The sequence below is a fragment of the Peromyscus californicus genome, unplaced genomic scaffold, assembly GCF_007827085.1.
Source record: "Peromyscus californicus insignis strain IS unplaced genomic scaffold, ASM782708v3 Scaffold_5__1_contigs__length_169319896, whole genome shotgun sequence".
Taxonomy (NCBI): Eukaryota; Metazoa; Chordata; class Mammalia; order Rodentia; family Cricetidae; genus Peromyscus; species Peromyscus californicus.
The window spans coordinates 50,735,816-51,024,173 of NW_026294573.1; the positions used below are offsets into that span (position 1 = coordinate 50,735,816).

Consider the following 288,358-nt stretch of genomic DNA (forward strand, 5'->3'; position numbering starts at 1 on the left):
GTCTATCATCTATCTATCTATCTATAGATATCTATCTAAAGATAGATAGATATAGATATACTAACTCTGACATTGAATATAAAATATTTTTTTCACATTTGCACATATCCCCCACACAAGTATATATTCTTTGGAAGAAACTAAAATGTCTGTGAGATATTCTACCACAAGATAATTTCCTCCTTCTTTTTATATTTCATTCTCTTTTGTGGTACTGGGACATAACATTCCCTGAATCAGTTCTCTGTAATTTCTTGTTCCTCAATTTTTACTTCTGAAAATGATAATAAGATAATAGCATCTTATAAAGAAACCTTGATTATTTCTGAAGTTAGCCATTTCTTTAGTCATTATATGAGGGATAAGAAGTAAAGTTTCAGAGATATGTGCAGTATGGCAGTGTAGAGAGAGCAGGATAAACCAACCAGGCTCGCTAGCACTCAGGAGCCAAATTCCCAAGATAGTCAAGGGGAATGTAGAAAGCTGGGATGGTACTCAGCATCTGCCCAGCCACCTCATCTTCATCATATGTCTGCATCCTGTAACTGCTAAGATGCAGCTCATTTCCCCCAGCTCTCCCATCTTTTCTTTGGGGAAGACGTGTTCCCACTGTACAATTCTATCTTACCTGCACGAGGCACCATCTTTCCCGGAACAGTGACAACACTGTTGTATGTGTGTTCCCTGGATTCATGTTCTTCATGCATTTAATGCCCAAGAGCTTGGTAGATAGTATATGATTAGCATACCATTGCACTGATAAATTGTTGAAGGGGTAAGCAGATAAATGATTTCATGGGCCATTGCCCAATTTCCCATCACACACCATGTATTTTTTCTGTAGGGTTTTCTTTCTTCAATAGTGTCAATGTTCTAGTCTGTGAAGAGAATATAATGCACGCAGGTAATTCATGATATATTCTATTGCTTATGCGATAAACCTCTATGTGTTATCTATTACATGCCAGGAACCATGATAGGTACCAAGGACATAGTCTTCTTCAATGATTCCCATATACATATGCTCATGGAGAATTATTAGAAGAATTAGTCCATGCCATTAAATCTACAGGTCAGTCAGCAAGCTGGAACCCAGGAGAGCCAACGGTTCAGTTCTAGTATAGGCCTGAAGAGTACTGGGAGAAGCTCAAGGTGCAGGAAGAGCCAATGTTCTGGCTCCAGTCTAAGCCAGAAACAAACCAAACCAAACACAATCCAGTTTGAATGTGGTCATGAAGGAAGAATTCTGACTTCAAGAATTGATCTATCCAGGTTTTTAACCAAAAATGTCCTCACAGACACACCCAGAATAACATTTGGTCAATATCTGGGTACTCTAAACCCCAGTTAAACTGCCACATTAAATTAACTTCCATAGCCTCCAAACATGCTCCACCTCCCCATATTTAATAGTATAACATTTCACTTACAGTGACTATGTGACCGTAATATGAGACTTGGCTGTCCTCCTTTCTACAGGCTTTGATATTGACCCACTCATCCATGAAGCATTGATGGCATGTCAGCCCTGTACCTTTAGGCCTTGGTAGGCATACGACATCGATATTTTGCTAATCCATCTGGGTATCTGGAAAGAGTAGGGGCAAAGTGAGAAAGGAGCCCAGTCGAACCAGCTCTGCTGCTGCCCGAACTCTCCATTAAGAATCCTGGAACCTGGATTTGAGTTCCGGCCATGCCATCATCTAGCCGAGTGGCTTTGAGCAAAACCTTTCTGAATGTCACCAGTTTCCTTATTTATACAAGTTTGGATGAAATCTCCAAATTCTTCCTGGCTCTGGCACCTAATTACGGACTGATTTTGCAAGTCAGGGAGGTGAAAGGATCTGCACACTGGAATGAGGGGCAAGCTTCAGAAATAGAGTGGTGGTGGATGTGCAACATCACAGATCTTCTCAGCACCACAGAACCGCACGCTTAGAAAGGCCTAAGTAGCAAATTTTATTGTTCCTTAGCAATGGGAATACATTCTGAGGAAGATGCTCTTTGACGATTTGTCATTGTGTGGATATCAAGGAATGTACTCACATAAACTAAGATGGCTATGACATCATCACTAGGATATAGAGTTTGATGGGATCATGGTCATCTGTGTGGCCATCATTGTGTGGCATATGACTGTTTACACGTAACAATGCTTTTTCGCTTTTCTTTTTTTTAAATTTAAGTACCCACATAGGTTTGGACACTATTCTGACATTAGAGTCATCCACAAATAACTGAGGCTTCCAGAATGGGGAGGAATAGAGAGAATGACTGAGGTTAGAGTAACTGTAAGCTGTGAATGGCTGGGAGACAGGTGCAGGATACACGATACTCCCCATAGTCTCTTATCTGGATGCGACTTATGAGCCCCAGCTGCCGACACACCAGGGATGGGCTGAGTCCCCAGCCTGTCCCTACCACCCACCTCACTCAAAGGAGGAAACACTAATCTGAAAACATACTATTTTTCCTATTTTTCTCTCTTTGTCGGCTGAAAAAGAATGGCCTCTTTAAAAAGTGAAATTAACTAAAAAAAAAAAAAAAAAAAATGTTTGCAAAACCCTTACCCTGCAACTCAGCTTGGTCCTGTTCTTATCTCATCCTCTGCGGCTGCTACTTCTGGGTGTGGCTCCCTGCAGGCTGTTTAATGCCAGGCGATGTTAATGCATGAATTCATGACTCCCTATAACACTGCCAAGTGTTTACAATTTCAACCTTACACTTCACTTGGCTGAAAGTTCCTATCCCTTGTTTGGAATTCCCGTCGTCAGCCTGGGATGAGGGTTGCTACCCTGCTCCTCTCCCCATCTCCTGCCTGGCTTCTGTCCTTGCCAAGCAGCTCACATTCGCATCGCAGTTCTTATATGACTAGAAGAATAGACTTAGTCTGAAAAAGTCATTGCCTTTCTGAGGCCCTGGAGACCACTGTGCAGAGGCTGTACCCTTCCTTCCCAGCCTGCATGCCAGTTTGCTTTATTTCGACGCCCTTTCCATCTTTTCCATAATTAAAGGGCTGAGCTGGTGTCCTTTTCCTGTTCATCTGTTCTGCTTCCCGTCTATGTAAACTGATTCCTGATGGCTGAGCATATGCCCATCGGTTAGCAAGCAAGTGATGCCCATTAGGCAGCTCTGTCCCGTGAGTGCGGTCAGCCTTGTGGCATTCCAGCTCATTCTCCCGCAAACAACACTCCAGCCAACAGCCCACATTTTTTCTTTTCCTAGAACCATGTTCAGGTGTATGGGCAGGGCTGCCTGGCTACCCTCCCGTGGAGACTTGAGTGGCTGAGAAAAGGCTAGATGCAGAGATGGGAAGTACAGGATGAGATGTTTAATTAAGAACAGTTAGGTTAATTTAGGGCAAGACTGATTTCTGAAACATTTAATCGTGAAACAGCAATAGGCACTTAACTTTATTATTTTATAAGACAGGATCTTACAATGCAGTCTTCCTGGGCTAGAACTAACTCTTTGTAGACCAGGCTGGCCTTGCACTCACAGAGATATCTGTCTGCTTATGCCTCTCAAGTGCTGAGATCAAAGGTGTGTGGCATCAGGCTCAGTTTACTTAATTTTTTATTTTTATTTATTTTGTGTGTGTGTGTGTGTGTGTGTGTGTGTGTGTGTGTGTGTGTGTGTGTGTGTATTCTGTGATAGCCATAGGTTTTGAGTGAGTGACATTGGAATAGATCACAACCAGACATTTTGTTTTTGTTGTGCTGGGGAGTGCATCTAAAGTCTCTTGCATGCTAGGCAAGCTCTTTAACACCGAGATGAACTTTAACACTGGCTCCAGAACTAGATAATTTTCATTTTCTTCTTCTTCTTCTTCTTCTTCTTCTTCTTCTTCTTCTTCTTCTTCTTCTTCTTCTTCTTCTTCTTCTGCTTCTTCTGCTTCTTCTTCTGCTTCTTCTGCTTCTTCTTCTGCTTCCTCCTCCTCCTCCTCCTCCTCCTCCTCCTTCTTTTTCTTCTTGACAGGGTTTCTCTGTGTAGCTTTGCGCCTTTTCCTGGAACTCACTCTGTAGCCCAGGCTGGCCTCGAACTCACAGAGATCCGCCTGGCTTTGCCTCCCGAGTGCTGGGATTAAAGGCGTGCGCCACCACTGCCTGGTTCAGAACTAGATAATTTTTTTTTTTTTTTTTTTTTTTTTTTTTTTTTTTTGGTTTTTCGAGACAGGGTTTCTCTGTGTAGCTTTGCGCCTTTCCTGGAACTCACTTGGTAGCCCAGGCTGGCCTCGAACTCACAGAGATCCGCCTGGCTCTGCCTCCCAAGTGCTGGGATTAAAGGCGTGCGCCACCACCGCCCGGCCAGAACTAGATAATTTTAATGAATGGCTTCATGCCTCTGACTCACATCATCCTATCACCCAGTGCCTCTCAATAGTCGGTCATCCCTCTCCTACCCACACAACAGAAAAATAAACATAGATGCTTGGTGTTGTGCTGTGAATAAATGCTTTAAGAACGAATTTTGCCCCAAATTAACCTAACTATTCTTCATGGAACAGCTCATCTTATAATTCCCATCTCTGTGTCTAGTCACCCACATCTCCGTGGGAGGGTAGCCGGGCTACGCTAGCTATGCACCTGAACACGGCTCAAGAAATCAGCACCCCACCCCCCTGCTTTTGGTGCCGGCTTCCGTTCCTCAACCTGGGGGATTCATCAGTACTGTTGTATGTATCAGTTGTTCGTTACTTCTTATTGTGAGGCATTTAATATTTTCAATTTCAATTTACTTTTAAACTGGTATGTAAACATGAACATCTATTAATTGCTAATAAAATTGCATCAACTGCCCTTAGTGGGTAAGAGCACTAATGTATTGTTTAACTGCATTAATTATATGAATATGCATGTTAATAGGGTTCTGTGTGGTGTTTCTTACAAGCATACATTGTATAATGCTGAAATCAGGTTAAGCCTATCTGTCTCCTCAAATGTTTATTGTTTCTTTCTGGTTAAAACATCTCGAATTCTTTCTAGCACCCCACTTCACTATGTTTTTTTTTTTTTTTTTTTTTTTGAGACAGGGTTTCCCTGTGTAGCTCTGGCTGTCCTGGAACTCACTTTGTAGACCAGGCTGGCCTCAAACTCAGACATCTGCCTGCCTCTGCCTCCCGAGCTGGGACTAAAGGCATGTACCACTACTGCCCGGCTTTGTTCTAGCTTTTGAAACATGTAATTCATTCTCTCTCTCTCTCTCTCTCTCTCTCTCTCTCTCTCTCTCTCTCTCTCTGTAGGTGTATGTACCTTATGTAGCAAACACCTTTATCCTGGCCCCAGTACTTCTCATTCTTAGTGAATTATAAATCAGTACCCATAAATCAACTTGTCTCCTCGCCTCCCTCTACAGTACTGTTTCCTGACTCTGGGAAGCACTGATTTACTCTAACATCTATGAGATCCAATGGTTCAGATTCCACATGTTAGTGAAATCACAAACTGCTTAGTATTCTGTATTTGGACTTTTTTATTGTCAGACTTTCTTTGGGACTGCCAGTCCCCAAATAATGACACGCAGATTTATTATTAATTATGAAAGCTTGGCCTTCAGCTTAGGCTTGTCCCCAGTTCTCATAACTTAAATTAACCTGTTTCTATTCATCTACATTCTGCCATGTGGCTTTTTACCTCTCTTTCATTGCTCTGTGTCTTGTTGGTATCTCTCCTGTGCCTAAATCATAACCCTGAGTTCCTCTCTCTGTCTGGAAGTCCCACCCAGTCTCTCCTGCCTAACTATTGGCCATTCAGGTCTTTATTAAAACAGTCAGAGGGCACCTTTTATACAGTGTGATCAAATATCCCACAACAGTATTCTGTAGCAGGCTTTTTCTTTTGGGCCACAAACCAGATCCCAAATCATGACGTGGAGACTTATTCTTAGTTACGAATGCTCGGCCTTATCTTAGTTCTTATTTTCACCTGTTTCTATGTTTGGCCTTGGGTTTTCTTTTTTTACCTTCTTTATTTCTATGTCTTCCTTTCCTTCCTTTCCTATGTCTGGTTGGCTGGCGGCGGCCTGGCTGCTGGCCCCAGGTGCCTCCCTCTCTTTCTCCTTGTTCTCCTTTTTCTTCTTCTCTCTCATTCTTAGATTTCTCCTCCCAATTATTCTTTCTGCCTGCCAGCCCCGCCTATCCCTCTCCTGCCTAGCTATTGGCCATTCAGCTTTTTTTTTTTTTGGTTTTTCGAGACAGGGTTTCTCTGTGTAGCTTTGCGCCTCTCCTGGAACTCACTTGGTAGCCCAGGCTGGCCTCGAACTCACAGAGATCCGCCTGGCTCTGCCTCCCAAGTGCTGGGATTAAAGGCGTGCGCCACCACCGCCCGGCCCCATTCAGCTTTTTATTAGACCAATCAGGTGCCTTAGGCAGGCAAGGTGAAACAAATGCAACACATCTTTACATAGTCGAACAAATGCAGCAGAAACAAATGTAACACACTTTCACATAAAGTGATATTCTGCAGCATAAACAAATATAACACATCTTTGCCTAGTTGAAATAATATTAATGTTCCACAACAGTATTTTGAACTGTTAAGCAGTTTTTTTTCTCTTTTTTAATGTCTGGAATAAAGATGTCAAACTGGATAAAAAGCTACATACATACAAGTATACAAACATATAGAAAAAGAAATTTAGTCATTATGGTTGGTGTATCTTGAATGTTTGGGAGCACATCCTATTGATAGATGAGATAGATACAGCAAGCCAGAGAAGAAACACATGGTTTATTTATAAACATATAAGACCATAAAGCTGGGAATCTAAACATTAGCATTCATAGGAAATATTATAGCCTACTGACTATTCATAAGAGCACAGGATTAAACTTAAATATGTGTTTGCTCTCATGGCCTACATGGAACCGTGGTCATCATTTGAAGAATTAAAAAAAAAATTTTTTTTTTTGAGACAAGGTTTCTCTGTGTAGTCCTGGCTATTCCAGAACTCTCTTTGTAGACCAGGTTGGCCTCGAACTCACAGAGATCCACTTGCCTCTGCCTCCTAAGTGCTGGGATTAAAGGTATGTACCACCACCAGCAGCCAGGAATTCTTAATTCACTCCTTTCTTTCTTTGCTGTGGCTGAACCCAGACAAAACTGAAGTAATAATTATTTAATGTGGTACAAATTATGACACATTTATAGGAAGTGATTTAAAAGAAAAACAAAAATGTAAAAAAGGGGAAGTACAGATAAAAACATAAAAATACCCTGGGTGGTGGTGGTGCATGCTTTTAATCCCAACACTCAGGAGACAGAGTCAGGAAGATCTCTGTGACTTGAGGCCAGCCTGGTCTACAGGGTGAGTTCCAGGATAGCCAGAGCTACACAAGAGAAACCGTGTCTTAAAAAACAAAACAAGGGGCTGGAAAGATGGCTCAGAGGTTAAGAGCACTGACTGCTCTTCCAGAGGTCCTGAGTTCAATTCCCAGCAACCACATGGTGGCTCACAACCATCTGTAATGAGATCTGGTGCCCTCTTCTGGCCTGCAGTCATACATGCTGTATACATAATAAATAAATAAATCTTTAAAAAAAAAAAACAAGGCCGGGCGGTGGTGGCACACGCCTTTAATCCCAGCACTCGGGAGGCAGAGCCAGGTGGATCTCTGTGAGTTCGAGGCCAGCCTGGGCTACCAAGCGAGTCCCAGGAAAGGCGCAAAGCTACACAGAGAAACCCTGTCTCGAAAAACGAAAAAAAAAAACAAAAAACAAAACAAAACAAAAAAAAAAATAAAACAAACAAAAAACCCATCAAAATACTATTTCCCAGACTTCCATTTTCACACTTATCAAAATAATCTGCATGCAAACAGAAAATTATCTGTTTGCTTTTTACAATAAATGATAACTATGTTCACCTAAGATACCCTGGAGACTAACCCTTTAAATTTTAATAACTGAAATCAACATTTCAGCAAATGCTGTTCACTTGGATTTCCACAACATATAAAACATGCTTTAAAATGTCTTTAGTTTTATTATTCTAACGCATTTAACTTCAAATCCAAATGTTGTTTTGGTTCATAAGACGCAGTCTCTGGATGTAGCTCTGACTGGCCTGGATCTCGCTCTGTAGACCAGGCTGGCCTCAAACTCACAGAGATCCATGTCTGTTTCCTGAGTGCTGGGATTCAAGGCATGTTCCACTATGCCCTGCATAATAACTCTAATTATTTTAATAATTAAAAATATTAAATTTAAAAATATTAAATAAAAAATTTTGTCTCGCAAAAGTTGGAAACATGTCTAATATCTTTTGAGGACTGCTGCTCTTCTTTGCCTTCCTTTGGAAATGATGAGTCAGCTGGTATATATACTTCTTTCTACAAACACACACACACACACACACACACACACACACACACACACACACACACAACGTAGATGCTCTATTAGAAGAAATTGGAATCAGGGCTGGAGAGATGACTCACTGGTTAAGAGCACTGGCCACTCTTGCAGAGGACCTGGGTTCGATTCCAACACTCATATAGCAGTTCACAGCGGCTTGTAGCTCCAGTTCCAGGGGATCCAATGCTCTCTTCTGGCTCTGTGGGCACTGCTTGCACGGTGAACAAACAAGTAAAATGCCCATGCACATCAAAATTTTCTTAAAAGTTAAAAAACAAACATGGGAGTAATTCTTCCATTTCTTCGTGTGTGTGTGTGTGTGTGTGTGTGTGTGTGTGTGTGTGTGTCCAGGACTAAAACCCAAAGATACTCAAGTCTTTTGCCTATGATGACACTGTACTTGCATCTAACCAACCTACTTATATCTTCCTGTATATTTTCTCATACAATATTATTGGTGTTGCTATACAGCTGGGAGCTGGACCTCACAGCCTGGAACGTGCTACGTAAGCAATTTACCATGGAGGTGTAGCCCAGCTTTACCACACATATATTAAGTCACCTCTCGATTACTTTATAAGTAATGTTCACAGTGATGGAAATGCTCTTGCAATAATTGTTAGCCTTCGTTACTTAGGGAGAAAGAAAAGGGAAGTAGAGGCACATGCTCAGTGTACACTCCATTGCTTTTAAACACTGCTGCTTTGCCATTGGCTGAACGCACAGAGGCAGAAGCTGCGGGTTTGCGGGTTGGGGACTGCCATTTTGCGTGCCCTGTTTTTTTAAGCAGTAGGCACCATACTCTATGTGCAGTTGGGATTCACTTCTTTTCCTCAGTTATGTTTGTGGGAGGTGTGACGATGCTTGTGCACAGAAATGCACACTGACTCTTACACGGCTGCAGGGTTCTACACTTACAGCCATTGCTGGGATTGTTTCCAATTGCTTCCGACTTCAACATGTGCTGCACGAAAAATACCAGTCAGTTTCCTCGTGCACATCTGTTGCCGGAGGTGCGGAGATGTAGAATTTCTGAGTCAAAGTATACATTTAAGTCGCTGTTGAGTTGTCAAAATACCCACATAAATGTATAGACTCCCATCGATGCTTCGAAGGTCCTCACACTTTTGAAACTGTGCTCACTCTTTTGGATGAAAAAAAAATACATATTTTCTGAGGCAGTGTCTCACTACGTACCTCAGGCTGATGGCGAGCTCTTGACCTTGCCTCAGCCTCATGGGTGCAAGGTCTGCAGGCATGAACCCCTCTCCCTGGTGTAGAAGAACAATCCTGCCTCATTGTGATGTTAAGGTCAGTAATTTAAAAGGCCGAAGACGTTCTTCTGTGTGATGAGCAGCACTTTGCGTCCCCTTCCCACTGCAGAGACTTCTCAGCCCAGCTTTTCTGTCGGATCATTTCTACCTCGCTTGACGGGCTACAGACATTGGCTGATCTCCTTGTGATTCCCACTGTCAGGTTTGTTCTTTTTTTTTTTTTTTTTGCAAGTAACCCCCCCCCCCCCACACACACACACACTACATTTGGGGAGGTATTTTTGTAGCACCGAAGTTTTAACTTATGCCAGTCTCTGAGTTATGCCTATTAAAGAAATTCTTCTTTAGCCCAAGGTCGTAAACATAGGGATTTATTTCCTTCTGATGTTCTTGTAAGTTCATGCTGATGTGCTCCTGGGACATTCTGATAAGTAGGCAATTCTAACCTCTTCCAGCCTTTAATAAGAAAATGTCTCTATATTGCTTTAGGCATCTTGAAATGTCTGCGGTCTTTCACCCAGTGTGTGTGAGTAGTAGGCTAAATAAGCATTGAGATGGTCTCATTGTGGTATTTTGTATTTGTGTGTGTGTGTGTGTGTGTGTGTATGTGTATATATGTGCATGTATGTATATATGTATATACATACACACGTATGTATGCATGTATTTTATGTGTGTGTATATGTGTATAGATGTGTATGTATGTATGTATGTATATACACAAATAGTATGTATGTATGTATTTTGTATTGAAATCCAACTGTAAATGTCAGTCAGAAAAAAATTCAGTCACTTCTCCTTGGGTGCCTGCCTGGATAAGCACAGACACCTGGTAAGCAGATAGGCATGGCGGACAGCAGAAAACATCAGCTTGCTGATGGGGAAGGACACACGAGTGCTGATGCTGCCCTGTGCCCAGATGTTGCTGAAGGCAGACTGCCCTTGGTGGCTTGGAAGCAACTTTTCCAAGATTTGCATCCTCACATTTTGCCATCTTTGGTCTCGTCTGGCTCTCTTCAGCCACTGCCATGTGCTCTTGCCCTGCGGCTGTTCCCTTTGGTCACACACTCTAGGGTCTTGTTTATGAAACTCCAGGGAAGCTTGGGGCAGATAGGGCATTTATGTGTCAGCCAGATGTGGCCATAGAGAGCAATTCCTGAGTCACGGCCACCTGTACCTGTCAGGATTGCGTTCCTGGGTCTTTGTGCCTGGTGTCCTCTTTCCGGCTCAAGACTCCGAATGTCTTCGAGCTTCTTGCAACCCCCGTTTCCTGGGGACTCCCAGCTTGTTACACAGAGCAGTTTCACAGAGCAGCCACATCCTTGATCCTTCCCAGCACGCGGACACTGACACTGGATTCCTGTTTTCTTCTGTGAGCGGAAGGGGCCCATGCACAGGAGAACCTTTCTTTAGTCAGAATGGACTTACCCTCTCTCCGACATCCATATTCAGTTCTGCATTTTAGTGTTTTCTTCCCCTCACAGAGGGGAAACAATGGAAGCTAAATGTGGTGTGGGCTGGCGCAAAAGCTGCTCAGCACTGAACTCTGAAAGAAAAAAGCGTGTATCTGCAAGAGGGCAGGATTGGGAGAGCAAGTATTCCAGGCTCTGTGAGTAGCACGTGTAAAGGCCCTGAGGCATACCGGAGTCCACCTCATCCAATCAGTCAGAACATGGCAGGACAGAAGAGGTTGATGGACAGAATGGGGTGTGTGTTGGGGGTGGGGGGGTGGGGTTGGAGAGAGACTTTATTTCAAGACAAACGACAAAACTTCAAAAGGTGTCAGACAAATAAGGTTTCATTTTCACATTTTTGAGAGGATTACGTTGGGCTGAGGTATAGCTCAGTAGAAGAATGTACACTTAGCATGCATGAGGCCCTGGGTTCGGCCCACAGCACCAATAACTAAAAAACCAGAAACATGTTTTAACACACTGACTAGGTAAGTAGTAATGTTTTGGGTTTTGTTCACTTCTTTGGAGACACAGTGTCGCTATGTAGCCCTGGCTGGCCAAGAACTCACTGTATAGCCCTAACTGGCTTCAGCTGAGTGCTGGGATGAAAGGCCTGGATCACCACATCTAACGAGATCTGTAATTTAAATAAAAGAATGAAACAAGTGTTGGCTAGTGAGGGGAGAGAGTGGAAATGGTGGACACAGCTGCTGGGAAAAGAGAACGGTGAAGCCAAGCCTGGAGAGTGTTCTGTTGGGCCCTCCAAACACTGCACAGAGACATACTCCATGGCTGAGCAATTACAAAAGAATTAAAAAACCAGCATGCCGACACTTGTGCACCAATGCTCATAGCACATGACTTAACGAGGCAGAGACAGCCAAGGCCCACGATCTGATGACTGGATAAGCAGAACACGAAGCACAGATTCAGCCTTTAACAGGGATCGATCTCATAAACTTTATACCACAGGAAAGAAGCCAGACACGGACAGTCACCTGTCTGTTTACATGAAACGTACAAATTAGGTAAATCCATTAAGACAGTAAGGAGATTGGCAGTTTGTGGGGATGGGAGAGGGCCAGTTGGATACCACTGCTGGCTAGGAATGGAGTTTCCCTTGGGGTGGCAAAAAAAAAAAAAATGTTTTGAAGTGGGTAGAGGGGATGGATGCGTAGCATTTTGACTGTATTCAATACATTTTAAAGTCAGGAGTTTTAGATGTGACATACCATAGTTACCAAGTATCAGAGTGGTGTCTCTAATTAAAAAAAAAAAAACACCTGGATTTGCATGTGAAATGAATTAGGAGAAAGAAGCACGGATTGGACAATGCAGGGGATGATGTGGCATTCCAGGGGGACAATGACAGTGACTTGGAGTAGGGCAGAGACAATGGGATGTCTGGTACTGAACCTGCATGGGAAATGTCTGTGCCATTTAGGCCAACCTGTGGCCCACAGGCAGCATCCACATGGCTGAGGATAGCTATGAATGCCACCCCAATACCACATTGTAAACTTACTGAATATCACAAATTAAAACAAAAACCTACTGTGAGTTTCTATCATGCGATCTTTGTGGATGACGATGTTGTCATAACGGCAAAAGCTTGGACACATCTGACTGTAGAGCATCACATAGGTCGGGGAAAGGAGCTGAAAAGGTGCTTAGGGCTTCAGGAAAAAGAGGGATGTGGGAGGAGACTGGAGGGATGGAGTGGACTCCAGCTTCCTGCTGAGGTCTGTGAGCAGAGGATGAGTTGTAGGCCCTACATGCACCAAAAGCGTAGCATGATGCCCTGATGAATGAGGTCTGAGGCTCAAACCATTATGAGGCTCTAAAGAATGGCCCCAGAGGGGCTGGAGAGATGGTTCAGAGGTTAAGAGCACTGACTACTCTTCCCGAGGTCCTGAGCTCAATTCCCAGCCCCTCACATGGTGGCTCACAACCATCTAGAATGAGATCTGGTGCCCTCTTCTGGCCTGCAGCCATATATGCAGGCAGAACATTGTATACATAAAAAATAAATCAATCTTTAAAAGAAGAGCATCACTCCAGAAAGATGAAGATACTGCCATCATAACATAAGGGACAGGCAGCTACCCTTGGGTGTAGGCTGAGAGTGCTGTAGGAGTCCAGCATAAGGTGCTGCTAGAAAGTGAACGGGCAGGCCAAGTGTTTGATGCAGCTATCTGGAGAGTAGCTGGATTGGCTGGATTGGCTCTGTTCTTTCAGAGTATCCGTGACAAGGGGATAAAGATTGGGGGGCTTCTACACAAATGTGATGCAGCTGTGGAGCGACTAGGGGGAACCAATCAATACACATGAGACTATGATGTACATGTAAATGTCCACAAAGACCTGGGCTCTAGGGTGGCTGGGGGTGTGCTTTTGAAGGTTGCTATGGGGTTCTGTCCTATCCTCACTCTCTTTTCTGATTCCTAGCCAGGAGGTGAGCAACGTTCCACATACCCTCCTCACCACTGCTTCAGAGGTTCAAAGCAGCAGGGACGTCTGGCCAGGTATCAGGACTTCCAGAATTGTGCTATAGAAACCTTTTTTCTTATAAGGCAATTGCCTCAGGTACTTTGTTATAGTGACAGAAGCTGACTGATGTGCTATAAGGTAAGCTGGATCTGGATAGAGTCTTGTGCAGTGAGGCCACGCTAGTGTAACACAGTAATATCAAAACCCAGAAGCAGTCAAACTAACTGACTAAGCATATATTTTGGAGAAGTCAGCTGGCCTATTCATTGCCATAGGCACTGTATGCTATTACAGTTTGTAAATGATTATCGTGGCCGTGGACACTCCAGGGGTGTAAGTCTTCAAAAAAAAAAAAAAAAAAAAAAAACAAAACCAAAACACTAAAGCTTAGTACATATAGAAAATTTTGTAATGTATACTATGAAGAATAAGAGAGAGCCTGTCGGGGCCAGTGAAATGGCTCAGTGGTTAAAGATGGTTGCTGCCAAGCCAAAAATCTGAGTTCGATTCCCAGGACCCCACATGGTGGAGGGAGAGAACCAACTCCTGCAGGCTGTCCTCTGACCTCCACACACGTGCCATTGTATGCATGTGTTCATTTTCCACATGAATAAATAAAATAAGATAATAATAAAAAAGAAAGAGCTGGTCTTTAGAAAGCCGAAGTCCAAGGCTGGAGAGGTGTTCAGGGGGCAAAGCATTTGCCACTCAAACACGAGGAACTAAGTTTGGCTCCCTAGCACCCATGCTAAGCCAGGGTGATAACCCACCAGCATGGGAGTCAGAGATGGGGGATCCCCAGGGCAAGCTGGCTAGACTAGCCACACTGGTGAGCTCCAGGCTCAGTGAGAGACCCTGCCTCATATACAAGGTAGAGAGAGACCAAGAAAACATCTAATGTCAACCACTGACCTACACATATGTGCATGCATGCACATGCACACCACACACACATACAAAAAAAAAAAAAAAAAAAAAAAGAAAGAAAAGCAAGCTGAAGTTCAGCTGGATTACAGGACAGTTCCCATGTGAATGCATCCAGCAGGATGAGGTGAACACTACAGTTGGGGTTCAAGTAAGGTCTTCAGAAGACAGGGGTAGTACTGTGGGATGGTCTGTATGTTGAGTGTGTTGCTGATTGGTCAATAAATAAATCACTGATTGGTCAGTGGCCAGGCAGGAAGTGTAGGCGGGACAAGGAGGAGAATAAAGCTGGGAAGTGGAAGGCTGAGTCAGAGAGACACTGCCAGCCGCCAAGATGACAAACAGCATGTGAATATGCCGGTAAGCCATGAGCCATGTGGCAAGGTATAGATTTATGGAAATGGATTAATTTAAGCTGTAAGAACAGTTAGCAAGAAGCCTGCCACGGCCATACAGTTTGTAACCAATATAAGTCTCTGTGTTTACTTGGTCAGGTCTGAGTGGCTGTCGGACTGGCAGGTGAGAGAGATTTGTCCTGACTGTGGGCCAGGCAGGAAAACTCTAGCTACAGGGTAGGGATGAGGGTGGGGAGGGATCAGAGCTCCCTTTCAGGCATGGGCTGGGGAAGTGGAGTTGTTAAGAAACCTGGTACATGCTGGGGGTAGGGAAGTAATCACTGTCTTAGTGAGTAGAAGAGAACATACAAATATGTCAGAACACAGAAGAGAAGACAACGTTCACATCATGAGAGTCAGAGGGCATCCGGCCACGAGAGCAGCTGGAGCACATGACGGCTGCCAAGGGCGGCTGGAGGAGAGTGTGGTCAGAAAGACTCCTGCAGGACATGGCGGCCAGGGAGTCAGGGAAGCAAGAGCCAAGGCTGAAAGTGCAAGCGAGCATCACATCGACGGAGCCACAAGCAACAGTGGACAGCCATTACTGGACGGAAAGACCTTACCGCAGTGTTCACCACAGAGCAAGTGATCCGTGTGCCAATGGGTGTTTTGTGCAAATGTTTTTTTCAGTCACAGTTACTGTTACTGGGAGGGCCATTCAGGGCGCAGGTCAGCTCTAGTCACCTTACTGACTGGACTGTCGAATGCTGACTCACTTCTCATTTCTCACCCTCCTCTCCAAACCGATTCTGTTCTTGTCTCTCCATGTCTGATGCAGTGGTTCAAGCCAGGAACGCGCCGTAAATAACACCTGGGGTTTCTACTTCCATGACATACTCTCCACTGTGCTCTTTATAAAAAATATAGATGAAGTGGTCTTCAACCTTGTGATTCTCCCGTCCAAGCCCGAGTGTGTCACCACGCCCCTGCCTACATTCCTCCATCTTTGCTGCCATTGCTGTGAGTTCATGTAGACCTCTGCAATGCCTTTCTACCCATGATTCCCAGCCTTGCTCTTCTGTGATCTTTCAACACAGACTGGACTATGAACACACACACACACACACACACACACACACACACACACACACACCGACTATAACCCCTCCCCATCTCCTCCTTCCCTTTGGAACTATCCTACAGGCTCCCTGGCTGAAGTACATTTTCTTGCTATAAGACCTCATTTTTCTGCCTCCTCCTCCTCCTCCTCCTCCTCCTCCTCCTCCTCCTCCTCCTCATATCCCACTGCCCTTTGCGGAGTGATGCTCCCGTGGCCTTGCCTCACTCAGGTCCCTGCCCCTTCTCCATCCTACTGCCTGAGAAGGTAGCCTTCCCCACCATCCCTGCACCCCACGGGGCTCTCAGTCTGCAGGTAGCAGCTTCCAAGATGTCACATCCAGACGCTTTCTGTGAGCATCAACCCAAAGCAGAGTCCTTCTCTGTGTCTCTCCCTCGCCCTTCTTTTACTCCATAGCCAGCAGCCCTAGCTGAAATCATACTCTGGTTTTGTATTTGTTTGTTCAGATGCTTTCATTAGAGGCTTTCAAGTGTAGCTGCTGAAAACCCAGTTGAAATGGTCTTATATAATATAGACTTCTGTCTCCATAGGCTGGTTGGAGCCCCAGTTTATGGGTCCCGTTCTTCCATTCCCCTCTCCCCACTATCCACAGATCAGTCCCACTCTGAGGCTGAGGATGTGAACACGGGCAAGATGGCAGCCAGTAGGCATAGATGCCCCCCGTAACTTCACACTGCTCTGAGACCGACATCCCTAAGACTAATCCTGTGAGACTGTACCAGACCAGGGCGCACCTTCCCAGGCCATCATTAGGAAGAAATGCTTTATTCTGGTTCTGACTAAATAAATTGGAGGTGGGGAGTTGTTAACCATTTTGTAGGAGGGATAAGAAATCTAAGGCCAGGCCTAAAGTCTAATAGCGGGACGGGGTGGGCGCTGGGCAGCCAGCCTCATCTGGTCCCCCTCTCCAGCTGTGGAGGAAAGAGTCAGGCCTGCACTTCATTGTGTGTCCTTGTTTCTGGTGTGTAGTTGGAGGCCCTGAAAATTGGCTGCGTTACTGGAAGAGAGTTGAGGAAGCAGCTTTAGAAGGCACAGATCCAGTAACAGAGCCTGGTAAACCAGCGACACAGAGGAGGGACACAAACGGTGTGAGCGGCACGCTTGAATCGAAGACTTCGCACTTGGCGGCAGATTTAAAGCCGGGTTCAGAGACACTGGAATTAGAGTTCAGGTCTCCCTGCTTCCCACTCAGTGCTCTGCCAGGCCAGCCAGGCGAGGAGAGCCCAGCTGGGAGGCGGTCGGTGCTGACAAAGGCCCTGGGGTCAGCCTGCTGGATGCCTGTATTTAAGGCTCCCATCCTCAGTGGGGGAGACACTGCCCACAAAGGGCTCCAGATGGATTAAGTAGAGATCAGAGATTACAGTGGTTTCTATTCCCTCCAAAGTGTGACTCTAGCCAAGCAAACTTATCTCCTAGTCTCCTTTCTTAAGGAGAATTTAAATAAAATTAAGTCTCCTTTGGGGGAGGGAGCACTCATGAATAAAAAATGAGAAACCTTGAATTAAAGGATCAGAGAAGGAAAGGACCCCAATGAGCAATTCTGAATTGATGGAGGTTGGAAAAAACAAAAAGGTTGCAAGATCTCAACTTCTGTGCACATAGACACACGGACACTCGCACACTTTCAGTTACTAACCAGACCGACAGATGCAATTATAAATATCTTTCAACTGCAGGTTCTTTTAAATGGAAGAGTTAGAAAGTAATCTTTTATAGCATTCTACCCCACCTGGAAGATCTGCATACCTCTGTTCAGACCAAAAAGACACAGAGTGACTGGGCTGGCATGTTTAAGAATTTGATGATTCCCCCAGATGTACATTCTCAAAAAAACGTGACACTTGGAATTGTCACTGCTATGGGAGGAAGCCGGTCCTCCAGGCTTGCCATGTGATAGTCACGGGTTGGCAACGTAAGCTGGTGTGAGGGGGGATCCGACAGCTATCCAATACATACACTAGTGAGGTTTAGCTGAGCATTCAAGTCAAATCAAGTAATGGAAGGCCGAGGGCCAGGCTCCAACATTTTCAAAATTTATCAAAAATTATTCACTACCGCCCGGGCGGTGGTGGCGCGCGCCTTTAATCCCAGCACTCGGGAGGCAGAGGCAGGCGGATCTCTGTGAGTTCGAGGCCAGCCTGGGCTACCAAGTGAGTTCCAGGAAAGGCGCAAAGCTACACAGAGAAACCCTGTCTTGAAAAACCAAAAAAAAAAAAAAAAAAAAAAAAAAAAAAAAAAAAAAAAAAAATTATTCACTACCGATTACCTGGCAGACATACGGACATATTCTTGGAGGACCACTGACTGAGTCTGGGCCCTGTTGGATGTCAGTCTCAACCAGTTAGTATTTTCCTTCTTTATCATGTGACCTGGAATATTCTGAGCTACCGATGCTGCTCTTTGTAAGGGGCTGGGTCCCGGCACAGGGGCCTTGGTGAATGCACAGGCCCAGTAGAGAACCCTTGGGGGTCTCTAGAGCGCCCTCTGTTGGTGAATGCACAGGCCCAGAACCCTTGGGGTCTCTAGAGCGCCCTCTGTGCAAGCCACAGTGGTGTCCGAGGAGCCTAAGGAACTGACATTGACCCTAATGATGTTTCCAACACCACGTTTTTCTTTCTAAACCATGTGAACATCACCGTTACCACATGTATGAACGACGTCACATGTGATGCTTGGGGATCAGTCTCTACAGGAACTACAAAATTCAGTCACAGGGGCTGGAGAGATAGTGCAGTGGTTGTTAAGAACTCTTGCAGAAGACCTGGGTTTGATTCCCAGCACCCAAATGGTGCTCACAACTGCCTTAGGCATATATGCAGTTAAAACACTCACACATATAAAACAAAATAAATAAATCTAAACAAACAAACAACAACAAAAACCAACTAACCGAAAAACTCAAAACAAACCTTGTGATAGTCTCTTGTTCAGGTTATAAACATTCAATTACTTCTACCCTGACTTCAGGGCAGTCTTATTGCAAAAGATACAAAACAATTTCCATTAAAGTCTTTTTTTTTTTTTTTTTTTTTTTTTTTTTGAGACAGGGTTTCTCTGTGTAGCTTTGTGCCTTTTCCTGGAACTCACTTGGTAGCCCAGGCTGGCCTCAAACTCACAGAGATCCGCCTGGCTCTGCCTCCCGAGTGCTGGGATTAAAGGCGCCACCACCGCCCGGCGTCTTTTTTTTTTTTTTTAAGATAGTCTTACATGGCCCTCGTTGGCCTTGAACTCACGATCCTCCTGGGGTTCCCCAGGGTTGGGAGTCTAAGTGTATGCCACCATGATGTCTGGCTTGCTGTTATGTTTGAGTAGCCTGTACAGATTGTTTTTAGCTCTCAGCTTTGTGTACCCATTGTATAGATCTATCCTGAGCCAGACAGATACCATCCTCAGGACTTGGCTTGGGTCTGCTTGCAGAAGATCATCATGGCGGGACTTGTCAACTGTTGACCTTCCCTCACAGGAAAATACTGAGTATCCACCTGCTCCCTCAGTGGCTGTGTGCAATTCTAACTGGACATGGTCTGGGGTTTTGGGGAGGGGCTAGAGTACAGAGGCTGGGGAGGACCGAAGGAAGAGGCCTCCATCTATCACACAGCCACTGTGAGGCCATCATCCATGCTGGGTGGAGACCTTCCTATGCTGCCTGTGACCTTTTACCCACGAACTGTAAGTAACCCTAATATAATAGTTGGTGAACTTCAGTGGAATGGAACTTTGAGACCTTATAAGGAAGATGTGAGAGTAGATATTCAGCTCCCCTTAATGCCCCCCATCCCTTACAACAGCATCTTTCTTGGAGATACCACTTTTCTGGACCTTCTTCCTCCCCAGTCAAGAAGCCGTTTTTTTAAAAAGATGTATTCTCAATTTAATTACGTCTGGTGTGTCTGCGTGAGTATATGCTATGTGTGTGCACGCACTGGGACATCAGAACCTCTTGAGCTAGAGTTACAAGTGGTTGTGAGCCACCTAACGTGTGCGGTAAGAAATGAATTTGCGTCCTCTGGAAGAGGAGCAAGTGCTTTTAACCACTGACCCATCTCTCCAGCACATCTAGTTTCTTAACAGAGTCTTACTCTTACAGGAAAACCTAGACTAGAAGAGTTCTTTTCAGGGAAGGCAAGACCATGCAACCTCGACAAGATAGAGTTGACCATCTTACACTAAGGAAATGGATTTGGCTGTGCAGGAAGCGGGGGATATATACACTTTTATTTAGTCATTGGTTTTTGAGACAAGGTTTCCCAATGCAGCCCAGGCTGCCCTCAAACTATTAATCCTCCTGCTGAGTTTAGCTTGGAAGGCCTAAAACATCAGGCATGGTAGTTTTACTTATTTTTAACTGTTTGTTCTTTATTTTAGCCTATTAATATCCTCACTTTGTGTGTTTGAGATGGTCAAGAGGACTGAAGTTGTTTGAAGCACTGAAAGGTCACATGGTGAGAGACTGCACATCAAATAACAATAGCCACTCAACTGTTTGTGGCATACAGTTTATTTCACTAGACTGCAATTTTATACACAGTATGAAGGGGTTTCCGGGTAGCACATATATAGTTTACTTTCTGTAGTGCTGAGGACCCAATTTTTATTTATTTATTTATTTATTACAGTATATCATGATACCCTATCATTAAAACATTATTCCGTGAATTTTTCCAACTACATATAAATGGAGATTTACCACACGCACGGTGCAAAGAATGTCTTCATAACATATTTGAATCACAAAATGTGAATCTAAAATACACCACTGTAATTAGAACACTACTTTAAAATCACAATGCCCCGCGCCAAAGAAGCCATTGGATGAATCCCTGCAGAGTCAAAAGCAGTTTGGTGAATTCAGTGGCAGCAGCTTCGAGCTATGATTTCAAAAGAAATCTTTTAAGAACCACACTTGCACAATTTTAAAATGTCTTTCTTTATCTGTTTAATATTCTCAGAATCAAAAATGAGACATTTTAAAATTTATAGTCTTTAAAACAAAGAGAATAAACCCAAGCCTCCCTCAACTGAAAGGCCAGGGCTATAATACTAGATTTCGTAGAAACCTAAGGAAAACGTTCTATGGGAGGTGGAAATGGATTCTAAAGGAATGGAATTTCTTTGAAAACGTCTTGGATCACTGCCCCTCCAGGAAGGGAACACTAACTAACACAGATGACGTGTTTCCGCAAAGTGACGTCAACAAGCCAAAGGAAGAGTTCTTCATTTTCCCTTTTTTTTTTTTTTTTTTTTTTTTTTTTTTGTAGATCAGGGTGGTGGGAAGATCACCAGTTAAATAAGAAACACAACTCCTTAATCAAACAACAACGTCACCACACACAACAGCCAGGGTTATGGCCGAGAATCTCTCGTTTCCTCCCCCTCCCCCCAAAGTTTGAAAGTTCAATAAATAGTAGAAAAATAATCCTTTACTTAGAAACTTTGAGATGCATCATTTAGAGCTCAAGGTGAGTTCGGTTCCGGACAGTTACTGTGGTGTCCAGGCACCGCTAGGAAACAAGGGTGCCCGTCCAGCGGTTGGTAGCATCCGGTGTGTGCCACGTTCCTGGCATCTGCTCCAGCCCTCTTCCAGGGAAGGGGTCGAGCGCTTCTGGTGCTGGGAACATTCCTCTGGCTCAGTTTCCTCTACAAGTGTCTCTGTTGGAGCTTTGCCTAGGCTTCCATTCCATTATGGCAGGTCAGTTCATCAGCACCGGGCCCCCGCCCCCCGCTTCCATTTCAGAACCAGCTTCAGCTTCTCACAAACAGGACTTTGTGGTTTCAGTTTTTAAACACGCCAGCAGGCAGCAAAGGCATCAGACTTCACTGACAAAGCACAGACACCAAGTGTCTCACGGGACAGAGTTTTACGCCAGCTCATTTCTTCTCAGACCATCCCGCATCACCAGGGCCCCTCGGCCTGTTAGCACTCGGCGTCCACGGTGTGCACTGTCACGGCTGCCTGGAGGTGGTGGCTGTGATGGAGGGTCGGGTGGTGTGAGCGGTAGTGGTAGAACTTGTGACTCAGTAGGGCTGCAGTCTGGGGTGGGGTGTCCAGGTCCAAGTCCTCATCGTGGTTGCCTACATCCACGCCAGCTGACAAGGGGTCATTGTTGCATGGAGGGTTCTCACTGTCTTCCTGCGGACTCATGGTGCTGTACCCTAGAAAAGGAACAGCACAGCCTCAGGACACAGACCAGACCGTCTAGGATGTTGGAGTGCACTCCCGTGATAGTGACACTTAGGTGCCAACATCTGTACATGACCAGTGGATGCCAAGGTATTGTAACTTTAAGGAGATCGAGAGGAAACAGGGTTGCTTTGTTTTTTTCTAAGAACAATTAACCATTAATACACAACTATGTTAAACAACTGAGAAAGTTGGGGGAAAATGAACAAGAGTCATCACTCCAAATCCCCAGGCCAGTGATACCCCCACAGTGAAATCACCCCCACAGACCCCATTATCTGCAGGTACCCATCTTGGCATCCTGGGGTCCATCTTCCTATGCTTCTAAAGAGTACGATGACAACTCCCCCTGTATCTTATAAACTACTAAAGCAGGCAATGGGCAGCTTCAGGGAGATGTGAACAGGGTGCAGACTGGTTGGGAATGGTGGGAAACAGCTGAACGGTGAAATGCTTGTGGGATGTCAGTGAGGGTCCAATCCATTATCACCGTGGGATATCAGTGAGAGTCCAACTCATTATCATCAGCACACAAGTCTATGGCAAAACACAGGTCAGTGATTCCCGCATAACAGCTGGGTTCTTAATACCACTGTAGAAGGGAGGTGGTCAGGAGGGAAGGAACTCGTCCCAGGTTCTAGTGCGCAATGAAACCTCAAATCCCCATCTAGCCCAGAGCAACGAGAAGGGAGTCAGCTACGCTCCGTGTAAGCCAGCTCACTGTGTTTAAAGATTCATTTCTTTCAGTATTCTAAGTAACACATGTTTCAAAAGAAAATGCCTTCATTGATCAAAGGATTCCTTTCCAAGAACCTTGGCATGTTTTTAAATATTGAAAAAAAAAAAACCCCTCTTCTAAACGTTTTGAGAAGTGACAGCTCATTAATAGTTTCCTTGCACCTCCGTGTCAATCAGCCCTCACCCAGGGTAAGCACTAGTCACATTGGTGATTGCAAAATTGATATGCTCGCATTCAGCCAAGTCGGAGCAGTGTGGGGTTGAAAATGTATGCTCTGTGCAAAAGTGAGAGAGGCAATCTCTGTCCTCAGTAAAACATAACTGAAGAATTGTTTAACAGCCAGTCCAACGCGAGGAACATTGACTGGGCATCTCCTAAGTCCATGTCACTCTGCTAGGTACTGGAAGCACGAAAACCTGGTCCTGTAGGAGCTAAGCAGCCAGTGTTTGAGACGAGCAAGAACACAGTGCATTGGGTCACTCTTTTACTGTGGACTGGGTGGGGGTGGGGTGACAAATCACATCGCCTTATTTCCCTTCCTTAATGACTAAAATGGTGTGTAAACAGACAGTGGTGAGACCTAGAGCTCAGCTTCAGTTGAAACCCAGAAGGAGGACTAACTCATTCTGGCTAAAGGAACGAGGGAGGCAATGTCATCGCACTGTCACCAGGGCTTAGGCAGGTGAATAGGAGTTTGGTATAGTGTAGCCAGGCAGTGGAAGCACACACCTTTAATCCCAGCACTCAGAGGCAGAGGCAGGTGGATCTAAGTTGGAGGCCAGCCTGGTCTACAGAGTGAGTTCCAGGACAGCCAGGTCTACACAGAGAAACCCTGTCTTGAAACACAAAACCACCAAGTTTGGCAAAGTGTTTGTAAGCAAAGAAAGAGAAGAGCAGTCCGTGAAGCGCGGAGCCCTAAAGTGATTCCTCCATCCTGTGGCTCGGATCTGTGTTCGCAGGGAGCCAAGCAGCAGGGAAGGGAGAAGCCGAGAGGAGAGTTCAAGCTAGAGCATGATGCACATGCTAGAGCAGACAGCAGGGACACGACTTCCCTGTAATGGCTGGCCCTGATCACTCTGGTCAGAGACCGACTGGCAGTTTGGAGAACAGATGAAAGGGAAAAGGAGAGACCAAGAAGGTCACTGCAACAGCCCAAGGAAGGATGAAGAATTAAAATGAGAGGAAGTGGGACGGCAGATTATAAAGGTTGCTAGGCAACCAGGCAGGGGTGGTTGTATGGTAAGGGTAAAGGCTACAAGTTGAGTCAGGAGGACGGCAGAGGAGACCCAGTGACCCCGAGTCTCAGGAAAGCATGACTCGGTTGGAATCATCTTGATTCTGGAGAGCCTGGTATACACACATGGTGCCAACGACAAACAGGTACATCTTCTGCCCAAGCCAGGGAAGAAGGGCAGAGCTCACTGCTGTGGGCCATATCACTGAGAGCACCTGGATACAGGGACCAGGAGCAAGAACAAGAGCAAGGTGGACAGCCCCAGAAACCCAGTCAAGGCACCACAGGTACTAGTGGGGGACAGTCATATGCAACAGCTCTGAGCAACAGCCCTAAAGCAGTGGTTCTCAAACTAGGGGGCATGACCCCTTGGGGGTTGGGTGTCAGATATCCTGCACATCAGATATTTACATTACGATTCATAACAGTAGCAACATTACAGTTATGAAGTAGCAATGAAATAATTTTATGGGGTGTGTGTGTGGGGGGGCGTGTCACCACAACGTGAGGAACTGTATTCAAGGGTTGCAGCATTGGGAAGGTTGAGAACCACCGCCCTAAAGGCTTGGCTACCTCGGTGACATGGTGAAAAGCTTGGCATGGGAAAAGCAGGCATGGCTGCTAGGTAGGGAGGCTGGGGCTAGGGTCAGAAGGCTGGTTGGAACCACTAGGACTTAACGGCAGGTACTAGGGGTGGGTGAGTGCCAATGCGACCTGAGCAGAAGCCAGGTGGCTCAGAGAATTGGAGGCTGCCTCCCAGACCTCAAGCTGACGTCGGACAGTAGCAGCGCTTGGAGATGGGGGAACCACCGGATATCAACAGGCTGTTCCTGGGAGGAAGCCGGGGGTTTGGTGACCAAATGAATCTGCCAGAGGAAGGGGTTAGAAGGGTTGACATCCTTGGAGATAGATGGTCGAGGTTTCGAAGTTCAGGGGCTGGGGAAACAGTGACACCTTCACCCACATTTAAGAGATGGGGCCAGAGTAAGTCTCTCAGTTTGCTACCTTTGGCAGGGTTAAGCCTACAGTGTAAGACCAGAGGCCAGGCTCTGAAAGCTGCCACACGGATGTCTGAACCACACCGTCCCGTGCACATCAAGGAAGACACCGAGACTAGATTTTAGCAGTCTCAGTATTTGGCCTGCTCACCCCGCTACTGCCCCAGTGGTCCCATTCTGGTCACTTCTGAGTACCATAGTGCCAGATCAATTGTTAACACACCTGGCGTAAGTTCCCTCTCCCCTGCTGCCATGCTTCAAGCTTCAGGTGCCTCAGAGCTCTGCTAAGTCTTCCTTGCCCATCCCCCTGACCGGCCACCTGGGTTTGGTGTCCCTCTGCCATTCTCCATGGCATTATGTATTTTTTTTTTTTTTTACACCATATTATACTAAAAACGGGCTCTTTGTTGACAGATTCCTCCATTTTTTCATTTCTTCTTATTTTTACTTTTGGGAGACAGGGTCTTACTACATAGCCCAGGCTAGCCTGAAACTCACTAAATAGCCCAGGCTGGCTTCATACTTGAAATGGTCCTGCTCGGCTTTGCTTGCCGGGGCTCACCACCTTGCCTGGCTAGCCAGATCTTTCTTATTTGCTGCCTTTGCACTCCTGACCCTGAACCCAGGGCCTCGTATAGAGGAGGCACTTCATAGAAAAACCAACCGGGCCTGCAGGTACAGGCCTGTAAATGCAGCTGTTTGGAAACTGAGGCAGGAAGATTGCAGGTTCGAGGCTGGCCCGAGCTACAGAGCGAATTCAAGGCCAACACAAGCAGCTTAGATCCTGCCTCCACCTGAAAACTAAAAGGGCTGTGGCGATACCTCGGCGGGAGACCACTTGCCTAGCATGTAAGAGGCCTTAGGGCCAATCCCTAGAACTATAAAAGCAAAAAGAGGGTCTCCACACACTATTCACACTGTAATTCCCCCAAGTACCAGCATCCGTGAGTTCTCTGTTACCTGTAGCTTTGTGTGGCACGGCATTTGCTGGTCTCATATAATTAGGAAGATCTGGAAATCCATGCTTTCCCTACCCAGTGGTTTTCAACTCTGTAATTATTTGCTCATTGTGATACCCTTGTGTCTGGATCTGAAATGGCCCCCAAAGGCACCTCTGTTGCGGGACTGGACACTGTCTGTTGTGCTTTGGGAAGGGGCTCAGTCAAGATGGCTCCAACCTCATTTTGTGGACCCATCCCTTGATAGATTCAAACCATGTTGCATTAGAGGGAGGTGGTGGAATGTAGGCAGTGGGGTCTAGTTAGAGGATGCATGTGACTGGAGGCTTGCCCTGGAAAGATGTGCCTTGCTTGGCACCATGAGGTGGCAACCTCACACCACCATGTCCTCAACCAGCATGGTCTGCCCTGCCATGGCCCAGAAACAGCATGGCCAGCCAACTACCGACTGGGACCCTTGAAGCTGTGAGCCAAAGCACAGCTTCACTGCCTGGAACGGTTTCTCTAAGTGTCTGTAAAAGATGGAAAACTAGCAGACAGTATTGCTCATTCACTCCATGTTTTCCTATCATTTAATGCACGAGTGGAAATCCCCAGGGGACAGCAAGTTGTAGGGAAGCAAGTGAAACAAATACATTTTCTTTTCTTTCTAAGTCTTCTGTGGGTGTATGTGGTAGGAGAGTGAGTGTGGGCATGCCTGCCTAGAGGTCAAAGGACAATTTCCAGTGTTGGTCCTTGCCTCCCACTTTGTTAGAGGCAGGGTCTCTTGTTTGCTGCTGTATACACTAGGCTAGCCCTCCCACAAGCTCATGGGGATTCTGCCATCTCCATTTCCCATTTCATCGTGCGAGCTCTGGGCTTGCCGATGGGGCTGTAGTGCCTGGCTTTGTGGGGCTCGGGTCCTCATGGCTGTGCAGCAAGTGCTTTGCAAACCATGGAGCCCTCTCCCCAGGCGACAGGCGTTTTAACATCCAGCAAATAAACCATTTGCTTGGTGCCAGGAAGTTGTGCTTTGCCCTGAGAACTGTGAGGAATCATGAGGACAGACAGGATCCCTGGCCATGGAGCATGGAAGAAATGCTATGTAAACACAAAGGACCTCTGGCAGCACTTGCAAAGGCATATGCTGAAAAGCAAAAAGCATCTACGAAGATAACCTCAAATAAGACACTTGCTTTAGGAACGAGGCCAGGCACCCATGAGGACTAGAAGCCCAAAGTAGGCTTCTGTACTTTGGCATCCTGCTTATGTGTTTACGATAGTTCCTGAGATACTGCTATTTTCTAAAACTCTAAGGCTCCTTCAGGGACTTATGCGCCATCTTGTGGCCACAAAGAGTAACTGGCGGAGGGTACCTCCAGAATATGGTCTGCTTTTGATTAGGTTTTCGTTCATCATTTGTCTTAGAAAAAGTCCCATGAAATTGCCAAGAATGAGGGAGAAACCCCGTTTTCAAAAAGAAAGTGTTGCTTACCACATACATACATGCAAAAATACCTGTCTAAACCTGATTGTAAAGTAATTGAAATATAATTGAATTATATTTTCTAATGAGGAAGTAATTGAAATACAAACTCATGAGGAGCAAATAAACGTATGCTGGTATTTTTTAAAATTAAAAATCAGCTAGTAGATATTAGACAGAACATGCTATTTTCAAGAGAAATATGAGACACAGCAGATGCATGGTCACAAAGGTGTTTAGTAGCTCAACCCGTGAGGCTTACATTTTGCTGAAAAACACAAACACTTTAAGTTGTCTTAGAATATTGACAGGAGTCTGGCTGGGGTGTTCGCAACACAGAGTACTTGCCTAGCACGTACCAGATCCTGGTTTTGATTCCCAGCACCAAATAAAAAACACTTTATATTTTGAAACACGGCCTTGTGAACTATTTCTAAATAAATAAGCAGCCACAAGTTTCCAAGTTTAGTAAGGGTGGGTTTTATTTCTAGGAACATTGCTATGCAGCTTCCCAGGGGCCTAGGCTTTTACTAGTCACTCACATGCACATGTACACGACACACACACACACACACACACACACACACAGCACAACACAGAACCCTGGTACTGCTGCCTCACCAGCTCAAGCCCTTCCTTTGCCTTTCTCTTTTGTTCACTCCAGGAATCTGTCTCTTTCCACCTTGTGTGGGGCTCCTGAACATGGGCCTCCATTTCTGGGTTCCCTTGGAATAGAAACTATGAGGACAAAGCAGAGAGGTCACCCCGAGCCCAAGCTCCTGCCACGCTAGCTCCTTTGAGCTTCATGAGAACTTTACCAGGTAGAAAAACTTAGTCCTATTATTTAGTTATGAATTAATTTTTGAGACAGGGTGTCACTAGGTAAGCCTTGGCTGGCCCGGAACTTGCTGTGTAGATCAGGTTAGCCTACACTTTACAGAGATCTGATTGTCTCTGCATCCTGAGGGCTGGGATTAGAGGTGTGTGCTACCACACCTGGCTATTCTACTTTAAGAATTAGGAAACTAAGGACTAAACCATTTCACTAAACTCTAAGCAGACTTGTTATAAAAACAAAAGAGGTGGTAGAACCTTGTCTCGAGGGCGCTCCTCTTGCTCACCCTGCCCTCCACCTCCAGCGCCCAGTGCACAGCACACACCCAGTACAGGCACGATACAGGAGAATACCACTCAGAACCCTGTTGACAAAACCATCGATTCTATTTCCTCCTCTAATGCACAGGCAGACTTTATCCTGCCGGCGTGACAGGGCCACTCTATTGGTGAGTGACTTTTAGTGGCCTGCTGTACAGGTTCAGGGATACAACAGCCCACAGGGAAGCGCCATTGATTTAATGATGTATTTGGGATATGGGGACTCTCACAGCCTTGTACTTCCTTCGGTGGTTTATTCTGTCTGCATGAGAAGCTTTTTTTTTTTTTTTTTTTTTTTATTCCTCAGGGATAACAGGGATCCAATTAGTGAGAGAAATGAGAGAGAGAGTGAGCCCTTCCTTCGCTGCATTCCTGGTTTCAGGTACTCACACTACTCACACTTATCTAAGCTGTTGCCTCATACACCATCGCAGTTAAGACAGCAGAAGAGGCTGGGAACATTTTGTCACTCCAGATCCTAATTTGGTATGGATGCCACGGGAGAGGGAGAGCTGAGATTCAGTGTTTCTGCTGAATAAGAAATTATTTCAGCTGAACTTTAGTAGCCTCAAACCTGTGTTAGTATTCAAAAGAGAAGGCGCAGAATTGCCAAGCAGAGGAACTCGCACAGGTTCAAAGGATTATTGGGGGGAGGGGGGTGATGTGGGGGAGGCAGGGAGCCAAGAAACTGAAAAATTTAAGTTCTGCTTCGGTTCTCCATAGAAACCCGAAGGTTCTATTTAGTCAGTGGGAACGATGCCATTCAAAGCCCAATTCACAGCCTCGGGTTTACCAGGCTGGGCTGCAGCAGCTCACATTTTCCAAGGGCGGTTGCATCCCTGTGGCGGTGTCAGAGGGATGCTGGTCCCCTGGAGGGGCGTCATCTCCTGTTTCTATTTGCATACAAATAGAAACACTGTTGAAAGGCATTTCTCTTCTTTCAGGATAGGTGTGGAAAAAGCCAAGACCAAAAAAAAAAAATAATAAAATAAAAAGTTTATATAATTATCTAGGCATATACAAAGACTTAGCTTTGTAAACTAGACAGCTAGCTTAAAAAAAAAAATGAAACATTCTTTCACTCCGGTTCTGGTTTTGAGTAATGGGGGCAGTGATGCTCACAGACCGGGACATACCTGCTGCTCTGCATGACAGACACCAGGAACGTGAGAGGCCCTATGGTGTGGCTGGTCTTTGGGACAGGACATGGACTTCCTAGCACAGGGGTTTGCCTGGCACCTGGTACCTCCTCAGCCTTGACTTCTTCTGCAGTTAATGTAAATCCACAACTTTGTACACACTCATTATTTTCTTTGTCATCCTTTCAAGGCTCAGTTGCAAATGTTTCTTCAGCAAAGCTTTGGAGCCCGGCGGACATGGCCAGAGACGGGGGTGGACACCGCTAGAGGACTGTCCAGACTTGCCTATGACCCAAGAGTGTGTGTTGAGGACGCTGGCAGCGGTCCGCCAGCAACATTAGCTTCTCGGACATAAGGGGTTCCATATTGAATGAAGCCTTAGCGACTGTGTGATTTTGACATGTTTCCCACACCCTCATGTTTTGAGTACTTGGTCCCTTAGTAACACTATTTTGGAAAGTTCTGGAAACTCTGAAGGTGAGCCCTGGATGAAGGAAGTGGATCACAGGTGATTGGTTCTTCACTTGTATGTCCCCCCTTCATCCCACTCGCCCTGGCCGCGATGGTCACAGCTGTCTTCTGCCACTAGGATGTTACTCAAGACACCGGCCCAAGCAATCAGATCTAATCAGCAACCAAACTGAGCCCTCTCTCCTCTTTTTTTTTTTTAAGACAGGGTTTCTCTGTGTAACCCTGGCTGTCCTGGAAACTGCCCTGTCTCCCGAGTGCTGGTATTAAAGGTGTGCACTGCTGCCGCCCGCCTGGTACACTGAACCCTCTTAAACCATGGGCTAAAAGGAACAATTCCTCCCTGCTTTTGTCAGGAATGTGGTCACAGTTAAGCAAAAGTGTCAAAAAATACACCTTAAAAAAATGACACGTGTGTGTGTGTGTGTGTGTGTGTGTGTGTGTGTGTGTGTGTTTGTGTGTGTGTGTGTGTGTGTGCTTGTGCACTACGATGTGTGGAGGTCAGGGGGTAACTTGTGGGAATCAGCTCTTTCCTTCTACCACATGGGTTCCATGGATGAAACCTAGGTCATCAGGTTGGGATGCAAGGATCTCTGCCCATTGGGCTGTCTCACCAGCCCCCACCTGCTTTACGGAGAAAAACTTGAAAGCAATCTGTGTGGTCAGGCCCATCTAGCTTGTGCCTGGAAGTATTGGGACGCAAGAGGACTGACTGCCCATGCACTTTTCTCAAACAACGTCACGCTGGGGTGCATCCCTTTAGGGAAACTATGTCCAAAGAATTAAGTACAGAATTGGAGAAGGGGAGAGAAAGAGTGTGTGCCCACCTCCCACAGGAGTAGCCCAAGCTCCCGATGGCTTCTGCCGCAGAGGACCAGACCTTACCATGATCGCTTTCGGTTCCCGAGCGGCCCCAGTAGCGCCGTCTCCTTTCAGGACTGTGTGCATGTCGCTCCATGACCGCAGCTATGAATCGAGTGTTGCTGACTACGGGAAGTCAAGGACAATTAGTGTCACTCTTGGCCAGGACCTTCACTGTTTCAACCCCCGTGCCCTGAGCATGGCCACTCTCATGCTGGAGGAGTTCTTCTTTGAAGAGTTAGAATAAATAATTTTTAAAAGAATTTTAAGGATGAGGGGAGAGGCGCTTAGCCACTTATCTCCAGCATGCATCAGCAGGCCAAGGGCTAGGCATCTCAAGGGATCTAGACATCAGCAGAAGTCTCTTTTAATAAAGAAAGCACTTTTCTTTTACCCTGAGTTGTGGAGGCTAATTAAGGAACTTAAAAAAAAAATGTATTCTAGAAACTTCTCTTTCTAAAACACCATGTTGGAAAAGTAATGAGAGGAGAAACTTTAACCCAGAGAAAATGCAAAAGATAATATCAGAAAAAAAAAAAGGCTTCTGAGGTATTCTGAAACAAAGCAGAGACCCACACTTCTTCCACTTAACGAAAAGGGGAGGGGGGAAAAAACCCCGCCATGTCAGAGCTTCTTAAATTTTAATACAAGCCAAAAGGACATAAGAAAGAATATTTATTTTGGATTAGCCTCCTGCCGACACAAGCCGCGGGAGGCAGCGGATACTCACTGATGCCCCTGTCTTCGTGGCTGTCCTCGTCCCTTTCATCTCTGTCGTTCTCCAGGTTGGACATTCGCACTGACATTTCTGTCCATCATGAGACAGGGAGAAACATGACTATTTAATCAAACAAAATCATTGGCTTTAATACCCCGCGCGCGCGCACGGAGCCCGGGTTTGATGGCTGGTGACAGCATTCCGGCAAGAGTGAGCTGGGGGAGGGGGAGGGGAGAGGTGGAGGAGGGGGGCAGGGCGGGGCAGTAGAATGCTCGCCTCAAACATGCTGGGTTCTAGCCCCAGGCTCTCAAAAAAAAATAAATAAATAAAAAGAAAGATGAGCTTGCAATTGGACGGCCCCTATCTGTTACATCCGTCGAGGAAGAGGCGGGTGTTAATACAAAGGAAGGACAAGAAGAGGATGAGCGAGGAGCACCTAAAATTGAATTCTGAAGAAAGAAACGAAGCTGGCGGAGGCCAACGCGCCTTCAAGCCTCTCTCAAAGCACTTAAGCAGGAGTGGGGTCCGAACCGTCACTGGCTGTGCCCTGAAAAGGCTACAGCACCGCAGACGGCCAGGTGCCAGGCAGCACTGGACGCCGGTCTAGCCGAATCTCACCCGAGGCAGGTGTTGGTGGTAACCCTGTTGTACTCTTCTGTCAGGGCTGTTGTCATAGCAACAGCTAACACTAATTTGTCACTAGTGCTGCAAGCTGAGTTAAGTGGCCAGAATGATGGTGAGTTGAGTTTACTTTTATAAAGGCCATGTTAACACATCTCTGGGAACTTCGGAAAGGGTGGGAAAGGTTTTGAGTGCAGATGGCTGACTTAAAACTTTGGCAACAAGGTCAAGATTACAGACGAACTCTTTTGTAGTGGGCTCTGATGATTCATCCTGGTTCAAAATGTCTTATTATTCAAACGTGACCATTCCTACTCCGCACAGCGGTGCAACAGAACTGATTCGTATTCCTGGTCATAATGGTCTGGGGGGGGGGGTGGTCTCTGATTTGCTTGGGCTCAGACCTGCAAGGGCAGCCTGTGGACACACAGTCTCTGTCAGCACCCTGGCTCCCCAGCTCAGCTGACGGTAGAAATAGGCCATGGAGTGGGTGAGGGATGGGGATGTTGGGAGCATCAGGCAAGAGCCTAGAATTTTCTGGGTAATCAAAATAGGGCCTGCAGAGTTTAGGCACTAAAAAAGAAAGCAGGGTCTAAGCAACCTGCTGCTGACCTGTAAGAGGATTTCTGCACTCACCTTGAGCAGCAAGAGGAGACATATGCTGGTGGCTGCGGCGATGAATCTGGTGGCGGTAAGCATACACGGCGAGGACCAACACCATGATGCAGCCCATGATCCCTCCGGCGACAGGGCCCACGGGGGCACTCTTGATCATGTTTAACGTAATCACCTCATCACCTTCAGAGAATAAACGAACAGATGTTCGGTGTCAAGATCCCCCGAGTGCAGTGGGAGGTAGGGATGGAGGGAGAGCAGTGAGACAGGAAGGGACCAAAGGAGGATGGGTTGCTTGGGTGGAGAGCTGGGCTGCACTCTAAATTCCTTCCTGACACACGAGACCGCGGGAGGAGAGGCTTCACTTCATCCCTGGTTCTCCACTGTTGGCTGCTACACAGAGTGAGCAGATAAAGACTGCTTACACACATGCATTGCCTGGGGCTGACGGAGTCCTGGCTACTCTGGGAAGAGGAAACATTACCTAGTAGAGAAAGGCGAGGTGGGCTTCTTTGAGGGACATATGAACTACCCACTGAAATGAGAGAGATGAAGTAGAGTGAGTCTGCTTGACAGACCAAGATGCAGGGGTGTGGCCTCCCTGTAAGCACAGAGAGTAACCCTTTGAAGTATATCTGTGTCAACTACAACCCTGCCTGCTTCAGTGGTAACCCAAGCACTCAACCCCTCCTCCCCACAGAAGAGGTTAAATGTGCAGATATTAAAAAGCAAAATATAGATGGTCCCTAGATGGTGAGGACTGGACTCATGTCAACTTTGTGATGATACAAGAGCAATAAAGCATTCACTAGAAACAACACAGACTTGGGAATCTCTCCTTGGGCTTGTGAAATGCAGGATACTCTCTTGAGACAGGTATGGAGGTTCCTGGCCAGCCATGGGCTCACAAAGGTTAAAAAACCAGCACTGTGTTGTTGAACTGTGTCATTAAGTTATAAAACATTCAGCAGGCTGAGAGTATTATGCACAATTTGACTTAATTTTTTTCAGCCCAAGATAGGTTTACGGGGCCATAACTGTATCCCAAGTTGAGAAACATCTACATTAACTAGTGGCTTAAATATGGTGACTCAGTTTGCCAGCTAAGAATGAGGACATGGGGCTGACTCTGGGAAGAGACTGGGAAAAAAAAATCTAATGAGAAATCCAGACTCTTTGGTAGAATTTTCAAGGACTCGTGGCCTGATCCCAGGGGCTCTTCTCTTTGTGGTGTCCCTGACCCCTCCCTAAGCTGCTGTAGCAACCTTGAGTAGCCCTGGTGTCTGCTGAGCCCACTGTCCTCAACAGTGACGTGTGGCTGAGGATGCCTACCTTGTAAAGGTGGTTAGGAAAGGGGAAAGGGGATGCTTCGGGAAGAAAGGACACACCCCAGGCCCCAGGCTTCTGACAGCTGGGATGCACATTCAAGCGGACTCTGGAGATCAGCCATGTGGAAATCAGGCCCGAGTTCCTCAGAACAAGCTTTATGGGAATGAATTCCAGGCTTGCAAAATTTGGCAGCATGGTTGGCTGCTCACTGCACAGTGCGTGTAGTCAGCTCTGAAGGTCATTATCTGCCTCAGTTTTGTAACTAAGGACGACTGGGAGACGAAGCAGGGGAGTTGGGCCGAGGATTATTAAGATTTCGGTCCCAGTCTATAGGCAGAAAATTGCATTCAAGAATCAAACCAGCGTGGGTTCCTAATCAACATACCGATGGCCCCCATGTCATCAACGTAGGGACTCTTGGCTCCCACGATCCCTCCGAAGCACTCTTTCTGGGGCGCACAGTAGGACTTGTCCAGGTGGGTCTTTCCGTCGCTGTCCACCACACACCATTCGCAGTCCAGCACACCGAAACAGTCCCTGCCAGAGGGACAGAGGTTCAGAAATCAGTGTGAACAAGAGAGCAGGCAAGCTGGCCTTTAGCTGGACCTCAGGGCTCCACGGCTTGCTCCTTTCCTTGTCAAGTAGGGACAGCAGTCATTTACCTGTGGGTGGCTATTGGATGCCTCTTGGCCACTTGAAAATGAGAAAGGGCCAAGTTCTCCCTGAGTGGCCTTACAGCCTCCAACTGTGGATTAGTGTGGTCTTGTTCAGAATCATCTCAAAGGACCAAAGGCAAATAGATCCTATGTTTGTTTGGTTTTGGTATAACATGCCCTGTGGCATTATGTTTTTTTCTTTTTTTTTTTAAAGGGAAGGAAATAACAGTCAAATATGTTCAAGAAATAGTAGTCTATTTAAAAGAGATTTCCTATCGGCCAGTCTCTTAGGCCGCTCCATGGTGATGCTCCTAAGAAATAACATCAGTGACAGTGCTGCCTGCATCTAAATACAGCCTAACAGTCCACGCTAATCAGTTCAAGGGTAGCCCTTTATTCAGTTCAACCAAACACAAGGCCAACTGTGCCCTCTGTGCCCTTACTTCACCTGATCTCATGGCAACCAGCGAGAGAACTAGTCTCCCTCCCCCAGATCTGCCATAACCTCCCATGCCTAGTCCAAAATCCCTAGAGGGGAGCAGCCCACAGCAAGGGACACAGGGCTGTTAGTGTCCCAAAACTGTCCTGGAGCAGATTTGCTTTCTAAGAAGGGAAGTGTTCTTTCCAGAGAAACCTTGATGGCTGCTGGGTCCTGTTGAGAATCCCAGGAGATCCCACTCCCTTGCAATATCTTCTGCACTTCGCTTATTAAAACAAAACAAAAAAAACTTCCCACTCACAGAAGAGGCCTTTTTTTTTAGCCTATAGCACAAATGCCAAACACCTGTAACCAGTGGGAATGGAATATTTAATCAGGGAGAGAAAAGGCTAATGGCATAGGAATCATCCTCCCTCTCTCGAAGGGCGTATCTTTAAAGCATGAAGCTGGGCTGCAGGAGCTCTGGGGAGCTGCTGGGCACCGATCTCAGGGAGGTCTCTTACCCACTTTCCAGCCTCTGGTTGCACCTGCTGTTGACACACTGGTGCAGGGCGTCTTGCAGGCTGGGGTCGATAGCTGTGTATGTCACTGGCTCTTGGTGCACCTCACAGCTCGGGTTTCTATGAAGGAAGCAAGTGTGGAGGTTAGGGACAATGACATCCATATCCAAACACTAGTCCTTGATAAGGTCAGCCAAATCCGAGGGCTTATATTTGTATGGCTGGCTTTGCCACTCAGTGAAAACCTTGGGTCAATCTATTTAACCACTTTGTTGTTTAAATTTGTGTACAATAGAAATAATATATATATAGCTTATATGTACACACCTGAAATCATAAACACTCAACAAAACAGGAATATATAAAGCCAAAATGTGCTCAACCTTCTGTGTTCACAACCCTTAATCTTACTTTTCTGGGGTAACAACTGTGAGTTGGATTTAGCGAGGATCCCTTTAAGAAACCCTTTTTAATCTTTAACAAATCTGTATTATATTAATATATATACACACAACACCATGTGTTTCCCTTAAGTTCGAGGAAAGGAATCTAGTATTACCATTAAGAGCTTATCAACAATATAAATACATAGCACCATTTCATGCATGAGCCTATGTAAGTGCACATATGAAAAGCACATGTATAGTTACCATATAGTTAATTAAAAAAAAAAAACTGCCTCAATGTGCACTGAGTACCCGACACACGGTGGACATGTAGAAAACGCTTGTATGAATCGCCTATGATTGACTTATTTATTTTTATTATGTTGGGAGTCTTTCTCTATTGTTCTCTATTTTTTGAGGCAGGGTCTCTCACTGAATTTAGAGCTCCATGATTTGGCTAGACTGCCTGGCCTGTAAGTCCTTGGGATCTGCCTGTCTGTTCCCTGGATGGTTGGGGTTACAGGCACACGCCACTGCCTGGATCTGACAGGGGTGTGAGGATGTTCGCATGAACTTTACCCACTGGACCATCTCCACAGTCTTTCACACAGCTTTGATATAGCAATACACTGCTGATATTTCACAGCATATATAAACATGGAATCAGACATTATTTAAAGTTTGGCTTACTGATTATGTTCCTTATTAGAACAAAGCACTTTTGTATACTCTTAACCCACAACAAATTTATAGAAAACATCATAGTATGGAGATTATACATATATGATACATGTGTACATATGTATACATGTACATATATAAATACAACGCATATACACAAACATACACACACCTATTTTTTTTTTTTACCTGTTCTCTGCATTGGTGAGGTTGCCAGTGCACTCATTGACCTCCAGGGGGCACTCACAAGGACATTCACATTCATTTTGTTCCATTCTGAAAAGCAAACAGAATTACTAGTTAAGAGGCAGGTGCCAGCAGAATATCATACACACACCAGGGAACTGAGATTAAAAAATTCCTTTGCCAGTTACAATTGACAGTGAAAATGAAGCCATGGCCAAAAATTTGAATTGCATTTGGCCTGAATCCACAGCTGTGGTGACGGGGTCGTGGGAAGAGCACAGATCCTAAAGACTTCTGTAAACTGGGACTTCTCTTCCTCAGGACACACCCCTACCTCTTCTGTTCAAAATGCCTGGCGTCCACGAACAGAACCCAACCCACCGGTGACAGTTGAGACAGAGACGGTCCACCATGCTGCAAGCGCAGAAGGCGAGGGAGTCGCAGGTCTCATTGACGACACCGACAAATGCGTTGGTTCCTGGGATCCTCGTCAAGCGGTACTTAGAACAGTGGCTGCCATGCACAAGGTTCGTCAGATCCCCCTGCGGAAGAGAGGAGGGTCAGAACTGACAGACAGCAGTGCAAAGACTCGGCCCTCTCTTACAGAAAAGACAGAATAGCTCGGATTGTGATTATAAAAGCAGCACAGAGCCACTGTTCAGGATTTTTAGCATTTTCTAAAGATTTTTTTATATATATGCGTATGTCTGTGTGTGCGCCGCATGTATTTGTGGAGGATAGAATAGGGTGTTAGAGACCCTGGTGCTGTAGGTGGTTGTGAGTTGCCTGATGTGGGTGCTGGGAACCAAACCTGGGTCCCCTGGAAGAGCAGCATGAGCTCATGACACTGAGAGATCTCTTCAGTCCCTATAGCCACTGTTTAAAATATGGCCCAGAGAACATAGTTTGTTAAAAAATTTGCTTTTCTCACTTTGTTGAGAAGAAAATTATAGATAGTTCTATCAGTCAGATATAATTTTCATTTTGTAGTTGGTATATATTATATATATTACATAAATGTAAATTTTCATATCTAATTTTATTATTATTATTTTTTTTGGTTTTTCGAGACAGGGTTTCTCTGTGTAGCTTTGTGCCTTTTCCTGGAACTCACTTGGTAGCCCAGGCTGGCCTCGAACTCACAGAGATCCACCTGGCTCTGCCTCCCGAGTGCTGGGATTAAAGGTGTGCGCCACCACCGCCCGGCTGATTATGGTTTTTTATTTTTATTTTTTTTACTTTTCTTTTATGTGCATGGTTGTTTTGCCTTCACGTATGTCTGTTCACTATGTTGGTTGGTGGCTGGTGTTTCCTGAGGCCAGAAGAGGGCATCAGATCCCATGGAACTGTAGTTACAGATGGCTGTGAGTGGCCATGTGGGTGCTAGGGATTGAACCCAGGTCCTCTGGAAAAGCAGCCAGTGTTCTCAACTGCTGAGTCATCTCTCCAGCTCCTAGTTCTATAACCTTAAGAAAAAAGATAACATCATTGCTGGTTAGAGTTAACTGTCCCTTAGTGTGGGGGAATTATCTTAACTGTGTGAATTGAGGTAGAAAGACCCGCCCACTGTGGGCGGCACCATTTCCTGGCTGGGATCCTGAACTGTGTAAGTGGGGAAGCAGCAACAGCAGACATTCACACAATCATGCTCTCTGCTTCCTCATGGTGGATGCAGCATTCATAATTAGTAGTAAGTCTCTATGTCTTTATTTGGGAGCTGGTTGGATCCTAAAGAAAATACCAAGTACAGTTGTCCTCTGACCTCCACACATGTGCTATACGTATATCTGTACACCCACACAAATACATGATGCAATTTAAAAAGTAATAAAAAATAAATTATTCTAATTTCCATTCAACTAGAATGTGCTTTTTCAGAAATGTTTCTACTCCAGCCTCGGGGATTTACCTGCAGAGGACTCTGGAAGCCCCTGTAGAAAAGAACCAGACACATAGAAAGGGGCAGACTTTCATACAGTAACTACCCCAGCTCCCCCACAACAGTGCTGCTCACAATGGAACAAGGGGTAAGCAGGGCAGCAGGGTGATGTTGTGGACACTTTGAAAGCTTCTCTTTTTCCACTAGGCAATTGCTTTTCACAATCAACTCCATGATATTTAAGATGTTCAATTTAATGAAGCACATTAAAATTATTATTTATTTAGCCATGTAAAATTTTCAGCAATTGAAATCATGTAGAATACTCTCAGCTACAAAAGCAAATGAAACAAACAAATGCTTTCAGGATGACTGCCACAAAATTCCCCACCTATCATGGTGGGTGACCAAGGACTGACTGAGGCTGGCCTTCGAAATTCAGGCAGCTAAACTGTTTCCAGGAGACAGGAGCACCTGGAACCACAGACATTTGTACAGAGTATGGGAACAGCTCTCAGCAGGGACTCAAAGGGATAAAGGATGGGTTGGTGTGATGGCTATTCTTAGTCAACTTGAGTACATCTGGAATTAACTACATTAACTAAAACTCAAATGGCTGGGCACACCTGTGAGGGTTTTTTTTTTTTTTTTTCTTAATTAAATCATTTGAAGTGGGAAGACCCACTTCTAACCTGGCTCTTTGAGGTGGGAAGATCCACCTTTAATCTAGATCTTTTGAGGTAGGAAATCCACTTTGAACCTGGGCCACACTTTCATAAAGGACGTGGAAGAAGGAAGCTGGTTCTCCCTTTGCCTGCTTGCTCTCTTCTCCCTAGCAAGCTATTCCTCCACTGGCATCAGAGCCTACTTCTTTGGGATTCCAGCATGTACTGAAGACCAGCAGAGACATCCGGCCTTGTGGACTGAACAACTACTGAATTCTTGGGCATTCTGTTGGGAGACAGCCATTGTTGGACCAGCTGGACCAAGTCTGTAACCATTCTAATAAATCCCCCCGCCCTCTAAGTTCTGTCCTCTAGGGCAGTGGTTCTCAACCTTCCTAATGCTGTGACCCTTTATTACAGTTCCTCATGTTGTGATGACCCCCCAACCATAAAATTATTTTCATTGCTACTTCATGACCGTAATTTTCTATTGTTATGAACTGTAATGTAAATATCTGATATGTAAGATATCTGATATGCGACTCCTGTGAAAGGATCGCTTCACCTCCCCCGCAAGGGGTTGAAATCCACAGGTTGAGAACCAGTGCTCTAGGGACTCATAACTAATACAGCTGGTGTATTAATCAAAGCAGAGTACCAACCCTATGACCTTCAGACAGTCCCTGTCACATCCTGGCTTTCTGTCCTACAATTATCACAGTGGGGGATGTACTAAGGTCTTTCCCTACTCCTGGGGTCCTGTGACTCTAGAGCAACGAAGCAGGCATGGGCATTATTCCGTTCATAGTCCACGAAGGAGCGGGAACACGGGCTTACCACCAGGCTGGTATTGAATTTATAAGATCTCTGCACGGTCCGGTCACTGAAGCTGTTGCACAGGTTCTTCTTCACAAAGTTTGGGTGGTTCAGGATGTCATTTGCTACCAGGGGCTCCTGACAAGACCACAAGACAAAGACCAGTGTCACTTCACACATGTCGGGCTGTCGCAGAATGGAGCTGACTAGCTTTGGCCAAAGGATACCTTGTGGGTGATGTGTTGTTGCTCCAGAGGTGCATGACCTTTGGGGTCAACGAGGGTTGGATGAGCCACCAGATAACCTCTGTCCTCCATTATGAAGCACCTGTACCAAAAAAAGTGATGTCCTTCATTCATATGAGCGGCTGACATGCTTTCAAAGAACACTTGACTGCACTAGCCTTAAAACAAACTTATCTAGACTTATGGGGGAAAAAATGAAGGAACCTTGCTGGTGATGGACTAGCTGGCCTTCAGGTTAGGGTAAGAGCTACACATCGCTCTGCGGTTGCCTATACAGTTCCTAGAGGATGTGCCTGCCCAATGCAAGAGTGAGGGATGGGAAATTCTTTGAAAGGATATTAGAAGGAGGAGGATTTTGAAGGAAAGAAGCAGAGGAGCATTCACAGACACAAACATAAACAAAACACAACACTCGATGTACATAAAAAGGTACTTGTAGGAACACTAAGCAGAGCTAGAACTACTTTAATCAGGACTATGTTCCATTTTCTTCCCCTGAGCAGTAGTCAGAGCGGTGGCCAGGAGCCCTGCACGTGCCCATTAAACTCCAATGTGAAATTCAACAGCGACAGAACGTGTGGAGCCCAAGACGGAACCAAGAAGCTACTTTAAAAAGCCGTCTGCGCTGAATCAAGGGAATGCCCTTGCTTTGATCAGACATTTTCTTTTGAAATTCAGAAGGCGAGGTCTCGTAGTTCTGTGAGCCTCTTTCTGGGAAAATGTAAAAGTGCCAGTCTAAACAGCTGAAATTTCACAGAGATTGGCTTAATGACTAAGTTAACATCAAAAGTGCCGCCCAAGAGAAAGTGCCCCCTGGTCTCCCCAATACCAAAGTTGAGGGACGCTTCTAATCACTGACTTCTAGAGAAACACGACTTTGGGGCACTATGCTATTCCTCTTGCTAGGCACTGTGCCTGTTTGTCTAAATAATAAGCAGCAGGTACCTTTGAAAAAGGAAAGAAGAGCCAGGGAGATGCCACGGTGGGTAAAACACTCGCCTTGCAATGCCCACACCCATGGAAAGCTTAATGCTGTAGCACACATCTGTAAGGAGACTCATTGACAGCTCATTGGGCAGGGAGCCTGGTGCTTACAGCCATGAATAAGGGACCTTGTCTCAAAGAAGGTAGAAGGTGAGGACACCCAAAGTTGTTTTGCACACACACACACACACACACACACACACACACACACACACACACACGCAGAGAGAGAGAGATTTGGGAAAAAAAGGTGGTGGCAGTGGGGGGGTGGAGGGGAAGATGACAATAAAAACCCATCTTAATAGGACACCCAGGGAATGAACTCAACTTTTGGTACTGATTTCTAACTATGCGGCCAACATCTGGTGCCAATTTGTTCTTATTTTGGCAGTGGACAGGAACTAGTGTCCCTGGAGGGCTTACCTTATTTTGTTGCCACCATCTTGGTTACAAACTGGTAAGAGGTCCATCAGAACTTTGTAGAAGTACCTCAGGGTGAAGTCAATGCCCATCACAGCCACGGTGTGTCCGGAAGACAGCTGTGCACTTCATGTGAAGGAGACCGATGAGAAGAGGAGGTAGAGTACACACGGCATTGTCTACGATTAGAAACATACGCCCTCCCCACTTCCCGCGCCTGTAAACGCGGAGTGACTGCATGTAGCGTGAAGATGCCTTGAGAGAAAACATTAAGCCTTGAGTTACGGCTTTCTGAGTAAGACCAGCACCAAACACGAGCAGCTGGGGGATATGTCCAGTCCCCACAACCCCCACAAATGTTCAGAGTGGTTGGGCTTTTTAGCAAAAATATCAGTCAGAGACGTAAGAGTGAGAGGTTGCAGGTCTGGCTACTTAAAACAAAACTGAAAAAGATTATGTACATAGGTAGATACATATGTATGCATGTATGTGTCTGTGTGTTTGTAGATGTATGTGGGGCATGTGTGCCACAGTGTGTGTGTGTGTGTGTGTGTGTGTGTGTGTGTGTGTGTGTGTGTGTGTGTGTGTGTGTGCGTGTGTGTGTAGAAGCCAACTTGTGGGAGTCACTTCTCTCCTTCCACTATGTGGTCCCGGGGATCAAACTCAGGCCGTCAGGTTGGGCAGCAGGCGCCTTTCCCCACTGAGCCATCTCACAGGCTCTACAGTCACTTCAGCAAGCTTCTAGAAAAGGAACCTGAATGGCTGCAATTCATTACTTCCTTCACTCTTTCCGGTACGGAAACAGGCCTCACAGAGACTTAGCAAGCACAGTAAGGCCACATAAAACTTATCAGGAACCCTGTCCATTTTCTTTCCACAACACCATGGTGGACTCTACTCAAAACACAGTTCCTATTTAAGAATGAGTCTTATGTGTTGCAGGTCAGAACACCCTCTCTATCCTATACCACTCCTCTCAAAGAGGGACTCTGCAGGTAAATCTGGGCAGTAAAGCTTGGTGCTACTGGCTAATTTTTTGGTAGATATGGGGTCAAGTCCTGGCATAGCCAGTGTTATTTATGTTGCTCCTGGATGCTATTTGGCCTTTTTAAAACTTTGGTTTTTCATAGGAAAATGGAGACAATAGTAGTACCTTTAAAAAAATAACCCTGATATCACAATTAAATGTGATAGTGTTCATAATGTTTAGTAAACACCCGAATAGCAGAAGTGGCTCAGTGAAATACAGCAGGGCTTGCCCAACATGGACTGTTAAGAGCCCAACATCTATTTTTTTTATTTTTATAATTTAATTTAATTTTACATATCAGCCACGGATTCCCCTGCCCTCCCTCCTCCTGCCCTCTCCCTCCTTGCCCCCCGCCCAGGCCAACATCTATTATTATCTACCTGGCTGATTACCAAGAAAATACCAGAAGAAAAAAATGACATCATTCTTAACTATTTCATGATGGTCTTTTTCTTCTCTCTCCACAGCGACAGGGTTTAACTCTGGGGGCCTACTGCATGCTAGGCAGGTGCTCTAAGAACTGAGCGACAGCCCAGCCCTTTCTCATGGTAATCTTTATGTTTTGTGCATGTGTGTCTCCATGTGTTATATATGTGCACCAGGTACATGACTGGTGTCCTTGAGGTCAGAAAAGGACGTCGCACCCCCCGGAACTGGTGCTGGCAGCCAAACTGGGTCTTCTACAAGAAGAGCAAGCGCTCTTAACTGCCAAGCCATCTCTCCAGCCCCTTTTGTGGCACTCTTGGGAGGCTTTAGCAATTCAAGAACACTGGAGCTTGCAAGAGTGAGGCCAGCATCATGGAATAATTAGTGTATACATGGACAGAAACTCCCTGCTTAATTCCAAAAGCATATTGTCTTAGTCACTAAGTCAGATCTGTAGGGCTGTAAACAATTTTAGATTATTTAATTTCTGTGGAAGAAGCTAAGAAAAAATTGTAGTTTGTATTTTATGAATGAAAAAAATCAGCCTGAGAATGGTTAAAAGACTTAAATATCACCTTTTCCCTGTATCTGGAACAACACCAGAGGTTGGCTCTTCTCTACAGTACTGTATGGCTGCTTCTGTGGAAAGTACTGTTCCGGTGTTTGGGATATGCTCATCTGATTTCTAACCCTCCTCTGAATGGCAGCTATCTGCTCCAGCATGAATTAAGATGCTGAAGTAATAGCACGTATCTTACCCATGAGCCTAGATTTGTATTTTACCTGAATTGTAGCTAGCTGGACTGTTACCATAGCAACTCAAAAGAATGTTACAGAAATATCCAGCCAAATCTACATTTCTAAACAAAACGGACCAGGTTGATGGTCACACATGTATGCGATTATCATTGTTGAAATCATGTGACCACTCAGTCCCTTTATCTCCAGCAGTGTTATCACATGGGGAGAATGCCCAGCTAGACTGTCAGGCCACTGGAAATGCTCATGGAAGCAGACAGAGCTCCCATGAGTGATTGGTGAGCACTGAGTTAGAAAGCCCTCCCCTAGCTCTCCACCAAAGCACATCTGAAACCAGGGGTGAGTGGTTGTGTTTCAGACAAGTGAGGTATCCATGTCAGCTCTCTCCTCTGTCCAGTTCAAATGCCACAAGTTCAAAGCCTACATAGCACGACAATAAAATAACCGATATTTACTTATCACTCAACACTGTCAAGTTTGGTGCTAAGCATTTTCCCAGGCATCACCTCTAACACCGTGTCCCTTTCCCATGTTCTGGGCACTGTTCTATGAGCTTTATGTATTATTTAATTTAATTATTAAAATAATTATTTGAGATAGGCTCTAGTGAGGAAACAAAAGCAAAAAAGGATTTGTTTACAGTTCTATAAATCATAAACAGCACTTTTACTTTTACGTATCTCAGGAGGGGAGCAGGTTCCCAAGCAGACACCTTCGCCAAGCCCGTCTATCAGTGCAAGTCACGGGGGCTTTTGCTGAGCAACAAAAGAGGCTGTGGGCTTGGATCTAAACTGTGATGAAGGAAAAGGCCACAGCTCTAAATACTCAAATGGTACCCAGCTAAGTAAAACATCCACACAATGGGGTCTGCAGGCTGCATTTTGAGGAGGGCCACAGCATACATTTCCTCTGGGGGGAATCCGTATTCACAGTAACTTCCAGTCTAGGACTAAAACTGTGCACTTTTGTTGTTGTTAAACAGGAAGGTAACCAGAGAGGAGATCTAAAGTTGTCCTCATTTGAAAAGTCACTGTGTTCCCACCATGCTTCATTTGAACAGGCCCCACAAAGGCTGGCAAACAAACCAGACCAACATTCTTGTACTTCCCGAATCGTCAATGAAGATGCTTACACACATACACATAAACTCACAAACTGGTCTCTACCCATGCACCAAGAGCACACAACAGAAGGCAAGGCTCAGCGCTCTTGACAAATGAGTGGACGATGAAGGGACCCCTCACTGGTGTCTTTGAAAGCCCGACTCAGGCCCCTTTGACTACAGTCAGAGATGAGGTGGACCCTTCCCTGGAAGAAACAGTCTATTTACTTTTTCTTCATGGATTAGGCTGTATGGAGGGGATGATGAGTCTCATCACGTACCAGATGGCATGCTAACAGAAATATGGAAGGATGTACTCTGTATGAGGGTTATTTGCTTATGTAGGAAATTTGTGTTATGAGACAAGCGGACAGTCAAGCAGATAGATACTGTTGCCCCAGAATCAGCATTGGGCTGGCGGCAGGCATGGCTTTCCACAGAGACATGGGCCCGATGCTGGAATTCCAGCCCACTCTGCTTTCCAATTATTGTATCAGTGAACTTATGTCAGGAGACTTCTAACTAGTACCATTTGAAGAGTAATGAGCACCACTGAAAAGCAAGAAGATCTGCTTTCCTCTAAGTTTTAAGGCAGCATGCCAGTTACCAGTCAAAAATATGGTCTTTCTTGGTTGCTTTGAGAAAATAGCTATTTGTATAATAATGGGATTGAAGCAATGTGCTTTCCCATTCAAACCCTCACTGATGTTTGTAGCGTCAGAGCTGAAGCTTTAAGCTGTAGGAAACAACACATTCTGATATATGTCCCATGGTATTGACATCCTGGCAACATCATTTTTAAGAGATACTCTCCAAAATACTCAACAGAAAACCAAAGCAAACAACTCATATAATTCTAAAGAGTCAGACACAATAGAACTCCAGATGCCTGGTATATCTTTCCTCATTAAAAAATGCTCCTCTGAAGCCGGGCGGTGGTGGCGCACGCCTTTAATCCCAGCACTCGGGAGGCAGAGGCAGGTGGATCTCTGTGAGTTCAAGGCCAGCCTGGACTACCAAGTGAGTTCCAGGAAAGGCGCAAAGCTACACAGAGAAACTCTGTCTCGGAAAACCAAAGAAAAAAAAACAATGCTCCTCTGCTGGAGAACATAGCAATTCTAACAATGAGAGATGCCGTGTTCCAGCTGGGGTTTCTTTTCCTTTTTACATGTGTGTGTGCACGTGACTGAAAAAGTTGGTGGAATTGGTTCAGTGGGCAAAGGTGATTGTCACCAAACCTGATGGCCTGATCCCCGGGGCCTGCATGGTCTAAGAGAACCAGTCCCTTCTTACAAGTTGTCCACTGGCCTCCACATATGTCCTATGCATGCATGCATGCACACAAGCACACATTAGGTAAGTCAATACATGTAATCTAAAAGATTTTACATGACTAAAAATTAATTAAAATAATTACCTGGATGAATGAATTGTGTGACTGATTGTCACCACATAGCCAGCTCCTCCAACATCGAGGTAAGGACCAGTCAGAGAAATCAGCCCTGGATTAGCTACTGCATGAAGATACCTAACAGAGACCCAAGAGAAGCCATGTGATTTTAGGCATTTACTACTCTGTAAGTTTCAAGGAACAGTGAGTTTGTAGCTCTAAAGTACTTATTAACTGTGCTGGTACCACCTTAAAAATCAAAATGAATCTTCCTTAAATTTTTAAAAAACATTTTATGTGTGTTTTGCCTGCTTATTACGTATGTGTGCCATGTACATGCTCGGTGCCTGCAGAGGCCAGAAGAAGGTGCTGGATCCCCTGGAACTGGAGTTACAGATAGATGTTTGTGAGCTACCATGTGGGACTGGGAATTGAACCTGGGTCCTCTGCAAGAACAAGTGCTCTTATCCACTGAGCTATCTCTACCTCCTTACTTCATTTGCAGAGATGGGGTTTTGAACTTATGGCTTACCCATGCCAGGCAGGTGCTCTACCACTGAGCGGCCGACCCAGCCCAGATTCTCACCTTTTGTGCCTGATGATAGCATCAAGACAGAGTTGAGAAACTGAGATTCCCTCCCTGTTCTAATATGTGTTTGACTCTGAGCTTTTACTGAGACCTGTAGTTCAGATGACTCAGAGGGGAATACAAAAAAGGACCAATGAAAGAAGAGAAATAAATAAACATAAAGAAACCATCCAGGATTATTACGGGTGGGGAGTGGGCAGGAAGAGCTGACTCCTGAGTGAGTTGGTTGCTATCCAACACAGGATGATTTTGCTCCTGGTTCATGCTGCCTCCCTGCTACAGTGCCTGCCTAGCACTAGTGTGAAAATAAAGCTCAGAGGTAGAAGAATATTCCTGAATTTACATGTGTTCATTTTCCACAGGCCATACACGATGCCATAATTACACGGAGTAAAATGAACCATTTCATTCAAGATGACCCTCCAGTCGTGAGGAAGAATCAGGTAAGACCTTAGGAGTCAAAATGGACCGATGTAAAGCATTTCACTCTCAAAATTCCAACAGAGAGAGAAAGGCACTGCAGTTAGAAAAAAGTAATCCACAATATTAAAAAAAAACCTATTGAAAACAATTTTACCCCCCTTGAAAGGGTCTTCTCCTCTGATTGGCAAAGTTGCTGTATTGCCTGTACTTATCATGTCTCCCCAGGCCTAGGAGGACCTGGAAACGGAAGCCCCTCAGACTTACCACTGTCTCCTAGTGGGATCAAATGCTTTGTCCATGAGGGACCCAGGATAAATTCTGAGGACGCCATTGGGTGTTGCTATGTAACGGCGGACAATGTATGTGTTCAGGCTGCTCATTTCCATCTGTGTCATCCATTCATCTGTGACGTGGCTGGTCGCCATCACTTCATTCCGGACAGAGAACTAAGAAACAAAGGCAGACATTGCAGGGCCCCTTTAAAAAAACTCACATGAAAAGAGTGTGGGCTGCTGGCAGGGCTCCCCAAGGTTCTCTTGCAGAGAAGCCAAGCCCAATTACTTCTTGAAAACCTTTCCACAGCAGATGGACTCGGCCAAACTCGGAGAAAACAAAAGTTCACAGAATACAGTCAGGGGAGGTGCGACTACACAGTTGTTCACCTAGCTAGCTTCAGAAAATTCCTACGGCGAATCATTAGACACATACACGCAGCCTCTTTGGTGCTTGACTATCATATTCATCTCGACAGCAGACCACTTCTTTTCCACGGGAAAAATGGAGTGTGAAGTTTTCTCTGGTCTTTTAATCACACCCCCCACCTGGAAATCCCCATTGCATACGAGGCCTGAAGTAGATTCTTCATGTGGCTCACTGGGCTTCTTAATCCATCAAAAGGGTCACAGCTGACTAGCCTCCCCCTGGGGCACACACTCTGCCTTTTTGGCTCCTGGCTGCAGAGGCCCAGATGCAAGCAGGGTTTGATACTTCAAAGGTTCATGGCCAACACCCCCTGGGCCTGTGGAAAGGGGCCCCAGAGATGTGGCCTGTGCCAGTACTTACTTTGAGTCCCGGGTTAGCAATGAGGCGAGTGTTGTCACTGAGATAGGCCGTGTAATGCTCCACCATGCGCTTGGTCTCGGGCTGGCTAAGGTGCTCGTAGGGGGAGGAAAAGCTGCCGGCGGACAGCATGACGGTTGGACTTTCTGAAAGAGACCCCAACAAAGCAGGCCTCAGCACACAGAGACTTCATCTGGGACCCAAACAAAAGCCTCACTCAGGCTCTGCCAACATGTCTGCTACGGTGGCTTAATGTCTTCCACAAGGGCACAAAGAGCTGGACAATGAGAGCAGAGAATAAGGGAAGGAAAAAAAAATCCACATTCTCTCCCTTCAGGGAGCTTATGGTCCTATGAGGGAGGCAGGATGGGGATGTGCCCAAAGAGGCACAAATGCTGGAAGCGGAAATCCTAAGAATCGTAGATCTGCATGCTGTGTATCTGTTAGGATAGAGGGTGCAGCACACACATGGACCCAGACTGGATAGCCTCTGGGCTCCGCCATTTTCTGGCTGTGAGATGTTGGGCAGGCATTTGCAAAATGGGGAAAAAAAACAGTAACTCTCTAGAGTGATGCTGAACAGTGCTTTACAGGGGCATCAGTGATGTCTGCTAGTATTCACATCAGTAACTGTCATTCAGGAAGAAGAAAGATGAAAAGTTGACATCAGTGCAAAACCAAAACCAAATTAAAAAATTACCATCCCAGGTGGTAGGCAAACGTGTCCCAAAAAAAGCTTATTGAGAGTATCCCATGTGTATATCCCTAAATACTATGTCTAACATGAAAATTAGTTTCCTATTTGAGACAAAAATCCTTGCAGTGAGTCACAGTATGAAACAAAATGTTCTATTTAAATTTTTTGTTGTTCAACCTTCCCATATTTTTATTTATTTTTTATTTCCTTTGAAACAGGTCTCGCTATGTAGCCCTGGCTGGCCTAGAACTCTTCTTGTGGACCAGCCTAGTCTCAAAGTCACAGAGATTTGCCTACCTCTGCTTCCTGAGTACTTAAAAACATGCACCACCACACCAAACCTCACCATATTTTAAAAAGTGTCATAAAAAACTATCACGTGACATCCAGCAAATGGGAGGCTAAGGCATGAGGGGAGTGAGTTTGAGATCAGCCAGGATTATATAGTGATACCTATGTACAACAAACAACCAACATAAAAACTCAAACAACATAGATTGCCAAAAATGGATACAAAACCTACTCTCTATCCAAACAAATCTGTCTACAAGAAACTCACTTAACCTATAAAGACATATAGAAATTAGAAATAAACTGGCAGACAGTGGAGTTGTGACATTAATTTCAGAGGAAACTGACTTCAAAGCATCTAAGCTTTGTTGTTTTACCTTAGTCTGAGGAAATTATTTTTCTCTGGTAAGCCCAAATGTCTTCCTTTACCACAGATCAACCAAGGCACTGAACACTAACCACCTGGTACATTGCAATAGTAATTCCCACCAGCATCCTTTGGAGACTCTGCCTATGCCTAAACTCTTTTGAGGTAGGGTCCTGTGGAAGATACCATCAGCACCTTCATCAGATCCCTTTATATCCCTCTTCCTGTTTTCAACACCCTCCCCACACCTGCACCACCTCACATCTATGTCCTGTGCTCTACTGGTAGGACACCTATTTGTGGCCTTTGGACAACCAAACCGTGCCTAGGCTGAGAGGGGCTGAGGACTAGGAAAGCTTATCTGTGGTCTGGGAAGATGCTGGGTCCATGGACACTCCGAATCTGAGACGGCAGAGGCTGGAGCATCATCTGGAATCAGCTTTGTTTTGTCTTTTCTCCTGGTTTACTGCCTTCCCGCTCTTCACTGGTCTCTTTTGAGAGCTTACCTATAAATCATCAGCATAGCAATTCCCATCTCAGGGGGCTGGAGAGATGGCTCAGAGGTTAAGAGCACTGACTGCTCTTCCAGAAGTCATGAGTTCAATTCCCAGCAACCACATGGTGGCTCACAACCATCTGAAATGAGATCTGATTCCCTCTTCAGGTGTACAGGCAAACTTGCAGAAAGAATGCTGTTTATATGATAAATAAAATAAATCTTAAAAAAAGAAAATCCCCATCTCAGCTTCTTCTAGGCAACTTGACCAAGGCAGAGAACATAACTGCTTCACATAGTATATTTTGTTATGATATCATTATTATTGTTAGTTTATTGAGACAGGTTCTCACTCAATAGCCCAGGCTGTCCGGAAACTCACTGTGGAGTTCATGCTAGCCTTCAGCCCATAGTGATCTGCCTGCCCCAGCCTAATTACTACCAGGACTGTGGGTGTGAACCATTGTACCTGGCTGCTTCACATTTTCTAGAACAGGAAATATTAAGTATTTGGGACTGGACAGGGAGCAGGAATCAAACATGTTTATGATAAACTCTTTGAGCAAGATCATGCAGGAAGCTGAGGAGCCCATGGGCTTCACCTAGAGTCGCCAGCTGCTTGAAGTGGAGGCAGGCGCTAGGTTGGCCCAGGAGATCTAGCCGGTGGTATAGCAGCTTGCTGCTGGGCACGGTGTTGAGGTTCTTCAGTTGTTTGACAGGTATTTCCGGTTGGATCACCACAATACACAGAATGAAGGAAGTGTCCTGTACCTGTAAAGGGGAGGAAAAAAAAATCAGCAAGGAATTCCTAACACAGAAAATGAAGAGTCCATTGCATACATTATCTTGTGATGTCTGTCTTCTCTCTGGGAAGGCGTTAAAGTAATGTCGGATGAACACATGAATGATACGAAGATTCACAGAAGATATTTTCTGTTTTTCTTTCTTATGGAAGGGAGCTTGTATGTAACACAACATCCTATAGCTAATAAGTAGACAGAAGAGGAGGCCCCTGGGAACTGTGACCTTGTTTGTCATGATTAATGGACACAAGTGTGTGTGTGTGTGTGTGTGTGTGTGTGTGTGTGTGTGTGTGTGTGTTTTGCAATGCATTTAAAATGCACAAGTGGGGCCTGGGACATGGCTCAGTGATAAAATGCTTGACTAGTTTGCCCTAGGTACATCCTCTAGCCAAGGAGAAAAAAAAAACCATTGGTTTTTATAGAAGTGTTCTGAGAGTTGATTTTTTTTTTTTCTCAACAAGGTTTCTCTGTGTAGCTTGGGAGCCTGTCCTGGAACTCACTAGGTAGACCAGACTCATAGAGATCCACCTGCCTCTGCCTCCCGAGTGCTGGGATTCACGGCGTGCGCCACCGCCCAGCTGAGTTGACTATTCTTTTATTTTATTTATTTTTTTCTATTATCAGTTTGATACTTTACAAATTCTTATCCTAATAGTGAAATGTTTCACTGAAGCTTGCCCAGGGATTGAGTAAAACCAAAACTTATTATATTCTTAATCAATTGTGAATCCTCAGGAAGAGAAGGACTTGGGGCAGTCATTAAAAGAATCCAGCGTGTTTACTTCATCCCCAGCAAGCACTGTCTACACCCCAGGTTCTAAATGAACACCATCACTGTTAAAACTCATAGGAAGCGCCGGGCGGTGGTGGCGCACACCTTTAATCCCAGCACTCGGGAGGCAGAGCCAGGCGGATCTCTGTGAGTTCGAGGCCAGCCTGGGCTACAGAGTGAACTCCAGGAAAGGCGCAAAACTACACAGAGAAATCCTGTCTCGAAAAACAAACAAACAAACAAACAAAAAACCTCCCAAAAAAAAAAAAAAAAAAAAAAAAAATGCCGGGCGGTGGTGGCGCACGCCTTTAATCCCAGCACTCGGGAGGCAGAGTCAGGCGGATCTCTGTGAGTTCGAGGCCAGCCTGGGCTACCAAGTGAGTTCCAGGAAAGGCGCAAAGCTACACAGAGAAACCCTGTCTCGAAAAACCAAAAAAAAAAAAAAAAAAAAACCTCATAGGAAGCACAAATTCTATGGTACTCTTGTCCAGTCTAGGTGGGTCAACATTTCTGTCCAGGATAGGCAGGTGCTTTAGCAGTCCAATACAATAAACGCTATGAACTTGCAGATCTGCTTTCTCTTAGAAATGGATGTTTGAACAAAATTTAGTGAGGAAAATATCTTCCCAAGAATCATCAGCCAATCACTGACTTACCACCAACAATGGTAAATGTAATTAAAAATTATCTGATAGCTAGAAAATGCCTGTCATTTCCAGATGATGCCACTGTAGGATCACAATGCAGCTCATGATGCATGGTGCCACGGGGGGTGAAGTAGCCTACTCGGTTGTCTGTCAGCCACATAAGCGTGTAGCACAGACAATCGACTGCAGTATTGTTAGGAAGAACTCAGTTACACTTTATGTATTCACTCTACCACAACTTTAATCATTATTTTAGGATATCTATTTCTACTTATACAAATGCTTACTGAAAAAACAGCATGTTGTGTTATTCTGGCATCTGCCACATACCTCTGCACACCTGTGCTTTGATTGCCTCAGGCAGTCAGGTACAGTTGGCTGACCCATATCATGGAGGAGGTTTGTGTAAGTCAATGACGTTGACACACAATGATGCAGTGATGCTTTTCTTGGACTGTCATTAAACAGTGCATAACTGTGTAAGTCTGATATATTGCAAGATGCAAAGAGCCCGTTTACTATTATTCAGTGTGTGTGTGTGTGTGTGTGTGTGTGTGTGTGTTATGCATACCTTCATGTGTGTGAGACTGTGCTTGCAGGCATTACGTGGAGATCAGAGGTTGACGTTGGGATGCCTTCCTCAGTCTCTTCTCTATTTTTTGAGACAGGATCTCTCAGTGACCTTGGAGTTTCTGATTTGACTAAACTAGCTTGCCATGAAGCCTCTGGGGGTCCTCCTGTCTCCGCTCTACAGTGCTGGGGTTAGATGCACACCTGGATTCACATGGACGCTGGTGATGCAAAGTCAGGTCACCCTTCTTGCACACCAAGCACTTTCCCCACTGATCTGTCTTCCTCCACCCCAAAGAATTCATTTAAAAGATGGTATGTAAATTAATGGGAGCGAGGACAGCTAAGTCAGAACTTATAAAATGGCTCAGATGATGCAGTGATGAAGAAATTTGAAACCGGACAGGTTAGAGTTAAGTTAAACATGGGGTCTGTGAGAATGACTTCAGAATCTTTAAACACAGAGGCAGTTTACATCTTCCTGGAATTGCTTTCAAGTACTGCTGGCAAACAGACTCGATTAGATTAGCAAATTTAATCCTCTTCCCTCATGCCCTGAATTGGAAAGTTGATGGGGTATTCTAAATGGCATCTACTCTTTCCTCACTGCGCCGTCTTACACAGGTGTCCCTGAAGTTAAGTTTTTACTGCTGCAAGTTCCAGTGATCAAAAGATGGAACCCTATTGGAGGAACTGGAATATAACTTTACAGAATTTCGCTTATTCAGTAAGGGAATAATACCTAAGTTCCAAAAGTAGCTGGGTTAGCTAGAAAGAGCAACCGCTTCACAGTGCTAACTCAATCTCAAGTTATCCTCAGCTGAATTCGGTAGAAGAATTCATTGGTCTGCCGTGTCTGTGGATGCTGAGCTAATTGGCTAGATTTTCTCAGTAATAGCTGACTCTTCTTGGATTATATTAATAGAAAGATCCATTTTACCCCTTGGGACAAGGCAAATATTTACCACCCTCCTCAAATAAAGAAATTTAAAAATATTTGCCCTTATTGCTGGGTAGTGAGTGCAGCTTGATTTGTCTTGAATCTCATTACTCTTAGTTTTTCACTTGATAGTGACCTGGGTGACAAATTTAGCTCCCCGAGAGAGGTGGTACATCTCACTGACGTGATTGCCTGAATTGTAGAACTCAGGACACAGCTCAGGATTTATCAATGTGGGAAGAAGAGAAAATTATTCTTTCCAAAAATGTTGACATTGAGTTCTGCTTACCGTCCAAAAGCCATACAATGCCTACATTTTTGTCTTTTTTAAACATCAACAGTTATTAATGCAGATACCATCCAGGATGTAACTGAAATGCTTTTCATTGGAATATATTAGAAAATATGCTAGAAGAAAGAAGCCTCTGAATTCAAACACAAAAGTCTGGTTTTATGATAAGACAGGCTTTCTCTGTGTAGCTCTGGCTGTCCTAGAACTCACTCTGTAGACCAGGCTGGCCTTGAACTCAGAGATCCACCTGCCTCTGCCTCCTGAGGGCTGGGATTGAAGGTGTGTTCTACCACATCTGGCTGATAGATGGTTCAGCGGGCTGTTCTTCCAGAGAACCTGGGTTCAATTCCCAGCATCCACATGGCAGCTCACAACTGTCTGTAACTCCAAGATCTGACAATAATCTATAGTTTTTTAAAAAAAGGCTCTGCAGCTAGCTGAGCAGGTGGAGGTACTTCCTGCCCCCGTGATGCCCTGAGGTCTATCCTGGTAGAAATAGAGAACTATTTCCCACAAGTTGTCCTCTGGCCTCCATGTGCCCACACATGTACAAATAAATAAATGTAGTTTCAAAATTCATTTAAAGAGCTATGATCTATCTACATAAATTCATACAGTCCCTAGTGCACCTCATGGATGTGTACACACAGAGATTTGTTTGTGGCGGAGTGGGGGAGGGTGGGGGATGGGGTGGTTCTGGAAACGGGTTGAAGTGGTTACTGATGGGAAATGGGTCAAGGGCAGGAAGGAGCGGATCTATTTTCTCCCCTTTATATCCTTTTATATGATTTGATCTCTTTGTCATGAACAATTACTGGTTTTATAAACAAGAAAGGGGAAAAAATATGAACCATCTGTGGAATGTCTTCTAACCCAGTCACTTTAAATCTGGCTAGTCATATAGTCTAACCCAAGTTCTCCAGTGTTACCGTGAGAAAGGCATTGAACTAGACTTCATGGGCCGTCCAATCCAAACGACTTCCTTCCACTCACCATCTTCCAGGCATAGCTCACATTGTAGGCTTCCTTTCCAGTCTCCCTCAGCTTGTTTATGTGCCAAGACAGAGATGAGTTCACAGGGACTGTGATAATCCGGCTGCCTAGAGGGAGGCTGGGTGAAAAAACAGAATTAAATGCCTCAGGCAAGAAAGAAAAATTAAGCACTTAATTAAAGGCAAGGAAGAAGCTGTGAGCCAATGGCCACCCCCTGCTTCTGAACAGCATTGAAACTCATCACTTTTGAAAGACATGATGTGAGATTTTCAATTTTGTAAAGGCGTTATATCAACTCTGCTTTAGAAGCTATCCTTCGCCTCTACCCTGCCCCCAATGCTAATTCTTTCCAGAGACTGACTTTCTCAAATCATTCACTTATTAATTTTCAACCAATCAGCACAAAGACTCATTTCTCCACAGGTTACCATCTGCCAAAATAACATATCCCAGTTGGAAAACATCCAATCTGTTTTTATTTTAAGAGAGCGCTGCACAAACTGTGCGGATGGACACTACACTGACAAGCTATTTACTGCTCCTCATCTTAGCCTTTTTTTTTTCTCTAATCCATTTCAGTTTGGTCTAAGCAGAGTACTTTCTGGAAATGTGTTAACATATGCCTGATTTGACAATTAAACTCAACGTAAACGTAGAGTTTGATTGAGAAGATATTGCCTCCAAATAATTTTGACTTTCCCTGTTACATCAAGTAAACAAGATCCTGGCTACCCTTCTTTAAATTCTTGTTTTCTGATTTAATTTTATTTATTATTATTATTATTATTGTGTATGTATTCACAATGTGTGTGGGCATGTGTGTGGATGTGTCTGGGCGAGGGGTGGCGGAGGTGGGGGGGGTTACCATGGTGAGAGTGTGTAGGTTGGAAGACAACTCTGTGGAGTCTATTCATTCCTTCTCCTTTTATGTGGTTTCTGGGATCGAACTTGGATTGCCAAACCTGCCTGGCAAGCACGTTTGCCCACTGAGCCATCTCCCAGCCCTCGGCTCCTATCATGAAAAAATTACCCCGAAAACTTTTGGCAACAAGAAAATAATTTGTATACTTGCCTCATACCCTATGGCAAACACTCATATTTGATCACAAAATGAGTCCCCTTCTCAAAACACATGAAACTCTGCAGCCCTCACCTCTTTCTTACCTTAGGATATTTTGCCGAACCAATTCAAACTTGGGGATATTTTCATAATGTATGATGTCAGTATGAAGTGGGGGCTCTGACAGTAAGTATGGCCTGGTAAGAGATGGATGCATAAGTGTATACCCTGAAATCACAGAATAAGACATGTTATAAGGAAGATGTAGAATACTGGTTCTAACAAATGTGCCCATTACTGGTCTGAACTGTCGGACTGTCTGGGATGGCTGCCCAGTGCTCAAAACCTCGTATGTACCATAGCAGTCCAATAAAACCTCAACCTGTTTTATGTAAGCTCTCATAAAACTCCTGAAGTGTTGAAAGAGCTTTTAAATTACTGAACATATGTCTAATGGAGGCTATTTAGGTGGTATTTGTTTTTCTGGTTTTCATTTTATTAAATGTTCTAATCTGTTATATGTAAACCTTCCTGCCAGGGACTCTAAAGATAAGGGTACTAACAAAAAGTGATTTAAACCCCATTCTAGACATTGTTCACCCCCAAGTCTAACTTCTTGATGTTATAAAAACCCACGATCTCACAACCCAGCATATCATGACCTCACGGTTTGTGAATGTATTCTGCCATCCCTAGGATACATTCCCACACTGGCCCAGTGACCCCATAACTTCCCTGAAAACCATCCTTATCCCACTTCATGTATTAATACAAGAATATCCACAGACTATTTTTTTTAAGTTGCAAAAGAAAAGTGTTCTTTCTTACAAGTAACTCTTTGTAAATTACCTTTATCATCTATGAGAAAAGTATAGGAAGCCAAAGAGTCTTGGTAATATGTCACATCTTCAAGAATGTAAGCCAGATTCACGTCCACACCTACGATTCCCAGGAGGAGATTTCCAAAGTAACAGGGTTTACTCACAGTCATTATCAGACCTGTGGGTTAAAAACAGAACCAAAGAATAGCATAGAAATTCTGGACCAAGGCTGGGGCTGTGCTCAGGTGAAGTATGAGGGCTAATAGTGTCCTCAGGTTCTGTTGGAAAGTTTTTTGTGATCCAGGTCTGAACCCCTGCTCTTGCAGCTTGCATAGAAAGTGAGCCAAAGGAAGAGAAGAGGGTCCTTTGATAGTTCAGATATTGCAGTTAATTTAAACAGGGGTGATTCCACACCCCCCACACTTCTTATCTAAGCCATGATACTTGGTGTGGTAGTTTGAATGTAATTGGCCTCCATAATCTCATAGGGAGTGGCACTATTAGAAGGTGTGGCTTTGTTGGAGTGGGTATGGCCTTGTTGGAGGAAGTGTGTCACTGTGGGGGCGGGCTTTGAGGTTTCCTAAGCTCAGGATACCGCCTAGTGTCTCAGTGGACTTCCTGTTGCCGCCATGCTCCCTGTTATGATGATAACAGAGTAAACCTCTGGAACTGTAAGCAAGTCACTCCCATTAAATGTTTCTTTTGTAAGAGTAGCTGTGGTCATGGTATCTTTTCACAGCAATAGAAACCCAAACTAAGACACTTGGGATCAATAGAAAATAGTGCAGTGCTGTGGGATGTTCTGTATGGCAAATGTGTTGCTCTGATTGGTCAATAAATAAAACACTGATTGGCCATTGGCTAGGCAGGAAGTATAGGTGGGACAAGGAGGAGAATAAAGCTGGGAAGTGGAAGGCTGAGTCAGAGAGACACTGTCAGCCGCCATGATGAGAAACAGCATGTGAAGATGCCGGTAAGCCACAAGCTACGTGGAAAGGTATAGATTTATGGAAATGGATTAATTTAATTTAAATTAAGCTGTAAGAACAGTTAGCAAGAAGCCTGCCATGGCCATACAGTTTGTAACCAATATAAGTCTCTGTGTTTACTTGGTCGGGTCTGAGCAGCTGTGGGACTGGCGGGTGAGAGAGATTTGTCCTGACTGTGGGCCAGGCAGGAAAACTCTAGCTACACAGTGCCAAATACATCTGGTGGTGAACTGGGAAGATTCAGCTGTATGTCAAAAACAAGCAAGCAAACAGACAGACAGACAAAAAAAAAAAAACCCAAAAAACAAAACAACAAACAACAACAAAAACCACTGGATAAGGAATCTGAGAAGATCTTGAGTTCCATTTCAGTTTGCTCCTTTGGTACTATACATGTGACGTGTGACACTGGAGATAATATCCCTCACTAATGCTGACAGGACACAGACGAAAGGAACTGTTTTACTGATTTCTAGGGAATGCTGGACCAAGAGATTGTGGGGAAAGGGATTTGTAAAAGATACAAACATTACAACTTACTAATGTATCAAAATCCCTGAAGACAGAGGAGGACATTAGAAAACCACAGAAACTGATCACACGGAACTGAGTAGTTGAAAGAAGATGAAATTTCCATAGGAATGCATTTCTAGTCATGGAGGCCAGTCCCCACACTAGAGTGTGAAGGGCCAGACAGTACATGCTGTAGGCTCTGTCAGCCATACTGTCTCAGGGACCCATTCTTTCATATTTCTTTCTTTCTTTTTTTTTTTCTGTTTTTTTTTTTTGTTTGTTTGTTTTTTGTTTTTCGAGACAGGGTTTCTCTGTGTAGCTTTGCGCCTTTCCTGGAACTCACTTGGTAGCCCAGGCTGGCCTCGAACTCACAGAGATCTGCCGGCCTCTGCCTCCCGAGTGCTGGGATTAAAGGCGTGCGCCACCACCGCCCGGCTCATATTTCTTTTTTTAGAAACAATTTTTCAAACTATACAAGTCATACTTAGCTCACAGGACACATGAAACAACAGGACAGTTAGGGAAGAACACACAGGAGGAAACTGTACAGGGGGGAAGGGTGTGGAGTGGGGCAGGTGTGGCTCTCAGAATCCACCTGGGCACCAGACTGTTCCGCCTCCACTGAGAGGCCGGGCATGCTTGTGCCACCTTGACGGGTATGTGTCTTCATGAAGCCGAGATAGGCAACGTCTCTGATCTCTAACCATGCTGCAATCTCGGGGCTCTCCGTAAATCTCAAAACATAGAAATGACGTGCTTTTCTCTATCTTGTATCTTAGGAGGCATGTGCTTGTCATAAATCCCTCCTAGAACACTTTGGAAAAGGATCTGGACACTCTTAAAGGTGTCTACGAAGAAGAATGGACTTCTAAACAGAGAACTGTGGGTGATGACAATACTCCAGGTATGTTGAACTGCTGTGGTTGCAGAGACCAACTGACTGAATCACTTAGCAGGAAGGAGGAGACACAACCCCAGAAAATTTTGTAAAAAGTCATTCCATAGTGGGTAGGAGGTCTCTTCTGATCTTCAAAGCACCGTCTTTTCAGTTCACATTTCAAATGTTTCTCATTGTCTGCTTGAAAACAGCAGATATTGAAGACTGACTTAACTGCAGACTTCACAGGAGGTTTGTGTTTAGGTCTCCCTGGATGAATGGATTGTGTATGGCAGAAGCACTATTGTGGGGCCAGGATAGAGAGAGACAAAGGTCCCCATGTAGGCCACATTTCCCTGGGCTTTTGTCTAAGATGCAAGTCATTTTCATAGACCAGTAAAAGTCCAACGCAATGCTCCATGACCGAGATTCAAGAGCATTCTAACCTCTTCTGGCTATGACGAAAAGAACTGTCTCAAAAATGAGCCTCAAACCTACTTTTCCATTATCAGCGTAGGTGGGAGATTCTTTGTATTAATTAATTACCAATGAGTTGATTTGTGTGTGCATGTGTCTGTGCATGTGTATCTGTTTGTGTGTTTGTACACGTGTTTGCGTATGCATTCCTTCAGAAGTCCAGATTAATGTCAGTTTTTTTTTCCTCAGTTGTACAACTGAGACAGGGTCTCTCACTGAACCTGGAGCTCACTGATTTGACTAAACTAGCTAGCCAGGGAGCACCTGTGAGCTGCTTGTCTCTGTTCACACCAGTACCAGGGTTATAGATTCCACTCCGCATTCCTGGCATTTTACATGGTTTCCAGGGGACCTGAACTCAGGTAAGCACCTTATCGGGACATTTCTCAGCCTTTAGACAGAAGACCCTAGATCCCCATGTGGCGAATAAAGTATGTCAAGCTATATCCACACTGACAGAATCTCCAAACACTACCTTCTCTACTTGAACCTCAAACATACAAGTTTTTTTTTTTTTTAAAGAAATGCATGTTCAGCAAATACATATCACACACCCCCGCAATGATATTCACAAGTTGACAGTCAATGAACAGTGGTTTTTGAGTTAGAGCTGCATTGAATTCTCTGTATTCAAGTTCATGAAGCCAGAGAAAGTGTCACCTAATAAATTGTAGGACCTGAAAGCCCGATAGAAATGACACACTGGTACAGAAATTCAACAGATGTGTAAACCAATGACTGAAATCTGCTGTAGAAGGTTCATGAAATAAGACCTGAAGACTAAAATTTGGATGACATCAACAAACAGGTGAGTCAACGTTTTCATATAAGGTGTAAATTTTAAGAGGGGCCCCACTCCACCTGACTGGTATTGGTAATTTAGTTGATTTATTCCGCTGGGTTCCTAAAGGATTGCATTTCTACATCTGTCTTTATTCCTTTCACATAGTATTAATAGGATTTCTTGATCAGTCTCTTATCAGCAAAATTTTAATGAGGGGGTTTTGTGTACCTTCCCTCTCACTGTGTGGTACATCACTTGGCTGGCACTAATATATATATTATATATTATATAATACATATAAAAGGAAACGTGCATTTAAGACATGGCGCTGTAACTACTTAGAGGAATAGCCTAATCTGGAGGCAGGAGTTCCTAGACAAGTGGTTCTCAATCTGTGGGTTGCGACCCCCTTGGGGGTTGAATGAAGATCTGACACCCTCACAAAGACATACATGGAGGCAAAGCACCAATGCAAATAAAGTAAAAATAAATTATAAAAATTATATACTTAAATGAACATTAATCATTCCAGTGACCCTTTTATAGGGGTCGCCTAAGACCATGGGAAAACACAGATATTCACATTGTGAAAATGAAGATTAAGCTGAGTGTGGTGGCACACGCCCTTAATCCCAGCACTCGGGAGGCAGAGTCAGGCGGATCTTTGGTTTGAGGCCAGCCTGATCTACAGAGCAAGATCCAGGACAGGTAGGGCTGCATAGAGAAACCCGATCTCAGAAAAAAGAAAAAGAAAAGAAAAGATTAGGGCTGGAGAGATGACTCAGTGCTGAAGAGTACGTGTTGTTCTTGCAGAGGACCTGAGTTCAATTCTGAGCACCCACATGTCAAGTCACAATTGATCATCACTCTAGTTCTAGAATGCACATGCTTTAGACATGTATGGAAGCAAACCAGTCACACACATAAAATTTAAGAAATGTAAAAAAGCATTAAAAAATGAAGATTAAAAAAAACTCCATTTTTCCTGAGAACTAACCTACTATTGGCCAGGCATTTGTATAGACACTTTATATATATATTACTGCAATTATTCTTCACAATTACCTTGACAGAAAGGATTCCCATTTTTTAGGTCAGGTGACGGAATCATGTGACAGTTAAAGCCATTACTCAACAATATGGTCTGGGTACTTGTGGCATCAGGATGATGGTGATAACAGTAAAGGTAAAATAGTGTGTTAAAAAAGGAAATGAGCAGTACTCATAATTGGGTAGCATGCCAGCCACTTATATGTCTGTGTATATGTATATAAGTAGGTATCCATCTTAATCTGTATATATTCACGTATGTATGTGAATTAATCCTAAAATTTCCCCGATTTATTATCCCTGTTCGAAGATGACCAAACAGAATTAACAAGATGAAATACACTACAGAGGACAAGGACTTAAGAAGTGTGGGACCTAAGAAGCCAGCCAAAGCTTTGTGTTTCCCTATGCACTGTGACACCAAGCCACCCTTCAGTGTCACTTCCTAACGGGGCGTCCTCAGGAAGACGCATCGAGAACTATCCCTTTACATCCTTTTAGGATGGAGCAAGGAGGAAACAGCACAGGTTTATGCGTTAGAGCCATGTGGTAGGTTAGGGGGCAGGTGTGTTTCTGTGGGGTTGGAGCAGGAAGGGTACACCTTCCTGTTTGCTCCTTCCTTTCCTCTTCCATAGGAGGACATTCTCTCTACACTTACCATCCCCCATCTCGTCAGAGAAGGGGAGGCTGAAGACAGCCTCGTCAATCATCCGGTTGGGAAGGTTAGTGTAGAACCTGCCAACTGTGGTCTCCAGGTTGCTCAGCTGGTTCAGCACCATCATGCTGCCCTTTATCACAGGCAAGGCTGTCCGGTCTGGGATTCCATATTTCCCAGAGTTCTGTTCGGCCAGATCCCTAAGGAACGCCAATTCCTTCAAACCAGTCACCCCATCTATAAGCAAAAACAAGAGGAAAGCTTGGTTATTTCTAGGCAACAGTTTGCCATTTAGATCCACTATGGATACAAGCGAGGTCTGCACAGGTTGTGGTGGTGCAGGCCTTTAATCCCAGCATGTTGGGATGGGGGTGGGGAGCAGGGTGTTCTGGGATTATCAAGGCAGACTTCATCTACATAGTGGGTTCCAGGATAGCCAGAGCTACATAGTGAGACCCTGTCCTGAAGAAACAAAACCCAAAAACAAATAGATGAAGTCTTGCACGTCCAAGGGGGTCTTTGGAGGAATAATGTGGACCCAGGATGATACTGGTTCCCACTGTAAACCAAAGGCCGAGGCATGGAATTTCTTCAGTCGAACGCACAAAGGGGTTCTTCAAAAGGCAGTGATGAAAAACACATGGGAAGCAAAGGATGTGCTCGTCCTAAACATTTAATTATAAGATTTAAATTCTTTGCTGCACGTACTATCTGAAAGCAAAAGTAACAGTTAACGAGTCTGCGTTTAATTTACAGCAGTGGATGACCTTTGGAGAGTTTTAAGGACTTTACCATTTCACTCCTTCTTTGTCTATAAAACCACTTGCTAAAAAACCCAAGAAACTCAATGAAAGAATTATGGTCTGCATTTAGCAATGCTTCTAAGCCCTCTTCTTCAAGCTCATTTTAATTACAAATGTCTTTATGCTTGATATTGTTAGGATAATACTAAATTTGATTTATTTAATGTGTATATTTTTTTATATTTACGGGGTATTGAAAACTTTGTAAGAAGATTTAGGCATAGTGGGATGTATTGTTCTACAACATCTGTATTCCATAGTACCAAAATAAATTTAATAAACTAATTTTTTTTCTTTTTTTTTTTAGTTTGCTATTGTTGGCGTACAGTCAAAAGAATTAGTAACTGATCTCACATGGGCACCACTGTAAACAAGTTCAAGTGCTTTCAGCTGGTGGTGAGTCTCCGCCACTGCCCTTCCAGAAGATTCTGCTCCTACTCTTGAAGGTTTCAACAGCAAACTCTGAGCTATTCCATCGTTAGACGAACCTGAAGCTTTCTCGGATTACCTATCATATATGCCGCGATCTTTTCACCTATGGAGTGAGCGTGTTTCTAACATCAGAAGTTCAATTCTAGTTTACTAGGCAGCAGCAAGAGCTAAGGGATCATCTTCCTTTCTTTTTTTTTGAGACAAAGTCTTACTATGTAACTCTGGCTGGCCTAAAGTTTGCTTTGTAGACTAGGCTGGCCTTGAACTCAGAGATGTCTCTGCCTCTGCCTCCTGAGTGCTGGGATTAAAAGCATGTGCCACCATGACTGGTTGATTTCTTTTTAAAAACATTATATCTAGATAAACTTGAATTCCACTCCACTCCTTCAAGACAAAAGGAAAGAAATAAAATTCCTGTGGCAAATCATTTGAGAACCAGGTAACTGTTCCCTTTGCTTGGCATAGAGCTGAGATTGGGGTGAGGGCTGAGGGGGTCTGTTTTAATGTAAAAGTCATGACTGACTCTTGACCTCATCTCAAGAGAGGCTCATAGAGGTAGAAGGATGAGAGGAGACAACTCAGGCAATAGATGTATTTCCTGTTTGTCTAGTGTTGCTCTGCTCTCAAAGTGTCAACAAGTGACAACCCTGGATATTTGCTAGGCATGGCAGGACGGCGTGGGATAGGGTTGGGTTGTTGACACTCTCATTCGTAAATACACTGGGTTGTAAATCCACCAAGATGGGCATGCTAGAAACCACCTTTCCCAGAGTCCTCTATGCTGTATGCTCACAAATTAAAGACTCCAAAAGTCAACTTTTATGAAGTGAACTGAGAGATGGTGTGAGAAACAGACAGAGACATCAGAATGTTCCAGTTTCAGCCACTGTCTCCACTCCTCATTAAGCCTCCTTTCCAAACTTTGGGCTTGCTCACCAACATCAACCCCAGGTAAGTTGTCTAGCTATTTCATGGAGAGCGATGGCCATGAAAAGCCAACAACCTTCCAGAAATTTCTATGCTGCAACTTATAAATTGTCTTCACTGTTCCCAGCTTTCACTGCAAGCTCGATGACTAAACTTAGAGTTGTTAGCTTTCTATTTTGTATTTTTCCATTCACCCCAGCCATGGTGATATATATATACCTCATCCAAATTCCTCAGAAAATTCAGCTCTTTCAAACTTTCACCTATCTGCAATCAAAAGTCATGGGAAGCCGGGCGGTGATGGCGCACGCCTTTAATCCCAGCACTCGGGAGGCAGAGCCAGGCGGATCTCTGTGAGTTCGAGGCCAGCCTGGGCTACCAAGTGAGTCCCAGGAAAGGCGCAAAGCTACACAGAGAAACCCTGTCTCGAAAAACCAAAACCAAAAAAAAAAAAAAAAAAAAGTCATGGGAAGACCACATCGGGGAGAGTGGTTACACAGACAGACAGACAGACAGACAGACACACACACACACACACACACACACACACAGAGTTCTTTCAAAGGCTCACATTGGCCCTGCTTCACTATCTGAGCTCTTGGAGGATCTAGTGAGGGAGAGTGTCTGCTTCAGTGAACAGCAGTTAGAGAACTAGTAGTGACAAGATGTATCTGGTAAGACAAAAGAGAGAAACTGAAGAGCTAAGGATGGGTGAATGGAGTTAACCAGTTTTATAGTGTGTATTTGTCAGGGGTATGGCAAGTGTACCCAAGACTCTGACTGAAGGACTGGTGCCTGGACAGGTGACTGGGGACTTTTATCCAGTATCTGCCACACACAAGAAGCAGTTACTTCCTGTGGGTCTGTCTCCTCCCTCCTCTCCTGCATTTAACTCACCTGTCCTCCCTGGTGGGAGAGCTCTGTGAGGACAAGGGAGCCCATGCACATGATGGGCACTACAGAGGCTCGTTTGTGAGAGAAAGTTCAACCATGGCAGACCAGAGCATCAGGCAACCTGAAATGACCCCGAAGGGTAAGTGCTCAAGCAGAAAGAGGTTGTCTTCACCCACCCTAGGCGGATGGCTCCTCTGCTCAGAACACAATGCAAATAGTACGATGCCTCATGCTTGTGAAGGGACAGGAGAGAGAGGACACCCTCTGTCCACGAGGAGGGAACACAAGGGGAGAGGAGTACCTACTTCTACACAGTGGGGGCCCTATGTATCAGTACTGAAGGAGACTGACCCCAGACAACAGAGATGCCCTTCACTGTCAGCTAGGCCGTGTGATAGGAAACACCATCACTGCCCACTCCGTCCCCAGGATCTGCTAGGCACCAAGCTCTATGGTAACTTAAAATTTCTAACTTAATTTATTTATTTATGTGTGTGTTTGTAGGTTCGTGTGTGAGGCGACCACGGAAGCCAGAAGAGGGTGTCAGATCCTTTGGAACTAGAGTTGCAGGTGGCTGTGAGTCGCCTAATGTGGGTGCTGGGATCAGAACTCAGGTCCTTTGTAAGAGCAGCAATCACTTTTGACCTCTGAGCCATCTCTCCAGCCACTCTATGTTAACTTTCAACATACACCATGCTGTTAACTTTTTTCTTTTTCTTTCTTTCTTCCTTTCTTTCTTCCTTTCTTTCTTCCTTCCTTTCTTTCTTTCTTTCTCTCTCTCTCTCTCTCTCTCTCTCTCTCTCTCTCTCTCTTTCTCTCTCTCTCTCTCTCTCTCTCTCCCTCCCCCCCCCACTCTCTTTCTTTTTTTTTGAGATAGGATTTCTCTGTGTAGTTTTGATGCCTGTCCTAGATCTCGCTCTATAGACCAGGCTGGCCTCGAACTCACAGAGATTCACCTGGCTCTGCCTCCCAAGTGCTGGGATTGAAGGCGTTTGCCATCACTGCCCTACTCATCCTGTTAACTTTTTATACTATTCTTATACAGTCGAGTTGATTATCCTCACCTCACAGATAAAAGGGAGGTCTTGAGCTGGCACACAGCTGCCATCTCAGCATTCAGGAGGCTGAAGCAGGGCCTCAGGTTTGAGGCTAGCCTGGGCTACATAATGCGCTGTTGCCTGGGAAAACAAAAAGTTGAGGTCTAAAGAGAGGAAGAATCCTGCCATGAGCCCATGCTGGTGAACGGTGGGTGCAATTGTGGCGGCCTGTGGTGAGCCGGCACTCCCTCAGGGTGGTCCATAAGGCACCGGGCCCAGTACAACTCCAGAAAAACAGATTCCTGGGTCCCTCCTAAGAACAACATCTAGAATGTGCATTTTGGGGGCATTCTCCACCTAACCCTTAGAACATCAAACTGATAACCATTGTCCCTAAATCAGTGTGGGGTGCGGGGTGGGGCAGAGTGTACAGAGCTCATAAATGGGACTGGCTGCAGGATGAAAACCTCGTCTCTCAGCCACAAGGGAAGACAGCATCCAAGTACCCAGGCTGAGGCCCAGAGGGGGAGATCCACGGAGAGAAAAGCCACGTACAAATAGGTGTGGTAGCACCACACCACAGAGACATAAACCAGGGCTGTCCACATGCTGGAGGACAGGTGGGTAGCAGAAAGGTGAGTATGGAGTCGTCCTTCAAATATTCCAATTTTCTAAACCCATCTACCAACACGTAACAGCGAAACTAGTATTTCAATGAAAACTGGCAACACCCCAGGGCTGCTCCAAGGGTTCGATGTCTAGAAAGGCCAACCCTCTTGAGAGGCCTGCAAAGCAGGTCCTTGAAACCTGCATTTGACAGCCGAGGAAGCTGGTTCAAGCTCAGGTATGGTCCTCCGGAGAATTAGGCTATTGGTATGCTTGAGAAGGGCAAGACTCTAGGACAGCGCTATGGCTTCCTGCAACTCACGGGATCTGTGAGTATCACCCTCCCTGCAGTATCCAAACCTCTGACGACTTAGGATATAGAGGAGAACCTGAAAAGAAGAGAGATACAAAACTGCCAGGCCACAGAAGGAGAGGAGAGTCAGGAACCAGCGTTCGGCCAGGTGAGGTCACGCAGCCCAGCACGGGGTACGAAAGGGCTGCTGGGGCCTCGCCTGATAGCATCATCAAAGCAGGGCACTGGCCTCTCTTTCTCTTTCTTAAGCAGCTACGGCTTAGAAGGAACTTTCATCTGAAAGGAAAATCTGGAAGCACTGCCTACCATTCATGAGGGCATAGGTAAGAATCATTACGGAGTTGTTCAGAAAGCCATTTTCTTCATTGATGACGCGGAGAGTTGCCTTTTTATCTTCTTCGGAGGAGTCCTTTGATGTGATGCCCGCTGACAGGTAAATAATGACCATGTCTGTATCTAAACAAAAACACACAAACCGAGGTTACATTCAGATTCTGGTTAGAGGTAGCTCTGTAGTTTTCCCAGACTTCCCCAACCCAAAGGACCTGGCTGGCCCCTGGTGTCCTGCGCCTTTCCCATGCGATGGATGCGCTGGCTTTCATCTTGCTAATTCCTTTTCCCTTCCATCCTGGGCTCTCTGGACAGCAAGGCCTCACTTATCCAGCGCAAGACGCTCCTGACACATTTACCAGATGAAAGACAGCGATTTCCTCCAGGCACCCACGCTGTGTTCATTTAAGCCAGCCTAAAAGGAAATCTCCCCAGCTTCTGAAATGAGGATTCAGAACACAGCTTATCCCTTCCCCAGTCATATAGGGCCATTAACAGGAGCCACGCTTTGGGGGAGGGGGGAACGGACATGGCTTTAAAGTGGAGGTTCTTTTAGGGCTTTGCAGACACGAAAAATGACTTGCCAGACCCCAACTACCGACAAATACAGTTTGATTTGGAAAGCTTATCAGTGTAGCAAAGCCAAATTATGGATGCAGAAGCACCATGTGCTCTAAACTGCTACTATATGCTTAGTGTGTCTGGGTCATGTAGGCAAAGGTAGTCATCTCCTTTTTTTTTTTGGTTTTTTGAGACAGGGTTTCTCTGTGTAGCTTTGCCCCTTTCCTAGATCTCGCTTTGGAGACCAGGCTGGCCTCGAACTCACAGAGATCCGCCTGCCTCTGCCTCCCGAGTGTTGGGATTAAAGGTGTGCGCCACCACCGCCCAGCCAGTCATCTCTTCATATGTACAATTGGAGAAATGTCTAGAAAACGGGACAGATACCCATACCAACTTCACGAAGCTGCTGGGAGGAAGGATTGGTCAACTGAACGAATGCGTAGGTAAACAAGAGGGTGATGGCCCAAGAGGGTGGGCGGTATATGAGAAAGAAGCCTCAACATGCATATGTGTGCACTCCTTGATTGGGCTGCAGACGACTTGTGATTTTAATTCAAACCACCCTCCAAATCAGGCCAATGAGTGAGCGAGAAGTAACTGTAACTGAGTGAGAAGACCTTCCCCAAAGTAGGCTGACTCAAGAGTAAGAGTGGCGGGCCTGGGGAGACAGCTCAATGGGTAAAATGTACTTCCAAGGTAACACTTAAAAGCCAGGGGTGGTGGTATATAACTACAACCCCAGGGCTGGCAGGCAAACACAGGTGCATCTTGGGAGCTTATTGGTTAAGCCATTCTGGTCAGGAGGACAAGCCCTAAGTTCACTGAGAGACTCCGTCACCGAAAAATAAGGTAAAGGAGTGACTGGGGAGACATCCTGGCATCCATCTCTGGCATGGGTTGCTGCCTGGTTCCCGCTCTGTTGCCACACTGTGCAGTTTTGCCGCAGAGTGACTACAGATTTGCTGCATGCTGCTGTGTTGTCCCAGAGCGCTGCAGAGGTGCATTCACACACAGACATACAGAGAGAGACCGGGGTGGGGGGGGGGGGATGGGGAAGGAGGAAGGAAGGGGGATGGGGATAGTGGACTGCCTACCTCTATGGATAACAAGGGAGGGATGAAAAGAGCTGGGTCTCTAGATTTCTTTCTAACACAAAGGCCTCTGAGTCAATAGACAGCTTTTGGACACACTGTAGGGAATCTTACAGAAATACTTGTATACACATGCATTTCTCTGGGTCCTGCTGCTATCATTTTGCTGGGACTACTTTAGAGTAACCATGGCAGGCAGCCTAGTTGCTTTATGATCCATCTCATGACATGGGTGCCCTTGGGAAGCTATCTTCTGAGGGAAGGTGGGATTTAACGACCCGTCCCGTGTAGAATGCATGAAAGGTGATGGTGTTATGGTTGTGCATTACAAAGCAATATGTAATAAATACAATTGCCATTAAAATTATCCTCACGGAGATATACAATTCTTGAAGTTTGTAAAGTTCCACTTTAGGTTTTGAAGTGTTTATTGCTATGCACAGATTAATAACTTATGTAGGATCAATGCTACAGATAACCAAACTGAATTTAGTAAAGTTGGACTAATAACAAATACATCCACTCTTTACTACTAGCAAAGCCAAATAGGATGCTTGGACTTTCTTGACTGCAAATGTAAATGTCATTGGAGATCAGGAGGTGAAGGCTGATGTAAAAATAAAAATCCTTAAGTTTTAGGAAAATTCCTACATTAATACTAGATGTCAATATTTTCTCAGTTATAACTATACTCCTGTATATTACTTTACTAGAGTCTGAAATATCTTACTTGAGCTTCACACTAAAACTAAATGCCAAACAAACCACAACATGAAATAGTTCCTCTTCTTACTGGCGGGGATACAGCTGTATCACAGGCTCACACAGTATGAAGGAAACCATCTTTTCTTGGCAAAGGTCCGTCCTATTGGTGATAAATTCCGGGATGTACCTGGACTGGCCCCTAAACAGAAACCTTTTGATTTGAATTTCGCCCACTGCCTCTGTGAATGTCCGTGGGGGCTGTTGTAGAGCAGGGGGCCATGACTGGAAAGGTACAAGGCCTAAGCCCCTAGCTTCCTTTAGTACCTGGGCATATTCTGTTTTCACCCCACAAAAATTATTTTGCAAAATTCTTACTAGGTCTGCCCAAACCCTATTACATTATCACCTCGTCCTCAACCAAGCAAAACTGAAGTTGTTTTTCCATTGGTAGTTAACATACATACATACATATATATGAAACAATTTTTTCCACATAATTTATTTTGATCTGGTTTCTCTTCTCCCAATTCCTCCCTACCCACCCAACTCCACATCTCTTCTTTCTCTTTTGCTTTAGAAAACAAACAGGCAAACAAAAAACCAAAAAAAACAGGATAGAAAAAGAAAAAGCACAGCTAGGTGGTGGTGTCCAAAGCCTTTAATCCTAGCACTTGGGAGGCAGAAGCAGGTGGATCTCTGGGAGTTCAAGTCCCGCTTAGTCTACAGAGCAAGTTTCGGGACAGCTAGGGTTACACAGAGAAACCCTGTTTTGAAAAACAACAACAATAACAACAAAAAAAAGAAAATGACTGTAGCTGGAAGTTTTCCTGTGTCCTACTTAGCCCTGAGGTCCCACAGTCGCTTATAAAATAATCACTCAGAGGCTTATATTAATTACCAATTGTATGGCCTATGGCAGGCTTCTTGCTAGCTATGTCTTTCATCTTAAATTAATCCATTTCTATTAATCTATGTATCACCACGTGTTCCGTGGCTTTACCTGCATCTCATTACATGTTGCTCCTTGGACGGCATTTGGTGTCTCCCCGACTCTGCCCTTCTCTCTATATCTCTACTTGGATTTCCTGCCTGGCTGTAAGTTTCTTGCCATAGGCCAAAACAGCTTTATTTACTAACCAGTGGGAACAGCATATATTCACAACGTACAGAAAGACATCCCACAGCAAACCACCCCCTCCAAAAAAAAAAAAAAAGAAAGAAAAAGCACAAGAAACACACACACACACGCCCCATAAAACACAAAATCTGAAACCATAATATACAAACAAAAGATCAGTAAGACAAAAGACTCCCAAACATAGGAACATGAGACAAAAAGTCTATAAAAATACCATTAACTTTGTGTTAGCCATCTAGTGCTGGTCATAGGGCCCATCCTTAAGTGTGTTTAATATACCCAGTAGAGAAAATCATTTTTTCTTTTACAAGTAGATGTCAATTGGAGATAGTGTCTTGGTTAGGGAAGATGAAGACACCCCATTTAGGACTGAGTGTTCCAAGGTCTCTCACTCTCTGCACATTGTCCAGTTGTGGTCCCTGTATTTGTTTCCATCTCCTGCAAGAGGAAGCTTCTCTGATGCTGGCTGAACAAGGAAGTGAGCTGAGTCCCGGTCTGGGTTGCTCACTCAGGAGTTTTATTAGGTTTGGTATGATTTGGCTCTTTGCTTACTGTATTCTCCGAGTCACCCACTGGTGGGGATGTATAACACTGGTAAGGATAGAGGTGGCTAATTTTAGGGATTTGGGGACTCTGCGACTCTCTCTTTAAGTATGTAACTAGCATGTCTTGGAAATAATATCAGAGGAAAAAACAATTCAAATTTGAGCCCTGTCCATACAATCAGATCTACCCTTGAAATCATCCTCCTCTTTCTGTGAGATGATTTCCCAAACACCACACCCAAACAAACACAGAAGAAACAACCTAAAAGGTTAATGGTATTCCTTATGGATCTACCAAGGCAGTGAAAAAGGACCGCACTGTGGATGAAAGTTTTAGATTCTGATTAGTACAAGATAAATGAATGCAAAGCTACAAAACCTGGTTAAGTCTGGCTTCTGTTTATCTGGTCCTGATGTGGGTGGAGGCTTCCCTCTCGTCACCAGGTAATCCTTACAGTAATCCTATAGGGTAAGTCTCACTGCTGTAAATGAGCTGGGGCTGGAGGGCTTGTAGGGGATGGGACAGAATAATGATAGCTAAAGTTGCTGAACAGTTATGAAGCAATCCTGGGTCACATTGTCATACCCACATCACAGACTAGACCAATTATGGGCAGTTCAATCGGTCTTCCCACCTTTACAAGGTCAGAAAAGGTTCAGAGTTGAAATCCAAGACACAAATACTCAACCTCTAGGCCATGTTGTTTGGACCACCACAAAATCTGGCATCACAATGTGGACAGTGGACATTCCTGAAGCCTTTCCCTAACAAACCAAGTTGGGTTCTTTTTCTCCTGAACTGCCAATAGAGTGGGGAACTGCAAGCTAACCTTTGGAAGCATCTTATTCGAACTAAAAGAAAAAAAAAAAAACTTCTCTGAGCATTTTCAGACCTGTGCTAGGGAAAGCTGCTCAACTTTTTGATGGCCAGTCTTCTCGTCATGCTTTTGTTTGCCAGCATAAGAAACCAACTACAATAAAAACAAACAAACAAACAAACAAACAAACAAACACAGGAGAAAGCCTCCTATGAAACCAGGCTTCCTGCCAAGGAGTAGTACAGAGAGCCCTGTGAGAAGAGGGTTAATAAGGTTTTAAAATAAGAAAAACAAGAACGCTTGAAAATCCAGACTTCACAGAGGAAATCCAGATCTCTGCCTTCTCTTGAATCAGAGGATATGACCACGCTAGTGCCACCCACCCTGGTGAGGCAAGCTCCTCTACCATTCCCACATCTCCAAGGGATGCTCAGGAGCATCTCTCTAGCTGCCTCCATGCTGCAGGCATCTGGGTTTGCCATGCAAGCTTACCATGTCTCTCCTTTATTTGAGAGCAATCAAAACTGGACAGAAACCCCCATGACAGGTCAATAACTCAAGAGTGAAGCAGAGAGAAACCTTCTGGTGAGGGACGGTGACCAGCTAGATAGCTTAACTAGTTGGTGTTCTGTGGCTGTGGGAAACATGGGCAACTTGGAAGGAAACGGTTGATTTTATCTTACAGCAGGAACCTGGAGGCAGGGACTAAACACATAAAGGAACATGGCTTACTGGCTACCTTGCTCCACTTGCTTTTTGAAAAAACAATCCAGGACCACTTGCCCAAGGCTTAAAATATATTCTTTAAATTTATTTTAATAGTATATATTAAATTGGGTAATACTAGCACTCCAGAGGCAGAGGCAGGAGGCTGGGCTATATAGTAAGACCCTATATTAAGAAAGAAAGAAAGAAAGAAAGAAAGAAAGAAAGAAAGAAAGAAAGAAAGAAAGAAAGAAAGAAAGAAAGAAAGAAAGAAAGGAAGGAAGAAAGGAAGGAAGGAAGGAAGAAAGAAAGATAGAAAGGAAGAAAAGCAAGCAAGCAAAACCCAACCCAAAACAGGATGCATTAAATTTTTTAAATAAAGAAAAATGGCTACAGATTTTTAAGTGTAAAAAGAGAAATAAAAGAATCCTTTGAGAAGTCTCAAAGCAGAGTCCTATTTCAACTACTCTTTCCCTTCCTTTAGCATGCATCCTTATTCCAGATTTTTCTCTAACACACGGAAATTAAATTAGAGTGCCTTTGTACATGGGAAGGGTGTGCTCATCTAAATGACAGCTGGTTAGAAAAGAGAGGGATCAAGGCAAGAATCCTTGTTGCCCCCTCCGGAGCACATGCACACCAGCACGGAACTGCCCCAAGCCCACAGGGAGGCAAAGCCAACAATTAACATTAAAGAGGATGTGGCTATTCCCTTGGGAAATAAGTGAGGATGTGTTCTTAATAAAGGGGCAGGAAGAGGAGGCTCTGGGAGTCTAGGAGTCCCCCAGACTGACCGTGGTAAGATGGAAAAGATGAGAACACTCATCAGATGGCCATGAAGATAGCGCATGATAATTTCACCTGAAATCAATGGGAATGTTTCCCCTCTAGTTTTGAACTCCGCACCCATTACCGTGGTCATCTCTCATAAGTGCACTTACTTGCTTGGAACCGAGTGTTATTGCTGGTGCTTCGAATCAGCTGGAATGCTCTGTGAAACCCCACTGCATGCTGGGTAGGGCTGTCAGAAGGCTTGACACTGCTAACAAATGTGGACATTTTCCTTTTGGTCTCACTGGTGGCCGGGGATAGGTATGTTTTATAGCACTGGTCCAGAGAGCAGGTCCTGACGGCATCTGCCACAGTCAACACAGAAATCTGGAGGACAGAAAGAACACTTGATGACTTTTTCCTCTACTATTTAAAGTTTGATTTTGTTTGTTTGAGGCAAAGTCTTCCTCATGTTATTAAGGTTGACTGCAAATTTTTGGCTTCACATAGTTCTCCTGCCTCAGCCACAGTGCCCAGGCTTGGATGTTCAGGTAGCAAGAAAGCCTCACTTGGGAGAAGGCCTGTAGAACAGGTTCTGAGTTTAAAAATAAATGCCTGAAGTCATCAACCTGTCAAATTTGAAAAGGATTTGGAAAGAAGAGAACCCAAGAATCTGGCCTTTGAGCCAAAATGAAGTAGCAGTACAATGTTTGCATATAATACTTAAAACAACAACAAAAACATCCCTAAATTCATGCAGAAAAAAAATGATGGCAAATGCAGCCCATCTTGGTTTTCATACTAGAGACCAGCGTAGGGAGTGGTGTGGTCTCTGTGCATTTTCAGTGATGAGGTTAGTAAGAAAAGGTCTTTGGTGATGGAAAGGTCACAACACTCGGGCTACATGACAATGGTATGGGCACACTGGTGCCATCTGGTCCACTGGTGACAGAGATGCCACTATGATGCATCTGACTGAATATAATAAAACAAAAATAAGTGCGGGAAATATTGAAGACAGCTTTCATGCCCAAGGGACCCTGGGATAATAATCACCTTATCATGCTCATCAATGGCACGGAGAATGACCTGAGCAGCATCCTTGGCAATCTGGAGCTGGGTGTCAGTGACTGAGGCCCCATGGTCTAGGATCACGACTATGTGCTTGGACTGCGGCCGAACAGTAGAGACATATATGGGCCTGGAGAAAGGAAAAGGGTCTTAACACAGCTGTGAACACTACAGATGTGTGGGCTCCCTGGGGTGTGTGGGTTCTTCTGGGGGGGGCACAGGTGGAAGTGAGTTCAGAATGGAAGGGGGAGGGGCACTGAAAAGAACAGGACCGTGAAATTCCGACTTTAAAGACGAGAGCACACCTTCTGAGAGGCTGACTTCTTCCACACACTTGAAAGTTCCAGCTCACTTCTACAGGGCCAAGCTTTCCACTCACTCATTCTGCTTTGGGGAGTGAAGTGCTGGCCCCTCAGGCTCTAGAGACTTGGTCCAAAGGGAGAACAAGGCCCACTTGCTAGTGTTGGCTTCTGTCTTGCAGACATACAGATGATGTTTTGCTAGCAGTAAGCTAGCCTGTGACCGGGGCATATGCTGGGCAGTTCTAGATGGTAGGTTGGCCTTTTTCTTCACATACATATACCCCTGGTTCAGGGAGCCTCCGTTTCCTCTCTCTGTCTCAGCAACTCATACAGGCCAGCCACCAAAAGGCTCCTGAGCCGAGCATCTCAAACCATGTCATCAAAATTTGTCTAAACCCGCAACAGCTACTCTTTCTGCCCGGTGCTTGTTGGCCAACGTGAAGAAAGAGGGGAATGCAGAAGCCATGGAGGAGAAATGCCTCTGATCAAAGCAGCCTCCGCCCCTGCGTGAACCAGGAGGGGTGGTAAGAAGAGGGTTAATGAGCTCTCTATTCATTTTAAACCTGGAACAAATTAGGGGTGGTTTCAGAAAGCAAATCGGCCTCAAGAGAATCCTGTCCATTATTGACACCTTTAAAACTAGAATTTTCTGTGAAATGTGAGCTGCCCGTGAGTCACAAAAGCCTGGGCACAAGAAATGTAGACCAAGTACCAAAAAACCTTAAAATCTGGCCAAATTTACACTAGCTGTTGGCAAGTCGAAAGTCTTGTATTGAGACTACCTTAGCAGTTCCCCAGTCAGTACCACGGAGCTAGCAGGGAGATGAGATAAAAGAGACCAGGGCAGGTGGCCTCGGGATGAACCAGGAACAGAACAGTACGACCTCCTGGCCAGCCCTACAATGACACCAGGTCGGATGTTCCTTGTGTGTGTGTGCGCGCGCGCGTGCGTGCATGCGTGCTGCATGCATGTTCTTTTAACTAGGGGAGAGGATTTTCCTTAAAATGATGTACTGCTTTTGTTCTACCTGAATTCACCCAATGAAAAGCCCAGCAGCTTTATCTAAAGTGGCTTTGGGGGGGACGTACAAACAGCCTTGTCTGTTCCATGGATAAACTGGGAGGCAACCTCAGAGCTTGACTGGTCCCTTTCTCATGGTGCTGCGCTCTGAAACCCACTGGAGTCTTCCACGGGTTGTAGAGTTTACAAAGGCAACCAGTTAAGACAAGTTAAGAGGCAGGACTGGCAATCTATGAGGCGGGAAACATGGTCACGCAGCCAAAGAGTCAGCCTTATTCTAGGCAGGCTCGAGCTGGAACTTGCAGGTGAAGGCTGAATAGTGACGAGACCCTGCCCTCCCTCTCTCCCACGAGCTGAGGCAGCGGGCCATTTAATTGGTTTCCTCAGGGGCAAATGTCAGTCTTTGCGTCCCCCAACTAGTCCGGTGGTCCTCAACCTGTGGGTCTCGCGACCCTTTGAGTATGTGTGGGGGTGTTGACTGACCCTTTCATGGGGGTTGCCTAAGACCATTGGAAACCACAGATATCCACGTTATGATTCACTACAGTAGCAAAATTACAGTTATGAAGTAGCAACAAAAATAAATTTTATAGCTGAGGTCACCACAAATGAGGAGCTATAGTAAAGGGTCCCAGCACTAGGGGTGTTGAGAACCACTGAACTAGACACCAAAGCCATGATTTCTGGTCCAGTCTTCACGGCATATAACTGTACCAGAATATCTAGGGAGAGAATGGAAAAAAAAAACCATACAAATAACAATTTTCTCTCCTTCCTTCCTCTCCTCCCCCGACTTTGGGAAAAATCCTGGACACAATCTGAAGGAAGGATGAAGGGATACTTTGGTCATTGTTTGGGGGAAGGCGGTGGAGAATTGGCACCTCCCACTAGCTCTAGGCACTATACACTTGGCACTGCTAAGGGAACCTGTTGGGGCTCAAAGGAGTCCATCTTTGCCTAGGCGCTTCTGGAAATTGATGAGCCTTGTTTTACAAATGATCTTACCAGGCCTTTCCCTCTGGCTACATGGTACAACCAAAGTCATTTTGGTGTGAGAAAGGCCGGATAATCCAAAGCTCTGTGAGCAACCTTAGAGCTTGCAGTGGCTGAAGTGTGCATGTAAACTTCAAAAGTGTCAAACTAAACCCATTGTCCCAGAAAGGAAAGTCAGCCACAAACTTAAGGGCAATTACATCTTTATGCTCTATGGTCAAACTGTGGAGAAAGTGCCGCCATGTCTGTTTCAACAAAGATGTTCACGGGACAGAAGAGTAAATGCAGCAAGCCATCGTCTTTCCTTCCCACAGCTCTGCTTGGTGTGATAGATAGTTGTGGAAAGCTCTGGGCCTTATATCATCACTCTGCCCTAGCGCGGGGACGTCCATCTGCATCAAATGTAGACGTTTTCCAGCAAGGAAAAGTTTCTGAACGGCTTGGGGCAGAACCGTGTGTGGAACTCACTGCTGAGGTTGAAGTCTGGGGTCCGGCCCAGACTGGGCAAGTTCTCTACCCAGAGTCACAGCCCACCCCGCCATGCAGATGGCCATCAGCAGCAACAAGTGACCTCTGCAGGAAGTCAGCATACCGACTGCGATGCTCATAGCTGCCCTTACACCGGAACTTGTGTGCTGGGAAGACAGTGAAAATTCCTTCTTCCGAGCTGAAATACTGCCACTTGATTCCAGGGTTGGATTTCAGGTTGTCTGCAAGAACTGGAAGAGGAAGAAAATGAAATATAACCACAGAGACCACAGGTGTGTGCATGCATGGCTCTTCAGGCATCTGTTTTGCATAAACTGCTTGTAGTATGAAGAAATCCCACCAGATAGAAGGTTGTAAATTTTCTACAAAACATTTTCTTTCTGCCCCTTAAAAAACATCCTGTGAAGTGAGTTCCAAGATAGGCTTCAAAGCTACACAGAGAAACCCTGTCTCAAAAAAACCAAAAAAAAAAAATTCTGTGAATAGGCCAGCCTGGTCTATAGAGTGAGCTCCTGGGCAGCCAGGGCTACAGAGAAACCCTGTCTCAAAAAATATTAAAAAACAAAACGACAACAACAAAACAATCTGTGGGGGAGCCTGCGTGCGTGCATATGCATGTATGCGATGTATTGTGTACACACGCCAGGGCTCCTGGGTAGAAGTCAGAAACCAACCTTGGGTGTTGGTCCTTGCCTTCTGCCTTGTTTTGAAACAAGGTCCCCTTTTTGGTGTTTGCCACTGTGCATGCCATGCTAGCTGGCCTGAGAGCTTCACCCCTCCCTCTTCTCACCAAGATTATAGATGCAGCTACTGTGCTTGGGTCTATGTGAGCTCTGGGGATTCTCCTCCAGGCCTCATGCCTTTACAGCCAAGTGCATTTCTCACTGACCTATCCTCTAGCTCTCAAAGTGTTCTGTGTTGTTCCTATTACTATGATTATTATTATTGGCAAGATCGTGCTGTGTAATCTAGGCTGTCATCAAATTCACCATGTAGTTCAGGCTGTCCTCGAACTCACAATCCTTCCTTCTGCCTGAGCTCCTGAATGCTGGGGTTGCCAGTGTCACCATGCGGAGCTTCCGAAAATTGTTTTGCTCTTCTCACAATCAGAATCCGCTCCCTTCTTGGAGTCATTATGCCTTTTTACTCACTTCTGTAACAACTCAGTACTTTACTGCACATTTGACCACGCACAGATCCCTGCTTCGTGCACTGCGGCCTCCATCGTGATGAGCAAAAGCCCATCTTACTGTAGTCACCAACATGCCAGCAGAATGAGAGACAGAAACAGAGTCAAAGCAGCGCTGTGGAAGGAGGGGTGTGGGAAACGGCAGAGAACAGGAACGCCTGAGCTGTGATCTACCCAGCATACACACAGCTCTGTATACACATAGCTCTGAACGACCACGTGGCCCAGATAAGGATTTCTTTCTCTAGCTGAGCTGTGACTCTGACAACAATGGTAGATGTCACCTCTTTAGTAGCGGAGTTCCCAGGGTGTTGCATTTAACATGTGTATGATCAAATTCAACCTGTAGTCTAATTTCCATGTTGCAAATGAGGAAATGAGAGCTTAAAGAAAGACGGTTCCCGGTGCTTTCATAAGTCCAGCAAATTTTGTTTTTATTTACCACACTTGTACCTATCTGTGTAGGCACAGCTCATACGATTTTCCCTACAGATACCATTTCAAGTGCATACAAGCAGCAATGTGGCCCTTCAGAGCCTGGAGCCATGAATACACAGCATCTAGTGAGTATTTCCTGAATCTATGTAAACCCACATCTGGCAGGTGGAAAGGTGTCTCCAACACAGCTCTTCTGACTCTCATATTCTTCAGTGTCAACAATTCAGTATCAAACACAAAAGGGCGAGCTAATTACAATATGATGCTTTTATGCCATTCCTAACATCAAGGGCTATTAAGGTTCTGAAATGGAGATGTGAAGACTGGCAGGACAATTGGGGGCAATAGTACCTGGGCAATCCAAAGGCATAACAAGGCAACCACATGAAGGCTTCCCTTCTTTGAGAACTTCATGAGGAAGGCCAGTTGCTGGTCTGCTCTGTCTCTTTAGCACTCAGCCCTGTGGCTGGCCTGACAGGATGCTTCAGTATGCTGGCTGGACTAAATTCCCATCTGACACAGGAAGCTCTTGCTTCAGCTCTCAAGTGCTCTTGCCTCAAGGTCACTGTTGTATCTATGGTCCTGATGTCCACTAGACTTTGATCAACCCTTCTCCCTTTGTTCTTGGCCTGTCATGAGAATGGGATGGCTTGGCAGAATGGAAGGCCAGAGATCAAAAGAACCAACCTGTGCTTTGCCTGGGACAAACTCGATGAGGGAGATCAGAAATACACACTGACCCCTTTACTGATTAATTAGCACAATATCTGATGAGCAGCTTAGATGAGGTTTGGGGTGCTATCGAAGGACAGGGAAGATCTACCAGGTTATGAGATGGGGTTGGCCACAAGCACTGGATGAGAGTACCTCCTACCTACCATGTGTAATGCAAGCTGTCCTGTATACACCACAATGGATTTCTGCATTTGGGTTTGCTTAAAATGGCATCCCAAATTGTAACCTGTGTGGAAGGATGGGAACATGAGAATAGAGTAGTAGTATCACCTTGCAAATGTTGACCTAGCAACACAGGAAGCCAGAGGCCAAGGTCAGCTCTCCAATGTATCATAGGAATGGTGTATAAACACATATCAGCTGTGCATAGGGTAGAGTGTATAAGGGCATATCATCTGTGTATAGGGTAGAGTATATAAGCACATATTACCTATCTATATGGTAATTGTATAAGCACATATCTGTGCATAGGGTGGAGTATATAAGCACATATTACCTATCTATATGGTAATTGTATAAGCACATATCATCTGTGCATAGGGTAGAGTATATAAGCACATATCATCTGTGCATGATAATATATAAGCACATATCATCTGTGTATAGGGTAGAGTACATAAGCACATATTACCTGTCTACATGGTAATTGTATAAGCACATATCATCTGTGCATAGGGTAGAGTATATAAGCACATATCATCTGTGCATAGGGTAGAGTATATAAGCACATATCATCTGTGCATAGGGTAGAGCATATAAGCACATATCATCTGTGTATAGGGTAGAGTACATAAGCACATATCATCTGAGCATATGGTAATATATAGCACATATCATCTGTGTATAGGGTAGAGTACATAAGCATATATTATCTGTGCTTATGGTAATATATAAGCACATATCATCTGTGTATAGGGTAGAGTACATAAGCACATATCATCTATGCTTATGGTAATATATAAGCACATATCATCTGTGTATAGGGTAGAGTACATAAGCACATATCTGTGCATATGATAATATATAAGCACATATCATCTGTGTATAGGGTAGAGTACATAAGCACATATCATCTATGCTTATGGTAATATATAAGCACATATCATCTGTGTATAGGGTAGGGTACATAAGCACATATCATTTCTGGTTGTCATGAACAAAGTAGAACCCAGAGTACAATCTAGTTGGCTCCAGTCTCTTTCTGAGTGAGACTTATCATGTTTAAAGTTTTACCTACTTTGCATACATCCTCCTGCCACTGGCAATATGCTCTCCCAGGACTGAGTTAACAAACAAGACAGCAATTAAAATACACAATCAATGTTAAAATGTCAGTTTCATCTTTCTTCCTGGCATGTAGAGACACAGTCTGGCATCAGAGCTGTTCCCACCTGTCACTGGGAACACTCAAAACACAGAGAAAGATCACGACATCGGTCAGTAAACGGCTCACTTTACACTGAAATTCACTTTTGATGTGATTGTGCCTTTAAAAAGCCACAAGGTGCTGCTGGTCAGCTAACCTCCTTCCAGGAATATACGCCCAGGGATTCCCAAGGACCATTTTTATGTAAAGGGAAATAAGGTTCCAGTCTAGCAACGCGGAGCAGGGGTTGCCCAACAGGAACTCTGTGCTGATGAATTTCTACCATTTCATTCCAACCTCAGCAAGTCAACCTTAGCATGCAGAAGGTTTCAGGTACTGGAATTAAACCAGAATGGCAGGAAGCCACAGACATGCAGGAATGTTCAAATTCCCACACATGCCCGTTCCCCCAGGGTTTGAAGGACCACCTCCCAGTCCCAGCACAGTTTTCCAGTTGGGAATAGTGGTGTGAAACTTCTGTTGAAGGACACATAGGAGAAAATCTGGCTTTTCAGATCATACCATCTGACAAAACTCCTTCTGCTAGTACAGCAAGAAGGCCGCCACAGGCATGGACCTGATCAAGTGCGGCTGTGAGCCAATCAGAGCATATTTATAAAAATCACTGGCAAGCCATATTTTGTCAGTGGCTCTCCCCCAAAGCCATGCAAAATATACGACATGCAGGATTCGGTGCATTTCCAAACGTGTGTATTTTTTAGCAATTACCAGCTTTTCATTCCCCCACCACCTCCACATATTTACGAAGGAGCCATAAGGCAGCCCCCCCCCCACCTCGCCCGCAATCCAAGCAATAAAAGTTATCATCTCTAAGGCACATAAAGAAATGGGCTCAGAGAGTTTCTGTGACATGCCTGAGGTTTTACTTTGAACAAGAAGGGCACGTGACTCCAGCCAGTCTGAGATCATGATGTCTGTCTCCTGCCTCTTGCCAGGCAATGCGCCCTAGTTAAGGTCATCCCCTGGATGGAATGAGCATGCTCTCTGGTGGTGTCTGGCTGATGTGAGTGTGTGCAGACACAGAAAGGCCTCTTCTCTCTTCGCCTCCTGGGGTCTGAAGCCTTAACCTTGATCCATATTTGCACTGTTCTCCAGGCAAGCCCTGCCAACCCCTGCAATAAAAAGGCAAACACTGCCTTTGGAAGTAAAGGAAAGCTCGATGACCTCATTTAAAAGTAACATCTGTAACAATAAACAGGCTCTAGGAAACTATTAAAAGGGAGCCAATGGGACGGGGAATGTTTTAAAAATAAATCAGAAGTCATACAGTGCGTGATACATTTAGTCTCACCACAAAAGATCATTCTTGCACTGAGTGTAACAGGCAAGGGTTCTCAAATTCTCCTTCTCGGGAGTCCTTTGGCATATGATTAAATTTCATCCATTATCTGGTACTAGCAGAGGAAGATGAATATGAAGGTAATGAGACCCCCAGGACCTAGAAGTAATCCATCATCATGGAGCATGTGTAGCTCAGCAGGCCCCTCTCTGGCCTAGATGCAGAGGTGAAGAGAGCCTTATTAACTGGCATGGCAACCCAGAGGGGCTCCCCACCACTCCTGTGTCAGTTACATGCTCTGGCCACTTGAGGTGGTGTCTAACTCAATACACGGCCCTACCTACTTCTTTCTCTTTCCTCAAGGGTGTTGGAAAGCGTCCAGGAAAAAGCTGGGCCCAAACTACTGGCCCAGGATGCATGGTATTTGGCTTCAAACCATTAACAGGCAAGTTTGCATCTGTATCACTCTGCACACCTAACACACACACACACACATACACACACACACACATACACACAGACATAGATATAGACACAGACACAGACAGACAGACAGATACACACACACACACACACACACACACACACACACACACACACACACACACACACACACACACACACACTGAAGGCAGCAATAAATCAATATTCTTCACAGAAGTTGGTACCCAAGCTTGAAGATACAGTGTGCTCTGAAGTCCTAGGGTTGGAGGAAGGGAGTTATCTTTTGACACCTCACAATCAGCATAACTACTGTTAAGGTAAATTGTAGACTATATTCCTAGATCTAAGATCCTGGAGGGTTAGCTCCCCAGTCAGGCACATGTTCTCTGAGAACTACCTGCAGCACACAGGTTGATGTGATCTACACTTCTGTTGTATAAACTCTAAAGGCTCACTTTCTACTAATTCTAAAGCCCAAATAAATGATATATTCTGACTAAATCAGTATGGAAGCATTGACCATTTTAAATATGCCTTACAAAGCCAGCCACTCTCTCCTTCATGCATGACTGCTTTGTCGAGAAAGTTTGCAAATAAAACCACCTTATACTGTTAACTATTTATCTCAAAAATAAATAAATAAATAAAAAACCCAAAATATATGTAGTTCTCTGGGTAAATATACATATAGAGTTTAAATGAAATTTTCTCATCTGGGCTGAAAATATTCCCTCCAAGAGTCAGAGGACACCCCCCACCCCCAAGAAAAACCAACACCAGGCATGGGAAGCCCTCTTTGAGCTGTTGGCCAGGTTGTCCAAGAAACTCCCCAAATATAAAGCCTATTGCTGTTGCCTTTGGCTACCCCCTGAGCTGGCTAGTTTTATGTCAACTTGACATAAGCTAGAGTTATCTGAAAGGAGGGAACCTCAATTGAGAAAATGCATCCATAAGATCTGGCTGGAGTCGGGTGGTGGTGGCGCATGCCTTTAATCCCAGCACTCGGGAGGCAGAGGCAGGCAGATCTTTATGAGTTCAAGGCCAGCCTGGTCTACAGAGAGAGATCCAGGAAAGGCACAAAGCTACACAGAGAAACCCTGTCTTGAAAAACCAAAAAAAAAAAAATCTGGCTGGAAGGAATTTTCTTAATGAGTGATTGATGGGGGAAGGCTCAGCCCATTGTGAGTGGTGCCATTTCTGGGCTGGTGGTCCTGGGTTCTATAAGAAAAATAGGCTGAGCAAGCAAGTCAGTAAGCAGCACCCCATCCATGGCCTCTGCATCAACTCCTGCCCCCCAGGTTCCTGCCCTGTTTGAGTTCCTGTCCTGACTTCCTTGGATGATGATAAGGAAGTGTAAGCCAAATAAACCCTTTCCTCTCCAAGTTGCTTTGGTTATGGTGTTTCATCACAGCAACAGTAACCTTAACTAAGACACTCCAGAGGTGAAAGGTAAGTTTCTATTTCTGAAGACACCATGCACTTCAGACACAGGGCTCAGAGGGCTGTGAGCTGGAATGAATGTCTCCTGAGGACTAGTTTTCATGGCTCCAGAAGATGCAATGCAACTTATAAAGGAGAGAAACAACCAACAGTCATGCCCAGCTAAGACACTGATAAGTCACAACAATGGCATGGCACCATGTCCCTAAAGGTGCAGTTGTGGCATGCATACCTTGGCAGTAACCAACAGCTCTGTAATTGTTCTTAAGACCCACTTAACAAGAGAAAAACCATGCCTGGTACTAGAAACCCAGCTAATTAATCAGGGCTGGTGAAGCCATGGATCTTGAGGAGAACCTACAACTATCACTTAAACCAGTACCATCCCGAACTACTTTCTAAACTTTCCCCTTATAATCAAAGAGAAGTATAATCTTCAACCCTCCTCAAGGAAACTTCTCTGCACCAGATAGAGACCACTACAGAAAAGCACAACCTATCAAAATACAGGGTTGTGGAGCACAGTCCTAATGGATGCATCTAGAAAACACTATCATACCTACAGCTCAGGGAACCTTGTGGAGGAAGAGGCAGAAAAATTGTAAGAGCCTGAGGGTTAGGGAGTTTGCTGTGAGATTCTGTCTCCCAGTATCATCAGAAGCTACACACGTGAAGTCTCTCACCAACATGACTGTCTAAACATAAGCCGGACAAGGACAACAACAGACATGTTAAAGTGGACAGAGGACAGCCCACACGGCCTCAACCCTCCATAAAGGACTACAGGCAACTAGGGAATGCTGAGTGCGAGAAACAGTCTTCCTCAGGACGAACACACAGATTTGTTATCTAATACCAAATGGTCAGCCGTGACAACATAAATATGAGTAATGTTCAGACACAGCAGGTTATATGTAGGAACACACACACACACACACACACACACACACACACACACACACTCACAACAACAGTTTAAAAAAAAAAAGAGGCCATGGATTTGAAAGAGAGCATGGAGGAGTAGATGGGAAGTTTGGAGGGAGGAAAGGAAAGGGAGAAATGATGAAATTATTATAATCTCAAAAATAAGAGAAAAAAAGTTTTATCTAAAACAAACAAACAAACAAACAAACAAACAAACAAACAAAAACAGCCCCAAGGCAAATAAGCAAACGAAACACAAAAACCAAAAACTAGCTCAGAAATTGACAGGTAAATGGATATTAAAAGCTTATTCATAGGATAATGGGGGAGGTGCTTAGTCATGTCAAACGTATAAATTGAACATATTAAACATGAGAGTTATTGGATATCAATTATACTTCAGTTAAGCTATTTTGCTAATAGAACAAGCTATGGTACTTCATACAGAAGTTTCACACACTGTGCGCCAGTTTTCATCATCAAACTGTGAGCATGCACTTTTAATCCCATGTTACAGAGGCAACACTAACTTACTCAAGGATCCAAGGTTAAGGCTACTGTTGCTTGATCTGGAAAACACTTGGGTCTAAAGCCTTTGCTCTTTCCAGGACACTACAGCACTTGTGTAAATCAAGAACTACAAGATTGACCCCGGCCTGTGGGAGGGAGAGACACGACGAACCTGAGCTGGAGGCTAGCCTGGACTACAGTGTGAGGCAACTACAAAAATCAAAGAAATTAAAACAGGGGCTGGAGGGATGACTCAGTGGTGAAGAGCATGTACTGTTCCCCAAAGGACCTGAGTCGGGTTCCCAGAATGCACATCGGCTGGCTTACAACTGCCTGTAATGCCAGGATGTGATACCTCTGGACTCTGAAGGCACCTGCGTTCACAGACAGACAGACAGACAGAAGACAGACAGACAGACACACACACACACACACACACACACACACACACACACACACACACACTTTGAATCTTTAAAATGAAACAAACTAAGACAAAGTATAGGTAGTTGGAAGTTAAAGGAAACACGTATGAATTAGTAGTCACCAGATAAAAAGCATGCTGGGTATTTCTCTAGAGGCAGAATAAATACATACATGTGAAGTGCTTCTTAAAATACTAAGTTGTATTAGTTGGTAACTAGAGAATATAAATAAATTGATGAGATATACCAAAAATGATTTTATAATTGAAATAAGAAATAAGAAGAAACAAACTGTTGAACCGTTACAACTGACGTGTACTAGCTGGAAACCAACGTCATGGTGTCTGCCGCTGACCCACAGGCTGGCTTAGCGGGGAGACAGTGTAGACACGAACTGTTGGGGAGGAAGCTTGGTAAACAATCGCAGCACAAACAGCTCAAGGCGACATAAGACAATACCTGGAGCAGTTGAGATAAGAGAGGGAGTTTTTACCTGACTGAGAAGCTACACAATAGGCAGATCTTAATCCTTCTGGGAATTTACCACAGGTTAGTGATGTGAGCCTTAACCCTTCTTTCAACGCTAACGTGGGGAGGACTACGCAAGCTGTTTGGACGCGGGCCCAGCCCGCCATTGCACTTCTATCCAGTTCATGTCGGTACTCATTTCTTACAGGAAGACTCTGATGACACAGAATGGACCCACAATGAGAAGCCACAGGATTAGGCCCCATCTTTTAAGTCTGGCAAACTATCTGACCTTAAAATTACTCTCCGGGGGTATCCAAAAGCATCTCTCTGAGATGTACGGCACACTCTGCTTTCAAAGGTTTCCTCATGTCTTGCATCTACTGTTAAATCCAAACTCAGAAAGGCCCTGGCTAGCCCGACCCTCCCTTCTCTCCAGGCTCCCTCCTGCCTTCCGTGTGGCAGCACTGGACATCAGAGCTAATGCTCTGACTCCCACAAATGGGCCATGCCCTCTTCCAAGGTCATCCTTACTCCTGGATAACACTTTCCTCCATCCAGTCAGTTCTTCCTTATCCCTCCAGTTTTGCTTTAGATTTCCACTTCTCAGAGGCCGTTCCCTGATGACCTTCAGCCAGCATCTCCATAGGCAATATTGTGCCTCTCAGCAAAACCTGACAAGGTTCTGTGTGACATTTTTATAGCTGGTCCTTTAACCTTGTCCATCTGAGGAGCTGTGAGTGACACCAGGATGGGAACCAATATCAGTTTGTCTGTCACATTCCCAGAGCCTACCACAGTCCAATTCCCCCCTCCCTTTTTTAAAAAGTAGACACTCTTAGGACATGTGATCTGTGGCTTGGCTAAGTGCCTCATTGCTGTTCCCTGTGAGATTCCAGCTTTTTCAACTGTAAAGTGATGGATTTGGAAAAAGTGTTCACAAATTCCCTTTAAAAACCAGAAGGGGAAAGAGGCAAATCATGATGGTCAACAGAAGGGAAATACCGGTGCTCGACTTACAATCGGGTTAGCCCACAAACTGAAAATATCCTAAGCTAAAAACGCATTCATGGTCTACAATCAAGAGGAGCCTATCTTGAATGTACTTAGAACACTTGTATTAACTTATTGTTGGGCAAAATCAAGATAAAGCTCATTTTATGCTAAAGTGTTGAAAATATCATAGATATGCACTTCATGGAAATTGGATGGAATGTGAAGACCCTGGCAATATAGTTCACTCTATAGCACACAGACTACGTGCTGTCGGGGTCATCAGCTGACCGAGCATCTGCCAATCCCTGCTGCTGCCCGGCATCATGTCTCAAGCTACATATCCACAGCCCAGGAAAAGATAGAAATGTAAAGTTCAAGGTATGATTTCTCCAGAATGGCTAGCCCTTTTGTACTACCAAAAAGTCAAAAAATAGTAAGTTGGACCACTGTGAGCTGGAGACTGTGAACTCACAAAAGAACAAATTTCCAGCTGGGTGTTATAGCACACTGGTCTAACAACAGCACTTGAGAGGCAGAAGTAAGCAGATCTCTATAAGTTCAAGGCCAGTCAGGGCTACATGGTGAGACCCTATCTCTATAAACAAACAAACAAACAAATAAATAAAATGAACAGAAAAATAAAAATAAAAACAAATTTCTAGCTACTTTTTATTTTTTATTTTTTATTTTTTTTTTTGGTTTTTCGAGACAGGGTTTCTCTGTGTAGCTTTGCGCCTTTCCTGGAACTCACTTGGTAGTCCAGGCTGGCCTCGAACTCACAGAGATCCGCCTGGCTCTGCCTCGCGAGTGCTGGGATTAAAGGCGTGCGCCACCACCGCCCGGCCTCTAGCTACTTTTTAAAAAGTATATAGAAAATGGGGAGAAATGAAAAAGGGGGAAAGATTAGTATTTTTACTTTCTAGTGATTGAGATGGTATCAGTGGACACTGTACTAGCTATATTAAAATATCTAATTAAAATATTTAGATGAGCAAAATGGAGACAACTAAGTCCCAGCTGCTAGACTGTGGGACTCAACATGGCTGTGGTCTCACATGAAGAAGTGTCCTCTCATCTCATCAGGAAATAAGGTAATGATAGAAGTAATACCCAAAGCTTGGAAACATAGGTACCAAGCCTAGGGGTGAGAAGCATTTGGATAAAACTGCCTACAACCATCTGTAACTCTAGTCTCAGGGGACTCACCACCTTCTGGCCTCTGAGGGCACTGAACAAATGTGGTACAGAGACATACATGCAGGCAAACACTCATATACATAAAAAATATTAATTTCTTTTATAAAAGTCATAAGTTCAGGGTTGGGCAATCAACTTCAAGGTAGACAGAAATTCACATTTCTATCTCGATGAGACAATTTTCAAAATACAGGTTCAGAGCAATCTAGATACTTCTTTCCTTATGCATTTAGAAGAGTTTAGTAGTAGGTCTTTGTTACAATTTGGAAGCAATTGGTAGCATAGTTAGGGTTAGAGTCTTGGCCCTGACAGCCCTTAACAAACTAGGTTTGGCTACTTTACCTCAAATAGGCCAATTAAATAACCAAAGTCAAAGACACCACAGGAGATTCAACATGGTCCTTTGGGAAGAGGAAGAGAGACACCCAGTGACTTTCCTAGGTTCACCTTCCAGATCCTAACATGACATCTAGGTTTAAAAGGAGGCAAAGGATATGTATGGTTAAGCAGTCCTTGTCAAGGTGTGGTCCCGAATATCACCTTTATCTTGGCTCACCTCTTCAGCAAATTATCTGCCAGTTGTTAGTGCTGTACTACATCTCTATCCAGGAGACAAATAAAGTCCTGATTCTAAGACAAAATATGCTCTTTAGAAACTTACTTACACAGGTTTCTCTTATCAGATTTCTTCAGTGACCACTATTATGAAGGTGTACTTCGACACTAGTACATTTTTTTTTTTCTATCGCTGTGATAAAGACCATGATCAAAAGCATCTTGGACAGGGAAGAGTTTATTTGTGTTACATACAGGGATCACAGTGCATTAGTGAGTCAAACCAAGGCAGGAACCTGGAGGCAGGACCTGAAGCAGAGACCATGAAGGAGTGCTGCTTACTGGCTTGCCCTCCATGGCTTGTTCAGCCTGCTTCGTGTAGCACCCAAGAGTGCCACCCAAGGGTGGCACCACCCACAATGGGCGGGGCCCTCCCATATCAATCACTAATGGAGAAGTAAGTGCCTTAGGCCTGCCTATAGGTTCATCTTACAGAAGCAGTTCCTCCACTATGTTCCCTCTTCCCAGATGATTCCAGCCTCTAGCTTGCATCAAGCTGATAAAAACAAACGGAAAGACAAAACAACTTCTACAGTGGCATATACAGGCGGGAACACATCTGGGTTCTCATTGCTTCCTAAATTAGTATTGGTCTTTGTTTGGGTTGACAAGAGATTACAGTATCTCAGAGAAGATCAAAATGCTTCTAAAAATTAAACAGTCGGGAGCTCATAATAAAAGACTGATAAGATGTGGGGTTCTTAGTCCAACTCCAGTTGACAATCAGTGACAAGAGAGACGGGAGTTAAAATAAAAATCATAATAATGGCTTGGACAATGTTCTAGACATTTTTTGTTATAACAAAGCCTTTTACAAATTCAAATAATGTCCTTTTACAAGGAGAAAACAAAATCAGCGGCAGGTGAGAAAGTTTTACCGGGGCCACTTAGTTCCTAAATCTAGGAGGTTGAGTTCTGAGCAGTGGATCTACTGAGTCTCCTTGCTTCCTTCCCACCCTCCTGCCTTTCAAATCTTTACTGAACCTGCCTCATGTAGTCACATGAAGGGCAGCTTTTCTGCTTGCAGCCGTGTGAACACAGGAGAGGGTTCAGTGGAGAGAAGCACCCCGGGTGGGGTCTCCAGTATGCTAGCACATTCTTGCCCAAGGCATCCTACCTGGTAAGGACCCTGAATGCAGGAGCTACCTGATTTTTCACTACAAAATGCAAACAAACAAACAAACAAACAAACAAACAAATAAATATCATGAAATGGAAGCGTGTACTCTGGAATACTATAGACTCTGTCACTAGCTGTGAAAGGACTTTTACAAAGTTGACATCTTTTTACATGTTTACGCAATTCTAAGCAAGGACAAACCATTTTGAAATAGCCAATGGTTTGTTTTTCTTTTTTTCTTTTCCTTTTTTTTTGTTCTTTTTGAAGACAGGGTCTCTCTATCATGCAACTCTGGCTGTCCTGGAACTCACTGTAGATCATGCTGCCTTGAACTCAGAGACCACCTGCCTCTCCCTCCAAGTGCTATGATTAAAGGTATGTGCCATGATACCCAGCTGGCTTTTTTTTTTTTTAACCACAGCACACAAACTGTTGTGAGATAAGGAGCTGAAAAACCGCACCTTTCCCTTTTCAGGTGTTCCTTGTTTCTCATTTACTGAGTCTCAGGGGTCACCAGCATAGACAGCAGTGACTTTCTATAAATCACTGTAACATATGGAGCCCAGATTCTCTGGCCTTCAAATATTTCCTTCATATTTGACTATTCCATTTAACTGGGCTATCTACCACCAATCTCTGCAGCTAAAAACAAACAAACAAACAAACAAACAAACAAACCCTGCCCTAATTCCTATCAGTTTCCAATGAATTAGGAAAGACATGGATTACAAAACACTCAAGAGACTCTAACTTTTGTCTGTTTAATGATATTACCCAACAGCTTCAAGTACAAAAAGAAAGTCCTCATAATGGAAAGCTTGTCTCCTACCTAAAGAACTCTAGGTTTTCTGATACTTACTCAGCACTATCTAGTCAAATACACCAAGTCCCTACTTCCCATGGCTGGCCAAATAGAAAACAGAAGAGCTGTCTTAGCACACAGCTCAGAGACACAAGGATGCACAGGCTTCCTAGACAGACCAGAATTTACATAGAGGGGCCTCAGTAACAGCCTGTGAAATAGTAAACATTTTGGAAAGTAATAAAACAAATTAACATTTCGAGGACTCCAAATAAAACTTCTGGCATTGGTCATTATACCTGATCACACCTCTCCAGCTTACACTCCTGACATCTGAGTACTGTTTGACCATGTACTCTGGATGGTCTATATCAGAGACCCGAGTTCTATTTATGCAGCTTTAGGAGGGCAAGTATATTAAGTGCCTGGCTATGCATGGGTATTTAGCAATTATTTTGCATATGATTCCTTAGTTCTTTCATCCAACAATCCTAGGATGTAGGTTTTATTTATCATTCTAGAAACCCAAACATGCAGAGGTTAAAGTTCCAAGTACATATTTGCTAAAAGGAGACAGAATATGGAGGTTAACTAAAGAGGTTCCTTTATCCTTATTGACAGCTGAATGATTCAGGAAGCGAAGAGTGACTTCAGCCTTGAACTCTGAATGGGACTCAGACCACGGATCCTAATGATCTTGCCACGCCACAGATCATTCTAACCCAATTAATGTCGGCTGCCTAAGCTTGGTTCTACAGTCAACTCTATGATCCTTTTCTATCTCCTCCCATGTGTTTTAGCCCAATATCAAGAAAAGGAAACACTCAAACCTGATTCTGTTCCAAGTTGGGTTTTTTTTTCTAGTTAGCTATATAATGAAAAAACAAAACAAAACAAAAACCAACCAGTCTGTCCTTAACTCATTTGAGACTTAGAGAACTATAATAAAGCTCGGGTCAGTCCAAACTCGGGAATGTCCCTTCTTCCTTCCTCTCCCATAGAGACTCCCAGAGGACCCCAAAGTCTGGGTGTTCTCCATGCATTCATGGGAGGAATAACATCAAAGTAACAAAAACATAGTTCTCAAGCCTGGATGATTGCCACGACCAAATTCTGAAACCTACAGGGTCCCAACCTTTCCCATGCCAGTGTTCTGAATCCCTGGGTCTGGCGCTCATAATGGTTTCTGTTTGTTTTAAACAGGCTACCTACTGGGATTCTAGAGAGTAGCTGTGATTGGGGCAAATAATTAGACATTATTCTCTGTTATCTCATCTGGTTACTTAGTTTTCCTAGACTGATTCACTTTAAGAAAACACATTAGTTGACATTAGTGGGACCTTCCTGTACCCTCAATTGTCATGGAATCTACTTTTCTCAGTCAGGCAACCTCAATGAGAAGTCTCCACTGAGCCTGTCCATCTTCCAGCACTGGCCAGGTTCCCTTCCAAGGTCAATTTGGTCTATGCCCAGTTTTTCCTTCTCATTTTCCACAAAGCTCCCATCTTCTCACACTTAAGTCTGCCAGTTGCTTGGCTTCAAAGTTGATAATAATAATAATAAATAGTAATAATAGCAATAACAAATAAAAAACCAACCCAAACCTAACCCAAGCTCCTCTGATATAATCTATAAAATATGGCTCAGCCCACCCTAGAAACAAGGATCCATCTTGGCTGCACATGTTTTGTTTCTGGAATGTGCCACAAGCTCCTCACCATCACCTGGATGATTTCTGTGATCTTTTAATACCCTGTTCAGAGCTGGGTCCCAGGTCACATGCTCCAGCCTTTGTTCCTGACTGCTGGTTTTTTTCCTGTCCTCTTTCCCAACAATATTAACATGAACAAGAATATGAGTTCTCTGAGACCACAAACTTTGAAGTCTAGTACTGCACCTGACATGAAACTGTCACCTATGAGAAGTCTTTACAAAGGAGCAGGGGGTGGGGGCTGAGGCTATTTCTGGATCTCAGGCTTAGGTAACAAAGCTGCTCTCTACTGAGTTTTGGAAAATGGGCCAGAGAGATGGGGGCGAGTAGGGAGATCACAGGCTTGGTTTTACACACAAGGTATTTCAAATATCAGGCCCTGGGGAGAGTCTGAGAAACATCTCAGCACTGGCATTCTAGGGCAGGAAGGCCATTCGCTGGGCTACAGTGGTTAGTCACCTGCTATTTCAGTTTAGATGAGCTGACTTCTCTGGACTGTCATCCACAGAAGGGGGTGACGAAGAAACCATGGCTTTTCTTGAGTGCATTTTGTGAATGCGATTACTCATCTGGGGAACCTGGGTCACTTTTATATAGATGGTAAGACATTTCTCTGTGCAGGCTGTCTGTTAAACCAGTGAGACCTGAGAAGAAATCACAGTCATTTCCCACGGAAGTCCTTCAAAAGCCTTGGTTATCCTACCACGGTGTTGGAATAAGAATGGCCTCCCATAGGCTCACAAATTTGAATGTTTGGTTCCCAATTGGTGCGCTGTTTAGGAAGGAATGGGAGGTGCGGCTTTGCTGGAGGAGGAGTTGGGGGGTGGGCTCTGAGGTTCAAAAAGCCATGCCAGACCCAGTCTCTCTCTTCCTCTCTTTGCCTGATGCCAGGATGTAAGCTGCCCTGGTCATGGTGTCCCTTTATAGGAATAGAACGGTAATTATGATATCTGCTATAAAGATGAAAAAACAAGGACACAGATAACCCTAGCTCCTTCCGTTCAACAAGGATTAATTTGTGTACCTGTTATAGAAAAGGTATTGCATTGTGGTACTGTTATAGGAAAGGTATTGCATTGGGTACTTAGCATACAAGAAGAACAGAGTCAAGGAGCTTTCCAGGATGAAAACTTAACATTCTATAGTAAGAACAAACACTCGAGTGAACTTAGAAGAAAAAGTGGCAACTGAAGCAACATTACTTTGAAGGCACCCTGTCTTCCACGGTGCCCTGGGGTTGGCAAAAGTCACCGCTGTAGCTGTAAAGACACCTACCGTCCCACACAGCACAATTCGGCTTCCCCTTCTTTTCCTCAATGGCTGCACCGCTCTACCTCGAGTTGACTTCCTGGGAAACCAAACATGCTATGGCTACACAAACCTCACTTCTCCAGGACTGTCACATGAGGTAGCAAAGGAGCGGGTCCTTCAGAACCGAGCGCTGCTTTAGATGTGACAGAGGGCACACCTTGTCTTGGAAGCAGAACTAGTATCATGAACAAAAGCACCCAGGAGTGACAGGAACTGAAGGGTCTGAGGGGTTTAAAGACTCGAGAGGGATTCGCTAAGGCTGGAGCTCACAGGTCTAGGAAGAAGGGGCTGAAGGTGAGGGTGAAAGGCTCCCACCCATCTCGGAGGAAATGCGGAGCACCTAAGAAGTCTGAGAAGGGGAGCTTGAGTCAGTGTTTTCAAAACATTCAGTATGTGTGCGAGATGTCTTGAAAGAGGACACAGACCCAGGAAACATTTGGGGAGGTGTTAACTAATGATTCCTCTAGAAGAGAGGTGGAGATCTTCAGTTCCGGTGGGAACAATAGAAGAGAGAGGGGAGAAAAGAAGATCACAGACACCCAGAGAAGAGAGGAGAGGGAAGACACTCAGGACCAGAGCCAAATGTCCCTTCAATGACAAGAGGACAATAGGAGGCGTGTCACAGCTAATGTGGCAATTAAGAGGACTTCATATTTGAAAAAAGCGTTCGACATCCTTAGCCACCAGGGAAATGCAAATTAAAACTGCTTTTAAATTATGTCTTACCCCACTTAGAATGGCTATCATCAAGAAAACAAGACAAATGCTGGTTAGGATGTGGGGAAAGAAGAACTTTTTTTTTTCTCGAAAAAATTTCTCAGTGATTTAATAGATTTTAAAAGTTTTTATAAGCATTTATGACCAAAATGCAATCACAAAGAAATAAAAAGGAACCAATATCCTTAGCTTTTGTACCTTTCTTTTAGGGAGAATGTAGTGTGTTCACTACATTGTTACTAGAAGAAATCCGCTAATGATTGATTGATTGATTGATTGATTGATTGATTGATTGTGGTGGAGACTGAATCCAGGGCCTTGTGAATGCTAAACAAGCTACCAGCCCTGCTAACGGTTATCTAACAGGCAATTTTTATGGTAAAGCTGCTTCTTGATTTATGATGGGGCCATGTCTCAACAAACCCACTGTAAGCTAACAGCATATACCAAAAATGCAATTAACATGCCTACCCTACTAATCACCCTAGCTTAGGGACTCTGTAAAGGTAGAGTTCATGCTGTTTGCTCCTGAGAGCAAGTGCCAGACCAGCTGGGAGTGGTAGCTCTTTTCCATTGTCCAGCATGAGGAGAGACCACAATACTGCACACTGCAAGACCCCAATTCCAAGGGCAGTTTCTACTGAGTGCATTTAGACTCAGTAGTATCATGAGGCTGAAAAATGAGTATAAGTCAAGCCATTGGGAGCCAGGGGCCATCTGTATTGGAAAGGACAGAGCAAAGCCTACGGGACACAGGGAGTCATGGCCATTGACCATTAAAGGACACACTGAAGTCAGCAAAGTGAGGAGAGTCTACAGCCTCTTAGGCCCATGGGTACCTCCTGCAGCATCTACCTTTACCGACTTCACGATGACCCCTACCCCCAATCCTGTATCTCAGGGAAGACTGCAAGGTTACCAAGATCGGACTCTGCAATTTCAAATGCTCTTTAAATCAAACACAACGAAGCCTAGAGACTTCTCCATTCAGTAAGAAACACCAGTACCTATTTCTGTTCTCGGCTCAGTTGCATAATTCAAGAGAGCAAGAGGCAAATTTCCTTGGACTCTTCAGCTAAACTCTCTTTAGGGATCAAGCCATGAACAAGAAAATAGCTCAGCAGGAATTTAAAAGAAAAAAAAAGAGTGAGAAACTAAAGATAAAAGCAGGAAAGCACCATAATATACCACATGTGCTGTCAAACTTCAGTTATTTGGATGGAATCAGGCACAAGCAGTCAATTTGGAAAGTAGAGATCTGGTGAGGGTTGTTTTAAGGAAAAGAATGCACATATGTGTTGGATGGAGGGATATATGACCCGGTTTTGGATAAATAAATCGAAGAATGGTTTATAATTTATGTGAGTCTATTTTCAGCTAGTCTGAAAGGCAATCTGAAACTGTGTTATCAATTAGGAGTCCATTGATGGATTCTATACAGTCTGAAAAGGCCTGGGGCTGGACATCTTACAGATGTAAATATCAGACATGTGATAGCCTACAGAGTGCATTAATTCTGCTCTGAAAAGGGGCAGGGGCTGCAGGAGGAGAAAAAGGGGGAACTTTGAGGTCGCCCTTCACCCTCTACCACACCTCTCACATTACAAGTAAGTGCTCAAGCATGTGGACTTTGGGACGCAGCCACTGCCTGGTAGAATGTCACAAAACTTCAAATGCAAGCAAGCTAGTGCTTAAGAATCTAAATATTGCCAAAAGCTGCTTGTAAACTGAGCTGTGCCAACCAAGCCGAGAACAACCCTTGCCAGGCAGTGGGTTCTACTTGAGACACACTCTAAGACTGACCAGAGTTCAAGGTCTGGTCTTTAGCTACATCCAACTTACTTCGGCTATTTCCACCTTGATTTTTCAGACCCCTTCACCCATCCCTTAACAACAAACAGTGAAAGGAAACAGCATTTTGTAGGAGCCCTTTTTCCTAAAAAAATGTTCACAACGCTGAGGCTCCATCCAGTGCCTGGAACACGGCAAGCGCTAGGCTACTGAGTTACACCCCCAGCCCTTGCAGGGATGGCTGATGATTTATATAGCTGAATTTTACTCTAGTCCCAGTGAAAGAAGGTAATCACAGAACAACAGATGAGCTCTTCACTCTGATTCCCACGCAATGGTCCAGCTTCATAACAAGGGAGAATCACTTGGAAGGGAACATCCCGAAGTTCCAGACCCTCTGATAATCTATCGATCTATCTACTTTCTTTTCCTTCGCTCTTCTCCATCTCCGACCTCACACAGAGGAGACTCTGATTGCCAACTCTTCTTCACCACACCAGACCCAAATGTGCTGCAATTTCTCTCAACTTAAAATATTCCCTGATGCTTAAAATCCTCCACCGTTTTTTCTAAGCAGACCTCAGGAGTTCATATACTCAGCTGTCTACAGTTCCTCTGCCTTAATCCCAAAAGCCTGAGCCCTCCACGACCAGCCTTTCCTCCTTCTCTACCATTCTTCCCCACAAACTCCTGGCCCGTCATTAAACACTATGTCTGTCTTTCTAGCCCTTGCCCTACTGGAGAAGCTCAACACAGCTGCTCTCTCCTCTGTCTTGAAGTACTTCCTTCAGGAAGACACCCTCATGACTCCCAACCCCTGCCTGCCCTGGACTGACGGTCCGTCCCTCTTCTAATTCCTTTCCTGACTGCTTCTTGCTCAGAGTCCTCTAAGTGACAAGGGACCCCAAGACTCCATCTTTGAGGTTCTTTTCTACCCTAATAGGTGCCACATAGACACAAGAAGTTCCAAATTTACATCTCTATTCTGTCCTGTCCCTAGGTTCTAGATTAGCGTATCCAGCGGTCTATGAGAGTTTTCTACTTGAGTGTCTGCCAAGCATCTAACACTTTACTCTTACCAGATATCCTACTCCAGTCTTTGTGATACTCCCACACCCTACCTATCCCCTCTCTACGGGCAATCTACTGCATCCAGAGCAATAGCTGAAGACCCTTACAATGGCTGGGGAAGCAAGGATATCAGGGATTTGGCCCAGAACTATCTAACCTAATATCCTATCCTATTCCCTAGGCCCCTTTCACCCTACCACAACCACAGTGGCCTTTTTGCAGTGTTTGAGCATAACAAAATTCAAAGCCTTTGCCTTGGATATCTTTCCTTCAGTTATACCCATGATCTACATGCCCCATTTATTCAGATCTCATCAACAAGTCCCTGTGTAAAAGGGTAAAGTCCTGAATCTCCAAACCTCAGAGATCCCTAGGCCTCATCTCCAAGTCACTTTTGCCTGGTCACACATGCTCTCATCTGGTGTGTGCTCCTGTAACAGAACCACGCCCTGAGGAAATCAGAAGTGACAGCTGGCATTCTGGAGATCGGGAAGCCTAGGAATGAGAGGCTGCATGTGCTGAGGAGTGTCTTGCTATACTGCAGCATGGCAGACACGGTACCACATGGGTGAGATGGCCCAAGATTGAACTTAAACTCTTGGATAACTGGCATTAATCCATTTATGAGGGTAGAGTCTCATAAGGTTTTGGGGGGTGAGGGGGACACAATCAACTCAAAGCAGCATTTACCATCACTTGATGTACAGTTTTTTTTTTTATCTGTTTATCATCAGTAACTCTCAACCTCTAAATAAGCTCTTTGTTCTGTTTATAGCTTTTGGGCCAAGTATTTATTATGTGGCACAGTGTTTAATAAATACTTATTGAATAAATTCCAGTTATGTATATTTATTCTAGTTAGTGGCTAGGTGCTGATGATGACTTGGGAAAATGGCTTCTGTATTCAACAAGAAAAAGGCATGGTGCCCTTATTATTAATGATGGTGCTAGACCCCAACAAAGAGCTTGCTGTCAAAAACTTGGGACAGATAAAAGAGAGTAAGGAAATAGGAATGAGGCCCTGGCTGTTATCTGCTCCAGATCTGCTAAGGCCTGGTCCTTCACTGAGGTAGGAGTTCCTAGCAGAGGCAAGAGAGTGTCACTCTAGACTCCATGTGTGTATGTACCACCCTCATTCTGCCTCAGTCTACCCTTGTGTATGTACATAGATAGTATGTGCAGGTATGCGTGTATGCATGCATGTGAGCGTAGACAGGTGTGCATGAGCCACAGCACATGTATAGAGGTCATAAGGACAACCTTGGGTATCATTCCTTGCCTTCTATCTTCTTTAAGAAGGGGTATCTTTTGGTGGTTTGCTGCTGGGGATGCCATGTTAGTGGGCCCATGAGCTTTAAGAGATACTCCTGTTTCCACTTCCCATCTACTTTAGGATTAACGATGCACACTACCACACTCAGCTATATGTGGGTTCTGGGGATTTGAACTCAGGTCCTACTGCTTTGTGGCAAGCATTTTCCCTACTGAGCCATCTTCCCAGCACCAGCCTGTCCTTTCTTATTGTCCTAATCACATAACCAGAAGTTAATGAACTCTCCTCAGAAACTCGACACCAGCCTGAGGATCTATTTTCAGAGACATGTTAACAAAGGTGCTGTCTACCCAAAAGGAGTGAAAAAACAGCCTTCCACATCTGTGCGTTCAACCAACAGCAGCTTGAAACCGTGTGAAAACACCTAAGTGCACTGAATGGTGTAGACTTTTCCACGTCATTCCCTAAAGAATGTAGTGTGGCAGCCATTTACATACCATTTGCATGATATTAGGTATTACAAGTAATCTGGAGATGATTTTAAATATATGAGAGAAAGCACAAATGCTGTATGCAAATGTGACATTATTTTGCATAAGGATTGAGCTTCTGCAGATTTCTGCGTCAACAGAGGATATCCTAGAACCCAACTGAGGAGCTACTATAGTCCGTAATCCCCTTGCTTTATTTATCTTTTCCTGATTCAAAAAACAACTTGTACTCAGTTAGAAATGAACAATTCTCCAGCATCCTTAAAAGATACCTACTTAAATTATTCAATGGATCTCTGGGTCTTATATAAATGAACATTTTACTAATTCAAGTGGAAACCTCTGAAGTCAGTGTGACTTTTAACACTTTGAACAGATAGCACTAAGCTACCCTGTGTGTTTTTGGAAAATACTTATTCCCGATTCTACTCACAGATTGTTATTGTGGCAATATGTCTCGTGTTACTGAGCTTCTTTTTGAGAAGCAATGAACCTGAGAATCAAGTGTCAACTCTGCGGCCTGTGCCAACTCTGGAATCTTCTATCATTAACCTTCCTTTCCTATTTCATGCCCTTATAGACTCTCTTTTAATGAAAACTATTCTCACTTAACTTCTTGTGTAGCAGTAAACCCCACCTGCTCCAGGGGACTTCCGTACTCTCTGACCAAATAAAACTGATTGAATATGTGATGTACCGTGGCTCAAAGTATGTGCCTGGCAGACGAAGGCCGGATCATTTATCTAGCACTTATAGTTTCATTATCCCCTAAGAAGTTGAAAACTTACAACTCTTTCTTTCTAGACCCAACAGGCTCCCTGTTTGTGTATACAGTTCCCAAAGACTACAATCCCTCCCCCAGGCAGCCTGTGGGGTTCTAGAAATAAATATTCTGGTCCTCTGGCTTCTGTCCTGAGTTTTATGTGTCTGTAAGAGTCCTGGGGCTTGGGAAATGTAGGATCTTCATGCTTAAGGATTAGCTCCTTCAACTTCCCAGCATGTGAAGGCTTGGGACCTTTCTGGGTCTTGGTAAAACCTGAAACTTGAGGCTGGTCTTATTTCTGAAAGCCCTCCCAGCTCTTCAACGGGAAAGCCTCCAGGTCTTAAGATCTCAACCAACAAGTGTAAGTGTACACAAGACAGTGTAGGAGAGGAACTTGGAACAGAACCTCCAGGGCAAGAAAGGAGAGACATCGTGGTACTCTGAAACTGGAGGCTGCCATATAAAGGGAGGTTCCGATGAGCTACTACCCCTTCATACAATGGTGTTCCAGTGAGGTAAGGAAGAAAGTGCAATCTCAGCCTGTAGTGTGATGGTGTGGATTCTAGTAGTGGAAAACCCTCCTATTATTCATCTAGAAAACCCTAAAACCAACTGAAAGATTACTGATAGAAAATGCAAATGCAGATGAACATCTCCTATTATAACAATAGCTGGGTCTCTGACATAGCCTTTAACATAAAGAATGTAAAAGTCCTCTGGAATAAGAAGCTGTATCGGGGAGCCTGGTGTGGTAGTTGGCATGTACCATATATACAGTTGTACAATACATGCTTAATACATACCAACTCGATAGTCTTCCCTTCTCTCCTACAGAGTTAACTTCCCCAAGAAACATATACACTTACAAGTATATAACATTGTCCTTTAGAACGAAACAAAAACATTTGAGGCAGTACATTTATTTGTTCAATGTGAATATGGAGGATGCAGTTCACTTTTAAGAAATGAAAAACCAAATGCCGACCTGAATTTAAGTCTCGACCCGGGTTGAAGGCTCTGCTGTTCACGGTAGTAGAAAGTCGATCACAACTCACTGTCCTCGATACGTTGGTATTAAAGTTCCCATCAAACCTGAAACAACAGGACAGGATTAGCAGTGTGTATCTGGTGGGTTTCTCATCTAGAAAAAACAACCAACCAAAACAATCATTCGTACCATGTGTGAACAGGCGAGCCCGTAAATGGTAGGATGGTGAATTAACAACAACAACAACAAAAATAGTAAAAATGATTTCTAAATAATGTGTGAGGAAAAGGAGTACCTGCCTCTAGAAGGCTTAGCAGTCAGGTTCAAATGCCAGGAGATGAAAACGGAACTTTAGAAGCCCATTTTCCTCAAGGAACTTGAGTTATTACTACAGATGGAAGCTAATGAAATGCAAAGAAGAAGAGAAGGCCCAGACTTGAGGAGCGCCGCAGCTGCGGAACAGTTTTTCACTGTACTGCATCTGACCTGTAGAGGCCACGTCTACGAACGGGAGGAGAAAGGAAGTACCAACCCGGGAATAGAAATCTCTGTCCTGTCACACGCGACCCAATGTATGACCTGGAGAAACTTAATGTTCTTATCTGGGAAAATAAACAAATAAATGAAACTTTCCAAAGTTTTCAAAAGGGTTAAGAGTCATGTGTGGATAAGCGTCTCTTGGAACCTGACTGAGAAATGGCCTCTGCCCTGCTGCCGTGCAGAGAAAGCTGAAGTTTCTTGATTTCTTATAATAGCTCAGTGTAAGTACTAAAGGCACAACAACATTAGTACCCAAGCAGATGGATCACAGTTGGAGCCAGCGAATCATTGGCTCAAGAAAACAACAATCTGAAAGAACCTACCAGGACACACATTTATATAGTCAGTAAGGAAGGACAAAGAGCTTCCATTTCTATATTCTATTTCACATTCCCAAAGCAGAGGGAGCTCCTAGAGACCCCAGCGGGCAGTCAAAAACCTTAGCTCAACCCCAGCTCTTTACATCTTGTGGTATATTCAGTATATAGCTCATCAATTAACCTGTGAGTGGATGCAATTCCTTTACTACACGCCAGGAGGGAACACTCCTAAACTCACGATCCATCGAATCATTCATGACTTTGGATTATCTGTTGGTCATCTCATAAAATCTAAGAACTGCTGAACTAGATTGATCAAAGGGAGCTGTGCTTTCACATCAGTTTCAACCCCCAAAATGGAAGAATATTTTTAAAGTGTCTTCTCAAAGATGAATGAGGGAACTGGGTTCTAAGAGCCCTTTATTCCAGCCACCAGCCCAGTTGAGAATTCCATCAACAATGTCGGCTGCACATCAGAGGACTCCGTGGCTTCGCTCACACAGTGGCTCTGTCTTGGACTTGTCCCAGTTTGTCTAGATAGAAGACTGCTTCCTTCGAAGCCACAGAGGAGGACAAAGCAGAGATTAACACAGTTCCAGCTACCTACGTGCACGCTGCTGCCACAACAGTCCCCAAACTCATTGTCCTCGTGCACCAACCAGCAAACAGAAGTCATTCCCTTCACAAACGCGCTCCCAGAAGGCCAGATAATAATATCTGGGGCCTTGTGGGTCATAAGTTCTGTCGGGACACTTCCACTCTGTCGCTACAGTACACAAGCAGCCACAGAAAATGGAAGACTGAGTGTAGCTGTCTTCTAATAAAATTTAGTTTTCAAAAAAAGGTGGTGTGTATCTGGGCATGGTGGAACATGCCTTTAATTGCAGTACGCAGAGGTAAGCCTTTGTGAGTTCAAGGCCAGCCTGGTCTACAAAGTGAGTTCCAGGACAGCCAGGGCTGTTACAAAGAGAAACCCTGTTTCAAACACACACACACACACACACACACACACACACACACACACACACACACACAAACATGAAACAACAACAAAAGGGTGGCTAGCCAAATTGTTTCTTTGAGTTGGACTAGACCAGGGTGGTCCAGAAAAACCTTAGATGAAGAATATGCATGGGGTTTTGCTCTGTCCAGTATGGTAATACATAGCTACTAAGCATTTGAAACGTGGTCATTTATTTAAAGTCAAGTGTGAACAGTCACTGAGCTGTGGTGCCATATTGGTCAACTGAAGAAATCTAGAAGGCTCTCCTATTTGCTTGGCTATCTTTCAGGCCCCCGTTTGCAAATCACTTCCTAAGAAAGATCTATCCTGATGTTGGATAACTTCCCAAGAATGTCAAGGGCCTCTACAGTCTCTCAAAAGTTTGTCTCATATGTTAAATTTACGATTCTATTTATAGGAAGTGGGGGGGGGGGGGCGAGGTAGGTATCAGCTATTTGGCTGTGAGGTGGCCAGAGGTTGACATTAGGTGTTTTCCTCTATAACATTCTACCTTATTTTTTGAGACAGGGTCTTTCACCAAGCCTGAAGCTTGCTTTTCGGCTATACTGGTTTACCAGCAAGCCCCAGGATCTTTTTTTTTTTTTTTTTTTTTGGAGACAGGGTTTCTCCGTGTAGTTTTGGTGGCTGTCCTGGATCTCGCTCTGTAGACCAGGCTGGCCTCAAATTCACAGAGATCTGCCTGCCTCTGCCTCCTGAGTGCTGGGATTAAAGGGGTGCATCACCGCCACCTGGCTCCCAGGATCATCTTGTCTCCGCTCTTCCCAGTACTGGGTTTAAGGTGCAGGTTGCTGTGCTCAGCTTTCACATGGGTGCTGGGGATCTGAACTCAGGTCCTTACGCTTGTGCAGCAAGCTCTTTACTCACTGAGCCATCCCCCCAACATCCTTTGTGTATTTTTTTTGGGAGGGTGTGATAGATTTTGTGAACTACACTGCATGAATAGATAAGAAAGGCGAAAACATACACATAGTTTTATTCTCTGGTGTAATCATAATATTTAGCATTGTTTTAGTCACATTGTTGCTCATTTTAACTGACTTGTTATGAATACTCATGTGCCCAGTTCCATTCTGAGCTACCCAGAAGGCTCCTGATGTCTTAATGAGAACTGACTCATTTGAATGGTTGTAAAAATACTCACCATCTAGCTACACCAGAATCACCCAGGGTGGATGCTGGACTCTGCCTCTGCAGAGTTTGATTTATTGATTTTGGGGATGGAATCTGAGTTTGAATGCTTCTGAGGGACAAGAAAGCCCTCCAAGGTTGTCACACAAACTTCTGAAAATAAATTAAGAGAATGGCTTTCTGTATGAACACTGGTAATCCTTATTATGCCTCAAAGACACAAAGGACCAAGGGGTTTAGTTCACTAAGGACAGAGGGTCTTCGGATTTGGTTTGGGTCAAGAGAATGGAATAGTACACAGGTATGCCTGTAGCTCATAGCTAGACTTTGCTGTGCAAATTATGAAGCCCCTTTATACCTACCCATTTCACAGTAGGGAAAAAAGAAAAGAAAGGAAACCTAGGATGTACATCAAGTGAAGTAAGGGAGCCTTGGAACCTGGACCTAACTCTTTTGCTAAGAAGAGACACACAACATTCTGCTTCTAAATGACATAGAGGGAAAATCTCGCTGAAAAGGACAACTCAAGAAGGTGCCTGACATATCCCACCAGGAGAATTCTGGTCCAATATAGTCCATATGTACCCAGACAGGGTGTCCACAGCCAGGACCTCTGCTCTGAGCCTCACCCCGAGAGAGCTGATATCAGAGGTGAGGGTACACAGACTTCTGGGGTCGTTGTGAAGTGAAAGCTAGCTTATTGGAGCCAGGGAGACCAAGGAACTACTCTTAGGGTTTCTCTCCTCTATGGAACAGATAATCTCTAAGAGCATTAGAGAGAGCTTCTGCTCCATATACCTTTGTTGGCCACAGAACAGTTGACAATGTGGTTTTGCGTCATATCCCCCCCGCCTTCTCTCCCAGCTCTCCCAACCTTCACTTCTAACCACACCAGACTCAGTACAGGCTTGCCGTGTCCACTGTACCCTCTCTTCAAGGCTGGCCCATCAACCCATATTCCTCCCTCCTCCAACCGCTCAGCTCAGGGTGACTTCTTTCTCAACCTGACTGGAGCTGTTCTGCTTCTTAGTTATGAGCCTATGTCTTTTTCCTCTGTGTGTGTGTGTGCGTGTGTGTGTGTGTGTGTGTGTGTGTGTGTGTGTGTGTGTGTGTAAATAATCAGATTTAAAATGCTGCCATTGTCAGAAGCACTGGATTCAAGGGCACAAGGCAGCCCCCCACTACCCCAGGGCTCTTTCTGCAGTCATTCCCCAAAGGCCTCACTTTCTAATATGACCAGAGTGATGATTATGTTCCAAAAACATACATTTCAGGGGTAAAGGAGCATAAACACTAAAAAAAATTATCAAGAAAAATCCAAAAATAAGACGAGCAATGTATCTTTCCTTTGTACCAACTAAAGATTTGTGGGGGCAGGTGGTAATCAGTAGTTAGGGAAGCCCTGTTAGGCAACCAGCCCCCAGGCTGCCTTGAACTCTCATTTCTCTCCAGTTTAGACTGCTCTGAGTTTCCTCACCTGTGCTGCGCCTCAGCCACGGGGCATGCACCCATCTACATGCGGGTTCATGTAAAGCCTGGAGATCTGCCCACCCTGATGCTTTCCACACTACTACGCCACTCCAGTGTCAGTCAGGTGAGGGGGACATGTCATCAGAGGGCAGAAAGCAACAGAGGGAAGGAGAGTGTCTGGGGCTGGCGGAGGAACGAGGCCAGGGAGCATCAGCAATTGCTAGAAGCAAATATAAAAGGGGATTATCTCCTAGTCCTGTGATCACACATGCTAACGCTTGCTGTTGTCTGGACTCTGGACCTGCTGAACTCTAAACATGGGAAGGAAACCTGCTTAGTCATCTTGGCTACACTAGCTACCTCCAGGCCTAGGAAGAATAGTCAAAAGCCCATCTCCTTCAATGCACATACGCCATCAAGAAAAGCAGTTTCTAAAAAACAGCAAGCTAGTCACTCAGATCTGGAGCCCATGGAAACAAAGTTTATGGTTAAGATTCTTTATAAAAACAGGTCAGTTACTCTTAGGACTTATCTAAACCATTTTGCATTGAAGGGTGTATAAGCTGCCAATCATATGCATATAAGTCTAGGTTTATAGAGAGGTCAAGAATTAGAAAAATGATACATTTTCCTCTAAGATGTGTAAGCGATCAGTTTAAAAGACTTGATTCATCTCATGCTTTATATTTATGCTTTTAGAAAGTTAGCAATAGAAAAATCCTACCTAAATCTCCTTTAGACCTTGAGTCTTAAAAAAAAAAGATAATGAATTAAATCCGATTTCTCTACTTATTTTCATAAGATAAAACCATTGCCTAGAATTCAGTTTCTAGAGGAATAACTCCATCTTTCCTATCCCCTTAAGAAAGAAAGAAAAAAGGAAAAAAAAAAAAAAAACCTTCCTTTTGGATTTACTTTCATGAACAACTGATCGAAACTGCGTCCCGAGGGAGAAAACAGGGCTGTGACTCCCACTTTGATCTCTTCCCCATGGAGAAATTCACTCCCTGCCTGCCTTGCAAGATGTTCATTTGATTGACGCTTGCTCTGATGTGCAAACTGCTTTGAACTTCAGACATTTAATTCCCATCAGGCTGCAGTCATTTTTATTCTCCTTCAACAGGATTTACGAGCAGGAGATCAGCAAATGTAGAAGATAAAATAAATTTGCAGAAGCTTTGAATCTTACATCAAAACAGTGTTCAAGTGACTTCCAATTGGATTCCGTTCAGCCTCGATCCACAGTGTAAACCGACTTTTCAGTGGAGTCCTGATTTAGAGAGAAAAAGATAGAAAGGAAGACAGACGACGGGCACACCCCGTTTGGGGTTTTACTTCCTGAATCTGCTTCTTGGTCTTTGTTTAAATTCTCCAGGGAAGGTGATTTGCCAGGCAAATCGTCCAGAATCCTGGGTTTTTCTGAACCCTTCCAGGGAAGCCGGCCCAATTTATCACAGTGCACACAAAAACCAAACCCCTGGTGTGGGTTCCCAGGGCGGTGGTGAAATGTGGTATTGTTCATGGATACATTTTTAAGGCAATGATTTAAAAAGCAAATCCTTGGGGATTTCTCAGAAGAGCGAGGCTTAGAGTGTTCAGGAGTCCATACACAAAGCCAGCGTGGTGGCAGCTGAGGGGGCCGGGGACATTTTCCTCATTTGTCCGCTTCTTTTTAATCACTGCTAAACTGCAGAGACAAGTGTAAAAGTCTCTCAGTCTCTCTCTCTCTCCCCCCTCCCTCTCCCTCTCTCTCTCTCCTTTCTTCCCGAAAGCAAAGCTGGTATCAGTTCTGAAGGAGTGGGGAGCAAACACCGACAGACTCCCAGTGGAGCTCTCGGGTCAAGCAGGTCCTGGCAGGCTGCAGCATTCTGTTTTAAGAACCGCACACAAAAGAAACCACAGCTCTCAGCACCAGTAGCTTCAGGAGCCTCTGGGGAAGGGAAAGACACGGAAACGCCTGTGCCTCACACCCCCCCTGGCCCTAGTGACAGCCCAGAGTGCCTGCTCACTGTAGCTCTTCATCTCCATCCAGCCAAGTTCCTGACTGCTCGTTCCTTCTCGGATGGGGGCTGCTTTCCAAATATTTGAGCAACACCAGTCGCAAAGAATTAAACAAGCACTCCTTATCTTCCACTTAACTACCCATGAGAATAAAGTTAAACAGAGGAAGAGCTAAGATAAAAATCGAACATCTGCATTGGCAAATATTTAAACTCTGAATGGTGGAGGAAAGGGCTAAGAATAAAAATCACTTCAAAAAGGACCCATCACATTCATAAAGTCAACGACACTCAAACCCCCCAACCGAGCTTACTTAGTCAAACACCTGAATTCATGGGCTAACGGAGAAGCTGTCAAATAGCATGTAATCATGTGGCGAGAAATGGGTTTTCCTTCCATCTCCACAGAGATGGGAGAGATAAGTCACATTCCTTTTGTTCTTATCAGCAATAAGGATTAAATCCCGGGCTCAACAATGCCAGGTTGGAACAAGAGCTGGTTTCCAATGCCCTTGGAAGGTAAGGCACTCAGAGCACAAGGCACCTACCTAAGCAGCATAGAGAACAACCCATTCCTTCTCTACCGTTTCCTCACAACACATCACCAACAGGTAGCGCCCCCCCCCCCCACTCCCCGTGACCTTGGGTCACACATTCATATATGCACACAGATGATCTTGTCCATTTTGTGCAAAAGCTAAGCGATTGGATAGGTGACATCTGGGGCAGTTGGAGGGGACAGGTAGCCACATCAAACAAACTTTTTTTTTTATCCCTATCTTCTTCATCAGTAGGCTGAGTGTGAGAAGGCTGGGCACAACAAGAAGAGAAACATATAAGGCAGAGATCATGGCCTGGTAGTACCCTTTGTGCTCTTCCGCGTCACCTCTGTCCACTGGCTGCTTGACCTCCTGTAAGGATGGCCACACTTCACATTTATTTTCTTAAACACTCCTCCTCCTTGTTTGGAAGACACAGAGAGGGAGTGGCCCTCCCTCTACTTCTTCATCCTCAGGGCCTTGCCCAGCATCAGACCTGTGAGGAACTCAGTCATTATTGCGAGTGAAGAAATGCAGGAAGCCTAGAGGCCAATGTCCCAGGCTAGACCAAAGACTACAAACTGTGCACTTCCTCTTTTAGGAAATAGCAGACATCGGTGAGCTGCACCACACAGACATCAAAGACAGCAGCCAAGAACCTCTACGAGCAGGTGACCTTGGAGATGAGCTAGCCCAGCTTCCGGCTCAGGCTGTGCTATGGAGACAGGCCTGCCCATGCAGGCTCTGCAAGGCATGGAGTGCTAACGTCTGAGGTGCCTGAGGAAGGTTACTACAGGTATGAGTGAAGACAGATGTGCACACCATCACACCGTGTGAGAGATTACATCCAGAATGGTTCTCAAATCGCAACCTCTAAAAACGCTTTCCAATTTCAGTACCATGAAGCCTATAAAAAGCTTAAGGGTTGGTTTTCAGCTGTGACCAAGTCAATTCTTTAGAGCTGGGCTAGCCCTCTAACTAGCACCCCCCATCCCCAGCCAGGTTCTAAAAAGAAAAGTCACAAAACAAATTCTACTTAAAATTCGTAAAATGCAGGTGGTGAGATCCAGTACCGGAAGCATTGAGGTGTCTCTCACCTTTTGGTCAGTGGAGGTGACATAGGAAAACTGAGAAAGCAGGAATCTCACTCAGCTCCCCACCCGTGGGTGCCTCTGGAGTGAAGATGCTTCTTATCAATAACAGTCTCACAGACACAGCTACCTAGTCAGCACCCCTCCCCCAGCCCCTCCCCCACGTTACTGCTACAGGAACACGGTTTGGGTTTTAGTCTAACAACATCTGGACAGTGGGAACTTTGTGTTCAGCTAATCTACCATTTAAGTTGTCACTCAGTAGTCGTCAATGAAATTCTAAGAAGAAAGATAATTTAGCACCTCCATGGACAGGGGAGCCATCCTTACTTCTATCTTATCTTTGGTCAAATTATTTTGTCATTATAGGAACAATTCATTTGAGCCAGGCATGGAGGTGCATGTCTATAATTAGCACTTGGGAGATAGAGGTCAGAGGACAGTGAGGTCAAAGTCAGTCTGTGCTACACAGTGAGAGCCTGCCTCAACCAAGAGAAGAAACACACAGCAATAAAATCCCCAACTTATTTGGAATCAGGAATCCAGATTCTAAACCCACCTCACCAAGCCCTGCTACATCTCTTTACACTGTTTGCTTCTCTGGAAAATGGAGGGAGGCATGGCTAAAAAATTAGGCAACAATGGTACCTGCCCCCCAATCTGTTCACAGAATTTGAGGGGTGTTGATACTGAATTACGAATGTATGCAACTCATTTTCTGTAAGTTCCATATTATAACCAAGCAGCTTTTCAGAAATGCAAATGTCCTGCAAAAATCTTTGTTGAATTTTAGCTCAGCTCAAAGCCTGCTGGTACCAATATCTGCAAAGCCTGGATCGGTGGTTAGCTGGCCTGCAGGTAATAACTGCTAAAGGAATTGGAGATGGAAGGGCCTGATAAGGAGTGGAGAGTGACTTGAAAGGGAAGGATTTCCATCCAGTGCTTTCTGGACAAAACACATCTTCCTGGGGAAGGAACGAGGCTTGAAAGAAAATTAAACACAGTTGTTAAAGGACCAAGCTTGTCTTTTTTTTTCTTTTTCTTTTGGCCTATGACACAGAGAGAACAAAAGAACAGAAGTCATAGTCACAATAACACCTAAGTTACAATGTCTCCTTCTGCAGAAAAAAAGCGTAATGAGAAAATTGAAAAGAGAGAGGGTACAATATCTTCTTATGTCATCATTTCCATGTGTACTACCTTCAGATCAGGCTTGGAAAAAAATGTGGGAAAGCTGTTACATCTAAAAATACCATTTTATAGAAAAACTAACACCAAAGCTAAACATTCTTGACGTGATCTGGCCACTACACAGTATATATACTCATTAAACACGTCAGTGTCTCCTATAAATACGAATAATTACATGTGCTAGATAAAAAGTATCTTGAAAATAAATTGACACATTTCCTGCGCCACTCACTATGCACATAATATGAGATGAAAATGTTTGTGGGCTTTTCTAACATCCCCAATGGCTGATAAACATGCAAGTTATCATCCAAATTAGCAATTCCCAGTCAACTCATTCTCCTTGCAATGTTTTACCTCTATTTTTACTCTTCACAGATTTCCATCCTCTAAGACACTCAATTTAAAAATAAGAAGTATCTTTTAAAAATCTTCCTTGGCCGGGCGGTGGTGGCGCACGCCTTTAATCCCAGCACTCGGGAGGCAGAGCCAGGCGGATCTCTGTGAGTTCGAGGCCAGCCTGGTCTCCAAAGCGAGTTCCAGGAAAGGCGCAAAGCTACACAGAGAAACCCTGTCTCGAAAAACCAAAAAAAAAAAAAAAAAAAAATCTTCCTTGGGGCTGGAGAGATGGTTCAGTGGTCAAGAACACTGAATGATCTTGCAAAGGACATGGGTTTGGTTCCCAGCACCTACGTGGCAGCTCACAACTGCCTGGAATTCCATGTCCAGGGGACTTGACCCTTGATTCTGGCCTCCACAGGCACCAGACACATATGTGGTGCACATACATACATGCATGCAAAACACACATACATATAAACTGAAAATAAATCTTACAATGGCTATTAAAAAATCACCCTCCTCACCAAAACCTCTAATGGGCCTTATTGGCATCATCTCTATACCATACTCTACACGTTACTCTTACTTACACTTCTTTGGTGTACCCATTGTCTCTCAGGTGTTATTCATTTTTATTGTTGGGGGCAGGGGCATGCCACAGTGCACACACAGAGGTCCAAGCACAACTTGTGGAGTAGGGTCTCTTCTTCCATCTCACACAGGTCCTGAGATACCAACTCAGGCTGTCAGGCTTGTCCGTCTGGTACCATTCATCTCTCTGTGATTAGCAAATTGGTCCAACTGATGGACAGCCTGGCTCTTCGCCATAGTGAATCTTCACTGGTCAACTAGTTACCTTGAGCAAGCCATGGGCCACACTGCAGTCTTTCTTGTTTGAAAACTTAGTACTTACAGAAAGTAATCTGTCCAGGTGCCTTGGGATTTCCAGGCCCTAGAGAATCTTCTTAGTCAGTGTTCCAGCTCAGCCTCCCATTCACTGCGCAGGATTGTTTTATGGACACTTGCTGGTTTTTTTGTTTTTTTGTGTGTGTGTCTGAAACAGTCTTCTCCTAGACCAGTAGTTCTCAACCTGTGGGTCATGACCCCTTGACAACCTACCTCCAAAAATTTTTACATTATAATTCATAACAGTAGCAAAATGACAGTTAGGAAGGAGCGATGAAAATAACTTTACCATTGGGGGTCACCACAGCATGAGGAACTATATTAAAGGATTGCAGCATTAGGAAGGTTGAGAACCTCTGCCCTAGACCAACCTGCAAAAGTGCCGCTCAAGGCCTCACCCACTATTCTGAACCAAGCCTGTAACCAGAGGCCTCTGTCCATGACCTCTGTCCATGACCTCTGTCCTCGAACGGCCTTTGCGTTTCCTCACACACTGGCTACAGTTGGCCTCTGCTCATGTAGTGAGCCTTCCCCCCCCCCCATCTCTGAAGTATCCATCACAATGCCTTGTGTATTGACTACCTTCAGCATGACGTAGGCAAGTTTAGCTAAGAATGGTTTGGAACTTCTGTCTATTCTGAGATCCATCATGAACATAACAACCTTATTAAATAAAGGTGGTAACTGAGACAACTAAGCACCAACTTCTGCTTCAAAGGAGAACTTGTAACACGGGATGATGTCCAGATAAAAACAACGTACTATAAAGTGACATAAAGCAACTTCATAACAGTGGTCAATGTCTGCCTAGAAATAGAGTGGCTTGGTAATTATGACATCCACATTACTGCTGGACTTACATACTTCCTTCTTAGGGCAATATTTACTGAAGGACCTTACTGAACACAAGGTTGAATTTGACAGAGTCCTTGAACTTAAAAAGATGAGAGGATACACAAAGTACAAACACACCTTAGCACCAGGCACTATCACACCTCCCTAGAATTACATCCAGCCAGCTCTGATTCCTCCCATTCCTAAAGCTCAAGACAACGGGCACCAATAACCACATGCCAGTCTTTCTAGTTTCTTGCTTACGTAGACAAAAATCGGTCCAGGTCTTCCAGTTCTCAGCACAGTTAAATCCTCCTAACTTTATGTTTCATTCTTTGATTCCCTTTCTCGAAGATCTTGATCTCCCCATTTAAGTAAGAGGATTGGAGTGTCTGCTGTGGAGCATGCAGAGAGTTATGCAAGAAAGAAGCATCAGCCTTGTTCCTGACTTCATTTGTGGAGCCAAAGCCCACCGCTCCGATTAGTCGGCATTTGAGCGTCTCTGTGATAGTTATGATTTCCCTTAGCTGCTTCTTCCATCACATGCACCAAATGTAAGTCCTCGTCAACGCTGCTGATCATGTGCGGCCATGAGTGTTCTTCATTTCCTTCCTCGTCTGGAAAGCTCCTCTATCTCTCGGGATGTTTAAATCCTTTTCCCACTTTAATACCCATGCGAAGGATTTCATTATTTTTATCTGATTTTTCTTCCAAATGAATGAATGGGTGCTTTTAGCTCTGTAATTATTATTTACCTAGGTAATGTTTCAATAAAAAATGAATATAGAATCCAGAACTTACTAATTTGAACAATATGAAAAGTCTCCTATTATGTAAAATGGCTGTAATTAAAGAGCAAACCCTTGCCTATAACCCCTGCATTGCGAGGGGGAGGGTGGCAGAGAGAAGAGGATGATGCCAGTCCATCAGCCTAGAGAAACAGCAAGCTTCTGGTTCAGTGAGACTCTGATAAGGTGGAGAGTGACAGAGGAAGATGTCCTCCTCTGGCCTCCCCGTGTGAGCGCACTGACATGTACAGCAAAACACACATGGGTGAATACGTCAGACACTAAATACATATCTTTAAGAAGCTAAAGGGAGCGGGGCGGCAGTGGTCCACACCTTTAATCCCAGCACTCGGGAGCAGAGCCAGGCGGATCTCTGTGAGTTCGAGGCCAGCCTGGTCTACAGAGCTATAGAGCGAGATCCAGGACAGGCACCAAAACTACACAAAGATACCTTAAAAATGACTTGGAGGATTAGAACGGTCTCTGGAGCACAGATGAAACTTCTCACTTTCCAGATGAGAAAAGTGAGGACCCCTCTACTTCACACAGAGAGGGCAAAGTTGGGGACAGTCAGTCTCACTACTGCATTACTGTGGCATCATCTGTCATAGCTGAGCTTAATGGGACAGAACTGTCAACACTGCTTAAGCTATTTCTTCTGTGGCGAAGGGGAACAGCTTGAACAAGGGCAAGGATACAGCCTAGGAGTAGAACTTCATACTGGAGGAGCTGGGTTCAAGTCTGGCATTACACTAAACAAGCAAAGTGGAAAAAATTTTTTTTTTTTTTCTAAAATGAAAGAGTTTCGGGTAAAAGCAAACCCCCTGCCTTGAAGCTAAGTCTATGAAGAGCAGATATCACGTCTTCTAAATCTACTATAAATATTTAAAGGGCCTACTCTAGGAAACCAACTATTATGAGTCAGAATGCTAATCATTACAGCAGAAGAGCCCCTCTGGTCACTTGTCCCTAGTTCATATGACACCAGTAACACTCAGAGAAACTGACAGCACATCTAAGTCATGCCACTTTGTGTGGAAAACTAACTTCGTACATGCGGGGACTCTACTCCAGGCGGTTCTAAACATTCTGAAGAAAATATTTATGAGAACACAATAGAAAGGTATAAAAGAAAGAATGGGTACTTCCTGTCAAAATCTGCAGTGTAGTAATAAATAAATAAATAAATAAATAAATGATTAACATTAATGGTAGGCTATGTATCCTTTCTCTAAGGGAACCATGGTTGGTTGGATGTATCAATGTGGCCAGGCTGTGGTATCTAAATATAATGTCAAATATCACCTTGGATCTTCCTACGAAGGACACAAAGCTGAGAAAGGTAGATTGCTTCCCATAACACAAAGCCTCACGGGCTCCATCAACAGAATGCAGATCATCTTTGAACACTGACCTCTTTGAGCAGAAATGATCCCCCTACCACACTGCCTACGGACTTCAGTAGCAACCCTCTTTAGGTCTCTAACCTGCCAGCCCACCCATCAGGCTTTGGACTTGTACCTACATCATCACATTTGTCAATTCCTGAAAGTAAATCACGATCTCTTACACATTCCCACCCCCATGCTCGCACACCTACCCTGTGGGTTCTGCTGCTCGGCAGACCCTTGACTGATACAGAGGGTTGTAACAGTGGCTGATAACGAGAGCTATAACCAAGAGCTATGGTTCTTGCATTAGAACCCGAGCTAATTGCTTGGTTTACAGCACAAAGCCTCAGAAAGCTGAATGGTAAGGCTTGCCTCCTGCCATCATGGAGCTCTCTCATGGATAACTTCTTCTGAGAATACACTAAATTTGGCTTAGAAATGGGATAGGTCCCATTGCCTTCTCTGGTGACTCATTGACTGCACCCAACTTAAAGGGCTCCTGAAAAATAGTGGGACTCCAATTTAAAAATGCTTCCAAGAGTTTCTTCACTTTTGAGAGTCAGTGAAGCTGTTAAAGTCTCTCCCGATGAGCTTGAGAGAATTATCTCTTCAGCTGAAGCCACTCGGCTGTAGGGGGCAAGATGAAATGCCCTGGAAAGAAACTGCTTATTGACTCACAATAAGCACGGCTTCCCTTATGATGCTGATTCCTACCATGATTAGCCAATCAGCAAACATGAGACGAGTGAGCCCCAACAGCACCGACTCCCCTCATGGAGATACGAAGAGGCATAAAAGGCTAGGCTTATCTTAGTGTTTGCTCTGTAGTTTATATTTTGTCCTTCTTATAAAATACACCAAAAAATGAAAATAAGAATGACAATGGGCAACAATATCTATAAAAGGAATTGGGAACAGAGGAACTTCACTCTGAAATGTGGTGTTACATGAATCCTAATTGGTCTTATAATAAAAACTCAGAGCCAGATATTGGGGTAAATGCTGACAGATCAGAGAGACAAAGGAACAAGCCACAGCTACCACCCTCTTATCTCATCAACTTCTCAGCCTAAAAGAGTGTGAGTTCCTGTCTCCTCCCACCTTATATTTCTTTCTTTGCTCTGCCATATCACTTCCTGTTTCAACCTTCCTAATGCTGGGATTAGAGGTGTGTGATTCCCAAGTACTAGGATTAAAGGTGTGTGCCACCACTGCCTGGCTCTGTTTCTCCTCTGATCCTTGGATCAATCTCATGTAGCCCAGTGTGGCCTTGAACTCACAGAAATCCAGATGGATTTCTGCCTCCTGAGTGCTAGGATTAAAGGTGTGTGCCACCACTGCCTGGCCTCTATGTTTAATTGAGTGGCTTGTTCTGTCCTCTGATCTTCAGGCAAATTTTATTTGTTCAAAATATCACCACAGTGTGGAAGATGAAATTATTGATTTGGCCATATAAAAAGCCTAGGGAGAGCAGGGCTTGTCAGCAGGTAGGCGGTTCCTGACACACCTTAGCTCAAGCCAGGTCTCAGGGACAAGAGGCTTAATGAAGTGCATTTGAAGGCTGATTCCTGAAAGCCTGAGCGAATAAGAAGGGAAGCTGAAGCTGGCGTAGCAGGGAATGCACATGGGCAAGACATGTTCCTGAGTCAAATCTATGATGTTGCATGATAGTCTTCAAAAAGCCAGAGTTGAAAACTTGAATGCCAGTGTGGGCCAACCAGGATAAAAGTGAGGCGAGTAGGTTAGAACAAGCAGCAGGCAAGGTTGATGAACGGGAGAATCTCTAAAGAGAGAATGGCTCTTCATGAAAGCAGGGGGCTGCCAAGTGGATATTGGGAACTTCCTATGGCCAGGTCCTCAGATTCCTCGAGAAGAAACAGCAACAACAACAAAACCCAACCAACCTTTGAATTTTCAAAATGCGTAATCTTCCAAAACTCTAATATTGATAATGATTTGAGAAACATACAAAGGGGGAAAATCATTTTAAATATCTGTGGAGGTCAAAAAGGGCACCTAGGTCGGACATAGTCCACGGGTACGATGCCATATCCGAAGCCCTCTGTATCTTAGCACCGGTCACTATGACGCAAGCAGAGCTGCTGAATGTCGCGAACAGACGACCCTGCTTCTCCAGACTGTTGTCTGTAGCATGTATAAGGGCACAGGTTAGACCCTGGTACTGCTAAACCAATACCAACAAACCCAGAGATAAAAGAGCTCCTACACCTGTTCCTGCAAGGTAGCCCACTGAAAACGAGCTTGGCTTAGGTTAAGCCTCAACCTGTTTGTTTTTCCAAAGTATTGAATGTTAAGACTTCGGATCATCCCTTCGATAAACACAGACAAAGGGCCTAATCGCTATGCCAGGCCCCATTCAGAATCATTAACTCCCAAGTGAGAATTTGAAGAGCTGACTAATCTGAGAAGGGAAGTAACAAACTCATCTGAAAAATCAATTTTCTGCCACTTTGCAGCTTTCTTCCCATGTGGGTCACGATGTCACCTTCAGGTGTGCGCGGCGCACGGGGACTCAATGTAACAGATTTTCTCTCTCCTACCTTCCTTCTCTCCCCAGGGCTCAGATTGCCTGTGAACTCACAATCCTCCTGCCTCAGCTCTCCTAGAGCTGAGTTGGTAAGCATGAGCACCATGTTCCTTTTTTAAAGTTTTTTAATCATTCAGTGTGTGTGTGTGTGTGTGTGTGTGTGTGTGTGTGTGTGTGTGTGTGTGTGTGTGTGTGCACGCCACAGCATACATATAGAGGTAAATGGACAACCTCATGGAGTCCCTTCCACCTTTATGTGGGTTCTGGGAATAAACTTGGGTCATCTGGCTTCATGACAAGCACTTTTTCTTTTTCTTTTTTTTTTTTGGTTTTTCAAGACAGGGTTTCTCTGTGTAGCTTTGCGCCTTTTCCTGGAACTCACTTGGTAGCCCAGGCTGGCCTCAAACTCACAGAGATCCGCCTGGCTCTGCCTCCCAAGTGCTGGATTAAAGGCGCTCGCAACCACCGCCCGGCTACACACACTTTTTCTAACAGAGTGATCTCACCAGCCTGCCACCACACTCTTTACAGCTCCTTTCCAGAACTGGCCATTTTACATTTTTTAAAAATATATTCAATTAAGTCTTAGGGAGACCTGCTTGATCCCTGTACATTTTTTGGCTATTCAGTTTTATCCCTGGTTGGACACAATGGCATGTCTTGGCTCAGTCATCTACCCTGAATTAGGGTATTATGCATTTTCAGTGTTTGGTGCAGAGCACCATCTCTGAGGGAGTACCATCTCTGAGGGAGCACTCATTTGTACTAAGCCATTGACTCTATGTGGATCTTCCTAGGTCAGTGAAGGTCCCTTGAAGCTCCTGGAAGAGAAACTGTATTCTCTGGTTCATTACATTAACTGAAAAGAACAATGGCTCTGTTGAAGAGACACCCAGCATCTTGGACCTGAAGCCTCATCAATCACATTGAAAATGGGAGTCACTGTCCTTGTGCCAGAACACTTGGGTGCCAGATCCTTTCTTTGTTTTTCCAGACAGGCTTCTCTGTGTAGACCTGGCTGTCCTGGAACTCGCTCTGCCAACCAGGCTGACCTCAAACTCAGAGATCTGCCTTCCTCTGCCTCCCAAGTGCTGGGATTAAAGTCATGCACCACCACCACCTGGTACCTGCCCAAATCTTTCATGCATGCACATGTGTGTATGTGTGCATGGTCACTTTCACAGCATGGCTGCAGCTCACCATCTCACATGCATCAATGTCATTCACTTTTCCAAACTAAACCCTTTCTTGGAGATTTTTGTAATATTCACATGTTTCTGTTCTAAGTGGTACTATAATAACTTCCCTCATGTGCCTTCATGAACATGTCTGATATAACTCGCCTGGTGAGGCTCTTTGCTGTGGGGAATCCCAATGTGGCTCTGGGTCACATTTTGCCCTGCCTGATGTTCAGTATCTGTTACATAACCCCACAACGTCTTAGATAATTTTTGAAGGTTGAAACCCCTTTACTCACCCCTAATACAGATCAGCTCAGACATTAATGCACAGTTAATGAAACCAAGTGCCAAGTGCCAGAGGTGAACATGGAAAAGGTGTAATTCCTGCACTGGGCAGCAGGGAAGGCGAGGCAGGCTCACCAGCAAGGTGTGCTGCATTAAGGGCAGGAAGGGATATGAAGTAACTATGGAAACAGACCTGAGGGAATAATGACTTCTTTGGGAGGCAAAAGAACATTAACTGAAGTTCTCTAGGCAAGGAAGTAATAGGGGAGATTTATGGGCAGAAGCCAACAAGTTCAAATATACAGATGTTTAAGGGCTTGCACTAAATAGATGGGAAGCTACTTTGTACTTCTTAATAAGGGCACTTTGGATCTGGAGCTTTAAGCAATCCAGCTCTTAGTCTATGAGCAACAGCAGCAGAGAATGCTCAAGTCTTACTCCATCATGGAAGGCGGGATTGTGCAGCAGTCCTGGATGGCGGTCAGCGGGGATGTCAGGTGAGCAGTATACGATGCTTCTACAACTTGCTTGTTGCGATTGACCACGTCCAAGTAACGGTTGAACTTCTCACGGATTTTTTTGGCTAGCTGTGGATGACAGTGAGCAAAATAAATCACCCATTGATTTCATCTTTCCTGATAAACTAATTCATTTGCATCATGAGATACAGACACTAAGTTTTAGAGAACACAAACACTACACCCAAATCATCTTTACTTGGTGGGGTGGGCAAATGTTGCAAAACACCTAGACATCATGGTAGGAAATTTAGACAGCCATAAAGTAGTCTTTTCTATCTGTAAGAGAGGAAGCTGTATTTCCAACCTCTTACGTGTCTAAATTCAATGGAATGATACATAGCCACAAGTGTCTTGATGGAAAAAAAGAAATAAGGACTTCAGATATTATTACCGCCAGCACGACACAATGCACTGTGGCTAAGAGAGCGAATAATGATAGGAAGAAAAAAGAACGAGAGACTTTCTGATTCTGGAGTCACATGGATGGGATCGGGAGTGCAGGAAGGAAGGGAAGTGACACCCAGTGCCTTCTGTACAGCCCTGGGGGGACACCATCACTGTGTCCCGTGTGAATAGCAATTCTCTAGGGAGGTACAATGTAGACACTCATATAAAACAAAATGTGTAATTAGAAATGTACTCAGATGTGACCCATTACACCGTTAAGACGGACAAATGCTTAACTGATGTGAACAGAACACTTCATCATGATTTACTTCCACGTGGGAATAAGGAAAGCAAAATGGTATGTACACTGCTTTTCCCTCCATGGTTCCTATCAAATATCACAGCTTAATTATAGATCTCCAAGGAAAACAGTGTTGTTTGTCTTCCCCTTCAACAAAATGTTACCCAAATGAGATGACGGATAGAATTATGGCTAATTGGTTTTGCAGAGCTATTCATTAACAGCACACTGGAGGAGAACTAATCATCCCCTTTGGGTCATGCAGCTCATACAATCTAGTAGCCTACAGGCAGGAACATGGAGGCAATCAGAATATCTCCATTTGTTTTCAAGACAATATTTTTCTCAGTGATATGCTCAAAGAACTGAAGCTCGTAAAGTTTCCTAAAAATCATACTAACAAAGCTTGGAAACTTTTCTGGACATAGAAAAGAATATGAAAATAATTTGAATTGAGTGATTCTCTTTGCTAGAGGGGAGCTGTATGGCTGGAAATTATCACATCAACCTACAATTCTATTCCCTGAGCTAGAATTCTAACTGTACCAAGACGTGGGTTTTCTCTGTGAAGGTCATCGAGGCAATATGTACATTTAAATTTCACACCTCAAGTTAGATCACTCACTAATTATATTGTCCCATGTGGCAATTATATGGCTGGAGCTTCTAGCTGAGAAAGCCTCATTCCTGCCTCTCCAAACCCTGCCCTCTCAGAAAAACCACCAAGCGGCGGCTCCTCCCCGAAGCTTCCAGCTGTACAATCCCTGCCTAAAGCATTATAATTGGGCACAAACCCAACTTGTGAGGACACCACCCCTGCGCCTACAGGGTATTTTTAAGCCCCTTCCTTTAGACTGGCCATGTGATTTTTCTCCTGTCCCTTTCCTCTGCCTCGACCTCTGGGGGCTGGAGGGTCACCCAGGAGTGCTTGCCCAAATAAACCTGGTCTTTTACTTTTTAATTCATCTTGATCTGGCTTACTCTGTTGGTGGAGAAACCTAGTATTGGGGTACAGAAACCTATCAGCAATGTTTAGAGACAATTTTGGTTGTGATAACTTGGTAGAAACTGTTCTCAAGTAGATAGTAGAGGCCAAGAATGCACCTAAACATTCTACAATGTGTAGAATAGTTTCCCATAACCACAAATCATCTAGGCCCCAAATTTATTCCTAGAAATTACCTTATTATTTATATTTTTGGTTTAGTAACCAACAACTTCTTTAACAGTACAATCTATCTACCTACCTATTTGTCTACCAATAAATCATCAGGCTGCCAGGATCAAACTCAGCTGCATGCTAATTCAAAGGTTCAGAGGGTTTTTGGGTCCATGGTCACTTGGCAAGAACACTATGTGGAGGAATGTCTGGTGGGGGAGAGTTTCACCTCAGGATACAAGGAAGCAGACACTTTGTTATGAGTCAGGAACTCTTAGCAATCCCTAGACAGAACCTACTGTTGTATTAAAAATTGGGATCTACATCCAGGCAGTGGTGGTGCATACCTTTAATTCCAAAACTACACAGAGAAACCTTGTCTCGAAAAAAAAGCAAAACAAAACAAATTTGGGATCTAGCATGCCATCTACTCCACAGTTGGAGTCTGACTGGCCTTAGGGTGGCTTTCCATCAGTAGAGTATACAGCAAGTGACATCATATAACTTTCAAGCCTTGGTTACAAAAGATCATATGGCTTCCATCTGCTCACCCTTCATGGTGGCTCCCAGTTACCATTCTATAAGAAGCCACAGACACAAGGAAAGGCCATATTATGTGCTTAGTTGTCAGCCTAATCAAGGGCTTGAGTATGTCCCGGAGTAATCCTATCTGGGCACAAGTCAAGAAGCCTCTCAAAGGGCTGGAGTGATGGCTCAGTGGCTTTATTGCACTGGCTGTTCTTACAGAGGACCTGAGTTCAATTCTCAGCATCCACCTGGTGGCTCACAACCATCTCTAACTCCAATTCCAGGGGATCAGATACCTCAGTGAACTGAGGGCACTAGGCACACCCATGGTACACACACATAGAGGCAGGCAGAATACTCACATAAATAAAGAAGAAGAAGAGGCCTCTAGAGAACTGTGACCCCTAGAGTCTGCTCTGCTGTCTGTTCAGACATCACAGAACAGAGATAAGCCATCCTTGTACGGCCTGGTCCAAACTCTTTACTCATACACTCCATAAGCATAAACACATAGGTTTATGCCACTGAGTTATAGGTAGCCCCACCCCCACCCCCCAGCAATAGTTAAATGAAGCATCTAAGGATAGGCTGAATCCCATCCTAGGGCAAGCATGTTGAAGGAAAGCTACATAAAGCTGCACAAATACAGGCGCTGTATCTGAATCATCAACATTTTCACTTGTAGACTGCAAACCTATTACAGAGAGATGTCAGAGGTTCATCAGAAAATTCTAACGATGCCATATGAAGGGATCTGATATATGCCAGACATGGGACTCGACAGTGTAGACATTCTTGTTTTATGTCAACCAGGTTAAGTGGTTAGCACAGAGCCACAGCAATAAAAGATCCACTTGTTCTAAGTCAAAACTGTCTTGCCTGTACAGCCTGTGTTCACCTGCTCAGACAAAGCAAACCTAAAGGAGCCACAAATGTCACCTGAATGAAAGGTGACTCTATGGCAAACCTCAGGGGTTCAACATCTTCTGAGCATAAGAAGACAAGGCACAGAGCACTATGTTAGAAAGCCCTCAGTCTGGGTTGGCTGCCAAACTCATTGGTGGGAGTGGGGCAGTTGAAGCTTCCGGCTAAGAGCTTTGGGGAACACCTGCCTTTGGCTGCCTGGTGAGGGTAGGCCTCAACCTAGAGCCTGGCATGTGCTAAGTTAACAGGAGGTACACCCCAGCCCCCAAGCTACATTCCTCAGCAGTGGACACACAGTACCTCCATACCGAGTCCAGCTATCCACGACAGTGAAACAAGCTCAACCACATGCTTCTGCTGTCGCTATAGCAGCTTCCCCAGTCTCTCACGGGACACCCCATCTTGCTTCATTAAAAGAAAGAAAAGGCCAACGTTTGCTGAATGCTTCGTCAAGTTTCCGCACTAAGCATTTCATGTGTGTATATCAATTTAATCATTTTAAAAACCCCTTTAGTCGGGTGAGGAGGCCCATGACCCTAATTCCAGGTACTCAAGGCTGAGGTTAGGAATCAAGGACTGCTTGACCTGTTATAAAAAACAAAACAAAACAAGCCAACAAAAAACCCCTATGAGGTGCCAAAGCCTTTATTTCCTAGAGGCAGACACTGAAGATGGAAGTCACCTTTTCAAGGTCACAGGGTGACAGGAACTCAGTAATCCTCAGAGCCCAAGCTTCCAACTTCTAGACAGCACTTCTCTTGGCAGTTTCCTACACAGCCTCCCCGCTCCACATCTATCTTTTCTTTTTCTAGGTGAGAGGGTCTTACGTCACACAGACTGGCCTGGAAAACACTGTGTAGCTGAGGATGACTTGGAACTTCTGATCCTCCTACCTCTACCTCCCAAATGCTGGAAGATGGTCTAGGCAATCACTAACATATCTGGTTTATATAGTGCTGGAGAGTGAACCCAGGACTCCCTATATGCTAGGCAAGAAGTTTGCCAACCGCACTCCATGGCCAGCATCCCCTGGTGCTTTTTAAATTCACTTTAACATGAGATTCTTGGCAGGAGAGTGTACGGCATGCAGCCTCTTACTTTAGTAAGAACTGGGGTTTTTAAAAATATGATTTCATTCAGAATTCTTCATCATTCCTATGAAAGTACCCACATTAGAAAAGATAGGGTTAAATGTCATAATACAGTTCCCGCAAAACAAAACCTCACAATCCCTTGCTAACTTTACCTGACTATGTTAATTGTAGCATAAGTGCAATCAGACTAAATTATAATTGTTCTAATAACTCAGACATCTTCAAACATTCACTGTTTTATAAGCTGGACAGAGAATACAGGGGACAGACTGCTCCTTTCCCTTAGGGAATGAGTTTCCGAATTCAGTATTTTGCTCAAGTTTTTTTTTTTAACCTTATTATAATACTTCATTATAATACTCTATGGTGTAAGAGAAAAATAGCAGTTATCACTTTCTAGCTGGAAAAATGGAGGCAGAGGATACGTAAAGTGCTATAGCCCCGTTACCTGCAGCCTGGGAAGGGCTCTCTTTATCTTCCACCAAGGAATGCACTCACTATGTGTGGCTCACTATGGAAACCTCAACTAATAATTCATTTTCTTTTTCCTTTCTAAAAGCCATCTCTCTTAGCATGCTGACCAAACTCTCTTAGAGTCAGGACAGCCCACAGAGAGATTAAGGCCTGAATGTATCTGCTAAACTCAAGGGGGACGCTCTGCCCTAGAACCTTCCAAGAGGCCACACAGAAACCGGGGCTGCACCCAGCCATGATCTCTGGCAGACGGGCGAAAACAAAGGACAACCTCAACAAAAAGCTACAGGTGGACCCACAATCCTCCTCGGCATAATTAAAAACATTTTTCTTTCCACATCTCAGCTTTCATCTTTTTATTCTCCTTTCTCCTCTCCCCTTGTCCCCTAAGGGGCTCCTGAATGCTTATGAGATAACGGGACTAAAACCGTCTTGTCATCTTTTGGGTCAGTTCTGAGGCTAGCCAACATCCAGCCATGGGTCAGATGATCAGTAGGGCAGTGTGTGGTCCCCATGGGAACCGACTCTCATTTGTCATCATCTCCAGTGACAACGTTTCATCATAACATCAATGGATTTCCTGCTCGCTGAGTTTCCCCTCCCTTAATTTTCGCATAGACGCTTCTGTCATTTGCCTACTTCCCCAGAGCCCCTTTAAAAAGCACTTTTTTTTTTTTTTTTTACCTTAGCTTTACACTTCTGAGGATGGAGAGCAGGGGGGGATGGGCACGCAGCTGAAAAAGGTAAAAGGAAGGGAACTGCAAAGGCCCAGTACACCCTTTATTTATGACTGCTTCCTAAAAGGAAGGGCTGGAAGGAGTTTTCATGTGAGGGAAAAGCTTTATTTAAAATATCTAACAATGAGACTGACAGGCACAGGCAGGAAGCCTACCCTAGGGACTGAAGACTCACAGCAAAATTCATATGGAATGTAGGAGAGTTTAACATTTGACATTCAAAAACCTTTGTGCCATGATAAGAATTTAATAGCTCACACCTCTCTCCTCCAGCGCTAGCCTTATCACGCAAGAGGAGACCTTCCATTTTTCTTTTCTCCCAAGTTTCAGGATTTAGTACTAAAAACACGTGACACAGAAATAATTTTAAACATAAACCAAGCAAGCCTCTTTTGCATCTCTGGATCACATCACATTGCCACATTCCAAGGTTCCTCACGGCTGCCTGTGGTACACTGTGCACAGGATACAAACAATGCTTAGTGTCCACACCCGTTTTCTTCATGAGGCGTGGAATGGTCCGGATGGACATAGAGTTCTGTTACTTATTAGCAGGGTATTTGGTTCGGTTCCTTGATTGGTTTCCTCATGAATACAATCAGAATGACATGCCCCTTAAAAGGCTTTTCTTGTGCTCAAACGAAACAACAAATATACGAAGCCCAGGATAAGTACGGTAGATGATTCCTGCCGTCAACCCAGTCTCTGGGTTAGAAAGAGCATGTGGTGGTGATCAGAGGATACTGTGGGGGTCTAAATTTTTCCAGCAACAAGAGCTATAAAGGGAGAAGACACACTGGAATAGTAACTTTGCAATCATTTACCACATCCTACATGAGAAACCCGGCTTAACTGACAAGGGGAAAAAGCATGTTTTTCTTATATTTATCAGTAAAATGGCCCAAAGGACTTTGGGGAGAAAGAAGTATGGATTAAATATAGGAATTTTTCCCTAAGCCTCAACTTAATTATCTCGGTAATTGTGGGGGTGTGTCTGTGTGTAGGCCAGGGGGATAAGCTCAGGTGACATTCTTAGGAACACTGTCTACCTTCCTGGTGACAGGGTCTCTCCCTGGGCTTGGAGCTTCTCCATTAGGCTAGATTGGTTGGCCGACAAGCCCTGGGTCATCCTGTCACCACACCCAGAATGTTTGTGTGTATTCTGGGCATTGAACTCGGGTCCTCATGCTTCTGAGGCAAGTCCTTTACCACTGAGCCGTGTCTCCAGCCCTCTAGTTTACCTGTTTGGAACAGGGTCTTGCTATGTAGCTCTGATGGCCTATTACTCTCTGTGCAGCCCAGGCTGGTCTCGAAATTGTTGCAATTCCCCTGCCTCTCTAACGGAATTAAAGGAACGCACCACCACTTTGGGTTTTAATTACATCTAAACTGAGAATGAAAATACTTGTTTTCTGGTGTCAAGCTTTACATTGGGTAAGGTCTATAAAGCACTTAGCAGTGTCAAACATATTAAAACCACTGCATACACGGTAGTAGCAGGTGTTTTACTCCTGCTGCTGCTGTTTGTTATTACTGTGATTGTTATTGTATGGGGGACTTCATGAATTGTCTCAGGTACTGGAACCAAAGACCTAAAGAACATTCTCTGCACTTGGGGGAAGGTGAGAGGCCAACTCAGCCAGGATGGCCACGTTGGCACTGGGCCTCAGCCTCTGTCAGCTGTCGGGGATTCTGAAACTCTGTGTACAGAGAGAGGGTAGACTATTACCGTCTCAGAAGCTAAGGCTTTTTCTGAGATCCTGGGTTTCTTATCTAATCATAATTTTATTCTTGCTTGCACTCTTCCATATCTAATGCATTTTATGTGAGTTGTTCCTTTTGTAACTCACAACAAAGAACATAGGTATTTTCTATGTCACTCTTATAGTCAAGGAAATCCAGACTCAGGGCTTGCCCAAGCTCAGGCTGGGTAGGTGCAGGAAACAGACCTAATGTCTGTTCAATTCTCTTTAAAAGAGAAAGAAAGAAAAAAAGAAAGAAAGAAAGAAAGAAAGAAAGGAAGGAAGGAAGGAAGGAAGGAAGGAAGGAAGGAAGGAAGGAAAGGAAGGAAAGAAAGGAAGGGAAGGGAAGAAAGGAAGAAAATGATAAAATTACATAGGCCAAATCATGGCACTTCTGTCTACACTCGCCCTAGCCCAACTCTGTACTCCTTGAAGCCTTATTAGGTTCCCTCCTTCCAAAATTTCCTGGGGTTCCCCAGCTGCTCCACTCATATCCCACTCCACACTGCTGACCTTTCATCATCTGAGGACCCCATTTCCCCAGCAAAATGGTAATGCAACAATAATTAGCACTGACTGATTGCTTCCTGTCTGTGGTACGGTGTGCAAAGCACGGCTTTACCTGGTGTCTTTTATTCTTCCTAATGGCATTGTATCTTCACATATATTATATGCTATTGTTGCAGTGGACTGACTTGCCTGAGGTTATCCAGCTAACAAGCTAAACAATTCTATCAAATCTAAACTCTTGCATGGCTGCCCTGTGCATTTTCTTCAAACACTGAGAAGTGGCTTAACGGGGTTAATTTACTACATGCATTTGCCATCACAAAACTGCCCACACATCAAACTGATCAGAAAGCTCAGGGCTTGCCTGTTTTCCAGGAAGCACAGGCTACGGTAGAAAGAGCCTTGTTATCTTAGCTGCTGGAGCAAAATGCTATATACTGTGTCAATCATGGAACATTCATTTCTGTAGGCTGAGAAATCCAAGATGAAGATGCTCGAAGGTTCTATCGAGGCCCTCTTCCCAGCTTGCCAATGAACACCCTCTTCCAAACTCACATGGATGGGAACTGGCTCTGTCTCTTTTTGCAAAGGCATTAATCTCACCATTTCTGTACACGCACAATGGTATCTAAACCTATTCACTCCCCCAAAGAACCCACCTCTTAATGTTATTACAATGGGGGTCAGGTCTTCAGCATATGAATGGGAGGCATAAACATTCAGTTCATGACACCCAAAAGTGAAATCCCGCTGCTCATTATGCTGCTTGAATACTCCTTCTAAAATTATTAAGGTTAGAGTTTATTCACCATTTGTCCTACTCTGCTTTCCTGTTGTGATAAATACCACGACCCAAAGCAACTTAAGGCAGGAATGCTGCTTACTGGCTTATCCCCAGGCTCACATTCAGCTATCTTTCTTATAGAGCCAAGCCCACCTGCCCAAGAATGGTATTGCCCACAGTGGGCTGGGACTTCCTGTATCAATTAACCATCAAGAAAGGGCCCTACAGACATGCCCACAGTCTGATAGGATAGAGGCAATTCCTCAGCTGAGGTTCCCAGGTATGCCGAGCTGACAACCAAGATGAGCCATCACACCATGGTGATGATGTGAAGAGTTAGAATCCACTTAGCATGCACCAAGTGCTGTTGGTAGAGTGGGTTCCTGGTAAGAATAATGAATTCAGTGTTTTCTTTCTTTGCTTACTTGCAGCACAGGATTTCTTATTCTCCCAGGTAATGAAACCACATTAAGGACCTCTCCAGATGCCGGTGATATGCTTCTAGACCCCAGCCTCTAGAATCGTGGTTCTCAATCTTCCTAATGCTGTGACCCTTTAATACAGTTGCTCATGTTGTGGTGACCCCCAACCATAAAATTATTTCCTTGCTACTTCGTAACTGTAATTTTGCTACTGTTACGGATCATAATATAAATATCTGTGTTTTCCAATGGTCTTAAGTGATCCAAATGAAAGGGTCATTCAATCAAATGGGTCGTGACCCTCAGGTTGAGAACCATTGCTCTAGAACTGTAAGCCTACTATGAGCCTACTGTTTAGAAATGTATTTAGCCAGGAGCTGGAGAGATGGCTCAGCAGTTTAAGAGCAGTGGCTGTTTTATCAGAGGTTCTGAGTTCAATTCCCAGCAACCACATGGTGGCTCATAACCATCTGTAATGAGATCTGGTACCCTCCTCTGGCTTACAGGCATACATGCAGTACAGAACACTATATAAATAATAAGTAAATAAATCTTTTTAAAAAAAGGTATTTAGCCTGTTGTTTCCTCTTAGAGCAGCAGGAAATGGACTAAGACATAGTAATAGTAATGTCATCACTGTTCATTACTACTTTGGGGTTCATGAAATTACCCAATTGAGCAGAGCCTGGCTGCAGGCAGTGACAATACAGAGAAAGACAGATTAAGACAGAGATGGACAGGGTCAGTCTCCATTTCCAGAGGCCTGTGTCTGCCGGACGTGTGAGAATAGCCTAACCAAGGGAGAAGCCGAGAGCTGCTGACAGATGATCTGCAGGTGGACCAGGAAGATTTATGTGCGAGGCTGTCTGGGTTCCAGGGTCACATACCCAGATCTTGTGAGAGGTGGGGCCCCTACACTGAACTGGGTGGAGCACAATTGAAAAACCAGAAGGCAAGTACTGACATGCTGGAGAGCCAGAGGCGTCTGCGCCCTGGGAACAGCTGAGAGTAACAGCTTTTCTCTTTAAGCACAGCCCAGGGTTGCTTGAAAGGTCGTGATGGTTTGGTGTGGGCAGCAGTCTGGGTTCGGTTTTCTGGGAGAGTCACCTCAGTGCACACCCGTGACTCCTGAAAGCCGAGGTTATCAACCCAAGGGCTCACTGGGCTCTTGCCCCGCTGTTCACCCCACTCTACTCTTAATGACCACATTACAACAAAGGAAATGGGGAGAAGGGCAGGCTTCAGCCCACTTCTCTCTGTAACAGGAGCCCCGAGAGCCTTTAAATCTGAAGGAAGCAAGTAGTTAGGCCTTGAAGGTTTGCAGTCTGCTTCTTCCCAAGGAAAAAGAAGGTCTTACAAAGAATGGCAGGGCTGAGAAGCTGGGAGGGAGAAAGCACCGCACACGCAGGGATTGCACAAGTTCTGGAATACGTTTGTAAAGGATACTAACCACGGAGGAAGGGGGAAACACTGGTGGCGTAGGAAACACCTCTTTACCTGGTCTCTGCACCCTCACCAGAAACACACGTATTTTGATCAAGCATTAATCAACCTTTTTCCCTCAAGACTCCTTTGTGCCCAAGACAATTTCATGCTAACACAGGCACAAAGCTACAGAACACAGGTATACAAATCAAATCGTGACTGACGAGGATACAGAAATTTATTTTAAAACAATTTTTTAGTATAAATACAATTTTGGTATAGATACAAGTTTGCCATTTATTAAAGATGAAAGCAAACTTATATACTAGGAAGATGCTTTTTTTACATAATAAAATTTACATAATTAAGTCTTGGCAAAATTCTTAATATGCTGAATGTAGAGTACCTTTCAGTATTTTTCAGCTAACTGCTATATTTATTTTATAATCATCAGCTGAGATTGATACTTCATTTAAATACATAGTACATAGTTGTAGAAGTGAGTTTGGGTTATTTAAAAATTGCTGAAAATTCTGTCCTAATTCCGAGAAAATTCAAGTCACAATTGTGCATGTGCGCGTGCACATGTGTGTGTAAGCCAGAGTAAGACATCAGGTGTCCTGCTCTACCACTCTTCACCTTATTTCATTGAGACAGGGTATCTCCCAGGAACCTGCTGTCTCCTCCCTACAGGGCTGGGGCTACAATCTGGGCCATGTCCAGATTTTTTTTAAATGGGTATGGGAGATTCAAATATCCTGATACTGCAAAGATACCTTCATGCTTCAGTATGTAAGTATTGAATTAGTTAAGTAGGAAAAGAGTGAAAGACTTTGTTTTCCATAATGAAACCATAATGTTTCTAAAGGAGCAGAATGCATACACAGTAGTCTTAAATCTGAGCATCCACTGGCACTTCATGGCACAGCAGCATGGGCAGTGCAGAAAAGGCCTGTCATGTGTTCAGAAAGAACCAAAGGCTGCACAGCACTGAAACACTGCACGCAAGTGCCGCCCAAAATACCCTGGAATCGTTCAGTGTTTGGTTTGGAATTAATGTTTGGTCATTGTGCATTCAGAGACAGTGTGGTGTTGCCAAAGTTTTCACAACCCCCACGTTCAGTTGCATGACCTGCAGGTTAAGAAGCTGGGATTTTGTGAACAAATATATGTGCATAATTACAAACACTAAGTGGAACACAGGCGAATTCTAAGTAAAAGAGGGCCACTAAGGGAGCTAGGAGGGGTGGTGAAGAGGTTGGGAGTACTGAGAGAACCTCAATTTTCACACCCGCCCAGCCCTTCTCCAACCAATGCAAAAATTTCCATTTCGCCAGTCTTGCAGCCTAGGCCAAGGCCTGGCGCACTGCAGGGACCGTACAGAAAATGTTTACTGCATAAAAATGAAGGGTGGTAACCTTAAAGAGCTTTTTAAGGTTCTTCCTGGACTCCTTTGAGTGCACTCTGATCAAACACTGGTCAGCAAATGTCAGTTAGCAGGGATGAAGGAACAAAAGCCTGCTGCCATTAGACATTTCCTCACCCTCACATTGGCTAACAATCTATTAAACCCAACTCCTAGGTAGATAGTTATAAGGGCTGTCTCTAAATTTTAAAAATCTACATGTTCCCAGTTCACCTCTCTTGACTGTCAGGTCCAAAGGAAACTCCATTTCCCCAAATTCTGACAGTTAGACCAAAGCCAGCATTTTGGGGGAACTTGTGAAGCCAATTCCTCTCTACCAAAGGAGCCATTTCCTTTATCATTGGCAGAAGGGACAAATGGTTATCTATGGTGCCTAAGCACACCAAATGCTATCCTGGAGTGCTATCCTCCAGGCCTACATAGTATCCAGTAGCTCTTCTCACCTCTCCCCTACCCTAAACTTCTCCAGCTCATGGGCTTCCTTCTGCACAGCGTCTCATTCTCCTTATAACCCTGCTATTTCAGCTCTGTGCTCTCTGAGGCCTCCCTTTCTTTTTTGCTCTCTGTTGGTCTTCTCTTTGTCTTTCGGTCTCCTCCTCTCTGCTCCCCTCCCCTTCTGGTCATGTTCAGTCTGCCACATTCTTTCTCTACTCTGGACTCTTCCAGATGCCTCTGGCTGTTCTCTCCCTCATATCTACAACAAAAACCTTCTCCTTAACCATGCCACAGATCAGTCATGTCGCCAGTTTATGCACTGATCTGCTTTCCAATGGAGCTGACACTGTGCTACTTTAGGGCTTGAGTGATGTTTGGGCTCTAAGAGTAGCTGAGCTCCATTAAGAAGGTATCTGATCTCTTCTAGTTCCCCTGACACAAAAGAGGAATGAGTGGAAGTCCCAGTCTAGCCCAGGCTGCTTCTGTATTTGGAGGAACACTATACAGTATTGTATATTCTTTTTAAAACCAAATAAGTAAAAAGAGCTGTAAAGAGAAACTCTTATATCCATCTCATTTCTTCAGCTGCAGAAGACCAGCCTTGAATATTCATATTACCCAAGTCTTTAGTGTGCTCTGTCCACCCTAAACGTTAGGAACTGTCTCCCACCTGGTCCTGCCTTTAAATAATGAAGTCAGCTGGTGATGTGCTTATGTTATTCAACAGAGAAAAGATCACTTCTGGGCCGTTAGCTGTTTAAAATATATTTTGTGTGTATGACTATTTTGCCTGAATATATGTACATTCACCACACACATGCCTTGTGTCCACAGAGGTCAGAAGGAGGCATAGGTTACAGACAGCTGTGAGCCACCATGTGGATGGAAGAGTCGTAAATGTTCTTGACTGCTAAGCCATCTCTCCAGCCCCAGGCTTTTAGCTTTAAGATACCTCAGAGGTGGCAAAAAGCTCCTGAGCTGCAGAAGTCCTTACAATGCAGGCAGGTATCTACAAGAACTGATTCAGAGTTTCTAGTTGATTTATCATATATAATTAAGTCCACAACAGCCTCACACACGTCCACACACATACTTCCACTCAGATGAGGTACAGATGTTGACTGACTGCTGGTGGGAAATGCACTGCTCCTAGAAAGACTTGCTAGAACCAGCAACAGAAAGAAACCATCCCCGTGTGGATCCCAAACCAGAAGATTATTTTAAATTGTACCTGTGGTGGCAGTGGCCATGTTTATGTTTATAAAGAATGCACATCCTAGAGTTGCCATAGGTGGTATAGATGGGTGTTGTGGGATTTGAGCAAATTGTGTAAAGATGTGCTGCTGTCTTTCCTTGCCTGCCTAAGGCACCTGATTGGTTTAACAAAGAGCTGAATGGCCAATAGCTAGGCAGGAGAGTTTAGGGGAACTTCCGGGCAGAGACAGGTACTCTAGGAAGAAGAGAGGTGGAAAAAGGCAGACATGCATTATGGAGGAAAGGTAATGAGTCATGTCGCTGAATGGAGACTAATATGAATGGGTTAATTTAAATAATAAGAGCTAGTTGTGAACAAGCTTAAGCTAAGGCCAATGAATGAAATGAAATTGTAATGAATGAAAAGTCTCCGTGTCATTATTTGGGAGCTGGTCGTCCCCGAAAGAAAGTCTGACAACATACAGGAGCTGGGAGTACGGCTCAGTTATGAGACTCATGCTTAACTTGCCTGAAGCCCTGGGTCTCATATCCAGGAACAGTGTCCAAGAGAATATTCATCAATGTAACAATAGCTACTGTCCATATAAAGCGTATGAATATGACCTACTATATTCAAATATGTAAATAACATAAAAATACTGTGTGTATATATAAATATACATAAATTAAATACATGCATGTATGTAAATATATATTTACACAGTGCGTTTTTATGTCCCAGGAAAAGCATATTATAAAAAAGGAAATGAATGCCACGTGCCTGAGTCAGTATAAACAGGCTTATCACAGCTTAGCTCAACAGCAGGCACACACTGGCTAATGTACAATGTGTACCCTTGAAGTCAACGGGTCTAAATTTAGGACAGGAATTTAACCTTTCGCACACGCATCTGAACATGTTTTAACTTCCAAATATATACAAGGGCATAGGATATGAACTTCAAATACACTTTCCTGAAAACACCCACAAGATTGCCGAATCTTCTCACTTCACATTGCCCGTTCTTACACGTGACACATGGAGCTGATTCTTTGCCCCTTTCCTGAGGAGCTAGGTGAGATGTAGCCCCAAGTGATCTTGGTTATTGCCAAACCTGAATATAGGAGGGACCTCCGGGAGTGTTGAGCAATAGCTACAGACTGCCTCATCCTCCAAGGAAACTCCTAACAAAGCTTTGCTAACCGCAGCTCAGCATGCAGAATGCAAAGCCATCTCCACGTCTTTGCTGTGACAGAGAGGAGGTCTACTTCCACCATACTTTAATCCTGCCCTCGGGGGCCAACAGCTGTGGGTTTTCACTCACCCAATTAGTTAAAAGTTCTTATTTAGGGGATATTTATTTTAAAACAAAACGAAACCCCAACAGCCCAATAGAAATTCCACAATGACAGAAATTATAACCAACTGTCTTAAGGTTATGTTAATAATGGAATAATGATGGATTGTTAAGAAAGGCAAAAGAGCCATCAAGGACTTCCTTCAGTTTTATATCTTGTTTATGTTCCTGCAGAACAAGCCATTAGTAATATCAGCTTCTTCATAAGGGCCCAGTACAGCCTTGTGATTTATGAGAGCTAAAAGGCTGTGGCTAACGGGATGGACAGAACTGGCCACCATGGTTTTACCCTTGTCAACTGAACATTTAAACCTGGTCATCCCCTCCTCTAACAGCTAAGTTCCATCCTAGTACTTACAATGTTTGGACGTGTTATTTACCTTACGCTGCTTGATGGGTGAGACCCTCCGGAGAGAATGAACTCTTTCTCTTAAATAGAAAATTGGAAAGCATATCAAGAAATTTGCATGCGAGGCAAGTCAGCAAGCCTTCTGGTACTGTGGGCTTTAGCAGCATACCACTGGCTAAAACATGGTGCCTATTGCCTAACTCAGGAGAGACTTTGGGAAATCCCTTAGAGCTTTTGTCCTAACCCTCGTCAGCTCTAAGGGAGAAGATTCATTTATATCAGAGGATTGCGTAACACTTTAGTAACTCATATGAAGTAGGATGTTATGAACAAACTAAATAAGGGATCTTTTCCAACATGTCACACAGTTAATTTTATGAGTCAATTACTGTATCCGTTTGCCCTTTATGAGGAGTCTAGAAGAACATCATTTTCCAAAAGAGAATCTGTCTTCTGGGGTGTCACTTTTGAGATTAGCAAGAGCTATCAAACGCATGACTGAATGTCTGGGATACAGGTTTTGTTTCTCTTCCTACAATACTAAGTGTCTAAGTCCTCAGCAAATGTTTGCTTAATCTGTCACCTGACTATGACTTAGCAGAGCTATGCTGAGCATCTGCCTCTTCCCAGGTCACACTCTTCCCTCACCATCCTTAAAGTCACAGATAGTGAAACTATTTTGACGGGGGCTAAATTTTTAGAGGAAACTTAATTTTTATTTTTTGAGTATGAAACAAATACATTTTTTCCCCTCCAATAAAACTACATCATCCAGCCGGGCGGTGGTGGCGCATGCCTTTAATCCCAGCACTCGGGAGGCAGAGCCAGGCGGATCTCTGTGAGTTCGAGGCCAGCCTGGGCTACAGAGTGAGTTCCAGGAAAGGTTGAAAAGCTACACAGAGAAACCCTGTCTCAAACAAAACAAAACAAAACAAAACAAAAACCGAAAAGCTACATCATCCAGGGATGGCCTAACAGCCTGGTGGGTAAAGGCATTTACCGCCAAGTCTGATGACTTGAATTCAATTATCAGAGCCCACGTGGTAGAAAGAAAGAAGTGACTTCCTCAAGCTATTTGCTTATTGTGGCTTGTGTGAATCCACTCACCTACATAAAATACATTAAGTATATAAATGATAACTCATCCAAACTTTAATGAAAATCCTCTGATCACAGTTCGTTTGTACTATTTACAAACCACATTAAGCCCAGCTTGGTTATGATACTAGTGACAAAAACTGCTGAGGAAGGAGGGTGGCAAGTTCAAGTCCTGCCTGGGGAACTTAGGGAGACCTTGTCTTAAAGTAAAAGAGGATTGAGCGGGGTGTGCCAGGGGCCATGTCGGAGGAGCAGCAGGTGGCAACTGAGGTCAGGAGTTCAACCCACCAGAATGCAAGGCCCTGATGGGAGAACCTCGGGTAGGCAAGGCTCCAGGGCTTGGGCTCCAGAAGTCTCCTGCTACTGCTGTGCCTTTGCATATTTGCTGCTGCCATTTTTATGGCATGGTGTGAACAGGTGTAGGGGAATCTCTACTGCCTCTAATGAAGAGTGATTATCTCATGAAAATATCCCTTTTTACTGGGCTTTTTTTAAAGATTTGTTTATTATGTATATAGTGTTCTGCCTGCATGTGTCCCTGAAGGTCAGAAGAGGGCACTAGATCTCATTATAGATGGTTGTGAGCCACCATGTGGTTGCTGGGAATTGAACTCAGGACCTCTGGAAGAGCAGCCAGTGCTCTTAACCTCTGAGCCATCTCTCTAGCCCTTTACTGGGCCATTTTTATCTGTGGATTAGTATGAAGATGATTTCCTCTGATACTGTGTCGTTTAACTGAAGTAATGATTTTATACAATAATAGTATTAGTTTAAATAGAACTTTAATGACTAAGGATTTTTAACAATTATAGTAAGGGATTATGATAGAGGTTAATTCAGTAGGAAAATTAATATAGATAAAAGTAGAATACAGTGTTGCCCCCACCCCTGATAAAGCAGAGACTGCAGAGGACGGAAAATAAGAACAAGGAAGGATCACGCGCCTAGAACTTATAAGTTTCTCTTGAGGAGTCATATAGACTGGGGTTTAGGTTAAAGATTAAGGAAAACAATCAAGTTCTGGGAAGTTAGCTCAAGTTCTTTTTGATATCGGGAAATGTGTTCACAGGTGTCAGTGTGCATCACAGCTAAAACAAATGATGACTTCGTGTAACTAAAAAAACAAAGAATTGGGTGGCTAGTTAAGATAATTGGACTAGACTCTAAAATATGAAATGTGAAACTAGTAACCTGTTTTTCTGGCAATTATAATACCGCCTATGTCAATGGTTACGGCCGAAAGGCTCCTGATCTATGAGAAATCTCAAAGATAAATGTTTAACTGTATGTGGGTTCTTGGGGATGATTTGTTTTTCACCTGTAATACATAAGGAAAATGCCGGAAAAGGTGTAGAAGAAAACATGGAGAAGGAAGTCATCAGGAACGCAGGAGATGGGAAACATCTGGGGAGAAGAACACAAAAGAGACTAGACTAGAATAAGGACAGAAAGAATAAGAAAGGAGGTTTATTGCCCTCAGAATGTATGCTTCAGATGTCTCATTTGTGGCTGAGCACTCCCATGACACTAATTCTCTGCACTTTGACCAGTTGTGAGTTTCTGGATTAGCCACTGTCCACTGCACAAAGTCATTCCCTCTGATTAGGTATGAAATTTGCACTAACTTCTAGGTAGAGGGATAGAAATAAGACAGTAGTTTGACACTATACCCATTTAGCACAGTGGTTCTCAACCTGTGGGTCATGACCCCTTTGGGGTCGAATAGCCCTTTCACGGGGGGTTGCATAGGACTATGAAAACTAGTCAGCAGAGAGGACACTTCTTGGTCAGTACCATCATTTATACATGTCCTGGGACCAAAGTATGTGACGATTTCAGCAATAAGGCCTTACCATCAAATTTGATGGTGGGCACCCAAGAGCAATAGCAAGTCTGCATGAAGCCAAATAAAATTTCACTGTGCATAGGTAACACATTTTCTTTTTTTCAAACTTTTGTTTTATATGTGAGTTTTGCCTGCATGTATGTATGTCTGTGCATCATTTGTGAGACTGGTGCCCATGGAGCCCGGAAGAGGGTACTGAATGCCCTAGAACTGGAGTTACAGTTAGTTGTGGGTGCTAGGAATTGAACCGAGATCCTCTAAAAGAGCAGTCAGTGCTCTTAACTGCCGAACCATAACTTCTGTCCTCGGCACCACATTTTCATTGTCATTGATAGAATCTAAGCTGTTTACATCTCCTAACTGTTGTGAATAGAGCAGCTATGAACATAGATAAGCATGTATCTCTGAAGTAGTAAATATAGTCCTTTAGACACAGGCTCAGGAGTCGTATAGCTGGATCGGATGGTAAAGTTGCAGTGTAGGAACCACCACACTAATTACCACAGTGGCTGCACCAGTTTGCACTTCCACCAAGAGTTCATGAGGGTTCCCGTTGACCACATACTCACCAGCAATTGTTTTACTTTTTTATTTAATTAACATATACTTATATCATCTCCCCTCTTCTTTTGTTTCCTTTTTCTTTCTTTTTTTTTTTTTTTTCTTTTTTTGGTTTTTCAAGGCAGGGTTTCTCTGTGTAGCTTTGGTGCCTATCCTGGATCTCGCTCTGTAGACCAGGCTGGCCTTGAACACACAGAAATCCACCTGGCTCTGCCTCCCAGTGTTGGGATTAAAGGTGTGTGCCACCAACGCCTGGCCCTTTTGTTTTCTTAATCTTAGCCATTCTGAATAGGGTAAGATGAAATCTCAAAGTAGTTTTAATTTTCATTTCTCTAAATGGCTAAGGATAGTGAATGGATTTTAAAATATTTCCTTGTACTTCTTATCCTGAGAACTCTGTTCAGACACTTGGGTTGCTTGTTTTCTTGGTGTTTAGTTTTCTGAGTTCCTTGTATATTCTAAACACTAATCCTCTGTCAGATGTACAGCTGTGAAATATTTTTCCCATTCTGTAGGCCACCTCCTTGATCAGTCAACAGTTTCCTTTACATTATAGAAGCTTCTAGATTTTATTAGCGAGTCTTATTTCTTGGGTGACCAGAATTTTATTCAGAAAGTCCTTACCTGAGCCTACATTCTATGTAGCCTATATTTGATATTTCCTACTCTTTCTTCAAGAAGTTTTAGGAATTTCAGGTCTAACACTGAGGCGTTGATCCATTTAAAATTTATTTAAGTACATGGTTAGAGAGAAGGATCAAATTTCATCCCTTTACATGTGGATGTCCAGTATTCTAAATACCATTTGTTAAAGATTCCATCTTTGCTCCAATATACGATGTCTTAGTTGCTCTTCTATTACCACAACCAAGGCAACTTACAGAAGGAAGCATTTGATCTGGGACTCATGGTTCCATAGGGTTAGAGTCCATGACCATCATGGCAGAGAACATGGTAGCAGCGAGACAGGCCTGGTGCTGCAGCAGTAGCTGAGAGCTCACACCCTTATCTGTAAGGGGGCGGGGTGTGCTACCTAGGAATGGTGTGAGTTTTTAAAACCTCAGAGTCCATGCCTGGTGACACACCTCCTCCTACAATCCACGGCTCCAAATCCTTCCCAAATAATTCCACCAATCAGGGCCCAAGCATTCAAATATATAGCCTATGAAGGCCATTCTTATTCAAACCACCATAGATGTTTTTGGCATTGCTGTCAAAAAGCAGGTGGTGTAGGTGTGTGGCCTTTTATGTTTGTGTCCTCAAATCTATTCCATTGCTTGATGTATCTATTTTTGTGTCAGGATTATATTTTTGTTGTTGTTGTTGTTGTTGTTGTTGAGGCTTTTGTAGTATAACTTGAAAGTAGGATAGTGATATATCCAGAAGGGTTTTTATTGCTCTGTTACTTTGGCTATCAGAGGTCTTTAGTGCTTACCTATGAATTTTAAGACACAATTTGAATTCGTAGGTTGCTTTTGGTAGTAGGACAATTTTAACAATATTAATCCTCACAATTCATGTACATGGAAGGTCTCTCCAGCTTCTGGTATCTTCAATTTCTTTCTTTGTCGTTTTCAAGTTTTCATTGTATAGGTCCTTTTACTTCCTCGGTTAGGTTTATTCCCAGTGTTTTTATTTATCTTTGAAGCTGTGATGAATGGGATTGTCCCCCAATGTCTTTCTCAGTCTGTTTGTCTTTGTTATCTATGAAGGCTGCTGGTTTTGGCATGTTAATTTCGTAACCTGTCACTTTGCTGAAAACGTTTATCATCTCCAGGAATTTCTTGGTGAGTCAATACGAAATACAGATATTTTAACTATCATCTCTCCTTTCAGAGTATCTCTCAGAACCACCAGTCACTACTCCATTTCATTCACAAAGCACCTGGGGTTTTGGTAGGTATAAACACAGAACGAGGGTTGCTAAGGTGAAAAAATTACCCTGTTCTCTGAAGAGTCAGAGAAGAGTGGGAGTTAAACAGACCTAGACTGATTCCCACCCAAGAAGTGAGCACTAGTTAACCAGGCAAACTATCTGCGCTCAGGTCAGCAGGAAACCATGTGTTGCTCAGGCCTTGGGGTGATTCATTGTTAATTCCCATCTGAATGGCTTTGGTACCTCTCAGCCTCTCTGGACTTCCTAAAGATTCAGTGCTTTTCATTCACATATTCAACCAACTTTTAGTGAATGCTTACATTCAGCACACAGCCAGTTGAATCTGGATAAGAGAGTGAACTAAACCAGGATTCTTAAAAAACAAAACAAAACAAAAATCCTGGGGACAAAAGTGAGAATGGTCAGGGGAACTAGACAGAATAGAATCCACTCACCCTACACCTCTCTGGGTTTGTCCAGTCTGGACATGTGACTCTTGAGCATACTTTACTGGGATATCACACCCGAAACCAGAGCCTGCAGGCTACCAGATTCTGGAAATGTGGATATCGAGATGCAAGACTACCTCCAGTCATTTTTCAATGAGTACTTATTAGCCGACACCAGGATTCACAGACAACAATGTTGTTCTTCTGCAGCCCCTTCTAATTTTATTCTTAGACAGGGTCTTACGCAGCCCAGACTGGCCATGGATAACCTTGAACTTCTAGTCTCCCCGCTTCTGTCACCTGAGTGCTGAGATTAGAGGCATGTCCCACCGCACCCCCATTGACATGATACTGGTGATAGAGTCCAGGGCTCCACGCATGCCAGGCAAGCATTCTTGAAACTAAGCTACCTTCCGAGCCCTGCACTGCCTCTGCTTGCCTGTTTCCTCCTGTGTTACAATACATGGTTTGGCAATATAAGCGAACTTTCTACCAACGCACTTCCATCCCAGTACTATACAACCTTTACTTCCATAGTCCAGTACATGATTTAACAGCATAATCAAACTTGCTTATGCTGGACTGTTTCTGGGAATTGGAACAAGAAATAGAAATGAAAAACAAAACAAAACAACACAAAGATATCCTGGGTCCAGTTTTACAATCTCAGTTAGTAAGGCTTCTGTGTAAGACTTCCACTGAGCCCCCTTCAGGGCCTTTCTGTGATCAACTTCTTTGGGAAATTCTCTTTGCAAAGTCTGCAGATCTTTCATTTGAAGCTTCACCCAAGAGAACATCTTACAGAATAAAACGATAGAACCTTCTCACTGGTTTCCCTTTATACTAACACTCATCACCTTTTGATAACTGGAAGCAGAATATTGAATGTCCACTCAGTGTCAACCACAGTCTTCAACAGGCTTTCAAGACAGACCATTATCTCTGTTTTACAGATGGAAATAGGCAGTGACCGGTTAAACATTCAGTCAAAATCCAGATAAGAAGTGACAGAAAGTTCTCAAGTTTTCTACCTCAAACAATAAGGACCTTTATGCTCTTCATCTCCTACTAGGGGTGTCCAAAGGCTCATAACCTTACTGGTCTTGTGTCCACAGTCTCTGAAGTTCCTTCCTGCTCTAGAATTTGAAACATTACACTGGTCAGGGCTGACTGTTGACAGTTTAACGCACAGAGGGCTGACTAGGTCAGGTTGCCTCTTAGTTAACGATGTCTTTAAGGAAAGAGATTCCTGAAGTGGGTAGCAACATGTAACTCCCTTCAAGCCCTGTCCCTGTGAAACACGAAGTACAAAATCTGGGGCTACATCCTGCTTTCAGGTGGGACTGTTTCCCTGCCTTGATATTTCCGCCATGACTGAGCCTGGAATTATACTGTACTGAAAGAAGAATTTGGAGGGGCAATATCCAGCTAAATATATATATATTATATATATATATATATATATTATATAAAGCCACTATGCTTCTTTCTTAGTATGTTTTAGTGAATGATATCTTTCAGGTAAAATGTCCTTTGTCAAATAATAATTTAGAAAACTAAGGAAAATATTATCAGAATAGACATGTCACTTAAAAAAAAATGTGTTGAGACAGCTTTGAGGCCAGAAATATATTTATGTGTGAATAAACTGAGCTGACATATTAATTGCTGTCCATAAAACATACTGAATTTGAGTCCTGTCAAACCAATTGCCTGTTGAAACAAACAAACAAACACACACACAAAAATGATCCTCAGAGGAACAGAATCAAAGTTTGTTCTCATAATAATCAAGATGCAACTTGTATTATTTTTTAACCTATCAAGAAAATTGTAAGTGTGATTAACTTTACAGAAAAAGCTGCCAAGCATGATAAATTTCACAAAGTCAGGGGTAGGCAAGACAGCTTAGCGGAAAAAAGTATTTGCACGAAAGCCTTTTGACTAGTTTGATGCCAGGAAGCCTTGTGAAGGCAAGAAGGAAAAACCAGCTCCACAAGGTTGTCCTCTGACCTCTACATGTACACTGTGACGCATGTGCCACCCCCACCCCCACCAACGATATTAATAAATGACTTTTAATTTTTGAGACAAGGTCTTACTCTCGTCTAGCCTGGAGCTCACTACGTAAAGCAGGCTGGCCTTGAACTCACAGAGATCCACCTCTGTCTCCAGAGTGATGTGATTAAAGATGTACACACCCATGCTTAGTCAAATAATGCTTTAGAAGTAAGAACCAGTCAAAGAATCTAAGGTAGCTATTATAATTATGCTCAAGCTTGTAAAGGTAAATATGCTTATGAATTGTGAAAAAAAAATTATCAGCAGAGAAATTTAAAAGAAAGAAATGGAAATATTGGGACTGCAAAGTACAATATCTGAAATTTAGAAATATATGTATTGAAGATTTAGCTACAGAATTAAGCTAAGGGTAAACTTAAATATAGATCAATACAAGTAATGTAATCTGAAGATTAGAGAGGGAAGGAAGAAACAGGAGGAGAGGGAGATGGGGTCATGTGGTTCTTGTAAAGAGCAAAATACCAAGTATCCATGTAATCAGGATCTGGGAAAGTAGAAAATCATAGTGAAAAGATATATGAAGAAATAATATCCCCCAGATGCCTGCATTTGATGGATGACATACATTTACAGATTCAGAAAGCTCAGAACAAGTAAACAAAACAAACAAATAAACAAACAAACCAAAAAAACCCAACCACTATACCACAAAAACCAAAGCAGAGTAAATGTAAAAACTGTTGTACCTAGTTAGCCATAATCAAATTCCTAAAAGGCAAAAAAAAAAAAAAAAAAAAAAAAAAAAAAAAAAAAAAAAAAAAAAGGAAGAAAACCTTTAAAGACCAACCAGAGGAAAGGAAAATAAAACAAAAAACAGATGCAGGGTACCAATTTTCACTGACTCGTGATTAGAAACTAAGGCATCTGGCAGAGAGCAAAATGCTTCTAAAACCATTAAAAGTGGGGAGGGAGCGGAAGAGCTGGCCCGGCTGGGAAGAGCACCTGTTCTTGCAGAGGACCAGGATTACTTTTCTAGCACCCAGGCTCACAATAGCCTGTATCTCTAGCTCTAGGGGATCTGATGCCCTCTTCTGGCCTGTTTGAGCACCTGCACACAAGTGGTACACACACATATACTCAAGTACATATACATAAAAAAAAAAAGAAAGTAAAAAAAAAATTTAAAGAAAAAAATAGTCAAACCAGAATTTGGTTTGCCCTTCCCCCACTGTGGACTTCCTTTTGGTGCCCAGATGCAGGTCACAGCAGTCAGAAGAACAGGTGAGTGACCCACCTGCCAGCAGAACTGTCCCAGCCCCAGTCCTCACAATTTGGTTTGAGTCAAAAGCATGTAAGAGAAAAGATGAGGTAGGGAAATTTTCAGAAGGCATGAATCAAAAGAAAAGCTATGAGGATTTGTCTTCTGGATGTCTGCATTATAGCAAAAATTACAGGAAGTTCTCTGGACATCATCAGTAGGTGCCTTTAGAGAGAAATGAAGAGCACTGTACATGTAAGTATAAAAGTTGTACAAGTTCTTCTCTTTTTGACATCAATATTTTTAACCACAGCAGCTTAAAGGAGAAGCACCAGCCCTGCCTTCCTCAGTTTGTAATGTGAAACGGACAACATTAGCATAAAGGGCGGTGCTTTGGCAACGGACCTATAAAATTACAAGGGAAAAAGGTTTTGTGAGTGGCAGAATACTAACTTTTAGCAAACTAAAAAATTAGGAGTATGTACTATCATTTCTAGGGCACTTCCTCTAAAAATTATGCTAATGTTGTCTGCATAAGGGGCAGTGCTGTGGCAACAGACCTGTACAATCATGTGCAGAGAGAAGATACTATTTTAGAATGGATATTTTGTTTACCACACAAACAGAGTGAAAACGTAAAGACTTCTGTAGAAAAGGTTTCTGAATTGATTCTGAAAGGACAATTGAGACTTCGTCAATTAACAGGAATAGACCCAGTGGAAATTGTGGTACATTTTACTAATGCTGAAATTGCCTCATTGTGTGCAGAAAATGAACACTGACATGGAGCTAGTGGTAATTTTTGGGGGGCAATTAGCAACAATTATCCCCAAAGCAAGAGACCTCAGTTTATAAAGACAACACATTGGATCCTTCCTCACGCTGTGTAAGGAACACCAATTTCTGGAGCCCCTACATTCTATACTGATGCAAATAAATCAGGAAAGGCAGTTTATAAGTCAGGAAATTTAAGTAAAATGGCTTAAAGCCCTTATGATTCAGTTCAGAAATCAGAATTACATGTTATTCTAATGGTATTATTAGATTTTTCCCGAACCTCTTAATATAGTTACTGACTCTCCATATGCAGAATAAGTTGTTTTACATACTGAAACTGCTGAGCTTATTCCAGATGATTCAAAATTAACTTTGTTATTTATTTAATTGCAAGAAATAATCAGAAATAGAAATCATCCCTTGTAAATAACACATATCAGATTCCATATGGGACTACCAGGACCTCTAGCAAAAGGTAATGATGAAATTGATTAGCTATCAGTAGGAAATGTGCTAGAAGCCTCAGAAATTCATAAGAAACACCATGTTAATAGCAAAGATTTGAAGAAAGATTTTTCTATCACTTGTCAACAAGCCAAGGAAATTATAAGGAAATGTCCCACTTGCGCTTTGTATAATCAAATTCCACTACCTGCAGGAAGTAACCCAAAGGGTACACAAAGAAATGAAATCTGGCAGATGGATGTGTTTCATTTTCAGAGTTTGGAAAATTAAAATAGGTGCACCAAAACCATAGATATATACTCAGGATTTCAAGGGGCAATTGCCTTGAGTTCTGAAAAGGCTGATTCTGTAATTATACATTTATTAGAAGATATGGCCATTATAGGAATACCTATAAAAATTAAGACTTACAATGCTCCAGCATATGTCTCTAATAAAAAAATGAAAGGGTTTTTTTTTATATTACAATATAAAGCATATTACAGGTATACCATACAATCCTATAAGATAAGCAGTTATAGAAAGATCTAATTGCACTTTAAAAGATATACTTAATAAATAGAAAGGGTAATAAAGATACACTGAGATAGATTACACAATGCTTTATTAACTTTAATATTTTTAAATGCTAATAAGAAAGGAGTGACACCTGCAGAGAGACAATGGAGAGTAGAATAAAACTACAGAATTAAATCTGCCTGTATCAGAACGGAAACCAGGATGTGTGTTTGCATTGTGTTGGGGAAGAGGTTTTACTTTTGCTTCCCCAAGAGAAGAAAAAAATTGATAAAGATTAGATTGGAACAGGAGAGACCTCTTGCTTAGGAGAGGTGATAGTCCAAACAGTGTGGCCATCCATCTAGACTAACTTATAAGACTAACAAATGCCTTTCATTTGATCGGACATAACTGCCCAAAAGGAAAACCCCAGAGTTAGAGTTGAGGCAGGTTTATTTTTTTTTCCTTTCCATGAGAATAAAAGCATCCAACTAAGGAATTTAAAGACTACTGGACAAATGAGACATCTGAAGAAAAAGGATGAATTATCCAGAGAAAATGTCCCAAGAAAAAGAGTAAATTGACCTAGTGGTATAGCACATTTCCAATAGGATAAAATTTCATAAATCTTCCCAAATGTTTGTCTCTACTGTTCTCTACAGACAATAGGCAAATGGTCTTTTTGTAGTCTCAATTCAATTAAAAATTAAAGTTGGCTTTGAGTTGGACCATGGCTCTATCACTCTCTAAACCCAAGCATACTTGTAAAAGGAAAATTCAAAAATCTCTGTCTCATGTCAGAAGAACTACCTGGTATGGGACAGAAGAAAAAACAAAACTAAGGGACTATTCTATTGGCACAAATCTCATAAGCCTTTGGTAACTAGGAATTAAATTTGTGTGCCCTATGTCTTAACAAATTGTGGTCTTTAACCTCTCAGAGATCTGCTACATGTGACATTTAAAATGTTTTAAGTTTTCTACAGTGACCCGTGACCATTCCTGGCAGTGACCTTTGAGGTTTCTAAGAAGATGGTGGGACCTCACAACGATGAATCCACGTGGATTGTGGTAATACCATAAGCTGACAAACATTACCCAAAGATCAGCTTTAGGCTATAAACTGCTCAGGACAACTTCAAAGCAGTTAGCTGACACAGTAGCCTCATGAACTACTCCAAGTCAGGACTTCAGATAAGCCCTGTACTTCCCTATCACACTGATACTGAACAATAGCTAGTTCTCGAAGGACTTGACCATTATCTCAATTTTTTTCAAGGTCCCCTAAAAATGTGACCGCCCCCAAATAACAGGAAGTAATTTTAAGAACATGACACCTACATTTACAAAAGGTAGGGTGGGTGGTTTTTAGTTGTTTGGTGGATTATAGATGTTTGTATTGTTTAGGAGGGTTGGTGACAAGTTGTTACTGGCTGTGGTCAGGGAGGAAACTAAGCAAAGTAGATTAGATTCAGGTATCTAGTTCTGGAAAAAAAAATAGGGGGGTATAGGAGTGATAGGATAAAAGGATACATTATTGAATATACTTTTAACTTAAAAGCAACTACTAGTCTTAAATATTTTACATTGCTATAGATTTTTGTATATTGATACAAATCTAAGGTTATTTTTGTTACATTGTGTGTGTGTGTGTGTGTGTGTGTGTTTCCACTTTTGTTTAAGGTATACACATTGACACAAATTTAAGGATGTTGCTTGTTTTTTCCCTTTTTGGGGGGCCCACAACCCAGCTCCCAATAAATCATACACAGAGGCTTATTTTTAATTATGAATGCCTGGCCTTAGCCTGGCTTGTTTCTTGCCAGCTTTTCTTAAGTTAAATTATCCCGTCTACCTTTTGCCTTTGGCCTTTTCCCTTTTCTTACTTCTGTAATCTTACTTTCATTCTTACTCCATGGCTGCCTGTGTAGCTGGGTGGCTGGCCCCCAATGTCTTCCTCCTTCTCTGGCTCCTTTTTCCTCCTCCCATATTTCTCCTTCTATATATCCTCTCTGCCTGCCAGCCCCAGCCATCCTTTCTCCTGCCTTGCTATTGGACGTTCAGTTCTTTATTAAACCATCAGGTGTTTTAGATAGGCAGAGTAAATCAGCTACACAGAATTAAACAAATGCAACATAAACAAAAGCAACACGCCTTAAAATAATATTCTACAACATAAGAATATTTTGTTACTTTATATATCTGTTTCTACTCTTGTTTAAAGTATTTTTGTATATTGATGCAAATTTAAGGTTATTTTTGTTATGGTGTATATATGTTTCTACTCTTGTTGAAAGACTTGTACCTCTACAGCTCATTTAACAATGTAATGTAAATTTCTAGTTCTTGAGAGTTATTATTACAAACTATTAAGGATAATTAAGAAATACTAGTTAGGGCTGGAGAGATGGCTCAGAGGTTAAGAGCATTGGCTGCTCTTCCAGAGGTCACAACCATCTATAGTGAGATCTGGTGCCCTCTTCAGGACTGCAGACAGACATTATGACTAAATATTAAAGAGGAAGAATTACTTCCACAGTAGTCATACAAAGTCAGAACCTATGTGCTATGAAACATGAAACAATGCATGTGCTATGAAAAATGAAATGATGCATGTGCTATGAAAAAGGAAACAACAGACCAGGGGAAAGGAAAACAAGAGTCTGGGGAGCTGGGCCAGCACGGTGGTGTGCACCTTTGATCCCAGAGCTTGGGATGACTCAGAGGCAGGAGGATCTGTGACTTTGAAGCTGGTCTACACAGCGATTCCAGGACAGCCAGGACTCCATAAAGAGACCCTGTCTCAAAAACAACAACCAACTACACCAACAGAAAGACTCTAGGGAGCAAGGCAGGCCTAACTCCAAGGAAGCAAACAACTGTGCTTTCCTAGACCCACAGTAACCAAAAAGATCAATCAGGAAGATGGAAGGGACCAAAGAGATGGCTCAGCCATCAAGAGCACCTGCTGCCTTTGCAGAGGACCCAGGTTTGATTCCCAGCACCCACGTGGCAAGTCACAAATGCCCATAACTCCAAGTCCAGGGGACCTGTCACTCTCTTCTGAATTTTATAGGCATACAAGCAAACACCCATATATATATAAAATAAAAACAAATAACATATTTCTTAAAAGATAAAAATCACTGTTCCATATTCCTGTCAGTTATATAAATGAAGACAACAGAATGAACAACATGGAGGCCATAGCTGGCCTTAAAAGGGTGAATTAGAGGACCAGGCAGTTGTGTGGATGGGCTGTGCTTTCAAGACAGAAACGGGACAGCAGGTGAAGAGTAACGTGGTTTTCTGAGCTTTCAATGCTGAAGACAGGCTGTTTTCATCTGATGGGGATGATCCTGAAGGGCAAAGCGAACTGAGGAAGGGGCAGAGCTGCCTGCAGACAGCCTTGACCAATGTCAGGTTCGTTTCCTGAAAAGTGGCTCACTCCCCACAGCTGCCCATTTAAAAGCTCTCTGCCATCCTCTAAAATCACGGCTGCCAGCCAGCAATTGAACGGTTCCTGAATTATTAATAATGAGGAGATCATTTGCCATTTTGTTAAGTCGATTATTAAAATAAATAAGTACAGAAGCAATTGAGAAATAAGACCGAAGCCTTGAAGGAAGTCCAAGGTGGCTCTGGCTCCTTCCCCCCGCCCCTTTACCCTTAGGGAGACTGTTTCACTACTTTGGGGGGCACTTGCTCAGAACTTGGCTTTTCTTGATTCAGGTTCAACTTCACATAATGCCTTTCTGTGCGCATACAACTTGATGCCTTGAATGACTCAAAGCGCGCATCTGTGGGAAGGGCTGCTCACAAGAATGTGTGGGGTGGGATTTTCTCCTTCTGAGGCTGCTGCCACCGTCTCTTGGCAAGAAAACTGCAGACAGCAAACTAATCGAAGACTTAAAACCCACTGTCCAGCAATTTAGACCCAGGCTCTGAGGGTTAATGCAAAAGTCCTAATGGGTAAGAGCAGGAAAAGCAGTACACCGTAGAGGATTTTGTGGTAAGAGTCAAGGTTCATGAAATGTTTTTTTTTATTAGTGTTAATTACTTTGCTCCCTTAACCAAAGATATTAACAACACATTAGATTTCCTGCCAAGTTCCATGATGTGCACAAATAAGATACGACTCTCAAGAAGATCTTATTAGCAAAAGCAGATGCCAAGAACCCAAAGGGCTCTATTTTCCTTAAAGGAAAAGTGACAGAGAACGTATGGCAGGATTTTAGACAGTAGAATGTGTGTGTGTGTGTGTGTGTGTGTGTGTGTGTGTGTGTGTGTGTGTGCGTGTGCGCACACGCGCAAACATCATTGCACCCCAAATAAAAAGTAGTTCTTCTTCTAAAGACTATGAGTTGAAATTGAGAACATAGGAGCTAAGGATCGAGCTCAGTTGGTAAAGTGCTTGTGCAGCATCCATGAAGCCCTGGGTTCAACTCCTAGTACTGCATAAAACTGAGTATAGTGACATGCTCCTATATCCCCAGCAATAAGGTGATGAAGGCAAAGGAATCATTAGTCCAAAGTCATCCTCAGCTACATGGCATGTTTGAGGTCACCCAGGATTCTATGAGACCCTGTCTTTAAAAAAAAAATAGAGCCAGGCAGTGGTGGCACACACCTTTAATCCCAGCACTCGGGAGGCAGAGGCAGGTGGATCTCTGTGAGTTTGAGGCCAGCCTGGTCTACAGAGTGAGTTCCAGGACAGGCACCAAAGCTACACAGAGAAACCCTGTCTCAAAAAACCGAAACCAAACCAAACCAAACCAACCAAATAAACAAACAACAACAAAAAGTATAAGAGGAAAGATCAATAATCTGTTTGACTGAATAATCTATTTTTTTCTTCTCAAATATATCCTACAATCAATTATAATTGTCTCTATAATGAAGAGGCCAGTGGGATTAGTGAAAATAAAACTACTATGGGGGACATGCGTCCTCAGAGTAGGGTATGTAGGCAGAAATCCAGTGCCAATCAACATCTGCTTTCATTCTTAGGGTTTGTGCAAGATCTGGAGACCCTGAAGGTAGACTCTGGTTAGAGGACTGAACACCAAGGACAGAGACAGCCTCAGGGCCTGGCTAGCATGGGAAATCACACAAGAAACCAAGAAATGGAAATGGAAGGAGTGGTGTTACCTCACCAGATTTCAACACTTGTTATAACAGGACAACCACAGGAACTCAATGATTGAGAGTGCTTGCTGCTCTTCTAGGGGACCTGAGTTCAATTCCCACCACCCACATGGTGGCTCAAAATTCTAATTCCAGCTCTAGGGGATCTGATGGCCTCAAAGCACACATGTGGTGTACACAGACATACATGCAGGCAAAACACTTATGCACATAAAATACTGTTAAAAAAATTCTTTTAAATATACTCGGGGCTGGAGAAATGGCTCAGTAGTTAAGAATGAGTACTGCTTTCACATCAGACCTAACCTTGGTTCCCAGCACCCATGTCAGGCAGCTCACAACCACCTATAACGCCAGCTGCATGGAATCTGATGCCTCTGGCTTCCATGGGCACTACATGCTTGCTCTCTCTCTCTCTCTCTCTCTCTCTCTCTCTCTCTCTCTCTCTCTCTCTCTTTCACACACACACACACACACAAATATACATTTAAATTAAAAGAAATTAATAATAATTGTTGTGGAATAAACTTTTTGTACACTGTGAAGATGTATCACTCTGATTGGTTTAATAAAAGGCTGAATGGACAATAGCTAGGTAGGATCTCTGGGCAAAGGAGTCTGGGAAGAAGGCAGAGATGCCAGGAGAGACACAGAGAAAGCAAGCTGGGCAATATGGAGATGAAGTAATAAAGCCACAAGACAGAATGTAAATTAATAGAAATAGGTTAAGTTATAAGAGCCAGTTAGAAACAAGCCTAAGCTATCGGCCAAGCTTTCATAATTAATAATAAGTCTCCATGTCATTATTGGGACGCTGACTGTCCTGATGAAAAGGTCCAACTATCAATGACATCCAATGTGGGGAAATGTATTTACACATAAGACCTGAGAAAGCGTAAAAAAGGTTCCAAACACACAAAAATGGAGCTAGACACAGCTTCCTAGTCCTGCAGTCTTTCATGTGGGAGCAGAACAGAGACCATCTCCCGGCCACTGCCTGTGGGCTTGAGCCACCAATGTGCCATGAAATAAGCTGTGACAGTTTAAGGTTTTTCTCATGCAGACAAAAAAGGTTACAGTTACACAATAAAGCAGGTTCAGATGGAAAAAAAGAACCTCTAAACAGGTTATAGAATGTTTAACAATGTGTATAGGCTTAAGAAAAAAAAAAGAAAAAGGATATAGACAGTAATAAAAAAACAATAGTCTAAGAATAATAGTAAAGTCTTTAAAGAGAGAAGAAGAGGAGGAGGAGGAGGAGGAGGAGGAGGAGGAGGAGGAGGAGGAAGAAGAAGAAGAAGAAGAAGAAGAAGAAGAAGAAGAAGAAGAAGAAGAAGAAGAAGAAGCCGCCACATAAGGATGGGAAATATTATATATAACACATGGAGTCTGGACCTTATATGGCACTTTGCTGTGGGATGGTCTGTATGTCAAATGTGTTGCTCTGATGGGTCAATAAATAAAACACTGATTGGCCAGTAGCCAGGCAGGAAGTATAGGTGGGACTAACAGAGAGGAGAACTGAGAGAACAGGAAGGCGGAGGGAGACACTGCGAGCCGCCGCCATGACAAGAAGCATGTGAAGATGCCGGTAAGTCACGAGCCATGTGGCAAGGTATAGATTTATAGAAATGGATTAATTTAAGATGAAAGAACTAGATAGATAGAAACCTGAGCCATTAGGCCAAACAGTTTAAATAATATAAGCGTCTGTGTGTTTATTTTATAAGTGGGCTGTCGGACTGCTGGGGCTTGGCGGGACCAGAGAGAAAACTCTCAAGCTACAACACTGTTAATTTTGAATTTTTTGAATGCTAATGAGCAGACAACAGCTGCTGAGAGACATTGGATTGTGGAAGGGACTGCTGAACTAAACCAACCTGTATACTTTAGGAATGCCTTAACTTCAAAATGAAAGTCAAAAAAATGTATTATGTTGGGGAAGAGGTTAAGCTTTTGTTTCCATGGGAAACAAAAGGCCATGGATTCCTTCCAGGTTAATAGAGATCACATTTGGCCAGGGAAGATCTCCTAAGTATCTTGGCTACAGACATGGGGGAGGAAGTGAAGGCAGACTACATGACAGGTGATGTGTAAGCTGATTCCTCTGCAGGCAGATCTCTGTGAGTTCGAGGCCAGTCTGGTCTACAGAGAGTTCTAGGACTGCCAGGACTGTTACACAGAGAAACCCTCTCTCAGAAAATCAAACAAACAAACAAACAACAAAACCACCCCCCCACCAAAAAAAGAAAGAAAGAAAAAAGAAAAGAAAAATAAATAGATCCAATTTAAAGGCCATTTCTTAATGAGTGATCGGTGGGGGAGGTCCCAACCCATTGTGGGTGGTGCCATCCCTGGGCTGGTGGTCCTGAGTTCTAAAGAAAGCAGGCTGAGCAAGCCATGAGGAACAAGCCAGTAGGCAGCATCCCTCCGTGGCCTCTGCATCAGCTCCTTCCTCCAGGTTCTCGCCCTGTCCTGACTTCCTTCAGTGATGAGTAGCAATCTGAAAGTGTAAGCCAAATGAACCCTTTCATTCCCAGCTTGCTTTTTGGTCATGGTGTTTTGCTTCATCAATAGAAACTCTAAGACAGGGAATAGTATGTATATGACAAACCAAAACATGAAACAAAGCAAGGGAATGGTTTTTAAAAAGGAGACTAGCAGGGCACAGTGGTGCACCCCTTTAATCCTCCCAATGCTAGGAGGCAGAAGCAGGCATCTCTGTGAGTTTGAGGCCACAGTGAGTTCCAGGCTGGCCAGGGTTATATAGTGAATAATAACCTCTGAGAGAAAGTGTAAGACACCCTCTTTGGCAGGTCTTTCAGGGGCCTCCGAAGTCCAGGTTGATAAATTTATTTTAATGTATTTCCTTAGAGCTTACCTTTTAGGCTTTACAACTTCTTTACATATTAGATACATTGTACATGTTTTTGGAAAGACAGGTTAATTAGTTGCTAGTGATTAATTCGTTACTAGCATTCTGAAGTTCAAAGGAGATATAAACGTGAATGACTGTGGTGGGGGAATGTTTTATAGAAGAGGAATCATGATAGATGAACATGTTCCTGCAGATTTTGTCCTGGGCACTGTCTAGTATCACAGGGTCCAGAGTTTTTAATTGCTTAAAAATTATTTTAATTATTATTATTGTGGACGGGGAGGGGGAGGGGATGCTGGTTTGTGTCATGGCACATCTGTAAAGGTCTGAGGACAATTCTGTAGAGCTGGTTTTCTCCTTCTACCTTTATGTGGGTTCTGGAGATCAAACTCAAGTCAAGCTAACAGAGCAAGTAACTGCCTGCTGTACCATCTCAACAGCCACTATGTATAGTTCTCAATCAGGAGTCTCTTTTGGCTATAAAGTGGGGGAAACTATCATCTCAGCGAAGTAACAATTTTTTTAGTAAACATGCAACCATACACTTTTAATTATTGTTAAATGGATCACAGGGCTGAAATGATCTAAAAATCATGATACTGAAGAAACTTTTCAGGGCTTGTGTACATTAAATTTTAGGTGAAACAATTAATGGGGCAATTTTTTCCTGCCTAGGGAGAAGACATAAGACCCTCTTTGCTTGGGGTGCTCTGGTAGGCAGCGGGTGGGGTGGGGTGGGGGCATGGGAGGCGCTGGAGCTGTTAAAGATAAGTACGTCTTGGTTCAGCTTAGGAAAGAATAATTTGACAGCGAGAAGGCACGTGGAGCAGAGGGGGACGTCTCTGTCAGGTGGAGTTTTCAGGTGAAGAGAGTTTAGCAGAGGTGTCCGTTTTGAATGAGAGCACACAATAAAGTAAATGGTCAAAGAGAATAGTCAACATACATTTGTGTCGCACTGATTTCTGAAAACTTATTCTCCTGTCATAAGAGTACAGGCAACTTCTTTGACCTCTTGTGGCCTCAGTATCCTCCTCATAATAGGACAGTCTGCTTCTGAAGGTTATCTGCCACAGTCTATTGAAGGGCCTCCCATCAGTGTTCTCTCAGTGCTCCGTCAGTTGCTATGATTTCTAACAATTATACTGAAGGCTTCCACCAAGCTTGCTCATAGCCAGTTTAGCAATGACATCAGCCCCCAAACACAAAACAGCTGCACGTTCGGAAAGAGTCCGTGTAAGACCTGTATCTGTTACTTCAAGAGGCTTAACCTGATAGCCCAGATCACATTCTTTAAAGGGTTATCAAATAGCGGTTGTCTACCAAAAAACGTCTCCTCTAACGAGCAGGCTTTGAGTAGAAATCGTAGTCCATAACAAGTCTTGTAGATTTAGTGATTCTGAAGTGCCTTCTAGCTCTCGGGAATAAGCTTAAGTCAGGACTTAGAAAGACAGGACTCAGTGTAGCACACCACGGCAATTTCAGGCTATTCATCCTTACCAATATCTAAACTAAGAAAAATGAGACCCACATCACCACTTAAAAGTGACTAAAACAGGCCCCCGCCTATAAACAGGAAATGCTGAACTTAGCTCACAGCACTCAACTGTAAATAAATAACTAGCCTGTAAGAACTTCGCCCTGACGCAAAGCCTTTCCTCTGAGAATGCACTTTAAAAGCTCTGACAGGGTCAAGCTGTCTCCATGAATAAAAGAACAGAAGGAACTCAGAATTTACATCATTATGCATTTTCTTATATTTGTCTTTGTATCCTGTGTGAGCCCTCCGCTGCACCCTGGCTTGTAGCTGGGTTCTGTTTCTCACTGAAGTTTCAAACCTGGTTTCAAGTTACTTGTCGACAGTCAGGCTGGAACGAAGTCGGTGGGTTAGCTGAAATGAAAGCCTCCGCCTGCCTTTCTTACCGCTCTTCTCAGGCACCCGCGAATTATTTATGTTCGAGCTCACCAACACTGTGTCTTAGTGGAGGAGGCAGCGTACTCAATGCCAGCTAGCTAGAAACAAACAGAACCTGGCCTTTAAGTATCTTGACTGCACACAGCACTGAAAGAAGATAAAGAAGGGAAAAGAAAGGGGGGGGGGGAGCGGTAGAATTCTAGAAAGAGGACAGAAAAGCACCATGAAGCGCTCATGCAGTAGCTGCTGCCCTGCCAGAGCCTTCTTCCACCAAGATGAGCTAACTGTGTTCTCGTTAGCCTGACCACTTCATCATCAGAACTTCATGAGGAAGCTATCAGGAGTCTCTTGCATAAGGCTGACAAACTGCCAATCAAAAAAAAAAAAAAAAAAAAAGGAATGGGGACTGTTTGCTATGACCAAAGAGTGCATACGGATGCCAGAATGGGGAGTCTGATTCCACAGCCCAGATGCTTATTTTCTGCATTCGATGAAACGTGTTTCATTAGTTTTGGATTTGGGAGGGTCAGAGATATTCATGACAAGAGGTAATGCTTCCAAGGAACACCAGGAATGGGTGTGAACCACCCACGACGTCTAAGCACCTGAAATGTCAGGGAGTCGCCATCATGCAAGAGACTCCATAAAAGTAGGCTAGAGGAAGAGGTAAGCCTCTAGGGGAGACTATCAGGGAATGTGCCCTGTCCCACAATCTTACCTGCTGAACTTCGCTCTCTCCATTGGAGATTTTCTCTGTGTAAACCAAGGAGTTGAAGATCCGCTGCAACAAGAAAGAAAATGGACGTCAGATTTTTCTGAGAGTCACCTTCTATATGTGTGTGAATAATTTGTTGCATACAACACAAATAGATTCAAATAGGAAAAAGTTTAATTACAATACAGTGATTTTTACAGAGAGTAACCTAAATATCCACCAAAGTCAGTCACTCTTATTTATTTAAGCATTACCCAGGCACTATAGTGAAATAAACCAGATGTTACACTATATTTTTCATTTTCAAAAATACATTTAATTACAGATTTCCGGAGCCCATGCCATTTTATCCGGCTGCCGTAATCTGGCAAAGTTGTGTTTCTCATTTAAATCCTGCACTCCCTGAATGCTGTAATTGTTTACAGGCCCTAACATCTAATGTAATAAAACTCTTTGAAAAGAATTCTTTCCACATTCTCTCATGTCCCTATCCAGCCAGTACCTACCCCATATTATCTATCACCTTCATTACTCAAACTCCCCCCTCAGGAGAGTAACAAAGACACTTGCCAAATACGTGTGGCCTCGAGAGAAGATTCCCGGCCAGGCTGTGGCACATCGGCACACACATTCTCTGCCGGGTCCTGCCTAGCCTACCTCACACCCACTCTTTCACACACCACCTTAAGTTAAAATAGCTCTATAGGTTTGAGACTCGACTAGCATCTGTAACAAATGAGAAGTTGAAAAGTCCAGGCTGTGTACACAGTAAGGGGGTGGGGGTGGGGCAGCGCCCTTCTCGTTTGTCTTAAGAGCTTTAAAGGTGCCACGGAACTCTCTAGATGAATCAGGAGTCAGACCTGAAGGTGTCAGCCAAATTTTTGTTTCTCCTCTCTATCCTGCTGCCAACCAAGCATTTGCCGGCATCTGGGAAAGCATCCCAGACAGCCCAACACACCTGTGTGGCTGTGGTGAGGAGGCATGTGCCAAGTTCATCAAGCCCCGGTGCAAGCTAAACAGAACGCAAAGGAAGGGCAGGCCCATGGCTGGGGTGTGGCAGGGGGTAGGCGGGAGCGGAGGGTGGAATCGCACAGAAGGACAGCGGTGGAATTACAGCTTGGAAAAGTATAATTATAAATTATCACGATACCACCCATCACACCCCATGTGCCATGCTCATTCATTCAGCAGATGCCGCTCCATCAAAATAACCCTGCAAGAGGAAAGTTTTCTTTTCAAACTTCTGAATTATGCTTGTTTTGCTTATTTATTCTTCCCTCCCCCGCGCGCGCGCGCGTGTGTGTGTGTGTGTGTGTGTGTGTGTGTGTGTGTGTGCGCGCGCGCGCGCGTGCGCCCCTGTGTGTAGAATTTTTTGAGAGTTAGTTCTCTCCTTCTACCATGTAGGTCCCAGAGATGAAACTTGAGTCTCTGGGCTTGTCAGTAAGCGTTACACACTGAGTCATCTTATCAGCCAAGGGATGTTTCCATGGATTCTTGCAGGGCTCACAATAACAACACTGGTTAAGCTTTACAGAACGCTTACTATGGGATAAAGATCTGAGCATGCGCTGTGTGCTAATATTTCTATTTTGATGTGTTTGTTTGACAGTTGTTTGTTTCTTAAGACAGGGTTTCACTGTATGTACCAGACCTTACCACATCGCCCAGGCTGGCCTTGACCTCTGCCTTGAATTCTCTTGCCTCAGCCTCTCTAGCACCCTTCTCAATCCAGCTTAAATTGGTTTTACAAAAACACCTTCGTGATAGACAGTACAAGTGAAATTTTTTCTTTTTATTTAAGTGCATGTATGCGTACCTGTGGGAAGGCGTGTGGACCTGAGTGCAGGTGTTCACGGAGCCCAGGTATTGGGTCCCCTGGCTCTGGAGTCACAGGTGGTTGTGAGGCACCTGACATGGGTGCTAGGAAAGGACCTCATGTCGTCTGTAGGAGTGGGACCCCAGCACTCTTACCTGCTGAGCCGTCTCTCCAGCCCTGACAGACACTATTACCATCCCAATACATAGATACAGAAACCTAGTGCAATGCACTCGTGTGTCTATATTTTTAAAGGACTACACTTATAAAGATGAAAAGCCAAGAGCTTAGGAAGGTTAAAAAGTTGATCAAAAATCATTCAGGACAAGGCCGGACTTTGAAGCCAGGCCTTGTGGTTCCAGAGCTGACATTCCTCACCCTATGTCTCATTAGAATTTGTTAGCTGGTTAAGTTTTGCATAACAAATTTGCTACCAAGACATATCATGCCTGGAACTTAACTGGCAGCAAGTCCCAACTAGAACTTACTAATCCATTAATCAGTCATTTCTTGTACATATCAATTCTGCCCCAGATTCACTGGGGGTTATTTTATAACCAAGGGACATCAGGATTCTGAATCCTAAAACACATCTCATTTTTTGAAAGGGAATTATGGGTCTGGGAATGTGGCCTAATGACACCGTACCTGCCTAGCATGACCCCTAGATTCCACCCACGTGCCCCTTGGAGAGAAAAGGGGACGTGTGTGTGTGTGTGTGTGTGTGTGTGTGTGTGTGTGTGTGTGTGTTTATAGGGGGTTCAGGTGGAAGAAAATTACAAGTCTACACGCCTCATTTCTAAATTAGCCCACATTCCTAAATTCCTAGTTCTCCACAGCCTAAGCCAACATCATCACTTACCATAATCCCAGAGTATATTCCAGACCTTTCTATCATTTCCTTTTCAAAAATATGTTCATTTCATTTTCATTAAAAATGAACTGAACTGATGCAGTGATTGGCAAATGTACTTACTGCCTTCCTCTTAGAGTAGGGGTTCTCTAGTGGGAGACTCCCAGGAAGCCAACCGAACCCACTGTGCTCAAGTCAACACTCACCTATGGCCAAACGTGCTGTTCCCTTGTTTCCTTAAGAGGAAGGAGCATTGCTCAATAGTTCTAAGGGTGCGTGTCAAGACTAGTGCACAAAGTTCCTTCAATCTCTATCATGCTTGAGATCTTAACAGCAATAGGGCTAATATTTTTATATAGTCCTTTCCTATACTGTCTATACCTAATTAATTTAGGTTGATAAGACAAAAATTTTAAATTAACAAGTCCTAGATATGTGCAATAGTGATTGGTGGACGCTATACTACAACCCTCTAGCCGTCCCAGTGTTGAAGTGACAGGGCTATCAAAGCAGATGGTCTTTGCCCTGCGTCCTTCCCCTGGTACCAATGATGTACAACTGGTACAAGGTTTAAAAGTTGGCTTATGTGTGTGTGCATAAAAATCACATGAGAAATCCGTAATTTCAACCATGCTCTAAAAGAGCTGTTCAGCTCCCCAAAGCTTAGAATTTTTGTAGTTTACAATTTCACATCAATTACTGCACTTAATCTTCCTAATTGCCTGTGTAGGCAGAGCAGGTATCTGAAACCACATTTTACAGATTTGAAAACTATAGCACCAAAGTTAGGAGCTAAGTCCCAGGTGAAAAACTGAAGTGCTGAGGCCTGAACCTAGATCTCAAATTAAGTACAGGCAGTGCTTTTAGCTGATCTAGCAAACAAACTTGTCCTTATCACCTTGCTGTTCAGGATGGTCTAGGAATCCTACGTAGAATGTGGGCATGGAGCATGGGGCAGGGGGCACAACACACAATGACTGAGATTTGAACTTTTCCTGATTTATTTTAAAGAAGGTGTAGAATTTTAGAAACAACCGATGCCCCAGTTTCATTTTTTTGTACTTTGTGCTGCATGTAAAATTGCAGAAGAAACAAAATACAACTTTGTTTTTGGGGAGTGAGACGGGGGGTGGGGGAGAGGTGAGGAGTTGTGGTACCCGGGTCATGTGATAAAAGACAGGAATTCAAAATTATGGAATCTGGCTGACATTTTGGTGACCTTAAGGTAAATGTTTCTTGGTTATTAGAGGACTTGAAAAATGGAAGTTTCTCCTGAGAACACAAAACTGATGAGTATTCTTGACAGGTCAGAACCTTCATCCTGTCCCTGAATGAGGTACTTGCAGTAACAAACTGGGGGCTGAGGGGGGGTGCGGGTAAGGCCACCATTCTGCTTTGTCCTCTAAACTGTCACTTTCCCTTAACCTAACTTCCTGGAGAACCAAAGGAATTCCTGAAATTGAACTCTTTCTTTTGTTAGTTTGTTTTTCAAGACAGGGTTTCCCTGTGTAGCCTGGTTATCCTAGAACTCGCTCTGTAGACCAGGCTGGCCTTGAACTCAGAGATCCATCAGCCTCTGCCTCCCCCATGCACAATGCATGACTCATAAACTCTTCATTTGAACACCACCCAAGGGAGCAAAAATTCTCCAATTGCAAAGCCCCAGAAGTGAAGTCCAAAGACACTGCCCGATATCTCTCATTACTCTTTCCTGTTCTAGAATGTTCTCGAATACTAAAAGCAAAACTATTCTTTAATAGGTATGGAGATGGAAAGTTATTTTTAAATAAAAATGTCACTAAATCCTTGTTATTAAGTTGATTTCTATAATTAAAAGAAAACAATAAAATGTCTTATTCTTTTGCTCACAGGATCTGCATTAATGCATACTTTGGAAAGCTGGCTCTGTGTTCTAAATCCAATCATATGCTTATCCTATGACCCAGCAGCTCCCATCCTTGACATCCACTTGACAGAAACATGGGGGGGGCCTCACGCTCACCAAGGCAAGTTATAAGGATTGTGCATAGCTGCTACTCCTAACAGCTCAAACCCAAAACCAACCCACATGCTGATCCACACAAGGACTGAACTGATACACACTCAGAATGTCTACACCCTGAAAAACTCAATGAGAATGAGCACATGGCAGCAGCAAAGCTTACCACCACCAGACATTACCACAGCATATCACCACGGCAGGGACTTCTGGAATGCTGAAATGTACTGGTTTTCATTTTAATGTTAGTTGGTTTGTGTGTGTGTGTGTGTGTATGAGAGAGAGACAGAGACAGACACAGAGACACACAGAGAGAGACAGAGAGGAGGGAGAGGGAGAGAGAGAGAGAGAGAGGGGGGGGGGGCACAGGCCATGAAGCATGTGTGGAGGTCAGAGGATAACTTGGGGGAGGGGTGTTCATTTTCTCCTTCCATCATGTGGGTCCTAGGTCATCAGGCAAGCACCTTCGGACCCAGTCTTAACTGTTCCGTGTTCTGGTTTTCAATGTGAGTGCTGGTTATTGGCTTTTATGAGGCTTTATCAAGCTGTGCTCTTTTAAATCCATTTGTATGTGAACTAGTGTTCATGTGTATGCAAGGGTACACATGTACACATGTGAGTGGAGACCAGAGGACAATCTCAGATGCTAGTCCCAGGAGCATCATCCATCTCCTATTGAGAGGGTCTCGTGGGACTGGAGCTTACCAATTAGACGAGGCTGGCTGGGTAGCAAGTCCCAGAGATCTCCTGTCTTCACCCTCTCACCCCTCAACACTGAAGCTACAAGCTAGTACCAGCCTTTCTGGCTTTTCACATGGGCGCTGAGGATGTAACTCAGGTTCTCATGCTTGTAAGTCATGCATTTTACTAACTACAGGATTGGTTCAGCCCTTAAAGCTGTGCACTTTTTTTTTCAGTATGCTGCACTTCGATAAATTTTTACTCAGTGTGCATTCCAGGCAGCCTCTTTGAAAAACGCTTGGCCCAAATGCTCTCATATGCATTCAAAACTCTATAAAAGGAGGTTGTGTTTACTGAACTATTATAAGTACTTAACAGGAAAACATAAGTTCATCCCTGATGTGAATGGTCCTGGACTGTCCCAATTAAAGACACCTCACAAGTCACTGAGCAAGGCTCCTGAGCATACCCTGATGCTCTATATGAATCACATGTACAAGTTTTAAGCATATAATAATTCTCAATTCTTTTTTTGAAATGATTCCTAAGGCTTCAGATTCTCACCCACTAGTACTGTATAAACTTGATTTTTTTTTTTTTTTTGCAATAAAAAGAGTATCTTTCACTGGACCCAGATATTTTAAACATCACACAATTTAATATAATCTGCCTTTTGCACATTCTACTCTTAAGCATTGCCTGCGTCATTTCTTCCCCCTTAAACGACGGTCCAGTCAAGGTTAAAAAATAAAGAGATACATAGTAACAATTGAATGTAGCTCCTCCTGTAGATTGTCTGAAAGAAGCCCGGAAAGCAAATACAATCCTTCTCATCTCTCCCTCTGTCCTCCCTCCAGCGCTTCAAGGGCTGCAGCTAGCTAGCTACAGCCTTGTCCTTCCCTGGCTCTGCTCCGCAGTCTACTGAACCCCACTCTTAACTCCCAGGCTCCCCCTCCAACCCTTCCATTTAATTAAGCTTAACAGATGGCAAGAGAACTCATTTGTTGGAACAGGAACGATTACAAGGGTGTTTAATAAGATGGTCAGTCCAGACAGCGGGGCCCACCTTCGCTCCACTACCTGCCTTGCCAAATTTTAACAAGACATTTAAATGAAACCTACAGCACAATACCACAGTGAAGAAATAAATACCCCAACCAGCCTAATGAGAGGCTGTGGGTCTCCTTCCCTGCTCTTTGCTAAGAAATTAAGGACTGTGTTTTTACTCCAAACCTTAACCTCATGCTGTTTTATGGGTCTCTGTGGCCAGACCATATGCTTGACAGTTCACTAACAGCTCCATCCGGCTCTGGATCTGCTGCTATGATTCTAGGGGTTGTGGACAAAGGGGAGGAAAATAAAGATGAACATTGTTATCTCAGCAAGCGGACCAGCGGGGACCACTGACGCACCAGTACCATTTAAAGAAATTCCAAAAGCATTGGAAAACAAATCAATGGTAACTGAGGTGTTCTGGGGAAATGAAGCGTATGCATAGCTCATAAATAATCTTTTACCAGATTCGGGTTCCCCTCAGCCCGGATCAGCCAGTGTCTGATTTTGGCCAGACTGTTTAATATCACACTGTTATACACCTGGACGGCCCAGGAGAAAGGCCTTTCTCAGAGGAGGCTGATCATTTTGAGCTCTAAGGTCACAAGACTGCAAGTGCAAAACAGACGTTTCTTTAATCCCTGAACTTGCTCATTCTGGACACGTGACTTGAAAAAGTTTGCAGAGCATATTGGGAAGGCTACCCCCTAAAACTTTAAAGTAAACAAAACATCCAAAAGAGAAGGGGACAAATCCAAAACAGGGCATGCAGCTGTCAAAAGCATGTTTGTAATAACTTGTGTTACTGTGTTTTTAAAATAGCGTTTAAATCAATAGTATCACTCTGTGTGTGTGTAGGTGTGCTACAGACAATCCATACAGGGACTGGAGTGCATTCAGGTATTTTACAACACATAATTTCAAAATATTCCCAACGTTTACCACACCCTCCAGAGTGACAACAGGAAACAGAAACTGGTCAGGACCTCCAGTTCTGACTCTTGTCCTTTGCCAGAAGCCAGAAATTCCTTGGTTCAGTCCTGGCTGGAAGCCAAGTATGCCAGAAGGGGGCTCTGGTTCCTGCTCTGCCTTCTTGCTACTTTTAGTCTCCTTTTACGCCACCTAGATGAAAACCATTGCCTGGAAGCTATATGTGAGGACATGACCAAATCTGAGAGGCACTTGGACATCCTGTGGGTGGGGTGATGGGGCTGATCAATTCATCACTCAGTGTCTTACCCCAGTTTCTGCCAAAAGACTCATCGAAAACCCCTTGACTAGCAATCTCTTGGGACCCATTCTATACAGGAACTCTACTGCTTCTTGTCTGTTAAGTGCTTACCTATAATGTCACAATAAAAACCTATTCTAAAGGTACCCTTCTATTATGCGCGAAATTCATTCTAGGAGTTTGGGATACAAAGGACTGGGAAGCCACTGTCTTTGGGTGGCTCTGATAGCTGCTTTGCCCCCTAAATTATGCTCACTGAGGTGAGATCCTCTGCCATTCAAGGGTCCCAGCTTTTCCTGTACTGTTTCCTTGTTTTATAGATGAAGACACCAAGGTTCTGAGCTTTAACTCACCTCACATTGACCATTAGGAAACCGTGTGGTCAAATCTGGCTGCAAAGCAAGGCTTATTCCAAAGTCCATGCAAAAGAGATGACTTGTGGGAAATTGAGGCACCAAGCAGGTGACTGGCAGATGTGCATGTATGTTCTTTCCTCTTCCCTTCTCCTATTTCCTTTGTAGCAAAGAAAAATACACATTTTTCCCCCCCAAAGACAAGCTAAACTCAAAGCAGGGTATGCATTCAGAGATTCAACCAGAACCTACAAAAAAATTCACCTACACTAGATCATCACAGTTAAAGAGTACGTGTGGGAGAGAATATAACACAGGCTCCCACCTGACCCTTGCCATAAAAACTAGATCCTAAACACCACAGTGCCTGGCAGGAAACAGACAAAGCTGCTCCAGTTTCATAACAAAGGGGAAGGCCTAGTTACTGAACACTGTTGGAGGAAGAGACTTTGACTGGAGAATTTAAAACCAAAGTAATGAGTGACACCACTCCCAACCCTGTACAAATCAGCTACACCCCAGGTACAGCCCTGCAGACAGACCTGTTTGCTTTCAAAGCTACTATAAACAATGATCATGGCTAATGCCTGAGTGATGCTTACAGTCTGCCAAGGGCTGGCACCTCACATAAATGAACTCTTCTAGCTCCAGATGAAAACGAACTTGGGGAGCACTCCAAGTATTGTGACGACGGTGTTGTGCTCACCATCGTGTTAACCTTTCTACTACAAGCCATCTACCGTACTGTACTTAATCTTCTCAAAACATTAGAATATTCTCTGACTGGCAGTTATCCCATGATAACTGTAAAGCAAAGACCTCCTTGGGAGCTGTCCACCCACTCAAGCCCACACACCCTCGGTAGAATGGGGAGGTGATGGAGACTGCTCCTTTCTGGATTATTTCTGTTGCCGAGTTACAATTAAAGTAATACGTTTCCTATAGAAAATTTGAAAATACTTAAAAGAAAAAGAAAGAAGTCCGTTTGACTGCCCAGGGAAAACGAGTGTTGTTTATATTCTCCTTCATTTCCTTCCAGGGTTCTTGAGTGTCCAACTCCAAAGCTTGTTGTAATTCTCTAGAAATTAGCTTAGGCCGTGACTCCTGGCCACACTAGAGTACACATGGTGAGCATAAATGATTCGTGTCCCCGTTAATCTATTTTACTAAACCACACAGATGGTTACTGTATTTTGGTTGTTTGTTCAACCGGCTAGCAAAAAAAGAAGATATATTTTTATCTTTAAGATTTAAAAAAATCCCTTATTGTCTCAAAACCCTGTAAACTCTTTGGGTAGCCTATCAACACAGTCCTTGAACCTCAATTTCTTTTTCTTCCAGTACCTTTAAGCTCAGCTCTAACACACACCCCGACCATCACCACCACCACCACCACCACCACCACCACCACCACCACCACCACCACCACCACCATGGTGGACCACACAAATTATGAATTCCTTGGTCTGATGGCCTTTCACTTTCAAACCCTTCAAACCAACATGAACTCTGAATAGTAAGTTATGTGGTTGATTCACAAGTTGGTGATAAGTGTCACCTTCACAAAGGGCCGCCTGTTTGGGGCCACTCTATCCCTCAAAAGGAATTACAAGGAAAAAGAAAACAACAGGCACTCTGATTTAGCAGTGACACTATAAAGCAATCTCAGCCAGCAAAATTTCTAGTTGTGACCTCTTGGTTTCCTACTGGAGCTTGTGGGTGAACTACCCAGAGAACAAAGGGAACAGACGAGCTGGAAACGCTTCCTTAAGGGCAATAAAGGTTCCGGAGAGGTTACTGGGTTCTTCTTGTTGTTGTTTTGGCTTTCACAGGGAATAAAGGAGAGCAAATCAAGTCCACATGTTGGAAAGATTCAGCCTGCGGTCAGTGTAACCTGCTGTAAGTAATCTTCACGACAGTGTGCATGGCGGCCACTCTGAGATGGGAAGTGGAGTTGCCCAAATGCTCTGCAAAGGTGCCAAATTTCCACCCCCCACCCCCCACCCCCGCTTCCCCTCCCCTCCCCCAGCCGTAACCCCTACAGCTCCATTTTGCTTCACCTTGAAAGGGGAGGGTAGTTAATAACCACATGTTTATTCTTGAGGGTAGCATTTTAATATTTCATAAACCTTCCATATTGAGTATTCTGAATGTGAAAAACAAAATAAAACCATAAATGCATAGGTTTCCATTACGGATAATGGGAAGCACTTGGCCTTCCGGACTTAGCCTTCCAGACTTAGAACCAAATCCTAGCCAACCAAGTCTTTTTAACCAAATGCTACCCAACCAAGTTCTTTTAACCAAATAAATCCTAGCCAACCAAGTCCTTTTGGAAGAGTCAGAAGGCATTGGGCGGGGTCGGGGGTGGGGTCCCTGCGCTGTCAAGGAGCTCATACACTCACTGTGAGGGGAATTTAATTTAAAGTCGAGGGGAGCAATACCACACAGATGGTGGCTCTGACTGCTTGTCACAGGCTCTGTGTGCTGCTGGAGGTCACAGGGGGAAGATCACTGAAGGAAACCACGTGGTGGCTTGACTTGGGTATGGTATTTAAATAGGGAAAGAGGAAAAGGAGCTTAAGAAAAAAATCATTTCTGAGCATTTGCTGAGAAGGTCTGTCACATAGTAGGAATTACCAAAGAAAACGTTTACTAAGCCCCCTTTTTAGGCTGGGAGCTGTCTCTGACCCTAGGGATGCCAGAACATCTCCTGTGTACAATCTACATTTCAGGCCTCTTGGCCTCAAGGAAACTCTTCTAAAGGACTCGATAATCGTGGGCCTGTATTCAGAGATCAGGACAGTGCTTCTGCCCTAGGAAGGCTTATGTTCTAGAAAGAGGCCCCAGAACCAACGATTATGACCAGAGACACACATAGCAACAACAAGTCTCATTTCACAGGTCGGATTGGAAATGAAACCAAATTAAATGGAACAGAAAAGACAGATGGGAAGGTCTACAAGGCAGGAAGAAGAGCTGGAAATTATGGAAATGAATCGGCCTTAGTGAGGTTTTTCAGTGGGTAGTCCAACCAATGTGTATTTGACAAGAATTAAGGGTTGTAAAAAGGATTTTAACTGGGGGGTGGGGGGATGGGGTTGAAATGGGTGTTTTAAGAATCCTTACAGTCCACATGCTTCGAGCCAGAGACCCACTTCCTGAAGCTGATCATGCGTTTTCTTGTAGAAACAAAACACATATGGTCCATTTAGAAACCCCAGGGTTAGCATCCCCAAGGGGCTGCGATAACTCCAAAATCAAGTGATCTGACTCATCTGCTAGTGCGCTTACGAACCTGGATCTGTAGCTTCCCAAGTGCCTCATCTCCTCTGTAAGATTATACTGCCCTCTAAGGGACCTGCCTTATTAGTTTCGCTATCCCTACAGCGCTTGCAAGAGGTTACATTGTGGAAAGAGACCAAGCAACAGTGGTTTAAAAAAAAATGTTTCAAGTAACAGAAAACAACTGTTGGAATTTAAACAAAGTTGCAATATTGCATTCTGACATGAATATGAGCTTTCTTTCAATCAAAAAAACCAGTCATTTATTTGTTTATTTCTGTGTGTGCATGCACATATGTGGAAGTCAGAGTTGGACAACTCACTGGGGTTATTTTGGTCTCCCACCGTGTGGGCCCTGGGAATTAAACTCAGGTCTTTAGACATGATAAGAAGTGCCTTTATCCTGTGAGCCGTCTTGCCAGCCCTGAATACTGAGCATTCTATGTATTTTTCCAATGTTCAGTAATATAGTATCCCAAAAGAAAACTCTTACACATGTGATTCTGGTGCATACGTTATGTAAATAGATGCTTTAGGCTGGCGACAGTGGTACAGGAAGCAATCCGCAACACTTAGAAGGATGAGGAAGCAGGAAAATGGGCTCGAGGCAAGCTTAGGCTACACAGGTGAGACCTGGTCTCAGAAGAAGGCTAAAGAGATGCTCTTCCGACACAATCTTCATGCAAAACTCACACAAAACCAAAGAACAGCGATGACGCGCCGCTCTGTCCACCCTAGCCCTATGGTCAGGACAGTTACTTCACCTCCCTTGGGTGAGTTTCAGGGAGAGTGGAGCATATCTGCAATCCCAGCCCCTGGAAGGCTGAAGCAGGAAGATGGAGTTCAAGGCCACCTGGGCTACTCAGCGAGACTGTTTCAAGAAATTCATTAAAACGAGAAGCCAAGTTAAGAGTCTACAAAATACTAGGATTCTAAAATGTCCACACTACATCCACACTGGAATTTTATTGAAATTCCAACTGAGACTTGTGAGCCCAGTCTTCCTGTTATGAAAATCTTTCAGGAAATGCCACTTGCTTATGAATTCTGTACCACTACCACCCTACTTCCTGTGCTGGGGATTAAACCCAGGAATGTGAGCATGTTAGGCCAGTGCTCTAACCATTGAGCTACATCTCCCATCCTTCATTTTTTTAATTTTTAAAAAGATTTATTTTTATTTTCTCCTCCCCCCGCCCCGTGTGTGTGTGTGTGTGTGTGTGTGTGTGTGTGTGTGTGTGTGTGTGTGTGTGTGTGTGTGTGTTTTGCCTGCATATAAGCATGTGCACCACATATGTGCCTGGTACCTAAGGAGGTGAAAAGAGGGTCGCAGATCCCCTGGGACTGGAGTTATAGACAGCAGTGAGCCGCCATGTGGGTGCTGGGAATCAAACCTGGGTCCTCTGAAAGAGCAGCCAGTGCTCTTAACCACTGAGCCATCTCTCCAGCCTAGACCTTCATTTTTTTTGAGACAGGATCTCACTATGAAACTCAAGACTAGCCTTGAACTCCAAAACTTCCAGCCTCTGCCTCCCAAGTGTTGGAACTATAGGCATGTCCCAACACACCTGGCTTTAATTGATTTAAAAAAAAAATCATAAATACATCTCTGCACTTCATTGCCAGGGGAGTGGCTAGGTATGAATGCAACGAATATTTTAAGAAGAAGATTTGAATGGAGAATAATTCTCACACATGTTGAGTTAAAGTGAAACTTGAAGGTGTGAGTCAAAGCAGTTAGCCATGAATGAATGTGAGGCCAACATGATGACATACATGCCTCCTGTGCTCCCCTCCCCACCAGGATTTGTTCTTCAGGCTCCCACAGCCAGGGTACGCGTGTCACACATAACAAATGCCATAGTAACTGCTCTTGCCTGTCCAAGCTCTACGCTACAATTGTCAACAATAATTATTAACTAACATCTTGGCTGAATGATGGCTTTCTGGGCTCAGATTTATGATATAATTTTCATGAATAAATAAATTATGGAAAGAACATTTCTTCCAGACAGTAGGGTTCAAAACAGAGGTGGATAGGGGGTGGTGGGATTCTGTGGTGGCCCCCTAGAAGGCCGTGGTTACAGACCACTCAGATCCGCCTAGTTCCATGCTCATGAAGCAGAGGTGAGGACCGCTCTTACCTACAGAGATTGATGGATTTATCTCTCACATACAGTGAGAGCTCAATAAATAGTAACTTTTTAAAAGTCCTTAAAACTGGGGAGGCAGAGGCAGGCGGATCTCTGTGAGTTCAAGGCCAGCCCCCCATAGCCCCCAAAAAAGATTCTCAGAAATAAAAGTCATTTGAGATTACCCAGGCTCCAATTCAAACATTAGGAACTTTCCCAAATTATCACTCCAAAGAGACGAGGCACTTGACAAAAACACATTTTCCGTAAACGGCTTTGAAAGCCATAATCGGCTGTGACTGCAGCAGCTCTAAACGTCTTTAGAAGGCTGAATCCTAGTCTCAGCAAACTGCCTTATTTCTTCATTCAGAAACCTGCTTGTAATCAGGGCCCTTCCCAGGGCAGTGATGTCTATACTTTGACTGTTAAGTACCCGGAGGAGAGCTACTGACTAGAAAGCAACTCAGGCTCTGGTTTAGCCTAACCCAGAGCTTTGGACACTCCCACCAAGAGGTCAGGAAAAGTACACAGCCTTTGGGTCATTGCTCCAGAGGTGTTGATCTCTCCCAAGCTAGTAATCTCAAGGAACAAGGCTCCTGCCCTGGTACTGAGAGGGGTGAGTGGTCCACCTGCACATGCCAATCAAAATGGTGGCAGTGGGAGAAGAGACTCTTCCCATCCCCACCCCTAGCCCCACCCCCACCCCACCCCCAACCAGCTACTCCATAAGCAGGATCGTTGGCAGGAGGTAGCTGAGCTATCTGAGATGACTTCCCAGGTCCACCCACGCAGAGTAAAATCTTAACTCTACCTGGTGCGACAGCCATGAGATCTTTACTTTCCCATTTTATTGCGCATTATTTCTTAACGAGCATTAGCAGTGACCCTGAAAGAGGGCAAAACCAATTCCTACTCACCCACACAGGCTGTCTAATATGGGAACTGAGATCTGGGCTTTGGAATAATCCAGACTGCAACTATTTGAGAGGAAATTATTTAAACCCTGTGCAGATTTAAGTAGCAGATCCCAAACCCACAGAAGTGGGGCAGTTTAGTCAGAGTAGTCTTCTAGGTGTGCAGCCGACACTAAGGGATCCATTGCCTAGATCAGGGAGGGTCCAGCTAAGCATGGCGATATTAAAATTGTTGCTAATCTCTCTGAATAATCAGCATTTGGGAAATCACTAATACATATTGAACGAATGTTCAACGAATAAACATAAGCTGTGGTATGACAGACTCATTAGACATAGAAGGAAGACATGTGAACATATGTGAAGCTATGTGAAGTCACCAACTGCACAGAACCCAGTCTTTCCCCTAGCTTTCAGTATGCCAGTACTCAATTTTATATCATGGTAATTTCTCATGTAATTAGAAAAACCTGGCTGTACTGCGTACCAAATTCAAAATGAAACCATATTTATTTACTCCACAATGCCAGTTGGAACAGGAAGGGAAATTATCTAAAACTCCTGAACAAGAAGAAACCAGAACGTCAAATTATTCTCCCCACCAAGTAAATATTGAATTTGGCATGAGTTCTTGGAAAGGAGATGGTATGGTAGGACTAAGCATGGGTTCTGGAAGCGAGGAGGCTAGACTCTGGCTCCTGGTATATGCTCTTACTGTGCCACTGAAGACATATGCTTAAATGCCCAGCACCCCTGCTTTCCTTTCTATTGGAAAGGCTTCCTGGTATAGGACTGTGGCGATATTCTGTGCACCCCAATAAAGCTCATCTGAGCATCAGAGGAAAAAGCCAGCCACTATAGTAAACATAGACGTCGGGTAGTGGAGCACACGCCTTTTATCCTAACATTCAGGAGGCAGAGAATCATCCCGAGCTCTGTGAGTTCAAGGCCACACTGGGAACAGAGCCAGGCGTGGCACACGCCTTTAATCCCAGCACTAACCATGGAGGTCTGGAGGTCTGTACAGACAGACAGACAGACAGTGATGTGGCTGGGCGCAGAGAGGAAGTAAGAGGGCAGGGACAGAAAGGCATATAGGCGTGAGTATTCAGGAAGTAGCTCTCTCTTCAGCTGAGGATTTCTAGTGGTAAGAACAAGGCTGGCTTCTTTCTGTTTCCCTGACCTCTCTCAGTTTTTACTCCAATATCAGGCTCTGGGTTTTTTTTTTTTACTATTAAGACTGTTTAGCAATTTGTCTTACATAGGGTTCTTCAGTGTTTAGCAGACACATCTCTTAGGACCACTTTGATGGTTCTTGTATAAGCAGGTCTCTTCTAGACCCATGGACCACACTGGACTGATGTCTATGGAGACGGAAGCCATAGGTCAGCATTTTGTACAACCAAACCCAAGACTTGTTTTGTGCCTGAGTCTGAGAACCACCTAGTGAGAGACAAGCAATCCATATAGCTGTTACTGAACTAACTCCCAGACACTTTCTTTGGGAAGTGACTGCTAATGGGACCAACATTTCTTTTTATGCCGTTGAAGTCTTATAAAATTAGATCATTTGCACAATCCATTATATTTGGAAATATTTGTACAAACCATTGAACCCACTTTAAGTGGCTGACTTTATGGAGTTATTTCAATATCTACTTTGCTTTTGCTGTGAGGCTTAGTTATCAGGGAAGAACGCTGCAGGGAACACACAGTACTCCATATGCACTGCATACTGCGTTCATGTTGGTGTCTGCCGCTAACTGTCCTTCATACTCTAACACGCAAGGAATCTTGGGTTGGCTTGCTATATAAAAATGCTGACTCCTTGCCCTCCCTGCTCCACAATTAGTTCAAATTGGGCCACAGGCCCAGGGAAGGCCAGCTTATGCAAGAGTCACCAAGGCACCCTGGTCGCCTACTAACCAATTTGGGAAGTCCTATACCAGGGAACTTTTCAAATCGACATTTGTATTATGAATCCCCAGAAGTGTCATCTACGTGAGAAGAAGGGCCATTTTCTAAATCTTCAGTCACCACAGGGACCACTCTCCACTTGCATCTCCAAGTTGAAGTTTAAAGATGAAATAAGGGAGGGAAAAAGGAAAGGCCACTCTCATTTGTAATGTCACTGGCAGAGGTTTGGGTTCATACCTGATTTACAAAATGAGAAGACAGCCGGGTGGTGGTAGTGCACACCTTTAATCCCAGCACTTGGGAGGCAGAGGCAGGTGGATCTCAGCGAACTCAGGGTCAGCCTGGTCTACAAAGCGAGTTCCAGGACAGCCATGTCTAACATAGAAACACTGTCTCGAACTGCCCTCCCCCACCCCACCACCAAAATGAGAAGACTAAGAACGGATAAATGCATGACAAACCTCCATGGTCTCACGTCCAGTATCGGCAGGGAGAAGACGCTTCTCATACAAGAGTAGGCTTCCAAAAGTCAAAGCCATAAACTCTGGGATCAAGGTCCTTGGGTCTCTCAAGCAGCTGGAGAAGGCCTTGAGAACTTCCTTTTGTCTTTTACTCTAACACTTAAAACATGCTGCAATTATTTGTTTACAAATCTAAACTCCCTCCTATAAAATCTCGGAAGTTCTAAAAGACACAGAAAGAAGTCTTTGCCACTGAGGTGGCATTTACCTGATGATAAACTCCAGATGGGAGGTGTCCTAGCCAGAGAATGTGGCCAGTAACACTAGACAAAACAGGCCCTGTAGAGAATAGAATCCCCAGTCTGGGCAGGTACAGCAAGCCCTTGTCTGGGGTTTGGATGACAGAGAGACAAGAGGCAGTCCTGAGCACATTAACGAGCTGAGGACGCTCTACACACATCTCTGTAGATACAATTTTGTCAGAGTTCAATTCCTTGTTGACCTTGTTAACCTTTCCCAAGAAGGTTCTTCAAAGTGCGCTCTCTCTCTCTCTCTCTCTCTCTCTCTCACACACACACACACACACACACACACACACACACAAATCAAAGGGACAGCACGGAGTTACTTGCCATTGTCTAGAGTTTAGAGATTTCACTCAAGTTCAGTCTTCGCCTTGATACCACCCTTCTACATATCTTCAAGTTGAAGTAATAACCGAGGATTCTGGAAGAACCCATAAGCACTCTGAAGGTAACTGGAGTGCATTTTAAGGTTAGCAGAGGGGAAACAGACTGCATCCAACCACAGGGGAGCTGGTTCCCTGTAGCTGGCTGATCTACTGACCTCTGGCGTGTGCTTCCATGGAGGGCTTTGGCAGGCAGGAAAAGAGGATGCTTTTCATGACAATCACAGAGGCTTCAATTCCAAACTTAAGGAATGGGGCCAGCACAGATGCATTCCAAGCAACAAACGGACATGTTGCATTACAGGATGGGCTAAATTTAGTATATGGCAATAAAGTTTTCATTTTAATTCCCTACACACACACACACACACACACACACAGAGAGAGAGAGAGAGAGAGAGAGAGAGAGAGAGAGAGAGAGAGAGAAGTTGTTTTCAATTAACCACTCCAGAATAACTCATCAATAATCACAACCAGAATAAACAACAACAAAAATAACTTCTGTAGCATATTCTCCCTGAGCAGGTAAATAAAGGTTTATCTCACTTCACGGCTTTACTATTTTTAAGTCTTGTCTTTCTCAAACCCTCCTCCTCCTCACTACCACCACCACCACCATGAATATACAAGGATTTCTAAGATCTTGACAATGGTTTTGATTCTCAAACCAACTTAGGTTGCTATTCTTCACCCTCCAGCAAGGGCTGACATGGAGAAGGATAAATGGCCCCAGGTAATGCTACATGTTCGTGCCCAGGGAATCAGTGCTGATGCAAGTTATCTGGTGTTCTTAACATTAAAACACAGGGTAAACTGGGCACAGTGGTGCACACCTTTCATCCCAGCACTCGGGAGGTAGGGTAGGTGGGTCTCTGAGATTGAGGCCAGCCTGGTCCACAGAGTGCATTCCAGGACAGCCAGGGATACATAGGGAAACCCCATCTTGAACAACCAACCAACCAACCATTCAATCAACAAATAAACAAACAAACCACAGTATAAAATGCTGTAAGTAATTTTCAGTTGGTGGGTGGGGGTGGGGTGGGGGATTAATTAGTGGCACGCTATCAAGTTCTGACCACGGAGAACATCTGACTTTTGCTGCCAGGCACTGTATAGGTCCAGAGACACCAAATGATCCTAACGGAAGAGCATCCCCGTCACTCTTGAAAGCATCTTTTGGTCTGGGCTGCAGCTAAGTCACTTGCCAACAACACACAGAAGTCAGGCCAACTTGCAATAATTGAGTTGTCATTGTGGATACTAGGGCCAAAGGCTATTATGGCTCAAACCCTAGCTTCCTGAAGCTAGCCAAGTGGCCCAGGGCACATAAGCTAACCTCAATGCTCCCCCCCCCCCCCAATTTCCTATAAGGCTCATTCCCATCAATAAGATAAATTATCGGCCGGGCAGTGGTGGCGCATGCCTTTAATCCCAGCACTCGGGAGGCAGAGCCAGGCGGATCTCTGTGAGTTCGAGGCCGGCCTGGACTACCAAGTGAGTTCCAGGAAAGGCGCAAAGCTACACGGAGAAACCCTGTCTCAAAAAAACCAAAAAAAGCCGGGCGGTGGTGGCGCACGCCTTTAATCCCAGCACTCGGGAGGCAGAGGCCGGTGGATCTCTGTGAGTTCGAAGCCAGCCTGGGCTACCAAGTGAGTCCCAGGAAAGGCGCAAAGCTACACAGAGAAACCCTGTCTCGAAAAACCAAAAAAAAAAAAAAAATAAAAAATGTTAAAAAAAACCAAAAAAAAAAAAAAAAAAAGATAAATTATCTATCACAGTAACTAACACGTTATGTGTTCACTATATGATAACTTTACTGTTTCTAATGTAATGAAGCACAGAGCACGCGTGAGAGAGTTGTGTGTGTGAGGGTGTATGTTAGTGGGCTAAATTGAGGTGATGGGTCCAGAGCTAGAAGAAAAGATGCAAGGGATGCTTCAGGATCCCTGGGTATTGAGAAATGAATGGAAAATTCCAGAAACATCTCAAAGCTGGGTAACTACTGGACCATCAATGGTAAGATCCATTTTGAGTGTGTTAGTTTTACCTAGTCAAAAACGGAAGAAATGAGGGAGTGAAGCAATGCTCTCTTTAATCTGCAAAGGCAGAAAAAAAATTTAAAGCACATTCATGAAAGTCACTCCATCCTTTCCTGACTAACAAGGTACAAGGTACTTAGCCATTTCTTTTAGAAAGGGAGTTTCTCAAGAAAAATTCATGGAATTTAACATGATGCATTTTTGAAACACTATGCAACTTACTCCCTTTTATAAAAGCAAATATCAGACTATGGTCTCATGAATTCAAATTCCATCTTCCCATCTCACAGCACATACTTAAGACATTATGCATCATCAGTGAACTACATCCAGTGAAAACTAGGAAAGTATGATAAGAAAATGTAGGTGTGGTTTTTCCCCCAGATGTCAACTTCGTAATACAAATTTAAGAATTTTCTATTTAATTCCAGTGTCACTAGAGGAATGTTATCAGTTATTAGAATAATTTTAAAAGAAAAAATGTGCACAAAACTCAGGGTCAACAAGGCTGTTCTTGGATAATGCTAATGTTCTTTTGGAGAGAACGCACACAAAAAGTTTTAATAGACTAAATCTCGCAAGCCTGTAAACGAAAGCAGCCCTTTTAAGAAAGCAGCAGACAGACAACTGTCTTCCGAACAGAGCTTGCTCTTTCTGATCCTTCATTTTACTCTCATTTTCTTCCCTTTAAATAAAAAAGAAAGGAATGACTAACCTCTAGACACAGAACTAATCATCTATGCCAAGTAAATCTCCACTGTGATGGTTTTCGGAAGGATCCTCTTTATGTTAACTTTGTGATTTTTAGGTTGTCCCCCTGGTGATCAAATACATGGCACCTTCATTAAAAATAATTAAGATTCCCAGGGCAGACATACTTGAAATGGGGAACAGGAAAAAAAAATCTCAATTTTTATATCCTGCAAGGTTTTTCTAAAACTCATTCATATTTAATTTTTAAGAATGCTTTGCAGCACATTAAATATTTAATAGTCAGAGGGTTTTCAAACCAGAATGCTAAATGTCAACCTAGTCTTCCAAAAATACTTCTTCATTGGCAGTAAATTAACTGGACCTCCCTTCAGAAACGGGAGTGGGGTGGGAGTCTTTAAACTTAACTCACATTAGGACATTGAGATAATATCGATCTACATAATTAGACCATGTAAGAGATTTAATTTTAAATACCAGGCTTATTAAGTATTGCAGAATTCTAAAGTAGTGTTGCTCACATTATAAATGGAGATAAAGCCTTCAAAAACACCCCCCACCTCCTTTCCAGACAGAATTCATCCTGTATTGTGTGGCATACATTAGCATATAGGATGAGTGTGGAAGTCAGTGAGAGTCCACAAGCAATTGCTGGGCAGATTAGCAATACAGAAGGACAGTTAGAAACACAGCTCCTGTTAGACCCCAATTAAGAAGGGCCTTGGAAAGCCCTTTCGGATTTTTGCGTGCAAGTGTTTTAACATGAGAGTGTCAACAAAGGGTGATAAGTTTCCGTCCATCCATCGGGACTTGCTAACCACTGTCATTCAAAGTGAAGCACAACATTTTGTTTCCCTTAAGACAGGGTTTCTCTGCGTAGCCCTGGCTGACCTAGAACTTGCTCTGTAGACCAGGCTGGTCTCAAGATCCCTTGTCTCTGCCTCAGCATGCATGACCATCACCAGCAGAAACACAGCATTTATAGGATTGGACAGTCATTTCGATACTGTATAGGGAAGGAAAATCTACTTTTAAACAGAGGCAAAGGAAATCAGTTTTAACCCCTGATGATAAGGGGACTAGAACAGATGGAGAAAAGAAAATCTCCAAGATCTAGAACACCAGTGAGGCACTGGCCTACCTGAGGGCAAAGGTCAGTTCATAGGATAAATCCTAAAGCCTGAGAAAATAGTTAATACACAAAATGGTTCCCCAGTAGGACTATGGGTGCCCAGGATACACTCAAGACATGTGCTCACATCCTAAGGCCTCTACAAGGATAAAGGCTTCTCACCTCACCTCAGGCCAGGGCATGATGTGCAATTTGGTGGTGATTGTTTAAATCAAAATCAATGCAATGGCTTCACATGTTTTTGTGACACAGTGTAAGTAATGTTCTTTGAAAATGCCAAAAGGAGGCAGTTGTCATCTGGGTTACACTCAGAGAGAGAGCAATGTGGGCTACCCTGAACCATGACGGTGTTCACAGGTGTGTGTGTGTGTGTGTGTGTGTGTGTGTGTGTGTGTGTGTGTGTGTGTGTGCGCGCGCGCAGGGAAACAATACCCGTCTCCTGCAGGAAGATGTCTGCACCTGCCCTGCCCCGCTCCCTAGTTTTGGCAGTTACACGCTTGATAAGAATCGGCTATTTTTCTTGCTAGTTTTACCAAAGCTGTCCTCATAACATAAAACTGTCTCCAACTCACCCAGCCCACCCCTCCCACACATCACACACACACAAACAGACATCACACACACACAAACACACATCACACACACACCACACACACATCATATACACACACATCACACACACACATCACACATCATACACACACACACACACACACATCACACACACGTACACGCACACACATCATACACACATCACACATCATACACACACATCACACACACACAAACACACAAGCAGGTTTACTGACTAGGGACAGTGTGCTACAGACTGAAAGTTTTACAGGGGCCATTGGTTAATGCACTCATGGCCCTCTGGCTAGATGCAGGGGGGAAGGGGGACCAGAGAAGGAGGAAACATGGGGGAAACACTCTCAGCAGGAGCCAAAGCACCCCATAGAGAGGGCTCAGAACACTTACAGGGAAAAGAAAGCCTCTGACTTATCTGGAAAAAAAATAAATGTGGAGAGCTTTCTGTACATTACAGGCCCCGGACATTGCTTCACTTCATCAGTTTTGAAACTTTAACCTAATTGCTTCTTCCTCCAACACCCCTCTCACACAGCCTCTTTAAACTTGAACCTGAAAGAAACCCCGTCACAGTAGAGCCAGGCCGCTTAGGACTTCGAAGAGATTCCAAAGCAAGTCACAGCAAGCTAGAGTCTTCTTTTCTTCTGGGAATAATGTTGTTTTCTTATTAACTACTTTTATTTGTCTCTTTCTCCAACTTTTTTTTTTTTTGAGATGCTTGTAGTCTTAATGGCGGGATAGGTTTGTGTAGATATGAGTCACTGATTCCATGGTTTTTCATAAACAAAAGGTGAATGAAAAGAAAAGGAAGCAGAGAGGTCAAACAGCATGAAGGAGGACTCTGTCACCCCACCACACAGAAAGTCTTAAAATGAGGAGGCTCACAGGCGGCACCTGATGCCTACATGGCCAGTCCATGGAGTGGACAGCCACCGGCTCTCACACTTGGGGCTTTGTGACTTGTTCAGAGTGAGTTGAGCTGAGACTCAAGTTCCCATCTTCAGAATGTAAGCGTCAGGAAGTTAGCCCACAGTGCATACATCTAACCATGCAAGGCTGAGACAGGTTTTAATTTGGCCCTCACTGCACCTAATGCAGAGATGCAGACTCAGTGCTTTCTATCTCTTGGATCTTCAATTTTAAGAATAAACTCATACCCAAAAAAACAAACATTGTTGCATGCATTCCTGAGCCTTCATCCTCCCCTATCATTTCTGGGATGGTAATAAAATTAGCAGTGGTCAGCCGGGTGGTGGTGGCCCTCACCTTTAATCCCAGCACTTGGGAGGCAGAGCCAGGCGGATCTCTGCGAGTTCGAGGCCAGCCTGGTCTACAGAGTGAGTTTCAGGCCAGCCAGGGCTACAAAGAAACCCTGTCTCAAAAAAGAAAAAAAAAAGCAATTAGCAGTGGCCACTGACCTCCCTTGCAGGGGTTCCTTCTCTGGCTGGCAAGCCTCACTGATAGACTCAGAGGGAGTCACAGGAATCTAGTGCTGACACTACCTACAGGAACTGCAAGTGTCCCGAGCAAAGCTAGTTAATCAGAGCACACTGCACACTGGGACCAGTGTACTGGGGACGACTTTTATATTTGGGGAGGTTCTGAAATACCAGCCAGCACCTGTTCACGCCTGCCCTACATCTGAAACTGAAGAGCAATACCTCTAAAGGGTTAAGCACTTCAAGCTACTTACAGTATCTGATCAGTGATACAATGTGGCAGAAAAGGAGACTGGATGAAGAGTTAGGTGAGCCGCATGGAGAACCTGTGAGGCAAAACTGGTTTTGCTTTGAGAGCTTTGGAGTATCCCATATGCCAGTGGCCATCTGGGGAAGAAAGTGTCTCCAGGGTTTGCTTAAAATCTCTGGTAATTAAGTCAACTTTCTTGGACTATATGTTAATCACCAGGAAATTCTTCACCATTGCTGTCATTTTAAAACCTGGGAGGAATCATATTTCCTGTTTCTGTCTCTGACCTTGAATGCTGAATTTCTCAATGCCATTCTTGGCAGGACTAATGCCAAACATCTTCTTGTCTAGGATACAGGAACTTCAGGAGAAGTAGGAACTGGCACACAAAGTTATTATATATTGACATTCTGACACAAGAGAATGAACGGTGAGACACATAGTCAGTAGAAGAATAGCTGTGAATTTACCAAGATGTAGTGAAGGCTCTTACCTCTCAAAAGCTTTAAGACTGTGTGTGTGTGTGTGTGTGTGTGTGTGTGTGTGTGTGTGTGTGTGTGCGTGTGCGTGTGCGTGTGTGTGTGTGTGTGTGTGTGTGTGTGTGTGTGTGTGTGTGTGTGTGTGTATGTGACTTGTGTGCATGGGTACACAGAGGCCAGAAGAGAAGATCGGATTTCCTAGGGCTGAAGTTACAGCCACCTGATGTGGGTGCTAGAAACTGAACTAGGGTCCTATGCAGGAGCAGCAAGTGCTCTTAACTGCTGAGCCATCTCTCCAGCCCTGTCAAGTCTAAATCTTTACTTTCACTTTCTAGGAGTGCTATTCCAGCCTGGTTACTTGGTGACGCTCGCTGAGTTTCTTCCCATAAGAAAAAGGACAAGCAAGGTGTCTGCTGCTTATGGGATTATTATGTTAAGAAAATACACAAAGCAGAAGGCCAGGAACACAGAAGGCACAAAAACGAAGTGAGTAGCTCCTCACCCCCTTCCCCGCCCCCGCCCGTCACCAGCGCCATCTTTGTGTTCAGAGTTAATTCTGGAATTTACAGGGATTATCAGAATTATTGCAAGGAGCTGCATGCACGACGGCTGTAGTCCCAATGACTTGAAGGCCAAGGCAGGAAGATTGCTTGACCCCAGCCAGGAGGCAACAGTGCCTACATAATGAGCTGAGGGAAGGGGCAGCATCGGCAAAGAGAAGAAAACACATCCCAAGGATAAAGCCTCCCTTCCCCTTGTTTTGCAATTTACCATCTGATCAGTCCTTTTCTGGAACTCCTCCTTGGCTCAGGCTAACATCCTGCCAGCTATCACCAACTCCCATGAACTCAACGAGGTACACGAGCAATTGCAGTATTTGAAAGGACTTTTACAAACAGATGTGGAGCCGACATAAAACAAACATACAAACAAACAACAACAACCACCACACAATAGATTGGCTTCACTTCCAAAACCAGGTGAGAATCTTTTCATGTAGAAGTTATCTGCACAGAAATCAATATTTATTCACAGACAAAATTTATTCACATTTTTCACCCACAGTGTGATCATTGAGAGCTGCTTCCAGCCACCTCTCAGGGAGAGAAGCACAGATCTGGTCATGGAGAAAGGTAAAAAAAAAAAAAAAAAAAAAAAAAAGAAAAAGAAAAAGAAGTGAGCCTGGCACCATCTACATCACAAAGTTTCACCATCAGGAGGAGCTGGGGTGCTCAGGTTGCATTATACTAGCAAAACCAAGAATAAAAGAAGAATTGTTTCCACATGGTGTCTTTTTTTCTACAAATTTTTCAGTTCAACATTGTTCTGAAAGCTTTAGTTACCTGACTACAGAGTTCTATGTAACAGATGTGTATCTGGGTAAAGAGGCTCATATACTGTATTTACTGAGGCTCCCGGCCATTGGAAAGAAGAGCATGGAAAGGGGCATATGAAAGTCTTCTACAAACAGCACAGTCGTGACCGGAAAAGGATCCAGTTCAACCTCCACGGACCAATCTAGAGATGATTTCTGATGTTTTCAAATTCACACCCACACACACATACACACACACTCTGGCCTTTGTTGATATTTACACACACACAACCACTCTGGCCTTGGTTGATATTTACACACACACACACACACACACACACACACACACACACACAAAACCACTCTGGCCTTGGTTGATATTTACACACACACACACACACACACACACACACGCACACACACAACCTATTTCTGACACAAACGTGACACAAACAGCATGAGCAGCAACAAAAACAAGCACAACACACTGTATCCAAATGTTTAAAGCTTTTGTGCTTCAAAACAACCATCAAGACAGTGAAGGAGCAACCTACAGAACCAGAGAAAGCACTTAAGCCCATCAGCCAAAGGACGCAGACTAGCATATATAACAATCTGACGACTACACAATAAAAGATCATTTAAAATAAACAAAAGATGGGGCGGGAAGATGGCTCAGTGGTTAAGAGTGGAGAACGATTTTGCAGCGGACTCAAGTTTGGTTCCCAAAAGCCATGGCCAGTTTACAACCGCCTGTGACTCCAGTTCCAGTGGGATCCAGCACCTCTGGCCTCTGAGCACCTGCACTCACATACACACATATACCCTCTCATAACGTAATTAAAACTAATGAAAATAAAAACTATTTCAAAAAGATACGCATATGTCCCTTTCTTCAGGGAAAGCATATAAACAGCCAACAGACATAAGAAAATATATGCTCACCACCACCAGTCTTAAATGAAAATCAAATCCACAATGAGCTACTATATCACCACCACAAAAGACTGGTTAGACTAAAACAGTAGATAACAAGTACTGGTGTGGCTGTTAGAAGAAGTTAGAACCCTATACACTGTGGGAGTGTAAAACTGTCATAGTTTCATCTGTCAATGTGACACATATTAGGGTCGCCTGGGAAGAGGGAAGGACCCTCACTTGAGGGTCATCAGAGAGGCCTTGGGGAAGATCTCTGGAGCATTTCCTTGATTGCTAACTAATGTTAAAGAGACCGGCTAGGAGTAGGCAGTGTCACCCCCTAAGCAGGTGGGTCTGTGCTGGTAAGAAAGGGAGATGGGTGGAACGTGAGCCTGGGAGCCAGCCACAGTGTTCTCCACGGTCTCTGCTTTAGTTCCTGCCTCCGGCTTCCTGTGCCGGCTGCCCTTGATGACGGACTGTAGCTGAAATAAACCTTTCCCTCCCCCAAGCTGCATGGTCATGGTGTTTATCACAGCAATAGAAATCCAACTAGAACAAAAGTGGTGTGCCCACTGTGGAGAAGTCTGACTGTGCCTCAGAGGTAAATGGTTACCACATGACCCAGCCACTCACAAGCGTATGCTCATGAGAAATGAAAACATGTGTCTACAAAAAAGAAGACGCCTACAAATGCTAAGTAACCTTCGTCCCAAGAATCCCAGGTGGAAAGAACTGGAATATTCATTCATAGAACAATGGATAAATGAAATGTGGTAAGGGTACATAATGGGGTCAGTGATAAAGGGGAATTAAGCATTGATCTATGCTGAGCCATGAGAAACACCTTGAAAATATTAGGCTAAGTTAAAGAAGTCAGATACGAAAGACCCCGCCGACATGACTATTCAAAGGGAGTGTTCAGAACAGGGAAATCTCTAGAGACAGAGAATAGATTCCTGGTTGGTTATGACAGAAGGAAGTGGAAGAGGTGGAGGTGATGGGTAAATTGCAGTGTTTCCTTTTGAAGTTAAGGGGAAATGTCTAAAATTGACTGACATGTTAGTCCCCGTGTCTTTACTATACTAAAAACCACTGAAATATTTAGTGTGGATGGACAAACTGTATGGTATGTGAATGTATCTCAATAAAGCCATTTAATGTCTAGAAAAATCCACATACAGGTTTTTTAAAACAGCCTGCAGCTCTTAGGTGGAATGCTGTGCTTGACCAGACTTTCTGGGTGGTAGTCAAGCATGCAGCAGGATGAGAGATCAGTAGCTTGAAGATGGCGGAAGTTTTCACCAGCTCTAAAGCCAGTCCAAAGGGCAGCACCAGAATGTTCTTCTTCAGAATGCCTCTGAAGGAGAAAAGCATCCAAGAGCACTTCAGCCTTTGTCTACCTGACCACCAGATATTTAAAAAGGCTGCAGGGAGGAGACACTGTGCTCCTCACCTGCACCCAAGTTTCCTCTGGGAGTCACTTATATATGACCGTACTCAGCATAGCCTCCAAGTGACCTGTGGCCACAGCTACAAAACCCTGGAGGGCACAATCAGCACCAGGTACTTCAGATCTCTGCAGAAGAAGTGGTCCTGTTGCCCAGTGTTGTCTGGAATGAGCTATCATGAGGCCTGAGGTCCAAGGCATGTTGTCTCTAAGAAGGAAGAATCAGGGCTCTCCTGACATTGCGGATAACATCTCACAGGCCCTCCTTCCTCAGTTTCCCTTTTCTTTCTGTGAAGGTGGTACCTGTAGGAGGGTTATGGTCATATCTGGGATATGACCAGGAGCCTTCCAATGTGCTAGAAACCCCACTGGTATTAAAATAGACACTAGGCAGCGTAGCTATATGCATTTATAATGCATCAAGCTGTACATTGAAGATTTGTGTGCTCCACTGCATCATAAGGCAACTGAAGTCGGGAAAATGGTTTCAGGAAGGCATTTTCTAAGTTGTCAGGTCTATACAACTGACAGTGACTGATTTTTTAAAGAGGTTATCTTAAAAACAAAGGCGAGCTAGTGTTGGAGAGATGGCTCTGAGGTTAGGAGCACATGCTGCTCTTCCAGTGCACTGGAGCTCAATGTCAGAAACTCATAGCGGCCTGCGACCCCAGCTCCAGGGGATCTGACACCCTCTTCTGGTGTCCACAGGTACCTGCACACACATGGTATTCATTCACACACATACACACACATAATAATAATAATAATAATAATAATAATAATAATAATAATAATTTTTAAAACAGCAGGTCTCTAAGGTCAAATATGAACCATCGGGAAGAACAAGTCATGTTGTCAACCAGTCCTCAGGTCACTCAATCATATTCATCAGGCAAATATGGTGCTGCCGACCTTGTGAGAGAAAGTTACTCACTGCCTGGTGCTCTCAAACACTGGCCACGCCTGCGCTGTTAAGCCTTCGAGCTCTTACTGAGCACCGGGAAAAAACAAAACTACCCACATTATGGAAGTAAGCAATGAAGCCCTTCCCTCCCAAGAAGGCTCACTTGGTTCTTGCCTAAACCATGCTCTAAAGGTGGCTACTACAAGGTGGTTTGGGGGGGGTCAGCCCTCGGCAAAATGGTGAAGCACAAAGTTTTCTGGTTTTGAATCCTTTTATATTGGTCCTGCTATCCTTTGTCATTAGAAGCCTTCTTCTCAGCGACACTAGCCTTGGGTAGTACCCCATACATTCCTCTTGACTCCAGAGTCAAAACTTCTGAGGAGGGTTGGACAGACAAAATTATAAGATGAACTCTGGATTCCCAGTGCCTGTTTATGCAGGCACATAATCTCCAGGATTGGGATTTATAATCTTTTTCTTTTTTTTTTTGGAGGTGGGGGGCAGGAGGAGATGGGGGTGGAGCACAGAGTCTTACTAGTTAGCCCAGGCTGGCTTTGAATTTCGTATGTACCCCAGGCTGGCCTCACACTCACAATCCTGTGACTCTTGACTCCTGAGTGCTGGGATTGGAGGCATGAGTGGTCATATCTGGCTCTTTTCTCCCATCTTTAGGGTATGACATAGGACACAGCTGGCTTTCTAAAGGCCTAAGCTAATCACAGGAGCCTTTAGAAGCAGAGTCTAGTCTCTATGTCTAGTGCCAGAGTAGAAACACACACACACACACACACACACACACACACACACACACACACACACACATCAGCTAGCCTCTAAGAGGGTAATAGTTTCTGATGTATCCTTAGAAGCCATGTAGCAGGAATGACCAGGCTCTGGGAACTGAGAACAGTGCCTCTATTCTAGCTAGAAGAGACATGGGGACACCATTCTAGAACGTCTGGGTAAAAATCCTACCTACAGCCAGTGAGCTTGGAAGAGGACTACTCCAAGCCTGCCTGGATACTGAAGCTCCAACCTCCACCAAGATTTCATTTCCAGTGAGACCCTACACAGAAAATCCCACCACACCATACCTAGATTTCTGCTGTAAATAAACTCTAAAGAACATCGTAAGTTCGGGTTGTTTGAAGCCCTCTAGTTGGTGGTAATTTGTCGTGGAACAAGAGAAAACAAATGCAGCATTGAAGGAAAGCCTTCCCTGCAGAGATGGACCTACGCTTAAATACGGGCTCCATCACATTTCTCTCGGCCACACTCTTCTCATCTAGGAAATGGAGCCAAGTCTCCACTTCCTAGCATGGATAAGAAGTAAAGAAGAGCCGGGCAGTGGTGGCGCACGCCTTTAATCCCAGCACTCGGGAGGCAGAGCCAGGCGGATCTCTGTGAGTTCGAGGCCAGCCTGGTCTCCAAAGCGAGTTCCAGGAAAGGCGCAAAGCTACACAGAGAAACCCTGTCTCGAAAAAAACCAAAAAAAAAAAAAAACCAAAAAAAAAAAAAAAGAAGTAAAGAAGAACCAATGCGTGTCAAGTTCTAGCAGACAAAAAGCGTGCTCAGTAAATGGTGACCTGACTTCACATTTAGTGACAAGAGGTAGATCAGAATATAGAAAAGAAGTGAAGGTCACTTGCTTATTATTACGTGTGTCTCTGTGTATGATGCATGTGTAGGGCGGTACATGTGTGCCAGCCACACCATGCACATGGAAGCCAGAGGACAACTTTATCGTGTCATTTCTCACCTTCCACATTCTAGGCTTGCATGGCAAGCATACCTTTCTCCACCGAGCCTGATCATCTGCCCGAGAAATGCTTTCTGAACATAAGAACTGGGGCAAATTGCTTCTAAATCTGTTCCCGTAGAGTGTCATTAGGAGTGGTTGCTACAAGGGGGCTCCCAAGGCAAAGGTCATGTCTTATCACATGTGAGTTTATAGGGCCAAACAGCTCAAATGGGGTTGGTATTGCAGTCAGTGCTCTGTGAGGGGAGGCAGTTCATGCTCCAAGCATGAGGGCCACACTCCAGAAAGAGGCACTGTAAATGTTTCCTTTACCCATGCTCATCCGCACCACAGCCGTTGCCAATTCGAGAGTCGAACGTCAGAAGTGGATTTCTGCCCGTGTGGCTCCCAGTTCATTTGCCAGCTCTGGTGAAACGGAAGATCCACTGGAGACACGACAAGTGGTCAGCGCATTTGACCGGCACCCCCCCTTGGTGGGAATCAGGTGCAGCCCCGATAGCTTCGTCTCCTAAGAGGCCTCGAGTCCAGCTAGGTTGGAAGGGTTCCAGTTGTTAAGTGCTATTAAGGATAGCAGAAGTGTCCTCTGGGCTGCCATCGTGTCTGTGAGTAAAGCTGTTCAGATAAAGCGGTGACCAGGGCAACTAGAAAATACAGCGGGGGCTCTACCAAGCACGGAGGTGACTCCCAGGAACCATTCCGTGCTCCCTTGCTGAGATATGGCCATTAATCAAAATCTGGGTGGATAGTAGAAACAGGTCTCTGGCTTGCTTTAGTCATACCCAGGTGGCAAGGCTGTGGGACAGTAGCTAAACCTCACTCAACCTCCAAATCATTTGGTTGCCATCAAAACTGGCTCCCCAAACTCCTCTGAGAGTTATACATAATGAAAGGACTGAGGTTTACAACAGGTGGTAATGATTGCGAGCTTTTGGTGACAATAAAGAAAAAAAATGATCGAGATTATTATATCATTTTATTGCATAATATATTATATGATTGTTTCATTATAATATATAAGATTATTATTAGTCTTCATAAGATTAATCTAAAACATCAAGATCTGGGTTTGGGCCTGGAATTCTGCTAACTTACTATTGTAACTCTGGTTGACTCGAGCTGGTTGGAAGAGCTGACTGATGGTTAGCAGACTGCTAGAAAGAAAAGTTAACTCAGACTTACAGATAGCTGGGTAGGTATGTTTTTAAAGTATCAGAATAAAATAATGAGCTCCTGTTGCCGACTCTGCCGAGCCCTTCACTCTGGAGATAAGGGAACCGTGGTCTGGAGCGGATGGATAATGTTTGCAAGGTGCTCCATGTGTTTCCATTTCTGCACTCAGACTTCCTTCGGGTATTTAATGTGACTCTCCTGCTGCAGACCCTGGCTGAGCCTCAATCAAACGGTTCCAACATGCCTTAACCTGCTGGCCCCAAGCCAGATCGTTTATTTAGCGTCTGGAACTCTCCCACATTTCCATTGCTGAAGGCAGAAAGTTTATCACTCAGGCCCAAGAAGCTATGTCTGCCAGAGATTTCTTAGCAAAATTTCTTTAAGTCTTTGTTATCAAATGGGTAACAAGGGGCTAATGAGATTTCAAAACAAAAAGACCCACAGCTCCTGCTAATGAGTAGCCTGTCGACTACGACTTTTACCACTGTTAAGAGGTCCCTATCTCAAATGGGGGAAAGCCGGGCACTGTGGGGGACCCAAAGATCCCCACAAAGCTACCAGACAGGCTGGTTGGACTATAGTATATGTTAGAAGGCACAGGCTGGAGGAGAAAGCCAGGCAAACATAGGTGTTTACTAAAGGCCCTTCACTGTCTCTGAGGCCCTTATCCATGACTCTTACCTCTCTCTAGGGTCTTAGAGACAATAGGAAGCTAAGAGTTCCAACTCCCAGGGCAGCTGGGAGATGGGTATGGCCATGTCCTTGACAAAAGGCTAAACAAAAACCATCCCAGTCTTTGTCCAATCTGGAAAAAAAAGATTTGTCTCCAGAGATTCCGTTCCCAATAATCAGAAAACTAGTCAGCTGTTAACATCATTTCTTCCCACTCTTGTGAGTGGGAAATAGCCCACAGGGCACAACCATTTTGGAGATGAGAAAACTGGGGAGTCGGGGCAGATGTGACACAGTCCCAGGAGCCTTCAGCCAAGCTGGGCCTGGTCTAAATGCTCTGCGCTCACCCACATAGCAATGGCTCACCGGCGAGACCTGCTCCTACCTTCTCCATGCCTCCAGATACCACCCTAACTTCACAACCCTGATGAGGAGGAGTCATTTAAAAAGCAGGCATCAAATCAAGTCGGTTGAAAAGACAGGACACAAACGAAACAGTGGACGTCCATCCTGGATGTAGACATCAGGTTCAGGGCCACTGATCTAGCCCAGGAGACACAGCACACAAGTGCCTCCCGCCCAGGGGGTGTGCAGCTCAGTTATCTTGGCAGGAGAAGCCAAGCCAGAGTCAGGGGCTGACAAATGACCCCACTTAAGCTCTTCCCCCTGCCGCATAATGAATCCTCCTTCCTGTAAGAAGATACAAACATTGAAAAACACCGAACCAAGCCAACACCTCCCAGGATCTACAAAGGCGCCCGGGCTCGGTCGGGGAAGCCTGCAGAGATCAAGTCCTGTTCAAAAGGGAGGGCAAGCTGCGCCACCACGGGGGTCCACCACCCTTCTCTCTTCAGATCTAATCATCTTCTTTGTTTCCCAAGGAATACAACCCCCGACAGCCACAGGACTCCCACGTTCAATCAATGGCACATTGAAGGCAGGACAGCTACCCCAGGGTGGTGGAATAGACCTCCCTATTCCCTCCCCCAAACACAGTTTTTCAAAGTGCAAAAAGTTAATAAATTAACGGGAGAAACAAGACCAGCCAGGTGAAGGAGCAATCCTATCTAGATCTCTCCTGGCAATGCAAAGCTGCCAATTTAACTCTAAAGTTGATGGTCGTCGTCTTCACCTGCTCAGGCTCTCCCACAGTTCCCAGTTACTCTCGCAATGGCCTCTGAGACCCTCCTGATCCTTCCTGCCTTCCTCCTGCAATGGGGCTATCCCTCCTCATCTTGTCAGGCTGGAGCCGGGGTACAAACTGACACACAAAGTCTCTCCTCTCTCTTTTATTTACGCAGATATCATCTTCTCAGTGAGGCCTCCCGTGAACACCCTCTTTAACTACAACCCCAAAGCCTCCCTTAGCCATCTTCCCACAGTAATCCAGTTCTCTTTCCCCGTGGCCTTCCTCCGCTTCTTTTGGTTTAATAGCACAATCCACCCTCCAACATATAATTTACTTCCCTGTGTCTGTGCTGTATATTGCTGGATGGAATGTGACTGGAATGCAGGTCCCTGGGGAAAGGAATTTCTACATGGTTTGATGTGATGAATTAACAGGACTGAGAAGTGCGGATCATATAGTACGCACTCAAAAAAAAAAAAATTGTTGGGGCTGGGACGGAAAGTCGGAGCTTACAGCATGTGAGGCCTTGGCTATGATCCCTAGCCACCACCACCCAACTTCAAAAAGAAAAAAAAAAAAAACATCATTTGTCAGCTTTTTAGCTAAGATAAAGTGCAATTAAATACTGAATGGCTGTATGGATGAGATGTCATCTTTCTACTAACAATGACTGCAGCGAGTGTTTATTGAGCACCCTTGAGTCACAGGGCCACCAAGATCTTCACCGCATTTCTACCCTGTGATACTCCAAAACCTAGCTACTACAGGCTGGTGTCGCTTAGGTAAAGTTCTTAGGATCAGAAGTGTTTTGTGGTTTTGGATATGGGAATATTTATACACACACACACACACACACACACACACACACACACACACACACACACACACATATATATATTGGGCTGGAACCCAAGTCTAAACATAAAATCATTTATGTCTCACACACAAAGCCCGAGGTAGTTTTATAAAATACTTTTAGTGTATTTGTATTGTTACAGTAATCCATCACAGGAGTTCAGGTATAGAATTTTCTATGTGTAGTATCATGTATGTCAGTATGTTTTGGGTCTTGGGACATTTTGGATTTTCAGATGAGCTCAACCTGTAATAGTACCCCCAAATTTACATGACAAAATTAGGCCTTAAGTTACTTGCTCCCAAATTGCATCCCTCTCCGAGTATAAAAATCAGAATATCAGAATGGAAATGGGCTCATGTAGCTCCATTGTGTAGTTAATGCTGATGCTCTGTTTTCTATTTCTGTTGGTCCGGTATGTGGTTTTGTTTCCTGGGAAGGAAGGATTTTAGATATGTAAAAGAATTGCTCCATAAAACCAACTAGAGAAAAGGCTCTCCATAAAAAAATATTCCCGGGCTGGAGAGATGGCTCAGAGGTTAAGAGCACCGACTGCTCTTCCAGAGGTTCCAAGTTCAATTCCCAGCACCCACATGGTGGCTTACAACCATCTGTAATGAGATCTGGCACCCTCTTCTGTATACATAATAAATAAATAATCTTTTAAAAAAAATATTCCCTAGAAATATTTCTACATAGCAGACTAGCCTCTTACGAACAGTAATTGGAAATGAAAACTGGGTTCAAGCCCATGCTCCTCCTCCTCAACTCTGACATGGATATGAGGGCAGTGCTCCTAAAAACTATAGGGATAATTAATAATGCTCACCATAAAGAATTACTTTAAGGATTGCGTGAGATAATGCTTGTATAAATTCATAACACAGTTCCTTCCTCGTTGTTTGGTTCTGTGTGACCACCTCTGTGGACTAATGAGCAAACGTTTGTTAAGCACTAATGTGGGGGTCCACAGAGGCTATCTAGTGAGAAATTACTCAGCAGGGCTACATAATGGGATGATTTGGCCACGGGCATGTTTCCAGGTGTTTTGAAGGGTCTACGCTTGGCTGCGCATTGTGCTTTGATCTTGATGGGGGGGGGGGGGGTTCTTTTGCCCTGCCTCTTGACATTGTACAAAAAGTCCTTTGGGATAAACCTTGAGGCAACTGGGTATTGACCCTGGGCCCTCCTGAAACTATCCTGTGTCTCTTTCTTATCATCTCCTATCTTTCTATCTATCATTTCTTCATTCCTCTCTCTTCCCCTCAAGAACCCTTCGACAGGTCAGAGCTGGACTCCAACACACTAATGCCTGGCACTATGATTATAGACATAGTAAGATGGTCTGTTACACAGTGGGTTATACAGGTTCCTAGTCTAGAGCCAAGGCAGATCAGCAAAGCAGGGTATTCCAGCATCACATTAAGAAATGACAATGGGGGGCTGGAGAGATGGTTCAGAGGTTAAGAGCACTGAATGCTCTTCCAGAGGTCCTGAGTTCAATTCCCAGCACCCACATGGTGGTTCACAACCATCTGCAATGAGATCTGGCACCCTCTTCTGTATACATAATAAATAAATAAATCTTTAAAAAAAAAAAAAAAGAAATGACAATGGGGATGGAGAGCCAGCTCAGAGGTTAAGAGAGATTGCTGCTTTTGCAAAGGACCCAGGTTCAATTCCCAGCACCCATATGGCAGCTTCCAACCTCCAGCAACTCCAGTTCCAGGATTCCAACACCCTCTTCTACCCTCCCTGGATACCAGGCATACACATGATGCACATATAAACATACAGACTCTCATACAGACACATACAATGAAAAATAAAGAAAAACAAACAAAACAAAACTGGGGTGGATTGTAGCTAGTTTTTCTGCCTGGCCCACAGCCAGGACAAACTCTCTCACCCGTCAGTCCCACAGTCACTCAGACCCGACCAAGTAAACACAGAGACTTATATTGGTTACAAACTGTATGGCCGTGGCAGGCTTCTTGCTAACTGTTCTTACAGCTTAAATTAATCCATTTCTATTAATCTATACCTTGCCACGTGGCTTGTGGCTTACCGGTACTTTACATCTTCCTTGTCCTGATGGCGGCTGGCAGTGTCTCCCTCACCCAGCTTCCTGTTCTCTCAATTCTCCTCTCTGTTAGTCCTGCCTATACTTCCTGCCTGGCCACTGCCAATCAGTGATTTATTCATTGACCAATCAGCAACACATTTGACATACAGACCATCCCACAGCAGTGGATCTTTTCAGATCTTTAAAAGGAGGAAATGACATTGCAATTTGCAGTTATGTTGTGGACCTCATGGAATATTTAATGCTAAAGGTAACTGTTCTAACATTAGCATGGGAGAGGAGGGCTATCAAAAAGCATTGGCATATTCGCAATTAGGACTACTAATTAGGACTGCTGAAGAAGGGGTCATCTTATGTGTTGTTTGCAGCTACAGGCTACCTGCCAAGAAACAAACCACTTAAATAAACACATCCTTCCCCAGACGCTTGGTGCCTACATCTGAGAATCCGATGAATAATCTCTCCCATCATCTCTTCTCCAACCTTCATTCTAAAAACCCAAACATGTCAAAACCTCAAGCCATCTTCATGTAAGTTTAGGAAGTAGAGTTGGGAAGAGAAAAGGACAAAATCTGTGCCCCACCCCACTTGTGAGGCAGGGTTTCTCTATGTAGTCCTGGCTGTCCTAGAACTCACTATGTAGACCATGTTGACCTCGAACTAAATCCCTGCCTCTGCGGGGATTAAAGGTGTGCACCATGCCTGGGACCCTTCCCCATTTTAATGATGGAAAGAGCAGGGGCCTGAATCACATGCACTTTCCACTAAACGGATGTACTGACATGTCAGTGTTCAGTGCCCCTCATCAGATCCCCTGCATGCCCAGACAGTGTCAGATCACAGGCCTTTCTTCATACATCCATTTCCCATCACCCCCTCTCCGGGGCAGCTACGGAGCTAACAGCAGTCCCTGCAGCTCCCTCTGAACAGAGTAGGCCTGTATCTCGGGCCGTGCAAAGACAGCCGGTGCTTAACGGCTTTCTTCACATGAGGAGGCCAGATCACTCAGACACAAACAGTCAAGATGATTTAAGAAGGGAAAATGCTCGAGATAGTTCAGGCTTGCAAGGCTAAAAACCCATTTTCCTTTTTAATTGCATGAGCTTATATTCCTAAATAAATGTCAGCCCAATCAGACTGGAAACATGTCTTGGTTGAGGAGATTGTTAAATTTAATCTTTCACACAAAGTGACAGGGTTTTCAGTATTTCCTGTTTTCATTACAAACCGAATGCCTGACGTTTTCCCAGCTCCCCAACTCTATTTTCCAATGTACCCTAAAGAAATGACTTTTTAGTGCATCTACTTTGGTTAAGATGAGTAGAAATAGTTAAATTATTTAATGCTTTGCATTAGCGGTAATTCAAGATTCACTGGGGAGCAAAAATCTAACACCATTTCAATCACTATAGAAACCTAAATTATACTTTTCTATGGAATTGTGCACATATGTATGTGTGTTATACATAAAATTAGACATGCAATTAGACATATATGTTCAATTTGTGAGTATTTCATTTTCCTTTGAAATGATCCAATACTATAATATGTCAAAAATCACCAATATAGTAATGAGTTCTAGAGAGCTTGGGTATGGGGAGCTGTCTTCATTTGCCCAAGGAAAGAAACAGGCACTTTAGGAACCTATGAACTGTTTGAGTCCATGTTTTCTCCCCCAATTATTTACAGATTCCTCAAGTCTAATTACTAAGGACAAACGGAGATTCTATAAGAACAAATCAGGTCAAACTGCCAGACAGCCATGCAGACCAATACATACATCAATTTCAGTGGGACATTGGCCATGCATTTTCTGCTTGACCCTTGAGAAGATGGTGTGTACCCACCCCCCACCCCCAAACTTCGACACCATTACAAAACTGCTCAACAATTGCTGGAGGCTAGGAAGACTATAACCGGGTTATCACTGAGCTTCCCCGCTAAAGCAAGTACCAACAATCCTGTGGTCACCCCTGAACCTGCTCGGCCACCGCCCCATTATTCTGTTCCATTTTTCAAACCCCAAGAGTAAAAGAAGCAGAAAGGAAAGCTAAAAGGCTCTTATGTGGAGCCACAAAAAAAGAAAAGTTAACAGTCAAGCTAGCAAGAGTCCTTTCAGCTAGATAGCCACATGGACACGTCTTGAAAAAAGCCATATGGTTATAGTTGTTATTTTTGGCCTTTCTACCTTTAACTCGCTTCTTGTGTGTAGACGTTATTACCACCAAGTGATAAATCACTTTGAATTTCCAAGGCTACAAAAGGCATTTGCTGGCAGCCATTCCAGCTTTCACTTTTCCGCCGGAGGACCCTGGAGAATTCTTAAGTGAGAGATATTCGTGTTCTACAAAAGTGCCATTTTATATACGCTCGGCCAACACTCAGATCTAAACTTGATCTTGATAGCCAAGGTTCCAGTGAAGAAATTCAAGCAGGAGTGGAAAGGAGGGACACAAAGACAGGACCCAGACAGGACCCAGGGACTGCGCTTAGGCTCTGGGAATTCACGAGAGAAGGGATAAGAGAGAGGTCTCCCCTAAAAGCATGACCTGGAACTCATACTGCAAGCCAGCAACTTAATGTGACATTAAAAAAAAAAATCTTATTTTGGGATTGGCCCAATCAGGAAAGAGTCTGGAAGTTGCTTACATGGTAATGATGATGGTGGAGGCAGGGGAACAGGACACTATTGCTGTGGGATGTCCTGTATGTTGTGAATAAATAAAACGCTGATTGGCCAGTAGCCAGGCAGGAAGTATAGGATAGGCTGGACAAACAAGGAAGAGAGGCTGGGAGGTGGAAGTCTGGAGGAGACACCAGCCTGCCGTCCAGGGAGCAGCACGTAAAGGCAGAAGGTAAAGCCACGGAACATGATAAGTGTAAGAGCTAGACAATGGTAGGCCTGAGCTAATGGCCGAGCAGTTTAAATAATATAAGTGTCTGTGTGTTTATTTTATAAATGGGCTACGGGACCTGGAGAGAAAAACTCTAGCTACACACTATGCTGCATGCCAAGTTTACCATAAGCTTATTGGAAAAGATTATCTCCCCCATCTCCTTGAAGGACCTCTTATGTCAGTTATTTATAAGACAAGTACCTGAAATGACATCTCATTCATTAGCTGAGAAGTAGTGTACAAATGACCAGACGGAAGAGTTTCAAGAGGAAAGTCCTTATTAGGATAAAGAAGAGAGGAAGGTGGGGCAGACTGAAGGGTGGAAATGTTTAGTAGATCCTAGGACACCCCTGCAGACACCCCTGCAGGCAGACTCCAGTTGTTCTACTCAGAGCAGGGGAGCCAGGAGATGTGCTAGAATTTGGAAAGCTCGGGTATTCGGCCATGACCCTTGATCTCCAGGGCACACTTGCTTTACCTGTGACCAAAAGGCAGCCCCTTAATTTCCAACATATCTGGGGAATGGGAATAATCACTTCCACTTCACAAAATTATAGGAAACAGTAACAATCAGTAAGTTTATTTTAAAAACCGTATAAGAACATTAAATAAGTGCCCAGTGAGAATGCCAAATGCTTTATTGCATTTGATTATTATAACAACACTGACATGGTGTCTTAGGGTTTCTATTGCTGTGAAGAGACGCCATGACCACGGCAATTCTTACAAAGAAAAACATTTAACTTGGGCTGGCTTACAGTTTAGAAGTTTAGTCCATTATTGACATGGCAGGAAGCATGGCAGTGAGCAGGCTGACATGGTGCTGGAGAAGGAGCCAAGAGTTCAACATCTGGATTCGCAGGCAGCAGGAAGAGAATGAGACAACCGAGACCTCAAAGGCCATCCCCTAGTGACACACTTCTTCCAACAAAGCCACACCTACTCCAACAAAACCACACCTCCTAACAGTGCCATTCCCTGTGGGCCTGGGTGGGGGGCATTTTTATTCAAACCACCACATGTGGTCACTCACCGTTTACAACCGAGGAGGCTGGAAAGGGGTCTGTGATTTGACCAAGGATGCGGAAGATAAGCAGAGTGAGGCAATTTGGCTCCGCCATACTCCTGATGGCCACTTTCCTGCCTTAGTTGTCCAGTATGGAGTGATAGTGATTGCTCTGTAAACGTGGAGCAAACAGAAACCATGGGTTCATAGGGAGTCCTGTGCCAGAGCTGCCCAGAGATGGGAGAGACCATCCTCTGAGGAAGACACCGTGGGTGGCCACCTGTCAGAGACGCAGTAGAGCCAGCATCAGCGGAAGAGAGTGGTGGACGCCATGCCTTTCTGTCCGTCCCTCTCAACCCGTGATTTCCCAACAACCCATTTCTAACACCTGGGATTGTTTATTTTCTCAGGCAGTCTCAACTCCTTTTCTCTGGTTTTTTCTTCACTGTGTTCTTCAATACAGGCGTGTATAAAGGAAAGAGCCTGGGCTTTGAATACAGAGTCCCTGGATGTGAATATTTGATCTCCCATGGATAATAGCAAATCAATACTGGGCAAGACACTAGACTTCCTCTCGATGAGGAGTTCCTCGTCTATAAAATAAGGGTGGTGAGATGAAAGGAGGGATCAGATTAAAGTTCCGAGACAGAAGCCCCTGCGGTCACCTTCACACGACGTTCTGTCCTGTCGCTGTGCTGTCTGATTCTTGCTGTCTGCCTCGAGTCCGATAGTGCCTGCAAAGGTCTTCAGTCCACTAAAAATTGATCCCCAAATACTCATCATCTCCCAGGCACTATTCCAGCCACACACAGACGAGCAAACGGACTGAGAGCCTCTACTGGAAACCACAGCTTTTTGTCCACACTCTAAATCCCACGGTGCCAAGTCACACAGTAAACCCACAGCCTTCTGGCTCCTTCAGCCTTCCAGGAATAACAAGTGATGAATGAGTTCACGGCACTCCAGTACAGAACATCTCACTTAAATCACGCGATAATCATACATGAGGTTGACAAGGGCACCTACCATTATCTGAACTTATCTTTATCTTGGACCCACGGCTCTAACCTCTCTGCCAATTTCTGTTTTTAGCAATTTTAAAAATTGTAGGGCTGGATGATGATTATCAGAAAAACAATATATCAAGATATCACTAAATGAGGAAAGTGATTTATTAGACACGAGAAGTGCAACCAGAGACAGAGCGCTGCCCAGAGACCAGGCCCGGGCTAGAGGGAGAAGGGCACTGTGAATCCCTGCCTGTGATTGGCCTCTCCTTTGCTTAAATGGAAGGCCATTCATTGCCTGTCTCTTCTCTAGTGCTGCCTAAATGTCCAGAGTCACAGGCTCAGACTCTGATCATCTACCGTAGGTAACACACTCATCATTCTAGAGTCCCGGGGAAGGAAGAAGGGTCCCCTTCCCTCACCCAGCTTCCACAGGCTTCCAAAGAAAACAGGAGCCACAGCCTCTCATAGCTCTGGAGTGGCTCTCCCCAGCCCTTTCTAAATAAGAGAAGTACAGGTTGGCTCAGACTCCTGCAGGTCAGAACCCACCCAGAGTACCTAGCTTTCAACCTCCCAGTAAGAATTTCATTCAAGAGCAGTTTTTTTTTTTTGTTTTGTTTTGTTTTTTTTTTGGTTTTTCGAGACAGGGTTTCTCTGTGTAGCTTTGCGCCTTTCCTGGAAATCGCTTTGGAGACCAGGCTGGCCTCGAACTCACAGAGATCCGCCTGGCTCTGCCTCCCGAGTGCTGGGATTAAAGGCGTGCGCCACCACCGCCCGGCTCAAGAGCAGTTTTAACTGGCAACCTTAGTCACCCAGAGTGTAGGCTTTCTGTTAATGCTGCAACTTCCCTTCATTGTTGTGAACATAACAGAGTGGAGTGTGTGTGTGTGTGTGTGTGTGTGTGTGTGTGTGTGTGTGTGTGTATGGGGGTGGGGCTGGAGGAGTTGCCTAAGCTTTCAAGTTGTCAATGTTTCAGAAGAAATATGTATTGATTGCCTTTTTTTCCTCCCTGAAACCTATCCTTTCTTCGTAGTCCTGAGAATCATAACAGTAACTGGGAGAGACAAAACACATCTGCGAGTGCATGAGAATCCTTCTCGGCTACATAGTCACCTCATTATAAATAAATCAAGACGGGAATATGAATGTCACTCATAGTAAGACAGGTGTAGTGTTAGGCTTTTTCAAGTATGTGTCATAAAATTTACCTTACGGCTTCAACTTGACTTTCTATGTAATATTATACTGTTTTTCCTCTATCCTTGGGGAATCTAACATAAGAGAAGGCATCCTAGGGCAGAGTTGGTGCTCAAAGAAAAAATAAAGCCTTAAACAACAACAACAACAACAACAACAGAGTAACTTCAGAATTTCACCCTAAGACCCCCTTTTCCTTACTATCCACTTTTTAAGAAAAAAAAAGATAAATGAACTAAAACTCCTCATCTCTATTGACTCATGGCTGCCTTTTTAAAATCAAGTGAAGCCAAAGAAAGAATTAAAGATGGTGTCCTTTCAACGATTCTTTATTACAGCCTGGGATTTACTTTGCAATTATTCCCTCCTGGGCAGAGCCAAGGCCCAGAGAACTTGTTATTAGCTAGTCTGGAGATTCCTCAAAAAATGAAAACACCACACCTCCCACGAGGGGTGGGTACCACGGGCATGAAAGACGGAGGAAGTTGCAGGGCCTTTGCAAAGGACAGTTCAAAGAGATGCTGAATCCCAACCCTCAGAAATAAATGAAGGTGGGGAGCAGCTCTCCCCAACAGTGACAGTCAGGAACACGAACTTAATCATTAAAATCTGAGCTCTATGTGCACCCCAGCATCATCCTTCTGCAAGGTTCTACTGTTTTTCCCTCTTATAATCAGCAATAGAAGCCCTAAAGGGGTGGGGGTGTTTCCCGGGCCTGTGTTCTGAGCAGTACAATGGAGGGGAGCAAGTGGGAGCAAAAGGAGAATGAAAGGGGAATGGGCAGGAGAAGGAGCAGAAGAGAGGGGACTATGTGGGCAAAAGCACTTGCCACGCAAAGCATCAGGGCCTAAGTTCAAATCCTCAGCGAGCTGTAGCTGGAGAGCTTCTCTCCGGGTCCCGCCGAGCCCCGGCAGTCTGACAGCCCACTTATAAAATAAACACACAGATGCTTATATTATTTACAAACTGCAAGGCCATGGCAGGCTTCTTGCTAACTGTTCTTATATCTTAAATTAATCCATTTGTATAAATCTGTACCTTGCCACATGGCTCGTGGCTTACCGGCATCTTCATATGCTGCTTGTCATGGCGGCGGCTGGACAGTGTCTCCCTCACTCCGCCTTCTACTTCCCAGAATTCTCCTCTCCTTGTCCCACCTACTTCTTGCCTGGCCACTGGCCAATCAGTGTTTTATTTATACAGAACGATATCCACAGCAGCGAGCAGGTAAAGCGGAGCCAGTCTGCACATGCCCAAAGTCCCAGCACTCAGCAAGTCCAGCAGACAGACTCTGTCTCAATAAAATAGGGTGGAGTGTGATAGAGGAAAACGCCAGACAGCATCCGTCAGCCTCCTTGTGCATGCGCATGGGTACATGCACCTACATGCACATGTAACACATAACATGTGTGTGCATGCATGAGCTTACACACACATCAATTTTAGAAGAGAAGGTTGGTTGAGGCAGCAAGGACTCCAAAGGAAAGTGTCTTAGTTAAGGTTTCTGTTGCTGTGAAGAGACACCATGACCACGGCAACTCTTATAAAGGAACACACATTTAATTGAGGTGGTGGCTTACAGTTTCAGAGGTTTAATCTGTTGTCATCATGGCAGGGAGCATGACAGCTGGGAGTATAGTGGCATGCAGGCAGACACAGTGCTGGAGAATTCTACATCTTGATCCAAAGGCAACAGGAAGTGGTCTGAGACATTCGGCAGTATCTTGAGCATATATGAGACCCCCCCAAAGCCCACCCCCACAGTGACACACTTCCTCCAACAAGGCCACACCTACTCCAACAAGGCCACACTTCCTAACAGTACCATTCCCTTTGGGAGCCATTTTCTTTCAAATCACCACAGAAACTAAGTGCCTGGGAAGCCAGGTCCTTTTTGTGGGGTAAAAAGGGAACTAGGGAAGCTACTTACTCTGACTGGGGAAATTGCCCTGGGCTTAAACAACCCACAGTGTCAGATCCAGGCCTGACTTTGTGACAAACATCAAGCATGGTTCTCTGAACAAGATGATCTGACATACTGAGGCTGGCCACTCTCGGCCACACAGCCTAGATGTGAGGAAGGAGCATGCCCGTGTAGGAGCCTCAAGTATTCACTGCCAATCACTGAAGTGGGGGCAACCCGGCTCATATGCTCCATGCTTGGCAATCAATTTACAGAGACTCATTTGATAGTCTGAGGCCATAGGAGCCTTATAATGCTTCCAATTCACTCAAATATGGGGCCACCTCCTCCTCACTCTCTGGAGGGAGTTCATTATGGTTTATTATGATTTACACTTAATACCGAAATGATTCTGTGGGTATACTTACATAAGTCCTTTAAAAATGAGTCAGGAAGGAGGTGGTACATTCTATTATTTTCCCACCTTAGAGATATGGAGGTCTCAACCATAAATGAACTGCCCAGGCCTATATACAACTAGTCTCTTGACTGCTAAAGGCATGTTCTTTCCTTTAAGTAGTATCAAATATATAACACGTGAGAAATAAATTCTTTTCTCTTTGAAGTTCAAACTCTATTCTCATTCTTCCTCTCTTGCGTGTGGAAATGGAGGATAACCTCTGACTTTTTTTTTTGAGTCAGGGTCTCTCACTGACCTGGAACTTGCCACATAAGCTAGACTGGCTGGTCAGCGAGACCCAAGGATCCAATGGTCTCTGCCTCCCCAGGGCTGGGATTAACCTTAGATCCCCATGCTTATGAGCAAGCACTTTACAAACCAAACTGTCTCCCTAGGCCCAGTCATCCCAGCTGACTCTCTGTGGCTTCCTATGTCTAATAACCCTAACCGGACCTCCACCATTGATGACTGAGAAGCTTAAGCAAATTCATTCCCATAGACTGTTGAAAGCAGTCCAGTGCATGGTAGGCTCGCTCTGTTGTGACACTCACCTGCTCTTCTTAGGTGCAGTGTTTCAGAGTCCAGGAGTTTAAATGCTGGCCCTTCTAATTATTAACCGGAATTGAAGAGTCAATCATATTGTCTGTCCCCAAGGCACAGAGCGACTAAGTAAGGGGGAGGGGGACCCACATGAGGCACTAGGACAAAGCAAGAGCTGAACCAGTGGATAGGTATAGCTCTGGTAGCCAGGGCACAGCCTCAGGTGGGGTACCCTGGAAAAGGAGGGTGGGTAGGAAGAGGGTGTCTAAAAGGAGACACAGCTAGGAGGAGCAGAGGCAGTAGGGACCTGCTGCAGGGTATGACGATTCAGGTTTAGTTCACAGACACGACTCTTAGATAATTGGCCAGGCTACTCAGCCAACCCAGAGGCCTCCTGGAGCCACTGTAGCTAGGGTGACTGCAGGAGGGGGGATCTACACCCTTCCACTACAGACTTCGCTCAACCCCCATGCCATAAGATGAGTCAGACACCCAGACAGTGATGTTCAATACGTAATGTTCAATGCCAATAGTTGACTATCTTCCTCCACTGAGGATGATGACTTAAAACCAGATGTTGCTATAAGAAACAGGAATCTATCTCCAAAGGATGCAGATGAGGGAGAAAATTCTTGGGCTGGACATGGTGGCAAGATGGAGCACTCAGGAGGCAGAGGCAGGTGGATCTCTGGGAGTTGGAAGTCAGCCTGGTCTAGATATATGAGTTTCAGGCCAGACAGGCCTACATGGTGAGACCCTACCTCAAAAATTGTAGTGGTTTTCAGCCAGAAAAGGAATGTTCTTGCAGATGGGGGTGGGAGGGAGGGAGGCGTTGCTCAAATTTTTAAAGGTCTTATAATAAAAACCCAGTGTATCAGATATTGGGGGTAAATGCTGAAAGATCAGAGAGACAAAGGGACAAGCCACTGCCAAGCCTCACCTCACCAACTCCACAAATCCTCAGACTGCAAGGCTCTCAGCCAAAAGGCCTCTAGCCGAAAGGGCTTCCTCAGCCGAAAAGCCTTTAGTTCCTGTCTTCTCACGCCTTATATACCTTTCTCTGCCCAGCCATATTACTTCCTTCCTAGTTCTGGGATTAAAGGTGTGTGCTACACTGCCTGGCTCTGTTTCTCTCCTAGAATGACTCAATCTCATGTAGCCCAGGGTGGCTTTGAACTCACAGAGATCCAGACAGATCTCCACCTGGTGAGTGCTAGGATTAAAGGTGTGTGCCACCACTGCCTGGCCTCTATGTATATTCTAGTGGCTTGTTCTGTTCTCTGATCTTCAGGCACATTTTATTGGGGTACACAATATATCACCACAGGGAGGAGGGGGGCATACAGAGAAAAATTTTAAGTTGTGATTTCAGGAATCACTTTAAAAAGTCAATGCACGTGACCGAAGCTTTAGGTAAGAGCTGCCTGCTGAACAAAACTGGGTGTGCCTCACATACATCACCCCACGGTCTTCACCACCCACCCCTTCAAACGTCTGTCAGCCACGGGGCAGACACGGAATTAGGAGGCCCCAAGGCTCATGCAACTTGCAGTCCACCCCTAGGTGGAAAAGCAGGTTGTAAAGGAGGAAACTAGCAACAGTGATCTACCCATGCATGGCTCTGCCCTGATCATTCTGTGTTTTTACCGTGACCCTTTCCACCTAAATAGGGTAAGATGTCAGTGTGGACACCTGTTTCTACTCCTTTGTTTAAGAAAGCAAAAAGAAACTAGATGGTCTCCTTCCTACAAAATGAAAGACTTAAAGCCAACAAATAAATTTAACTGATGGAAAAATGACCGAGATGGGATTCTGGTCCATCCACAAAAGGGGTGAGGAGTTACAAGAACATTCATGACTGTTTACTCATTTTGCAGAGCTGTGGATGGACTCAAGGGCCTTGGACATGCTAGGCAAGCAAGCACTCCACCACTGAGCTCTACCACATAGAAAATTCATTAGGTCAAAGACTGTGTTCTTCAGGATTCAAATGTAAGAAAACACGGTTCTTATGCAAGCCATCAGTAGACCTGGAGAAGACACTGCCTCTCCTTTCAAGGAAAAGAGATGTTTTCTCTGTTTAAAAGACATATTCATGTCTTTGTGATCTATGGAGCCAGCCTTGCAACTGGAGGCGGGCATTTCTGAAGTGGAAGAGCAGCAGGGCTGTGAGGACAACAACCAGTTCTTCATTTACAAGAGAAAGGGAAACGCAGAGGCAGCGGCTCAGCTCCCTCAGCTCTCCCAGCCTGCCCCGGCAGAAACAACATAAACAAACACACTCGACGACAACTACCCAGCCGGGCTCTGACCACCTTCAAGAGCGATTCTTAAAAGAGGAAATCATACTCTACATAAGCAAAGATCATTCTTAAAAAGGCATCATCTGGTCTCAAAAGTTCTGACTCCCCCCACTTTTCATTCTTTTTGCTTATTAACACAAATACATTCAGTGCTTTGACAGATTTTTAGATACTGAACCCCTTCCCCGCAAAGGCACCATTCAAGTCCAATGTCCTTGGAGTTTTTATCTGGGGATTAGACAACTGTACCAAAACACAGCTGTTCTAGTTTTTTCTCCTTTATTTTTCACATTAAAAAAAAAAAAAAAAAACCTCCCACTATCAGCCAGTCCAATTAGTTACTCACTATCAAAAGGCGGCTCTGGTCTTTCATCTTCAGGGAAAACTGGATCCAAGTGACAGGGTGTCATGGAAACTGTATCTTGGGTCATTTCCTGTTTCAATTGTTTAGCCACAAAAAAAAAAAGTTCTGCCCTATCAGATGGAAATTAATGACTACTTGCTGTTGCCTTCTGAAGAGCATGCAATCAAATGAGAGACCGCTTTTCTGACCAAACTTTCCCACCAACACTAGGAAGTGCAGAGAGAACAGTACACCCCAAATGGGAAAACACTAACGGATGCAATGAATGAGGTTTTATTCGACTCCATTTATGTAATCCAGTGATCAGCCTGAAGGCTGTCACTTGTGTTTGGGAAATACGGCTACAGGGTAAGTGGTTTTAATTGTGGTTCTCTTTATTCATGCTCTCCCACTTAACAACAAATTCTCCAGCTCCCCTCTTATAATTCTGCTTCTAATTTGGACATTAACTAGGCAGAGCTGGCATTTTCCTTTTCAACCTGAACTGCCTTCAAGATAATAAAATGTACAATGGGAAGAGAGACTGGGCTGTACCTCCTTCTCGGCAAGCAAAACACCCACGTGTCGAAGGGAAAGCAGAGCTTAAAGCTTACAGGCAGTACGAGGCAGGCATATGTGTTAGCAAACAAGGTCCTGGCTAGAATTCAGGAATAACGGCCCAGGTGATTCAATGCACACCAGCATATGTGCACATTCTGTACAAGGGCGGAAACAATGTCAGGCAGGACAATGGAGCACTTAATCAGCGTTAATACAGTTCGGCTCTGTCTGCATACCTGCTGGCAAAAGGGAGGAAGCAGAACAGCCAATCAACGGTAGGGCACAGGAGGATTTGCTCTGACGTGAACTGAACCCGGGGCCCCCTGCGTGCTAGGCAATCCCTCCACCAACTGAGCTCCATCCCCAGGCCCAAGTCTCTGGTTTTATTTAATCAATTGGCACTGGGGACAATCTTGCTCACAGTTTCTCTTTTACATGGCATCCTCTCCTTAAAATCTACACTTACACCACGTCAAGATGGCTCTGTTATTATTAAAAGGAAGGTAGGACCGGTGTTCTCTAACTGGAAACTACCATCAGTGCTTTTTCTCATCATCCATCAGAGGAAGAATAGCATCTTTGACATCTTCCAGAGGAGTGTCTCTAATTTACAAAAAGAGGCACACGTAGGCAGTGATTGTCTCATTGCATGCACAAAAACACAGGAAGCTGAGGCAGTGTATAAGAACGATTCAGACACTACTTCCTTACAGAAAAAGAAGTTAAAATGTGGCATTAACTGCTAAAGGCATCAACACAAAAAAAAATATAAAAATCTGCTCACAGAGGCAGGGAACCAAAACTAACGTGAATCCGAGAGCACAACTACCAAACAGACCCGAGGCCTCTGGTCATGAGCACTGAAGCTGGGTCCCTCCTGCTCCCCTGAGGGAGACAATACAAGAACAAAGATGGGGCTGCTGGGGCGGGGGGGGGGGGGGGGGGGGAAGAGGCTGCAAATGCAAGAGAGGCCAGAAGCAGAGCAGAGCAGCAAGACAATTTAATATTCTGGCCGTAGCTTACCACTTTTCATCTCTAGCCCAGAAAATGCAACAGCAGTAAGCTCCATGTGCAATCCTCCATACTATTAAAATGAAAGTGAAGGAAACAGAGAATCATAATTTGCAAGCATAGTTTCATTACAGGAAAAAATAATTCTTGTGAAACTTATTATTTGCATAGCAACAGACTATTGTTACAATTACTGCATGAACCTTAATATTAGATTTTTTTAAAAAAGATTTCTGTGTACGATTGCTTGCTTGAGTATATACACATACATACCATGTGCATGGCACCCACAGAAGCTAGAAGAGGGTGTTGACTGCCCTGGAACTGGAGTCACAGACGGTTGTGAACTGCCATGTGGGTGTTGGAAATTGAATGTGAGTCCTCTGCAAGAGCAATCAGTGCTCTTAACTGCTGAGCCATTTCTCCAAAGCCCTTATTATTAGATTTTATGAAATTTCCCTTGAGGTTTGTTTTTCTTACATGTCTAATCGAAGGTACTAATTAGAACATAGATATTTATCAGGCGCTGTCAATGCTGAAGGCAAATACTGAACATTTTTGACCAATGAGCACCCTAACACTGAGAACACATCCAGATGTTGCCACTGGCTTTCCCAAGTGCTCTCCCACATTCTTCAGCGTGCTGCAGGTAACACGTGACCAAAGTCCCCTGTGTCATCATCCAACCAAAGCCTACAAGGAAATGGGTCAGTCGAGTCTCTCTTGCCCTCTAGAGCCAAATGCAGAAGTATGCAGAAGTCACAGTACGAGATGCTAATACTGTCAAGACAGGAAAGCCACAGACCCCTAGAAGGCATTAACTAACCAAGAAACAGGTGTGAAAGCGCTGCACCATAGGCTGTGCTGGGCCTGCAGCCTATCCTGGGAAGGAATCACGGAGGTTTGCATGCCACAGAACTTGCAGACAGTGAAGCGAAATACAAAAAAGCTTTTTCAGGTAAAGGTGTAAAATAAAGCATACAAGGGGCAGGGGGCTGGGGCTGGGGCTGGGGACGTAGCTCAGTTAGTAGAGTGCTTGCCTATCAGGAGGCCCTGGCTTCCCAGCACTGTACACAGCACAAACCAGGGGTAGGAGGCACAGGACACCACAAGCCCAGCACTTGGGTGGTAGAAGCAGGAGGAGCCGAAGTTCAAGGTGTTCGAGTACATGCATAGTAAGTCTGTGGCCAGCCTGGGTAGGAGACCTTGTATCAAAAACAAGGAGTGCCAACTACAAAATATTTTTAAATTATGATATTGTAATTGTGCTTCTTTGTTAATGTATTTATCAATAATATAGCAGAGGCTGGAGAAACTCAGCAGTTAAGAGCATGTGCTGCTCTTGCAGAGGACCAGAGTCCAGTTCCCAGCACCCACATCAGAGGGCCCACAACTGCCTGTAACTGCAGTTCTAGGAAAGGTGACACCCTCTTCTAGCCTCTGTGGGTACCCGCACATGTACACTTGCATATGTACCTCCAGACACAATACATAAGTAAAGAATCTTTTTTAAAATTTATTTATTTATTATGTACACAATGTTCCACCTGCAAATATGTCTGCATGCCAGAAGAGGGTTGTGAGCCACCATGTGGTTGCTGGGAATTGAACTCAGGATCTCTGAAAGAGCAGCCAGTGCTCTTAACCTCTGAGCCATCTCTCCAGTCCCATAAAGAAAAAATCTTTAAAAGGCAAGATTTAGCAATGGGTCTAACAACTACTGTAATTTCAAAGAGGCATGGACTGCTATCCTACTTTATCTGAGATATATAATGAGATATGGAATATTTGTTTCAGTGACAGAATCCCAGATTTTGCCAATACTATGATAACCCCATCATAAAGACAAAGAACTGGGAAATTTCTCAGAGTTTTGCATTATAATTTTTAGATTTATTTTATGTATGTTAAGTGTTTTGCCTGCATGCATGTCTGTGCATCACATGTGTGTCTGATGCCTGGAGAGGCCAGAAGATGGTGTTAGATCTCCTGGAACTGGAGGTACAGACAGTTGTGACCAACCATGTGGGTGCTGGGAGTCGAGCCTAAGTCCCCTGGAAGAGCAGCCATGCTCTTTCTTAACTGCTGTGCCATCTCTCCAGGCCCCTTATGTTACGTTTCCTCAGCAAGTTTATTTCCTGGATTTCTGTGAAGTCAATATAACAAAAACTCCTGAGTTTTTCCCTCCTCTGGCTCATACAAATGTTCACAAACTCTCAGGCACAGATTCTCCCGAGTCAGTGAGTAGAGGGCTATCCAGTGTGGGATGATGCCCTCTACAACTGATTTCGGTCTTTAACCTTATGCATTCACCAGCAGTTTTGAACATGACAACAGGCCAGTGAAGAATAGCATTTGGGTTGTTAGATGTAATTTTATGAAGCCTTAGGTACTTTCAAGGCCATGGTTACAAAATTTATAAGAGCAGCACATAACAGAAGACTGTCATGTTCTCTGACATCACAATAGTCTGTAAAGAAACAGCTGGCAAAACTGGGAGACTGCAGAGATGGCTGGGTAGTTAAGAGCACTTGTTGCTCTTCTGGGACCCCCAGCTCAGTTCCCAGCATCCATACCAAGAGGCTCACACTGCCTCTAACTCCACTTCCAGGGCATCCTATGTTCTCTTCTGGCTTCCGTAGGCATTACACACACATGACATGTACTCATACAGACACAAACATACACACAAGAGTAAATCTTTTAACATGTGAAGCCACCTGGAGATGGCCAATAAGGGTGCTTGCCCAGTCCTCAGCTGATCAGCACCACTTCCAGGAGTGTGTGCCCCAAACTAAGGGTTCAGATCAATCTATCGTTCATAAAGGCTGGGTGTAACAGGGCTGAGGATTGGATATAGTAGTAGTCCAGGACTTAGGAGGTTGAAGCAGAAGACTCAAAGTCTACATCAGCCTGGGCTACAGAGTGAGTTTCCAGGCCAACCAGGGATACAAAGCAAAACCCTCTCACATAGATAGATAGATAGATAGATAGATAGATAGATAGATGGATGGATGGATGGATGGATGGATGGATGGATGGATGGATGGATGGATGGATGGATGTTAGATAGATCAAATGAACAAATAAAAATAAAAGCAAAGAAGAAAGGGACTGATGCAACCCATACCTTCTTAGCATTCCTCCACTGTACAATCTGCAGAGGAAAATCAGTGCAAACCATTACGTCCCTTTCTTTCTGCTCGCTCACCAGGTAAAATAGTGATCAACCATTGTCACCAATCAACCCAGCATGACAATCAACATCTTTCTCAAGGATCCAAGACATAGTAGACAAAAGGATCATGCTCAGTCTTAGCAAGCAGACAAGAAATCAGGCGATCAAGAGAATAACTGGCCAGGCGGTGGTGGTGCAAACCTTTAATGCACACTCGGGAGGCAGAGGCAAGAGGATCTCTGAGAGTTCAAGGTCAGCCTACAGACTGAGTTCCAGGACAGCCAGGACTACACCGAGAAGCCCTGTCTCAAAAAAAATCAAGAGAGGAGAGAGAGCGAGAGCGAGAGAGAAAGAAATTGAAATGAAGTGAACCGTAGCCCAAGCTTGAGATCCAAGAAGTTGGGGCCTGGAACTAAACCTTGCCTTGCACCTCAAATCCTGCCAGCTGGGACAGAACAGAGGGACATTTCCCTTAGGCTCTATTACAATTAATTATCTCCTGGGCCTATCTGTGTCCTTTTGTGCCCAACTGTTGTGATTTTTCTTTCTTTCTTTCTATATATGAGCCACAGAACACCTGACAGAAATGAAGGAGGAAGAACTTACTTTGACTCAGGTTGGAGTCCATTTTGGTAGCGAATGGGGCAGAGATGGGGGCAGGGCCTGCCATGGTGGCAGAGGCATACACATAGTTGCCCTCTCACATCTCCAGGATCAGGAAGCAGAGAGCTTAGTTTGAAATGGGGCTCTCAGAGCCCACTCCCCAGCAAAGCACTTCCTGCAGCTAGGTTCTATCACCTACAAGATCCACAACCTTCCCAAACAGGGCCCTGCTGTGGGAGTTTCTGTATGTTACGTGTGTTGCTCTGATTGGTAATAAATAAAACACTGATTGGCCAGTAGCCAGGCAGGAAGTACAGGCGGGACAAAGAGAAGAAATTGGGGGAAGTGGAAGGCTGAGGGGAGAGACCTGCCAGCCGCCGCCATGACAAGTGAGATGTAAGGTACCGGTAAGCCACGAGCCACGTGGCAACTTATAGATTAATAAAAATGGGTTAATTTAAGATAGAAAAAGTAGATAACAAGAAGCCTGCCACGGTCATAGAGTTTATAAGTAATATAAGCGTCTGAGTGATTATTTTATACGTGGGTTGTGGGACTGCGGGGGGGGGGGGGGGGGGGGGGGGGGGGGCTTGGCGGGACCTGGAGAGAAGCTCTCAGGCTACAGGGCCCCGGCTAGGGGACTAAGTGCGCGCACACACACACACACACACACACACACACACACACACACACACACACACGCGTGAGGAGGGAAAGTCACATTCAAACCATAACTCACTCACTAGGAGCAGAGGCTGAACAAATGAGCCAAGAACAGTACAGGCTTAGCATCTGCTGATCCTAGATCTTTCCTAAACTGCACAATTCCGCACAGCCGGAGTACGCACTGACCTCACCTGGCTTTGAAACCGCCTTGTTCTTCTTAGCTAAGGGCCAACTTTACTGCTGTTTCTCGGTCTCCTTGACAACAATATCTGGCTATAATTTAATTGGAAGTGAAAATTTCAAAAGTAAGAATGACTCTTAAAATATTCCCCTCCAAATGTCCCCTCTAGGGCAGTGAGCAACCACAGGGCCTGTGGTGTGGCTGGCTGCGTGCTTTTGAATCTACCCAAGGTCTTTCTGAGGCACTACGGAGCACAATAGTAGGTGCTAGGGAAAGGTGCTGGCCTAAGACCCGTCACTGACGGAAGTCTGCAGTGTCAGAGAGAAAAAAACGTCTGCCTTCATCTAGAGATGGATGAAGCCGCCTGATCAGTTCTCTTTGCACCGTCCTTACTACAAAACTAATAAATAAATACAGTAGCCAACGGGCTGACTACTTCTCAACTCCCAGCATTTTTTTAGAAGAAAAAATAATTTTGCCCAAACACGTGTGATTTAAAATAAATAAATGAACTAAAACCCCACTTGGTTACATCCTTTAATCTCAGAAATGCTCTCTATGGAAACCTTAAGGACAGGAAACCACTAAGAATTTTTTTAAAGGCAACTTCTAAGGAAAATCTATGTTTGGGGAAGTCGGGCTTCCGCACATGGCTGCCCTGAGGATAGCAGTCTGTGGCATCTTTCACTGACCCATAAATTAACTCTAAATAGAGTTTCCCAGTCATGCTCAGGGTCTGACTCTGACTCTCATCCCCTGACAGGCTGGTGTCCAGGTCCCAGCATACCCACTACCTCTTTGCCTGAGATTCCTCCGGGGTGGTGATTCCTAGGAGGATATTCTGGGAGTCTCTCCTCTATGGGCCACTTGACTTCCACTCAAAGTCATTGAACGTGGGGCACTGCAATGTTTTTCTGAGCAACAAGCATCCTAATGTGGACGCTGCCTGTGGCTACAAAGGTTGAGACAGCATGTGATCCTAGAAAATTAGTGTCTCTAATTACAGCAGAAAAGTACAACACTGAGGCTACTGAGATAGTTGTGTGGCACTGTGTCCTACGTAAAGATATCTAGCTTTGCCCACTCTCTAGCACACCTCCAGTCAGGAAAGCGGCCTGATTAAACGTAAAGGGGACGATGCAGCAGCTTTTTCTACATACGTAATTTTAAAAAATTCTTTGAGAACTCTATACAGTGTATTTTGATCACATTCTTGCCCCACTCCTCCTTTTAACTCATCTCAGATCCTCCCATCCCACCTCCCTGCCCCTCCCAACCTCCAGTCCTTTTTTTTTTTTTGTTTTTTAATGGAGCAAAAATCTAAAGAGTTATTTTTGTTATTTGTGTCAGAGTTCATTCTGTATGTGTGTGTACCATGTGTATGTTGTACCATGGAAGCCATTGCGTCCCAGGAACTGGAGTTATAGATGGTTATGAGTTACCATATGGGTCTCAGTTGCTGAGAACTGAATCTGGGTCCTCTGCAATAGCACTAAGTACCCTTAATGGCTGGGCCATCTCTCCAACCTTCCCTCTCTCTCTCTCTCCTCTCTCTCCATAGCCCAGACTCCTTTGGGGGCTGCACATATACTCATAGATGTAAGAGCCTATGATGAGCTTGATGGACCTACCAGGAAACACACCCTTAAAAAACCGACTTTCCCTCCCCCAAAGCCATCAGCTGTCAATAGCTCCTCAGCGGCTAAAGGTTGCAGCTCCTAGACAGCCCCTTCCGCTCCGCACCGTGACAATGTTGACGGGCTTGGTCTCATGCAGGTCACCACAGCTGCTGTGAGCTCATGTGTGTGGTAGTCCCGTCACATCCAAAGGACACACTGTTTCGCTCCAGCCCTCCCTGACCTCTGGTTCTTAACAATCTTTCCACCCGCTCCTCCATGACGGTCCCTGAATTTCCAGTAGGAGTGTGGCACAGAACTTCCTGTGGTTGAGCACTCCACTGACCCTCTCTGCTGTGTTACCAGCTGTGAGTTTCTGAGTTACCCACCAGCCACTATATAGAGGAAATGTCTCTGATGAGGACTGAGAACTGTGCTAATCCATAGGCATCGAGTTACAGTTTTTAAAATCTTATGACTGTTTTGGCTACATAGATGTCTGGGTACTATTTGGGTTCCTGGTGCCTGTGGAAGCCAGAAGAGGGCTTCAGATCTCATGGAACTGGAGTTATAGATGGTTGTGAGCTGCCATATGGACTCTGGGAATCAAACTCAGGTCCTCTGCAAGAGCAAAAGTGTTCTGAACCACTGAGCCAGCTTTCCTTCCCCAGAGATACGGATTTAGAGAGCAGTTCGAGACTAGGGTCATTTAGTAAAATACTAGTCAGTTACAGGCCAGGGCCTGTGACGCTCCTCAACCGTGGGTTCTTGGCCAGATTTAGAGCACCAAGCACTACTTTCAAACTTCATCTTACTCCAGTCAGAATGGCTAAGAGTAAGAAAACAAAAGCCAACAAATGTTGTTGAGGGTGAGGGGTGAAAAGGGAGCCCTTATGCACTGCTTGCGGAATGCAAATTAATGCAGCAGCAATGGAAATCAGTGTGGCAGTTCCTCAGAAAGCTAGAACTCCATCTCCCATTTGACCCAACTGTCCCATCCCCTGGCACATACCAAAGAGACACATGCTCGTCCCTGTTCATTGCTCTTCTGTACACAATAGCCAGGGCATGGGAACAGCCTAGATGTCCATCAACTGATGGACATAATGAAAACATGGTTCATATACATAATTTTATTCAGTGATGAAGAAAAATGAAATTTGCAGGGAAACCAGTGGAGCTGGAAAACATACTGAATCAGGTATCCCAGACCCAGAAAAATGAATGTTTTGTGTTCTCCCTCATGTGGATCTCAGTGTTGGAGCTTGAGATGTGTATGGTCAACTTTGACTAACTGCAGAATCCAGGAAAGGACTATGGGTGGGACAGACCTCAGGGAGGGATGACGGCAGAACAGAGGCGCTATGAAAGAAAGGCCAACGGGGAATCATGAGGAGGGAGGTGCAGGTGGGAGAGGGATAAGGCGGTAGGGTAGGAGAGGACTTGGGGGAGGGAGAACACCAAGAATGTAAGGAAAAACCATGTGGAAACCAACTATTTTATAATCCGTATTATAAACCACACTCTGACATTACATATGTGTATGTGTCTGCATATATATATACATACCATACATATGCATATATATATATATATATATATATATATTAGAGTTTAAGTGAAATTACTCCATACAAGGTATGATACTCCTCCCAGATGCCATAGGCTGCCAAATAAAAAACCCAGTGTGCATCCCAGAAACCCCCAAAACAATACAGGTCATTGCCGCCGCTCTTGGTTGCCCACCTGAACTTGATGATGAAACAGTAATAAAGACATCGTACGTTTAATCCCAGAAGATAGAGAAATCACATTGGTCCTGCCCCAAAAGGTTCTTCCCTGCCGGCTCTCTCTCATAGGAATGGAAGATGCTGTATGTAGGCTGCTGGGGGAAAAGCCATCCACAGTCCGGCTCCGCTGTGAACCCGTGAATGGCAATAATGACAAGCGTGGCAAGCCATGCCCACGGGCACAACAGTGGTGCGATCATCCTGTGGCCGTTCAGTAGCTAGCTTTCCAAGAAGCAATCCAGGTATTTTCAGTGAGCCGAAGGTGGGACAGTTTTGCACAGTCCTGACCTGTGTAGGATCTTGGGCTGAGTCTCGAGAGAGCTATCCCACATACTTCCACGGTCTCAAGGTGGTTCAAACAAGTACAAAATATCAAGTTGCTCTCACCGCCACCTCTTCTAGGAGGCACTGCCTGGGACATCAGCCAGGTTGGCAAACAAATTATAAAACGCAAAGGTTTTAAGTACCCTCTTGCCTTTGGCAGCACACTCAAAGCTATTTAAATTCGTTATTAAATACAGCTGAAATACAGCTACCAAGTCCCGGCAGACAAAGAGGGTGAGAAGTCCATACTTTTTTTTTTTTTTTAATTTAAAGGCCTGCCTGAATTAGCTCTTCTAACTTTTGTTTGATTTTTGTGTGAACAAAAAACTGGGGCTTGGAGGGGCTCAAACAAAGAGGGAAACAGAATTGTAAAACTGTAGGGGGTAGAAAAAAAAAAGGAAGGTGACTGGAGAAATGATCATTGGTTAAGAGCTGTATTGTGAGAGCCAAAGTTACATTTTAAGTTTTAATTACTATGCCTGAGAGATTTACGAAACAAAAATGCCTCTGATCTTCAAGCCCCTTGCCCAAGGACAGATAGTTCCTGAAATGCTGGAGGCTATTGTTTATGGGAGATAACAAGCCACATGTTTTCACTCCCCTAAACAAGTTTGTTTGACCCATCTGCTTGATCACATGTGGGCCAGAGGTTCACAGGCAGGAAAAAACATGAGGATGTATGCTTGGCCCTGATTGGACCTGATGGGAAATACTTAAGCCGTTGCAAACTGTAACTTAGGGTTATTTTTCTGGAAAACGAGAGATGGACTTGGCCAGAGCCCATCTACCTGGCCAGTATTTAATTAAAGCCTGCTTCAATTTTGGCTTCAAACTGCTAGTGGTCTTATTCTCGACCAATGGGATTAACAGTATTACTCTTGTGGATACCTGACTTTGCTCCTAGCACCCACATCAGGTGCCTCACAACCGCCTACAACCCCCGCTCCAGGGGATCCAACACCCTACTCTGGCCTCTTCAGGCACCTGCACACACGTGCACATGCCATGCACACACACACACAAAATGGGGCTGGAGAGATAGCTTGGCAGTTCAGAGTGCATAGTGCTCTTGTAGGACAGGAGCTCGGTTTCCAGCAGTCACATCAAGTGGCTCACACCACCTGTAACTCCAGCTCCACGGGTCCAGTGCTCTCTCTTCCAGCTTCTGCAGGCACCTGCACGCGTGTGCACATACCCACATGCAGACACACCCACAAACGCACATAATTTAATGTTTTTTTTTAACTTGAAATTGTTTTTTAAATAAAGTCTTTATTAAAAGAAAAAAACAAGTAGGCCTCTATGAGGAAATCTCTGGGCTTTTAGTACGAGGCGCCCTTTGAAAACTCTTCTTAATTCAGGTTCAAAGGGGCTTTTAAAAGTAATTTTCTTATCTCTTGTCAGATAAAAAGCCGAGTTTCTGGCTTCTTTTTCTGTTCATGCCTGTCTCTCTCTCTCCTAATCGGAGGACAAAGTCCATCACCAGCCTCAGTTCAGGTAAAGAGATCAGACGCACGGGGGGATGCCCCCTTTGGCTCTGCATTCCCTGGAAGACAAGGGACAAGTGACGTCTTCCACGACTGTGAAGTGAACAGGAGCCACCTCATGTGTTTCAACAGAGAAGGTCAAGACATACACTTTGCCTGGATAGGAAAGCCTTTCTCACACCCCAGAAAGATTTCCCGAATGGAGGGTGGCGCTGTTTACAATAAACCTAACCTGAGGCTGACACACAGCAGTCTGTCTGTGGGGTTTCTTTTCCTTTTCTGTCATTTCCCCCTTCCCTAATGATGATGATGTCACTTTACACATGCATTCATTTCCAGCTTCCAAATGACTTCAGCTACAGTCCTTTTCCCTGGGTTGAGGGGAGGGTGTGTGGTGGGTATCAACATGCCCACTTGGAACAGCTAAAAAAAACAAAACAAAACAAAAAAAAACTCTGGCTTCAATCACTAGACGTAAACTATTTCCTGTTGGTTGAGCCTCTCGGTTCCTGTATAAGCCATGCCTGGATTCTCTGGAGCCTCCTGCATAAATCAACATGGTTCGATTAGAAGAGGTAGTAAACATCACAGGACCCATTACAGGCTGACTTTCTTAATAGTATCAACCCAGTTGCCCAGGCAGAAGTTGACGTGGATGTGAATCCCACCTCGACCACTTTGTGACTTTCAGATCTTGGATAGAGCATTTAAGCTTTCAGAAGTCATCAGCTGCCTGCATTTAAAATAGAACTCAAACCCATAGCCTGAGAGCTGGTACTTAACAGGTGTCTAAAATATGAGCAGTGCTGTTGTCGGCCAGTCACACACTAAGAGCCGTCTCAAACATAATCCCTGTGGTTTGGTTGGTAGGTAAGTAGAAAGCCATGTTCTGGCTGGGTAAATTCTAGATTGGAGCTTAGAAATTAAATTTCAAGAAAGAGAAAGTGGCCATCTTTTGTCTAACAGAGCTTTGGGGTACTACTAGGGAAGTAAGAATTGCTCCCTAGTATACATAAATCTCCTCTTTGACAATGGTTTGTGATATGCCCCGAAGGTCGCCTATCTTTCCATGTATTATTTAAATGAAAAGATTTCTTTCAAATGGGGTGGGGGGAGTGAATGAGGAAAAGGAATGGTTAGAAGAGACGAGAAAGTGTCATGTGTCTTATCTAGCAAAGCCAGGGCCACCGTCCCACATTACAAGCCTCTCTACATGGTCTAAAAGAAAGCGAGCCAAAGTGTCAGCTAAGAGGATAAGAACCCACTATTGTTGCAGGCTTAAAGTGATTCCACTTTCACTAGAGCCCGGGGTAGTGGGGCCCTCATTGAAAATGCAAAGTCCCTGGCTGGGGGTCAGAAGAAGAGAAAACATTAAGATGCTCAGCTCTGGAGAGCCAATACTGTGGACTGAGTTCCAGTGCTAGTCTCCTCCCTGACCCCTCGGCCTCACCCCAGCAGCTTCCTCCCATTATCCTGGAGTAAGGTCCTTCCCAGCTCTGCCTATTCAGGGTCAGGGAGACTTAGGGAGTGCCCAGGGACTGCTGTGATGTGGGGAGAGATACAAAGACTTCTTCCACAAAGCCCTCTTTCACAGAGGGGCCTTGTCTACTAATATGCATCCACTTCTCTAAGGCGATTATGAGGACCACAAGCTCACAGAACCACCCCACAAAAGTATTGAAGCCCACTGCAGGAAGAACAAAAGAAAGGGGTGTGTGGCTGGGGGCTTGGTGGGGATTTAAAATTATCAACAGGTGACCTTCCACTCTGTGGAAAATTCCCAGGGAAAAGGTGTGGACAAAATGCTCAAGGAATGGGGCTCCTGCCCGCTGGGGTCCAGGTGTCTTCAGTACTGCGTTCCTACACTTCATTCTTATATTCCATGTATGTGAGGAAGAGAGAGAGGCATAAGCGCTATTCCCTGTTCTCACTGCCTCGCAGCTCGGGAGAGTCCCATTCTTATAAAATGCATGATACATCCTCCACGGATTCATAAGTATGTGAGGTAATAAACTACATATTAAATTATTAAGCCACACATAGATTGTCACTGGTTAATGAATGATTAAACTCTTCACCTCATTATTTCTTCATGATTATTGTCTCCTGAAGTCATACAATCGCAAGTACACTCATAGTGAGAGATCCTCTTCTTTACCACAGATATGGAATAGAACATGGAGTTTCATTGTCATTTAAGAAGCATGTATTTCAAGCTCTCAAAAGACGGGTAAATTGTTTCAGAGCTCACAAAGGGATTATTGTGCAATTCACAAAGGGATTTCAGAGCCCTTTCATTTAACAACTCCATGAAGAAAGCATTATTTATCTCCATATTATTGGTAAGGAATCAGGTGGAAGCTCAGGGCTTTGCTTCCAAATTCCCTCACCCGTTCCTGAGGCACATTCTGAGAACCTACTCTTCTCCTGGGCACCATTGCAGTTTTGAGTATTTGTGGAAAGTGGACCGTCTCAATTACAGAGGATCTTTGGGCAACTCCAGAGTTCCAAATGGTCACAAATTGACATCATCCAAGCTGAACTTGGGAGGAAAGTCAGAGGCAACTGTCTGTAGACTGTCTAGAGAGGGTAATGTCATGATGAAGTCAAGAACAAACCATGGCTTCCCAGCACCCAGCCACGCTACAAGAAAACGGGCTAGAGGATGCGTTTCTGCTAGGGATAAGTAGACAATGTGCTCAGGAAGGCAGCAGCAGATGTTGCCTTTATATCTACAGTTACTCTACAGATATGGAGACCAGCCCCATGGCAGTAGTTCTCAATAAGAGGCAGTCCACTGTTGCTTAGCATGAAGTTGGTACAGAGTAGCCTGGGCACTTCTGGGAGGGTGTGATGAATGAGGTCAAGTTGAACTGCAGAACATACCACTGCCCATTAATGGACACATACATAGGCCAAGGCTGGAAGGAGGAAGGGGGACACCTAAGACCAAAGACTTGTTTTGCAATGGCCAGGGCCATATCCAGGCCCATGGTAGCTGAATACAGGCTTTCCTTCCTTATACTGTGCTAAAGTTAGTAAAACCAATTCTTGTTCTTAAGCAACAAAGAGTGCTAGTGGGCTTTCATTAAAAAATATTCCCCAAGTATTAGTGAAATATCTTCAACACCCCACCAATTTCATCATGCTACTAGAAGGGAAAAAAACAACAAATCATTTCTTCGTCTTTTGTTTTAAATGTCTACATCCCCTGCACACAGAAACTTTTTAACTTACCAGAGGGTTAGCAGAGTTTCAAATTAAAGTTTCTCAGGGAAATCAAGTGTAGCACACAGGCTATGATCCTAACACAAAAGAGGTCACACTGTTAAATAAACATTTAAAAAAAATGTTACTCATTTTACATGCATGGGTGTTGGGTCCACGGGTATGTTTGTGCATCACATGCATTCCTGGTGCCCTCAGAGGCTAGAAGAAGGCATGTGATCCCCTGGGGCTGGGGTTGTAAACATCTGTAAGCCACCACATGGGTGCTGAGAATAGAACCTAGGACCTCTGAAAGAGCAGACAGTGGTGGCTGAGCCACCTCGAGAGGCCCCCTTGATAAGTCCTTAAAAAAACAGTGGAACCACTTCAGTAGTCCACTAGATGGAAGGACCACGGCATTCACGTGCAGAGCATCTAGTCTCGACCACTGAGAGCATCCTCCATTTAAGGCCTGAGTTTCCAGCCAAGTGTCCTGTCTCCACTGCGCTCTTGCCTCTGGAGTGCTGGGCTTGCAGATGTATGCAGCTGTGTATCGCCTATTGTCATCAAGCATGTGTGGCAACTTAAGCCACGTAGCTACCTCTAGGGCCACATAATGAACTTTGATCCACATTCTTTCCTGTACTTTTCATTTCTACCCTTTGAGGTGGGGTAAGTCCCCATTTCACAGATAAGGAAACTGAGTAATTGGCAAGGCTCAACTACTCTGTAACAGTTCCTAAAAGACAAAGAAGGTTGAATCTCACTGCATGGAACACCGTACCTTCCACCAAGAACGGTGGCTCCCCTCAGCCTCCCCAGGAACCACACACCTTCTGACATGGAAACGCATCGGCTGGAGGAGCAAACAGGTTGGAAATCAGGCTGGCTAGAGAGGGTGCTCTCACAGATCACTAATTTTGCCTTCTCCCCTAGCCAGCGTTTGAAGTAAATGGCAAGAGTTCAGAGGTCAGACAGAAGGAAGTATGTGCTTTAATTTCTTCCCCCTAGAGGTGCATGAGTGTTTTCTATTAACAAAAACCCTGTGGCCAACAAATTCTGGGCTTGGATCAAAGGGCCCTCCGTAGTTTAAGTCATAACATCACAGGGAGACATTTCAAGAGGAAGCCAGGCCCCGTCAGACCTGTGGGACCAGGGAGAGGGTTGTTTTTGTCCTTCAAGGGTTTGAAACATACCTCCCGCCCCTTCGAAATTGTCGAGTGCCAGACAAAAATGTCTCCTGATAGTTATTCGTCACCGATGGACTGAGGCTAAGCTGAAAGTATAGGAAAACAGTGAGCAGAGGCTGAGGTAGGGTGGTCTGTGTCTAAGGGCAAGGTCATTGGAAAGTGACATTTGGCAGCCAGCACGGTCCGTGGAGCCACGTCCAAGTTATGTGACAACTGGCTGGTACTTAGTGAGAAATGGAAGGCACGGTAAGGGCGCTGCCGGGTTATAAAACGCCCCTTCCCGGCCCTTCAGCACCAGGCACTCTCCTGCTCGTTTCTTAGCAACAACACCCAGGATACTTTCTTCCCAAGATCTGCAAGCAAGGTGGGGCAGGACACTGAATTTCTGAAAACCCGGCACATCTGCCTGCACAGGAAAATGCGGCGTGCACTTTCCTGAGACTCCTAGCACACGCACCATGTTCGGCATTCTCATAAACCTGCTCATGTAGCCCTGCACTGACCGGGGGTGTATTCCTCGACTCCCAGCCTTCATTTTTTAGACCGTCTCTCACAATATGGAGCCCAGTCAGGCCCTGAACTTGAGTATTACGGCTCTTACTGGTGTTGTGTCAAAATCCTTGGCAGAGGTCACTTAAGGAAGGGAAGAGTTTGTTGTGGCTCACAGGGTGAGGATAAAGTCCATCATGGCAGGGAAGGCATGGTGGATGGAATTGGGAACGAGCTGGTTATATTGCATCCCCAGGCAGGAATAAGAGAGAGAGGAATGCCGATGCTCAGCTCACTTCTCCTTTCTAGCAGTCCAGGACCCTTGCCCCCATTCAGGGTGGGCCTCTCTTCTCCAGTTACACCTCTCTGGAAACATTCTCATAAACACCTACAAAGGAATACTTCCAGGGACTTTTAACTCTGTTGAGCAGACAATCAAGACGAGTCCACCCACTTCTCAATGATACCCAAGCACATCGTTTCAAATTAAAATATTTAGGATTAGCAAGATGGTTCTGCAGGTGAAGGGCCTTGCTGCCAAAGCTGATGACTTGAGTTTAATCCCAGGAGCCCACATGGTAGGAGAGAAAAACAACTCCCAAGTTGTCTTCTTACCTCCATACATGTTCTGCAGCACATGCATGCACATGAGCACACAGACACATACTCACAAAATAAATGCTAAAAGATTTTTAATAAAATATTCTACCCTTGTCTCTTAAAAGTTTCATTTTCATCTCAAATACAAAATGCATAGTCCATGTCTAAAACTCCCCAGAATCTTTAGCAGTCCCAACACTATTTAAAAATCCAAAGACCAAACTCTCTTCTGAGACACAAAGCAAGCTTTTAACTAAATGTCCATTTAAAACAAAAACAAGCTACATGCTTCGAGAACATACTGGCACAACGTCAACAGTCTCACTCTAATGAGAAGACTAGACGAATAGCAAGTAAAATGGAACCAAATCAAGACAGAAAGCCAGGAGAACAAACGCCAAAACCCGTAGCTCCATGGCTGGCATCTCAGGGTCATGATGGACTGATTCATCTGGGCTCCAAAGGGTTTGGATAGCATCAGCCTTCCAGCTCTACTGACTGCAGCACACTTCACTTTTTCTCTTGCTCACACTCCATTTCATTCCTGCAACTGTCCTCAGTGTGTATCCCACGGTCCTGGCCTGGCCAACATTCTGGGATCTGGATGACAGTTTAAGCTTCTCCTTCAGATCCACACAATGGCCAGTCAGGCCCTCCTTGCAGAGACTCTGAGCCTGGCACACATCTCCTGGTTTTACTAGCTCTCTGGAATCTTCGCGCAAGTCTCCATGACCTTTTAGTCTTACATCTTTCATGCCTATAAAATGGGTGCCACATGAGTCATGCTAAGTTTTGCTGTCAGCCTGAGAGGTAATGTAGCCCCCTTGGACCACACAGTTATAATGGCTTCTGGATGCCTTGGTGGTTGAATCTGCACACGTGTCTTTGGGAGTTGTTTTCAAGCAGGGAATCCAGTTCAGAATCTTCTCAAATGAATTTGCATTTTTTATAAGCTGGAGCCTTGGATGGGTGGGGTCTGGCCCTTATGGGACCTTTTCTATTTGTCCCAGTGAAGAACACTAGATGTCTCTTGAATAAGGCTAATCCCTTCAATAACTGCAGCTCCTTTTCCCATCTGCCTTATCTGTATCTTTAAATCCATTCAAGCTATTTTCTTTTCCAAACTGTATACTTTTCACACCCCTTTGCTCTGCTTGCCACTCTCTCGTTGTAGGCCTGGATCAGAGCAGTGAGCAGTCACGATGATGCAGCCAGAGTGCAATTCCGTCTTGAGATTTCTCCAAACAAACTAGTCTCTTACTATTAAATCCAGCCTTACTCAAGCTCACAGGATATAGGCAAGATGTGACCCGATTCTGTGCCAGAATGTGACATGATGGCCTCCATCCCTGGAAGGATCTTCTGAAGTCTCCTGAGCCAGGCCTTCCCATTGCATTTCTCCATTCTTCCACATTCCCACCAGAATGGCTCAGCAAGCCCTTTCACAGTGCTCTGGGACTTCTCTAGCCTGAAGTTCCAAATTCTTCCACCATCCCCCCAGAAATCAGCTCCACGTCCTAAGAACCACATGGTCAGGTTTATTGTAGCACCAACCCCACTACTGGAACCGATGCTTCTGTCTTAGTTACTTTTCTCATTCTATAACTTGACAACGGCCACTTCAGGAAGGACTTCCTCAGACTCATCATTTAAAGGTACAGTCCATCATGGCCAGAACGGCACGACAGCAGGGGGATGACACATTCAATATCAGGAAGTAGACAGGGATGGGTTCTGGTGCTCGGCCCATTGTCTCCATTTTTACAAACCCTGGCCCATGGGTGCCACATGCATTTAATGTGCATCTTCCTACCATAATGAAATCAATTTAGAAATTCCCTCACAGACATGCCCAGATATTTGTATCCTAGATGATTCCAGAACCTGTCAAGTTAACAATTAAAAATTAACAACCACAACTTTAAAAAACATATTTTTCATTTCTAATTGTGTGTGTGTGGTGTGTTTCTGTGAGGGTATGTGCATGAGTATGCAGGTACCTTAGGAGGCCAGAGGCCTCCTGGAGGTAGCAGAGGCACAGGCAGTTGCGAGCTGCCCAGTGTGGATTCTAGGAACAGAACTCATGTCCTTTAGAAGAACAGTACTTTCTCTTAACTGCTGTGCTGTTTCTTGAGTCCCACCTCCAACTCCCATCACAACTTCTGATCCTCCTGCCTCGGCCTCCAGAGTACTGGGATTACAGATATGTACCACCATGCCTGGGCTTGCCCAATTTTTAGAAGGAGCCTGAGGTTCCTAGGGACAGTGAGAAAGTTTGGATTAAAATCCAAGGTTCTCTATCCTTGCTTTTGTGAGTTGTTTCGAGAACAAAATCTGCTGTCATAGCTTCTGAATGTCTCCGAAAGCTGACTTAAGAATGAGCTTTGCAAACCGGAGTGCTACAAACTGGGCCTGCTTCACCAGGGAAGCCCTCTGAATTACTGAACTCTGGCTTTTAGCTCGCAGGACTCATGCCTTCAAAAGCACAGCCACAAAGCTACCAGGTCAACCTTCCTGGCAGGGTGGGGGTGGGGGAACAGAGGAGAGGTAGTCTCAAGAAAATGGCAGGCAGCTTAGCTATAAAAGAAATAAGAAACCAAGTTATGGGTTTATAAGATGCTCGGAGGAAGAACAGAGCACAGTAATTGTTTACAGGCCACTTGTGAGTCATCTGAAGATGCCTGAACTAAGAAATACAGCTTACAGCAGCCTAGTCTGAAAGAGTTAATCCCCCAGAATTGGTCCTCCAAGGCACATGACCCATTCACATCCATGAAGCCAGAGTCTTAAGCTTTGCATACAAATAATTTCCCTGAACTGACCCTTGATCCCTGCTGTTCCCAGCTTGCTTACCAACTAACCTCAGAAGAATGTGTGCCCAGGCCCAAGCGGAAACCAGGCTGTATTTGATCAACCATTCTACTTCAATGTTCCCAACTACTTCTTGGCTAGACGCAGACATTAAATACATATTCAATGAAGCATTACTTACTTCATTATTTACTTAATTTTTTCCTGGCTAATTTGATTCAATACAAGAATTTAAGATTTTGCAAGGAAATTTGTAGTAATGTGAATGCTGTGTGGAGAAAAACATTTAGAATTCTCATGTGATATAACAGTACAATATGTATATATTTTTAAATCTTATAACTGAGAGAGCCAACCTCAAAAGATCAAATTCTAATGCAATGGAAGATACGGTCAGCCCTATCTGCAGGCTCCACACCTTTGGGGGTCAACCAAAGGAGGATAGAATATATTGGGAAAACTAGCCTTTGTACTGAACATGTACAGAATTTTTTTCTCACCACTATTCCCTAAACAATGCAGTAAAACCACATTGTGTTGTGTATTATTAGTAATCTAGGGGTGACTCAAAGTCTACAGGAGGATGTGTGGGGATCACCCTCAAATGCAAGGCTAACGCCGCGCAGGCTTGGGCTGCAGGTCTTACAATCCCCTGCACACAGCCCAGGAGTGCTAGGGTTCAGCTCACTGAATGCGGCATACTGTTTGGCCAAGTTTAGGAACATGTTGGTGTGCTGAAAGGAAAAATCATGGCGTGACAACAGTCTTCTCAGCAGACTTCGCACGTGCCCGTTCATTGTGGATTTTGAGGAACAGCAATGCAGTTTCAACAATTTATGACCAAGACACCGAGTCAAAATTAAACAAGACATTCACCATGGTCCTAAAATAATTAGTCTTAACTCACATCAGATAGAAGACAAATTTGGAGCGGGCAGGGCGTGGGTGGGTGAAGATAAACTTATAAAAGATAATTCTCACATGTTATCTCCTTGATAATAATTTACTACGTCAGAATGAGATCCTCATACAATGAATCCTGAGTGTTTGAAGCAGATACCAGTTGCTTTGTAAACTTCTCAAAAATAACTTGTTACATTTGTGTTTATGTTCATTTGAATACACACTAATTATGATTTAGTTTTGATAGCTCAGTGAATTACTGCAGACTGTTTGAAACCCACACCTTAAAGTCATAATTCCATTTATAACTCTTCTAATATAATCATGACATAGACACAGCCAAGTAAGAAAATAGAGATGGGAAAAGAGACTGGTCAAAAAGTGGAAACTGTCAAATCACAAATTATAAAAATATTTGCCACTTGATGTTTAAAAACATATTCATCTACAAGATGTATTACATGGTTACCACATCTGTGATAATATTTATAAAACACAAATGCCTTAGCAATTCCAAAGCACAAATACGTCACAAAAAAAGTTAAACTTATATCCTAATATATGAAATGAAGCATTGTTAGCCACTGACCTGGGGTTCTTCCAAAAGCAAAATGGATTAAACTTCCCAAACACTCATGCTGAATCAGCACCATCTATGCATCCCTGAGATTTCTCAACAGGTGCATGAGAAATAGAGATGTTCACCAACTGACACATGAGTTACATCCCAATAAATCTATCATTAGTGGGAAACACAATATCAAAAATAATCTTAGTACTTCATTCTCTAAAAAAGTCTCAGAATATTTTTAGCATACAATTGGGCTTCTGCACAAAGCCCACTTCATGGTAGTGTGAACAAGCAGGTTCTTGGCCATGCACACACAGCTGGGTAAGAGTGTTTTGTCAACACGATGGGATGTGACACAGAAAATACTATGATGAAGTTTGCACGCAACCCAACACCTAGTGTGGGTCCATACTGGATTCCCTTATAGCTGAGGCTCACAGCTGCTGCCCAGCACAGCTGGAAAGGATCCTCCCATACATCAAGAATGCAGGGAGCTGCAAATTTGAAAAGACACAGGATTTCCACTGAATGCACATCACTTTGCACCACCTTGAAGTTGAAAAGCTGTTAAGTCAAAGCATGGTAACTTGAATCTTCCTAAGTCAGAGCCAGCTCTGATCAATGAAACTGGAGAGGTGCTGGAGGAAGAGGGTCTATGTGGTCTAGGATAACCTGTAACTCACAATGGAGTCTAAGCTGGCCTGGAGCTCACAATCCTCCTGACTCAGCCTATCCACTGCTAGGATGGATTGCAGGTGCGGGGCACTATCATATCTAGCACTCATAAAAATAAAAAATAAATCCAGGATAACTAAGATGCTAGTCAAAAATGATCAGAACTTTTCCTCATTTTACTGCCCCCTAGAAGGTTGGCAATGACCATTGAAGTGGACACTTGGATCCCTGCCTTTTGCCCAAATGAATGGATTGTACAGCAATCACAAAATGTGCATTGAATCCACTCAGTTCTAAGAGATCAGCTCCAAGATAGGTCCTGGTAGGTACATTTTTTTGTTTACTATTTGTGTGTGTGTGTGTGTGTGTGTGTGTGTGTGTGTGTGTGTGTGTGTGTGTGTCTGCCTCCCAGAGTGCTGGGATTAAAAGCATGTGCCACCACCACCCAGCTACTCTTTGGTTTTTGAGACAGAGTCTCACTATGTAGCCCTGGCTTGCCTGGAACTCGTTTTGTAGACCAGGCTAGCCTTGAACTCACAGAGATCCTCCTGCCTCTTCCTGAGTGCTGGAGTTAAAGGCATGCACCACCATGCCCAGCATGACCGGGATATGTTTATGTAAACAGAACTCCAGTGTGTCCAGAAGGAGTTCACTGGGGCATTTTTCAGTGAGCAGGGAAGAGGGACCCTCTTCAGAAGGGTGTAACCTCTGGAGGCCTGTAATTACTGGATTCATTTTATTACAGCCTGAGCTTACATCAACAACCAGAGGTTGGGAAAGTCAAAATAGTAAGGCAAGATGAACCAGTCAGGCAAAATGATTCTAAAGCAAAAGTCAGTTGAATAATCATGTGCCTCAAACCTTCACGGCTCCCCATTCCAGCCAGGATAAAGTCTAAACAAGGACCTCCACAGAGACACAGTTGCCTCCCATTGGCTCCCATTCCCATCCTGGTTCAATGCCTTCCCTGAGCCCTAGCTCTGAAGATCCCTAGGCCCTCACTCACTTCACACAATTGCCCAGATTCTCCAGTTATTGTTCATCAACACCCCAAGGGGCTGTTTTTGAATGCTATCTTAACTGGTTCTATCTGCACACGAAGTGGTCAGTCTCATTGTCTCATTGTCTTTCTTTAGCTCTGCATGTTTAAATGTTGACTTTTCCCTTTAAGGAAAATAGGTCCCTCCAAGGCAGGGCCTCTGCTCTGGCTAGTTCCTAGAATCCTTAGAAGTGTGCTGATACACACCCAGAGCTGAACCGCAGACCGTGAACAGACTGGCTGACTCACACAACCTAAGGACCTACACAGGACCAGGTAACCTTTAATCCTAAACAATGCTGTCTTGATCAGATAAGGAGTGTAAAATTCACAACTCTCTGATGAAGACTGTATATGTATCCCGGTTAACACTCATTCTCTCTAATCCTGGATGTCATCGTATTTTTAAATAATGAAAGGAAGTTTCCTGGGAGAACAACGTCACTTGAAAACACCCCATTTGCAGCAGCAGAATCGGCATGTATGGAAAGAATAAAAAGCATATCTGAATGAACACACAAACACTCTAAAGAAAAAAGAAACAGGTACCTGGAGCTGGTGACATGGCTCAGTGGGTAAAGGCATTTGCCATTAAGCCTGAAAACCTGAGTTCCATCCCTGGGACCCACATTGTGAAAGGAGAGAAACATCTGACTTCTACACTCATGCTATGACACCGGAATGCCCCACCACTACACTAACTCAGTGTTAAAAAAAAAAAAGTGTAAATGATAACAGAAGTTTATAGTATAATAATAAAATAAAAATTTTAATTTTAATTATAAAAATAAAATCAAAATTTTACTTTTAGTTATAAAAATAAAATACCTTACATATATTTGTATTAATAATTAAAAAATTAAAATAAGCCGGGCGGTGGTGGCAGTGGCGGTGGCGGTGGTGGCGCACGCCTTTAATCCCAGCACTCGGGAGGCAGAGCCAGGCGGATCTCTGTGAGTTCGAGGCCAGCCTGGGCTACCAAGTGAGTTCCAGGAAAGGCACAAAGCTACACAGAGAAACCCTGTCTTGAAAAACCTAAAAAAAAAATAATAAATAAATAAAATAAAATAAAATTGAATGCTTAATATCCACACAAAGATTCTGTTGTAAACCATCAAAGCTACAGTAAAAAGTGAAAACTGTCATCCTCTATAAAGAGCACATGTAATCCCAGCACTTGGAGGCTGAGGCAGGAGGATTCCCCAGCCTCAGCCAGCCTGAGCTACATAGTGAGAGCCTCCCTCAAGAAAGAACACATTTCAGTATATGTAAGTCTAAAACTAAGGGTAGGTGGGACAGGGGGGTGGAAGTACATCTGAGTCACTATGGCAGGATTCTATTACCACAGTCAGGGGTGATCCTGGAAGCTTTTCATTTTAATAAGAAAATAATTACATACAGAATGATGTTTTGCTTTTTAAATTCTAGCCTAAGAACAATGTGGCCACATTTGTATTATATTTCCTGGAAGCCGCAGGGATTGTTTACACAGGAAGAAAGAAACGAGTGGCCTGCCATGGATTTTCTCCGATTTAAGAGTCTGTCACCTCACCACACACACACTCACCTCTCTAACAGGCACCATCAGGAAACAAGGCCAAGAAACACAGCTGTGACCAACAATGCTTGCCTGTAAGACGTTAAAAGGAAAAAAAGGCATACTGGCACACAGTATGTGTTCAGGAAATATTTCATAAATTAATTACCTAATGAATTCTAACCTTGTGAGGAAGGAGTTCCAAATATACAGTAATTTCAAGTTTTCCTACTCTTAAATATAGCCCAGCTTTCTCCACCATGAATAAGCCAAACATCAAATCCCACTAATACTCAGAAATTTATATACTGGGCATTGTTTTGAATCACTGATATATCTGAGGCATTTTCAATCGTTTTGTAGCAAAATCTCAAACATTTCCCAGTAAGTCTAGAATGGCTAATGCAGCTGACAGACTAAACACAATGGGAAGAGCTGCTTTAGAATACTAACTATTCGAAGGACACAAAGTCTACCATTTAAAACCCCTGGGCAGTTCTTGCAGTTTGGACTTCCTTTCTTGAGTCCTCTAGGTAGGTCACAGACAGTACCAACCACCCTAAGACTCTCGGGATCAGTAAGTCTGGCCTCTTTCCTCCTGGTGCTCACTCTCCAGCACTCTTCCTTGCCACACTGTGACTGTTTACCAGTCTTGTCTAACTTCACTATCTGAGAGACAGGTATGTAAATACAAACTCCACATCTGTTTTTAGTTTATTAATAATAATAACAACAATATCTTGGAGATATGGTCTATGCTGGTCTGGAACTCACCATGTAGCCAAGGATAACCTAGAATTCTTGATCCACCTCTCCACCTCCTGAGTGCTGGGATTTCAGGCCTGGGCTACCTACCACACCCTGCTTTTACAGTCATCTGCATTTACATCAACCCCAGACATTTCAGATTTCAAACACCCATCACAGGCGTTATGGGTTTACAATCAGCATGCAGCTTAGTCTTGCCTAAGCCTCAAGAACGGTCACCATTTCTTCCTATTACTGGAGAACACTGAAACCAACTCTGTCTCCCTCCAAAAATTCCTTGAGTTTCCAGGGGTTTTTTTTCCTGATGGTCTCTGGGGAAGGGACAGAAGAACCCACAGAACGCACACAGCCACTCCCTCCAGTAGCAGCACAGGCCTCTCACCCAGAGAAGAGCTGATGAGGGCATCTGACCCAATCCCGCACCTCCTCTGTCAAGCACCTTAGACAGAAGTCAGAGAAAGCAACCAGCACAGGGACAGAAGGCCAGTGTCCTGCAGAGGCACCAAGCAGACAGTACCCCAAGGCACTCGGATGCATTAGTGAGGACTGAGGGTCAGTAAGATGGACCTTCTATGCTTTTGATATTCAAAGATTAGGGGGTGGGGGGAAGTGAGATATCTAAAACACACAACCCCACCTCTAACAGACATACAAGTATCACGAGATACTTTATAAATACTGCACATTTATACCAAAGAGACGATACAGACAGTCAGATGCTTATTTCTCAGTTATCCACAGTCAGTAACTGCCTAGGTGTTATGGCTTCTCAGTGACATTTTTAACTCAACAGTGACATGGAACTATAAAGACTATTTAAACTAATTATATCAGGAATGGAGTTGGAGCAGATTGATGAATCAATCAATATATTTGTGGATCGTTACTTCTGGCCATTCTTGGATAAAGGAAGGAATGAAGGGAGGGAGGGAGGGAGGGAGGGAGGGAGGGAGGGAGGGAGGGAGGGAGGAAATAAAGAAAATGTTGGCCATCAGACAGTGGAGCCAGTCTGTTTTGCTTCCTAGGATGGGTCTTATCAGGTCTACCACAGCTGAAGAGATTCCAAATTGCTTTATGCCGCACTTGGATTTTCTCCTGCTAATAATTCCTCCCTTCCTGCCTGTGACTGGCAGGCTTCTTCCACACTGCGGTAATGTGGGACAGCTAATTATCTACCGATCCACCTTGCTATTCCACACTTGGCAACTTTTATCTGCACAGGACAGCTGCACTCTGTGTGTTTGAAGTAACATGTCAGTCTCTGCTAATGCAACAAGACTTACATCCCTAATGATGTCTCCACACTTTGAAGCAACAACTCAAAGCCTAATTAAAAATTCAGATTCATTCTCACCGGCTTGCTGATTTTTTTTAAAACTGTCCTTTCACCAGAGCCTCGAAGTATCTTTTAAAATAGTTCATGCAAAAATAATACAGATTATATTTTTTTAAAATCCAAAGGAAGTCAAGGACAAAAGGGGCTGTAGTCTTGGGCTCTGTGCCTTCTAAAAAATGGTTCTGGCTGGAAGAGAACCCAAACACTATTGTAGATGAGATAAGGTAGGTCATGGGCTTCTACTCTGCAATTACCACAAAGCATGTATACCTAGAGAAAGGGGGACCATAAGCCACTTTGCAGTTTGATCCACTGGGTATTTGGAGATGGGAGCTTTTAAACTGCAATTTTGACTGTGGGAAGTTTAAGGAGGACTCTATCTTTGAACTCAGAAAAAGAAGGCAGTGTTAAAAAGAATGTTCCAATAACAAATGTCATTTACAGTGTGCCATCACTGAGTCAAACTCCTCCAGAGAAATATTGCAGTGTCCACTAAAACAAACGAAGGGACTTCAGATTCCAAGTAACTAGGGAAAAGATCTAAGTCCTTTAATTCAGTTTCAAAACAGAACTTTGTCTGAAATGACAGGTGACATTTCCTTCTGCGGCTCTTATATAAACAAATACTAAAGGACCAAAGCTGTTCTTCCCCTAACCTTTTTCTAATGCTCTGCCTTTAGTGACTGTATCTATGTTTTGTTGGTTTATTTTTGCAGCGCTGGGGATTAAACTGAGGGCCTCATGAAGGCAGGATGATGGCTCCACCACTGAGCCCTGTGCCCAGTCCCACGTTCTCCTTTGAATAGCTAATTTAGTAGTCACAGTTCACAATGGTAAGCAGCAAGTAATCAGTCACGTTTGCTCCTTCAATCAGCACCTAGCATTCTGTAAGTCTCAGCGTCTCGGAACTTTCTTCAGTGGCTCGCTGATGTCTAAGTACTAAGTAATAACTTAAAATCATCTAATCAGCATCAAGCTAAACCATCACCTTCATGATCTCAACCATAAAGGAGCTAACCAGCTTCCAAAGGAGGAATGTTTGGGGTTGAGTCAAGCTTCCTCTCCCAATTCAAGGCACTCCCACAGTATCAGGTCATGAGATATCCCAATGATCAGAAAGACCCAACACTGAGACTAGAACCTACAGCTACAACACATCACTAGGAAGATCTAGTCTAGTCTGGTCTGTAGCTTCCAGGGAACAAGTCACTTACAAACAAGAGCAATCTATTTGACCATCTCAGCCTTGGTACCCAATGATCAGACAGTGTGGGCAACAGAACAGCACAGAGGGTAAGGCTATTGCATCTGGTTCTGTACTGCTCTTCTGGAGAAAAGCAGGCTCTCCTTGAACTGGACCCGGGGATATGGGAAAGAGGAATGAAGCAGGCCCTGGCAGGTGGTGCTGGCCATCACAGTTTGAGTCTTAAACCTCTTAGCAGAGTTTAAGTTCTAGGCTTGCTCAAGATTCTAGTTCCTTTCCCCAGAGCACACCATCTCCAACCCAAGGGGTTCAGGCACATGAAGCAACTGGCACCCAACCAGTGGGTAAGATGCTGCCAGCTATGTTGAAAAAGCAGGAGGCTCCACTTAGGAAGATGAGCACTGGGAGGCAGATGGTACTAGGCACATCCTTTACGCTGTTATATAATCTCTGCAGGAAGATCTACCCTAGAGACTCAACTGCAAAGGCAATAGGTTCCTTTCTCATTCAAGCTAGTGGGAGTAAGGTATGTTGGCACCTGCCAGAAACGAAGTCTTGACTGGTAAAAAGATCCTCGGGGGTCCCCACAACTTGACCTCTGCCTCCTTGCCCATTCTTTCCCCAACTTCAAATCCTAACGCCATCTTTCCATTCTTCAACAGGAGCTTTCTGGGAAGGCCAATCTTTGACTACACAACTTCCATTCGTTCCAGGCCAGACCCTTTCCTCATCAGACAAGTAAACATCCCTGACACCCTTTCTTCAAACATCCAGAACATCTTTTAGGATTGTGTCACTTTGTAAATTAACTGATATCTCAAGTCCAATAGAGTGCCTGGCACAAAAGAAACACTAAGTATTTGAAGTTTCTATAATGACAAGAAGCTCCTCTCTCAAGGTAATCCAGTTTAGAACACTTCATCAAAAAGTTCTGCTTTGTAACTACCCAGAAATTCTCTTCCAGCAGGGCTGGAAACACTTGCTGCTCTTACAGATAACTCAAGTTCAGTTCCCAGAACCCATGTCACAACTGTAACTCCAGCTACAAGGGATCCAATGCCCTCTTCTGGCTTCCAGTGGTACCCACACACAAATGTGATGCAGACATAAACATAAATGCATCTAAAAGGAAGGAAGGAAGGAAGGAAGGAAGGAAGGAAGGAAGGAAGGAAGGAAGGAAGGAAGGCAGGCAGAAGGCTTCTTCCCCATAACCTGCACACAGCACTGCCTTTATCACCCAGAACCCACTGGTAATTCTAACCCAGACACTACTAACCAGAGCGTGGCCTCTGTCTTAATCTTGCCTGTAGATGTGTTTGTCTTGGCCCACACTGTTTTACTATTATTATTTTAATCTGAACCAATTGCCATCATGTTAAGAAGCAAGGCTTTTCTACATTTCCTGAAAAACAACGTGATATAATGACACTAGCCTGGACAGTGTCCCCATATTGCCTCTGGGCAACCAGAATGGGAACAGTAGCTCCACCCTCCTGCAGCCCTGGCAATTCCTCACAGCTAGTGTCCCACACCTCTCCTTCTGACTGACCCACACCCAGCCCACTTCCTTCCTTCTGCCCAAGTGACCTCGGGGAAACATTAGATGTGGCAACCTGGAAAGAGCCATAAATCACAATCATGACAATTCTTTCCATTCAGTCTTGACCATCTAAGTAGGTTTAGCCTTCCTAAGGAGAAGAGAACTCATGAAGAAGATGCTAGACACACCCCTTACTCCTGCATCTCTCGGTCCCCAATTCTGCAATGAGGCACACAGTCACAGACTACTCAAAAATAAAATAAAATAAAATAAAGAGGTGTATGGAGCAGCTCTTCCTCTTTAGTCCTCAAAGGTCTCTCACTTAACAGTTTGTCTTATCCCCCAATCACTCTGGGAACAGAAGTGGGCAGACGAGGTTCACACTACGTCAAAACACATGTGCCTACACTAAATACCAACCACAAGAAAACAAGAAACCTCACAGCCTCGTGGGAAAATGGGTCTGAAAACAAGGGACAGAAAATGTCATTGGGGGTGACCCAGAGGTTTTCTATTGAGAAGGCTGGTCATTGGGCCAAAGTGCCAGCTATTTAAAGTTCTATACAACAGGAAACCGAGAGAAAGAAAACACTGTTATCGAACATTCAAGATGACAATAAATGAAATTGTAATGCGATTTGAAACGTTACAAACAAAACTGCAGCATGTGGCACTTGCTGCCTATCACCTGGGGGAAAGGAAGGGCAGGTGGAGGAAGCAGCAGAACCAGCCTGACCACCCACCAGTGGTCACCAGCTGCTTGAGCTGGAGGAGATAGATGTGTGCGCTCTTACATTATTTCCTTTGGTTTTGTACGTTTTTAAAAAAAAAAAGACAGCTTTGCAATAACAAGCTTAAGAGTAAATAAGTAACTACAAATTGCACATCTAGTACTTTCTTCAGAAACCCCAGAGGTTTGGCAGCGCATGCTTGAGGGCTGCACATGATACCCAAGACACTCTGGAACAGAAGCATGGCCGCCTTGAAAACACTGTATCTGAGAATGAGATGGGCACTTGGCTCTGGCAGGAGCTGTAGGCTTCTGCGTTCTCAGTGTTACAGCCTCACACTGAGCAGACCACGCCCATATTTACATATTTATATTTCTGTTCATTGAATGATCTCCTGCAGGGCCCTGTGCCAGTCTGGTTTTGTTGGAGTTTTGCTGTTGTTGTTGTTTTTTTTTCTGGAAAATATATCTCCTCCTATGAACCACACAAAACGGGAAGACACTGGAGTTCAGGCTAGTTTAATAACATCTGGGAAGAGATTACACAACTAATAGTTGGCTGAGTCAAGAATGCTGCCCCTGTGGCCCCCCCCCCCCCCCCCCCGTGATATTTTGAGGTTCGGCAGATTCTTAGAGTCCAAGAAGATCCACAATGAATTTCAGTCCACCTCCTTAGCAAAAGTGGAGTTTTGGAAGGCTCTCACCTAACCCACCCACTTAGGCTAAAGGAATCAACTTGGCAAGCAGCAACCAGCAATAGCACCGACATGTTATAAAGTGTGAAACCATGGCCTTCCCCTTCCCAAGCCCAACTCAAGCCAGGCTGGCAGGGAAGCTAACGAGCACCAGGCGCGAGGCCAGCCAGGGCAGGCATCAGTGCGGAGGAAGTCCAGCCAGTACTAAGACAACAGCAGTCAGCAAAAGTCATTCAATATGTTTTTCCTTGGGCTCATTCTTAAGTTCAAGTTCAACTCAGAGGCACCTATAAGGGCGGTTCTGCTTTCTTCTTCTCCAAATATTCAGTTCTAGAGGGAAGTAACATACAAATTTCCCACTAAGATTTTTACACACAAACATACAAACTAATCCACATCATTTGCAAATACTTTTCCTCTAAAATAGTCTTTAGTACATAAACATACACTGAAATCATTCCAAACCAGGTTATGCCTAGGATGGTACACAAACTGGAGAAAAATTTAAGCCTCACCTAAGTATGACCGACGAACCAGCTTTTGGTTTGTAATCCAGCTCCGGAGACATCTGTGACCGGTCACCACAGATGTGTGAGGGTGGCCAAAGAGATGAGGTGGTACACCCAGGATCTATACGCAGAGGTGGTGGAGTCAGAGCCAGCCTTCTCAAGAAAGCTGGAGCTACGCCAGCCTCCTCATCCCGTGCCAGCACAGAGATGAGCAATGTCTGAGGATGGCTGATCTGCTGCTCACAGTCGAGGCCACTCCCCGCACTTCCAGGGCCAGCCTCTGTGTACGAACATTCCACTAAAGGGGCCAAAGTAGCTAACTTCCTTGATCACCACAGGAACAGAGCATGGCTGTTCTGTGGCCTCTCTCTCTCTGCTACAGCACTCCGCAGTGCCTTTCAAGGCCCCTAGGCCTTGCCAACCCATCCGGATCATCCTGCTTCCTCTTGTGTCTATTTCTATCACTTGCTGAGAGTCTAGGATAGGAGAGTAAGGAGAGTGTGGGGAGGGGGGGAGGAGGCTTTGGTCACCTTTTATCACCAACGAAGTCTAACCCAAGACCTCTCGGAGGAGAAGGCCTCTACTCGCAATTTGTTAGAGAGGTCCAAAAATGAGCAACGGCTTGGGTGGCTCCTGCACTGCTGTCCTGCTGTCCCCGGGAGCTATGATTCACTACTTCCAGCACTGCCATTTTCAGTGGACACCTCTGCCGGCCCAGGCCCTTCTACTCCTGAAGTCACCGTATCCTGCCTGCTGCTCTAATTGACGTGAAGCTAGCTCCACCTTGCACTTTGGATATTTTTTTTTTCTGAAAGGAAGCCCCTCCTCTTTCTCTCCCTAGGCCTCATACTGCATGCAGCCCTCTGACCAACCTGCTGCTGTGTCTGCCAAGTTCACAGCCAAGCATGCCCAGCTCAGCAGAGCTAACACCAAGGCGGGCACACTGGCCCCAAGCCAGACCCTCGCTGTTTGGAAGCCTCCATTGTCATATAATGTTAAGTAGGCTTATAAAATACCTGGTGAAATAGCTCCCCGGGTAGACAGGCCTTCTAACAAGCAGGCATTGGGGACTGAGCATTTTACCTGTACAACTGTACCTCTTCTTCAAGGCCAGCGGTTCTCAACCTCCCTGAGGCTGCAACCCCCAATTACAGTTCTTCGTGTTGTGGAGACCCCCCCCATCATGAAATTATTTTCGTTGCTACTGTTATGAGCCATAATGTAAATATCTGTGTTTTCCAATGGTCTCAGGTGAGTTTCTATGAAGGGGTCATTTGGAAAAAAAAAAAACCAAAAAACCCTAGGTCACGACTCGAAGGTTGAGAACAAACTGTTTAAGGCAAACCCTTTAAAAGGCAATGTGGGAATATCTTCTTGTAATTCCCTAAACACCTAGCACAGAGCTAAAAAAACTACCACATCCATAGACATTTCTCGGCCACAGCTTCATAGTGACAGGTGTTACATCACATAGTGATGGCCTTCCTGTGTCAGGTCCCATCTAAGCCACACTCAGGCCTTAGGAAGAAATCACCCAACTAGCAAGTGACGACTCTAGAATCCAGATCTCTGGGACACCCATGGGGCCCTTTCCACGGTGTGACACCATGCAACCAAAGCTTGGTGCAACAAGGAATAAGCAGAAACGAGTCACCCTGCCACCATCCCTTTCTGCTCCCCAGACCTCAGCTCGATGGCTTCAGTTCGCCAGACTCCCGAGGAGACAGTGATGAGGTTTCTGACTTTTACCCATGATCTATGGTGTCTGCTGCCAGGGAGGCAGTATTCAGTGGCAGCTTCCCAGTAAAACTGATGAGTGTACATCACATCCTTTAAAGAAAATGGGGACCGTTATTTTAAAAAAGAACCAACAAGTGAAAAACATCAAAACAAAACTTGAGTAGGTAACCCCAGTTGGAAAACTTTTCCAGGAAAAATCTGTCAGACAGACCGCTCTTCAGTCTTCTCTATGAGCAAGCACAAGAACCATGTCAGGGGAAAGCATGGCTCTGAAAGGCTGTTTCGCCTTTGTGAGTTTCCCCAGTACAGCCTCCGGTGAGCAGGGTGGGTGTGCTGCCATTGGAGCTACTTTAAAATTCTCAGAATGAAGAGTTGCTTTTGGAAAATTTCAGCGGCAAAGCAACTTGAGGATCTGGAAATTGGCTTTAAAAATTAACAGGTCTACAGATAGTTTCTCATAAAATGCCAAGGTTAAATAAAAGGAGTTAAACCCTTCACTGGGGGGGGGGGGGGGCAGATGTTCTCTTCCTGCAAAGGGACAAGGCCTTGAAGTCTCAACCATGTGTGTGTGTGTGTGTGTGTGTGTGTGTGTGTGTGTGTGTGTGTAAGTCATGCAGCTCCACCTAACATCCACATGGGCTATTTGTCCCCGAAGCACCGAACCCACATTCCAGAACAGAGGACACATCATCTTCATTTTGGGCAACAGGCCCACATTCATTTCAGATTCACTGAACAAACCCCAAAGTTCACAAGCCCTATGCTAAGAGCCAGAAATCTAACTAGCATTGGCTTTATTACACACAAGTACTTCTCCCAAAGCCGGCAGTCTAGCTACTTTAAAAGGAGACTCTTCCTGCAATCTCCCCCAAGATAGCAGCAAGGACAGCCCTAGAAGAGGAATTTAAATACAGTGAGCACCTCACTTTCAAAAGAGGAGAGAAGCCACTTTACATATTGCCAGACAAAACCCTGTCCACAGGAGGTCCCTTTCTACAATGAGGTTGCAAAGGTGTTAGAAAGAGGCCAGTTGGGAGAGATAGAGGGCCATTTGGGCACACACACACACACACACCCCACTGACCCGAGCTTTTTTTCCCTGAAGTGTCTAAAGTGTCTCCCTACCTGAATGACAATGTGTCAGGATCAGATTTCACCTTTTGTCAAGCACCAGGGTGAGAAACAGTAAAACCACGGCTGCCAGAATCTTAGAAACAGCAAGCCTTTAGCTTACAGGAAGGGGAGCGGTTGCCATCCCCCGACCCGCCCTAGAGATGGGGTGAAGGTGGCAAAGGCCGCCTAATCCTGAAAGCAGAACCTCAGATTGCCACACATGAAATCCCTTTTGCTAAAAGGGGATCCTCTGTGGGAAAACACAATTCTGTGTGTGTCTAAATTAATGCACTCACCAGTGCAAGGCAAATCTGGAAGTCTTTCATTGCCTCCAAAAAGCCCTTCAGCTCCTAGAAGGTCAGGGAGTCAGGAACCAGAAAATGCACATGGAAGAAATGAAAACTGAGCCTGAATCTAAAAAAGGTGATAGGACGTAATCGAAAGATGCACTTCAAAACAGTAGCTGTTATCGTGGAAATAAAGAAAATCTCCCTCCGTTACATGTCAGGCCCGGGTTTCGGCAAATAAGTGAAAATGTACCCTTCCAGCAGAGCTATCAGACCACCTTGGAAAAGCTAGAGTGGAGAGACCTATGGAACTTGCTTTAAGCAAACTGCAACAACCTCTTAGGAGGCCTGGGTGGGAGTAGGGTTTAAAAAGAAAGAAGCCGGCAGAAACCTGAATCCCAAAGAGAAGCAAAACACCTCGCCGGTGGGTGGTGGAGTGGTCACTCTAGGTTTCGAAATCAGAAACCTATTGAGACCACATTCCTAAAAACTTCGGTCTTCCGAAGACCAATCCCGTCACCATGATTGCAGACATGCAAGGTCTAGAGAACTAGGCTGTTTCGCCGGTTTCGTACTCCGGGTGGCATCTCATCAGTTCCTAATTGAGTGGGCCTTCTTCGCCAAGACGAGAATAACGGCGCGATAGGATCTCCAGGTGGTTGCTGTCTAGCAATTTTTACAACTGTGGGTTTTTCGTGGCATCGTCAGAAATTCTTATCAGCCGAAGGCAATTAATCTGGAAAGGCCGAAGCGGTAAACACTGGGAAAAATGGAAACCCTATTCACCTTGTCCTTCCTCTTCCCAGCAAAGGTACACACAATCCAAAAATTACACAGCGGACAGCACGCGACCGAGGGCCGCAAGAGCGGAAAGCAACAAAAAGAGTCCCCACAGAGACTGGAGCGGGGGATCCGCCAGGCCAGCCCGTCCCCTCCCCCAAAGCGGCGGGCAGGGAGAGCAAGCCCCGGCTGCTAGGCAGCCCGGACCCCGGCAGTCCTGCGGCCCGGCGGACGGACACTCTACCTTCCCTCCCTCTTCCACCCGTGTGCCAGGGTTCTCCAGGACGCCGGGAGGTTTCAAGGGGGAGGAGTAGGGGGCCTTGGAGAATGCCTGGAGTCAGGCGGGACGCGCTGCCTCGGGATGGGGACACAAAGAGGGGAAGGGAGTTTGCAGGAGTGACGGATGAAAACAAATCTGCAAAGGAAGAGAGTGCAAACTGGGGAAGGAGATGAGGGTTGAGAGGAGAATCCCTAGCAAACATAATGGGGCCGGGGCCAAGGAGAGGGGGGCTGTGCTGGGGAAAGTGGGTGAGGGGCAAAGGCTCTGCAAAGGAGGGCAGCGGCAGATGAGTACATGGGACAGACAGGATTCGATGTGGAGGAGTCTGCAGGAGACGAGGGGTCCCGTAGCCTGCAAGAGCGCTCAGTGCAATACCCTGGGGGCTGTGTGCAGCGGGAGAGCATTGCAAGCGGGGCGACGCGGAGAGAGGGTCGCTTACCTGCATGGTGACCACCCCTAGCTCCTCGGCCGCCAGCCTCCGCATCTGGCTCGCCAGCACTTGCGCCTCGTCCAGGATGGAGAAGTCGGCGTCGGCCACGGCACCCAGGATCCAGCATGCCACTAGGCAGAGCAGCCAGAGGGGCGGCCGCGGCGCCCCAGGCCAGCCAGAGCAGCGGGGACAGCGGCGAACCAGAGCGGCTGGCCTCACGGTCTCCTCTTCCTTGGGCTCGCGGGCCATGCCGCCTCCGGCCACTCCCCGCCGACCGGCTCCGGGCGCTGGCCGAGGGAGGCGCAGCCCGCCAAACTTTCCGGTCTCCTGCGCTCCCGGCTCCGCGGCGCGGCGGCGGTGGCTGGCAAACTTAGGGGGCGCCCGGCTGCAGCGCGGGCGCGCGGGCGGCCACCATCGCCCGGCGGCGGCGGCGGCGGCTCCGAGACCGCGGCGCCCGCAGGCCGGGGCGGCTGAGAGCACGGGCGGAGCAGCGCTGCCTTCGCTTCCCCGAGTCCCGGCGCAGCCCGGAGACGGCGGCAGCGTCACCAGTGCTAGCGCGGCGGCGCGGCTGGGGCGGTCTCCCGGCGAGGAGGGCGAGGGAGGTTTAAAAGATCCGAGTGAAAGAAGAGAAAGGAAAGAAAGCGGTGAGGGAAAGGGAGGTGTCTGGTGCCACCACGCTGCGCTCTGGCTCCGTACACTTCCCGGCTCCGCGGCTGCCGCGGCTGCGGTGATTTATGGAAAGAGGAGGGAGGCGGGGAAAGTCCCGCGCTCGCCCCTCCTCTCCCTCGCTTGCACGGGGCGACGCCCTGGGACGCTGGGGATCCGGGACTTTGGGGACCTCGCTTCCACACGACTCGCCTGGCCTGGGAAGGACACTCCTGGGACCTTCTCATGGCTAGCCTGGCGACCTCTCCCCGCTCTCCCCGCCTTGGCCCGCTCAGGGGGATCTCGGGACCCACGCGTTACAGGTTCCACCCACCCACCTCCCAAAGTCCCTTTTAAGTTCGAGAACTCTGGCGTTCTGCCTGCTAGAGATCTGGGAAGGAGGCAACTGCCGTTGGAGCCTCAACTCCCTTGCCTCGATGTTATTAGTAACAATAGCTCGCCCTCGTGGGCGCAGCGGACTTGGTTTGTAAGCAGCTATTGTGGGCCCAGCACTGTACTCTGAGGTCTACGTTCAGTGTGTGTGGCTCATTATCCTTTAATCCCAGGACATCCCTAGGAGGTAGTATCTTAATACCGAATTTTTAGGTAACAAATACTGAGGCTTAGGGAGTTGCAACAAATAGCTGAAGGTCACCCAGAGATGAGCGATGACCCAGAGTTTAAATACAAGCATTACTTTCAGGCCTTTGCTCTGACCTTGCACTGGATTCTGTCTGTCTCTCTATGGAAATCCATGTGACTCCATTACAAGCAAAAATGAAAACGAAAAGAAAGCTGAAGCGGAGTCCATAGCACCCAGCTGCTCTCCTAAGCATGGGTAGGCTCGGTTAACTTTCCTATTGGCTCCAGACTCCTGGATCGGGCTCTCTGAGACCCACCATATGGAAATGAGTGGGTGGCATTGTGTGTGCTAGAGGGTGGATCCAAGAGTCTGTGTGTAAAGCATCCATTCCCTTTTCCACAGACTATGAATTTGCTCCTTCTAGGGATCTAGAAATTAGAGCCATGGGTAGGCAGATGTGGTGGTTTAAATGAGAATGCCCCCCCTCCCGCCCCCATACTCATATGTTTGAATACTTGGTCCCCAATTGATGGGACTGGAAAAGATTAGGAGGTATGGCCTTGTTAGAGGAGGTGAAGCCATTCCCAATTAGCTCTCCCTGCCTCATGCTTGTGTCTCAAGAAGTGAGCTCTCAGCTACTGCTCCAGCAACATGCCTGCCAATGGTCATGTTCCCCATCATGATGGTCAGGACCCTGAAATCAAACGTTTTCTTTTATAAGTTGCCTTGGTCATGGTGTCTTCTCACAGCAATGGAAAAGCAGCAGATGGCAGGGTATAGGATTTGCCTAGGACTAACTACCAGAGGCAATGCAGGGAAAGAAACCATAGTCAGTGTTTGTTTTACTCGATAGTAACGTCTTCCAGTTTCTCCTTGATTATAAGAACTCAGTATTGCCGGGCGGTGGTGGCCCACACCTTTAATCCCAGCACTCGGGAGGCAGAGCCAGGCGGATCTCTGTGAGTTCGAGGCCAGCCTGGTCTACAGAGCAAGATAAAAAAAAAAAAAAAGTACTCAGTATTAAGAACTGACCTTCTGGGCTGGCTCAGAGGTTAAGAGCACTGCTTGCTCTTCCAAAGGTCCTGAGTTCAATTCCCAGCAACCACATGGTGGCTCACAACCATCTGTAATGAGATCTGGCACCCTCTTCTGGCCTGCAGGGATATGTGCAGACAGAACACTGTATACATAATAAATAAATAAATCTTAAAAAAAAAAAAAAGAACTGACCTTCTAGGATAAAGAGAGAACTCAGTAAGATACCTACTAGGTGCAAGCGTGAGGACCCGAGTCTAGATCCCCAGTACCCAAGGAAAAACAAAGCATCATGGTGTTTCTCTAGAACCAGGTGTAGGGTGAGGAGATGGCAAAGAGTAGTGGACCCAGCATAGCCAAGCTGAGCTGTGGGCTTAGTGAGAGACCCTGTCACAAAAAATTTAGTGAAGAGTGATTGAGGACAACACCCAAGGTTAACTTCTAGTGTCCTCTGCTCCCTTCTACCACCTCCCTCAAGCACAAGAATACACGTGTATGCAATTTCATTTAGACGCATCCCTTGGGCCCATCTTGCCTCACTGGGATCAAGTCCCTAATTCTAAATTCCCCAATGTGTATGGTTTCTGTCATTTTAGCATATGTTTTCATTATGTGACCCTCATGTTCGTTTTACTAGGATGGGCTTCTCAAATGTAGAATCCTGTCGCCTCTCTACCATCTATCTACATAGTACGTCCTGGGAAATGGGGTCCAGAGGCTGTGTGTTTTAAACTGTTGTTGGATCGTGAGATACACACATTGCACTCTCATTCCTGTAAGTCGTAGGTACCAGCACTAGCTACAAGGAAGCTACTGAGATGATGACGCTTGAATCCTAAAGTTCTAACATTTAGCTCAGTAGGTTCTCAATGTGCAGGAAAGAGCGTGAGACTAGTCTTATCTAACCAATGGGGGAAAGCCAATAGTTATTTGCTCAAGGTAAAAAAATTTTTAAAAAAGTTTTAGATGGTAGTGTGCACCCCAGGTCTCAGGTCTTCAAACAACAAATCTGTCTCTAAACTCATAATTTGATGTCAGAGAGAACATGTACATGCACTGTCTTAGTAACATTGCTAGTTCTGCAGTAAACTCCACACACCAAAACAATCTGAGGAGGAGAGGATTTATTGGGCTTACATATCCCAAGCCACAGTTCACTGCGGTAAACCAAGGCAGGAACTGGGAGGCAGGAACTGAAGCAGAAGCCGTAAAGATGAGGTTGCTCCCCTTGATTGCTCCCCATGGCTTGCTCAGTTTGCTTTTTTCGGGGGAGGGGGGCTTGAGACAGGGTTTCTCTGTGTCGCCTTGGCTGTCCTAGAACTCATTCTGTAGGCCAGGCTAGCCTCTGACTCACAGAGATCACCTGCCTCTGCCTCTGCCTCCCAAGAGCTGGGATTAAAGGGGTGCGCCACCACAGCCTGGTTTAGTTTGCTAGTATTTGTTTGTTTGTTTATTTGATGTGTTTTGCCGTGGGTGTCAGGTTCCTAAAACTGGATTACAAACAGTTGTGACCTGCCACATGGGTGCTGGGAATTGAACCCAGGTCCTCTGGAAGAGCAGTCAGTGCTTTTAACCGCTGAGCCATCTCTCCAGCCCTTAGTTTGTTTTTTTTATATACCCTAGGACGACCTGCCCAGGGGTAGCCCATCTCCTTCCACGTCAATTATTCATCAAAGAAATGTCCCCACAGACTTGTTCCTGGCCAATCTGATGAAGGCATTTTGCTTCTAAGATTTTTTTTTTCCAATTAAGATTTCCTCTTCCCCGGTATGTCTAGGTTTGTGACAAGTTGACAAACCAAACCAAACCAAAAACAAACCAGTACACATACATATTGATCAAAGTGTATCTTTAATAAGCACCTGCTGCTCCTGAATGCTTTCAGTGTCTATCGGCGAAGCCATCTACATATTGACCCTGTGTCAGCATTAAAAATGGCTTTCTGATAAGGTGACTAATTAGAACAAGATGGACAGGTGACAACATCAAGGTAGCCGGTCAATAACATCTGTAGCAAAATGTTTGCTGGAACAAATCTTTGTCCTCAAATATTTTATGACAATAGACCAGGAGGGGAGCCAGGTGTGGTGGCACATGCCTTTAATTCCAGCACTCCAGGGGCAGAGGCTAGAGGATTGCTGCACATAACAGGGATCTGCATAGCGAGACCTTGCATCAAAACGACTACAACAGCAGCAATAATAGGTGGGGGGTGGTGGCACCATGATTCCCATTACACACACACACACACACACACACCAGGAAATACAGACGTATGTATGTGTGTATATATGCTTATATATAAACAGACATATGTGACACTATAGATTATAGATATGCATCTCTGTACCTTTTTATATGTGTATATTTAGTCATATAATATATACATGTATTATATATGTGTGTGTGTGTAACATGCGTGAATACACAGCTATATATATCGAGTGTGGACCAAAACATGGATTTGGATCCCAAGAGCTGTTTTTTTTTTTTTTTTCGTTTTTCGAGACAGGGTTTCTCTGTGTAGCTTTGCGCCTTTCCTGGGACTCGCTTGGTAGCCCAGGCTGGCCTCGAACTCACAGAGATCCACCTGGCTCTGCCTCCGAGTGCTGGGATTAAAGGCATGCGCCACCACCGCCCGGCCCCAAGAGCTGTTTTTTACTACATGAGTCATCTACGCAAAGCACAGCTTCTCTTAGCCTCTGTTTCTGTGTCTTCACAGTGTGAACTGCACTACCCAGGGTTTTTGTGGTCAGGTACATGTGGTCCTTAGCATAACCCATACTAGATGGGAGGGAGGAAATATCATGAGGAAGCTCAGAAAGGCAACCAGAAAGAAGCGTGAGGGAATGTACAGACTCTGTGTCCTGCTGGATTACCACCCAAATCCAAATGAACATGACTTCAAGACATTGTTTCAGATTCGGGGGAGATGTTCTTCCTTTTGTCCTGACATAACACTAAGGCTCAAAGCCCAAGCATCCGATCTGTACAAAGATACTATTAGCTCTGGAGCTACTTGAAATAATAATAATAATAATAATAATAATAATAATAATAAAAAAGATGAGAAGGTCATACCTGTTTGGAGAAGAACATAGGTCACCATGGAATTTGTCTGGTGGCCTTATCCCCTCTCCAGAGTGTCTCAGTAGTGTTTGCTTGTCACCAGTTGGAAACTGGGTCACCACCTCTCCAGGAGCTACAGTATACAATATGCAGCTTCATGCATGTCCATCAGCAAACATTTTCTCTTATTGTTTCTTCAAGTGTGGATGATTAGCCACCACCTGCTAGGAACTGTAACTGTCTTGTTCACTGTCACAGAGCCCAGTATAGTTTCACACACAGAGTCAAACCCCAGGAGATGTTACACATATCGCCACCCCCCCCCAAAAAAATAATGGAAGGCAATATTAGAAAAGGCTATGGGAGGAGGGAAGGCAGGAATGTGGCTGAACTGATAGAGTACTTGTCCAACATATCAGAAGCTCTGGGTTCAAGCCCAGCACCACATAAACTGGGCATGGGGGCACATGCCTGTGACCCCAACCTTTGGGAGGTAGAAGCAGGATGATCAGAGGTTCAAGATCACCCTTAAATATGTGATTTCTAGCCCAGCCTAGGCTGGACAAAACCCTGCCTCAAAATCAATAAAAGGAAGGAAAGAAGAAAGGAGTGAAGGAACAAGGGAGTGAAGAGAGGGAGGGAGGGCCAGGCCATGGACCCTAACTGTGCAAGAAGCTTCACCGACAGTTTTGTCCTTAGTCTGATGAAGACAGGACCAGAAGTTCTCATCCAACCGGCCACTCCTCTGTATTTGGGAGGTGCAAGGCCACTTCAGTGATGACAGGCCACTTCATGGAACTCACTGGCCAAGAGGCTCCCCACCAAAGGCCTCTGCTGAACTATCATGGGAAGCTCTTGTTCAGATTTCCCCAAACCTGATGTGGCATCTACAAGTCACCATGAGTTCCCTTTGCATGTGCTAAGGTCCCAGTGAGGCCTTCACATTCACAACAATACCTGGCCACAACCACACTGAGTGGCAAACTTGGAAAGCTCAGGGAAACAGAACTGAGTCCCCGAGAAGAGAAATGGGTGCTCCTTAACATCCACGAGGCAGCAGATCTCAGCAAGTGTGGCTCCCTCTAAAGTAGAAACACTGAATCCTGCAGCATAGACATTCTTCACTTTCTACATTCTACTGGTTGACGGAATCATCTGACCAGGGTCTAGTAAAGACAGACCAGTGGGGACAGGCAGCAGTTTCTGAGGTCCCACCATGGCACACAGCATATCATTTGTGAACACTTACCATGCATCCTATGCCCTATCATTTAACATCAAAACAAAGACGACAAGATTATCAGGGTTTGAAACAGAGGAAACTGAAGCGCCAAAGGGTGATAGACTTTGACCCAGTTTCTAGCCAGTAGGCAGCAGAGCTGAGATGGAAACGCAGTCACTTCGTTCTCTCTTCTCCAGCCACTCTTACTAGGTATCTATTGAGAGAGAGAGAAAGAGAGAGAGAGAGAGAGAGAGAGAGAGAGAGAGAGAGAGAGAGAGAGAATTTATTTTTATTTTATGTGCATGAGTGCTTTGCCTGCATACATGTGCAGCACATGCCTGCTTGGTGCCTGTGAAGGCCACAGGACATTGGAACCCCAGAACTGGAGTTATAGATGGTTGTGAGCTGCCATATGAATGCTGGGGACCTGGACCCAAGTCCTCTGCACTCTCAGCAAGTGTTCTTAACCACTGAATTCTCTTTCTAGACCCCAATGAACATCTTTATTTCTAAGATACAACTACTTTGTTTGTTTCAGCAAACATTCCTTGAAACTTGCTATGAATCAATGAGTTTGTTGGGTGCTAAGGATACCAAGGTGAACAACGGTTGCCCTTAAGAACTTTACAGTAAGCCAGGCGGTGGTGGCACTCGCCTTTAATTCCAGAACTCGGGAGGCAGAGCCAGGCAGATCTCTGTGAGTTCGAGGCCAGCCTGGGTACAGAATGAGTTCCAGGAAAGTGGCAAAGCTACACAGAGAAACCCTGTCAAAAAACTTTATAGTCGGGGGCTGAGTAGATGGTTCATCTGTTAGGAGCACTTAATGCTTTGCAGAAGACTTAATGCTTTTCAGCACCCACAGGGAAGCTCATGGCCATCTGTAACTCCATTCACAGGGGGATCTGACACCCTCTTCTGACCTCCACGGACACCAGGTACAAATGTACATGCAGACAAAATACCCATACAAATAAAACATAAACATAAATCAATCTTAGGAAAGAGAGAATGGAAGAAAGAAGGAAGGAAGGAAGGAAGGAAGGAAGGAAGGAAGGAAGGAAGGAAGGAAGAGGAAAAAATCACAGGAAGTACCTCAGAGCCTTTCTACTTGCTGTTTTCTGTGTCTCGAATGTTCCATTTTTGAATACCTGTTGTTCATAACCAGAAAAGATCTGGGACTTTACCCTGTTTACAAGCCGACAAGCCAGCTTCCCACACCTTCATGGATACTGGCCAGAGACATGAGACTCCTGGCTTAACGAGGAAGGACTTTATTGCTCACAGCAACAGCAGGAGGCAGAGGGTGAGCCTTTGTGCATATCCTGCAAAACCTGCTTCCCACACAGCAGTGTGAGGAGGGCCAGGTGCCGCCTTCATGTAGCACTGAGTGAGAGAAACTCCAACTTCAGATAAGGATCCCAAATCTTTTTAAATGAAATGCAAACAAAAATATTCTTTGCCCGAGGAGATATCTGTAATATACTGGACCCAAAGCAGTATTTCCCTTTGCTTCAAAGGGAAATTATCTGTACCCGGCAAGGCTGTTGACTAAACAGATTCGAAAGTACAATCCAGAACAAAAAGGAAGTTAGTATCTTGCTCCCAGGCATGCAGATACAGGAAACTCATGGAAAACTGTCTCCTCCCATCACCTCCTTCTACTCTGTGCACAGGTAGACAAGGAGGTCTTCCCTAACCCTATTCGGGGTTACACTTCTTATTACCCTTTCTCAGGACACGCCCTCACGCCAGATTTCTGTTGTTCCTGTACCAGTTAGCCCAATGAGAATTTGCTTCCTTAGTCTGCATGTGCTCTGAGAAGGAAGGAGTTCTGTGGGCTTTGTCAACTCACTCAGTATCTAACACAGTGCCTGGAACACGTAAATACTCAAGAACTAATTGTCGAGTTAATGAAACAGTGTGGGAAGCGCTAGAGAAGCAACCAGGAACCTGGTACCGTGGGAAGGGTGTTTAACTTAGAAGGAAGGCCACAGAAGGCTTTCTAGCAGACTTGGCAGCAGAGGAACCAAGGATAAAGGGCTGTCATATGTGTGTGGGGTCGGGAAGGGAGGGGAGGAAAGAGCTAAACATCCCATAGGAGAGAGAAGCATTCTAAAAACGTACAAAGACTAACAGCATCCGGTGTGAAGAAAGGAGCTAGAAGTTTGAGGGTTTTATAGCGGCAGTGAAGGAGGGTGTTGAAGACAAAGGCAGCGGGGCTTCCTCTGACCCAGGAGCTCCTGAAGAGCTTAGGCAGGGAGTGACATTTTCACAGTTTCACTGGAGTTCCCTACAGGATGGATTTACAAGGACTCTTTTTTTCCCTCACCGATTCATTGACTAAACTGAGTAGCAGCTCAAATGTATCTAAATATTTTTAAAAGGCTCATGTATTTGAATACATGGTCCCCAGTTGGTGGAACTCTTTGGGAAGGATTTAGGAGGTGTGGCCTTGTTGGAGGAGGCGTGTTGTTGGGGGCCAGCTTTGAGTTTTCAAAAGACCGCCATTCCCAGTGTGCTCTCTGCCTCCTGCTTGTAGGTGAGACTTGAGGTATCAGCTACTGCTCAGCTTCCTGCTGTCATGCTTTCACTCTACCCACAGACTCTGGATCCATACACCCAATTAAACACTTTCTTTTATAAGTTGCTTTGGTCATGGTGTCTTATCACAGCAACAGAAAAGGAATTAATACAAAATCTACATCAAAGTATGAAGTAGGTTTTTATTTAAAACATACCCAACCCCACCCCACCCCCCAAAAAAAGTTTAAAAAGGTGGGCATGGTAGCACATGCCTTTAATCCCAGCTCAGCACTTGGGAGGCAGAGGCAGGCAGATCTCTGTGAGTTCGAGGCCAGCCTGGTCTACAGAGTGAGTTCCAGAACAACCAGGGCTGCCTAGTAAGAGCCCTCTCAAAACAAACAAACAAACACATAAATAAATAAACCATATCCAGAACTATAGCCAGGATCCTTATGATTGTGTAATCAATATTAATACTAATAACCCAGTCATGGCTTAGAGAGTCTTAAAAATTAAGGGCCAGACGGATTCTGTATTAGTGACTTTTCTGTTGTTATAATAAAACTCTGACCAAAAGCAACTTCAGGAAGGAACTTTTCTGTTGTCCTATGATTCTACACGGCTACAGTATTTTTGATTTGTTTTAAATTTTCTTGAGAAAGGATATTCATATGCAGCTGTGTTGGAACTCACTATGTTGATCAGGTCAGCCTCAAACTCACAGAGATCTGCCTGCCCCTACCTCCCAAGTGCTGGGACTGAAGGCTGGCAAGACTGTGCCTGAATGACTGCGGTCCTTAATAGTGGGACCTGCATGGCAGCAGGTGGCAGGAGCAGGAAGCTGAGACATCACATCTGCAATGAGAAGCAGGGACAGCAAGCAAGAAGCAGGGCGGGGCCATAAGCCCTGAAAGCCCACCCCCAGTGTGTACTCCTTCAGCAAGGCTATAAGCCCTGAAAGCCCACCCCCACCCCAAAGGCTCCATAACCTCCTATAGCAGTGCCACACTAGAGATCAAAGTATTAAAATACATGATCCTATGGGGGGACATTTCTCATTCAAACCACAACCAATCTCTTCCTTTATTCTAAAATCAAAAACCATCTTTCCGTGGTCTTGGTGACCCCTTGACGAGCTGAAGAAAGGAGGTTAATTATTTTCCTTTCTCCAAAGTCTCCAAGTTCTCTAAAAACAGGTCTCAGAGTGGTAGCATTATCAGGAAATCAAATCAAAAGAACCACGGAGTGAACATCTACTACAGAGGAGGGATGGTGCTGCCTATTCCGAGAAGCACAGCGTTCACTGGGTAGGGAGGCAAGACATGGAGCTGCTCCGTCAGTGCTGCGTCAGGAAGTGGCGACTGTAAGTGAGATAATATGGGAGTGGGAGTTAGGTTCGAGCATGGTGATGTTTCTAACGGGATGGTCTCATTTGGTCCTAAAGCCTTGTGAGTCATCACAATGACAGCTAGCGCCCAATGCTCTCCCTGGGTGTAGGCACTGTGCGAAGTGTTCACAAGGAACTATTTTATTTCATCCTTGGAAAGAACCTGTTACTAGAAATAATCATCACCATTTTTTTCAGATCCAGAAACTGAGGTTTAGCGAGCTTGAGCTTTGCTCAACGTTTCAATGGTAAAATATGAAGTTGTCATTATATAAAGACAGGCCATCTCTCTAAATGACAGTGCCACCTTGCCTTGGGATAGAGCACACTATTGTGATAAAATCCATTTTCCAAAAGAGGAAACAATCACAAAAGTGGAGCCATGAGGCTAACCCCCACCCCCACCCCCGCATAAAGTCAGACCCAGGAACTTAACTACAAACAGCCTCAAGGATTAGAAACTGTAGTAGGACTTTCTCCTCAGGACTGCCAGCCCGCAAATAACGATATGGAGATTTATTATTCATTGTGAAAGATTGGCTTTCGCTTAGGCTTGTTACCAACTAACTCTTATAACTTGAATCAACCCGTACTTTTTAATCTATGTTCTGCCACGTGACTCATTACCTCATCTCCACACTGCACGTCCTGCTTCCCTTGCATCTCGCTGGTGAAACCAGCCTTTCTTCTTCCCAGAGGTCTCTCTCTGCCTGGAAGTCCCGCCTATACTCTCCTACCTGGCTATTGGCTGTTCAGCTCTTTATTACACCAATCACAGCAACACATCTTTGCACAGTGTACAAATATCCTGCACCAAGAAACACTAATGGTATAAGTTTTATGTTTTATCAATATCACCTGGATGACTTGAACTTTAATATAATAATAATTGGTTTTTTGAGACAGGGTTTCTCTGTGTAGCCCTAGCTGTCCTGGAGCTTGCTCTGTAGACCAGGCTGGCGAAAATTCAGAGACCCACCTGCCTTTGCCTCCTGAATGGAGTGCTGGGATTAAAGGCATGCACTATCACCACCCAGCTCTTGAACTTGAATTATTAGTGAATGACTTAGTAGCAAACGAGAAAACCAGATTTTTTTTTTTTTTTTTTTTTTGGTTTTTCGAGATAGGGTTTCTCTGTGTAGCTTTGCGCCTTTCCTGGAACTCACTTGGTAGCCCAGGCTGGCCTCGAACTCACAGAGATCCGCCTGCCTCTGCCTCCCGAGTGCTGGGATTAAAGGCGTGCGCCACCACCGCCCGGCGAAAACCAGATTTTTTAAAAAAAAATTCTTCACTCTGCACTCACACCGGGGACTTTGCTTCATCACAGGTTCATTCACTCTCTGTCTGTAGCAGCTTACTGCTTAGTGTCCAGGCCGGACACTGAGTTAGCTGCTGGGAAAATCCATAACTCCAGGTGAGGAATTTTACATAAAGTAGATACCACACAGGGCAACTTCAGAGCAATGTTCCTTTTGTACTGATGTCCCACAACACTGGAGAATCCCATATTTTCTACTGTAGGGGCTATATATATACAGAGTATCATAATTTGGCCCCAGCGTCAAGACTTTTTAAGTGCCTAAGTAACACCTTGCTAACTATATTGAACTCACGAGTTGGAAGCTTCTAAAACAAGTGCAGAGAACCTTCCTTACACTGCCACTCATCACTCTAGTTTTCCCTGGCCTGTTTAAATTTACTTTTGACCCCAGATTCCCAACTTCAGTACCCCTAAGTTTGATGAGCCAAGTTAGACTCACTTCTTCAGTATGCCGCCTCATGCACTTGTGGATAATTCTCTCTCTGGCACTAGGTAACTTGGTGTTGCATCCTTACCCTCAGCTCACAGTACTGACTAAGCAGACCTGCTCCTACCTGGCCACTCTCAGGAAAGGAGCTATACAAGGGCAACCTGAGGATGTCAAGGATGAAATTAGAGTCATTCTTGAATTATCTTGCTGAACCGGAATGTCATTTCATCTCTCCAGTGTTGAACAAGGATATCGTGTTTTCTGTTTTGTCTTATTTCTGAGGATAAAATAGAAAATCTTAAGCACACAAGCGCTTCTGAGCCTGGATCCAGACCTATCTCCTTATTTTCCTCACTGTCCTCTGCTGTGGGATAGTCTTTCTGTATGCTGTGAATATGTGTTGCTACCATTGGTTAACAAAGACGCTGCTCTGACCTATGGTAAGACAGTTTATAGCCAGGTGGGAAATCCAAGAGAGATACAGAGATACAGGAGTCAGGGCAGATGCCACTCAGCTGCCCAAGGAACAACATGCCAGCAGACCGGCAATGCATGGAAAAATATAGATTAATAGAAATGGGTTAATCTAAGATGTCAGAGCTCGCTAGCAATAAGCCTGAGCCACAGACCAAACAGCTTGTGATTAATATATGCCTCTGTGTGTTTATTTGGGACCAAATGGTTGCGGGACACAGGAAAACTTCTGTCTACAGTCCCGCCAGTGTGAAGCTCCATCTTGTGCGCAGCCCGAGCAAGCTTCCCCAATGTCTGAGTCTCCCCCCTGGTTTTCTCCCACCCTGTCTCAGCCCAGTTGCTCCTCCTGACCAGTAAGACCCTCTGAGTTTTGAAGATTCAGCTAGAATCACTTCCCCTTGGGAACTGGTCAGGTATGTGCCTCCTGGGCTGACTTGGCTTAGGCTCTGATGGGCACCATCTTTTTATTCTCCATTGCTCATCTCAGCCACAGCTATCTTCCTAAACTGCAGCCTCTCGTTTAGGGGGAAAACAGGTTGATTTTAGCCCTTTAACACCTTACTTCTCAGCAGCAAGTGGGAACTTTATAAGCATTTGTTGAGTCAAGGAATACATCCGTGAGCGAATGAACATATTCTAGAGAGCAGTAAATGTTTTCAGAAATATCACAGTCAATACAGGGAGCAACACATGATCTATAGTATTTTGTAGCCATGTCCTGGCTCAAACGACCTCTTGTGTAGGTGTACAATGGTCCTTGGAGACTAGAAAGGAACCCAGACAAGGTGTCCACTTTCTCCTTCAATAGATGAAGTTGTAATTCTGCTTTGATATTTCCAATTAGGGAACCTTTACAACTCTCCCTGGAAGTAGTATGTCAGTAAGATTAATACTAAAACCTCAAGTCCTTCACCTTTCCCGTTGACCTACTCCTTGAGTTTTCTGCCCAGCACTGTGAAAGCCATCTTATTCACATGCTCTGCTTACCACTTAGCACATGGTGGGTGTTTAATTAGTGTTAAAAAAAAGAGTAATCGTAATATGCAGAAGGCGAAAGAAAAAGCCGTGCGATTTTAATGAAACAGTGCATTCGACTTAAATGTAATTTCTTACTGATAAAAACCCCTATTCTCTCCATGCAATATTAACAACAGGATAAAAATGAGTTTATGGCATAGTCAAGAAGTTATTTAAGTTCACTGTCCTCCCTCTTTTGATTATTCATTAATCTAAGAGTCAGTGAATGAATGTGGGGGCCTAGCAAGCCCTGTGCATAACTCTACCTTTATTCCAGTTCTTTCAGTGTCTCTGAATTGGCTTCCTCTGAACTTCCGTTATTCTACATTATTTCTCACTGCTGGCTAGCATTGTGCTTCTCACTCTGGTCTTTTTTTCCCTAATATTTATTTTTAGTTACACATATACGCATCTGTGTATACATGCCATGTATGTGAGGATCCCCTGGAGGCTAGAAGAGAACATTGGATCTCCTGGAGCTGGAGTTACAGGCAGTTGTGAGCCATCTGATGTGGGTGCTGGGAATTGAACTTGGGTTCTCTGAAAGTGCAGCAAATGCACCAAGGCATTTCTCCAGCCATGACTCTGGTCTTTTCTGCTACTATGAAGAAACTTTCTCCAGACTTAATGACTACTCCATCATCAGAATAGACACAGCTAAGAGCAGCATCCTTCCATGCTGCCACTCTCTTTTATAGGTGTCCTCAGGTCTCGGTTGATGGCCACAGCCAGCAGCATCAACGTGAGTTCTTTCAGTGGAACATGGATGGGTCGGTTACACATCTGAACTCTCACCCTCATTCAGTCCTTACAAAAACACGACGAAGAAGACACTATTATTAGCCTCACTTTACAGACAAGACAACTGAAAGACAAAGCGGGATTCACACAGACCTTGTGGGACACCAACTTGTCATCATTGTGCAAAACTATCAAAGACTTACCTACTGAATGAGACGTCTTACAGTCAGTAATATCCACTAGTGGTGACAGCCGCAGATGATAGGAGCAATTGTCATGTGCTGGTGGAACTCTGGATGTCCTTAAATACCAAAGGCCCACCCTCCTTTATTTTTGGTGCTAAGGACTGAACCTAGAACCTGGCACTGCTTCTTAGTTGTACCCCCAGCTGTCTCTATCCTCAACTTTTCAGTAATAAGAAACTCTTTATTTTGGGGGCAGGTGGAATGACTGCCTCTAATAAATGTGGTGATATTTTATTTGTGATGAAATGTGATATTTTATTTGTATGTTAATAAATAAAGTTGCCTGGAGATCAGAGGTCAAATAGCCATTAAGCAGAAGTCTGGCGGTGGTAGCACACACCCTTAATCCAGTCACATGGCCGGCAGAGTTTCTGTGTGGTCAAGGATACAGCCAAGTGTGGTGACTTGTGGTGATTTTAATCCAAGTACCAACCATAGAGACCTGGAGGTCTGTATAGACAGGCAGTGACAAGGAGGTTATGTGGCTGGACTTAGAGCCAATGAGAAGGCAGAATAGAAAGACAATAAAAACACAAGTCAGGCAGGAAAAACTCTCTCTGGGGAAGCTATTGCTGGTGGTAAGCTAAAGCTAGTCATGGCTACTGCTCTGATCTCTTTGGCTATTGCCTCCGTATTTGGCTCTGTGTTTCTTATTTACTGAGACTGTTTAGAATTTCATCTACAAACAAAGCGAACACTGCCTGGTCACTTGCACAGTTTGGAACAGCCATGTGACTAAAATCTGTCTGATGGATGAAACAGAAGCAGGCAATTTCTAGGAACTTTCTTTATAACAGTGGTTTTGAATGTTTCTGACAACACCCCTATCCCACAAAGACATGCATACACACACCACCTCTCTCTCTCTCTCTCTCTCTCTCTCTCTCTCTCTCTCTCTCTCTCTCACACACACACACACACACACACACACACACACACATCATACACACACTCACAAATATAGCCATAGAATCAATTTTTTTTATGCAGAAATACCTTTGGTACATGGCTTACTTAGGTATCTTCAACTTAATTCCATTTTCTGGAAATTATCTGTGATAATGGTTTTATGATCCTATTGTGATTTACAAGCCACTATTCAGAATGGATTACTTGTTCAGATAGTGTCTAGTGCTTTTCTTCACTCTTTGTTGACTCCACCATCCTGTACCTTGAAACCCAAGGACAACTATTTTGGTCCATGGGCTCAAGGGCACAAACAAGGAGTGGAGAGAGGATGACACCAGGGGCTCTGACAGGCCCAAGGCTGTGACAACCTGAAGTCTCCTGTCTGGGTTCCTTAGGTGGCAGAGACACACTCTGTATCTTATTGAAGATGCCGTGGTGGTTTGAATGAGAATGGTCTCCATTGGTTCATAGATTTGAAGACTTGGTCCCCAGTTGGTGAACCTGGGAAGGATTAGGAGGTGTGGCCTTGTTGGAAGAAGTGTGTCACTGGGAGTGAACGTTAAGGTTTCAAAAGCCCATGCCATTGCCAGTTAGCTCTTTCCCCATGCTTGTGTCTCAGATATGAGCTCTCAGCTACCACTTCCAGCACCATGCTTGCCTGCCTGCTGCCATGCTCCCTCCCATGGACTCTAACCTGAAACTGTAAACCCCACAGAAACTCTTTCTACTATAAATTGCCTTGGTCATGCATGGTGATTTTATCACAGATAGAGACAAGTAGCTAAGACAGTCACTATTATTTTGAATTTCCTGTGACTCATGGCCAAAATGAATCCTTGCTGATGGTGATGATGAGTTGTGTGGTTTTGAGGTCTATTTCTATATTCTGTTGCTTTGCTTTTGTTTTGTGTATGTTTGTTTGTTTGTGTGTGTGTGTGTGTGTGTGTGTGTGTGTGTGTGTGTGTGTGGTGCAAGTGTCTGTGTCTATGCATTGAGAGGCCAGATGAGGCTATCACATGTTTTCCTCTATCTCTTTCTACCTTTTCTGGTTTTTTGGTGTGTGTGTGTGTGTGTGTGTGTGTGTGTGTGTGTGTGTGTGTGTGTGTGGTGTGGGGCATTGTGTGGACAAGGTAGCTCACTGAGCTTGAATCTCACTGTTTCTGCTAGGCTAGCTAGGCAGTGAGTGTCTGGAATCTACCTGTATCCACCCTCATCCCAAATACAACTTGAGGGTTACAAGCATACACAGCCATGCACAGGTTTTATGTGGACATTGGGGTTTTGACCTCAATTCCTCTTGCTGCTCCAGCAAGCACTCTTACTCATTAAGATATTTCTCTGAGCCTTTCTGTAAGAGAAGGCTGGAAGAGGAGAGGGGACCCTAAGTGTGCCATGTGCACTTCCTCTTCCTCCCTGCTGAGGGTGGCACCTGCTCAGCAGAGAGGATTTGCCTGCTCAGGTATAGCTGGATGTGCTTTCCTTAAGATGGGTGACCCAGCTCATCTCTGTCACACTCTTCTCTCTTGGGGATAGTAGTCACTGCTGTTGAGATCTGGATTTCCTTTCTATACCTTTATGGTTTTCCACTCCTCTAGATCCCAGTTGTTAAATTTCTCCTATATGAAATACTTGGAAGTAGTTGGAATTTTTCTGATCAGGCCCTGACTCACAGTAACGGACACAACTCATCGGGTGAACATTCTCACTGCCTCCTCACAGCATAATGTGGGCAGGATTCTCTTTCCTCTGTCTCTTTATAAATGATTAAGTTGGGGGCTGGAGAGATGGCTTAGTGGTTAAGAGCCCTTGCTGCTCTTCCAGAGGATCTGGGTTCAATTCCCAGCACCCTTATGGCAGCTCACAACTGTCTGTAACTTCAAGGGGTTCAACACCTTCATACAGACATACATGCAGGCAGAACACCAATGCTCATGAAATAAAAATAAATATATTTTAAAAACGATGAAGCTGAGGCACAGAAAAGTTGTATGGCCTGTCAAGATCATGTGGCAAGTGAAGAAACCAACTTCAAAACCATTACCCACATAACTATCTTCAAAAGACAATGACCTCTTTTGTATTTTTCTCTCAGAGAGTAATGATTTGATCATGTCCACTTGAAAAGGTTTAGACACAAAAGCTCCTCACAAGAGGTGACTCCATACTACCTACTTAGATGTCTTCCATCTTTACGACACACACACACACACCCCTCCTGCACCCAAAGCAAGCTGATGTCCTTTAGATTCCTTTTGCCTTGGGAAAAGGGACCTTCCTCAAGGTTCCTTCCCACTCTGGGCTGGTAGAGTCCTTCAACATCCATCGCAACTAAATCTTAATTATTATTCAAGGACCACATTTACTCATTCATAAAATGTTTACTGAGTGCTTAGGATGTGCCCAGGGGCAGGGTCTGGGGCAGAGCCAACATGAATGAGAACCTGTTCTTGTACTCAAGGAGCTCATTGTCTAGGAGGGGAGACAGGTATATAGCATAATCAAAGCACACATGTAACACTTTCATGAAATCCAGGAGCCTTGAAGCACAATGCAGAGGCAGATTTTGAGCTGGGTCTTGAAGAGTGACTAGGAGTTTGGCAGCTGGAAGGGGTTGGCAGAAGATTTCAGATGAAGGGAACAGTGCACACAATAGATCAGCCACACAAAACACTGTACTCATCAAGTGAGGGGTCCAACTTACACCAAGTACGAGATTTGGGATTTTTTTATTTACACAAATATTTGTGTATTTTTCATCTGTTCACAAACATACTTAATTGCATGCCTGTATTTTATTTATTTTCACTTTTTGAGACAGTGTCTCACTATGTAGATTAGGCTAGCTCCAAATTCATGATTCTCCTGCTTCAGTCTCACAAGTGCTAGGATTTCAGGTGCGTGCCACCATACATCATACCTATATCTTATAAAGACACTGTATCTGCTGTATGTCTGCATACAAATATACACAGACCTATAGACATATGTCATATGTGCTCTATATGTGAACATAAGGACATGTATGTCTTCTTCATTGTTTTCTATTTTTGCTATTATATTAAACAAGTCCACTAAATAAAAGAAGTAAGATGAACAGAAAGTAAGGAAATCAAATTTCCCAGATCATATTTGGAACTTCAGACTGTGCAATCGCATACACCTAGGGGAAAATGATTGAAAAATGAGCCACAGGCACATAGCTCTGCACAAGGACATTCCTCCACCAGGAAAAGCCTAAATGGACCTTGAAGGCTCAAGTTCCTTTCTGGAAAGCTATTAAAGAACATGTCCCATACTAGTTAGCATTCCAGCAGAAAGCAAGATGTGGGTAATAGGGCTGGAGAGATGGCTCAGACATTAAAGGCTAGGCTAACAACCAAAAAGATGTGGGTAATAAAGGAGATTTTCCACCGAGCAGAGGCAGTTCGCATCTATCAGTTTGCGAAATGACTGCCAGTTCAAAATTCCTTTCATTCTAGGCAGTGGGGCTCGCTCAGTGAGGAAAGAGGAACTAATTTCACATAATGCTGTTCAGGGTTCTCCAGGAAGCCCAAACTCAGGGCAAGCCCATTGCGACATTCCTCCCTGTCTGCAAGTCTACCACTCCATCTCAGAGGACTGCAGGACTCCGTCCTCCGGATGTGAAAAAGCTGTTGCCCTCTTGAATTGTCAACTTCAGCAGCTGGCGTTACCCGCAGAAGACCTGCACAAGATTGGACCTGTAAACTTTGCCTCATGAAGAGGAGAGGGGTTCACAAGGCCTCTACCATAGCCAAGGGTTTAGACGGTTAATGGCTGCTAGGTGTGAACGGCGCACAAACCCCCCTCAAGATTTGTAAGCAGTTTATGGATGCTGGGAGATATTTTTTTTTCTTCAATGGTATAATTGTAAGAATGATAAGCAGAGCTGGAGAGGTGGCTCAGAGGTTAAGAGCACTGGCTGCTCTTCCAGAGGTCCTGAGTTCAATTCCCAGCAACCACGTGGTGGCTCACAACCATCTGTAATGAGATCTGGTGCCCTCTTCTGGCCTGCAGTCATACATGCTGTATACATAATAAATAAATAAATCTTTAAAAAAAAAAAAAAAAAAAGAATGATACGCAGCGCTGATTACCAGAGGTGGTTACAGCGGAGAGATTCCCGGTCACCACAGAACCCAGTATCAGTATCAGAGCTTTAGTAGGAGAAGGGTAGGGGCAGAAGAACCAGGCCTGGGGGAGATAGAACAGAACAGAGAGAGAGAGGGTGGGGTCTGAGTCACGGCTCTTTATGGCACAGGTGAGCTTATGGAACTATGCCAGGCATGCGCAGACTGCGTGACCATGCAGTGAGTGCGTAAGTAATCACCAGTGTGCACTGATGATGTAGACGCAAGACCCTTTGCTTAACCCCTGAACTGTGCATGTGTGGTCATGCAGCTGGAGTGAGGGCAGAATTCTAACAATAGTCACTCGTGAGTTGTTCATGTTCTTATAGGGAACCTCGACTCATGCTTCTCTAGGTAACCCCAGTTGAACTCACTGGTTCACTAAGCTACACTTAGGTAGAATCATTTCTTCGGGTCTGCCAGTGGTACTCTATCCAGGGTGAGTAGACCTTGTTCACACCTTCTCAAAAAAAAAAAAAATTCACACGACACGGGTGTTCAAGGGGACTTCTTGTGCTACCCCACATCCAGCTCAAGACCCCAACCAGCTCTCTGATGGGCTAAGGTGGCCTTGGGACAGGCTGTAGCATCACCTGTAAGGTCACTGAAGATAAGTGATCCCTATGAACTCAGTTCCTGGGAAACAATTACAATATTTTCTTTTAGCAGGCAGTGGTGGCACACGCCTTTAATCCCAGCACTCAGGAAGCAGAGGTGGATCTCTCATAGTTCAACACCAGCCTGGTCTACAAAGCAAGTTCTGGGACAGCCAGGGCTACACAGAGAAACTCATCTTGAAAAAATAAAATAATATTTTCTTTTTAAAAATACCACCCTGGCATTTTTCTTCCTAATTTTCCATGACCACTGAAGTCTCACGAAAAGGGACACACAAATCATCATGGCAAGGAGGACTTTCTATGTGGGAAGTCCACAGGTGGAGGAGAAACAGCCTATGGGAACCAAGAAGTTGGAACTGGACGAAGGTGAGTTCTTGAGGGAAGAATCAAGTGTGCCTTGTGTCTGTGGCCTGGAGCCCCAGGGGGTGAGCAAAGGAAGTTGCTTGACTTGACAGCAGGTGAGTTTGAGGAGACAGAAGGGCTTGTCCTTGTTTCTCTGAGACAATCAGAATACCACCAAAAGCAAGGCGGAGAGGGCAGAGTGCCAGGCAAGGTAGGAGAGACAGAGACCCTTCTGTGGTTACTAGTCTTGATTGACAAGGGAAGAATTCTTGGTTTTCTATGTTCCTAGAAAGGGCTGTGGGAGAGAAAGGGATATGAGATATGTCAACTAACTCCCCCCAAACATGGCGAGTCAGACCCACTGGGAGGAGTTAGAGGTGCCCTGGCTCTGTAGAACTGCTAATGCGTAGAGGTTGAGAAGGGGGGTTTCTAGCCCCTGTACTGAGCCACCAGAAGGAACTGGCAGCAGGCTACCCCCAGCCACAGAGACATGCACATATCAGGCCACCAGCAGCTGAAGCCATAACCAATTAAAACAGATTTTTCAAAAGCTGGAACTGTATCAGTGGTTGTCAGCCAGAGACAAGATCAGAACAGCCATGGAGCATCCCAGGCTGGCAAGGAACCAGAGGTCCAGATGGGGACCTGTCACCCTCCAAATCCTCGGACAGCCCAAGTTATCTTCCAGCCAATGCTAACCTTGGGAGGAAGAGGAAAGGAGGCTAGGTCTGACAGGAGAGTATCCCAAAGAGGGCAAGTTCAAGCCAAACAGACTCATTAAAGGTGCTGTTGCTCGATGTTTTCAAGTACATGCTTTGCCTTTTGCCCATTGGGATGGAGGTTACTGAAGAACTTCAAGTTCATCAAACAAAGTTTTAAGCTGGTAGAGATTGGCTCAGATCGCCACATACCGGGTAGACGTACAGCCATGGGGTCTCCCTTTGGCAAGGCTGGTCTCAAACTTGCAGGCCCAAGTTATCCTCCCATCTCAGTCTCTTGAGTAGCTGGGAATCCAAGCACATACCACTGTGCCTTGGTCTCAATAATAATCTTAAAAAATTATTCAGCTTCATCAATGAGCTGTAATTTATGTTGACCTAAATTAATGATCAGATTTACTAGTCTACCAGGAGATTCGATAGTTTTCTGATTAGCCAAATGTTACCGAAAGCTTGAAGATAACAAATTATTGGTAGTCTCAACTTTGACCTACAAATATTTAATTCTTTTATTTACATGTGCCTCAATTCTACATCAAAGATCTGCTTGTCAGCCACCAGGGGAAACTTTATTTTTGTGTCCTTCATGTGCTCTTAAGATTTTCCTCTGCTGTGATCTGCCTGTCATCAGCTGACCCTTTTGATCTATGAATCACACACTTAGCAATACTGACAAATCTTCATTATTAAGGATAAATAATTCTTACCACAGGGAGCAGTTGAGCCCAATTTATCATTGTCTGCATGCCATGTTATAGTTCCTAGAAACCTTTTGATATTTTATCTCTTCTCAGGCTAGCAACTCCAGATCTCTTTATAACGTACTCTAATTCAGGTCTTTGTAGTTACTGTTCTACAGATAGATAATGCAAGTTGGAGCTAAGTAGGGTGGGAAAAAAAAAAGGTTGTATGTCTACTCTGCATTTATCTTTGTCAAAGCAGTCAATGACTTTCACTTTGTAAGTACCAAGGGTAAACGTTCAGCTTCTGAATGACCTTTGGGTATCACCCAAACATTTCCCCTCGTTTCTTTACTTGGTTTTGCATTGCCAACTGTTGACAATTTCCTAGTTTCATAGACTCTCCTCTTAGATGCCGGATTCTCTGCTTTTCCTTCTCTCTGTACCCTGACATGTTGAAGACCCCCCAGGTCTCAGTGCGTGCATTTCTCTTTTCTCTCTCACTTCCTAAGAGACCATCTTCAGGGTGAAGCCTTTAGCCACCATGCTGTAAGTCCTAAACTCAGTTCCCCATTTCCAGCTTCTGTATGTAGTTTAGATTATCCATGTCTACTTAGGTATTCAACAGGTACCTCAAACTAAACACATCCTCTGGAAGAGCAGCCAGTGCTCTTAACCACTGAGCCATCTCCCCAGCCTGAAAGCCTCAAGTCTTTAAATTATGGTTCCTGTACATGTTCTCCTGTGAAGCAGTTTCATGACTTGTGTGTGGAGTACACATCATCAGAGAAAACTTGTCAAGTATTCACTATTGCTCTGGTCTGTCTTTAAGAAGGTTATCATCCATTGTTCACTGAGAGTTTATTCAATATTTGATTGGCCTTAGCTGTTTGGAGCATGTTTTGGGGAAGGTTTTGAGTCCTTAAACTCAGAAGAAAAGAATTCTGTCACCAGTTGGCCGTGGGCACCACATGGACATCATATCCACGTTGGGGAAACCTTGCTTTATGTGTCGGCCATGCAGCTGGTTTGTGTAGAGGTGGCCTGTTGGAAACAAAAGGTCATAGAGGTCAGTTTATGTTTAGAAAAGATGGCACTGGTTTGGATATCTGGCATGAGTCAGCTAAAACATGGCTGATGCTAGATATCCTGGAGGCTATGAGTCAGCACAAAATGGCTAGCACCAGATCTCCAGGGAACCCCAAAGTAAACAGTGAGGAAATCGTTTATGTAACTCTTTTTGGTCAGAAGCCACTTTTGTATGAATATGACCTTGAGGTCGGAGACATTAGCCTTAACTGGACCCAGAGTCTTCGCTTCACCAGCCTACCTGTGTGTGTGTGTGTGTGTGTGTGTGTGTGTGTGTGTGTGTGTGTGTGTCTGTGTGTCTGTGTGTGTCTGTGTGCCTATGAGCTTTGTGTGACCTGTGTACCGGTCTACATGCATGCCTCTACCTGCTTGTGTGTGGCCTGCGTGTGCCAGCATATTCCCGGGCGCTTGCTGGAGACTGCCTGCCTAGCAGCCTGCGTGTGAGCCGATGAATAAAACATGTCTCGTCTGCCCACGGCTTCTCAAAATCTCTTTGACCTCCCGGCCTCCTGTGACTGTCCTCCTTCCCTGGCATCTGAGCTTGGACCTCACACCTCCTTGGGCCCTAGGGGACACATGCACTGGTGTGCTGTAAGATCCGGGTCTACTTCAGCATTCCACGGTGAGCAGTTTTTCTCTGTCGACTGCAGCGAGTCTGGTTTCCAGAAAACAGTATTTTGTCATTTGTTTTCATTTGCAAGTTTTTAGGCTTCATTTTTAGCCAAAATTTTAAGCGACTGTATCTTCTCTTTGTCTGAAGATCACCACAGACAGACCATTTCCCACTCTGACATCCAGTCACAGTGTGAACGTTCTGGTCACATCAGCCATGAGACAGTGGATGTCTCAGCAGTCCTTCTGCCTCTTTGTTTCTCTGTTCTCTTAGTCTTTTGCTTCCCTGAATTTCCTCCTAGAGTCATTTCTTCTTGATGTACAGGCACAGTTGTCAACAGATGCTGTACGAACACGGGTTTCTGCCTTTGGATTGGAGCACTAGCCCACCAGTGTGTTGAGTTCACTGATGGGCACCAAGCCTTTCAGAGAACTGAGAAAAAAAAACCCACACAAATCTTTCCAATGGAACAACTGACTCATAGCAAGAACAATGCAAAAGGCTCTGAGACATATTCACAGAGCCACTGAGTTTAGTCAGCTGCCCGCAACACCACCCCCGCCTTGGGTTCCTAGTCTTAAAATGCCCAGAATCTTCCATCTCAAAAGGAGAATTGAATTGACATGGCAATTCTAACTTTGTAGGAAAAGAAAATGTTAGGAAAAATATACTAAGTATTTAGCAGGAGAAGAATCTACTTTTCTATTGCTGTGATGAAATACCATAACCAAAGCAACTTACAAAAAAAATAAATATTTAATATGGGCTCTCAGTTCCAGAGGGTTGGAGTCCATGACCATCAGGGTGGGGAGCATGGCAGCAGGCAGCCAGGCAGGTGTGGTCCTAGAGCAGTAGCTGACAGCTCACATCTTGAGACATAATCATGAGACAGAGAGAGCTAACAGGAAATGGAGTAGGCTTTGGAAACCTCAAAGCCAATTCCCAGTGACACACCTCCTCCAATAAGGGCACACCTCCAAATCCTTCCCAAACAGTTCTGCCAGTTGGGTACCAAATACTTAAACACACGAGCCCATTTTGGCGGATGCATTCTCATGCATATCATTGCACAACTTTTGTGGCCCATCTATGCTAATGTATTATTATATTATTATGTTATAACTATGTCTTTGACTATTAGGCTGGGGTTGGCAGGCTGACCTCTCTGTGTACACAGATACCTGCTACTTGTATGGAGGAAGTTCACCAGTAGTTACACCAGCCTGAGGGACACCTCTACACATACCAACTCTCCTTCCTGTTGTCCTGCCACAAACCCTGCCTTCCATCTCCCTGACCCCTGACAACATGTCCTTACATCTTAAGCCCTTTCTCCCATAGATATTTTTATTTTGACTGTCTTTGCTAATTTCCTTTATCATTCTTGGGTTGTTTTTTTTTATTGTGGTTGTTGTTTGTTTGTTTCCTGGCTTCCCTTCCCATAAGCCAGACATTTAGAAGGAATTGCTATGCACAGCTAATGGACTGGTGTGGATTACCAGGTTTTGCCCTAAGCTAGGACTTCTTAGGTGGGGTGTGTGTTCCTCTAACATGTAGGAAGAGCCTACGTTTGCTCTCAAAATGTGGGTAAGAAGACAGGCTGAAAAGTTGGCTGCTCGTTAGGAAAACCAAAAATTAACAACCAATTAGAAAAGAGAGTTGTGAGACAGCTAAAACAGGTTATGACGTTCATCGTGGGGTGCTATAGCCCACCCTTTGCTGTGACCAATACATTGCCTCATGTCACACCGTTCCAACTTCCCTGACCCCCTCGGGTCAGTATTTCATGGGCTATCTTTTGAACTTCTTATGTCTTAGAACAGGATGAGAAATATTTCTTACTTTAGTAACTGGCTCCAGAATTCCTTTTAGAAAGGAGGATATCATTCAAAAACAACAATAAATCTGACCGTGGTGGCACATCCCTTTAATCCCAGCACTCTACAGACAGAGGCAGGAGGTTGGTTCTCTGTGAGTTTGAGGCCAGCCTGGTCTAGATAGAGAGGTCCAGAGCAGCCAGGCCCATAGACTCTGTCTCAAACACTTTTTTTTAAAAAAGGACAAAAACAATAAAATATCTCAACAAGCCAAATCGAGGCCAGCCCTCAAGAGAATGTTTTAAGAAAAAGGAACTCAAGGCAGAAAGTAGGCACCTAAGTGCTCTGTGTAAAATGAGAGATTTGGGGAAGTGTGTGTGTGTGTGTGTGTGTGTGTGTGTGTGTGTGTGTGTGTGTTTCCTGAAACACAAGGAAGGAGAAATGAAGGGAGTAGAGAGAGAATCTACCAAGATTAAGAGAGTACAGAACTTGGTACATGGAGAACCACACTAAACGCCTGGGGTGGGTTGAGGTTCTTTTAAATGGGGGAACACAGTACTTATTCTGTCTGAGGGCAGTTGTAATGCTATATCCCCCCCTCCCAAATGCTATAAATGTCTCCTGTGTCCAAAGCATTCCTCCTGAGTAGAGCAGCAGTCTGAGCCTGGCTGCCACACTCTGGGATAGACAGGAAGTGAGGAGAAGCAGAAGCCATAGCTAAGGTAGCTGAGAGAACATGGAGTCTCTAGGGTCAGGAATCCTCTGGGAGAGGCCCGGAGATTTCCTTGTTGGGCTGAATCAGCTGTGGACATGCTTATCCACATAGAACTTGAGAAGCCAAGAGAGCTCATGTGGAATTCTGGTTATATGCTTTCACCAGATGGTAGGAAATCACTAAAGAGAGAGAGATTTTGTTATCATTTTTGAGCCTGTCACCTCTTATTACCATATTAGATGTTTAGTGCCTTTGTTAAACTATCCATTTATTTTTTCAAGTCTTGTCATACTTGGATCAAACCTCACCCCCTCTCTCCCTCCTCCCTCCCTCCCTCCCTCCCTCCCTCCCTCCTTTCTTCTCCCCACCTCCACTCTCTTTTGCCAAATCATTTATGTCACAGTTTCTTAGCTAATGTCCCAGGTCTGTCTAGATTTCATTCCATTCTCTGTTCTCTCCACAGTACACTTAGTTTGAGGAGTTAATTCAGTTTAATGTACGAACTCTAATATCTAACATTTTCTGGTGTTTATCATGGGTTGCAGTAAGCCGAGTATGTTTAATCCTCATACTTCTTTATGGGGTGGTTTAATGGAGGTGCACAGTGGTATTCAGCATCAGTTTCCTCCTTCTGGTAAACCTTACTCCAGGAAGGCAAGACATCACCAAACTGCACTCCGCAGATGAGCTTTTGCTGGGATTCTGCATGAGAGTCTTCTCTGTGAGATGTACATCTCAGAAATGTGGAGTTGGAGGAGACAGAGTCTCCTATACTACACAGACCTATGGAGACACTGAGGCTTCCTGCATCAGACTCCTACAGTCTAATCTCTAGTTTGAGTGGTGGTAGGAGACAGTGGTGCTATGGGCAACAATATCAACTGTATTGTTAATTCCACACACTAGAGTGCATGGTTTTAACTCACTGAGTCTAGGAGAGGCCTCCGAATGCCCACCTGAGCTGCTCTTCTAGATATTTTGATCATGATGCTCAACACTTCTGGAAGCCCTTGTTGCTCTGGCCCTCCCAGTGAGTTCTGTGAGTACCCAACTCCATGCATGAAATTCCATTATCTTTGGGCTGAGGGTGAAAATTAGTGATAGAGTGTCATCCTAGCATGCTTGAGGCTTTGGAGTTTTTCTCTTATCACCCATCTTTTCTCTCTCTTTTTCCTTCCTTCCTTCCTTCCTTCCTTCCTTCCTTCCTTCCTTCCTTCCTTCCTTCCTTCTAGAGGCAGCTTTGAAGGTCTGCGTTGTGTCTAGGGCTAACTTACTGGAGGGCTGGAGAATACAGCCAGGGGTAAAGATGTGTCTTGGGAAGCAAATGATACAATTAGGGCTGAAGAGACAGTCAAGGAGTTGTCTAGTGTTTCCGAAAGACTGGTTTTGAATTGGAGGTGGGGGTTAGCCAGCACGGACACCGAAGATAATGGGAGAAATTGCGCAGTGGGGCTGGGCTAGAGTAATCCTGGTAGCAACTGATTGGAACTGGAGTGTGGTCAAGAATTCAGAAGTTGCCGGGCGGTGGTGGCGCACGCCTTTAATCCCAGCACTCGGGAGGCAGAGCCAGGCGGATCTCTGTGAGTTCGAGGCCAGCCTGGTCTCCAAAGTGAGTTCCAGGAAAGGCGCAAAGCTACACAGAGAAACCCTGTCTTGAAAAACCAAAACCAAATAATAATAATAATAATAATAATAATAATAATAATAATAGTAATAATTCAGAAGTTATTACAAGTATTGATACAGATGTGTATGGCACATAATATGTATGTGCTGAAGCTGGTAGGTGAAAATTCAACAGAGAAAAGTGAGGATAATTGACAGACACTGCCTTGAGCCAGTGACCCAAATAGTTATCATCAATGAGACACACCGGCATTGTGTGATTGATGGTCGTCATGCAGGGATTCTTGATAAAAATGCACAACGGAGTCTACTCATTGACAGATTAAAAGAAGCTGGCTAGTACCTTTCAAAAGATGGCAAGGTCTTGAAAAATAATCAAACACTGAAGAACTCTGTCAGGTTGTAGGAGAATCTAAAAAGACAGATGTCTACATGTAATGTGTGATCTTGAATTGATTCACAGAAATTATTGGGCATTTGGCAAGTTTTGAAGGGTTTTGTGAGTGGATGTTAGTGTTACGTCAATGCCTGTTTTCTGATTGTGATAGGTATACATTTGTTATTTAGAAAAGTGTCCTTGTTTTTAAGGAACACATATCGAAGGTCTGAGGAATGTAGCCCAGTTGATAGAGTACCTGCCTAGCATTCACGAAGTCCTGGGTTCAATACCTGGCACAGAAATGAGGTGTGCTAGCATACTTCTGTAATCACAGCATCCAGAAGATGAAGGCAGGAAGAAGTTTAAGTTTAATTCAAGGTGCATAGTAAATTGGAGGCTAGCCTGGGAGACAGGAGTCCCTGTCAAACAACAACAACAACAACAACACCAAACCACAATGGAGTATTTAGTGGGTCATCTTATGCCACCGCTTCTCAAGTGGTTCAGAAGGAGGAAGAGAATAATAAAAACACTGGGAAATGACAGCAGTTGAAACATTTCTGTATATGTAAAATGTTTACATTCCCCTCATACCTGGAATCCAAAAGTGTGTGTGGAAGGAGATAACACAGTTTCGACAGCTTCGGTCCCTGAATCAGATGACAGGCACTTTCTCGTTTCTGTTGTTTCTTATTGGTATTTTCCATACTAGCTATAATGCACAGACATTACTTTTTTATAAAAGAGACAGTAGTTGCAACCTCTTTATGACTCTATTATCTGAAAAAAAAAAGCCAATGACTTTGACCACCAAACTAGATGTCCTTTCTCTAGCCCTCCTTTTAGTCTTGCCCTCGGCCCTTGGCTCCAGTGAAACCTGTGTTCTAATGGCCTCCTGCATGGTCCTGCACAGCCCAGATGTGGTTTTACTCACATCTGCCTCAGATTCTCTCTCCACCTCCTCCACCTTTTAAAATCCCTCCCATTAAAACACACACACACACACACACACACACACACACACACACACACACACACACACATCAGTTCACATCCAAGATTTCTCTAAACCCTGCTCTGACCACCCAGCCAAAATGAGCTTCTCTTTCAACGTTGCTTGAGAGACTTGGCAATTTAAAAATTCCAATGCAATAAATATTTATTGAGTGTTTATCATGTGAAAATAACCGTATAAGGCACTGTATGGGACTCCAAGATAAATAAGGCACTCCTTCTCTGAGTAGGGTATAAAACAAGTACTCAAGATTATAACCAAGTGCAGAGTGGCAGACGGAGCCGTGGGGCTTGGGGTGCAGGGAGGGCGAAAGGATCCAATGCTGGTTGAATGCATATTGCAGGACAGATATTGTCATTTAATGTTTGCAACAACCCGTCCTACAGAGGCAGAAGATGAAGTTTGGAAATGCTTTTAAAATATTAGCCAACATTGTGTATCTAATCAAGTGGTAGTGAAGAGCCAGAATTCAGAGATAGGTTTGTTCAGCTTTAAAATCTCATTCTTTTGACCCCCCTCTTATTTAGTTATAGGTTAAATTTGAGGTTTCATCAGGAAGCAGGCATCTGAGGTGAGGCTTAAGTCATAGGTAGGATGAGGGCAATTAGGCAGGGAGAGGGAAATATATTCTGTCTGCTTAAAATTCATAAGCAAGGTATATAAGAAGGAACAGAGTTCACTTAGGTCACAGTAGATTGTCAAGTCATGGGCTACAGCAGTGTACAGAATAAGGGTAATTCGGTTGAAATGACTGTCCTGTGTCATGTGGATATCTTCCTTTTACATTTATGGCACCACTGTCTGGTGGTGTGTCTATTCACTTTTACTGTTTTTCAAATAGTAACCAAATTTGCATATACCATCAAGTGATTGTGAATCGCTACCACGGTAAAAAACAATGCTCAGAGTCCTGTGGCTTGGCCAGGGGGCTTCCTGGAAGTTAAGAATGTCACTGCATAGCAGCAGCAGCAATCTGCCGAATTAGTTAGAGAAGATGATCTCAGGCTCTGTTGCATGCCTAGTGGAAGAAAACGTGGAGAGCTGCGGCGCTCTCACACACAGCTGTTTCACATGGCTAACTCAAGTTCATCCACAGCATGGAGCTGGCAAATTGTTCAAGACTGGTGCCATGGATTTACTGACCAGAGCAGGTCACAAGACCAACTCAAATGGAAGGAGCGGGGGAAGAGTCCATAGTTTTTGCTTGTTTTTGAGACTAGGTCTCACTCTGCACCAGATGCTAGCCTAGAACTATGTAATTCAGGCTGGTCTCAAACTTGGAGTGATTCTCTTGCCTCGGCCCTTGAAGGTTCTTGGATTACAGGTGTAAGCCATCATGCCTGGAGCTATAGTTCCACCTTTGGTGGGCTGGAGCTTTGTAGATGTGGCGCTCTTACCTGTAACTACTGGTGAATACCACTAACACCTGGTTTATATAGACTGGGATGAGGCAGTTTTCCTAAGGCTGTGTAGTTAGGAAGGGGCAAAGCCAGATTTGAACCCAGGCCTGTGTTAATGTGGAAGCTGGACTGAAAGCTATGCAGTAGGCAAAGCCAAGTATGGGATGACTATCACGGTGTTGGGTTCTTAATGTAATTCAGGAAGACCAATTGCTGTTGGCAGATTTTTGTGTAGAAACAAATGAACAAACAAACAAAACCACGTTTATGCCTAGGAAGATTTCTCTAAAAGGGATAGGCTGGTGAGTGAAAGCCAGGGGGGCAGTGATGGCCGCAGAGAGCTGGGGTCACGGCCAGAGGGGAGAGCAACTGTGTGGCATGATGACAGTGGCTTCATGAGAACCGATGCATCTCTCTTGGGAAATGGCTTGGAAAGACATTGTGGAGTCAGGACGTACAGGGTTGGCAGTGACGGGTCACAGTGGGGAAAGGGAGAAGAGGAAAAGTGTGCTTCAGAAGTTATAATCTGCAGTTCATAGAAAAAGGGAGGCTGGTAGGAGAGTTCAGAAAGCAAAGGAATGTCTGGTGTGCAAGCCTTGCTCCCTTTAGAGAGTCAACACAAAAGTCACGTGTAAGCGCGAAAGTACCGGGCTGGGCTGTGAAGGAGGACGTGATGGCTGTTCCTCTGTCAGCTTGACTACATCTGGGATTAACTAAAACCTAAGTGGCTGCGTACACTTGTGAGAGCTTTTTTTCTTAATTAAATCATTTGAAGTGGGAAGGCCCCTTTTAAATCTGGATCTTTTGAGATGCAAGACCCACCTTTAATCTGGGCCACACCATCTGCTGGCAGCCTATGTAAAAGACATAGAAGGAGGCTTGCTCTCTCTTTGCCTGATTATCCTCACTCTCGCAAGCAAGTCTATACGTTCACTGGCACTGGAGCCAATTTCTTTGAGAGTCCTGCATCTACTGAAGACCAGGTGAGACATCCAGCCTTGTGGACTGAACAACTACTGGATTCTTGGACTTTCTGTTGGTAGACAGTCATTGTTGAACTAGATAGACCACAGCCTGTAAGCCACTCTAATAAATCCTATATATACATATATATATATACACACACACACACCCACACTAAATACACACATATATACATGCTACCACTTCTGTTCCTCCAGAGAACCCTGACTAATGCAGAGAGAGAGAGCCAGATTCTCCTGGGGAGGCTTCCAATTCATGTTCAGAAGCTGAGATTGGGGGGCTGAAGGAGTCATAGAGTTTGCCATAAAGAGAGGTCAGGGAAGAGATGATAGCCTGGGCGGAAAGATGTTCTCAGTGTTGCCCATTTTCTGAGTTCAACCTGATGAACCTAGAACAGATCCAGACAGAAGAATGGTCAGAGAGCTAGAAGGAGGACGGAGGTCAAGGGAAGACAGGGCTTCAAATGTCCAGGAAGGCGACTATCTGAAAGGAAAGGCTGTAAACACCTGTTTCCAGGCCAAGGACTGTCTGCACAGAGGAGCAGGCTTGAGGGGTTGGTGACTGGATCAAAGGCAGAAATATTTTTTGAGTTGGGATCCCTCTGACAAGAGTCCTGTGCTGTTTTCCCCAGAGAAATACATACCATAAAATAGGTCACGTACAATACCCAAAGGATTGTAAAGACAAATACAGTTCAGGAGGTTGACAGTGCCAGTGCATTACAAGGGAGAAGTAGACTCCAGATTTGAACACCTCGGAGTAAGTCGTCTTATTCTCACGAGAGCAGGTAGAATAAAGAATCGCTTATTCGGTGGTGACATTGCAGACTGGTTTAGTACCTAATGGATATACACTTCCTCCTATGGATGTACAGTCTGGGCTCTGAAAAGGCGTAAGTGAGGAGGAGAGGGAAGAAATAGAAGTGAGAGGGACAGACAGACAGAGAAGAGACAGAATTATAGGTCAATGTAAGAGTAATACCAATGATAACAATAATAATTTATTAAGGGTAAGCTGTGTACAGAGTGTTTTATGTGTACTATTTTGATTAATCCTCGTAAGTACCTCTGCTGTGGAACCCTGACCTTTGAAGATAACAGCCATTACCATCTTAAACAGAAGAGCTGTGACTGCCTACCAGCGGCTTCAACGAAGTCGGACCTGTTGACTTTCCTTCCCAGAAAGGTTGTGAGCAGTGACATTAGACCATCACTGGAGATTCCAGCCGCTTCTAGATGTATGCAATCTTGTCTCAGATGCGTGCAGCCTCAGGAGGTACAAGAGTATATAGGAGGCAGACAATTAATTGAAGAGCGAGGATCTCATCTGCAGAGCAGAAGTCATTATTCACACCAGGGTGAGACTTTCTGAGGTGCAGTGTTTGGATCACACATTCCTGTAAGTAGCCCCTCACCTTGATTTGGCTCCCAGCCTCTACTTGTCAGCTCACAACCCACCTGACCACCTGCAACTCCAGTTCCAGGGGATCCAACACCCTCTCCTGGCTTCCACCGGCACTGCACATATGAGGTACACAGATATACATGCATGCAAGACACTCATACATGTAAAAGTAAATAATGCATTAAAAAATTGCTCCTTTAATCTATTGTTGGCACCCTCTCTGTGGTAAATGGATATTTCTCCCTAGGAAATGTCATGTAACATCCTTCAAGATAGGAATTATTACTCCAGATGAGAGAACTGAGATTCATGTAAAACTCCACCATGTCATTGACAGAAAAGGAGTCTAGTGTGACTAAATTTATGCTTTCTAAAATATACCACCTCCACAGAACACATTCTATACAAACAAAACCTCTCAGCCAAAATGTTAGTGGGAGACAGTAATTTGTTTGGGGCACTGTCTAATGGAACCAGTGGTGAAACTCAGGAGAGTATCAAAGGAGACAAACCTAGGAAAAACAACTAAAGGAAAGTTGTGAGTCAGGAAGAGCCTGCTGTTCTTGATAGCAGCATTTAAACATTATGAGTGGAAAGTTTATTAGAAAGATTATCAATTGCTCTGGTAAACAGCTCTCAAACACAATGGCTTGATAAATATTTCTTGTTCACATTGCATTTGGTGTAGTAGTAGTAGTAGTAGTAGTAGTAGTGTGTGTGTGTGTGTGTGTGTGTAATTGGCGTGGAGACTGGACAGGGTTCTGGTCCACTTAGCCATGCAGGGGCTGCTTCCTTAAGGTCAGAGACATAGCTGTACCCACCCACCAGGCAAATAGACAAAGCGATCCCGCCTGTCTTTCCCGTGTTCTTTTGACTACAGAGCATGGGCTGGGAAAGATGTAACTGTGGTTGTGTGCCAAGAAAGATAAAACTGTTTTATCTAGAAAAGTCTCTGCCTTTGAGCTTCTGGTCATGTGTCCAGATGATACACATCTGAGACTTGTTTCCAAAAACAAGGCTTGGGAATCTTCATTCAGCAACTTTGAAAGCTTGAGCTCAGACAGTGCCCCCTTCAAGATTGGTAAGGGGAGGGAGTTATGCCAGGCCTCAGAGCTGACCCTTCAGGACTGCTAAAGTGGGCCAGGGGTCACATCAAGCCTTGGGGCCAGAGCCTTATTTGCCCACCCACCTCTGTTATAAAATGACAAGGAATCAAAACACATGGTTTTTGTTTCAAGATTTATTTATTTAAATTGTGTGTGTGTGTGTGTGTGTGTGTGTGTGTGTGTGTGTGTGTGTGTGCGCGCGCGTACATGGGTGCAGGTGTACGTACATGGGTGCGCAAGTCCAGAGGAGGGCATCAGATCCCTTGGAGCTGGTGTTACAGGTGCTGAGACCTAAACTCTGGTCTTCTGCAAGAGTGGTAAGTTCTCCTAACCACTGAGCAACCTAACCAGCCGACATGGCTTTAGTTTAAAAGCAGAAAAAATACTAATGAAATGGAAGAGAACCTAGAAACCAAAGTACACTGTCATAAAAAGTTGCTATAATTATTTTCATCCTCAAATGGGCTCATGTCTCATGAAGCCATTTTCAAATTATTTTTGGGAATGGAGAGAATATCAATATTGAATGAAAAAAATCAATGAAATAATATATTTTAAATTTGAATCAATCAATATAGTGACCAGGAGTGGATAACTGAATACATTTTGCTGAGATAATCAGCTATGTATGGAATTGAGAATTAATTTATGATCATCCATATTTCACTATTGTAAAAATTTCCAAGTAAGTTAAAATAGTATTCTAGTTCATAGCAGATTCAAGATCTCTCTCTCTCTCTCTCTCTCTCTCTCTCTCTCTCTCTCTCTCTCTCTCTCTCTCTCTCTCTGTGTTATGTAGACAGGGTCTCACTCTGTAGTCTAGGCTAGCCTCAAACTCCTGCCACTCCTCCTGTCTCAGCCTTCCTAGTTTTGACATTATAGGCATCAACCACTATGTTCAACTAAGACACATTTATTTATTGAATGATCATCTGTAAAAATTATTATAAGGAAAGGATACTTGTAGAATACCATTTTAAGATGTGTTACATTTGTTTATGCTGTGGAACATTTTTCTAATGATGCGAGGTTGTGTTGCATTCTTTTATGTTGCATTTGTTTAACTCTGTGAAGCTGTGTTACTTTGTCTGTCTAAAACACATGATTGGTATAATAAAGGGCTGAATGACCAATAGCAAGGCAGGAGAAAGGATAGGCAGGGCTGGCAGGCAGAGAGAATAAATAGAGGAGGAAAAATCTTGGGAGAAAGAGATCAAGGAGAGAGAAAAGAAGGGGCCAACCACCCAGCCACACAGTCAGACATGGAATAAGAAGGAAAGGAAAGATATACAGAAACAGAGAAAGATAAAAGCCCAGAGGCAAAAGGCAGATGGGATAATTTAAGTTAAGAAAAGCTGGCTAGAAATAAGCCAAACTAAGGCTGGGCATTTATAAGTAAGAAAAAAATCTCCATGTGTGATTATTTGTGAGCTGAGTGGTGGGCCCCCAAAGAAGAAGAGAACACGGAGTTAAAAAAAAAAAAAGCAGCTACAGATACTTCATATGAATTCCAACCATAAGAAGGAGATTCACGGGAGCCGTTGGCAATGAGGCTCCTATCTCCATGGCTTCTCTGCCATGATGGACTCCATCCTTTTGGAGCTATAGGTTAACATAAACCATCTTTTCCTTAAGTTTATTTTCTCAGGGTATTTTATCACAGCAACAGAAAAGTATCTAATACAAGTCCAAGCCAGCAGTTTGGTGTTTAACTTCTGTGCTCAGTAATTCAAAGGAGTCATTTCCAATTTGTGCTAAGAGTCCTGTCAGGTTCCCAGGAGGTGGCATGGGAAGCCATAGTTATCTACAGCCATGTTTTCCAGGATGTATCTGCAAAGTGGAGAATGAAATTGGCCACTGGAGGAGAACAGGACCACCTGGCAGATTCTTAGAGACTTCAAATATGGTTTCCACATCCTCAGCTTTTCTCATTCTCACGAACACATGAAGTATAATAGTATCACCCCTATAGGTACCAATCCTATCATTGAATGCCTTTTCCATCTTAACCACGCACTGTGTATTAACCACACGTGGTAGTGTGGTGGCTGTCACTTGTGCAGTTTGAGATGCCAAGCTAGCACACATTCCCCTTTCTCCTCCACAGTCCATGGACTGAACATTTGTTCTTGCTATAGTTCTTAGCAACCTGGGAGGACTTTCACTTTTCTTTCATCCTCTCCTCTTCAAGGAAGCAGCTCACAGCTGCTCTTTGACAGGTTCAAGTTCCCAACGCCACTCCCGGTGCTTCAGGGCCATTAGTAAGTAAAATACAGGCTACCTGACCCCAGGCACAGCTGCACCTTGACGTCTAACCCGCTGACTGAGGCAGCTACTCAGTGATAATAAGTGGGTTGCATGTACCATGTGAGGAGTGGCTTACGTTCAGGTAGGAGTGGGAGGGACAGCCTGAGACTTCATCTCGTTTTCCAGAGTGGCTTGCAATTTTAAATGTATGCCTTTTTTTTTTTTTAACCTGGAGTTTCCCATTTACGGTTTCTGGACTTCAGTGGACTGTGACCGAAACCTCAGGAAATTAGACAGAAGATAAAGATGGGGGAGCTACTCCAGGACTGTTGACTGGTTTTGTTGTGCTTTCTCACAAGGGTTTCTGTCATTAGCAGCCAAAAGATGTGACTGTGAGAGAAACTGGAGCCCAGACTGACCAGCTCCACACGGCAAAGTCATTAAAGCATGGCCGTTAGGACAGGGGCTCAGGTGCCTTCCAAGTGCTTGGTAGAAACTGCTGAAAACAGAGCTTGGTTACTCAAAGGCTCACAGAAATCAATCTTCCTCCTTCTCCTCTTCCTCCTCCTCCTCTTTGGTCTTTTGAGACAGCATCTCACTATTTGCTCTGGCTGTCCTGAAATTCACTACGTAGACCAGGCTGGACTCAAACTCGAGGCAGAGGCAGGCAGATCTCTCTGAGTTTGAGGTCAGGATGGTCTACACAGAAAGTCCCAGGACAGCCAGGGCTACATATAGAGAGACCCTGTTTCAAAAAAAAAAAAAAAGAGAGAGACCTTGTCTCAAAAAATAATTTAAAGCAATAGAATAAAACTTGAATTTCTGATTTTCAGGCTACCTGTCAAAGGCAATCATACATACAATGAGACTAGTCGCCGACTAGGGAAGTACAATTCCCTTGGTAAGAGATCAATGTCTGTGCAAGCAGAGCTCACAGACGGTGATGGAAAAATGCAAAAAATCTCAATTAAAAGACAAAACAAGAATAAAGAAAGTCAGTAAACACACACACACATGAGAGAGGGAGATGGAGAGGGAGAGGGAGAGGGAGACGGAGAGGGAGAGGGAGAGGGAGATGCAAATGCTTTAAAGTACAAAGAAATCCACTGAGTCTCATGATTATCTCAGAGATGACTAACGAAGTTTAACCTCCACCTTTTTTTCCCTTCTTTTTTGGTAGAGTTGAGACCCAGGGCCTCACACATGCTGCTCATACTTAATTATGCCACCAATCCCTGTGCTCTTGATAGTAACTTTTGTTTTGGTTTGAGACAGGGTCTCACCTTGTGGCTCTGGCTGTCCTGGAACTCATTCTCAAGACCAGGCTGGTCTCAAACTCATGAGATCTGCCTGCCTCTGCCTCCCGACTGCTGAGATTAAAGGCCGGGTTGCCATACCCAGCATGGTCTGCCTTCTCAAGGCCATGAGGTCTGATGTCCCAGTGCACAGTATGATTCAGCTACGATCTTCCGCCATTATAGTCAGGTGGTCTCTTTTCTTTAGTTAAGAGCCATAAGGAATTCCTAGAGTTTTAGTGAATGGGTAAAAACTAGTCAATACTACTTCAAGAGACTGCATCTCAGGGGCTGGGGTGTGACTCAGCTGTAGAGCGCTTGTACAGTATGTAAGGACCTGTGGTCACTCAGCACTGAGAGGGGAGGGGAGGGAGGTCAGGAGGGGTCTGAAGACATGAGATACTATAACTGTGAACCCGCATCAGTTAGAATTAGATCTGCTACATGTGATTAAAAAAAGGAAATAAGAGTAATTTAAGTAAGATCCCAATTTACTGCATTTCTACATAAAAGAAACCCAGAAGTAGGCAGTTCAGGGCTGATACTTTGTCCGTGCATCACTTTTGACTTCAGCATTTACATTTACTTAGCAAGCTTGCATCATGAGAGGACAGATAGTGGAATATCACTTGTCATAGCCGTTTTCTGATGGAAGAAAAATCCAGGGGGAAACGCTACAGTCAGGCAGAGTGGCACACTCTCACTGTCCTAGAACTCAGAAGGCAGAGGTAGGAGGATCAGCATGACTCTAAGGACAACCAGATCTTAGTTAAATTCCAGGATAGTCAGCGCTACATAGCAAGACCCTGTCTCCCTGCCCCCCAAACATAAAACAACAAAAAGATTATAAAGGTCTTATGAAATACTTATGGATTTCTGTCACATCTAGTTCCAAAACATAAGGAAGTCTGGGACACACACACTATTTATTTTGTTTATGTGAGTGTTTTTCCTGGATGTGCTCATGTACGTCATGTGTGTGTCTGACTTATGGAAGTCATAAGAGGGTTTTGGAACCCCTGGAACTGGAATTATGGATGGTTGTGAGCCATCTTGTGGGTGCTGAGAATCAAACCCAGGTCCTCTACAAGAGCAATAAATGCTCTTAACCACTGAGCCATCTCTCCAGTCCCACAGGACATAGGTTTTATTGAAGTATGCTCAGCTCCAATTTGAGCTTTTCTTTCTCAGTGACATGAGGATGATGGGAAGGAACAGCAACTCTTCCACAGGATTGACTTCACAGAACCCAGAGACGAATTCTTGGATCTGAAGGGCCAGAGTACAAGCTGCACATTCTTTAAGACAAAGTTGTCTGTATGTTAAAGGCAAGTCCATGGTTGAGGATCTGATAAATTGTTTGTGGGAAGGGAGTAAAAACAATGGTAACGGGAAACTCCAGGGAAAACGAAAGCTGTTCTTTAAAATAATATTCCAATAGGAAACAAACTAAGAAGACAGCATAAGAAAGTAAGAGTTCCTTGAATCTTTTTAATAAAAATGTATTCTGTTTTAGGTGGTCAGTGGGGGCAGAAAATGAACATGTAAAGAGATGTAACTTCCACTTCTTGAGAGAATGTGAACATTTTCTATAGGTATAAATGTGAAAACTGCACGTGTAGACATATGTGTATTGCATACATGTTGGTAACATTTGAGCTCAGCCTTCACAGGTATGCATCAGTTACAGCTGCAAAACAGCAAATGTTACTGTAACACAAAATGTAACAGGGCTGGCCTGCTAGCTGGTTTTATGTCAACTTGACACAAGTTAGAGTCATTTGGGAAGAGGCACTCACAACTGAGAAACTTCTTCCATAAGACTGGCCTATAGGCAAGTCTCTAAGGGCATCTTCTTGATTTATGATCCATGTGGGAGGGCTAGCCCACTGTGGGTGGTATTACCCCTGGGCAGATGGTCCTGAGCTGTATAAGAAAGCCGGCTGAGCAAGCCAAGAGGAGTGAGAGCCGGTAGAAGCAGCATTTCTCCATGGCTTCTGTATCAGCTCCTTTTCCCCCAGGTTTCTGCCTTCAGTTCCTGAGCTGATGTCTCTCAGTGATGGAATGTGAACTGAACTTGGGTCCTCTGCAAGAGAAGCCAGAGCTCTTCACAGCTGAGCCACCTCTCCAGCCCCATCTTCAACGCTTTTAAAAGAAGCACGAGTTGAGATTTTTTTTTTTTGAAAAGCTATTAGTTTTCTTGACATCTTGGAATCTGAAGATATTTCAAAATCTTGGATGGTTTACTCCTCTTCCAAAGCTATTTCCAGAAAATTAAAACAATGACTTCTTTTTCTCTAGCTATAAATTTTAAGTAGCAAGAGAGGAGATTTCAATGTAATTTCCCCACCTTTAGTAGCTGTGAGATGAGTATTTTTAGGAGAAGACTTGCACAATCTTTACACATTAGTTCTCAGTACAGACTTTGAAATTCTGGGGCCTAGAATCCCTCTGGACCAGTGTCCATTATTTGACTTTGATGGACAAAACTCCTTCCTTTGGCAGGTATAGATAGAGGACAGGTGGAAGAAGCTGAGCTATTTGTAGGCAAATGATGACACAATGGATTCTTGTACATCCTCTGATGCAGAAATACCTGTACCTTCCTGAGCCGTCAGCAGACAGACTGTACTCAGAATGGCCAAAAGAGTGCTATAGACTATTGAAATGAACTACAAAGCCTTCTTGATTTTCCTGTTTCAGATTTTACCTGTCTGGTAGTTGTGAATCAGGGTTAAGAGCAATCACTTCTGAGTAGTGTGAGTGAAGGTTCCTTTTCTTTCTTGTTGCTTATTTGCATTTCCTACAGTGAATACAGAAGACCCCCATCAATAAAGAGAGTAAGGAAAGTCACTTAAATTTATTTTCTTTTTTATTATTTAAAAAAATATACAAATAGAAACATAAAAACCAACAAGACCCAAATCTATACAATGTCTTTTTTAAAAGGTGTGTGTGTGTGTGTGTGTGTGTGTGTGTGTGTGTGTGTGTGTGTACCTCATGCGAGTTCCTGCAGAGACCAGAAGAGGAGAGGAGGGCATCAGATCTCCTGGAGCTTGAGTTACAGCCATTTGTGAGCAAACAGATGTGGGTGATGGGGAACAAACTCCTGTCCTCTGCAAGAGCAACAGGAGTTCTTTATCACCGAACCATCTCTTTAGCTCTCTTTCTTTTTTTTTTTTTTTTAAAAATCATCCATCCTTCTTTTTGATAACCCTGCCATACGGCAGTATATAAATGAACTGGGTTTTGTCTGAGAGTCTAGCTTTTGGGTGCCATGCTGGGTTGGCTAGGCAAAACTCTGAAGTATGTGCAGAAGTTCAGGGCAGTTTAACTTCTGTTGAAAGCTGTACCCAATTAAATGATCCATCACAGAAGAGTTTTAATTGAACTATTCTAGCCAGATGCTGTTGCTGTACACTGTCATGAAGTGTATAATTTGAAGATGTTGAGTTATCTTCTAGTATAATTAATAAGCAAGGGAAAAGTTGGTTGGGGAATGAATCTATATTCATAAGAAAAATCACTAGAAAGAAATCTATCTGTGTGTAAATAATGCCTATTTTCAGGATAGCACAAATGAAATCATCACAGAACAGCCAGGAAGTAAGTGACAAATCCTGAATTTCCAATTCAATTTATAAATTCTCTTTAAGAGATCTCTTATAGGGAGATAATCCAAAAGGGGAGCAGCTTGTTTAAAGGTGTATATACTCACAAATGAAGAAGTTGCAAGTGAACTAAACATTGAAAAACAAGAATGTCATAAGTAAATAATTTTAGAAGCCATCTAGTGGGTGTTCAATTACAAAACTGACACGAGTTTTCTGTTTTCCAAAAAGATCTGACCACAGTCACTATGCATAATTACACATACGGTATATAACAAAGACACGTGTGCATGAATGAAGAACACTGACTAATCTCCCTACATGTGGATTGAGGCTAAGCAGTATGTTACAGCAGGGGAAACAGTGTTTTACTATTAGAAGGATTCTTCTTGTCCCTTGCAACCTGCAGATATATCTAAATATACATTGTAAACATTGTAAAGGTGCAACGGAAGGATCTTTTCCCTAGGTCGTTCCAAAGAAAGTTCATGGAAGATGTAGGGAGTTGCTCTTCTTGAGTGGTTGGTAACTCCTGGATAATTAAAGGTGTTTGAAAGAAGCTAAATATCTGCCCTTACTTCCTAGTCTTGGAGAGATCTTCAGAACTCTTGCTACTTCTCATCACAAGGTTTTGATCTTCAGGAAGCTTTGGAGTAGCCACTTGAAGTTTCTTCTAGATTTAAGTATTTATTTTATTTTGCTAATATATTTGTGTGGCTTGTGTGTGTGCATGCATTCGTGCATGCGTGCGTGTGTGCATGCGTGCGTGCGTGCGTGTGTGTGTGTGTGTGTGTGTGTGTGTGTGTGTGTGTGTGTATACTAGTGTGCATGCATGTGCATGTGGACTCCTTAGGGTGACACTGGGAGTCTTCTCCAATCATACTCTAACTTATATATTGAGGCAGGATTTCTCAGTTGAGCCTAGAGCTAGCCAATATGACTAGTCTAGCTAGCCAGCTTGCTCTGGGGGATCCCTTTCTCTGACCTCTGAGTGCTGAAATTATACTATGTGGGCCACCACACCCTGTCAGCATTTATGTGGATTCTGGGGATTTGAACTCTGATCCTCACACTTGCAGAGCAGGTGCTTTTTCCACCAAGATATCTCCCAAGCCTCCAGATTTAAATATTTAAAAAAATTTCAAAGCCAGGTGTGGATTTGTAACTTCAGCACTATCCTCAGGGGCTGAGGCAAGAGAATTATGTATTTAAGGCCAGCCTGGGTGCATAGGAAGATCCTGTCGCAAAAATAAATAAGAAGATAACAAACAAACAAGAAGAATTCCATTATAAGATGTTTTTGCTATGTGATCTAAGCTACCACGTGTAAATTGGCTCTAGATGTGCAGCTTACAGCAGAGACTTAGATAATATTTTTATCTTAAATGCATCATACTTTAAATAAAGCTTTTCTTGTTAATTCAAAAAATATGCTGCATAGGGTGATTTCCATTTAAAAACGAACTGTTGACATTTCCATGTCTAAAAATCAAAATTGAGTTAACATTTTTTATCATGGAACAAAGGAAAATTATAAATAACCTTATCATAGTAACAAGTTAAAGATTATTTCAAGTTCAAAATATTGTTTCTACAAATGTTTATAGTAACTTCTCAGCAAAAAAAGCCTCAAATGTCTCTAAAATCCAACCATTCATATCTGTATTTTTTTCTGCACCTCATAAAAAGGCTTTTACATTTTATAACATTGCATCTGATTCTGTGTCCTATTTTTACTATTTAATATTACTTCAAATATTTATTTTCACACATCAAGATGTCTCCTACTTGTTTAGGACAGTGTTTACCCTGTGTTTACTTACATAGTTTAAATTCTTTTTCTGAAGTCAGTGGATTACATATGTAGTTGAAAATCTACCTTTTAAGTCTCAGTAAAGGAGAGATGAAGCCTTTGTCCTCCTTGGTGAGAACTGTTTGGATGCCGGCTGCTTTGTGATGAGTAGGCCTCTCTGTCTCCATCCAAACTATTCCTCCCCTTGCCTTGTCCACTGCAGATTCCATACAGTGATTCTTAGTCTTTCTCTTCAATTCAGATCTCTACTTGAATCCCAAACTGCCTCCTGGACATGCCCATTGAAATGGACTGATAAAAATGAATTGTTTTGATTAGTAGGTAAAATAGGTTCTGCTAATACACATTTCTTTTTGCTCTTCAGTGTTTTTGTTTTATTATTGTTATTGGTTTATTTTATTTACTGGTTTATTTTATGTGTATCAGTATTTTGCCTGTATGTATGTTTGTGTACCACTTGTGTGCCGGGTGCTCTTAGAGGTCAAAAAAGTGTGTCAGAGGATGCCCTGGAAATGGAGTTACAGAAAATTGCAAGCTACCATGTGGGTTCTGGGAATCAAACCCAGGTCCTCTGGAAGAGCAACCAGCGCTCTTAACCACTGAGCCATTTTTCCAGCCCTCCTTTGTTTTTAGCTAGGGTCTCACGATGTAGCCTAGTCTTGAATTCACAAACTTCTACCTCATCGTCCCTAAAGCTGGATTATTTTGTGCCACCACCACCCAGTTCTATTACTATTACTTTCATCCCCAGAAGGGAGAGGCGGCTTTGGAGAGAGGCTTCTAGCAAAACACACCTAAATGTCCTAACAAGGAAGCACCAGCATTGGCAGGAGAAGGGTAGTCTTGTAGACTCCCAGTGGAGACTATGAAGATCCATCCTCCTTCTCCAGGACAGGGGTGAGGACACAGGCTCAGCATCACCGTTCTCCAGGACAGGGGTGAGGACACAGGCTCAGCATCACCTTTCTCCAGGACAGGGGTGAGGACACAGGCTCAGCATCACCGTTCTCCAGGACAGGGGTGAGGACACAGGCTCAGCATCACTGTTCTCCAGGACAGAGGTGAGGACACAGGCTCAGCATCACCGTTCTCCAGGACAGGGGTGAGGACACAGGCTCAGTAAGCTTAACAGAGCTTAGAGTCTGAGGGAAGTGTGGACAGTAGAAAGAGAAGGCAAGGAAAGAATTTCAAAACTTTCGTGTGTGTGTGTGTGTGTGTGTGTGTGTGTGTGTGTGTGTGTGTGTGAGAGAGAGAGAGAGAGAGAGAGAGAGAGAGAGAGAGAGAGAGAGAGAGAGAGAGAGAATTCCAAAGAGAATGTCAAGGGTGTGACTAAACAGTCACGCAATAAGGAGACTTGGTGTGAACCAGGGCCCAGCTAGCCTGCAGAAACACAGCTCGTTCGCACTGCAGAGGACACAGATGGGCAGGATAATGAAGGCTGTGAGAGCTCTTAGTCTTACAGGGCCAGCCCCAGGGCTCTTCTGTCTGTAATGCGAGGGTCAGAGTAACTCTGCAGGTGACTCCCAGGTGTCAGGGCTCCCACTTTGGACTCAAAGAAGGGGCTGTGAAGTGCTTTGTATGAAAATGGCCCCCACAGGCTCATATATTTGTGTGCTTAGTCCCCAATTGGTGAACTGTTGGAAAAGGATTGAGAGGTGTGGTCTTGTTGAAGGAGGTCTGTCTCTGGGAGTGAGTGGGCTTTGAGGTTTCAGAAGCTCAAGCCTGGCCCAGTCTTTCTTTCTCCTCTCCTCTCTCTCTCTCTCTCTCTCTCTCTCTCTCTCTCTCTCTCTCTCCCTACTGCCTTCAGATTAGAACATAAAGCTCTCATTATACCTGCCTGTGTGTCATTTTCTGCCATGATGATAATGGACTAAGCCTCTGAAACTGTGAGCAGGTCCTCAATTAAATGCTTTTTTTTTTTTTTAAAGAAGAGTCACCTTGGTCATGGGGTCTCTTCACAGCAATAGAAAGTAACTAAGACAGGCTGTCATCTCTGTTTCGGCACCTAAGAAGGGGGCTGCCCACACACTTGGTGTTGGGACTCCGCCTAGCAGTGCTATGGGGTGGACCTCCCATCTGGAGCTATGAGTATGATGCTGCCACCCCTGTGGGTTCAGAGGGCAAGCATCAAAACACAAGGGGTTATTCATGCATTGTGAGATCAGTTGGAATCTGCCTTGCATGAGACCTCATTTCTCCCCTGCTTCTTTTGTTGGAATGGGAGCGGTTGGTGTGTGCTTTGCCATTTGTACTTTGGAAGTTTGTGCTGTACCATTTGCACTTTGGAAGTTTGTGCTGTACCATTTGTACTTTGGAAGCACATGACCTGTCTGGTTGTCACAGCTGAAGTGGAACTTTGTCTCTGGATGAACCATCCCACAAGCCTCCCTCTTGACTAATTTACATGACATGTAGTGGAGACTTCGAACGTTAGATTTTCAAATTGATGCTAGAAGGAATTAAGACTTTGGGGACTGTTACATGTAAGAAGGATATGACACTTCAAGGGCTGATGATAGAAGCATATGGATTGAATTATGCCCAGGAGTTATTTTGTAGAACATTATTTGTATGTGAGTATGTGCGTATGTTCTGGGGATTGAACTCAGGGTATCTCACATGCTAATTAGATGTCATACCACTGAGCTACCTTCCAAGCTATACTTTGTTTATGAAATTATATTTCCTATGTATTTTTTATTTTTAATATTTATTTATTTTATTTGTGTGTATGTGCACACATGTGCGTTTGTGTGTGTGTGTGTGTGTGTGTGTGTGTGTGTGTGTGTGTGTGTGTGTCCATGTCATGGTGTGCATGTTGGGGTTCAGAGGACAACAGCAGTCTGTTCTCCCCTTCCACCTTCTGGGTCCCAGAGATCAAACACAGATTATCAGGCTTGGTGGAAGTTGCTCTTACTTGCTGAGACATAGCTCTACTCCCTTTTCCCTGTGTATTTTAACATGAAGAAGACTCATTCATGCCATAGTATTCTTCCATGTCATCTAGCATTGCTTAACAGGCAACAAAAGGCAGCCATTATTATTATAAGCATTGATAATAATAATTATGGGTTGTGCTTTGTGGTTTTGGGCTATATTTTCAGCCTGATGTGCTAGTCTATAATCTATACAAGACCACAAATCATTGCGGAGAAATGCTTTATCATTCAGGGCCTAATATAAATGTCAGCTTGCAACTTAGAGGAAATATGATAGGCTTTGGCTAATTGGGACTAAGTCTTTTGTTGAAAGGGAAAACAATCATCTGTACCTAACCGTGTAAGGGAAAACATTCATCTGTACCTAACTGTGTTTTGAGTCATATCTTTTCTGTGTACTTCTGTGCATATGAATATTAATAAGAGTGTGTGTCTCCCACCCTTTAATATGTCTCTTCTTAATTTAACTTTCAGACCCTCATAAAATGGACCTAAGAGAGAGGTGAAAATTTTGTCTTCCTTGACAATTACAGATGCCATTGGCAGCTTACTTCCCTTTTCAGCTCTCAGAACACTGGCTGCAGGCTTGTACTTCTGAGGAAAGATAGGAGACATCAGTCTCACAAACCGAGCAGCTCTGAAGGAAAGCACCTGTAGATATTGACCCTTAGCAGAGAGACAATCGAGGAAACACTAGAAGGATGGTGGGAGCATGCCCAGTCCAGGCAGGAGAGGAGCAC

At 44.3% G+C, this 288,358-nt stretch overlaps 1 protein-coding gene across 1 annotated transcript; it reads right to left on the reverse strand.

Annotated features, from left to right (window-relative positions):
• Positions 1–20,449: 20,449 nt before the first annotated feature.
• Cachd1 (cache domain containing 1) lies at positions 20,450–242,172 on the reverse strand. Its single transcript, XM_052716199.1, has 27 exons — positions 241,465–242,172; positions 157,672–157,734; positions 120,834–120,982; positions 102,815–102,921; positions 78,836–78,962; positions 75,913–76,057; positions 75,027–75,243; positions 68,499–68,648; positions 63,184–63,417; positions 57,864–58,013; positions 57,119–57,242; positions 55,955–56,072; positions 51,540–51,708; positions 49,090–49,232; positions 48,292–48,473; positions 47,043–47,153; positions 42,312–42,434; positions 40,887–40,986; positions 40,681–40,797; positions 37,681–37,841; positions 37,303–37,389; positions 36,050–36,166; positions 34,837–34,988; positions 33,144–33,305; positions 31,899–31,976; positions 31,193–31,294; positions 20,450–22,122 (listed from the first exon to the last, which is right to left on the reverse strand). The coding sequence occupies exons 1-27, from the start codon at positions 241,702–241,704 to the stop codon at positions 21,884–21,886; spliced, it is 3,867 nt and encodes a 1,288-aa protein (XP_052572159.1). The 5' UTR covers positions 241,705–242,172; the 3' UTR covers positions 20,450–21,883.
• Positions 242,173–288,358: the final 46,186 nt, after the last annotated feature.

What these genes read in the sequence shown, in the direction of transcription:
- Cachd1 (XM_052716199.1), bottom strand. Translation starts at nt 241,704, where the DNA reads ATGGCCCGCGAGCCCAAGGAAGAGGAGACCGTGAGGCCAGCCGCTCTG. An exon ending in TGAGCTATGCCTGGAAGATG is followed by an intron (nt 51,709 to 55,954) that starts GTGAGTGGAAGG and finishes TCCCCTTTACAG; the next exon opens with GTACAGGACACTTCCTTCAT. An exon ending in CCACGAAGACAGGGGCATCA is followed by an intron (nt 31,295 to 31,898) that starts GTGAGTATCCGC and finishes GACTTCCCGTAG; the next exon opens with TCAGCAACACTCGATTCATA.